The 217,011-nt window shown below is 35.1% G+C and overlaps 2 protein-coding genes across 8 annotated transcripts; both read right to left on the bottom strand.

The window, feature by feature from the left end:
• Window positions 1–30,936: 30,936 nt before the first annotated feature.
• On the bottom strand, window positions 30,937–61,422 carry LOC148939369 (uncharacterized). Of its 7 annotated transcripts, none has more exons than XM_089106632.1 (2): window positions 61,369–61,422; window positions 30,937–33,313 (listed from the first exon to the last, which is right to left on the bottom strand). In XM_089106632.1, the coding sequence occupies exon 2, from the start codon at window positions 33,301–33,303 to the stop codon at window positions 31,585–31,587; it is 1,719 nt and encodes a 572-aa protein (XP_088962758.1). In that variant the 5' UTR covers window positions 33,304–33,313; window positions 61,369–61,422; the 3' UTR covers window positions 30,937–31,584. The 7 variants fall into 7 exon arrangements, with proteins under 7 accessions (XP_088962758.1, XP_088962760.1, XP_088962759.1 ...); XM_089106634.1 differs by having other exon boundaries at window positions 61,316–61,397; XM_089106633.1 differs by having other exon boundaries at window positions 61,267–61,381.
• A 15,400-nt stretch (window positions 61,423–76,822) lies between these two features.
• On the bottom strand, window positions 76,823–193,788 carry pum (pumilio). The gene is made up of 12 exons (XM_089106858.1): window positions 193,774–193,788; window positions 185,386–185,593; window positions 160,053–160,249; window positions 138,363–138,639; window positions 129,012–129,146; window positions 121,388–121,504; window positions 95,068–95,365; window positions 94,009–94,258; window positions 92,095–92,322; window positions 89,776–89,938; window positions 85,862–86,030; window positions 76,823–80,699 (listed from the first exon to the last, which is right to left on the bottom strand). The coding sequence occupies exons 1-12, from the start codon at window positions 193,786–193,788 to the stop codon at window positions 80,456–80,458; spliced, it is 2,301 nt and encodes a 766-aa protein (XP_088962984.1). The 3' UTR covers window positions 76,823–80,455.
• Window positions 193,789–217,011: the final 23,223 nt, after the last annotated feature.

Here is a 217,011-nt window from a genome sequence, read left to right as displayed (position 1 = left end):
CCTTTGGGTGCCCGGGAAGGGCCTTTGGGGGTCTGGGAGGCCCTTGAGTGCCGAGTGGTCCTTTGGGATCCCGGGGAACCTTTGGGGGCCGGGGCAGGGCCTTTGGGGGACCGGGAGGGCCGTTGGGGGTCGGGGGGGCACTTGCGGACCGATTGGTCGTTTGGGAGCCCGGGGGCCCTGGGGGGGCCGGGTGCGGGCCTTGCGGGGGCCGGGGGTCCTGTGGAGAGCGGGGGGGCCAGTTGGGGACCGGTGGCGGGCAGGTCGGACCCTGTGGGTCGTTTGAGAACGCGTTGGGCCGGTGGGGGGACCGGGGATGGCCGTGGTGGGTCTGGGGTGGGCCTTTGGGGGCTCCGGTGGCCCTTTGGGAGCTTGGGGGACCTTTGAGTGTCCGGGGGGACAGTTGGGGGCCTGGGGGACATTTGGGGACCGGTGGAGGGCCTTTGGGAGCTTGGGGGGCCTTTGAGGACCGGGGCTTTCTTCGGGGTTGGGGTAGGAGGATCGGAACCCTTTGGGGTTGGGTTAGAGGACCTCACAACACTGTTCAAATGAAACTTGTGTATTATAACGACCACACTCAAATTCTCTTCTAAAATCTCTTCAAAAATCTTCTTTTAAAATGTCTCTATCTGTTTCGCCGAAATAGTTCCATACCCTGTCTAAAACGGTTTCGCCCAAATAATCCCTAAACGTAAATTCAGCGTGTTCCTTTGTTATTGGCATCTCTGTACTAACGCATTTCAAATTAATAGGAAACCTTCTCGCGCGCTAAAACAATTCATCGCTAAGATGTTTCTTGCCTAATTGTTTCCATGGCCTTTGGTTATTAATATCTTTTGGAGTTCGACCAAAAGAGTTGTTTCCGAGGCAAAGACATTAATGACTTGGATCTATTCCTGGAGAAATGTTTCTAGGGCGAAAATTTTTAAAGTCTGACAGATGATGTCATTGATTGATTGATCTGTCAAGAAAGGGAAAATTAATTTGTTGTTTCTAAGGGGAATTATTGATTCACGATATGTGAATTGAGGTCGACAGCACAGGTGTTCCAAATTCCGGGTTTTTGTTGTTGTAAGTGCACGCTCTCAGCGAATGTCAAGGTCGATGTTGTTGTTGTGAAATTTAGGTCATTGACCCAATTAATCACGTGTTCTCCCTAATGAGTCCATGCCCATATTTGGTGCCCCGTCAGTATTCTATGCCCATATATGGACCATAAACCACGTGGTTCGTACCGGTCTTGTAAGTGCACGCTCTCAGCGAATGTCAAGGTCGATGACATTCGCGATCGATTACGCAAATCAATTTCTCGGAAATTCACTTCCCCCTCGAGTCCTAGATCAATAACATTGTTCCCGTTAGAATTCAATGCGCATGTGCAACCTCCGCTCCGGAGTTATTACACACATAAACATCAAATAAATCGACCTTGGAAAAAGAGGTCATTGACCCCATTAACCACGTGTTCTCCCTAGGGACTCTATGTCCATATATGGTTTTCGCGTGGGAGTTTTAAAAAAAAGTGTCCGGATCGGGATTCGAAGGGGTGGTGTTCTCGTGGGAGCTCATGAGGCCTCTCTACTTACTATTGGAAAAGTGATTGGAGACACTAGGCATCCGTGAACAAGTGCTAAATTGAGAGAGGAATTTGGGGCACCCACCTGCCCTAGAGTCTCAGGCAAGTGACCCAAAAATTTAAAAAATTTGTGGAAAATTAAAATTTTTTTCAGAATGTGGGGCTAAGCTTAGGCAACGAATAAGTACTATTTGAAAGATAAAGATGGCTTTAAACGATTTTTCGCCTGTTATGTCAAGCAAATTTATGGTCCTATGTCAATTCTAAATTCTTGGTCAACCTTCTTAAGACCATAGGCGGGTGTGCCTTGTTTGCCTCTTTTTGACTTCTTGATCAGCATGCCTAAGACTCTAGGTAGGCATGCCTTTCCAAAAACTAACCTGACAATCGTGTGTCCAATAAGAGAGCATACTCCTGCCATTTACCCGTGCCCCAGCCATTTAAACATTTGCCTCTCAATTACTTGGACTATCTATCTTGGCTTTTCTCTGTCTACAATTACCCAGCGTCTTGATGCAACCTATTGCAAAATACTTGATAACTTCAATTCAAAATTGTACCATTCGATAGAAAAACACGCGCTTATGAACAAATCCAAAAAAGGCATTGCTACTCCTAGGCGAAATCGGTAAAATTAACCCTTAAAATACGGAGGAGGGGGCCAAAGGCTAAAGGTTTATTATGCAATAACGCATAGAAAAAGATGTCTTCTGTGGGTTATTGGGTTCGTAGATTAAAGGAACGAATTTAAAAATGGTCCATTACCAGTATAACAGGGATATTTTTGGAAATTCCTCTTTAGTGTTTGAAGTAGGAGAGTTTGTGCCCGAAAATCAACGACATATCCAATTTTAGCAAGTAAAGTGCCCTTTCTAGGATTTTCTTGGTCGTAGATAACAAAAAAGGGAAAGAAGGGCCTGGAACCCACAATACTGACACATATGCTATTAAAAACACATATGCTATAAAAGCAAAAAAATGGAAATCAAAATAATTAAAAAAAAAATGTCTTTTCTGTGAGTACCGGGGGTAGCAGGTAACAGATGTTGCCATACTTGTCAAGTCTGCACTCAAAGTGTGAGGGGGAGGGCGGAAAAATATAAATCCTGAAAATTGTTGGAAGAAATAACTTTTATGGAGCTATCGGCGTCGCAAAAAAAAGGAAAACGGAAAGAAACATGAAAATACTCTCGAATAAATGTAACACGAGTCAATGGCTTGATGTTCTGTCAGTATCAATTGAACTAAGTAATTAGTTCTTCATCTTCGAAATTACACCGAAATCTTCGGGTTATGTCGCGTCCTGCTTGCATTGAAGTAATTATCTCATGCAGGATCTTACAGGAAGGAAATACTGGACTAGCGAACAACACAAGGATTAGGGGCTTTCAAGGCAAAAAGGGACCACGAAGACACATTGCTTGTCATAGAAAAGCTTGAAAAGTCAAATTTATTCGAAGATTGAGAAGGACTGAAAAATATAATGAATGGAATAATGGCTTCCTTAGAATCAAATACGGAAAAAGCTCTAAAAATGGGATCAGCAATTCTTGATGGTATAGTCGACAAGTCAGTAAAGGATTATGTTTTCAGAAGGAAATCACAAATAACCCTCATGACAGCAAAGAGAGCTGGCTCACCGGACATCAAGCACATAGATCCTAGCCTAATATTCCAAAGGTTCTTGGTTGTTGCAAAACGTTCAATCATGTCATAAAGTTACTGCTTCAATCACGAATTATGTGCTCTTCCTTTGTCACTCTTTGATGACGATGGGCTCATGAGGAGACCAAACAAGCCTGATCTTGCAAAAGCTTTATTTGATGCTTGTAAATCAAATAGGAGAGAACTACTAGGACCCAACCTTCACGTTTTGAGTGGTGGAGCTCTTCTTCATAGACTTCATTACAAGATTGGAAGCAGCTTTTCAATGATATCCGACACATACTTGGCATTTATCTAAACGCGGTACCCACACCTTACAGTGGTTTTTGACGCATATGATGGAGGACCTGGAACAAAAGACCAGACACGAAGCAGACGTGTGAAAGTTAACGGACGACGAGAGGTGCTCTTTACTGCAGATACATATCTTGAAATGCCCAAGGACGAATTTGTATCCAAATAAAAAATAAGACGAGGTTCATCCGCATGATCGGTGAAAGCTTATCCGAAAGGGGGATCAAAATTATTCACGGATAAGGCGACACGGATGTGAAGATAGTTGAAAGTGTTGTGGAAAAGTCTGGTATTCTCCCTTCTGTGCTAGTTGGTGATGATGTTGACGTACTCGTTCTTTTATTGTTTCCAGCCAGATGCAATTCCAACAAGATATATTATTCTCTAGAAGCAAAACAAGTCGGTATAAGTGTTGCATGGGACATACATATGATGAAAACTAGATTGGAAATAGAACTCTGCAATTCCATACTTTTCTGCCATGTACTACAAGGCTGCGACACCACTTCCCATATACATGGTGTTGGAGAAGAAAAGGCTATAGGCAAATTTAAGGAAAACGAGGTGTTCCGAAGAAGTTCTCAAGTTTTCCTGAGGGTGAGCACAAAGGAGTAGATAATTAGTGGCGGAAAGCGTGCTTTATTATCCATCTATGGACAAAAGAGTGATGAAGACCTAAATTCAGCTCACTATCGTATGCCCCAAAAGAAGGTCACCACATCCTCAAAATTTATGCATCCTCAAGACTTGCCACCCACATGTGCATCTGCGGAATTCCACTCGCTGAGTGTCTATCGTCAGACCCAAAATTAGAGTGAAAATAGCAGTCTCGACCCTCTTCAGTGGGGATGTAGGTGCAAAAAAACACTCTTGGTTCCGAAGATGACTGATTCATCTCCAGCTCCATTGCAGCTTCTGAAAGTTGTGAAGGGTTCTTGTGAGCCGAATAGCTGTGATTCAGAAAATGTTCATGCAAGAAGTCGGGTCCGGGTTGCTCTATTGCTTGCAAATCATTCAGAGGAATCTCCTGCCAGAATGCCATGGAACCTAAAGACGATGACATTGTCTTTAATGCCAAAGATTTTCGAAGGTTTTCTCTTTTTATATTTGACAAAGTGAAAATAATTGAAACCAAAGTTATCTAGCTGATTCCCTAATCTTTATATTAATCGATTTTCCTACATTATTAAATGAGCCATACTTTATATACCCTAAAGCCTTGGATTTTTGTTAACTTGAGCAGGGTATTCGATTAATTTGTTTTCTGCGCCTTAATTCCATCTATTCAATCTTAAAAAATACTTTTCTTCACTTAGGGTTTCAGCAAAAAGTAGCCAATTCTACGGAAGACACATGTAATGTATATACCATAATATTGTAATTGCGGGTGTTTTGAAGGTTATAAGTCTTTTTCTTTTCCTTTTTCGTTATCTACGATCAAGAAAACCCTAGAAAGGACTCCTTGCTCACTAGAATAGCATACTTCATTGATTTCCGACTTAACCCCTCTCACTTCAAGCACTAAGGGAGAATTTTTACCTTCATTTTCATTTTTTATGACCTCAACCCCATAGAAGACATCCCTTTCTGTGTATTATCAAGCAATAAACTTTTCAGCTTTTTGCCCCCTCCTCCGTACTTTAAGGCCAAATTTAACCTATTTTGCCAAGGGGTGGCAATGCCAATCTTGGATATGTTAATTAGCTCATTTTTTTCTGTTGAACGATATTAAAATTATTTTATTGCAATTTGTTCAAGGTCTAACCGTATTTTGACTATACTAAAACTCATTGCCGTATTAAGCCACTTTAAATAGCGAACGATCCTCTTTCATTCGAATTAGATTGAAGCTTCCGATGCAGCATCTTAAAACGACATTCATTAAAAAAAAAACGAAGATTTTCTGATAGACATAAAGAGCGAAGATGAAACTTAAAACGAACGAAAATTATTGCTTCCTAGTTTACACGACATGTATCTGCAGTACTGATTCAAATAAACTCGCTATTAATATTTCTTTAAATTTATAGAATTCTGAAAAACTAGCGCTTAACTGGAAACCTAAAATCGACGCAACAAAATGCGATTACGGTAAAAAAGTCCTTAGGTACCATGCAGAAAATAAAAGACTAACTTATAAGTTTCTCAGTAGTCTTTCACCGGCCATGAAATCAGTAAATTTTAATAAACATTTTAATTCTCTAAAAACTTCAAGTAAGATTAGTTTTCAGTATAGCGTTAATTTTTCAGAATTCTACGAATGTAGGGAAATCTTACGAGTGAGTTTATTTGAACCAATATTACAGATGTTACATAAACCTCCCTTTAATAATTTTTGTTCGTTTTAAGTTTCTCTTCGCTATTTACTTCCATTAGAAAAAAAAACTAATTTCAAAATTAATTTCTGTTCGTTTTTACTGTTTTGTTAATTTCGTCCGGTTTTAAAAATATATGTTACCATGAATGTCCGAAATCTTTTTAATGTCAACATTTCTCGGTGAATGTCTAAAATTCCTTTTTCTAGGGTTGAATTCAATTAGTTTTGCGAGTCAGCTTTTTCAGTTTTATGCTACCTATGATGGTAAAAGTTAAAGTTAGGTTAGGTTATTTTAATTTAAATTACGTTAAATTTGGTTATAAATATCAGAAATAGGATAAAAACCTAAGCTAATCCAACCTAACCAAACCTAACGAAAAATTAAGCAAGAAAAACGGATTTTAATTTTTATAAAGCAGTGAATACAATAAAATAAACACTTAATGAAACAAACATACTCCGAATATTTCGGACCGACGTCCGGGAGTCTTTCTCAACGGAAAAAAGGATAAAATGAAACAAAAAATTTCCTTTTTAAGAAACTTAACTTAAATCAGAATAAAACACACTAACACATAAAGAAAAAGAAAAAAAACAAAAGAAAAAATATAAATAAATAGGAAACAAAACTCACATATTAAATAAACACTTCCATGTACTGGCGTATGAACAAAATCGAATGTCTATAATGATTCAAACTTGCCTCCTCACAATATATAAATGGAAATCTATCAAAAAATGAAGAATATATTTATACTTAAACCAAAACAGTAAGGGTCAGCTAACCCCCGGCCCATGACCCCTAATTAAATTTTACGAGTTCATTAGCAAATTTTTGAACTATAAACTGAACGAATTCGATGACTTTCAAGTTTAGCAGCAGTTTTTACCTTCCCACGCATTTAACCTAGTCTAACCTTTGTCCGCAAGGTCGTCATTTGTTTCATAACTATTACAAAGATCAGTACTGGTTGAATATTTTATCTGTTTTTTAATTAAACTATTATAAACTGAATTGATCCTAAATTCCCCTTCATCTCTATTGATACTAATACCCTCATATATTATCTTTTTTATTTCTATAATTTCCCTGAAGCTTTGTAACAGTCCTACAGACATATCTACTATTTTTGTTTGATCAAATAAAATACTGTGATGAGGAAAATTATAAACATGTTCTGCAACAGTTGACTCAAAAGTTTCCGGTGTTTTATTTTGTTTTAGAGATCAATCTATGGCATTCTTGTGTTGCTGTAGCCTATTTTCTAAAATCTGTTGTGTTCTTCCCACATAAAATTTACCACAAGAGCATGGAATTGTGTATACTCCCTTTTGCATATTTCTCGGTACCTTGTCTTTCCCCTTATCATAGGCAGCGCGCTCGCGCTGCCTGAGTAAAGAACGATGTGGGCACAATGTGTTTTTTTTTGGTTCTCCATACCCGGGCACTTCGTATCGAAGGAGTCGTCATAGAAACTTCGAAAAGGGTTCATTCGATCGGAAATTGGAATGGCTGGTGCCCTTTTTAATAGTCGAAATTGATAGTAGGACAACTAGCCCCCCCCCCCCCGCCCATCATTCCCCCAAACACATCCAATCACAATTTTGAGATAGCCATTTTGTTCAGCGTAGTTGATTTCCAGATAGAAAATATGTTTTTGAGGAGGACGCTCCCCCACAACCCTCATCGCAAGGGTTTTAAGTTATGCCCTGGGGGCATATAAAGTTTTTAGAGAAGGCGTTGTCGTAGAAACTTCAAGAGAGGTTCATTCGATTGGAAATTCAAAGGGCTAGTGCCCTTTTTAATAGTCGAAAGTGATTGGAGGGCAACTAGCCCCCCCACGCCCATCAGTCCCCCAACCACATCCAATCAAAATTTGGAGATAGTCATTACGTTCAACGTAGTTGATTTCCAGATAGAAATTATGTTTTTGAGGAGGACAGTCCCCCACAACCCTCAGGGCAAGGATTTTAAGTTTTGACCAAGGAGGACTTAAGGATTTTATTGAATGTGTTTTCTTATAAACAACAAAAAAGGCTCAATTGTTAGGAAATTATAAAGGCTAGGGTCCTATTTTATAGTAAAAAGTGACTGAAGGGCAACTAGCCCCCCCCCCCACACCCATCATCCCCCAAACACATCCAATAAACATTTTGACATAGCCGTTTTGTTCAGCGTAGTTAATTTCCAGATAGAAAACATATTTTTGAGGAGGACACTACCCCACAACCCTCAGGGCAAGGATTATAAGTTATACCCTGAAGGCATATAAGGTTTTTATTGAAATCTTTGTCGTAGAAACTTGAAAAAGGGCTCATTCGATTTGAAATTCAAAGGGCTAGTACCCTTTTTAATAATCGAAAGTGATTTGAGGGCAAATAGCCCCCCTAACTTAACCTAAAATAAACCAGAGATGACACACAGATACATAGACAACACACACACAGAGGAGACACACAAACAGAGACTACAAACGCACAGAGATAACACACACACACAGACAACACGAACTCATGCGGAAGACATACACACAGAGACGATATACATACAGAGACAACTCACACACAGAAGAGACACACACACAGAGACGACGCACATACAGAGACGACATACTTACAGAGACGACACACACAAAGAAACGACATACACACAGAGACGAATAATACCCACAGACGACAAACAAAGACAGACGACACAAACACAGATACGACACACAAACAGAGATGAAACAAATACAGAGACGACAGACACACAGAGACGACTCACACATAGATACACATAGAGATAGGGTTTTTACTGAAGTCTTTGTCGTAGAAACTTGAAAAAGGGCTCATTCGATTTGAAATTCAAAAGGCTAGTACCCTTTTTAATAGTCGAAAGTGATTTGAGGGCAACTAACCCCCCTCTCACGCCCACCTTTTCCCCAGACACTCCCCCACAGCCCTCAGTGCAAGGATTATAAGTTATGCCCTGGGGGCATATAAGGTTTTGATTGAAATGTTTGTTGTAGAAACTTGAAAAAGGACTCATTCAATTTGAAATTCAAAGGGCTAGTACCCTTTTTAATAGTCGAAAGTGATTTGAGGGCAACTACACATCCAAACACATCCAATCAGAATTTTTAGATAACCATTTTATTCAACGTAGTTGAAAGTTTTGGAAATTAGGTCTTTAAGGATGACAACCCCTCCCCCCCAAAGCCCTCAGGGCAAGGGTCGTAAGTTATGCTCTGGGGGCATATAAAGTTTTCATTTAAAGCGTTGTCGTAGAAACTTCAAAAGGGCTCATAATTGGAAATTGAGATGGCTAGTGCCTTTTTTAATAGTTGAAAGTAATTGGATAGCGACTAACGCCCCTCTCGCGCCCACCATTTTCCCAAACATATCAATCAAAATTTTGAGATATCCATGTTGTTCAACGTAGTTGAAAGTTCTGGAAATTAGGTTTTTTAGGATAATAACCCCCTCGCCCTCAGTGCAAGGGTTGTAAGTTATGCCCTGGGGGCATTAAAGTTTATATCGAAAGTTGTTATAGAAATTTCAAAAAGAGCTTAATTGATTAAAAATGGAAATTGCCCTCTTTAATAGTCGAGAGTGAGCGGACGATAATAAGCCCTCTTCTGACACCCACAATTTCCCCAAAAACATTCAATCGAATTTTAGAGATAGCCATTTTGTTCAACATAGTTGAAAGCTCCGGAAATTATTTATTTAAGGATGACAAACCCCTGAGAGCCCCAAGGGCAAAGGTTGTAGTTTATACACTGGGGGCATATAAAATTTTATAGATAGTCGTAAAACTTAAAAAGGGGCTCATTCAATTCGAAATTGAGAGGGCTAGTGCCCTTTGTAATAGTCGAAAGTGATTGGAGCGTAACTAAGCTCCCTCTCACGCCCACCGTTCCTCCAAACACATCCAATAAAAACTTTCAGATAGTTATTTTGTTCAACGTAGTAGAAAGTTCTGGAAATTAGGCCTTTGAGAATGAACTTAGAGCAAGGGTTGTAATTTATGCCCTGGGGGCATATAAGGTGCTTAAAGAAAGAGTTGTCGTTTCCAACAGTGTTCATTTGATTGGAAATCGAAAAGCCTAGTGCCCTTTTTAATAGTGGAAAGTGATTGGAAGGCTTGACATTCTTATAGTAAAGATCGATGTGGGTATAATGTATTATTTGTTGTTGTTGTTTAGACCTGGGCACTTCGTATCGAAGGAGTTTTCGTGGGAACTTCGAAAAGAGCTCATTCGATTGAAAATAGAAAGGGATGATGCCGTTTTTAATAGTCGAAAGTGATTGGAGGGCAACTAGTCCCCCTTCAACTCCCAAAACCTCCCATTTGCCCATTATGTTTAAAAACTAAATGTAGCCTTAAGGTTAAATCAAAATGCACTGTGATAATGCTAATTCGCAATAAGGCATCTCAGCAGTATCCCAAGAACGACTGAGGGTTTTATGTTCAAACTTTCGGGGCTGCTTCTGCTCTTGAAATTTAACCAAATAAAAATAGCTTAAGTTTATCCAAGCTATGAAAGAAAGTAAACAGATTTTTTTGCTAATGGTATCAAGTTTTCCATTTCACGTCAACTAGAGGAAGCATGAAGCTAAATTAAAAACGACTATTTGTGTTCAGATTGTTAAAAGGGTGTGTGTTGTTAAAGATTGCTTAAAATTTTTCTCCAGCATACAAATAGCAGGCCAAACTGTAAAGTCTTAAAAAACGAAAAGATTTAAAGTATTATTTTCTTTTTCACTGAAAAGACTATGTCAATATAAAACGAACAGTAATTAATTGAAAAATAATTTTTCTACAAAATAAGTTTTTCAAAGAAAAGTAAAGAACTCAATTAAACACAAAAAGGGCAAAAATAAAATAAAATAATCTACCAAGCGCGAAACAACAACAAATCAGAATCGATAAATAAATGAAACCCAAAACGAACAGAAATTACAATAGATAACCGAGTCAAACTCAAAACGAGCAGAAATTAACAAAAGTTGGCCGCAAAATCCCTATGCCTTCCCAAGGCCAGAACAAAATTTGCACTTTACTGAAAAAATACAAATGAATGTCCATTGTCAGTTTAATATACATATACTGATATTTAGTAATCAAAATGTTAATACTATTTGATATATTAAAGTAATAAAAATAAAAACATTTATGTTTTTTCAGTAAAGTGCAAATTTTGTTCTGGCCTTGGGAAGGCATAGAGGTTTTGCGCCCAACTTATGTTAATTTCTCCTCGTTTTGAGTTTGACTCGGTTATTTATTGTAATTTCTGTTCGTTTTGGGTTTCATTTATTTATCGATGCTGATTTGTGGTAGTTTCACATTTGGTAGATTATTTTATTTTATTTTTGCTCTTTTTTTGTTTAATTGAGTTGTTTACTTTTCTTTGAAAAACTTATTTTGTAGAAAAAGTTCTTTTGATTAATTTAACAAAGAGCTTATAGTTTGTCCTGATTTAAATGCTGTTTTTATATTATGTTTTTTTACTCTCTTCTTAATTTTTGTGACAATATTGGGATAAAAAGCAAAGTTATGTAATTTGTTTCTTGATTTGACCCATCTTCTAATATTTCTGGTTCCATCAATTTTTGTTTTCCTTTTTTCAATTATTTGAGAAATCTTATTTTCAGGATAGCCATTTCATCCATATATCTGCCCCAAAATTTAGGTTTTAAAAAATATGTTTCTATACCTAAATTTTCTACATACTCTACATAAATATTTGCTAACAACGGACTTAAAGGCCCTCCCATTGCCAATCCCCGAATTTGATGGTGAAAATTATCTCTAAACGTGAAATAATTAGTATACCTGCTAGTTATTTCAACTAAATTTAATATAGTTTCCAGTTCGATTCCTGAAGATAATTCTTCTATCTCATGTTTATGTTCCTCAAGTTTTTTGGATAAAATACTAAACGATTTATCAAAAGGAATATACGTATTCTGATTATACGTACATTGATTTTATATCAAAACTAAACAATCTAGATTCTTCTGATATTTCTACACTTATAAGTTTATCTTTTAAGAATTCCGAGTTTTTTATATACGAATCTTGGAGATACAATAAAGGTTTAACTGTCATTGCTACCCATTTCTCGATTTTTACCGTTGGTGAATTGGTTGTTGAAACTATAGGTCTTAAAGGGATACCTGTTTTATGTATTTTTGGCAAACCATAAATTCTTGGGCTGACTAATCACCTCGGAAAGAACTTGTAATACATCTGTGGTCTGATACTTCCATTTGTTTTAAGGTCTTCTAAATGCTTTTTTGATTTTTTCACATACAATTCAGTTGGGTCTGAGTTAAGTTTTTTATATGTTGAAGTATCATTTAGAATTGTTTCTATTTTACTATCATAATCATCTTTTTCTATGATTACTACTGTATTGCTCTTATCCGCTTAGGTTATTATTACAGAATCATCTTTTTTTAAATTATACTAAACATACTAAACACATATAGACAAGAAAAATATAAATAAATAGGAAACAAAGCTCACATATTAAATAAACACTTCCATGTACTGGCGTATAAACAAAATCGAATGTCTATAATGATTCAAACTCGCCTCCTCACAGTATATAAATAGAAATCTATCAAAAATAAAGAATATATTTATACTTAAACCAAAACAGTAAAGGTCAACTAACCCCCGGCTCATAACCCCTAATTAAATCTAAAAAGTTCATTTTCCAGTTTTTGAATTATAAATTGAACAGATTCGTTGGCTTGCAAGCTTAGCTGCAGTTTGTTTACTTTTCCCAGCATTTAACCCATTCTGGCATTTGTTCGCAAGGTCATCTTTCGTTTCAGAACTATTATTAAAATCAGTACTGGTTGAATATCTTACCTGTATTTTAACTAAACTATTATAAATTGAATTGATCCTAAATTCCCCTTCATCTCTATTGATACTAATACCCCCATATATTATTTTTTTTATTTCTATAATTACCCTGAAGCTTTGTAAAAGTCTTACAGACGTATCTACTATTTTTGTTTGATCAAATAAAATACTGTAATGAGAAAAATTATAAACATGTTCTGCAACAGCTGACTCAAAAGTTTCCGGTGTTTTATTTTGTTTTAAAGAACAATTTGTGGCATTGTTGTGTTGCTATAGCCTATTTTCTGAAATTTGTTTCGTGCTTCCAACATAAATTAACCAGAAGAGCATGGAATTGTGTATACTCCCTTTTGCATATTTCTCGGTGCTTTGTTTTTCTCCTTATTCAGGAAAGAGCTTATAGTTTGTCCTGATTTAAATGCTGTTTTTATATTAGGTTTTTTTAATTCTCTTCTTAATTTTTGTGACAATATTGGGATATCATTATAGACATTCGATTTTGTTTATACGCCAGTGCATGGAAGTGTTTATTTGATATGAGAGTTTTGTTTCCGATTTATTTATATTTTTTCTTTTGTTTTTTTCTTTCTCTTTATGGGCTTAGTATGTTTTCTTTTGATGTAAGTTAAGTTTTTTAAAAAGAACATTTTTTTTTTCATTTTCTCTTTTTTTTTCGTTGAGAAAGGCTCCCGGACGTGGGGCCGAAATATTCGAAGTATGTTTGTTTAATTAAGTGTTTATTTTATTTTATTCACTGCTTTATAAAAATTAAAACCCGTTTTTCTTGCTTAATTTTTCGTAAATGGAAAAGCAATGTGTCTAAGAAATTATTTACGTCTAGCCTACGGGTGGCAAAAGAACAATTCAATTTTATTATTTTGAATTTAGCAAAAAAACATGCCAATATGATTACGCAACAAAAGTTTTTAGAAAAGTGCAAAGTAAATAAAATAATTCCAAAATCGTTCTGTTTTAAGTATCATTTAAATACATATAATGAGGAGAAGCGCACGAGAAAGGTAAATTTACTAAACCTAAACCATGTGCCGAAAGATAAACTTTTCCAGAGATCACAAGTTGTAAAACAAATAGTTTTTTAAAACATAGCCTTGGTGATTTTCTTAGTACAAATGATTTCCAACAAATTATATCAATCTTCAAAAATTCTTTTGAACATGTTCTAAGATTATCTAGGGAAAAATTAAACCAAAAATTTTTGCAGTTACAAACGGAACCAGAAAAACAAAAACTATTAATGTATAAGCCTAATCATTTCCCAGGCCCTGGGGTGATTAATTTAAGCAAAAAGGAGATAACCATAGAACAAAAGGAAATCCTTGAAAGAGGTATAAAATTCTGACTAAATCCAAAAAATGTACCGATAGAGGAAATTATTTCAAAGATTGAAACAGGGATTCATAAGTTTCCAAAAGATATAAATAATGTAGATGACTTGAGACGTTATATTTCGGTCGTTAATATTTTAACAAAATTTTGGTAGTTTTCAAGAAAACGTTAGGAACAAAGATATAAAAGTTTTAAAAGATTTAAAAAAAGATGATTCTCTAATAATAACGACAGCGGATAAGAGCAATACAGTAGTAATCCTAGAAAAAGATGATTATGATAGTAAAAAGAAACAATTCTAAATGATACTTCAACATATAAAAATTTTAACTCAGACCCAACTGAATTGTACGTTAAAAAATTAAGTAAGGATTTAGAAGACCTTAAAACAAATGGAAGTATCACACCCCACATGCATTACAAGTTCTTTCCGAGGGGATCAGTCAGCCCAAGAATTTATGGTTTTCCAAAAATACATAAAACAGGTATCCCTTTAAGACCTATAATTTCAAAAACCAATTCACCAACGGTAAAAATCGATAAGTGGGTAGCAATGACACTTAAACCTTTATTATGTCTCCAAGATTCGTATATAAAAACTCGGAATTCTTAAAAGATAAACTTATAAGTGTAGAAATATCAGAAGAATCTAGATTGTTTAGTTTTGATATAAAATCAATGTATACGTATATTTCTTTTGATAAATTGTTTAGTATTTTATCCAAAAAACTTGAGGAACATAAAAATGAGATAGAAGAATTATCTTCGGGAATCGAACTGGAAACTATATTATATTTAGTTAAAATAACTAGCATATATATACTAATTATTTCACGTTTAGTGATAAATTTTACCATCAAATTAGGGGATTGGCAATGGGAGGGCCTTTAAATCCGTTGTTAGCAAATATTTATGTACAGTATGTAGAAAATTTATCTATTAAAAACATATTTTTAAAACCTAAATTTTGGGGCAGATATATGGATGATATTGTAGTTATTTGGAATTATGGGGAATCACAAATTGAAGGTTTTTTGAAAATTCAAGCACTTTGGGAGGAGAATAAATTTTTACAATTGAAAAGCAAACAAAGAATAAGTTACCATTTCTAGATATTTTGATCCATAAAAATGATAAAGAACTACCGTTTTCAATTTACCGTATACCGACTAATAACAACCGTTACTTGTCTTTCGCATCAAATCATCCGATCCAGGTAAAAAGGGGAGTGGTTATTTCTTTAGTTGATAGGGTATTAAAGTTAGCATCACCAGAATACATAAGCAATGAACTAATTTTTATTAAGGATATTCTAGTAGGTACTGGCTATCCAGAAAATATGATTTCTCAGATAATTGAAAAAAGGAAAAAAAAATTAATGGAACCAGAAATATTAGAAGAAGATGGGTCAAATCAAGAAACAAATTACATAACTTTGCCTTTTATCCCAATATTGTCACAAAAATTAAGAAGAGAATTAAAAAAAACATAATATAAAAACAGCATTTAAATCAGGAAAAACTATAAGCTCTGTTAAATAAGGGGAAAGACAAGGTACCGAGAAATATGCAAAAGGGAGTATACAAAATGCCATGCTCTTGCGGTAAATTTTATGTGGGAAGAACACAACAGATTTTAGAAAATAGGCTACAGCAACACAAGAATGCCATAGATTCCTCTCTAGAACATAATAAAACACCGGAAACTTTTGAGTTAGCTGTGGCAGAAAATGCTTATAATCTTCCTCATTACAGTATTTTATTTGATCAAACAAAAATAGTAGATACGTCTGTAAGACTTTTACAAAGCTTCAGGGTAATTATAGAAATAAAAAAAATGATATATGGGGGTATTAGTATCAATAGAAATGAAGGGGAATTTAGGATCAATTCAATTTATAATAGTTTAGTTAAAAAACAGGTAAGATTTTCAACCAGTACTGATTTTAATAATAGTTCTGAAACGAAAGATGACCTTGCGAACAAATGTCAGAATGGGTTAAATGCTGGGAAAAGTAAACAAACTGCAGCTAAGCTTGCAAGCCAACGAATTTGTTCAGTTTAAAGTTCAAAAACTGGTAAATGAACTTGTGAGATTTAATTAGGGGTTATGAGCCGGGGGTTAGCTGACCCTTATTGTTTTGGTTTAAGTATAAATATATATTTTCATCATTTTTGATAGATCTCCATTTATATATTGTGAGGAGGCAAGTTTGAATCATTATAAACATTCGATTTTGTTTATACTCCAGTACATGTAAGTGTTTATTTAATATTTGAGTTTTGTTTCCTATTTGTTTATATTTTTTTTCTTTCTCTTTATGTGTTTAGCATGTTTTATTTTGATTTAAGTTAAGTTTTTTAAAAAGAACATTTTTGTTTCATTTTATCTTTTTTTACGTTGAGAAAGGCTCCCGGGCATGGGGCTGAAATATTCGGAGTATGCTTGTTTAATTAAGTGTTTATTTTATTGTATTCACTGCTCTATAAAAATTTAAACCCGTTTTTCTTGCTTAATTTTTCGTAAATGGAAAAGCAATGTGGTCTAAGAATTATTAACAAAACCTAACCTAACCTGTCGTCATCAAATCTTGCATTAAATTGAAAATTTTGACTGGCAACGCTGACTAAATCCAAGAAGAAAAAAAATGTATTTCGGACCTTTCACCGGTGAATGTCGACATTCACCAATTTTGGGACATTAACAGTAACATACACACATGAAAACTTACACAAATATTTTTGTTTAAAGATGATGAAACTAAGGAAGTCACATGGGTTTGTGTTAAAATACGTATATAGGCTTTACTTCACATCCCTTTTAAACTTTCCCTTTAAAAAAATCAGGAATTTCGCCGAACAAAGGGAACAGGGGGTTCATTATCCTCGGTATGTTAGAGAAGTTGAAGATAAAAAAAAATACCGTTATTTATGAAATATTGTCCTACATAAAAAATATAGATATATAGAAAACTGGGGAAATTAAACGAATCTATGATGTGTAGTTAATATAATTTACAAAAATCTATGTCATTACTATTGTAATTATTTTTCTGCGTTACTGCAAATATTTGAAGCTCCTCATAAGAAAGTATACTTTCGTTATTTTTGCTTCTTGGGCATCAACATTTTAGAAGAACTCAAATCATTTCGGAAAAAAAAATTGCAATAAGACCTTTATTCACGAGCTGGAAAGCTACGTGGAAAGAAGAAATAAAACTTTATTATCTTTTCGCTATCAATTTAGACTTTACCTTATGGTTCTGTGGTTGCGTTGAACCACAGTAGAGAGAATATACAGTAGCGACTTCTTTTTTCCAAACATGACACACATTTCATACCGCTCGTAAAGACTCTTAGCCGTCTCGTCACAGCCTTGTTCAATTACTATAAGCTCATTGTGATGTGTACATCGGAATCATGCGTGCGCGAAGGCGGAGTATGAGTCTTGTGTGGTTTTAGATCTGTGTCACATATTTTTCATGAAGAGTATAGACTTCGTCACTACTGTATATTTTCTTTACTGTGCGTTAAACCAGAGACAGAGAAAAAGACACAATCATGAACCCGCAGGGCATAAGCATTTTCGAGGGGTTTCAGGCTCTTTTTTGAAATGCCTATAAATTTCGTTTTGTCATAATCTTTTAATAACAAAATTAATTGAAATAAATGTTATCATTTTTAAGTCAGCTTCGAATGGCAACTTTTCTCACTAGATAGTTTATTGTTTTTTTTTTTGTTTTTTTTTTTCAAAACGCGTTTTTAAATATTCAGTTATTATGGGCTGTGGTTTGCTCTCTACTAGGCTATTAGAGGCTGAGAGGCGTAGCACTATAAAATAGAGATTGTGAACTTTTGGTTATTGGTGTTTGACGAAGTAGATTTGTATGGTAATCTTTTCATGCTTCCCAGTATTTCTGATCCAGAAATTGCACGACAAAATGTCATTTTTTGTGTCATATGGCATTTCGTGATAAATTTATTGAGATGTTTACAAAGAGCACATATATTTATGTTTTACTTTTGCTCAGCTTCATGGTGACCTCCCCCGGCCCCTAAGTGTTCCGGTATCTTTTACCTCTGATCAAAATAATTATAATCTTCGTAATATGACAAATCATGTTCAAGTTCCATTTACTCCTTGCATAAGGTCAGATTTTAATCCTCTAATGGCGTGTCAAATTGTTTGGAAAAGTTGCCTGAATCAGCTCGAGGGTGCCACTCATTCGGTTTGCTTATAAAAATTGTTAAAAATTCTTTGGCTTCGTAGAAGTTTTTTTTTAGTCTATTTAATCTAATTAATTATTTTATTTCATTTATTCTATTTTTCTATAGTTTTCATTTTATCTATATTTTCTTTTCTTCTCCTTCGTATGTCAGTACGTGATCATTTTAAATTTTCTTGTTTTTCATCTTTGAGTAAGCAAATCATTTGTCTTCCCCCTTTGTACAGGCCAATGAGCCGTTGGGGTAATAATAACATGTAATATTGTATGTGTATCTAATGAAGAATAAATCTTATCTTATGTGATCGAGATATTTAAAATGAGCCATTAAAAATTTAACAACGATATTGCCATAGCCGGCGACTTCTGCTAGTCAACCCACCATTTATGAAACTTACTAGGGGGATGGGAGGGAGAGTGTAGATGAGGAAGGATTGTAAAACTCAGTTTTGAGGTTTTAAACCATGGAGATTAAGATGGTACCCTTTTGTGCTTCCTATCCTTTCCACTCAGGAAAAAAAAAGTGTCATTTTATAAGAAGCACGTGGACATAATAATTAGCTTTCAAACTGAAACCTTAGCCAGCTCTCTATGATGTTTCAGTAGCCTGATTGATCTGTTAGTCGGTGAACGATTTATAAACGATATTAAGGGGGCTGGAAGGGGTAATATATAAGAGATGGGACTGTAAACCTCAGGTTTGGGATTTTAAACCCTAGAGATTATGATAGTAGGCTACCCTTTTCATTTTCCCCAGCCTTTCCAATCCAGAAGTGGTATCCCAACCCAAGTGCACTTTTTTGGTTGCCATATGGTGCTTTATAATGATATTATTAAGGCAAATTTACAAAAAGCGATTAGATTTGAAAATTAGCATTCAAATGAGTTCCATTGCCCCACTAGGGGTGAAGAAAATAAAGAGGACACATCTGTGCTACGAATGCAATTAGGCGATTTTCCTTGTTTTTCGAGGCTGTAATTTTCCTGATTAGTTTTAGACAACGACGATTCCAATGGTGTAATTTTCATTTCGATTCTAGACTCTTTTCAATGGGTTTCACGCTCTATTTTCAAATTCCTGTAAATTTGTTTTCAAAATAACATTTTATTATTAACATTAATCGAAACAAAAGTTATCGTTCTTGAATCAGCTAAAAATCATCAGTTTTTCTCACTAGACAGTTTTTTTAAGCAAGAAGTTGTTCACTTTCTACAAGTTTGCAGCTATCACTGGAACTATGATTCCAATCCTATTTTATATTATTTTGCAAGTTCATCTATTCTAGACTTCAAAAATGGTAATTCCTAAAATACCACAATCTGCAGGATTGTAATATTTTATTTTGTTCATTTTACAATACACTTGTCCTGTGTGGTACAAGGAACCCACAGAAGTTCTGAGTCGCTGAAGCGAATCTGTATAAAAGAGCCTTGGACATCATTTTCAGGGAAAACTTTTTGACATTCTTATTTCGGTTGAAAATGGAAATATTTTCTATAAACCGAAAGATAAAAAAATACCCTTTACTCTCACTCTGTTAAAACAGGGTCTTTCCCGCACCTCATAGACTGGAAAAGACATGATAGATAGATTCCTTTATTTTCATCAATTCACAAAAAAAACAAGTAAATTAAATAAACATAGCCACTACTGGAAGGTCAAATGACACGTTCGCAGTGGCTTAATTAATATATTAAATCACATCATCAACAACAAAAAATAAAGACAACAAAGAAGAGGAAGAAACGAAAGAAAAAAAAACTAAACAATGGTTTTCACAATAAACTTGCTTTCGACCTGAATCTCGACTAAGGAAAAACCTCTTCAACTGTGATTCAAATGGAACCCTCCCCCTTCTAATTGACGCCACTGGTTCTAGTGAGTAGGACTCACGCGGCCAAAAAATCAGCTATGTGCCGGAAAACAATTTCTCCTAGCCATAGTTTTGCATTTGCAGACCCCCAAAATGTCTTCAATAATAATTTGAAATATAAAATGCCCAAATCTTCAGGTCAAAAACAAATTTTTCTGGTTCATCGGACCAAAACAATTAAAGAAACGGCTTACCTTCAATTCTTCTACATGATGATGATGACTTGGACGATAACGCAAGACAGTACTGGACACAATACCACTGCTGCCATGCGTTCATGCTGTGAACTCATTTTAAAACATTAAGAACACAGAACTGCCTACAAGCCGCTATATCTACCGAAATATCTGAAGTCTTTGGTAACTTAGATTATTCAATTGTTCTGAAAAAGAGAAAGAATTAGACCTTTTCAAATTTTATTAACGAATATTTTACTATTTCAGGTACAAAGTTATAAACATAAAATTTTATTCAGTACAAAAAGAATCCTACCAAGTTTTCCACACTATACGACAGACAATTTGTGAACTGATGCTGCCAAAGTCAATTTTACATGCATGCTTAGCTAAAAATGAATTAAACATAATCATTATTCGAGAATCATAATTTGCTTCCAGTTTTATGAACAAGCCCTGATTGTCCCAAAGTGGTGATGAATGAAATTGATGTCTTAGCTAATCGAACGTGTGAACAGGGGTCATTTTATATGTGCTTTCTCTTAGATCTTGAAAAAGACCTTTTGGGTATTCTCCTTGAAAAATGACCCTTTCTGGGATTTTTCACCGAAAAAAAAACGAAAGTTACCCCTATATTTTGAGAAATACATTTTAACCCCTTCCTACATTTTCATAAATTTAAGTCACTGCTTGTGAAAGAGCTTAAGCAATTTCCGTATCTACCGCTACACTTGAAGCCGTTCGATACCATAAGGAATCACCCTATCTCGTCCATTACAAACTGTTTTAATTTATATGGCCAACCGATTCTCAAATAATTGGCCGGTCTTGCCATAACTTGTACAGCTTAGATAAGAGATCCTAATAAAAGTCAGAAAACTAAAAGCCGACACCTACTTTTCCGGAAATGTTGGAAAAACCATTTAACTTCTCCAGTTTTGTACCAGAGATAGAGATATTCAGATTTAATGAAACTTACATTAGAAAGCATAAATTTTGTTGTTTTGATTGAACGGAGAAGAATTTTCTTTTTAAAATTCCGGAAAGGGATGTCTCTAAAAATATTCTAGTAATTGCTTGGAAAACATAAAAATCAGCTCAAAAGAAGTGTCATTGAATAATTTGACAACTGATTTGATGCTAACTAACTTGATTGAAATCTTTGCAGACACGGGATGCATACTATTTATGATGTACGCACATTGATTAGGCAGCATTTCACTTAACAATTAGAAAAAATTACATATTTCCTTTGTTTTAAACTAGCCTTTCGATAGCTTTTCGAATTGTTGATACGTCTAAGATTCCATATCAGTTTATACCAAAATTGCTTCGGAAGCTCCCCATGGTGCTGAGAAAATTTCCTAATGGGTCATTTGTCTTTAAGACTGTCAGCCGACGCTGAGACTGACAAAACGACATTTTTGGTATTGAACGTCCTTAAGGAACATTCAGAAACCTTAATTATCTAAAAAAAAACTATGAACGATCCTCTTTAACGAGAGAAAAATCCAGTTATCAAAAAATACTATATTGTTTTTCAAAAGTACGTATTACAACATAATGTCAATTATTGCCATTTGTCTTAATCTCAAACATAATATTTATAATAGAATATACACAACAGTATTAGCAAAAATTGAAGCAGAAATGCTAGGATCAGTTTTATTACTAGCAGAAAAAGAAGAAAAATTTTCGAGAATTTCAAGATGAGACAAAAAAAACCTAAGAAAACAGGGGCTTGAAGTTACGTCTTCAACTGACTTTGAATGTCATTAAACAGAGGCTTGAAGTTACGTCTTCAACTGACTTTGAATGTCATTAAACAGAGGCTTGAAGTTACGTCTTCAACTGACTTTGAATGTCATTAAATAGAGGCTAAAAGTTACGTCTTCAACTGACTCTGAATGTCATTAAACAGAGGCTTGAAGTTACGTCTTCAACTGACTTTGAATGTCATTAAACAGAGGCTTGAAGTTACGTCTTCAACTGACTTTGAATGTCATTAAACAGAGGCTTGAAGTTACGTCTTCAAGTGACTTTGAATGTCATTAAACAGAGGCTTGAAGTTACGTCTTCAACTGACTTTGAATGTCATTAAATAGAGGCTATAAGTTACGTCTTCAACTGACTTTGAATGTCATTAAACAGAGGCTTGAAGTTACGTCTTCAACTGACTTTGAATGTCATTAAACAGAGGCTTGAAGTTACGTCTTCAACTGACTTTGAATGTCATTAAACAGAGGCTAGAAGTTACGTCTTCAACTGACTTTGAATGTCATTAAACAGAGGCTTGAAGTTGCGTCTTCAACTGACTTTGAATGTCATTAAACAGAGGCTTGAAGTTACGTCTTCAACTGACTTTGAATCTCATTAAACATAGGCTTGAAGTTACGTCTTCAACTGACTTTGAATGTCATTAAACAGAGGCTAGAAGTTACGTCTTCAACTGACTTTGAATGTCATTAAACAGAGGCTAGAAGTTACGTCTTCAACTGACTTTGAATGTCATTAAACAGAGGCTAGAAGTTACGTCTTCAACTGACTTTGAATGTCATTAAACAGAGGCTAGAAGTTACGTCTTCAACTGACTTTGAATGTCATTAAACAGAGGCTAGAAGTTACGTCTTCAACTGACTTTGAATGTCATTAAACAGAGGCTAGAAGTTACGTCTTCAACTGACTTTGAATGTCATTAAACAGAGGCTAGAAGTTACGTCTTCAACTGACTTTGAATGTCATTAAACAGAGGCTAGAAGTTACGTCTTCAACTGACTTTGAATGTCATTAAACAGAGGCTAGAAGTTACGTCTTCAACTGACTTTGAATGTCATTAAACAGAGGCTAGAAGTTACGTCTTCAACTGACTTTGAATGTCATTAAACAGAGGCTAGAAGTTACGTCTTCAACTGACTTTGAATGTCATTAAACAGAGGCTTGAAGTTACGTCTTCAACTGACTTTGAATGTCATTAAACAGAGGCTTGAAGTTACGTCTTCAACTGACTTTGAATGTCATTAAACAGAGGCTAGAAGTTACGTCTTCAACTGACTTTGAATGTCATTAAACAGAGGCTAGAAGTTACGTCTTCAACTGACTTTGAATGTCATTAAACAGAGGCTAGAAGTTACGTCTTCAACTGACTTTGAATGTCATTAAACAGAGGCTAGAAGTTACGTCTTCAACTGACTTTGAATGTCATTAAACAGAGGCTAGAAGTTACGTCTTCAACTGACTTTGAATGTCATTAAACAGAGGCTAGAAGTTACGTCTTCAACTGACTTTGAATGTCATTAAACAGAGGCTAGAAGTTACGTCTTCAACTGACTTTGAATGTCATTAAACAGAGGCTAGAAGTTACGTCTTCAACTGACTTTGAATGTCATTAAACAGAGGCTAGAAGTTACGTCTTCAACTGACTTTGAATGTCATTAAACAGAGGCTAGAAGTTTCGTCTTCAACTGACTTTGAATGTCATTAAACAGAGGCTAGAAGTTACGTCTTCAACTGACTTTGAATGTCATTAAACAGAGGCTAGAAGTTACGTCTTCAACTGACTTTGAATGTCATTAAACAGAGGCTTGAAGTTACGTCTTCAACTGACTTTGAATGTCATTAAACAGAGGCTAGAAGTTACGTCTTCAACTGACTTTGAATGTCATTAAACAGAGGCTTGAAGTTTCGTCTTCAACTGACTTTGAATGTCATTAAACAAAGGCTTGAAGTTGCGTCTTCAAGTGACATTGAATCTCATTAAACAGAGGCTTGAAGTTACGTCTTCAACTGACTTTGAATGTCATTATATAGAGGCTAGAAGTTACGTCTTCAACTGACTCTGAATGTCATTAAACAGAGGCTTGAAGTTACGTCTTCAACTGACTTTGAATGTCATTAAGAAGAGGCTTGAAGTTACGTCTTCAACCGACTTTGAATGTCATTAAACAGAGGCTTGAAGTTACGTCTTCAACGGACTTTGAATGTCATTAAACAGAGGCTTGAAGTTACGTCTTCAACTGACTTTGAATGTCATTAAACAGAGGCTTGAAGTTACGTCTTCAAATGACTTTGAATGTCATTAAACAGAGGCTTGAAGTTACGTCTTCAACTGACTTTGAATGTCATTAAACAGAGGCTTGAAGTTACGTCTTCAACTGACTTTGAATGTCATTAAACAGAGGCTTGAAGTTACGTCTTCAACTGACTTTGAATGTCAAATTGTTAAATATAAGTTTTAGCTTGTCGTAAAGTTTAAATTTATTATTTTGGGCCCATCTCAAAGAATTTCCGCGTTTTAATCCAGAGAGCACTGCTCTAGAGAACATCAGGACAGAACAATAGATGTTCTATTGTACACTAGAGTATCCATAAAAGTTCAAATTAAAAGAAAAAACACGTGTGCAAATACCTAAGTTTTACTGAACGAGGTCGAGGCCGAAGGCCTCGACCGAGTCCGTTGATCTTGAATTGAAGGTATCAAGTATTTTGGAAAAGTTTCTCTGAGGAGGGAGAAACATCCCTAGGATTTAGTGGCAAATCAATAGACGAGATTTCCTTGATTCCCCAACTGACCCTGATTGGAATTCGAATGTTTTCTTCTTTCTATTCCGTTTTTCTTTAATTTTTCTCTCTTTTTTTACCGAAGTCCCTTTGTGCTTGAACTAAGAATTATTTACTGTCATCTGGCCACGAATTACTCTATTCCTTCTAATGGTAACAAACCAAATTTTTCAAATATTTTTGCAGTTCTTCTCAAGGCACTAAACGTAAATCCTGATAACCTTCAGTATATTCCAATAATCTTGTTAATGGAAGGTACCTCAATTCTAACCCATGGGTCCTGACAGATATTTTCTAAAGGTATGGGGGCAAGACCGCAAACTAATCTTTCAATTGAAGGGGCTGGTAAAAATTAAAAAAGAACAAAATAATTCCAATGTATTTGGAAATACAAGGAAATTTTTCGGGCAGAATTTTTTAGGAGGAACTTACACGGGGGGAAGGATCTCCTGGTATGGTTTGAGAAACGGTTAGAAATTAAATTAAAAAAATTTGTTGAACTGAAAGTAAGGAGCAATATTAAAATTTAAAACAAACAGAAATTATCCCGTATATGATGGGTGCTGCAGCTTCTTCATTCCTCACACTTTACGCTAGAGTTGTCCCAATTCTTTAATAACGACTCATGAAACACAAGGGCCGCCGTTGAATTTGAATGAGAAGTATTTTTTTAAGAACTGGGACAGCCCCCTTTATATAGGAAATAATTTATGTGCGTTTTAAGTTTTAATGTTACCCCTTATTTTCTTTTGAAAAATTTGCTGTTTTTTCATAATAACAGAAAAATTCAGGAAATCCGGAAGTTAAAATCACTATATTTTAGACAATCAATCAAGTTTTACTAGTCTGATGCGCAGTAAATTTTTGCCCTACTTTCTTCCTTTTAAGCATATTCTTTTTAAATACATAGTCAATCCAACAGTAAATCATTCATTTGTTCGTCAATTTAAAATACTGCTTCAACAAACTAAACAAATTGCTTCAAAATTACTGAAGTTCCCTTTAAAAGTGTTTTAGGTATTCAGTTTCTATATATTTGGATGAAAAACAAACCAAAAAAAAAGTACCTTTTGAAAATAGTAAAATCAAGCTGTGTATTGTTCTTTCCTGTAATTTTGACTGGTATCACGAATTTCTTCTTTTTTGTTTTTGATATTTCGGACAAGAAAAAAACACACTATTCCACATAAATGCCGTTTTTATTAAATCGCAAATGCGCTCTGGCTTTTAAAGGTTTTTTTTTGGGGGGGGGGGGGCAGTTGCCCCACTTTCTACTTGTAGCAATCTATTTTGTTTTAGTTTGTTTAGTTTGATTTTTCACTTTAATTTACGTTCGTTTCATGTTTCGTCTTTTCAACCATAGATTTTTTTTTTTAAGTTTGATTATTAATTTCAATTCTTTTCAATTTAAATTTGAATCATTAAAATATTTTATTTCTAATGGTTCTAGGTTTTAAAATGTGGCTCTTTACTTTTTCTTGAACAACATTCTTTTTTTTAACTAATCCAAAAAGCAAGGTCAGGTCCCTAACGAAATTTAATTATTGAAGATGCACCTCTGACCAGATGAGCAGATCAAGACCCATCTTTTAACCTGCATATGATGATTACATATATAGTTAAGTTATTTACATTATTGTAATTGTCTAATAAGTCCGAAATTTGTAACTTTTGGGCGAAATATTTCGGTATTTTGGATATTTCATATACATACACATTCAAACTAACACATTCAGCATGATTTGGTTACTGAATACTATGCTTGGCGCATTCATAGTGTTTGGAACATATTCAGTACAATAAAATTTAATACATTCAAATTTCAACGTCCTATCTGTGGCGCATGTCGACAAAAATAGTAGTTTATAGATAGTAAGTAAGTAAGTATGACCGCGCTAGACCCTTAAGATCCAAACCGGCGGTGCTGATCTCCGTTTCATGGCCCTTCATCCAGGAAGCGCAATGGGGGGGGGGGGGGCTGGGGGCCAGTCATCTTGTGCTTTCGCACACCCTTCCTACTTACCTTCCCCATTTTTCTTCAGGTACCCGTTTAGTGCTGGGTCGACTCTGGCTAAGCTTACAGAGTCAAACCACTGACCCGCGTCCCAAACCAGATAACTGGCCACGCCAGGGATCGAACCCGTGCCCCTTGGACAAAGAATTCTCAAACCAGCGCACGTCCAATTAGCCAGGACGGTTGGCTAAGTGGACGTGTTATCTAGTTTATAGATACGAGTGAGATGAAACAGATGTTAGTCTGTTTTAGTCAATATGATGACACACTCGACAAGATTAAAGTGTCATTCCAGTTACTGCAAGAATCCCCGTTATTATCTTTGTCACAGATGTAGGTTCTACTGAATATCTATACAAGTTAGGTGATTCACGCAATGCGTCGTGCAGAAAACAGAGCTGTTCCAATCAGAAAGGCCCGCGTTGGACCTGAAGTTTCTGGTTGGTCTGAAAACACAAGAGGTAGTGGCTGATTGGCGTGCCTTGAATTCTGGCATTTTTTTTTTTGTGGAATGAGTATGAAAAGCCCCGTAACGGTCCTGTAAACCAAGTCTGCTTGCATACTAAATAATCAAAATAATAAATCAGTTCGGTCGGACTCCGACTTCTTGTGGAGACTGATAAAGAATAGGAAATCCTATGTCCTTTCAGATGTTAAGTTCCCAAGTCAGGCTGAGTGGATCTCCAATTACTAGTCTGAGTTTTCGCCAACGGACCACATAATTCAACTACATCATGAATCAGAGCTCGGTGCAGCACTCGAGCGTTCAGACAGAGTTACGGGCTTTTTAGTGTCATGATCAAGAGTTGATGATGCAATAAGATAACTAGAGAAAAAATACTCAAGAGGTATTGATGAAATCTGCGGTATGCATTTGTTTATTGGTAGCGCTAAGCTCATGGATCATCTTGCTTTGCTTAATCAGATAGTTTTTTGTTCTGGATCAGTGCCTGATTTTTTTTTCAATGGATAGTTACCCCAGTCCTGAAAAATGTAAAGAGAAGGCACAATGTATCTCGTACCACTCTATTACTGTTGCCCTGGAATCGTGTAAATTAACGGAGCTGCTTATAAATTTAAGACATAAATAGCACAATTATGATACCACACATCGATAGATGTTTAAATAGAAAATAGAAAAATTTCCCAATGTAAAATTTTATACACTTATCATTTCACTCAAAAAGAAGAAAACACAGCAAGTTGCAAAAATGCAACTCGGAAAATGGATAAAGCTGAATCTCAGCAATGGATAGAAAAATTGTCGTTACAAGCTGAAACATTAAAACTGTAGGATTGCAAGAAAATTAAAAAAAAAAGAAAAAAAAACAAGAAACATAACCGCTAAGGAGATCAACAAATTTCGAAAACAGATCAATTACTTTGTACACATACTTTTCTTTTTAACCTTATCCCTGGGATATAAGGAAAAATAAAATATACTTGAGGTTTCTTTTTTTTCAGAAACTTCTGTCTTTGAGGGATTTTGGATATTAGCAAGATACCTGTTTTTCCTTCAGGCTAATATATCTACGTGAGAGTAATAGGAAAACCATTCTAAAGAAATACTCCAAATAAAATCTAAGTCTTTGTAAACGTACGGCTCTGAGCAGATACTTAAGACACGGTTCACTAAAGATATAACAAAAGTCTTTTTAACTTGAGGAAAATGATCAGAATTGTAGTGAGGCATCAATTATTCGAGCATTCTGAAAACTGTAGAATCAAGTTTACCAGCAGTGCAGATAATCAAAACCTGTAGAAAAGGAATTTTGCTTCTTTCACTACCTGTAGTTGAATCTGAAGATTTCTGTCTTAAAAGTTAAGATTTAGATGAAAACCCTTGAGCTTATCCGCAATTTCCCTAGATCCCCAGAGTATATGATCCAGGAAATATCAGTCTGATAATTTTTTACATGTTCCATTGGCAGGGAAACTGCAATGTTTTTACTGATGCTACAACATTTGGCCCTTCAGTGTATTTTGGGCCTTTAATAGTGAGGGGGCAAATACCGGTCTTCCCACCTTCTTCCTCTGCGAACACTTAACTTCCTAAAAATTTCTAAAGAACGAAAATTTTGTTTTCCTGTATTTCCTTTTGAAGTTCTAGGCGAATTCTGTCGTGTGAAAGTGATCATAACAGTATTTAAAAAGAAAACAAATTACCTACCAAAGTATAACACAACTTGGAGATATAACTTCTTCACTTACGATCAAAAGTGACGCTAATGAGAAAAAAGAGGGATTATCTTTTCCTTGAAACAGATTTTACCTACTTACGTCAAAATGTTAAGGTCATATATTGCACAACTAAGAATTATACTAATTATACTTCGCGTATATTTGGTGAAGAGTGTCTTAACGGGGTTCACACGGCCGCCATTTTACGCGATAAACAATAATATTCCGTTATTTTTGGTAATTATTGCACATTCATAAAATTTTGCAGTTAGTTTTAGTTTCAACTATATGTGGAAAATATGCTAAAGTTGGTACATTTCAACAAAAAAGACGAGTCGCAGATTTGAGCGGGGGCGTCAAGGGGAGGGAACATTTGCCTCCCTAGATTTTGAAAAGTAACTTTTCCGGGCTTTTTGATTGAATTATACCTGTTTCGGTCCCTCCCTCTATATTCTGAAAATACATCCTCCCCCTATTTTTGTGAATTGACGTCACTGGATTTAAACTATCAAAGGACTTGTAGATAAAACAAATTATATTGAAAAATTAATAGCGAGTATCACCCAGTAATGCATTCTAAGTTTGAAAAATGGCAAAAGAATGGATATGTCATTAGAGCTTGGGAGAAAGTATATGAAGAGCTAGTACTGGAATGTAAGGCAGAAAATAAGCCAGCCTAGCATATCAGCTAAACCTACCTATTAGTAAATAGATTACAAGTCTGTAAATGAAATTTTTTTAATCACTCTATTCTAAATATGCTTCAAAATAAGTTTTTCGCTGCCGTAGAGAATATTTGGTAAGAATCCAAAATTGTTTACTCATGATAAATACCGTGTTTTTGCTTAAGTCAAATTCAACAATAACTGTAAGATAAATCGAAGCTGTGTGAACCCTATGCAGCATAAAAAATCAAGACTTTGCTTTTGGGAATTTTTTCTTATCCCCCCCCCTTCACTCTAGGTAGCCTATAATTTTAGTCACCATAAAATTTAACAGATGAAAAAGATAAGAAGCGATTTTCTTATTGTTTTATTTCGAAAATAACCATTCAAAATAGATAAACATTCAAATCAAAATCGAATTTGAAGCCCGTTCAAAATCGCCTAGATAAAACTAACATAAATAAACATCTGTACGCACTTTGCCATTTTTGAAACAGATCACCTCAAACTAATAAAACTCAGTAAAAGTCACGTACAAAAATAAACTAAGGGGGTAAAAGCAAAAAATCCCCACAACCCTCTCTGTACTGTTCTGCATAAAGCTGTTCCGTCTGCTTTTCGGAGGAAATGAGTCAGACAGTGAGGAATAGACTGATCAGGTTTGGAACAAACAATAAGCATCGCTATCTTAGAAACTAGCAAACATAATTCTAGGGGTCCAGCGTTTTCCCCCTCGGAAAATTTCCCCATACGCAAAATTGAGCAGCCACAGAGAAAGTACAAAATTGGTACTTCAAAATGTTGATCAGATAAGGAGTAAGAAAAGGACGAGATATAAAAAAAAAGCTATCAGGAATGGGGCTGGTTGATCTCCAATTACTTTTGACTTTAAAGAAAAAGGGACTAGAACGTTCCCTTTCCAATAGAATAAGCACCCTCTAAAGTTTCTACGACCACGAGAGACTGGGTCTGAAGAGGGGGCAGCACCCCTCCTCTACGTAATAAATTCTGTTGTTTCCCCCAGGAATGATCGTATCGAACCAAGAATCCTAGAACATAAGAAGAGGGCTCATTTGAACAAAAATCAAACGTTTTAGAGCCATTTTAAGCAACCAAACAGATTGGGGAGCTACTAGCCCCCGTCCCACACTCCTTTTTCCCAAAAATGATATGATCCAATATTTATTGGATCATATCATTTTCCGATCGAAATTTTGAGACGGCCATTTGGTTCAGCATAATTGAAAGGTCCGGTCCAATAAATATGCCTCTGGGGATGATATGATCCCTCGCAACCCCTAGGGAAATAGCTGTAAGTTTTGCAATTTGCCTATTGTTTACACATAGCATTTGTTATAAGGAAACATACGGATGCTTTTCGCGGGGGAGTTTTCTGTGGGGGGGGAGGGGATATTTCCATGGGGAGAACTTTCAGTAAGGAGGAAACTTTCTGGGAGAAATCTCCCAGGATTCACATATAGAGTTCTTTTTATTTGCCTTCTTTTCTTTGGATTAATAATTTTACGTATGGAAAGAATGTTATGGGGAAATTGTCTGGCGGAATATTTCGCACAGGGAGGGAATTTTCCCTGGGAAGGGGAAAATTTTCTGCGGGGGAAAACGCCTAGCAACACAATTTCATGTTCTATATAATTTACGGAAACTGAAGTCACATCATTCAGGCTAGGATAATTACAATGTTTACAGACTTATAAAAGTAAAATTCCTGCAAATACTGCAAAATATCGTTTTTTGCTCTACAATAAAATGTCGAAAAGTGAACAGAACATATAAATGCAGAACAGTACGTATTTTCTAGTAGTTAAACTCTTCATCTCTTAAAACGATTTTTCATGAACTGCAAAGTCTTTTGCATAAGCGGCGCCTTTCTAGGAACTACTATTGGAGATGGCCCTGTTATGTTTCTTGGCCTGGGTCCTTCTTTTCCAGTTGCCGTCATTTTCACGTCTGCCTGTTTTGACCTTTCTTGAACTTGCTTAGCTTTAGCAGCACCCAGAGTCCCAACCTTTTTCAAAGTAGATGGCGAGGGTTTTGACCAGCTAAATGCTGACTCGACAAATGCTAATTTAGTTTGACGAACTGGAGCAGCTTGTTTCGCCTTTGAAGAAAGCTTATTGGCAAGACTTGCAAATTTTGCCTCTCTTTCATCAAAACAGCGAAAATATACATCACGCCATGTTTCACAATCATCGGGTGTGCTTTTTCGAAATTGTTGGTGACAGATTACCCTCCACAGTTCATCTGTGTCCTCTAATAGATAGGGGTTGAACTGTTCAATTTGCAGTAACTGGTCTGCTGTTGCTTTTTCAAGAACATTTTTCAGTAGATCATACGGTATTCCTCCAGTGTATTCCAACATGTCTAAATTAGCTTCTAAAACATGTTGACACAATTTTAACAAACTAGGTATTTGTTGATTGGCATAATTCTTTTTACCAGAAAAGACTTTACCGATTTTACCTTTTTGGGATAGGATCATTTCTAGAGAGGCACCTTTATCTTCCTTTTTCTCACTCATTTTGCGCTCTATCATAGGTGGGAGGGGGGCACTTTGTTTATAGGAGGTGGATGGTTGATCAATTGCATAATAAGGTACAGAATCAATTGAACTCAATACAGAAGCCTTAAGATCCTCACTGCTGACCATTGACTCGGAAATTGCTTCATAATGTTTGGCTTTTATTTGTTCGGTTACTTCATATTCTTTTTGTCTTAATTCTTTTTCTTGTTTTGGAGAACTGTCCCCTTTCTTTTTCTTTTTAGGTTTTGATTCTTCTACAAAGAGGTTAACTTCTTTCATGTCATGCCTTCGTTTGTTACTTCCTTCTTCACTGTGTTTTTCTTTGACATATTTAATTTGTTCTTTATCATCTATGCTCCTCAATGTTTCCTTACCTTCACTTTTATGTTTATCTTTATGCTTTGAATCCTTCTTTCCATCTTTCCTATGCTTATGCTCTCTTTTATGTTTTTCTTTTTCTTCAATTTTAGCACCATCACTTCCATTTGGCAGGGCGGAATTATTTTCGTAAAAAGGACTTTCGTGGAGTGGTTCTTGTTTTTCTTCATCAAAAGAGTTCTGTTCCTGAGATTCCTGAGTAACATCGCCTATAAGTTCATCTAATGGTCTTATTTTAGATGGCACTGATGCAGTCCAAGTATCACCATAAGTGCTTTTCTCTAACAGAGATTTCCGACTAGACTGTTTTTCGACTATATTTTCACTGGAACTTTTGTGATGCAATTCTAACTGACTATGATTTTCAGTGTGATTATAATGAGATTTTTTCATGGTTTCATGAGCGGCTAAGATGGCAGACCATCGTTTAAGTAATTTGGTTGCTTCGATTCCTGCGTCTGAATTAGGACTCTTTTTAACAATTCGCTTGACACTCTGAAAAACACGCGTATTTTTTAATTCTTTTACCGTGATTGGAAGCTTTGCCAACTTCGCGAGACAATACGAATAGTTTTCTTCAGTTTCAATTTTTATAATTTTCTTCTCATAATGATGAATCTTTTCGTCCATTGTTTAGGATCTAAAAGAGAAAAAACACGTCAATATCGATTAATATGCAAGCAGGTCAGTTTGGTTGGACTTTAAAAAATCGATTTATATTTCTGTTTCTTTTTTTTTAGTCACATCTGTATTAGATAGGAAAATTTCACATATCAGAAAATCGTAAAACAACAATCTTTTTTCATCCAGCATTTTGTTATATTTCTTAACATGGACATTATTACTTTGAACAAAGAGAAACTAATTATAGCCTACACACATGCGTCATATTTTAAACACTTCCATAAGCAAATCTTAAACCCATGGCTTTTTTTAATTAGTATCTTTGAACCTGAAGCAAATTATCACAACAATTGTAAGCCCATTCTCGAAAATTTACGGTTTTGCATTTGAAGAAAAGAATTAAGGCCAAAGTTATCCAACGCAAGAGCCATAATTTTGCCGTTTGACATCATTTACTGCCAAACCATGAAATCAATTCTTGATATATTTTTATGATTTCAAGACTGAGCAAAATCAGATCTCATACCCTAGATAAAAGCCAGCTATTATTGCAGACTAAAGACTCGAGCTCCTGTAGAGAAAAGCAAGAACCTCTGACCCTTGAAATGGACAGCATATCACAAAAGAAGATAGGGTTTTTGGAATTTACAATTCACAAAAAAAGAATTTTCATTTCTAAATTTGAAGCACTACAATTAATCTTTTTTGATGTTGGTATACCTTCCTTGTATAGATGCCGAAATGTGAAAACTCAGTTACATCAGTGAACAGACCCGAATTTTCTGGAGACATTAGATAATTTTTCTCTCAGATGCGTCCCAAGTTTTCCATTTAGGACTAGGACATCCTGGATTCTGGGTGGCCTTTTACAATGTCACAGTAGGGAATGTACACTCATCTCTGCCCAGGCTTGTTCAACATGTTTCCAGCTCTAAAACTGGTGGGGGGGGGAGAAAATATTTCAATGAAACTTAGCAAAACTGAAGCACCAATACTCAGTCCAACAGTGGTGCTATGACATGAGTTAAGGACAGGCAAATAATATGAATCACAAGTCCTCCAAATGGGCTTTGTAGAAGCAGTCTTGGGACTACATAGAAGAGCTAATCACGGTTGCAGCATCCACTTCAACCTAGTAAAGAACAAACTCAAGTCCATAGTAACCGAAAATTTAAAAACATGATCTGAACAAAACCGTCTAGTGAGGAAGAATAGCCATTTGAGGCTGATTCAGGAATGGCAAATAGTATATTTCGATTAATGTTAATGGTTAAAGCTTATTCCAAACAACCTTAGTTGGGTTTAAAAAAATAGTCTCAAACTCCAAAATTGTGCCAGATCGGAATGAAAACTGTATTATCAGAGCCATCACAACCTAAAATCCCATTAAGAAGAAATACAGTCCCCCTATCTTAATAAACAAGGGAGATCACTTTTTTTTGCATGAGAAGCAGTAATGTCCCTTTTTTGCCGCCAATGGGAAACTGAAACGTCAAATGGGTTTAAGTGCCCATTTGAAAGATAATTTTAAGATCTATATGCTTTTCGTAAATAACAAAAGATAATATTAAAATCAAATGCAATTTTTGACAAAAACTGCATCTTCAAATACATGCTGTAATACACCCTTGTGATGTAATCACATACTAGATGATAGGTAATATATGACAAGATAATATAAGCACATATCTTTTGGAAAGTTGCTTGCCAGGGGTATAATGTCATATTTCAGTGACTCTGCTGCCTGATTCCCCGTGGTGTGTTCTTTACTAGGTTCTAGCTAAGAAATGCTTCAAAAGCACCAGAAGTTTATAAAAAAGGAGAAGCTCAGCAACCTTTAATAAGAAAAGAGGTGGGGAAATCTTAGAGAGCCAGGGCAAAGAGAAATCGACTTCTCTCCATGGTTCCTATCCAAGGACCCTTTCCCCCAAGAATGTTTCAGGGATACACTTTAAAATGTGCAAAAATTAGGATTGGAATTAAAACTAATAAACTCAATATTACCAATTCTTTTACACTATAAATGCACATGGCAAGTGATTTCAGAATCAATCCAATTCTACTTCTTCAATTTCAAGAACATGGTGCATCATAATATATTAAGGCGTTGAATGTTTTAATTTATCATTGTGTGGATGCAGCACTAGCAAATACATTTCAGAACCTACAAAGATAATGGCCTTGAAGTATCTGGAAACATCAAACAGTTTATTGACTTTCATTTGAACATGGTCAAATGTTTGCTGAAAACTTAGAGCCACAAGGTCATGCAAATAGCAAGGAAGAACTCCCGGGTGAAACGCAGCAGCGTAAAAAAACAGGCCAATCCCATCCATCACAAGCAAGAGCACCACTACACCTACCAGAATTTTGCAACTTGATAAAGAGCACTTGGTGTAGATGGCCAAGATGTTGCAGAAAGTCAGGGGCGAATCTCCAGCATTTTTATTGGTGGGGGGGGGGGGGCAACAGGGGTCCATATCTGGATAGTCAAACGGCATGGGATGTATAATATTTTTTTCTCCGCATTATTGGGGGGGGGGCAACTACCACCCCCAAACGACGCCCCTTCAGAAAGTCAAGATGGATGTGCTTGCAGTGCAAAATCATTTTCTCCTTACTATATAGTGATTTTTTGTTTCACAAATATCAAAAGAGAAGAAAAAATTTGGTTCTATACATTTGCCTTGATAAGGACCCCATAATGGACTTTCTCGCCAAAGCAAGGCTTGTGGTTAATTTTTTCTTTAGGCTGATCAATACTAAAATGATTTTTTTTTTTTTCTTTTTTTTTAAATAAACTACAAAGAAATAAACAAGATCAGAAAAGTATTTCCATCTTCAGATCTCAGGAGGGCATGTTCGACTTTCAGCTATGTATTATTCAAATTACAGTTGGTTTTAGCACAGAAATCAGACAGAAAAAGAGAAATATGTTAGGCTACCAATTGATTTGGTAAATTTTTGTTTTTCTTGATTAAATCACTAGCTAAAAGATAAACATACCATTTGATGTGCCTTTTTACACTGTCCCAAATATGCTAATTGCTACCCTCACAAATAAGTCCCAGCCCTCCTTCCCTGGTGCCAGATAGTGCCCTACATACAAAGTATTTGTAACACTTTACAGATTTTTTTTTCAAGTTGGTTTTGTCTGGTCTTATGAAGTAACTGTTGATGGGAAATAAGCCTCAAAACAGAATGTAAATCAACAAAGTCATCAAAGTTTATTTAATAGCCTAGGGCTATATCTGGTCCCATTAGGAAGGGCAGCATGCATTTGAAAAGGGTATCAATTACGTAGAATAGCTATGCTATTTGGAAAGTACATTAAAAGGCAGGTCAGCTTACAGGATTCATCATCAAGTGCATGTTCATCTTTCAATTGAAAACTTAATTGAGAAAACCAAGTCAAGCTAGCTTGAAAGAGAAGTAAATGCAACCACAATCAAACAATTCATGGTAACCAACTGTAAGTAAGGAGCGACGCTGCTAAATAGCAACTTAAACTCTAAAAAACGGTTACCAATAGATATATCAAAAGAATCAGCTTATTATGCTGATTCCAAATATATAAGTTTCATTAAGTTTAGTGTTAGAAATCAAAGAAAATTTGCCTGATTTTCTAAAAAGAGGGGAACAACCCCTAAAAGTCAAAGAATCCTAATGAAAATCACACAATCAGATTCAAGGTATCAGAGAACCTTATATCACAGGTTTCAAGATCCTATCAGCAAAAATGCGGAATTTTCTATTTTTTGCTGGAAGAAAGATCATAGATGCCTGTTTATTTGTTTTTTTTGCTTTTCTTCCAGGAGTGATCGTATTGACCCAGTGGTCCTAGAATTTCGAGAGAGAACTCATTCGAACAGAAATTAAAAGTTCTAGTGTCTTTTTTAAGTGACCAAAAAGATTAGAGGGCAACTAGGCCCATCTCCCCCGCCCTTTTTACCAAAATCGTCCGATCAAAATTTAAAGATAGCCATTTTGTTCATTATAGTTCAAAGACCCAATATCTATGCCTTTGAATATAAGACGGCCCCCACAGCCCCAGTGGAAAGGTCTTAAAGTTATGAAATTTGCCCATTGTTTATGAATAGCATTTGTTATTGGAAAGTATGCATACATTTTGGGTGCTGGGGCAAACTTTCTGCTAGGGATTTTTCCAGGGGATGAAATTGTCAGGGGAAATTTTTACACTGGAGGAATTTACTTGAATTCTTATACAGAATTCTTTTTATATTTCTTGCTTTCTCTTTTCTGTTTCAATTTTATGCATGGAGCTGTTAAGGCTAATTGTCCGGGGCAAATTTTCACCGGGATTGAATTGTCTAAAGGATATTTCCGTGGGGAGGGGGATTTCTCCGTCAAGGTGGGGCCAGATTTCCTGGCATTATTTAAAAAAGGACCAGAAATTAAATATTAAAAAAACAATTTTTTTCAACTGAAAGTAAGGAGCAACATTAAACTTAAAACAAACAGAAATTATTGCATATATGAAGGGGGTTGTCCCCTACTCAACACCTCACTCTTTACGCTAAAGTTTGAATTTTGTCCCAGTTCTTTAAGAATGACTGCTGAAACACAAGGGTCGTTTAACTAAAATAATAAGAAGTTTTTTGAAAGTACTAAAAAACTTTAGCGTATGAGCGAGGTGTTGAGGAGGGGACAATCCCCTTCATATATGTAATAGTTTCTGTTCGTTTTAAGTTTTAATGTTGCTCCTTACTTTCACTTGAAAAAACTTTTTTTTGTTTATTTATAATACAAAACTGCTGGTATGCCAATCACATGCACTGACTCCATAGGGGCTGTCGGAGCCCGAGTCCCCTCAAAAATTTGTTTTGGGGCCCAATAATCTAAGAATTATTCTTGTAAAATCAATCGATGAGGTATTATAACAACAAGTAGATCTTAAAATCCTACTTAAGTGATATTTTTACTGCAAGAACCTGAAATTAATATTTCAAGTTTTACAGAAAAAAAAAACTAAAACAAAACTGTAATACTATCTGTCTATATATATTAATTTCATACTACCTTCTTTCTCTGGATTTATTTTGTCCTGTATATGTACATGCACATATTTCAATCTTGTACCATACTTATTGTTCAGTTTCTTTACATTTGTCTTATATATGTACATTAGATCAATCTGTCATCATATTAAGGTAATGATCAATCTGATCAATTATTTCCACTTTTTGTTCAAAAGCTTGGCTTATATTTGTATAGTATAAAACAAATAGGTTTGCCCAGCATAATTGATGGTGATTTTAATTGCGACTTATCCAAAATATGGATTTATCAATCAGCTTGTACGTCAATGATAACAAGTGAGTTTGGTAGTTATTTTCGCGTTCTCACGAAAGATGGCAATTTTACATATATACACAATACTGGTCAAACTTCTAATCTAGATCATGTCGCTGTATCCCATAATCTCTCTGCTGAAGTGGTGAAGTTTATTTCTGACTATCAGTTATCCGATCATCTCCCTATTACATCCTCTGTCCAGCTCCATCCATGATTTCAAAGAACAGAATAATTATGCGATTCCTCCTAGGCTAAAAACCCGTCATGATTGGGCTGGAATCAATTCCGATTTGTTTGCTTCTTGTATGGGTTTTAATCAAGCTGTCCCACTTCAGAAAATACGTAAGGGTATCATTCCAGGCTGGTCTTCGAATCCTGGTCTCGTTTCTTCTTGCCTCGAAGCAAAATTTTGGTTCAATCTTTGGAAAGATTACGACCGTCCTTTAACGGGTCATGTGAATCTTGTTTGTCTTTATACAAAGAGAAGATTTTCTAAGGCTCTGACTCTTCATCATAGAAACCTATTAAACGTCAATTTGGCATGTCCTGAAAATGACAGAAATCTTCTTTTGAGAATTATCTCTTGCGGGGATGAGTCTCCCTCATCTTTCTCTCTGGCTGACATTCTTGATGAGGAATGGTATGCCTACTATGAATCCGAATTTGCTGCTCCTGATCAGCACCTTGAATTTTTTTATGAAACAGAGTTAGATAATTTCCTTGCTACCAGTCCCAAGAGAGTTTGTTGTTAGCACATCATCAATTGAAGATGTCATTCGGCATTTGAAACCCAAATCATCCAATGGTATTGACCACATCCGTGCTTTACATTTGAAGTTTGGTGGATAGGCATTAGTCCAACACTTGGCACTTTTAATGCTGATGATTTTTATACACCGAATTGTACCCTCTTCTTTCTGCATTGGAGATCTTATCCCAATTTCCAAAAAAGGAAAACTGAACACAGAATGTTCACCATTTCAACCTATTACGATTGTGACTTCCTTTTGCAAAGTCTTGGAGCTTGTTTTCTACTCTGACCTTGAACAGACATGTTACACTACACCTCACCAGTTAGGGTTCTAGCGGGGAATAGGTTGTGCTGATCCCCTCACAGTTGTAGGTAATACACTAATTAATGCTGAATCCTCAGGAGAACGTCTAGTTCTAACTAGTCATGATATCAGACGTGCCTTTGATTCCCTCATCCACCCAGTTATACTCCTCAAAGTGGCCAAACATGGACTGAAATCCTTGGTGATTCACAGCTTTTGAGATACGTTTTCTCAATTAAGTATTTGCCTGAAACTATCTCCAAATAAAAAAAAAGCCCTGTTCCACATAGGAAACTCATTCCTGTCTTGAAAAGTGCACGTCAAGGTGCAGTTTCTTCTCCTATTCTTTTCAATAATTGCGTGTTGGATGCTCAAGACCAGTGCCCCACATCTTTGATTCTATCTTCATTGAATTGTGTCTCTAGTTTGTTATGCAGATGACGCTTTAAATCTCAGCCGTAGCTTTGTCCCACTTCAACATAAGTATCTTAAACTTGTTCTTGGTTTCAATGCTGATAAGGCAGAAATAGTGCTTTTTAATCTGAAAGGTGAGCCACTATCCTTTACAGCGCTTGGCAATGACCAGTGTTAGAGCTGTTGATCACCTTGCTTATCTAGGTCTTCCCATTGGTTCATTGCTATGCTGCACCTGATCCCTGTTCCTAGACCATCTCATACAATGTATATCTGGTTCTTATGTGTCGATTGTTGCAATAAAATTTTGGTTCAACCACCTACTATTAGGTAGCCTTTTCAATGCTGTAGTCTTCCTTCACATCTTGTATATTGCTCTGTTTTGGAAGCTGTTTACTAGAACTGATTGTTTGAAAGTCTGGTCCATTTTGTTTTGGTTCACGCAGTATTTCCTTTGTTACCACCTTGGCATCAGAATTCTTCATTGATTAGAAAACTTAAACTCGCTGACACTGGTCTTGCAATTTCTAAATTAACTGCCAAGCATAACCGAAACTGAATTCTTCAGGCAATGATTGGTATCCTGTTTTGATTCACTAGTATTTTTGTATGTATGTGTCATGGCCATATTTAGTGCAGTAATATTCAAATTAATGTTTTATTTTTATATTTAAATGTCACTCCAATGACAAGAGTTAGTGCAGTAATTGGTTCCTTGCCCATATGTTTCTGTTTTGTTTGTTTGCTTTTTTCTTCTTTTCTTTTTCCTCTACTCCGTCTTATCATGTCATGTGAATGATGGATGTTCAACAAATAAATAAATAATAATACTAAATTTTAAAATGTTACTTTACTTAATGCAAACAGTCAGATAAATAAAAAGAAATACTCAATATTTTACCCATCCTCTTCAGATTAAGTAATAATTAACGTAATAATTCATTATTGTTGAATATAATTAAGAAAGATATGCAAAGCCTATGTTTAAATAAAAAAAACTGGTATAAAAAAATGCAAACAAATTAAAAAAGGGCTTTTTAATACTGATTATTAATGCATAAATGAATATCAAAACTTGAACAGTGAACTAAGAAGAGTTGACTGTGTGACTAAAATAATCTTAATTCTTCAGTTATTACATTATATTTGTTCTGATGATTAACACCATGTGACTTGATATTCATTTCTTCAAATTAAATATTACTAGCAGAAAGAAAATGGTCAAGATCATGCTATAAATACAAAAAAATGCTCAAAGTCAAGGTTAAGTTAAATAAAAACCAGCAAAAAGCACTACTTAGAAGCACTACTGGGAGCTAGTGTTTTTGTAAATTAGCATCCTGGTTTGAGCTGTTCTATTACAGTTCAATGTCTATGCCAACAAGGACTAACAATTAGAGGACACAAAGGCATAAACTCAAATATTTTTCAATTGATGGAAATCTGAGAGAAATGACATGCCTGAGTTAAAAGATAGGTCAGGACGTTTGGGGTATAAGTGTACATCTCATGATATTCAAAACAAGATCATTAATCTACTAAGAAAGTCTGTGTTGAGAAAGGTATTGGATTCAATCAAGAAGCCTGAACATTCTTCTATTATGGTAAAGTGATTCTTCAATACATGAGCAAGTGTCATTTTGTATTTACATGAGTAATGAGTTCTAAATCACCAACAGAAACTTTATTTGCTAATATGAGACCCCCAACACTGAATCACAGACTCTGTTTAGTATTTAAAAGACATTTTTGCTCATCTTGATTTTTAAATTGATCACTTAAGAAGATAGTGCTATGATGGTGCCTTGAATATGGAGAGAGGGGGGGTAGGTTCAAAAGAATATAAAAGTTAGTTTTGATACAGAACCAACAGCACATTATGTGCCCTGTACTGCTGATGTCTTAAACTTGACAGTTGTAAACAGACTCCATCATCTTACGTAAAAATGTAAAGGGATATTATGGCTGTAGCCAAGAACCTAATAAACAGTATAAAGGAACCAAACAAAAGGATGGGGCTTTTCAGAAGTGTATGCTGTGAGGGTGCCAACAACCAAGCTGGCTTACAACCTCTTTGCCTAACTCAATGGACAAAGAAAACTCCTAGTATCTTGAGAATATTGAACAACTGCAAAGAACTTCAAGTTTTTTGAAAAAAATTCAGCAGAGGACAAAACAGAAGCAGGTTATAAATGTACAGGCTACCTTGACTTAATGTTACAATTCAAGACTTATTTCTTTTGATGCCTTTATTGCAATGCAATGAATCCTTTAGAGGACATCAATGAAAAAATCAAATACCCCCATCTAGGTGTTGCTGACCTGGAAAAACATATGAGGGTTTGATTTGCATACTGAATGGAAGGCACGATAGTTTTGAACACTCTTGGGAATTGTGTTTAAAAGAAAAACCTTCACGAATTGATTATCCTTTGCTTCCACAGAATCAATGTATACCAAAGAACTATGAAAACACTGAAGCCAGCTCACTAGTCACCACACATTTTCAAAACCTCCTAAGAAATGCTACAAAGTTCTCCATTGAAGTTTGTGAAATGGTGCAATCTTGCATTACTAAGAGGTTTGCATCAACACACAGGTCATTGCAATTCAACAAGGGTGCTTGCTTTTATCACACAGAGGTGAAACTAATGTAGAAAATCAACTGAGTTTTTCAAAAATGACTTGGCATTGAGCAGACTGCACTTACACTTAGACATGTTAGATGATATTCCTAATAAAAAAAAAAAAACTGGTCTTAAAAACAGGCATGATGTAAGAAAGTAATTTACACAAGAGCCTGCAGTTGGGAAATGCTATGTAAAGTAGTGAAGGACATTAAGCTTCTCAACTAATTCCAATTGCAACATTAACAGCAGAATGATCATTTAGTACCCTTTAATGTCTGAAGTTGTATTTCCAATCAACAATGGGATAGAAGTAATTGAAAAACTTGTCTGTTCTTTATGTTAACCCAGTAATGACCAATGTTCCCGTTTGGGAAAAACAAGTCTGTATTTTTTTTTCTGGTTGTATAGTCAGTAGAAGAGTGAATTTTTGCTCACCATAGTTTTTCCCGATGGCAAAATTGTTAACACAATTTTTCTCATTTCCAATATTATAAAGTAGGTATTTTTTGTATTTTTTCGAAAAAGGCCAATTTTTTTCAGTTTTAGTAAGGCTGGTAAGGGATGTGTTTTAGTCATCAAAAAGAAAAAGGACGCTAAAGGGCTTTTGTTTTTTGGGTAGCTCTGATCTCATTTTTCATTTCTATGGAGTGCAACAACAGAAAAGAAATAGTTTTGATAGCACTAGTTAGCACTACTTCTTTTTCTTCCCAAATGGGAGCATGGGTCAGAACCTGTCTACCTGCACTGCTGTTTGGCTTTGGAGCTTTCATATTTTGTAATTTATAAGTTCTGGATGCTGGTTAAAGGAGTTAAAGTGCAGTCCAGGAACATATTTAGGGATGTTTAGGGACTTGTCCTTGGTACAATATTGAAAACACGTTTCTTTCTAGATGAAGAATACAACCTGTCTCTCTGTAAAAGAAGCCCTTGCAGTCTTAGATGAGTTTCTGATGCAGAGAGCGACAGTTAAAGTATTGACATTGCTGTGATTCTGCCCAACCCAGACCCTAATAGCAACAAGGAGCAAGGGGATGAGGACAATCTTCAAAGCCTGTAGAGTTTGCCACCCAATGTTGCTGTTACTTTGGAAGTCCAAGTAGGAGGTTCAAACACTAGGGAAGATGGAGCTAATCTTTCTAGTTCAGAGGAAGACGTTCCTTTAAGCCTGTTGACAAGGAAAAGGGTAAGAAAGCCTGCAAATAAAACGACTGCGAAAGCCCATGTCTCTGCTCCTAGATGGAAGAAAAATCAAAAGGCAGGACTTACTGATCATGATTATATCCCAAAACTAGACAACAAGCAGGTGGAACTCCTAGAAAAATCTGAATCTGAATTTTTTTGTGAATTTATGACAGAGATATCTGAGCCCGCATAATCAGAGGCAACGCTGTAGCGCTGCCTATAGTGAAGGCCATACAGCTCCAATATTTTATTATTTATTTATTATTTGTTATTTTTTTTTCCCAGAGGCACTTCATATGGAAGGGGTCATCGTAGAAACTTCAAAAGGGGCTCATTCGATTGGAAATCGAGAGTTCTAGTGCCCTTTTTAATAGTCGAAAATGATTGGAGGGCAAATAGCCCCCCCACGCCCTCCCCACACTCTCAGGGCAAGAGTTTTAAGTTATGCCCTGGGGGCATATAAGGTTTTTATAGAAGGCGTTGTCATAGAAACTTCAAAACAGGCTCATTCGATTGGATATTCAAAGGGCTAGTGCCCTTTTTGATAGTCGAAAGTGATTGGAGGGCAAATAGCCCCCCCCCCACGCCCATCATTTCCCCAAACACATCCAATCAAAATTTTGAGATAGCCATTTTGTTCAGCGTAGTTGATTTCCGGATAGAAAATATGATTTTAAGGAGGACCCTCCCCCACAGCCCTCGGGGCAAGGATTTTAAGTTATGCCCTGGGGGCATATAAGGTTTTTATAGAAGGCGTTGTCGTAGAAACTTCAAAAAATGCTCATTCGATTGGAAATTCAAAGGTCTAGTGCCCTTTTTAATATTCGAAAGTGATTGGAGGGGAACTAGCCCCCCCACGCCCATCAGTCTTCCACACACATCCAATAAAAATTTTTAGATCGCCCTTTTGTTCAGCGTAGTTGATTTTCAGATAGAAAACATGTTTTTGAAGAGGACACTCTCCCACAACCCTCAAGGCAAGGGTTTTAAGTTATACCCTGGGGGCATATAAGGTTTTTATAGAAGGCGGTGTCATAGAAACTTCAAAAAAGGCTCATTCGGTTGGAAATTCAAAGGGCTAGTGCCCTTTTTAATAATCAAATGTGATTTGACGGCAACTAACCCCCCCTCTCACGCCCACCTTCTCCCCAAACACATCCAATCAAAATTTTGAGACAGCCATTTTATTAAACGTAGTTTTAAGTTCTGGAAATTAGGTCTTTGAGGATGACAACTCCCCCACAGCCCCCAGGGCAAGGGTTGTAATTTAAGGATTCTCCGAATCCTTCATATTATTTCGTATGGAAGGAATGCTCGTATAAACTTTAGAGAGGGCTCATTTGATTGGAAATTGAATGTTCTTGTTCACTTTTTAAGAGTCAAAAGAGATTGGAGGGCAACTAGCCCCCCCCCTAACGTAGTCTAAAGTAATGTAATTTACTTAATTAACGCAAGATTAAGTTAATTAAAATTGCTCCTAACGCAGTTTATCGGATCACCTTATTTTGCGCCCCCCCCCTAAAAAAATCCTGGATCCGCCCCTGGTGTAAGGGCACGATAACTTTTAATTTGTAATTTAATGAACCCTGTTCCAAAGTTTATGCGACCACCTCTTCCACATAAAGTATCCCTGGAAAAATAAATAAGTATTAATTCATTGAACCCTTATGGCTCTTTACTTGGGTAACGCTAAAGCATTGCTTATGACCTAAAAGGTTGAGTAGAAATTTCAGCTTCCATTTTTATGAATATCCGAAATTATCTGACGGGAATATGTTTGGGGGAGCATATTCCACGACTGGGAAATTTCTGCTGGGTGGAATTTAACGCGGGGGAATTATCAGAAGGAAAAGAAAATGTTCTTGGAGGGGGGAGGACTTTCCCAGGGGGTGAGTTTTCCAAATGTGAATTATGCAGAGAGGGGACGACTAAACCCATTCGATAATATTCTAAATTTTACATCTGAAAGTAACGGGAATAAAGAATCAACGGAAATGTCAGAGATAGGACTTCAGGTTCCTTTAGACGATTATTTTCGTGTCTTTTGAAAAAAGACATTTTCAAAAGACAGATTATTTTCATTTGTATTACTTTCTCTGTGGCTGCTCAATTATGCATGTGAGGGGGGAGCTTTCCCCTCACCACTGTTTACGCTAAGGTTTCAGTTTTTATCTCAAGGCTTAAAAATGAACAAAATGCGATAGATAGATAACTCAAAATAACATATATAGAATAATATATGCACATAACACGGAACAATGAATCAAAATTGCATATTATGAGCTGAGGCTCACCCAAATCATGGGCCAGGGGGCTCACCATTCCACAATCTATGAAAGCAATCCTGCAATAACTAAAAATATAAATTATTTTTGAGTATTTTGACGTCTTCCACAACTCAAACGGTCCAACATTCTACAGGCCAAAGAGTCTCTCTAATCTCCTAAATCGGGAACGGAGGAGATAAGTGAAGTTCCGCCCCGTATTGGATGAGTCTCCAACCTCACCCTCCCCCTCTCCTACTGTCAACGCTAAAGTTTTCTTCTTTTTGCCAACTACGCTGCCCCCCACTCCAAAGACTTTAATAAGATATAGTTGTATAAGGGAAAAACACATAGTAAATCTATTAAAAAATACGGAAAATTGCAGTCATACTTGAAATAACGTTAAAACACACACTTTACAACAAATTCTAAATTATTGTGGCACAAAAAATCCAAAAAATGGTCTAATCAACATGACCTTGTTCTTTCTGCATCAACAAATGGAATAACCCAGCTACTGTTTTAGAAGCTATTATTTCGATTATTCATTGTTGCGTGAAAAAATCAGGTTTGATTTTTCAAAGGCATGTATTAAAGCTGTCTATAGCAAAGGCCATAAGGCTTCAATGTTTTATTATTATTAATTAAAAAAAAAACCTTACATAAAAATAAGTTTTATAAAAAGAGTAAAAAGCCATATTGAACTCAGGATCAAAAGAAATTAAATCATATTATTTTTAGAACTCAAAAAGACCAGAAATTACTGTTAAAGGATAAACGAAACCCCACAAGAACAAAAATTAAAATTAACTATCTTACAAACATAAAGATAACTAGTGCAAACATAAATAAATGAATAAATCTTATATAGCTTCAATATTTTTTATTATTTCCCCCCCCCCCAGAGCTGCATTATATGCAAGGGTTAAAAATACCATTTTGTTAAAAATAGTTGAAAGGTTAAGTAACAAACTCTGGCGTCGACAAAACCCCCCAGGGCCCAGGGGCAGGAACGGATTCTCGTATAAACTTCAGAAAGGGCTCATTTGATTGGAAATTGGAAGTTCTAGTCCAGCTCTTAATAGTCAAAATTTATCGAAGGGTAAATAACCCCCCCACGCCTTTTTCCCCCATCCCTTCCTTTGAACTAATTATGTTTATACCTGAAGGCCCAATGAGAGTTAGAATTTTTTGGTATTAACACACACCTATTAGGCATCTTCTCTCCTCCCTAACAAGGAAAGAAACAGAGAGTGTAAGGCAGTGGCGGATCCAGGGGAGGGGCGAGGGGTGCCCCCTCCCCCTAACGTAGTCTAAAGTAATGTAATTTACTTAATTAACGCAAGATTGTGTTAATTAAACTTGCTATTTTTTCAATCCATTCATTGTTGTTAATCGCTTTCCACAAGCTATGCAAGTCGTCTATTGTTCATATATAAGGTATTTATCAAAGAGGTAATCGTATAGACTTTGAAAAAAGCCTCATTCGATTTAAATTGAAAGTTCTAGATCCACTTTTTTAAAGTCAAGAATAATCGGACAGTAAGCACCCCCCCATGCCATAAAAACTTGAAACTTTTTGCAATCAAAAACGAGGAAAATTAATTAAAAAAAAACTTTCCGAAAAATAAGTTTTTCAAAAAAAAGTAGAGGCCATTTTAAACTTAAGATTAGCAGACACAAATACCTGGTAAAATTAAAACTCAACATGACCAGAAATTACTATTTAAGAATAAATGAAACCCAAAACGAACAGAAATTAAATAAACAGTCACAGTCAAAAACACGCAACAAGTAATGATATAAATGAATATACAGATCTTAAAGCGAGTAATTCTTAGACTTAATATGAACATCAAGCTTCAAGCGAAAAAAAATAGCTTGATATTAAAGTATAGATGAAACTTGAAACGAACAGAAATTAAATAAACAATCAATGCGAACAAACATACAATATATTAGCGTAAATGAATAAATAAATCTTAAAACAAGTGAAATTTAAATTGAATATGCAAATCAAGTTTGAATCGAATGAAAATAACTACAAACAAGAGTTTGGGTATCGCCTCACTGCAGAAGCCTAAAACCTACTGCGTCATTGGCGCTTTACTGAAAACGAATTATATTACAAAAGCTTTCTTTTGTACTTAATATTGAAGATAAATATTAAAATTACAGTAAAATTTTGAACTGATGAGCTTTCAGAAATTAATATCATTATACATAAAATATTCAGTTTAATTTATTAGTTCTTTTCAAGATGGGTCAAGACAAATATAGTTTTACTGCAAGCAAAATTTGGATACTGCCCACTTTCTTTAACTGTTAAAATCAAAAGCCTTCTGTGTCATTGGCGCTTCACTGAAAACGAATAACTCGTAATTAAAAATCTATATTTTTTCAGTCCTTACAGCATTGAAAACGAAAATAAAAATTACAGTGAAAAAAAAGGTCTTGAACTGATGGATCTTTCAACAATTAATATCATTATATATCTAATATTCAATTTTATTTTGTTTATACTTTCCAAGACTGTTCAAGACTCATATAGTTTTCAGTAAGGCGCCAATGACGCAGTAGGTTTTAGGCTTCTGCAGTGAGGCGATACCCAAACTCTTGTTTGTAGTTATTTTCATTCGATTCAAACTTGATTTGCATATTCAATTTAAATTTCACTTGTTTTAAGATTTATTTATTCATTTACATTAATATATATTGTATGTTTGTTCGCATTGATTGCTTATTTAATTTCTGTTCGTTTTAAGTTTCATTTATACTTCAATAGCAAACTATTTTTTTTTGTTTTAAGCTTGATTTTCATATTCAATCTAATCATTACTCGCTTTAAGATCTATTTATTCATTTAGATTATTACTTGTTTTTTGTTTATTGCTATAATTGCTGATTTATTTTCTGTTCGTTTTGGGTTTAATTTATTTTTTAATAGTAATTTCTGGTCATTTTGAGTTTGAATTTTAACAGGTATTTTTTTCTGCTAAGCTCAAGTTCAAATGGCCTTTAATTTTCTTGGAAAAACTTAATTTTCAGAAAGTTTTTTTTAATTAATCCATGAAACAAGGCGGTATGCAACACAGCAAAACGACCCTTCATTTACAATAGATTTCAATGATTTGGACTCTTTGTGGCCATCATGTTTCTATCAGGATACCATAAGCTGACAAGTTAAAGATTAGACTGAGCCAGATCAGATGATGTTTGTACTTCCTTGGTCGGAAAAGCGATGAGCAGAAATAAATTAAAAAAAAATAAGAATTACTTGCACTGAGAATCTGGATACGACTGACAAAATGGCCAAAGTCAGGCCTTTGATTGATCTGGTAAATAAGAAAATTCAAAAATTTCGGACTTTTTGTTGTAAGTTATCAGTGGATGAGCAAATGATCCCCTTTTTCGGGAGGCATAGTTGCAAGATGTTCATACAAGGCAAACCAATAAGATTTGGTTATAAGCATTGGATACTTGCATGAAGTCATGGCTTTCCCTTTCATATTCAGATGTACTGCCCATTATGACCTCTTTTTTGACAATTTCTTTAGTGGTTATGACCTACTCGTTGACCTTCACCATCTTGGATTCTGTGCTACAGGAACTGTGCAAGAAACCAACTAAAAGAGTGTAACTTAGAAAATTCAAAAGAGCTAGAAAAGCAAGAGAGAGGCTACTATAACAAAAAATCGATAGGGATAATCCTGGCAGTAAAACGAAATGAAAGTAAGACATTTTGTGCTGCCACTAATTACGATTCCATTGAACCCCTGTATCCAACTAGGATCTTTTTAGCTGCAAAGAAAAATGATGTAGCTTTCGGCCAACCGACGCTAATCAGAAATAATGGCCAAGGAATTGGTGTTTTGGATCTTCTTGATAATGTGCTGTCAGCTTATTGGCCAATTCTACGTGGAAAAAAGTGGCACTGGATTATAGGACAAAACCTTCTGTGTACACTACTTGTTTCTTCCTGGAAGTTTTATTGTCATCTTCATGAGGATGATGAAAACGGAAGAATCAGCCAGCTTAATTTCGTTAGAAAGGTTGTCCAGGGACTTTTAAACAATGAAACACTCCACGTGCCAAGTTCCAACACAGGCAGCTCTGGCACTTTGACTATTTTCCCCGAAAAATATGCAAGCCACTCTCTCATCACAGCACTCAAGCAGAGACATTGTATTGTTTGCAAGAAAAATATGTAATTAGAGCATAAAGAGTGTGGAGTTCGTCTTCATCTTCATGAATGTTTTGAACAATTTTATCCTTAGTTCTGTTTTCACTTACTTTTCTTTAAAATAAATGAAGTAGAACTTATGATTTCTTATCCCATTCATGCCCAATGATCCCAAATTGGAACATGTTGCTGCTGCTGTTGGGATTGGTGTTAAATTTTATTTTCTGTACTAAAACCTAAGTTAGACTCCCATTGGTCCATCCTATAAAGCTCTTGGAGAAATTTCATCTGCATCTTGTCTTTGGCATTAATAGGTTAAGTGAGATGTTTAGAATGAATTAGATATCTGACAAGCCATCAATGACCATCAATGAAATTAAGTAATCCAATAATATGCTTAACATTTGCACCTTTCTAAAGACACTGTAGCCCTAATAATGGCATTTAAATCCATATTACAAACATTTATAAAATAGAGAATTAAATACACACAAAATACTTATTTTTCAGTTTTGAAATATTAGTTCTAGTTTAGCATTGTATTACTATAGTACTGCAATAGTTCCTTTCAAATACTCAAATATCTTTAAGGGAATAGGACCCAATTAAAACCTACTATTTACATACTTTGTGACTGAAAGTATTAGGTATACTTGTTAGCTTTATTAAAGAGCCTTATTCACAGTAAGCTTAAATTAGCTATTTCGCTCATTAATCAAAGTGCTATTACCGTGAGACAGCAATATATTTTACTCTTTTAAGGATAGTTTAGGATTCACTATATTCCAATTTCAGTCTTTTTCAGAGCTATATTTTCACTGCTGTGTAATTGTCCATAATCATAATTGCTACTGTAAGTTACAGAAGTAATATTGCTAACCAAATTTACAGTCTGTAAATTAAATTAACTATTTACAAATATACCATGTTTCAATGTTTCGTTTTGTTTTTCTAAGCCAAAAATGTGTCAGACATGTTGAGTTTCTTTGAGTGTCAAGTTATTGGAAGTTAAGTTTTCAGGGTTCTAATGTTGATCATATGACTCTAAAATGCTTAAAGAACTTAATAGCTGCCTATTTCTCATCTAAAATTTAGAGAATTCTTTTGGACAAAAACCCTGAGTTGGGCCCCCAATGTATTTTTTGGCAATTTGGCCTCAATGGCACCAATGAAACAATACTTTTGATCAAATCAGAAATTGAAAAAATAAGGCAGATGAACTTCAGTAGTCTCTGCACTCAGACAGAAAGGCAGCAGTTAACCAATTATATGAAAACTGACTCTCCAGTCTTTTGTGCAACAAAGGCATAGAAGAGGATATTTTTTATTTGTGGGAGCATAATGAATAATCTCTGAGGTCTTTCCTTCACTTGCTTAACTCCTTGGATCCAAAGCTCAAATTTACTCAAGAATCAAAGGTAGACAGGTGTCTTCCTTCTCTGTATGTCCTGGTGCACCATAATGATACATGTTTTGTTTAGAGTGTGGGGTCTATAGAAAACCTACACACAGTGACCATTACCTAAATTATTCTTCCAATCAGTCTCCTGTGGTGAAAAGAGGAGTGGTCACTTCCCTAGTTGATAGAAAATTACAGGGTTGTTGATCATGTTTGCTGGATTCAGAGCTTGGCTGCCATAGAGATGTTTTATTTAGGAATGGTTATCAAATTAGTTTAACAGATTCTGTAATTGAAAAACGTATTTAAAAGTTGTCAAATAATGGGATACTGGTGAATGACATGTTTTTGGTTGTTAGATATTTGGTTTTAATTCTTCAAATTTGGGCTTTTATTGAAGTGAATTAATGTTATAATTTTGTTTTTTTATTAGTTTTTTTTCACATTGACTATCTTTATCACTTATCCTGCATTTTCTGGGGTTAGAAGTATCTGATATCTAATCAAGACTGATTGAAGCACAAATCCTGGTAGCCTCTGGCATCACTTTCATCCCATGAAATGATAAGGATAAATTATTAGGCTTATCGAATAAGTAACCTAGGTATTGTGAAAAAACAACAAATTTGGCTTCACTCCCTAAAATCTTAAAAATACATTTTGCCCCCTCCCCCTCCTTTAATTTTTTTGAATTGCCCGTACTGGCTGCTGTTGCAAATGCATACAACCCTGCCCAGCCAACAAACAAACACACACTAAATGGGGCAACATAGGTAAAGATATGATGCCCAGAAGTTGAACAGCTAATCACCACTTCAACAATTAAATCACTTTAAAATCTTTATTATCATAGCAGCGCAATCGCGCTGCCTAAGTAAAGAACAATGTTGGCACAATGTATTATTTTTTTTTTTTTAGGCCAGGGCACTTTGTATCAAAGCAGTTTTCGTAGAAACTTCGAAAAGGGTTAATTCGATTGGAGATTGGAGTGGCTTGTGCCCTTCTCAATATTCAAAAGTGATCAGAAGACAACTGACACCCCTTCCATGCCCACCATTTTCCCAAACACATCCAATCAAAATTTTGAGATAGCCATTTTGTTCAGCATAGTTGATTTCCAGATAGCAATTATGTTTTTGAGGAGGACACTCCCCCACAACCCTCAGGGCAAGGGTATTAAGTTATATCCTGCGGGCATATAAGAATGATGTTGGCACAGTGTATTATTTATTATTTTTTTTCCTTTAGACCAGGGCACTTTGTATTGAAAAAGTTGTTGTAGAAACTTCGAAAGGGGCTCATTCAACTGGAAATTGGAGTGACTTGTGCCCTTTTTAATAGTCAATAGTGATTGGAAGGCAACTAACTCCCCTTCCCCACCCACCATTTCCCAAAACACATCCAATCAACATTTTGAGACAGCCATTTTGTTCAGCATAGTTGATTTTCAGATAGAAATTATGTTTTTGAGGAGGACACTCCCTCACAGCCTTCAGGGCAAGGGTTGTAAGTTATGCCCTGGGGCATATAAGGTTTTTATAGAAAGCGTTGTTGTAAAAACTTTAAAAAAGGCTCATTCGATTGGAAATTCAAAGTGCCCTTTTTAATAGTTGAAACTGATTGGAGGGCAACTAACCCCTCTCTCACACCCACCTTTTCCCCAAACACGTCCAATCAAAATTTTGAGACAGCCATTTTGTTTGACATAGTTGAAAGTTCTAGAAATTAGGTCTTTGAGGATGACAACCCCCCCCCCCCACAGCCCTCAGGACGAAGGTTGAAAGTTATGCTCTGGGGGCATGTGAGGTTCTAATAGAAAGCGTTGCCGTAGAAATTTCAAAAAGGGCTCATTTGATTGGAAATTGAAATGGTGCCCTTTTTAAAAGTGATTGGAAGGCAACTAACACCCCTTCCATACCCACCATTTCTCCAAACACATCCATTCAAAATTTTGGGATAGCCATTTTGTTCAACGCAGTCGAAAGCTCTGGAAATAATAAGTGTGAGCAGGACACTTCCCCCACAGTCTTTAGGGCAAGGGCTTTAAGTTATGCCCTCGGGGGCATATAAGGTTTTTATAGAAAGCTTTGTAATAGAAACTTGAAAATGGGCTCACTTGATTGGAAATTGAGAGCTAGGGTTCTTTTTAATAGTCAAAGTGATTTGAGGGCAACTAACCCCCCTCTCACGCCCACATTTTCCCCATTCAAAGTAGTTGAAAGTTTTGGAAATTAGGTCTTTAAGGATGACAAGAAATCCCCCCAAAGCCCTCAGGGCAACGGTTGTAAGTTATGCCCTGGGGGCATATAAGGTTTTTATAGAAATTTCAAGAAGGGCTCATTCAATTGGGAATTGAAAGTGCTAGTGCCCTTCTTAATAGTTGAAAGTGATTGAAGGGCAACTAACCCCCCTCTCAAGACCACCATTTTCCCAAACACATCAAATCAAAATTTTGAGATATCAATTTTGTTCAACGTAGTGGAAAGTTCTGGAAATTGGGTCTTTTAGGATGATAACCCCTTCAGAGCCCTTAGTGCAAGGGTTATAAGTTATGCCCTGGGAGCATATAAGATTCATATAGAAAGTTATTGTAGAAATTTCAAAAAGGGCTCATTTGATTGGAAATTGAATGGGCTAGTGCCCTTTTTAATAGTCAAAAGTGAGTGAAGAGTAATTAACCCCCCTCTCATGCCCAACATTTCCCCAAACACATTCAATCAAAGTATACAGATAGCGATTTTGTTCAACATAGTTGAAAGTTCTGGAAATTAGGTCTTTTAGGATGATAACCCCTTCAGAGCCCTTAGTGCAAGGGTTATAAGTTATGCCCTGGGAGTATATAAGGTTTATATAGAAAGTTATTGTAGAAATTTCAAAAAGGGCTCATTTGATTGGAAATTGAAAGGGCTAGTGCCCTTTTTAATAGTCAAAAGTGAGTGAAGAGTAATTAACCCCCCTCTCATGCCCAACATTTCCCCAAACACATTCAATCAAAGTATACAGATAGCGATTTTGTTCAACATAGTTGAAAGTTTTAGAAATTATGTATTTAAGGATGAAAAACCCCCGAGAGCCCCCAGGACAAACGCTGTCAGCTATGCCCTGGGGGCATATAAGGTTTTTATAGATACTGTTGTCATAAAAACTTAAAAAGGGTTCATTCAATTGGAAATTGAGAGGGCTAGTGCCCTTTTTCATAAATAAATCTGCATCTCTCCATAGATAGAAATCATTAAAAATACTTGGCGTCACATTTAGTGACGATCTTTCGGTTGTAGATAACATCAGCCAGATCACAGTAAAGGCATCTGGTTTTCTTAAATCTTTTGCAAGTCTAATAATGTTTGGAATGAGAGAGCAGCTCCTTTTTCCTTGCCATAAAACCTATGTAATGCCCATAATGATGTATGGCTGTCCTGTCTGGCACCCATTGCTTACAGAGAAGCACAGAAACAAATTGGAAACATTTCAGGAGAGAGCCTGCAAAATAATTCTTTGGCCGAATTATAAAAACTATGAACAAAGCTTGAGCCAACTCAAGCTCCCAACCCTGGAGGAAAGGAGGCATCAAATACTGATGAAGTTTGGAGCTGACATCCGGAAGTCCTCAACACACTAAGATATCCTTCCTCCATTTATTTCAGAGACCCACGCACACAAAACAAGGTTGGCAACTCCGAAAGAGGGAAAAAAACTGTTGGAGTGCCTGCCTACACACTTGACAACAAGATATCTAAAATCCTTTGTGGCCTACTATGTCAGATGTTTCAATAATAGTGTCCTGAAGTAGAGGTGATGGTTCATCATTTGTGTTTTTCTTGGTGTTGTGTCTTTTTGTGCTTAAATTGATGATGCCCATGTTATTGTAGTGTAATAAAGGGAACAAATAAAGATTATTATTATTTTTAATAGTTGAAAGTGATTGGAGGGTAACTAACCCCCCTCTCATGCCTAACATTCCCCCAAACACATCCAATAAAAATTTTCAGATAGCCATTCTGCTCAACATAATAGAAAGTTCTGAAAATTAAGTTTTTGAAGATGACAACAACTTCTAATTAAAGAAGGGCTAGTGCCTTCTTTAATAGTTGAAAGTGATTAGAGAGCAACTAACACCCCTCTCACACCCACCATTTCCCCAAACACACCCAATAAAAATTTTGAGATAGCCCTTTTGTTTAATGTAGTTGAAAGTTCAGGAAATTAGGTCTTTGAGGATGACAACCCCCCCTCACAGCCCTTAGGGTAAGGGTTGTAATTTATGCCCAGGGGCATATAAGGTGTTTATAGAAAGTGTTGTTGTAGAAACTCAAAAAGGGTTCATTCAATTGGAAATTGAAGGTCTAGTGCCCTTTTTAATAGATGAAAGTGATTAGAAGGCTTGACATTTTATAGTAAAGATCAATGTGGGTAAAATGTATCATCTAGACCAGGGCACTTTGTACTGAAGGAGTTGTTGCAGGAACTTCGAAAATGCTCATTTGATTGAAAATAGAAAGAACTGATACCCTTTGTAATAGTCAAATGTGATTGGAGGGCAACTAATCCCCCTCCCACACCCACCCTCCCATTTGACCTTTATGCTTAAAAACTAAATTTTGCCTTAAGATTAAATTAAAATACACTGTGCTAATACTAATTCCCAATAAGGCATTTCAGCAGTATCCCAAGAATGACTGAGGGTATTATGTTTAAACTTTTGGAGCTACTTCTGCACGTAAAATTTAACCAAATCAAAATAGTGCAAGGGTATCCAAGCTATCAAAGATAGTAAACAGATTTTTTTGCAAATGATATCAAGTTTTCCATTTCAAGTCAACTAGAGATGGTATGAAACTAAATTAAACACTACTATTTGTGTCCAGATTTTTAAAAGGGTGTATGTTGTTAAAAATTGCTGAAAATTTTAATCCAACATACAAATAGCAGGTCAAAGTCTCAAAAAAACGAAAATATTTAAAGTATTATTTTCTTTTTCCCTGAAAAGACTATGTCAATATAAATGAACCAAAAATTAATTAAAAAAACTTTTTCCACAAAATAAGTTTTTCAAAGAAAATTAAAGAACTGCATTAAACCAAAAATGAGCAAAAATAAAATCAAATAATCTACCAAGCGTCAGACTACTGCAAAACCACATTGATAAATAAATGAAACCCAAAACAAACAGAAATTACAATAAATAACTAAGTCAGACTCAAAACAAGCAGAAATTATAATGAGTTGGGCTCAAAACCCCTATGCCTTCCCAAGGCCAGAACATAATTTGCACTTTACTGAAAAGAATATAAATGAATGTGCATTGTCAGTTTAATATACATAAACTGATATTTAGTAATCAAAATGTTAGTATTATTTGATTTATTAAATTTATAAAAGTAAAAACACTTATATTTTTTCAGTAAAGTGCAAATTATGCTCTGGCCTTGGGAAGGCATAGGGGTTTTAAGCCCAACTCATGTTAATTTCTGCTCGTTTTGAGTTTGACTTGGTTATTATTGTAATTTCTGTTCATTTTGGGTTTCATTTATTTATTGATGCTGATTTGTGATAGTTTCATGCTTGGTAGATTATTTGATTTTATTTTGCTCATTTTTGGTTTAATGGAGTTCTTCACTTTTCTTCAAAAAACTTATTTTGTGGCCAAAAGGCAGATTATTTCACTATTGCATTTGTCCAATTCTCTTAATAATAGTGTTCTTATCTTGATTATCTTAGCCAAACAAAAGACTAACAGTTTTAAATGCACTGCTAGTCAATAGTGGACCCTAATCATGGACACACACTTTAAGCTTGAGCCAAAAATTGGAAAATGCTACCTAATCTTGGATATGGGATCTTAAAGTTAGAAATAAGTATCTAAATCACACATACGCTTTATTATGATTATATTAATGTAAAATTCTAGATGAGCGCCTCTGTCAATCTTAGAAAGTAGTTAAATAATGTGAATGAAACTTTTTGGAATGGACTGAGAGCCTGAATGATCCTCTGGGAAGATTTCTTGAAGTGCCTACCTTCACCCCTTTCCCATCTAAAGGTCACTGATTCTTGATGACTATTTACAATCTTTGTGTTATAGCAGTGAAACCTTGGGAAAGATGTTTGGCTGAAATAAGGCAGAAGGAAAGTGTTTTTAGCCTCATACCTTTGTTTCTGAACCTTATATTTCTGAAATTTAGGGAAAAAAGCCTTGGCATGGCTTAAAATTCATCTCAAATAATAGAAATTGCATTTTCAAGAGCTAGAGTCAGTGAAAAAGAAACTGAGACCCCAAAACTAAGGTAGGCCTATAGCATGTTTTGCCAAATTTTCATTGACACAGACCTGTAATCTATGCAATCTTCTAAACCCTAGAAATAAGGAAGTCTACATTAAATCTAAGGTAAGTGCTGTGAAGCAGGATAATTTAAGTAGGCTAGGATGTAAGGTTAATGGTAAAATTGCAGAATAGCATCTCTCTAACATGATGGAAAGAATGAGAGTCATTTTTAGAATGCTCATTTTGAGCTCTTTTTTAAGATTAAATCTATGCTTGTGTCAATTCATCCTTACCCTCCCCCCTAATAGTCCTATATATAGCTTTAGGATATATAGGCAATCAGACTAAAAAAAGACACTAGCACAATGAAGGTTTTATTTTATAATATGCAGCAACATATTTACATCAATCAAATCATCATTTTTCCTTCTATTATTACTTACATTTTTAGCTGATTCAAAATAGTAATTATTCTATCCAATATTCAGCACAATTACTCAAGCTAATTTTAATATCTGGAGCCTATACAGCATAATGGGTTTTTACAACAGATCCATCAATATAAAAAGTAACAAACAAATACATAATAAGGGCTATATATGTGTCACAGGTGGGGGGTGTATTGTTGGGGTAATGACTACTTTTTGAAAAAGAAGCATAAAATAAGGGGTAAATTTTAACACAAAATACAAAAACCTAACCTGACCTGGGTACCTCCCCCCCCAAAAAAAAAAACAAAAAAACATTAAATATTGTATATGCCATTAAAACCATGCTGTACATTGTATTTCTCTACAGTGGTGTCTTGCATCATCCCATAGAAATGGGTTTTTCATTTAGTCTTCAGTTTGAGATATATAAAAGAGTGGGTACATTGAAGGAGTGCCTGCAAAATTTATTGTTACAATTTTCATTTAACCAACTTAATTGTGGAAAGTCAGTTCTTGTGGATTAAAAAAAAGGATTTATTATAAAACAGTAAGTTTAAAACAGATGTTTCAAGCCTTTTTATGCCCTATATATTTTTGTCATTTTCAAGAGCTCAAAAAGGGCTTAAATTTGAATTTCCAATAGGAGTGATTATCATATTGATAAAGAGCATAAAAAAGCCATTGAGTGATATATTCACCTTATTTGTAAGTCAATAATATGATTTGTGAAAAATTTACCAAATAAGGAATCTACCAAATAAGGAACCTAGGCTTGTACTATTGGTTAGTTTTGGGTAAATTTGGAGGAGTTTAAATACTGACCTAAAAATGAGGTGAACATACCAAATGCCTATTTTATGATCTTTCTGAATATAATAATTGATATAATCAGAAATTCTATTTTAAGCCCTTTTTGGACCCTTGAAGATGATAAAACCCTTTTTATAGCCAAGGCCTACTAAAAAATACAGAATTTTTTTTATCTTCAAGGGTAGAAAAAGGGCTTAAAATTGAATTCCTCAGTAGAAGAAATGGTAAAATTCTACTTTAGGTACTTTTGGCTATCTTGGAATGGAGCTAGGTTAGAAAAAATGAAACTTTCAGGGATGGGTCTACAGGCTAAATTATGTCCCGGGAAGGTATTTTGAAGTACCTACTTCCACTCCTTCTCCCTCTAGAGGGTCCTGAAATTGAGAGGGTACCTACTGAAATTTTGACAAAAGAATATTTTACCTTAATTGTGAGAATTCCGTTCCTTTTTATCTCACTTCAGCTATGAATATGCAATTTTTTTTATATGAGTAGAATTTAAGAAATGGCAATGTTTGTCTTTTTTCAAAATTTAGAAAATATTTTCATAGGCTATATTTAAAACCTTATAAATTGGGATTGTGCAATGTTGTGAAGCTGGAAACAATTTTATTGTACTTAATTTAGGCAAAAGATCTATTTTGCTAGATTTCACTTTTATAACACACACATTTTTAAAGGTCATCAAAGGTCAGGGCCCTCTAGAAGGAGAAGTAATGAAGGTAGGGGTAAAGTTCTACAAAATCATATTATTGAGTTAGGACTGAAGTGAATACGCCATTTGATGCCTTTTTTATGTTGATTATGAATATAATAAGCATTTCTATCAAAAATGAATTTCAGCCCCCTATATATGCCAATTCAGGGTTAGGTTAGGTATAGTCTATATAGGGGGGGGGGGGACTGAAATTCATTTCTGATAGAAATGCTTATTATATTCCTAATCAGCATAAAAAAAAGGCATCAAATGGTGTATTCACTTTAGTCCTAACTCAATAATATGACTTCATAGAACTTTACCAAGGTAGGTACTTCAAAATACCTTCCTGGGACATATTTTGGTAAAGTTCTATGAAATTATATTATTGAGTAAGAAATAAAGTGAATACACCATTTGATGCCTTTTTTTTATGCTGATTACGAATATAATATTCATTTCTATCAGAAATGAATTTCAGACCCCCCCTATATATAGCTAACCTAACCCTGAATGGGCATATATAGGGGGGGGGGCTAAAATTCATTTCCGATAGAAATGATTATTATATTTGTAATCAGCATAAAAAAAGACATCAAATGGTGTATTCATTTTAGTCCTAACTCAATAATAGGATTTCCTAGAACTTTACCCCTAACCCTGAATTGGCATATATAGGGGGGGGCTGAAATTCATGTCCGATAGAAATGATTATTATATTTGTAATCAGCATAAAAAAAGGCATCGAATGGTGTATTCACTTTTGTCCTAACTCAATAATATGATTTGGTAGAACTTTACCCATATTTTAGCCTCTAGAACCATCCCTGAAAGTTTCATTTTTCTAACCTATCCCCTTTCCAAGACAGCCAAAAGTAGCTAAAGTAGAATTTTACCAAAGAAATTATTGTGTTCAGAAAGAGCACAAAAAAGGCATTAAGTGGTGTGTTTAACTTATTTGTAGCCTAGGTCAGTAGCCTAATCTAAACTCTAAATTTAGGCTAGGTGAGCCTAGCCTATAAGATTTCTTATTTTATACCACAATCCAAATATCAAGGCTACTTTTCTGAAGATTCACTTTTATATATCCTATAGGCCTAGCTTAGAAGATCTGGGATAGGCCAGCCTACAATTGCAAAAGCAATCATTAGGCCTATTGTATTTAGACAGAGTGCTGAATGAAGAAATGGGTGGTGTATTTCTTTCTTTCTTGATCTGACTTCTATCTTACCATGAAGTATAACCATCAATTTAAGACCAAACAAATTTGTCATTTGGGGCCAAGGACAGTCTTTTATGAAGGATTTTCCAGGTAGGCTAGCTTACCCTTCGAATTAGGTTAATTTAGCATAAGAGATTAGGCAACAATTTCTACTTTAAGGTAAAAATAATGGGTTAATCAAGACCAGAAATAAAAAGTTAGTCAACTTTTTGTTTTCTGGGATTAATCAAATTTGGTTTGGTTCCAATTTTTCATTTAAGTTTCTTTTTCTTCCTTAGCCTGAGCAGATTAAATAGCGCTACCTAAGAACAATCACCATTTTAGGTAGCTACTTGTGGCTGATGGCACTCGAAGTGGGATAGTGGGCAGCATCTTCGCACGCTCTTGCCAGCTTTTGGGTTTCAAATGGTGCGTTCGAATATCCCTTAGCCGCTAAATACTAATCTCCACGGACAAATGCTGTAATAGATAACAACAAACAATTATCCGGCAACTTGTTAACTGAAATGCTATGGACATATATGAATAACAACATCAATTAAGTGTACTCAACTGTAAACATATTTATGTCCTCTCCAGCCTTTTCAACAGGAGAGATTACATTGCTAATCTAACAGTGCATTGTCTCTCACGTCACTCCCTAGTAATAGAAGCTATAAGACAACGAAAATGGTGCTACTTGGGACACATTATCATGCGACAGAAGATACTCCCCAAAACGGCTGGAACCCGCAGGGAACCCGAAAAAGAAGAAGGTTGAAAAAAAAACTCTTACAAGTGATGCCTATCACAAACCCAGGTGTGTTGAATTCACGCTTTTGAGTCAGTAAACCCACACAAAAAAATCAAGCAAATATAATACCGATAGTCGGGGAGAAAATTCAAAATGGCAAAGAGGTTGTGAAAAATGTTAAAAAACGTCGTCAGCAACAATTAAGAATCGCAAGATGAAGTTGAACTAATCTAAACAAGAGCAAAAGGAAAACCTTTGCCTTAAATTTAAGGGACAACTTGTGGCTTTTTCTGGAAACCCTAGCAATTGTTGGAGGCACAGGAGAAAGCGAGATAAAGTCAAACCTATTTCAAAACAAATGGTCTTAAGAGCATTGTATCTTTCCTTTAGGAAAGCTGGTCTATAGCCACATTCTGGGCATCACCAATGATGGCTTCACTTTGTTCAAGTAAAATATTCAAGCTAGAATAAGGATTGATGGAACTTAGGACACAGAGCTGTTGGACAAAACTGGCACGTCTTTTTAGTTTAAAGATAGGAGAGCCATTACTAAATCTTTGTTTAAAGAAAAAGCTTCCAATAATACTGAAAAAGTGCTGAAAACGCTGAGTCTCCCTTTTTCTGTTTTATTTCTCTAGTACTAATAGATCACTAGAATACGGTAGAGAACGGTTTAAGCTCATTTGAAAGCTAATATTTACATTTGCACTCTTTTTACGGTTTCATCATGACAGCGCCATCATAAATGCCTTATAGCATCAAAATGCGATTTTAGTGTCATTTCTGGAGTGTAAAGGCTTGAAACCATAACAGATCTACAAATGAAACCTCCGTGATCAAAAACACTTAAACTAGTGTTTAAGCCCCCCTCTTGAATACTCTCCTTCCCAGTCACCTTTAGAAGTGGAAAACAAAAAAAGAGCTTTGAAAAAACTACCAAATGAAAATAATTCATTCAACTACAAAGCAGATTCGTTAATGATAGATACTATTTATTTTCATTTTAACACTAAAATTAATTACGAAACTAATTCTTGGTAATTCCGAAAAATTGCTTGGTATCCGGACGTGTCTTCTTTTTCTTTCTTTTTTGCTTCTAGCGCTAGCGGGTCACTAGGACATCGTAGGGACGCTGAAATGGGTAATCATCCAAAGTCCTCGGAATTGGTGTTTTATTTCACACACTCCTATAAAGACGGGCATAAATCCAAAAATAAAACTGAAAGAGCTTAGGGAGTCGTGTGTAAAATCAGAGTTTTCACCTGTCCCTTGGTCATCCTTACCCAAGTACTAATTTAAAAGCTTAGAGTTTGCAATGAAACCAAAAAACACTTTAAAGGGCCATATTTTGATGATAGACCCATTCCTGAAAGTTTTTTTTTCAATTTGGAAAATTTCTGGGGTTACCCAATGGGTAATGAAAGCTAGAAACTGCGAATGAAGTGAGAAGCAAATTTTGAGATTCTAATCAGCGCTAGTTCAAACTTATTCTTAGGCATTGGGTTGATTTGAGTCAAACAGGAGTTAATTTAAATGGAGGTTAAGTTACATGAGGGTGGATTTAAGTGAGGGTTGATTTAAACAAGTGTTCACTTGAACGAGGATTATAGTTAAAAGGGTTTGAGTTGCATGGATTTTCAGTTACACGTGGGTTGAGTTACACGAGTGTCCAGTTTCACGAGCATTCAGTTCCAGGGGGCCTCAGTTAAATGGAACTGAGTTGCGCGGGATTTCAATTGAATGAAGGTTCAGTTAAATGGTGCTCAGTTGCACGAGGGCTCAGTTACACGAGTTGCACTCATACCGGAAAAAATCAATTTAGGCGTGACTACAGCAGCAATTATATGTCTGGTTGCAATATTTCTAGTTGAACATTATTAATCTTTCGAGCGTAAACGACCAATAAGAATATATATTTCAGGCATTATTTTTCGAAATTAGAGAAGTTAGAAGATTGGAAAAGCAGTTTCCCTATCTGCAAAATGAATGTGGGAAATGACACAAGGAAACAGTAGTAGTAGGAAATAATTGGGAACAAATTGATGCTGAATAGAAAATTTAAAAGCAGTTTATCACCATTTCAATTCCTTCTCTGGTAGTACAAGTGTGACATATACCAGAGTATGACATTTGTGATGTGAGTCAGATGCTAAGAAAAAAAATTTCTCCTGGAATTTCATGCGATAGCTTGGAAATAAATATTGTGTAATAAAATTTGATTTAAGCTGGCATAGCCTTTGCTTGTGAATATGATGTATATTTTAGAGTACAAAGACATTGATTGGGTGTCAAGAAATAAAGGTTAGCATGGGCTCTAAGTAGAAACAACAAGCTTCAAGACCATCTCGAAGGAGCTTATAATCATTTATTTAAAAAAAAAATCTTCTTGGGTTTTCGAGGGATTGACATTTTGAGCGTTTAATTAATGATGACCAGCAAAATATAGTGTTGCTGCCGAAATGCTTCTGTCAGCCAAGCTAACTAAAGATTATTGCAATAAATTAGATGGTCTAAGAAATTAAAAAAAAAATAATAATATTAATGCTCCTTTTAGGTTTACTTGAAGAGTGAATTTGATTATCACTCTTCGTGAAGTGCGGATTAGAAATCAATTTAACTGGATAGAGTTCAGGTATTCAGTTTAGCTGGTCATAATTAATGGACAGCTTAGGAACGAGCTTAACAAGGACCTCACTGTTTCCGTTACCCATATCCAGAACCTCAATAGCTTTTAGGTATATTTCGTTTGTGAAATATTTTTAAGCCATAAATTTTGAAATACAATAAAGTACTTGCACTTTTATAAACTTGGCCTTTTCTTTTACATTCAAAGAATAGGAGTAAAGAAGATCCTTAGCCATGAGATTATCGGTATCTAGAGCACGTGTCATAAAAGCTATAAAGATGTTACTTTTAGGGCTCTTTGACTTGACTCTGATTACAGAAGGATGCTTGTGATAATTGCTTGAAAACATCTTATCGGAACTCATGAATTCTCTGTTTATACTTCCTACCTAAACTGAGTCAATGAGAATTTCGGCTTGTGTCATAAAATTATTAAGGTCAGGTGCAGACAATGGCCGCAATTTTTTTAAGGCTTTCGGGGAGTATGCAGCTAGATTAGTGCCAGCAGGATCGTTCCTGGGGTTGATGGCACCCAGGGCAAATTTTATGTTAACTAGCAAATGATTATCGCAATGGTGTTTAACAATCTTGCCGTCACTCTCCTTATTGTGAACATCCCTGAGTAGCAGAGTGAAGATGAAACCTTAGGATATTGTTGACGGGGGTTTTGACTGTGATGAAAAAATGTTATAAAATCTTGGTGAAATCCTTGACAACAAAATAGACAATCTAAAAATAAAAGTATGAACCAGGTGAGACGATGCAGCATAAACTGAGCCTTATTGTCTGAGAAGATAAGCTGGTATAATTTGCACTTTACTGAAAACAATCCTTATTTTGAGCTATGTGTTTTTATTTCTCATAATATCGGAAAAAAAGAAAAAAAAATCGCCATCATAACCATGATTACTGAAAAAATAATTGGATTGACAGTTTAATATACATAACGATATTCATTCCTGAAAGTCTTAGTAATTTTGGATTTAATCATTTAAAATATATTTTGTTTTCAGTAAAACACAAATTATATTCTGGTTTTTAGAAGACCTCGGAGTGTCAGCCGTATTTCTCTTAGTTTCTGCTTGTTTTCAGTTTGACTCGATTGCTTATTTTAATTTGTTTTAGTTTGGGGTTTAATTTATTTATGGTGATTAATGGTAGTTTTACGCTTGGAAAACAATGTGTCGGTATTTCTGCTCATCTTTGGTTTAATGAAGCTCTTTAATTTTCTTTAAAAGTTTCTTATGTGGAAAATGTTTTTTAGAGTAATTTCTGTTTGGTTTTAATTGACATAGTCTATTTCATTGGTTAAGAAACTTATATTTTAAATCTTGTTGGTTTTTCTCTATAAGAATTCAGATTTTGGCTTACTAAGCTGGACAAAATTTTCCAACAATTCTTAATAATATATACCCTTTTGAAAATCTGAATTCACATAGTTTTACTTTGATTCAGTTTCACCCCTCAATTTTCTAAAAATAAATCTCAATATCGTATTCTGTTCCTAAGACGTTGTATCTATACTATTTTGGCAACCTGGATGCATTTTTATTCTTTTAATTTAGTCCAATAGTAAATCTAAAATAGTAACAGCAATAGCCCTGACAGTCTCAACTTGATACTTTCAGTCGTTCTTGAGATATTGCTGAGACGTCTTATTGACAACCAGCATGCACGTAGTGGCTTTTGATTTAGGTTTAAAGCATCATAACCTTTCCCTGAAAGTTTCTACTTTATGCCTTATCCCCTATCCCTATGCCTTATCCTAAGATATCCCACCTGAATATCTTGAGAACCTAGTCTATTTTGACAACCTGGATACGCTTAAACTATTTTGATTTATTTCAATAGAAGCGGTAGTAGTAGCAAAAGTGGTAGTAACACTGGTAGGCCTGAAAGTTTCAGCTTAATACCCCAAAGTGTTGTTGGGATATTACTAATACACCCCTTTGATAACCCACGCTTAATTCAATATTCTCCTCAGCATTTCCTGAAAAATTTTGCTTAATACCCTCAGGCTTAGTAGCAGTAGCTAACAGTAGCAGCATGTATATACTACATTTCGGTTGTTTCAACATCCCCCTCAACATATACTGAAAGTCTTGACTCAGTACTCTAAGCTGTTCCTGGGATACAGATGTTACCTACTATCAATAATCTAAACTGACATAGTGTGTTTCGGTTTAGTTTCACGTCCTCCTCATCATTCCCTGAAATTGGCACCGTAATACCCTTAGCTTCAGTAGTACTACTAGTAGTAGTCATAGTCGCAGTAGTATGCACTTAGTATCTTTTGGTTAGTTTGATATCTGCCTTCAAATGCCCTGAAAGTTTCAATTTAATAACATAGACCAAACCTGTAATACTGCCGTTATGCCCTTTTGACAGTCTGCGATCAGAGTGTGTTTTGATTTAGTTGAACATCCCCCTATATGTTCTCTGAAAGTTTCATCTTCCTACCCTTAGCCTCAGTAGTAGTATTCGTAGTAGCAACAGAAGCAGGAGCAGTATGCACAGTGCCTTATGGTTAGTTCAAAATCTCTCTCAACACGCCTTGAAAGTTTCAAGTTAATACTCTAAGCCGTTCCTAAGGAATTACTCATACATACTCTTGGAAACCTAACTGCACATAGTGTGTTTTGATTTAGTTCAACATCCTTCTAAACATTCCTTGAAAGCTTCATATTAACACCCTTAAGTTCAGTAGTAGCAATAGTTGTAATAGTAGTAACAGCATTGGTGGCAGTATGCACATAGCACCTATTGTTTTTTTCTACATCCCTACCCAACACACACTGAAAGTTTCAAATTAATACCGTACACAGTTCCCGGGGCATTACTCATACATCCTTTTGACAACCTGCATACATATACTGCGTTTTGGTTTAGTTTAATATCCTCTCAACATTCCTTGATTTTTTCACCTTAATACTCTTAGCTTTTAGAAGTATTAGTACCAGTAGTAGCATGTAAGTATTGCCTTTTGGTTAGTTCAACCTCACCCAAAACAAGCCCTGTAATTTAGTTCAACTTTGCACTCAGTATTCCCTGGAATTTTTGCCTTCATACCCTTTGCCTTAGGGGTAGCAGGAGTCATAGTAGTAGAAGCAGTAGTGATATTAGAAGTAGTACTAGTAGCTTCCACATATTGCCTTTTGGTCTGTTCGGCATATTGCTGATACACCCTTTGGACAACCTGTATACACACGGTGCGTTTTAATTTAGTACAACTTCCCCCTCAACATTTTCTAAACTTTCCACCTCAATACCCTTAGCAGCTGTCACAATAGAAGTAAGAGTTGTAGTAGTAGTAGTGATAGCAGCAGTAGCGTGCACATATTGCCTTTTCATCAATTGATCATCCCCTGAAAGTTTCAACTTTATGCCCTAAGGCAGTGGTTCCCAACCAATTTTGGGCCGAGCCCCACCTAGACATTTCTAAGATCCTGATACCCCACTCATGATATTTAAATTTTGTTGCTCAAAATTTTACGCGTATTCACCCGAAGGAAGTTTAAATCGGGGTTAACTTGGTACCTTTTTTTGAGTCGTCCTCTAGGCATATTTTATACTTTTTTTTAGAATAATGTATTAATTATACTAAATTTTTGTTTGGAATAACACTTTTTGTACAATGCATTAGGCTACGTCATTGCAATATTATCATGCATCTTTTTTGCTCCTTAAATGCATATGGATGTGATGTCAATGATATGCAAATTTTTTTCAAAATTGAGGCTCTAGAGCAGTGGTTCTCAACCGATTTTGGGCCATGCCCCCCTGGGCATCTCTAAAATCCTGATTCCCCACTCATGATATTTAAATTTTGTTTGCTCAAAATTTACACGTATTCACCTAAAGGAAACTTAAAAGACCATTAACTTGTTATCGTTTTTCGAGTCGTCCTCTAAGTGTATTTCATGCGAATGAAATTGTTTTTTCTATTCTTGAATTCTGAAGCTCAATAAAATGTATGAATTTAATTTATTTTTCCTTTATCGCATTCTTTTAAACGTGCTCGAAATTTTAGAAACGAAAAATTCAGTGGTCTTTGCTACAAGTGGCTTGCCCTCCCGGGAGTGTCCTGCTTGAAATTAGGTTATGATGGTTTAGAACTTAGTGCAATACCCTTCAATGGCTGTTATTCGTGATTTTGAGAATATTCCAGAAAGTTCTTAGAAAAAAACGAAAAAAAAGCTTATAGTTACAGCTTATATAAAAAAAAGATAAAATAAAACAAGAAAAGTAGAATCTATTTGCAAAATTAATAAGCTAAATGTAGCAACACCTCTTGTACGTAAAATTTCAAACATAAACAATTTGTTTATTACCAAAGACAACTATGCTTTCAAAGGAAAGCTACACCTTCTTAAACTATTTGACCCCGTCTGTTTTTGGCCTATTTTTGCTGATTTCTCAGCCACGATTATTTTCCTAAAAATTTGTTACCCGCTACAACCAGTAACTGCGTATGGAGGTAAGCACGGATCCAGAGCCTTAATTTGGGAGAGGGGGCATTGCCAAAAGGATAAAGTGTAACACCCCCCTCTATAATTTGGTTTAAAATAATTGAATTAAGACCGGGTTTGCTATCGACGTAATGTAACATAACGCAACGGGAGATCAACAGGCTCACTTTGCCGCTTGCGCAAAGCATTGGGGAACTTTGTCGAGGACGTGATTGCCACTAAACATCAATATCCGTTTGCCAATCAGAGGCTACCCCAGTCAAAGAGAAGGTTACGCACTCGTTGCCTGTTGCATTTGGTGAGTTGTAATTTTTCGATTGCTCTTTGATACCATCACGGTGTTGTAAGTTTGCAATATAAGATGCATGGATAATCTAAGCATCTGGACGCCAACGTGAAAGGCTCCTAAAGAAATAGGACAAAAAATATAAAAAAGTCCTCTCTCAAAATACAATGTTCGAGAACGAACCCATTGTTTAAATGACAATGTTTAAGGATGAGGGCCAAGGATGTCCCGAGGGGGTGGTGAGGGACGCCCCCTCACCACCCAAAGCCCCCTCACCGACTTTGCAAACCAAATTTTGCAAAGTCGGCTGAAATGTAGCAAAATTCTTGATTTCTGCAAAAACTTCGGCATAAATCAGGTAGCGATTCGGTAAAATTTACGAAGATCCCCCCTCCCCAATGAAATGAGACTCGGAACACCCCTCATGAGGGGGTTATTTCTAATGTTGTTACGGGTACTTTTGGCAAGGTATAGTTGGCCTTATGATGCCCTGCCACGGGTTCCACATGTGAGAAAAAATAAGTATAACCAGGTCTCATGTCAAGGGAGATGTGAAATATACTCACTTAACTATTGCCATAGACTTGGCAGAAGAAATTGAGGAGTGAAATTTCCGACTCCCGATTATAATGAGGTAACACATGATTCTTAAATCTCTTTACAGATGGATACAAAGCCATAGGGCACAAAGAACGATACAACCTTGACCCTTATAATAGATGACATGCCGGTATCTTCATCACAACTCTAAGCTATTTTAGGGCCACCAAATGAGGCAGACATTAGAATGCTGGCAGATGAATTGGCATCATTGTCAGGGTACTTTATATAATGTTGTGTCGCTGCTAGCAATGAGGCAAGCATCTATAGCGTTGATTAAGGAGTCCTGATTTTTGTTAAGTTCAGTGATGAAAATAAAATTATTCCATTTGGACGTATATATTACGTATACCTTATCTGTGTCTCTTGTCTCCGGAGAACAGTGATAAAGTAATGCCGACCTTTGCATGCTTATAGAGGCCACAGCTCTGTTACTGTCCAACCTTCTTGTCTTGGGTTTGCACTTCCTTGGACTCTTCCTAACAGCACAGAAACGTTTCAGTCTTGTGTTTAAAACACATACCGTCTTTGAACAATTTTACTGCGTTGATATGTTTCATTGTTTTTATTTCAGAAAATTATCGATTTTTCAGACCTTATTTCTCGTATTTAGTACTTAATAGCATAGTTTAGGAATGATTCTTAAAACATTCGTTTGGAGGGCGGGGGGGGGGGGTATCGCCCCCATCGCCTCCCCCTTGTATCCATGCTTGTATGGAGATATTTTTCACAAGAAACTGGATTCTCAATTTTCTCTTTATATTTTTAGGATGAACAAGTTTGTTTGAAACGAGTTTTGAGAAAAATTATGTCACTTCAAATAGTGTTTTCTAGACGGAGTTCGACACACTTGGAGCAGACAAAATTTTCAGATTTGAAACATATGAAAATTGCCTGGACAGCAAATCATTATATGGAATGGTCAGGAACTATCGGAAGCCTTTCAGGGTACAGCCGATAGATTATAATATAAATATATTCAATTTTATTCAAGTCAATACAATGATAGTCACAAGATGAAACACGGCAGCTTCAGGTGATTTGCCCCCAACCACGCACTGCACTCCCGACCGAAGGCACTGAATCAGGAGACCGGTATCTGCGCAAAACATACCATTGATCAGCATGTAAAAAAGTTTATTTTTAAAGTTATAGTAGGTAGGGTATTGTGCAGAAGGGGGGGGGGGGTAGCACATATCTGAAAGACCGCATTTCAATGACTAAATTTTCCAACTCTTCATGGGCCTTCACACATATACAGGTATGGATATGCATGCGGGCGGTGGGAGAGATGCAGGAATTAATATCTCATGTCTTCATTTAGACCGACGGTCCCTAGCCGGTTTTGAGCCATACCCCACCTAGGCATGTCTAAAATCCTGATAACCTCTCATGACATTTAGATTTTGTTATCCAAAATTTTACGCGTATTCACCTGAAGGAAGCTCCAAAGGCAATTAACTTGGTATCTTTTTTCGAGTTGTCCTCTAGGTGTATTTTATGCGAATGAAAATGTTTGTCTGTATGCAACACCTTTCATACAATACATGAAGTCGTTGCAATACTATTACGTATCTGTTTTGCTCTTGAAATGTATGTGAATGTGACGTCATTTACGTGAAAAGTGTTTTTTTTTTAATTTAAAGCTCTGGAGTATTTTCAGTACTCTGCTCATAACCCACCGGTGGGGCACAGCCCTAAGGCATTCCTGAAATATGTGCTTTGGACAACCTACATATACAAAGTGTGTGTCGATTTAGTTCAACTTTCCCCTGAATATTCCCCAAAATTTCCTCCTTCATACCCTTAGCTTTAGTAGTAGTTGCAAAAGTAGTAGCAGTATTCACATATGACCTTTTGGTCAGTTGAACAACCTCCTCATCATTCCATGGAAGTTTCAACTTATTACTTTTCCTAAAATATTGCTGATGTCCCCTTTTGAAAACCGTTATGCACGTTGTGTGTTTTGACTTAGTTAAACTAGCCCCTCAACATTTCCTTGAATTTTCACCTCAATATCCTCAGCCTTAGTAGTAGTCGCCTTAGAAATAGTAGTAGCCTACACATGTTGTTTTTTGGCCAACTGATCATTCCCTGATAGTTCCAACATGACTCAGAATAGTTCCATTACCCTAAGTCATTCCTGAGATGCGCCCTTTTGTCAACCCGCAAGCACAAAGTGCGTGTTGATTTAGTTCAACAATCCCCTCACTATTTCCTGAAAGCTTCAACTGAATAGCCTTGGGCTTTTGGACAGAAAAGGTAGTCCCTCACCCCTCGCAAAATAAAATTCGCCGGCGCGGACGCAATTATGCTCGGCGGTGGGGCATCGCCAAAAACTGATCGGCGGCACGCCGTCAATTAATCGGCGTTTAATTCTAAAACTTATATTAAAATAAATTTATTTGCACCATATCTTGTGCAAGAAACCTCAAGGGAATACGATACCTGCATTCTACTTCTTTGACTACCCTATACCTATTTTGCGATTCCCTCATGTCACTTCCCTTCATTACAATACTCAGAAAAAACAATGTTTGTGTCCACTTTACCGTCGTGTTTCCTTTAATGGCATAGCAACCAAAACTAAATGTGAAAAATAAGGCATTGTTTACAGTTCCTAATGGCAGTGCTGATCTCCGTTTCGCGGCCCTACAGCCAGGAAGTCCAATATTTATTTGCACCATATCTTGTGCAAGAAACCTCAAGGGAATACGATACCTGCATTTTACTTCTCTGACTACCCTATACCTATTTTGCGATTCCCTGATCTCTCTTCCCTTCATTATAATGCTAAAAAAAATGTTTATGTCCACTTTGTTTTTCCTTCAATGGCATCGCAACGAAAACTAAAGGTGAAGGTAAAAATACGGCATTGTTTACAGTTCCTACTGGCAGTGCTGATCTCCGTTTCGCGGCCCTACAGCCAGGAAGTCCAATGGGGGGTTGGACTCCAGCCATTCTTTGTTTTCGCTCACTCCTTCTCTTTACCTTCCCCAGATTTCTCCAGGCACCCATTTAGAGCTGGTTCGACTCTGGCTAAGCATATAGAATCACGCGACTAACCGCCTTTCCAAACTAAACAACCCTGCGACACCAGGATCCGAATTCCTGTCCTCAAGCACAAACGATTTTAAGTCTAGTTTGCTAATTTTGACCCAATTTTTGGCAAAAAATAAGAAGATAGCTAATTGTCTTGAGACTTCTAAGAAGCTATATGAATATTGTCCTTGTTTTATAGGTCACATTAAGTTACACAGTTCACACAAATTGGAGGGACTGTTATCCACTTTTGCATTATTAAGCGCAATTATTATGAAAGTTGGGAAAGTCAGTGGATTTCATTTCTTTGGGGAATGGGTTATCCACTTTTGCATTATTGAGCGCAAGTTTTAGGAAATTTGGGAAAGTCAGTGGATTTCATTTCTTTGGGGAATGGGTTCCGGAAACTCTCAAATTTGTAGTTTTTAGGGCCAAATTCTCGTGAGCGGTTCTTCCTATCAATATGGAAAGAGGATTAAGCTTCTAGCATCTTCTCAGCTGGAGGAATATATTTAGGCTATGCATGTGATTAGGCACTAAAATACAGTTTTACTACCAAATTATTTTAAAGTATTTCTACAGTGAAGTTAAACATACATTTACATTGTACTATTATTTGGCTTTTATGTAAAACTGTTTATTTTGATAAGATCCTATCTAGTTACTATTTTTTATTTTGTTTTTTGCCTTGGTCCAGTCGGTTCAGGCACTATATGACACGTGGGATTCGCCAGGAATAACATTTTTCCAGTGAATCCTCTAAACATATAAACCTAACAACCCGAAGCTGAAAAGAATGCTGTAATCTCAGGTGCTGTCAGTGGATCAGCTACCCAATCAGTTGTGTGAATATGGCTTTCAGGTTTTCTCAAAAGAACAGCAACTCTAAATTTCCTCATGATTATACATAAAAAACAGTAGGCTGCTTGATCAGATGACGTTAGGGCAGCAAGGATGCAGAACAAGACGAAAGTCATCACTTTCGTCTTTATCTTTCAGAATTTAAGGGCCCTTAAGAAAAAAAAATTAAAGACAGTTTTTTCAGGAGCTTTTCTTTCAGTTTTGAAGCATTGTAAATGTAGAAGTTAAAATTTGGCGTAAAAGCTAAGGGTGGATTAAAATGAATATTATAGTAAAAATGAATAGAAATCTTATAAAAATTGTGAGAAAGCAGAAAGCAACATTAGAACTTAAATAATCAGTGATTAATCTGCATAATAACTTTCCAACATCTGATACTTCCCAACATCTCACGGTCTACGCTAAAGTGACTGTTGTTTCTCATTGCTCCACGATTGAATCCTCTCACTTAGAACCTAATGTAATAAAATTTTGAAACAAAGTGCGTCCGTTAGCCGATGTTCGCTATAATATGGGCCAGCAGGTTGAATGGTTGTGATCTTAGAAGTTTGGCGAATATTTTACATATTTGTTCAACCAAAACAAGATGACCATTATAAAGAAGATATTCAAAAAATATCAGGGCTATTGAAACTTATTTTAATAAGAAATTACTATATTGTAGTGAAGAGGACAGAAACAAGTGAAGATAACTAGAGCCATTAGAGAATCAAAATTTGAGGGAATATGATACCTTATATTAGCCTTTGCGGCAGCGGCGCGTTAAAGTACTTTTTAGCGGCACACGCCACCGGTTTTCGGCGCGGCCTCGGGGACTAACATAAAGTCAAACATGCCCCCCTTTCTCGACAAAAAATACTACATGTAAACGATGGGCAAACTGTATAATTTACAACCCTTGCCCCAAGGGCTGTAGGGTGGGCGGGAGGGTGTCATCTCAAAATTTTGACCGGATGTCTTTGGGGAAAACAGGTGTGAGGGAGGGGGTTGGTTGCCCTCCAATAGTTTTGGCTCTTAAAGAAGGCACTAAAACTTTCAATCTTGGATTGAACAAGTCCCTTCCGAAGTTTCTACGACAACTCCTTCCATAAGAAGTGCCTTGATGAAAAAAAGACAGCGCTATTGTTCTGTCTATGGAATAAGTATTTTAACAGGGTTACTGTTATTATTATTTTTGTCCATTCATACAATGGTCACTTTGTTTTTACGTTTATATTTATTATTTATAGAACAACAAAGAATATTAAGGCCGAAGGGAATAGTGGGGTTAGAGGTTATCCATGGATCTCGGAGAGGGGTGGCATTTTCTCATTTCACCCTAGACGGCACCCGTATTGCTTACGTCACTACCCAATATTGACTGATTTCAAATATTCTAAGACCAGCTATATAGAACAAACAATCAATCACCAAGCAGCTCTTTATTTTTATACACCATATACACTATGAATTACATGTTTAGAAAAAAATTACAAGAAATATACATATACAACAAAAATGTCTCTGGAATCCCGGCTTTACAAAGCCTTTTCAACTGAAAACAAACCCATACGAAGCTCAAAAATAGCAAGGAGGGAGTAGGAGAGTACTCCATCATCAAACATCCTACTTTCTACTGTGGTAACTAAATAATAGTTAGAGAAAATATTTTTACACAATACCAAGTATCTACAGTGCAAATGCCTACATAATTAATAGTGTTTACACATACAAGACAAAACAAATTTTAACAGTGCCATTAAGGGTTATAAATAATCCCCTACCCACCCATCTACCCAGAAGACATTTTATTATACTTTCTTTTGAGACGAAATTAAAAATAAAATATTATCATTATTCTATGATTATTGAAGCCTATTGGGGTTTAGGCAAAATAATTTAAAAATAGTTTTAGCATGTAAGTTATTTCCGAGAATCAAATTTATTACGGTTGATATATTCTTAGCGTTCAGACGTGTGTTTTGACGAGGAAAGGGCGAAGAAATATGTCTCCCGACATAAATACAGAAAGTTGCACAACAGTTTATTTGACAATTTTTTGAATTAAAAAAAGAAAAATGAAATAAATCCACTTTCTTTGCGGGATCTGTAAAAAGGGAGCCTTTTTTCTTGAAAACTTTTCAAATCCAGAAACCTCTCCACTGTTTGCAATCTCGACGATTGAACAATTGGAACCTAACTACAAATGCACGAAGAGAAAAACATCCGAAAATAATCAGATGACGCAGAGGATAGAGTAATAAATTCATAGAATTCTATAGTTTTTGTTTAATTTGGATAGTCGAAAGGAAGCCCCGAAACCGTCGATAAAAACAAAGCAGTTGATTTGACCAAAAATTCGGGTTCTGTCATCTCTGAACTTTGAACACTCAGGAGCGACAAGTTTGGTCGCAGAGACACTATTTGGCAGAAAGCGACAAGCGTTTCCTGCAATCATGCCCTCTTCTCCTGTGAGAATTCGCGAATCTCCCCCTCCCCAAAATATGGAAATAGCGTCTGTAGACGCCAATGAAAGAAGCAGTTTGAGATACTGAGTTTCAAACAGTAGCTAAATTTCGCTCTCAAGTGAAACTTTGTTGAAAAGCTTCTTGAGAAAGTAAAAACACAACAAGATCTGATATGGCATAAATTCAAATTTTAGCCCCTAAATATCATCCAAGAATCAAGGATAGGTTGGATTTTTACTAAACAAAATATTTACGGGATCCAAAATAATCAAAATTGTCCATTTCTTATGGATCAATAAATTAAATCGATATCATGATTCATATATTCTATTTAGACAAATATTTACATTTCTACAAGTGTAAAATACAATATTTTAAATAAAGGAATGTATACTGATTTCCCAACACTGCCGCTTTCTTTCATTTCCCATCTAACTTTACCGAAACTTTAAACTGCAAGCAAACATAAAATAATAATATGCCTCCGTTAATACAACTTAAATATGCCACTCTTGTAATTTATATACATATATATATATATATATATATATATATATATATATATATATATATATATATATATATATATATATATATATATATATACATATATATATATATCCAAACTAAAGTTTACTTACTAAATATAAATCCTAAATTGGCACTGATAAAACAATAAAGAATCGATCGGATTTTCGCGGACCGTATTTCATTAACAACCAAATAAATAAAATCAGTACAAAAGCTTCTTCTTGTCTTTATAAAAACGTAAAAAACTGTACATTAAAGTACATAGTTGTGTATGTCAAATCTGTACACTTTGAAAATTCGCTTTTAAGAGAGCACTCCTTTAAATAAATTAAGTCAATAACCGTACAATACGTATAGCTGTAAAATATGCATCAATAGGGCCCGGCTGTATCCAATATTTCTAGAAGTAGGAGGCAGGGTTGCCAGCTCTTAGAGCGGGTTAAGTGTTAATCTAACTGTAATTTAAAGGCTTAAAAAGAATACTTCTCTATACACGTAATCACATATTTAACAATATGGATTCTACTTAAAACATGATTCAGGTCAAAACTTGTATATTTTCACAAAAAAAAAAAAAAAAATTATGGTTCTGTAACATGCAGTAAAAGTTCTACAACAATCAATACAATCTTTTTGCCATCGACACATGTCAGATGCAACGAAACATTTTGACACAGCAAAAAATGAAGAGAATTCTGTTTCATATTTTAATCATTTATGTTATGTATGATTATGTACATGTGAACACCAAGCCAACCCATACAATTTTTTAACATGATTGGGGGGAGGGGTAGCCTAAAAAATCTTGACAGGAGGGGTAAGATAAAGATTCAAAATATATTGCCAGAAGATAGTTGTCTTTTTCTGAAGGTCACAGTATTTTGCGCTTTTTGTTAAAGTATTTCCTTCTGAACAACCTTGGAGAACAAACATACATTTTTTCATGGATACAAACAAATGCGACAAAAACCTTTACATACCACCGTGACCAAGATAACAGCAATCTAAGTAATATAAGTTATATTGTTATTACATTAATTTAATTGTACCATTAAATTAATAAAGGCAGTACAAGTTTACAGCCTATAACTACAGCACGCTAATATTTTTGTGTTATAAAAACATTGAGCCAACTAAAAATGTCATTTTGACCAGACTATTTTTGCAAGTGCCACCCCTGGTAGGAGATTCAAAAACTTAGCTTAAAAAACATATTTAGATGCGATGGAAACAGAGATGTTTGGTCTAAAATCTATTCCTGGGGATCTTAATAATTATCCATTGGATACAGCCAAAGCGAGGCTTTTATCAGGGAAACTAAAAATACAGAAACACAGAATCAAATCGGTTGAACTGTACACTTTACATATGATTTCTTTAGAGAATCTTACAAAATTTGTACACGAGTTTCCTTTATATACGTTTAACCATTCTAACTGAAAGTTTTATACCAGCCATATTTGAGCAGACGTAAATAGGGAAGGTTGTCTTAGTTCAGCAACTTGTAAGATTTTCTCCATTCAGAAGAAGAGACTTCCTTTAAAAAATTAGAGTTAAAGAAAAAGTCTCAAAACTTTAAAAAACCACTGAGCCAAGCAAAATTGAGACATTTTGCAATTTCGAAAGAATAGAAATTGACAGCTGATTGCAGTTTGATAATGCTTCTTTTGTTGTAACTTATCTTAAAACAGGAGACAATTACCCCCTAACTTGTTTCAAAAGATGTGCATAGTCAAACAAAGCTGTTTTAAAGCTCCGTTTTCCCAGAGATCTATGAGCTGACCCAAAGAGGTTTATGTGCCAGTGTCTGTCTTGTAGCCTCAATAAACGGTGGCATAAGGAGAGAAACCTCCAGGAGGTTCACCTCCCTCATTCACCAGCTTCTCATTCAACTCCCCACCAGGAGGTGAACGAGAAATAGAAATCCGACAACATCAACTTCATGTGATTTATTTTTATAGCAAACTTGCTGAAGGAAAAAAAAAAAAAAATCATGATAAGAATAAATTGAATGGTGTTTTTCCACGAAGTCGAACCTCCTTATGGTTCCATTCTGATTTTTGTAGGGCCTTGAGCATAAGATAAAACTTTAGAATGCAAGCAATTAAAAAAAGCTGGTTACATCATTAGCTCAAGCCAACATTATTTTAACCAAAGCCAAACAATATGAAATGGGTGTTACTTTAACCCAAATCATTATTCCTCCCCAACAAGGGTCCATAATAATTTTTTGAGTGAAAAATACCGATGGTCCAGTCAAAAAAGTGATCCAACTAGGACCTTTTAAAAACTAGGAGCATAAGGGGGCGGGGCTGCCATTCTCTGAGTTTAATTAAATAGCTGATTACCAAGTGGCATTACTACTATTAAACGCTCTACTCAAAAGGGGGATACAACTTCAATTAGAATCGTTTAAAAAATTTTTGTCCAATATTTACATTTCTTAAGAGTTAATATCATCTGTAATGCATGCAAGTAGTATAGCTACACCAGGCAAACTATAAATTTTCCTGGATAAACAAATAACCTGGCCCCGTCAAAATCCGATCTGATAATAAAGAAACAGTCGGACAGACCGATAAATAAGTCTTCTTCCCATGAAGAAAAAACACAAAAAATTCTAAAATCTACAGAAAACACTTACACACAAAAAAAGAAAGGAAAAGTATAATGGTCCCTCTAACAGAAGGGATTCTCTCATCGCCTCATATGGCAAGTTGAATGGCAACAAGTCTATGCCATATCTTTACTGTTGAGTTATTATTGTGGCTCAACTTAGTCTTCCACAAAACTGGAAAGGATAAGATGTTATAAGATAGCACTGACAACAATTTTTTGTCTGTTTTGTCGTTTCCTAAGAATGCACTCAGAATATAGTTCAATATTTTCAATATTACTACAATACATTGAATATAAACTTGGATATTTTTTCGAGAAAATTTTTCGACAGAGATGGGGGAGGAGAGAGAATCCAGCTCACCTGGATCTTAAAAATAAATATTAGCCTTTTTAAGCCCTTTTTAAAACGAAAGGTTATAACTCGTAGTTCTCAGCTCTTTCAACCTATATCCGTCCTTTCAGGGGACTAAATTCAACATGTATAAAATCAATATTCAACAACTCAATATTGAATTCAACAACTCTAAATTCAATATTCAACATTCGTAGTCTGCAATAAAGCAAGTCACTGACATGTTCCTCAAAAGATCGCGACTGCCACCAGAAAGGGCCATAGACGTCCCCTAAAAGAAGCTGACAACCATCTTCAAAGACAACACTACAAATGGATTTAGAAATGAGATAAATTTAAAGTTATTAATTTTCCTCTGAAAAACAAGGCTCTAAAACTTGGTAGAGAATCAGAGGTTGGAATATTCATAACAAGCCTAGTTGCAACATGGTAAATATGATATTCTTTACAGTTTTCTCATTTAGAATTAGTAGTACATCATACCGATCACTATGCACGTTGCCCATAAAAAAACCTTGTAAAAGTGTGATCATTTGAATATACCTACATAGGTGGGAGGAGGGGGGAGGATAAGAAAATCCCGCACCAAGTTCAGACCTCTCACCTAGGAAAATTCTGGCCCCCAAAAGTTGGACCTACCTACAGCTATCCACTAGAATATTATTTCAACACAAAGGATTTTTTTAAAAACATGACGTTGAATGATTTCGAGCAGCTGCATTTGAAAATTAAATAGCTCCATTCGTCGGCGGGCCAATAGGGCCAAGATCAGTATTATTCTTCAAGAAATATTTCTCCAACTTGGCAAGGATATGCTTTCCATAGGTGTACTTTCGCAGTGTTGACACATGCGGTCGGATTTTATGCATTAATATTTTTCGCTGCGATTGCTCGGCAACGTCTATCATCTTTTGAACTACGTAGTTAGCAAATTGATCCTTCATCATCGTATGGAGAGCCCCATGTGGTGCACTGCAATAAAAAAAGGGGTTGGACGTAAGCAATATAATAAATAACGCGAATGTTAGTACAAAAAGAATAGGAATGAAAAAAAGAAAGCCAGGTGGTCAGATAACTGGTCAAACATCCAGAAAAACGCACAAAACATCGGATAATACGTCACACGTTATCAAGTGCATCAAGTAATTCTCAATTGATATATATATATATATATATATATATATATATATATATATATATATATATATATATATATATATATATATATATATATATATATATATATATATATAAATGATCGAGTTGCGAAATAGGGAGACATGTCGAATGTAGTTCCTAATTGTATCAATGGGTAAACTGAGCACCCTTCTTTTAATTGCCCCACTAAACGTAAAAACCGATCAAGAGGACATAGGAAAAATAATAAAAAGAATTATTTAGATTTGAATGCATTTTTAATCGATTTAGGTCACATATTTGAGACTAATGGAATGACTAGTTTAATAAAATCTTTAAATAAGTTATCAAGGAATAATTTAATAAAAGTATTCTGGATTGCAAAAAGTAGTACAACATGTAACTCAAAAAATAAATCAATTTATGATGCAGTTTGCATTTTAGCTAAATCAAATTTTATTTCAAAATATAATAAATCTGATAAAATTGTAAATAAGGATAATAGATTATATTTGTCTATTAATTTTTGTTCTAAACAAATAGAAGATACTAATTTGCCAAGAATCTTAAACCAGCGGAGAGTAAAGAATGCCCTTCCATGTAATTTGGTGTATAATGGTTGTCCAATTTTAACATATAAATTTTCAAAAACAATTGGTCAAATGATTTTTAACTATAATTCAATACTTAAAAAACTGGACAAGGGGAGTAATTGGAAACCGGTTTGTAGTTGCGAACAATTTTTACCGTATGTCGATCAAACTTATGAGCATATTGTAACGGGAGATTTGTCCATTATAAAGCATCGTGATCTTCAAAATATAATGAAAATGGGTGCTAAGTTCCGTCTTTCTTACCGCATAAGGCCAGCAGATATTCTTAAGAGACTAAAGAATAATTTAAACTTATTTATTGATAATTGGTGCAAGAAGGAGAAAATTACTGAAGATAGATTTCAGAATTGGATAAATTTGATTTTGACTAGTGTAAGAAATAGCATGTACAGAATTAATCCAACAGATTATGTGAAAAATTCAATATTTTATAATGCCAATATGAAACAAGCAATTGCTAATATACAAAATGAATTTATAATCGTACCAGTTGATAAAGCTAGCAATAATTTTGCCATAATTTGTGAGAAACACTATTTTGATATTTTATCAAAAGAGATACAAACAATAAATACATATGAAAAGGCCCATATGGAGGAGAATAGTTTAATTGAAAATATAGAAGAAAGAATTTTAAAAAATTTCAATATTAAAATAAATGATAATAATAAACAGTTTCCTTTCTTATATTGGAAGACAAAATTTCATAAAAATCCACCAAAACCACGTTTTATTGCTGGGGCAGCAAGGAGTCCAACCGGAATTGCCGCTACTGATATATCTTTAATTTTAGGAGAAATTAGAAATAAATTTAAAGCATATTGCTCCGGAATTAAAAAATGTTCTAACTTTAACCCATATTGGAGTGTTAATAACTCCTTACAAGTGATAGATTCTTTGGCAAATGTTTCAGCTAAAAGAGTCGATTCATTTGATTTTACTACTCTGTATAAAAATTTGTCACTAAATTTAGTATTCGAAAAATTGAAAATGGTGATAAAGAAATCTTTTCTTTTGTCTAAAATAGGATTTTTGAAAATTGATAATTTTAATAAAAAAGACCGATGGACGAATTTCTTTAGAAGTAGTATTAATTCAAGATGTTATAGCTTGGATATGGTATGCGATTTATTGGAATTTGTTCTATTTAATACATTTATAAGATTTAAAGGGAATTTATATAAACAAACTGTAGGTATTCCTATGGGTGGGAATGCGAGTCCATTCATAGCAGACCTGTTTTTAAGTCAATTAGAATATGAATACATGATAAATAAAAACAGCCCAAGCAATTTAAAATATAACCTTTCAAATAATAAAAGATATCTGGACGATCTCTTGGTAATAAATTGTGCAGAATTTATTGAGATTTCAAAAAATATTTATCCACAAGAGTTAATTCTTGAGCCTAGCTATGGGATGGGACACTCCGACCATTTCTTAGATTTAAATATTAATATTTCAAATAATAATAAATTAGTTTTTAAATTATATAATAAAACGGATGATTTTAATTTTGAGGTAATTAATTTTCCATTTCTTGAAAGTAATATACATTCAAATATTACTTATTCGGCTTATTATTCCCAATTATTTAGGTATGCAAAAATATGCAGTAATTATACAGATTTTAAAAATAGATGTAAAAAGCTGAGCAAAAAACTGATCTTAAGGGGTTTTTCTGCCAAAAAAATTAGTTGGCAATTCAAAAAATTTAGTTTCATGTATCATGAACTTTTAAGTAAATATACAAAAAATTATAAAGAAATACTGAATGATATTTTAATATAATTTCTCTTGCGCTTTTCATTTTTGGAAGTTTGAGTTTGTAGTGGGTTTGAAACAAGCTTGAGGATCTTTAAATTGGTAATTGGTTCCAGATACCAATAAAAAATACATCTGGACATGTCTTCATTTGTTCCAGAATGGTCTCTTTCAGTGACCTCTGGGATTTTATTATGGAAACATTGAAACACGTTTTGTATGTAATTTTTAATAGCTTGACTAGTATGCATGTATTTCACAAGTTTGACCTGACATAGGGTTACCATATAGATCTTATGGTAGAGGCTCCACCGTGCCGGGTAAAGAATGTAAAGCCTCGAAACCCGTTAAGGCAGGTGGTTTTTCTTCTGATGAGCCCTAAATGGAAGGTTCTACTTGGAAATATTTTGCTAGATTTTAAGGTGCTTTTGCTGGTAAATTTACAACGACTTACATTTATTGATGACGACTTTGCATGGATTTGGACATTTCTATTCGGTTAACGGTTCGGGTATACTGTTTGGTCCTAGGTAGTTGGATAGATGGGTAAGGTAAAAGCCTCGTTCAAGTGCACATTTGTCTCAATTGCTGGATAAGGACGACAGTTTTTTTTTTTTTTTTTTTTTTTTTTTTTGCCAAGTAATTACCTCTTAAACATTATATATATATATATATATATATATATATATATATATATATATATATATATATATATATATATATATATATATATATATATATATATATATATATATATATATATATATATATATATATATATATATATATATATATATATATATATATATATATATATATATATATATAAAATATAAACGTAAATTACCAAACGTAAGGCTTGTCATCTTTTCAATTTCAAAATCTGACGCCTTTTGTCGCAAATTCTAATTTTTACACTGAAATATTTTATCAAAAACACTATTAAAATCAATTTAATTTTTTTATTTTTCATTTTTACTATATTTAAACTTATTCGAACTCTAAAATTAGGCTTTCACTGTTGACTTGTATTTGGAAAAAGTTTAAAAAACTAATTTCAGTCAGGTTTTTTTCTACACATATGTTTCTTTTTGTTCCTCCCATGAAGAAAATAATTAACCATTTATATAAATAATCATTTATGAAGTTAACCATTTACTTTTCACCCCTAACACTAAACTTTGCTTTAACGAAAACATTTATAAACCTCAACAGTTTTTTTGTTATATTTGGTGTAATATAATAGGAAATGCTGCATAATATTAATGCATGTAAAATAACCATTTTTTTACACTACAAATTCGAATTCAAAATCTTAAGTTGCAACTTGCAAGGCAACCTTTCGTATTTGCACTTGAGTACCATCTTAATGAATCGGAATATTAGTTAACGCTTTCGAATCATCATTAATTGACGCTTTGCTCACACCAGTATCTTTGAAAAAACTTTCGAATTCTTATTATTGTAAGAAAGGGCGTATCCAGGATATTTGTTCGGGAAGGGGGAGGGGATTACGAAAAGAAACTTTACAAAACGCATAAAATTTTTGTATAGGCATTTTTTATATACTATTTTTACGCGTCGGACAAAAATGTCAGGAGAGGGGGTTAAAACCTGGTCCCCCCTGGATATGACCTTGACTTTGGGCCAAGGTTTACTGTTTACTAGGGTACAGCCAGTTCTGTAATCGCGATTCTCAGTATTCTCAATACCACAGTAATGTCATTCAATCTTTTTTTGTAGTTCCTCTTTAATTATAGAACAAATCCAATTCAAAAGCTGTCCGTGTTGAAATTCACTCTTTTAGACGAAATTTCTTTAAATAAAAGGACGCGCAAATAAAAAAAATATTAAGCGTTTTAGAAGCAATATTATGTCATTTATATAATGAGTCTCTATTAGAAATCAACAAGGAAGAAGAGGAATGTTATGGCTTTTCCAAGTAACACCTGAAAAGGTTTGATCGAAGCAAAACGCGCCAGAAAAATTGAAATACCTGGTTTAGATAAAGCTTAGTCTTACAAAGGCTATCAGAAGCAGATGGATCATAATAGGTTGCTCCGATAAACTTGCGAATAAAGAAATACCAGCAAATTAAAAGGAACCTCAACAATTATACGCCGTAGGTTGGTAGTGGAAATGGTCGTAAATTTAATCTAAAATCTAGTGAGGGTTAAAATAAATCTGTTGAAATTAAAATGATGTAAAAATATTGATGCAAAAAAATAGTAAGTTATAAAAACCACCCCACCATAAGAATACATAAAAAGCTCTTCACCCTCTACAGAAAAATATGATATTTAATATTTTCTGTACAATTTATAGCCTTTATACTTCTTACTACTATAGCGAGTGAGTTAAACTTTGTATTTGTCAAAAAAATATAATAAAAAATAAAATGGTATTCAACCATCTTTTTGAGTCATGCATTCTTTGTGACTATAATGGTCAACCATTTAGCATGTTGCCTAACTGTATGCCGTCGCTTAGTAATTATGATTAAGAGTAGGAATTGAGGATTAAGACACAACTCTGGATTTCACGTAAAAAAAAAGCAATCCTAAAACATGTGTTTCACAATGTGGAAGACTGCCACCTTTAGACAGGTCAATAGCATACCTATCATTAAATCCAATTACTTCGTCAATAAGAATAGCACGTTCGGCTCTGGTTGCATGCGTTACGCATTTCTCCACGACGTTTGACGCAAACTTATGTTGAGACAAGGTTAGAACTTTACCACGTACAGCCGCTACAATACGAGACTTGTCTTCTTGCTTTCCATGCTCTGAAATGGTAAGGAAAAAGAAATCATATCCTTGGACGAAAAAAAAAAGATGAACGAAGTGTAAGACGTAATACAAGACTGAAAGAATGAATTCTATAATGATTGAGGACTTCTATGTAAGCTATCCAAGAACCGTAAGATTATTTTCAGGAAGGTTAGGAAATACTTATAAATAAGGAAGGTAGCCTTGATATGGGGACATACTTTCCGCGTATGTTTTGAGGAAATTCTGCGAAACAGTTGGAGAACGAAAAATATTGCTTGTGCGTGTTAAACACAAAGAAAGTATTGTTTTTAAGCCAAAGGCACAACTGTTCAGGCATCTGACACTATTCCTAAAAAGGAGGTGCTAATCTTCCCAAGATTCAGCCAGCTCAATTATCTTTACTGACAACATTGAGCTCAATAGTATCCCCATATATTTTTTCCAGAGGGAGATGGGCTTTAACTAATGAGATGTTCATCTTCTCGCTTCTTCGAACACCCATGTCTAAGTTCACAGCTAAAAATGAAGGATCAATCACACTTTCACAAAGTTAGAAACGAGCCTCTACTGAATAACGAAAATTTTTGCGCATAAACAATTGCTTTGATAAAACTCCCTGTTCATACAATACAAAACCCAGGGTATTTTTCAAAAACTTCAACGGACCAAAATTTTCTCCATTAATCTAGAAAGTAGCATCAAGTCCTACTAGTTTTGTGTGACTGAAAGACACTCCACACATCCAGCCCTATACAGCTCTTTGCTATGATGTAGAAAGTCATTCATGAAAAGCACGAAATACGTAGTTTTTTTTTTTACACTACCGTTAACTTTAACGAAGAAGGATTTGAAGTGTCATCTCAAGCAATAAAGTGTAATACTTTGTGCCTACTCATGGCCACTAGTCCATCATATCCTAAATGAAAGGGCATTTAAGCTTTATATTTTCTGAAAATGAGACCGAAAAATAAGAAAGAAAAATTTAATTATCAGTAAAATTAAAAAAACTCAATACTGACTTTTCAGAATGTCGAAAAAAAAATACATTTCAACGCATTACAGAGTTTATTCACATATATGACAAATAACTGAAATGTCAAGGTGGTTGCTGTCTCAAAAAAATGTACTCGCACTTAGAATAACGAGAAATCCTTTATTTATGAATATACAGCAAAATGGAATGGCTTAGAATATAGAAGACAAATATGATTAAGCAATCATGTTCATTAATCGTCGCTAATATGGTGTCTTATTTGTGTTGCAGGTGTGAGGTATGAACCCCAGAATGGCAGGAAATCAACTTAGCTTTGAAGAGAGGAAGTTAGTCCTGAAATATTATTGGAAGACCGAAAATGCTATTGAAGTGCAAAGACGATTCAGAACGGAATTCTCAAGATCGCCACCAACGCGCCGGACCATTGCTCGCCTCAAAGAGAAATTTGAAGCAGAGGGAACCGTTCAGAACGTCAACAAGAACCATTCTGGACGACAGCGGACATCTACGAGCCCAGGAAAAGAAGAGAAGGTGCAGGAAACACTTTTACAATCACCACAGAAATTACTTAGACAAACTACTTGGGAAACAAATATCTCAAAAGATAGCCTCCATCGTATCATGAAGCGTCTGCACTGGAAATGCTACATTTCCAACCCCAATTCATGCCCTAAACGAAGACGATCCTGACCGGCGAGTTGAATTCTGTGAATGGTACCTGGCAAAATGTGCAGAGGATGCAGGGTTTCCACACAAAATTTTTTTGGAGCGATGAGGCAACCTTTAAATTAAATGGCACCATCAATCGCCATAATTGCACGTACTGGGCTCCTGTAAATCCTCATGTAACACTTGAACACCATGTCAACTTGCCCGGGGTAACAGTGTGGTGTGGGATATCTGCACTGGGCATCATAGGGCCATTTTTTATTAACGGAACGGTCACTGGTGAGAGCTACCTTAACTTGCTTCAGGAGTTTATTGGTCCACAAATTTCTGAGATGTTTGGTGATGAGGGCGAAATTTACTTTCAGCAAGATGGTGCACCTCCCCACTACCATCGCGATGTACGAGCTCACCTCGATGCAGCTTTTCCAGACACATGGATTGGCCAAAGGGGTGCCAATGAATATCCTGCACGTTCCCCGGAACTGACACCCTTGGACTTCTTTTTGTGGGGATACCTCAAAGACAAAGTTTATCACAACAAACCAAGAACAATTGAAGCTTTGAAAAAGAAAATTGAAAGACAATATTACGGTATTCCTAATGACCTGTTTCGTGATGTTTGCGAATCCCTTGGTGCGCGTTATCAACATTGTCTGGGCAATAATGGTCATCAATTCGAACATTTGCGAACGTAATTCCTTAATAACATTTGTCTTCTATATTCGAAGCTATTCCATTTCACTGTATGTTAATAAATAAAGGATTTCTCGTTATTCTAAGTATGAGTATATTTTTTTGAGACACCCTGTATATAACAAAAAGACGCTCTTAATTTTTTATATTTATTTTTTTAGATTAGGTGATTAGAAATCCTACTTTTTGGTCTCCCAGAGGGACTTCAAAAGTTTAACAATTACATTACCTCATTTTGGCTGATTCCAAGCAATGATCACAGGCTTCTAGGTATTAACGTTCAACCTTTCTTGTTGAACGACAAGCCCAACAGTATATTTTAAGTGACTAATCATAATTCTTTTCGCACAAAATAAGTTTTTCAAAAAAGGTTAAGAGCTTCATTCAACCGAAAATGAACGAAAATACAATCAAATAATCTACTAAGCATACAACTACCAGAAATCAGTATCAATAAATAAATGAAACCCAAAACAAACAGAAATTAAAATAAAATCAAACTCAAAACGATCGGAAATCACTCTAAGTAGGGTTCTAAACCCTATGCTCTCTCAATGCCAGAACGTAATTTGTACTTTCTTGAAAAATTCCAACGCATTTGCTGTAAAAAACGTGTACTGTCAATTGATTATACACATGCTAATATTCGTTAATGAAAATACTAACTGATTTTGATTTCTTAAAGCTGTAAAAGTGAAAATATTTAAAAGGATTTTTTCAGTAAAGAACAAATTATATTCTGGCTCTTAGAAATCACAGGGTTTAGAATCCTACTCAGATTAATTTCTGCTCGTTTTGAGTTTGACTTATTTTAATTCTTGTTTGTTTTGGGTTTCATTTATTTATTAATACTGATGTGTGGTAGTTGTATGTTTAGTAGATAATTTTATTCTATTTTTGTTCATTTTTGATTTAATGGATTTATTCACTTTTTTTTGAAAAAAATTATTTTGTGCCAAAAGTTTTTTTGATTTATTTCTGTTCGTTTTATATTGACATAACCTTTTTAAGGGACAAAGAGTGAGCCTCTTCTGAAGTTAAACAACCATACCTTCCGTAAAAATCTTTAATACCCCCTGGACATACAACCCTTGCCTCTAGTCTCTGGGATTTGTTTCCACCCCAAAAGCATTGTTATACGATATTTAGACTATTTTGAACAGAATGGCTATCTCGAAATTTCAATTAGACGCATTTCGGAACAATACGACGTGTGTGTAGGGGGGGGGCGGGTATCTGCCCTCTGATCACTTTGACTCTTAAGACTCTCTTTGACTCTATATAGATTTTATTCAAAGCTTATAAGCTTATTTTAGGCTTCACAAAGAGCTGCCACAACACAGTAAATGCGATGACGCAAACCAGCGTTGCAATACTCATGAATAAAAAATGAAAAAGTATACCTAAAACGTGCTGGATAACATAGTTGCCATATTGATCCTGGATTAGCTGATCAATATTTTGATGCAGTTCATTGAGAATTGGGAGAGTCTGTTCGGTGTTACAATGCTCCAAAATTCGTTGAATTACTCGACAACCGTAAGGATGAGTAGACAATGCGAACACCTAAAGATAAATATTCATTACAACAACCACATGTACACACAAGTTCAACCTTCAGGGACATCATCTTCTACGAACAATTGTTAATACAAACTCATATTCATAAAAATAAAATATTAAATCCTCCCAATCCACTTTGGATCTTTATACAGGGGACTTCTCCTACAAGGAGGAGAAGTTACCTTTAACACGTAAGATAGATAATGTTATGCATAAGCACAGGGTCTTACCAGTACATAAGGAAACATGTTAAGAAAAGAGTTCCTACTTCATGATATGCAGAATAATCCTAGTTAACACATTCTACAGGAGGAGAACCATTATTGTCACCTCTTTCATTGTTGTACAATTTTTTCTTTTATACAAAATTCTAAAAAATAAACATGGATTCGACTGCATTTTTTCGTTTTCAAATAATCTACGTATTTAATTAAGCACCATCAGTGCCATCTATTACTTATTACAAAAACATATTAATAGACAAATACTGATAAATTAGGTTAATTTAGGTTAGGGTAGTAAGATGGCGGCTGAATGTTTGTTTATGAAAGATTTTTAAGACTTAAGAGAACCGACAGAAATATTTAAAATGTGCTAGAAAAACTGAAAATACAAGGAAAATAGTGAAGATAAAGGTCCTCCCCCTCCAAAATATGTTAACTAGGATTATTCTGCATATTATGACGTAAGAATTGTTTTCTTAACATGTTTCCTTATGCACTGGTAAAACCCTAGGCTTATACCAAACCTTTGTACATATTTAAGCAGAAAAAATAAACGTATGCACTAATTGCAACCAAAGCTCCATGGTCTCTGCAAGAGGGAGAAGACAAAGTTATTTTTTTAAACACTCAAAAAAAAAAAAAAAAAAAAAAAAAAAAAAAAAAACAAAAAAAAAAAAATGAAATTCCTGCTCAAAGGCTCCAGGGGGAATAGAAGCGTATTAAGTTCGTTTAGAACTTTTTAATCACATACTAAATGTTAGTAATATTATGCAATATTTTACCATATCATATTAATTGAATTACTGCACAGTAATATCATATTAAAAGCTTAGGATTATGATTTATGTTTGTTTATTAAATTTTTAGTATTATAATTTATGAACTGAAACTTTTAGTTTGAAATCATGCGCATTTCTGCTGCTTTGTATATATTATATCGATTAAATAGGTCACTTTAAAATGGGATTCCCAAATGGAGAGAATATTTCTGTCAAAAAGCGGGATAGCTTCTTTATTTTTAGTTTTTCCAAAAATTTAAGAGATATATAGGTAGACGCAGCAATGAATAGCATCTTACTGTCATAAGAAACAATATACCAACAGAGGCCCTAAAGGCCTGTGATTGTACATGCTTAAAACAAGAGTTCGATTTGACAAGGAAGCAGCTTAACAAAAAGGTTTGGTACGAAATTACGTTGACAAAAACCAAGAAGGTTTACTATAGGAAGTATAAATAAGAATCAACTTTATCGGAATCAGAGGTGACATTACTTCTTTTTTATCAAGTAATTACCTGTAATACACTATATATGGTTTAAGTCTCTAAAAATAGTAAAGAATTTAATGAAAATGCCTTTCCTTCCATGTCCTACAAAAGACATTATGTATACCACTCTCTTTTGGAAACTGTTAACAAAGACGGATCAGTTCAAAATAATCTCAATCTTTTTATGATTTGCTAAACATCTACTTTGCTTGGCCCCGTGGTACAGGAGCTTACAAACTGTTACTAAATAAAAATTAGTGGACCTCAAAATCTAATTTGCAAGACAAATTGCAAAACATAATCACAAAATTGAATTTTGCCAAAATGAAAAGTTTTCAAGTTTTAAAGCAATGTTTTTTTTTATCTATCTTCTTTTATTATGCTTCTTCTTGTGTTTCTATGACATGTTTACGTATAGATAATAAATACATATATATATGTATATATATATATATATATATATATATATATATATATATATATATATATATATATATATATATATATATATATATATATATATATATATATATATATATATATATATATATATATATATATATATGTATACATAGTTTCTAAACATGGGAAATGAATCAAAATATGCAGACAGAAAAGACGAGCAAACAGATATATTTAATGAGTCAATGAAAAAGAAGGCGAATTACCTGTCCTTCAAAGGCATCAATAACAAACTGTAGTGCACCAGGTTCGACACATTCGATGCACTTTTGAACCACGTGATTTCCATTTTGATCCTTAACACACTTAAGAACGTGGCCATCTAACTCTCGAACAATTTCCTTTTGCTGTTCTGTGCCAATGCTTTCCAGGGCTTTTTGGATTACTCGACATCCATACATTTGTAAAGCCAAAGCCAATACATGACCACGGAGCTGATAAAGATAGAAAGACTGGTATAATTAAGTTATGCTCAACCCTACATCCCCATTTTAGCCGATCCAAATCGTCTTAGCCGAGTGGATTGGTGCGCTGGATTTAGGATCCTTTGTGCGAGAGGGCGAGGGTTCGAATCCTAGTGGATAAACCAGGGGAAGGAAAACAGGAAGGGTGTGCGAAAGCACAGGATGGCTGGCCCCCATCCGAATTACGCTTCCTACCTGAAGGACCTTGAGAAGGAGATCAGCACCGCGGATTCGAACCTTAAGGGTCTAGTGCAACATCCTTTACCCATTTTTTTTACCTACATGCCAATAATGACATAAAAGGGATCAAAAGACGAAGACCAGTTTCAGCTAGTTTGACACAAAATTGAAAAGATGTTTCGACAAAGACCTTCGTTAGATCACGTCCAGTGCTAGAAGGTTTTACAAAAAAAAGATATAACAAAAATATGAAACCGAGTACAAGCCAGTGGGATCTCAGGGAGTATTTACAATGTTTTTCAAAAGTCTAAGAGGCGAATTCGACGCCCCCTGCCTTATCTTAGAAATGATCTAAAATTAACAATAAAATATCAAAGATATATATTAGGTGGGTACAGTAAATAGCACTATTAAAGTTCCCTTATAATTTCAGACCGAAATTATCATAAATATTTAATGATGGGCGTTTTTGAAGTCTAAAATTATCTTTTTTTTACCAATATAATTTGAAGTAAAAAATAGAAAAAACTTCGTGATGCAAGCTCTTAAGTTAAACGGACCATCACAATAACTTCTGATCACCATGCATATCAGAACTTTCATCATATAGCTTTTCTCCAATCACTTTTCAATTACAATGGATGCATGGATTCATTGATTTTGAGGTAATTCCCAGAAAGGTAAATTGTATGTTCTATTTTGCTTTGATCGTTTTAAGAAATATGTAATTTTTTACTTTTTTGAACATACTGATACGCACTTAACAAATGCTTATGTACAAAAATAGACGCAAACTTTTCCCTTAGGACGGAAGGGAGGAACGGTAAGAGGTGTAAGTCCTTTTCCCCCCCCCCCCCACACACCCCTGAAAAAACCTACAAGCTCTAACTCGATCTCTAGCCATGACAGAAAAAGGATACACTTGGCAAACTAAATAAACCGTCAGAGCATTTTTCCTAGGACGAAGAAGGGAGGGGGGCAAATTGGGGAATGCTCTGTATTCAGTTGCTTATATACACTAGCCGAAGACCCTGTCGGATGACCGGCAGAAAAAAAACTATTTGAGAAAATATTTGGCCTTCTTCCCCCAAACACAATACTCTAAGTCCCCCTACCCCAAAAAAAGAACTTTTTTCAGCTTTTCGAAAACTATTTCGAATTTTCAAATCAGTACTCTGCCGTGAGTCGAAACAGGACGCACTCAGACAACTACGCGTAAAATTCGTCGTCTTTCAATTACAGCTACTGACTGCATACAATCTCTTTTACCTGTACCCAATATTCACTTCCCTTCAGGTGTAAAACTTAATTTGAAAAAGTCACAAACCAACTGACTGAGTGTAAACCATCTCCAAAGATATACACGACTCAGTAATGGGATCATGTCATGTCATATTGGTTAGTTATTACGGATATTTATCGACGTTACAAAGAAACATGCATACGAGTAAGATATATAAATAACATGTCAAATACCTTTCCAGCTAAGGCTATCTTTTGATCAGGAGTACCAAATTCAAAAAATTTCTGAATGACATAGTTGCCAAACACATCAGTCATTAAGGCGTAAGCCGCTGCTACTATTTCATTGAAAACCATCTGTTTCTCATTGGGAGGGGCTCTCTCTAGTTTCTGTTGAATAAACCGGGAACCATGCTGGTCTTGGCTGAATTCCACTACGTGGTTGGCTAAATCTCTCAATTGCAGGTTAGGAAATCTGTTATTCCTGAAAATATAATGGATATGGTAAAAGATGTATTTTAATTACATAAAGCTTGGTAAGCCAGGCAATTCTCTTGTGAAAGAATTTAAAAGCATCTGACTATTTTAACTTAGGGTGTTGAGATTTAAAAAAAAAGAATTCTTAGAATAAGATAAATAAGATTTAATTATAAGCAAGAATTGATACAAAGGATCAACAAATGGTACAGTCAAATACTCAGAAGATATACCTTTTTTGTTGACTGTTTCATTGATATATCTGATTCTACCTTAGGGTGACAAATTTATACATTCAAGCCTGTACATAAGGGGAGAGGGGGAATACCTTTTCATAATAACATAAGTTGAGAGAAAATCGGTATTTCTATGTATACAAACATAAACATACTTTTTAAAGAATCAAATAATATATATATATATATATATATATATATATATATATATATATATATATATATATATATATATATATATATATATATATATATATATATGATATATGATAGAGAGAGAGAGAGAGAGAGAGACGAGACGAGAGAGAGAGAGAGAGAGAGAGAGAGAGAGAGAGAGAGAGAGAGAGAGAGAGAGAGAGAGAGAGAGAGAGAGAGAGAGAGAGAGAGAGAGAGAGAGAGAGGTGAGCATTTTCAGACGATATTTCACAAGTTTTAAATGCTACTGTCATATTTTAAACCGTCTATAATAATAAACCGTGGCTGACTTTTGTTTGGTTGTTTTTGCGCAATAAGATCAGGCCAGTAAAAACTCATAGAGCCCTTTTCCAAAGATAATGCAATAAATGAACAGAAGACAAACCTAAAATCTTCAAGAAGTCGTGATCTTCCAGAAGCCTTGTCCATTCCTCCGCTAGCTGTTCGCGTCTTCACACCCTGACCAAACAAGTTGGCCGAGCTAAACATCCCGTTGGGGGTAAGTGCACCACTACGGTATTTCATTTCAGAGCCAGGGGCGGCAGACATTACCCTAGTTCCAGGTATAATTGGTCCTAGCCCTAGCTGGAGACCGGATGTCACTGTGTTGCTTAAACCCAGTGGGGGTGGAGTTAATGAGCCAGACAGTCCGCCTAATGGACCTGGTGACGCAGTTACTGTGCCTAAAATAAATGATGCCTATTAAAAACGAAGAAAAGACTTCTTATAATATTAATAATAATCCGAAAAAAAAGTGCCTCGAGGGCTAGTTTGGGTAGATTCTGTTTTAGATAACTGAATATACAACCGAATGTGTCACTCGAACCTACAATCTTTTGATCCATGATGCTAATTAAGGCAGAGTTTGGTTTGTTTCGTTTTCTTTTCCTCGAAAACCAGAAGTATACTAGAATGAATCCCGATAAGTCCCCATTTTGTTTCATCCTTACAGAGATGCTTTTGGTATACTCCCAAAATATGAATCTCTGGATAGGAAAAAAGGTTTTCACAAATAAATGTTGTAGATAAGCTGGTGTATCAGAAAAAAGAATGTTTTGTGAGATAGTCAGTCATATGTCACGCTTGCTGGTAACCTGTATAGCAAGAACCGAGTTGCTTGTGTTGCACAACCAATAGGCATTCTGCTCGAATAGCCCGTTACTTTCTTTTCAAGTCCCGTTTCCGAACAACTTCTGTGTTGAACTTCTGTACTAGAGGTTTATAGGTTTAATTGACCCGATTGAAGAATCTGTTTAATTTGCATTCTGTTCTAAAAAAGAGTAGCATTTTTTTCTCCTTATTTTTTTATTATTATCATTATTTAATAGGGATCATGGGGGAGAAGGGAGCAGGTTTGTCCTTCCTTTTTACGCACTGGGGACAGCTGAGTGAAGTTCTCGGCCGAAATACTTGCATTTGCCTTCTTTTGTTTTCACTGGCTATAAATTACCTCGTTTTGCCATGTTTTCTCGTATTGTCAGTCTTAGTTTGGACAGATTATGCTTTAAATAACTGAATATACAACCGAATGTACCACTCGAACGTACGATCTTTTGATCCATGATGCCAATTAAGGCAGGGTTTGGTTTGTTTCGTTTTCTTTTCCTGAAAGCCAGTAGTATACTAGAATGAATCCCGATAAGTCCCTATTTCGTTTCATCCTTACAGAGATACTTTTGGTCTTAAAAGTATCTTAAATATACATAGTCTTAAAAATTATTACTGTTAAGTAAGTCATGACTTGAGTATTAGCAGTAGTTGTTGTACGAGTTATGTGTATTTAACTTTGAAAAGTCATACATTGATTGTGGAAATAAGTGGATATATATTGCATCATCAGCCTTAGATTGGTAATCAATGACTTCAGGTATAGCTAAGATCAACTTCGATGAGAAGCAAACACTATCTGCGAAATACATACATAGCCTGATTTGACTTGAGACTTTTATATTGCAATCTGAGCCTCAGATTAGTAATAAAAAACCTAAGAAATCCTTAAATACCAATTCTGAGACAAATCAAACACCATTCATTTACTATTTACTAATTCCGTTCTGACTAAGGACATTTACACTAAGATCTATATGCTTGCTAATGATTAACATTTAATCATTGAGGGGCATTCCCTTAATAATTCCTAAATGATCACAAGTCCAAAGAGGCACAAGATACCTATACATAAACGAAAGCAGGGACGAAGGGAGGGGGAATTACAGGCTGCCGAGGCCCCAACTGCCCATTGCGGACAATCCAACCATATTAATTGAAAATCTTTGCCTGACGCTGTTTTCAACAAGGTGTCACACGTTCACTTTTAATTAATATTTATTTATGAATCCTTTGCTATTTGCATAAGAGACCCTCACCCTTAAGGCCGCACAAATCATTCCCACGAAGAGCCATAGAACTTTCATTTTGCGAACAAATAAACCATAATTTAAAGCTCTATGAACATCTATGCTATATGATGTGGCCGAAAAAAACATAGGATACATCGCTCTTTATCAAATCAACATTTTTTTAATTACATTTACTAGGAACTTAAATCTTTTTTAAAAGCAATTTTAGGGATTAAGCAACATGGTTCCCATCTAACTCATTCAATTCAAGACCCTTAAATCAGTGATTTCGAGAACTAGCAACCCAAGCCTAAGGCCCCGCGGTACAGAGAAATTTGACTACGGTTTAAGGAAAGCTGCTCGCAAGGCAGGGTCTGTGCAAGACGATGCCTATTCATATATTATTGTTTATTTTTTTTCGAAAACGAAAACAACTTTCCACAGTCTATTTTGTCCATACAAGATACATTAGGGAAGAGATGCAAAACGCAAAACATACTCAGCAGTACAAATGTAAAGTGTCCCGGTCAATAGGCCACTTGCATAATGTGAAACCTGATTGTACACATTATAAAGGTGCGCAATTGATCTAGCAAATTTTTTGTCAGTCCTGTTTAAGACTAATGTCAATCTGACCTCTTTATTTGGAAAGAGTTATAGCTTTTGAACAAGAAAATTCCAACTGTTTAATTACTTAAGGCATAATATTGCAATAAGGCACGGCGGGGGGATATCCGTAGTAAGCTGTATGCGGCATACCAAAAATGTTATTCAAATTTCGAGCTTTAACTGGTTTTAAAGCCAGATACACATATAAACCTCCTTTTAAGTATAGATCATAAATACAAAGACAAAAGTAGCTGTTACAAATGGCAGAATTTCACAGAGGTCTAGACTGTAGAACTAGATGCTTGGCGGTAACTTCTGCAACCAAGAAATGAATTTTATGCGTGAACGGGAGCTGCATGGGAGTCTTGCACGAACACCTAGGCAAGCTGCCACCAAAGGCGTAATTTCGTCAAAATCATGGAGGGGGGGGACTTGGAGCCAATTGTCTCAAATCAAGTGAAAATGAAAGTAAAAACTGAAAAATTAGCCATATAGTACCATAAAGGTAAAGATACACTAAAAAAAACTGACCCGTTTCTGCGGATGCTTGAATTATGCAGGATTATCTTAGTATTGACAGTATTTTTGAAGAAACTAAATTTCAGCTTGGGGTGGGGGGAGAGGGCAAACTGGGGTCCGGGGGAAAGGGTTGGCAAACCGAAGTCGGGGAGGGCAGTTACCTCCCCCTTCCCTACCCCATAGCAAATTATGCCCCTGGCTACCACTCACTCTAGTTGGTCATTTTGAGTGTTTAAAAAAGAACGCCGGATTTGAAAAGCCCATTGTTTTTATTTGTAGTAGTTAGCAACACTGTTTTTGTATTTTTTGTTATTACTAATAACTGAGGTTATGTTTTGATGCTGTGATTTTGTTTTCCAGCTTATTATTTGTGGTGTATATTCAATGAAATATATTGTACGGAACAAAGAGTGTTGATCGTGAAAACACAATGCAGAAATGGCGAGTTTTTCGGAAACCGTTCGAAAACCCCACACGATTTATAAGAAACAATATTGACCTAAATGAATCCACGGTTCGTAGGTTGATCAAGAAATTTGAAAAACTATGGGTTAACAGAAGAAATCAAAAACCAGAGTTACGGTTTGATGTGCAATTTGGAGTAGGGGTTTAATTGGTCCTTATATTTTTTTAGGATGACCAAGGAAGGGCTGTTACGGTGAATGGAATTCGTTATCTGGTGACGCTCACTAGTTACCTTTGGTCCCGATTGGATCAAATGAACATCGAAATATCTGGTTCCAACGAGACAGTGTAACTTGCCACACTTCGCGAGACACGATTCGTGAGACTCTGCTGCGTGAGAAGTTCAAAGACAGACTAACATGGAGATCAAACCTATTGACCACGATTTTGTGACCACACATCTTGTGACTTTTTCCTATGGGGGGGGGGGGGTACTGTAATTCACTAGTTTACTAAGATAGTGGGGGCAGTGAAGATGTTAAAAGTAAAATAGCCAAGACTTGGGGTGTTTTTTTTCACAGTTGAAAAAAGTTTGGAAAAACAGGAAGATAAGTCTGCAAACCAAGGTTAGAATATTAGAAGCTCCAGTGATGACGATAGTCAAGAATGGCTCTGAATCATGGGCGCTCCGAAAAACGAATGAAGATATGCTAGATGTTTTTCAGAGAAATTGCCTATGGGTTGTTCTGGGTACCTGGCTGACTGACCGTATTCCAAACAATAGGCTGTATGAAAAATGTGGTTCACTCCCGATTCTTAGGGCTAGAATGAGAGAAAGGTTGAGATGGTTAGGGCACGTTCTGCGGATGAAAGATGACAGATTGCCAGAGATTGTCCTTTTCTGCCAACCGTCCGTCCGCGGTTGGGGTGGAAGGATGTCATAAAGAAAGATTTACGGGAAATCGGAACTTCCTGGGAAGGTGTAAAAAGGGAGGCTTTGATGCCTCCCTTTGGAAGGTGTAAAAAGGATCGGGATTGAGGATGAACATGCGTAGCTGTGTTGGCTTCAGGCGGCTTGGTGCTGCAGTAAATTGTTAGTAGTAGTAATAGTAGCTTAAGCACAAGAGCAATGCGATGAAAAGTTGAATTTTTTTTTCTTTCCTTTTTTATCACAATGCTTCGTCAATAAAAGGGGTTATTAATTTGCGTATGCTAACAACAATTACATTTTCAGGTCAAACGTTTTGAAGATCAAGCGGTAAATATAATGCAGATTTCGGGATTCGGCCATAGGTTACACTTGTATACATAATTTATTGTTGAAAAGGGGAGAGGCGAGGTTTTCTAACTTGGAAAGGCTAAGAGTACTAAGGTGAAACTTCGGGAAATGTTGAGGAGAATGTTAAACTTTTTCAAAATATAATATGATCATGACAGCCTACAGGCTGTATTTTCTGCATCTACGAGGAATGCTGCAGAGAGGGGCAGCACCCCAGATATAAAATAGTTTCTGTTCATTTTAAAGACTGTTGTCTGTCTATTTACTTGAATAAGAAAAAAACGTAAGTGTTCCCTTACAATTCAAGCATTAGCCAATACCCATTTGACAAATAATAAAGGATGAATGTACAGAGTTGACTGAATGAGAAAGAAAATGCAATGCAATTTATTGGTTTTGTGTACGTCCATTTAAACTAGTTTTTATTGGGTTAAAGAACTGTTAATGCGAGGTGTATAAGTTTTAAAAATTTACAAATGAATATAGTAAAGATATTCTTTTAGCCGCTAGAACACTTTAAAAACAATAACAGTGGTAGGGTGCCTCGTCTGGATTCTGGACCTTTACGTTCCTTCCTGTGCTATTCTGGACCTTTACGTTCCTTCCGGTGCTATTCTAGACCTTTACGTTCCTTCCTGTGCTATTCTGGGCCCTTGCCTAGATTATGTTCCTTCCCATGCTATTTGCTTGGCTTATGTTCCTTCCCATGCTATTCTACGACTTTATGTTCCTTCCCATGCTATTCTACGACTTTATGTTCCTTCCCATGCTATTCTGAGCCTTACATGTGTGTAGGCTTTGTTATTTAAAAAATTGGACGCTACAATCAGAATTCTTTGATTGACATTTGCAAAAAAGGGTTAAAGTGATTAGCAATTACGAACGGGGACTCCCCGCTGTTTTTTTTTTTTTTTTTTTTTTTTTATCGAAAACTAGAGATTGTCAAGTTGCGTATTTAGGAATTGTTTTGATTGACATTTTTGCAAAAAGTGATAAGGAATTCGCAAATTGGACACTATGAACGATATTAATTAATGTTTTGAATAATAGGAGTGTGATTGATTCTAATTAGTGATTGGATAATTTTTTAACATGAAATCTCTGAATAAAATATTTTTTCCCATGTTATTTGCTTGCGTGTATAGGAATTCCCATGTTATTTGCTTGCATGTATAGGAATTCCCATGTTATTTGCTTGCATGTATAGGAATTCCCTTGTTATTTGCTAGCATGTATAGGAATACCCTTGTAATTAGCTTGAGAGTATAGAAATTCCCTTGTTATTTGCTAGAGTGTATAGAAATTCCCATGTTATTTGCTTGCGTGTATAGGAATTCCCATGTTATTTGCTTGCGTGTATAGGAATGCCCATGTTATTTGCTTGCGTGTATAGGAATTCCCATGTTATTTGCTTGCGTGTATAGGAATTCCCATGTTATTTGTTTGCGTGCATAGGAATTCCCATGTTATTTGCTTGCGTGTATAGGAATTCCCATGTTATTTGCTTGCGTTTATAGGAATTCCCATGTTATTTGCTTGCGTGTATAGGAATTCCCATGTTATTTGCTTGCGTGTATAGGAATTCCCATGTTATTTGCTTGCGTGTATAGGAATTCCCATGTTATTTGCTTGCGTGTATAGGAATTCCCACGTTATTTGCTTGCGTGTATAGAAATTCCCATATTATTTGCTTGCGTGTATAGGAATTCTCATGTTATTTGCTTGCGTGTATAGGAATTCCCATGTTATTTGCTTGCATGCATAGGAATTCCCATGCTATTTTAACGGCTTATGTTCCCTCCCATACTATAAGGGCTTATGTTCCCTTCCTATGGTATTCCAGGAGCTTATGTTCCTTCCTATGCTATTATAAGGGCTTTTCCGTGTGGTTTTTCTTTACTTGATACCCATTAAAAACAAAATTTTTGTGTTAAATAAGTAGTTCTTGTATCTTTTAAAATAGCTTTACGAGGTTTGAGAGACTTGGTTGCCTGATTCCGTGTGGTTTTTTTTACTTAGTGCCCATTAAAAACAAAATTTTTGTGTTAAATAAGTAGTTCTTGTATCTTTTAAAAGAGCTTTACGGGGTTTGAGAGACTCGGTTGCCTGATTCCGTGTGGTTTTTCTTTACTTAGTGTTCATTAAAAACGAAGTTTTGTGTTAAATAAGTAGTTCTTGTATCTGTTAAAAGAGCTTTAAGGGGTTTGAGACTCGGTTGTCTGATTCCGTGTGGTTTTTCTTTACTTGTTGCCCATTAAAAATGAAATTTTTGTGTTAAATAAGTAGTTCTTGTATCTGTTAAAAGAGCTTTACGGGGTTTGAGAGACTCGGTTACACTGTATTTTCCATAATTTTCTTACAAGAAGCTAGAGTTTGTGTTAAGTAAGTAGTTCTTGTATCTGTTAAAAGAGCTTTACGGGGTTTGAGAGACTCGGTTGCATTGTATTTTCCATAATTTTCTTACAAGAAACTAGAGTTTACGGCCAAAAACCCCTATTAGCTCAGATTTTATAGAAATAGTTTTATTTCTCGATCCGAAAATAGACTAGTTTCAGATTTGAACCAGAGAATTGTATTTTCCATAATTTTCTTACATCTTTGGAAATCATTAACGATAACAAACATGTTTTCGACCAGATGGGTTTTTGAAAGCACATTCAGCATGGCATGCGCTATTTTTTTTATTATCATGAACCCTTTAGAGACCAATTTGATCAACTTGGAGAAAGTTCAAATAGAATCGTTACTGATATTGATATTAGTGCGTAAACTACAAACTGACAAAAAATATTCAGAACTTTTTTTCTTATAGCCTTGACTTTGAAGACATTTCTTCATCTTAATTGGCTTTAGAAATATCATGCAAAATAAAACTAACCATACCGTCGTTGCTTTGTCGAATTTTGAGCAAACAAAAGGATTGTAACACCTGATTGGCTCGTTTGTATGCAATTTCAAGCCAGTGAAAAAAACAAAACGTCTTCGAGTCACATTTTTTTTAAAAGTAAATTCGATGTTTCTCTATGATTCAATCCCAACGTCCCCTTGCTCTGAGTGTTGAAAATGATTTCACGACATTATTTTAGTTTTTTTTTCTTACCCCAAACTATTTTTTTTTTTATCATGAACCGTTTAGAGATCAATTTGATCAACTTGGCGAAAGTTCAAATAGAATCGTTACTGATATTGATATTAGTGCGTAAACTACAAACTGACAAAAATATCCAGAAATTTTTTTCTTATAGCCTTGACTTTGAAGACATTTCTTCTTTTGTAGGTGTGTGTTGTCTAAAACCTATAGTTTGGGATGCTATTTGAGCTTTTCAGAGCTAGGTTTCTTAGTTTCTCATAGGTGTGTTGTCTGAAACCTACAATTTGGGGTGGGTAGTTTGCTATTTCTGGCTTTTCAGAGCTAGGTTTCTTAGTCTCTCATAGGTGTGTGTTGTCTAAAACCTACAATTTGGGGTGGGTAGTTTGCTGTTTCTGGCTTTTGTGCGCTAGGTTTCATAGCCTTTTGTATGTGTGTGTTGTCTGAAACCTATAGTTTGGGATGCCATTTGGGCGTTTCAGAGCTAGTTTTCTTTGTCTCTCATAGGTGTGTGTTATCTGAAACCTACAATTTGGGGTGTGTAGTTTGCTATTTTTGACTTTTCTGAGCTAGGTTTCATAGCCTTTTGTAGGTTTGTATTGTCTGAAACCTATAGTTTGGGATGCTATTTGGGCTTTTCAGAGCTAGGTTCCTTAGTCTCTCTTAGGTGCGTGTTGTCTGAAACCTACAATTTGAGGTGGGTAGTTTGCTATTTCTGACTTTTCAGAGCTAGGTTTCCTAGTGTCTCATAGATGTGTGTTGTCTGAAACCTACAATTTGAGGTGGGTAGTTTACTATTTCTGGCTTTTATGAGCTAGGTAATGAACTATTTCTGTAAAATCTGAGCTAATAAGGGTTTTTGGCCGTAAACTCTAGTTTTTTGTGTAAAAAAATTATGGAAAATACATTTCTCTGGCTCAAATTTGAAATTCTAGTCTATATATAGATCAAAAAATAAAACTTTTTCTATAAAATCTGAGCTAAAAAAGGATTGTTGACCGTAAACTCTAGTTTTTTTTGTAAGAAAATTATGGAAAATACAATTCGTTGGCTCATAGGTGAAAATTAATTCCAGTTATGGATCGAAAAATAAACTATTTCTATAAAATCTTATCTAATAAGGGTTTTTTGCAGTAAACTCTAAATTTTTGTAAGAAAATAATGGATAATACAATTCTCTGGTGGAAATCTGAAACTTTAGTCTATTTTTGGATCGACAAACAAACTATTTCTGTAAAATCTGAGCTAATAAGGGGTTCTGCCCGTAAACTATAGTTTCGTGCTATAAAAGTAGGGAAAATACTCGTCTATTTCTTAAATATTAAACTCTACTCTAGTGGTTGATTAAAAAATAAGACGATTATGAATATTAATTGTTAAAAAGGGTTTTCGAACGCAAACTATCGTTTCATGTACGAATATTATGTTCGTTAAACTTGTCTGTTTCAGATATGAAACTCTAGACTTTTTTTGGATTGAAAAATTAAACTATTTCCATAAAATCTTAGCCAAAAATGTTTTTTTGACTGTAAACTTTAGCTTTGTTGAAGAAAATTATGGAAAATAAAATTCTCTCGTTCAAATCTGAAACTTAAGTCTATTTTTGGATAGAAAAATAAAACAATTCCGTAAAAACTGAGCTAAAAAAGGTTTTTGACCGTAAACTTGTTTTTTGTAAGAAAATTATGGAAAATACAATTCTCTGGTTCAAATCTGAAACTTAAGTCTATTTTTGGATCGAAAAATAAAACTATTTCTATAAAATCTGAGTTAAAAGGGTTTTCGACCGTAAACTCTAGTTTTTTGTAAGAAAATTATGGAAAATACAATTCATTGGCTCATAGTTGAAAATTAAATCCAGTTATGGATCGAAAAATAAAATATTTCTGTAAAATCTGAGCTAACAAGGGTTTTTGGCCGTAAATACTAGTTTTTTTATAAGAAAATTATGGTAAATATAATTCCCTGGTTCAAATGTGAAACTTAAGTCTATTTTTGGATCGAAAAATGAAACTATTTCCGTAAAATCTGAGCTAATAAGGGATTTTGACCGTAAACTCTAGTTTCTTTTAAGAAAATTATGGAAAATACAATTTTCTAGTTCAAATGTGAAACTTAGTCCAGTTTTGGATACTTATATTGATGAGGACTGATGATTCTAATTCAATATTTTTTTCCATAAAAACAGACTATTTTTTTAAACTTCGAAATTATTTAACTTCATTTATTTTTTATCTTTTTTTGTACGTATCTTAAAATGACAAAATATGCCTACGCTCTAACAATTCTACTCTATGATTGGTCAGAGATATGATGTGGCTTTCCCATTGGTATTCTATTTCCGGTTATTGACACTACCTAGTCTATTGCATGTATTAAATCAGTATTTTTAAACGCAGTGGAACGTTAAACACATAAGTCATATCTTAAAAAAAAAGTGAAGATGGAGCATTTTAATAAAGTGTTTTCACATAACAAGGTTATTGTAGCATTGAATGCCGACAAGGAGAAGTATTTAAACTATGAAACAAGTACAAGTGGTAGCACTATTGGAAATGTATGCATGCATTGTCATGACAGTAAGGAATTCAATTTCTTTAGAATAGCGAAAAAATTCAACTCTTATGTTGGTGGTTATGCGAGATTGAGATCTCCAGAGATGATTGCACTCTAAGAGAATGCCAACATAAAAATAATCGTTGATGATAGAGGACAACTCCTTGCTACTGTTGCAGGTAACACATTACCTACTGATGCATCCAATCGTCAGCTTTCGGGTATTAGCATTCAACGGATGGTTAATAAAAGAAAGGCCTACTCTTCTAGTAATATCGTAAACCATATCTTCTCTACGTGCCGAAACTGTTACCTCTGTAAAAATAATGTGATAATAGACAGTGAAATTGCCAGAAAAATAAAAAGGGCATTGTCAGAAAATATCACTATTGAATATAAAGATGAATCGATGAAAAACAAAGCACCAGCAAGCGTTACTGGCATTGATCAAACAGTCAATGAACCAAATAATACCAAAGACGAAAAGCATATTGAGCCTGTTGATGAGATACCAGTAAAAATTGTGTATGACTCTAAATGGAATAGTGATTATTCTACTGATTACGAACTAAGAGAAGACAATAGCTACAATATCAAGAGAGAACATGGTGAACTATTTTATGAAACAGATTCAAAATGTCCAAAGTTAATCATTGATATTAATAATGTATCATAATATATTTTTGTATTAATATTCTACATAGTATTATCTCATTAAAAATATTTTATGCATTTCCTTGTTATTTTTTTAGTATTTTTGGAGTAAGCTAGCATATACAACGTTTAGAATTTCTATTAAAACATCGGAGATGTAAGAAAAGGAATTTGCATACATCTATTGTCAGACACATGGGATAACATTGACAAAATCTAGCGATCAGAATGAATAAATTCTTTATCAACATCCGTTGTTGGATATGTTATTATGTCATTATGAAAAAATGGTAAGTAAGTAGGTAAGTAAGTAATTAAGTAGGTAAGTAAGTAACAAACTCTCTCTTGAATTCACCTCTTGGATACACAATACAGAAATTTAAATTCAGGAAATTATGAAAAAAAATTGAACAAATTCTTTATTAACATTCTTTATCGATTGAAGTCGCTTCCTAGACAGTCAATACAGCAATTTCACAAAATCTAAGTATCAGATTGATTAAATTCTATATCAACATCCATTTCTCGGATACATGGGGAAGAAATTGACAAAATCTAAGTGTTAGTAAATAAATTTTTTATATCAACATCTTTTGTAAGATGCATCGAATAAAATTGACAGAATCTAAGTGTCAGAGTGAATAATTTATTTTTTGTCAACGTCTTTTATCAGTTACAACAATTATAAATAACAAATCTAAATATCAGAGTGAATAAATGCTTTTTCAGCATCCTTTGTCGGATATGTTTAATAAAATATGCAAAGTCGACATAGCTTTAATTTTATTCGATGTATCTGATAAAACATGTTGATAAATAAAATGTATTTACTCTAACACTTAGATTTTTTAAAGTGCATTCCCATGTATGTGAGAAATGGATATTGATATAGAATTTAATCAATTTAATGCTTAGATTTTTTGAAATTGCTGTATTGACTGTGTAGGAAGTGACTTCAAACGATAACGAATGTTAAAAAAGAATTTGTTCAATTTTTTTCATAATTTCCTGAATTAACTTTCTGTATTGTGTATCCAAGAGGTGAATTCAAGAAAGAGTTTGTTACTTACTTACCTACTTAATTACTTACTTACCTACTTATAATTTTTTCATAATGACATAATAACATATCCAACAACGGATGTTGATAAAGAATTTATTCATTCTGATAGCTAGATCTTGTCAATGTTATCCCATGTGTCTGACAATAGATGTATGCAAATTCCTTTTCTTACATCTCCGATGTTTTAATAGACATTCTAAACGTTTGATATGCTAGCTTACTCTAAAAATAATGAACACATAACAAGGTAATGCATAATATATTTTTAATGAGATAATGCTATGTAGAATATTAATACAAAAATATATTATGATACATTATTAATATCAATGATTAACTTTGGACATTTTGAATCTGTTCCATAAAATAGTTCACCATGTTCTCTCTTCATATTGTAGCTATTGTCTTCTCTTAGTTCGTAATCAGTAGAATAATCACTATTCCATTTAGAGTCATACACAATTTTTACTGGTATCTCATCAACACGCTCAGTATGCTTTTCGTCTTTGGTATTATTTGTTTCATTGACTGTTTGATCAATGGCAGTAACGTTTGCTGGTGTTTTGTTTTTCATCGATTCATCTTTATATTCCATAGTGATATTTTCTGCCAATGCCCTTTTTATTTTTCTGGCAATTTCACTGTCTATTATCACATTATTTTCACAGAGGTAACAGTTTCGGCACGTAGACAAGATATGGTTTACGATATTAGTAGAAGAGTAGGCCTTTCTTTTATTGACCATCCGTTGAATGCTAATACCCGAAAGCTGACGATTGGATGCATCAGTAGGTAATGTGTTACCTGCAACAGTAGCAAGGAGTTGTCCTCTATCATCAACGATTATTTTTATGTTGGCATTCTCTTTGAGTGCAATCATCTCTGGAGATCTCAATCTCGCATAACCACCAACATAAGAGTTGAATTTTTTCGCTATTCCAAAGAAATTGAATTCCTTACTGTCATGACAATGCATGCATACATTTCCAATAGTGCTACCACTTGTACTTGTTTCATAGTTTAAATACTTCTCCTTGTCGGTATTCAATGCTACAATAATCTTGTTATGTGAACACACTTTATTAAAATGCACCATCTTAACTATTTTTTTAAGATATGACTTATGTGTTTATCGTTACACTGCGTAAAAAATACTGATTTAATACATGCAATAGACTAAGAGATGTCAATAACCGGACATAGAATACCAATGGGAAAGCCACATCGTATCTTTGGCCAATCATAGAATAGAATTATTAGAGCGTAGGCATATTTTTTAATTTTAAGATACGAACAAAAAATATGATAAAAAATAAATGAAGTTAAACAATTTCGAAGTTTAAAAAAAAAATCTGTTCTTATGGAAAAAATATTAAATTAGAATCATCAGTCCTCATCATTATTAGTATCCAAAACTGGACTTAAGTTTCATATTTGAACTTGAGAATTGTATTTTCCATAATATTCTTACAAGAAACTAGAGTTTACGGTCAAAAACCCTTATTAGCTCAGATTTTACGGAAATAGTTTTATTTTTCGATCCAAAAATAGACTTAAGTTTCACATTTGAACCGGAGAATTATATTTTCCATAATTTTCTTATAAAAAAACTAGAGTTTACGGCCAAAAACCCTTGTTAGCTCAGATTTTACAGAAATACTTTATTTTTCAATCCATAACTGGACTTAATTTTCAACTATGAGCCAATGAATTGTATTTTCCATAATTTTCTTACAAAAAACTAGAGTTTACCGTCGAAAACCCTTTTAAATCAGATTTTATAGAAATAGTATTATTTTTCGATCCAAAAAGAGACTGAAGTTTCAGATTTGAATCAGAGAATTGTAATTTCCGTAATTTTCTTACAAAAAACTAGAATTTATAACCAAAAACCCTTATTAGCTCAGATTTTACGGAAATAGTTTTATTTTCCGATCCAAAAATAGACTTAAGTTTCAGATTTGAACCAGAGATATGTATTTTTCATTATTTTCTTACAAAAAGAAAAATATCAAGGTCAAAAAAACATTTTGGTATAGTATTTTATGGAAATATTTTAATTTTTCAATAGAAAAAAATAATCTAGTTTCATGTTTGAAACAGTCCCGTTAATCTTCATTTAATAGTACAAAAACTATAGTTTATTATCCAAAACACTTTTTAAACCAGATTTTACATAAATGGTTTCTTTTTAGATCAAACACTAGAGTAGAGTTTCAGATTTGAACCAAAGAATTGTATTTTCCATAATTTTCTAAAAAAAAACTAGAGTTTACGGGCAAACACCCTTATTAGCTCAGATTTTACAGAAATAGTTTATTTTTCGATCCATAACTGGACTTAATTTTCACCTATGAGCCAACGAATTGTATTTTCCATAATTTTCTTACAAAAAAAACTAGAGTTTACGGTCAAAACCCTTATTAGCTTATATTTTCCACAAATAGTTTGTTTGTAAATCCAAAAAAAGACTAAAGTTTCAGTTTTCCACCAGAGCATTGTATTATCCATAATTTTCATACAAAAAACTAGAGTTTACTGCAAAAAACCCTTATTAGATTAGATTTTATAGTAATAGTTTATTTTTCGATCCATAACTGGACTTAATTTTCACCTATGAGCCAACGAATTGTATTTTCCATAATTTTCTTACAAAACAAACTAGAGTTTACGGTCAAAAATCCTTTTTTAGCTCAGATTTTATAGAAATAGTTTTATTTTTCGATTCAAAAATAGACTTAAGTTTCAGATTTGAACCAGAGATTTGTATTTTCCATAATTTTCTTAAAAAAAACTAGATTTTACGGTAAAAAACCCATACTACCTCAAATTTTACAGAAATAGTTTATTACCTAGCTCATAAAAGCAAGAAATAGTAAACTACCCACCCCAAATTGTAGGTTTCAGACAACACACACATCTATCAGAGGCTAAGAAACCTAGCTATGAAAAGCCAAAAATGGCAAACTACCCACCTTAAATTGTAGGTTTCAAACAACACACACCTATGAGAGACTAAGAAACCTAGCTCTGAAATGCCCAAATAGCATCCCAAAGTTAAGGTTTCAGACCATACACACCTACAAAAGGCTGTGAAACCTAGCTCAGGAAAGTCATAAATAGCAAACTACCCACCCCAAATTGTAGGTTTCAGATAACACACACCTATAAGAGACTAAGAAAACTAGCTCTAAAACGCCCAAATAGCATCCAAAACAAAATGTTTCAGACAACACACACATATAAAAGGCTATGAAACCTAGCGCAGAAAAGCCAGAAACAGTAAACTACCCACCCCAAATTGTAGGTTTTAGACAACACACACCTATGAGAGACTAAGAAACCTAGCTCTGAAAAGCCAGAAATAGCAAACTACCCACCCCAAATTGTAGGTTTCAGACAACACACACCTATGAGAAAATAAGAAACCTAGCTCTGAAAAGCCCAAATAGCATCCCAAACTATAGGTTTTAGACAAGACACAATTACAAAAGAAGAAATGTCTTCAAAGTCAAGACTATAAGAAAAAAAGTTCTGGATATTTTTGTCAGTTTGTAGTTTACGCACTAATACCAATATCTGTAACGATTCTATTTGAATTTTCGCCATGTTGATCAAATTGATCTCTAAACGGTTCATGATGAAAAAAAATAGTTTGGGGCAAGAAAAAAAAAACTAAAATAATGTCGTGAAATCATTTTCAATACTTAGATCAGGGGGATGTTGGGATTGAATCATAGAGAAACATCGAATTTACTTTATAAAAAAAATGTGACTCAAAGACGTTTCGTTCTTTTCACTGGCTTGAAATCGCATACAAACGAGCCAATCAGGTGTTACAATCCTTTTGTTTGCTTAAAATTCGACAAAGCAACGACGGTTTGGTTAGTTTTATTTTGCATGATATTTCTAAAGCCAATAAAGATGAGGAAATGTCTTCAAAGTCAAGGCTATAAGAAAAAAAGTTCTGGATATTTTTTGTCAGTTTGTAGTTTACGCACTAATATCAGTATCAGTAACGATTCTATTTGAACTTTCTCCAAGTTGATCAAATTGGTCTCTAAAGGGTTCATGATAAAAAAAGCGCACGCCATGCTGAATGTGCTTTCAAAACCCATCTGGTCGAAAACATGTTTGTTATCGTTAATAATTTGCAAAGATGTAAGAAAATTATGGAAAATACAATTCTCTGGTTCAAATCTGAAACTTTAGTCTATTTTTGGATCGAAAAGTAAAACCATTTCTATAAAATCTTAGCTAATAAGGGTATTTGGCCGTAAACTCTAGTTTCTTGTAAGCCAATTATAGCAAATACAATGCAACCGAGTCTCTCAAACCCCGTAAAGCTCTTTTAACAGATACAAGAACTACTTATTTAACACATAAACTCTAGTTTCTTTTAAGAAAATTATGAAAAATACAATGCAGCCGAGTCTCTCAAACACCGTAAAGCTCTTTTAAAAGATACAAGAAATACTTATTTAACACAAAAATTTCGTTTTTAATGGGCACAAAGTAAATAAAAACCACACGGAATCAGGCAACCGAGTCTCTCAAACCCCTTAAAGCTCTTTTAACATATACAAAAACTACTTATTTAACACAAAACTTCGTTTTTAATGAGCACTAAGTAAAGAAAAACCACACGGAATCAGGCAACTGAGTCTCTCAAACCCCTTAAAGCTCTTTTAAAAGATAACAAAACTACTTATTTAACACAAAAATTTCGTTATTAATGGGCACCATATAAAGAAGAACCAAATGGAATCAGGCAACCGAGTCTCTCAAACCCCTTAAAGCTCTTTTAACAGATACAAGAATTACTTATTTAACACAAGATTTCTTTTTTAATGACCACCCGGTAAAGAAAAACCACACGGAATAAGGCCATTAAGTCTCTCAACCCACTTAGAGATATTGTAAAAGACACCGAAACTTATTATTTAGCACAAATATTTATTTTATACTTGGCCCCAAATAAAGAAAATCCAAACGGACTCAGACAACCGTGTCTCTCAAACCCCGAAAAGCTCTTTTAACAGATACAAGAACTCCTTATTTAACACAAAAACTTCGTTTTTAATGAGCACTAAGTAAAGAAAAACCACACGGAATCAGGCAACTGAGTATCTAAAACCCCTTAAAGCTCTTTTAAAAGATACAAAAACTACTTATTTAACACAAAAATTTCGTTTTTATTGGTCACGAATTAAAGAAGAACCAAACAGAATCAGGCAACCGAGTCTCTCAAACCCCCTAAAGCTATTTTAAAAGATACAAGAACTAAATATTTAACAAAAAAATTTCGTTTTTAATGGTAAGCAAGTAAAGAAAAACAACAAGGACTAAGTAAACCGAGTCTCTTAAACACCTTAAATATCTTTTAAAATATACAAGAACTACTTATTTAAAAAAAATATTTCTTTTTTATTGGTCACCAATTAAATAAAAACAAGACGGAATCAGGCAACCAAGTCTCTCAAACCCCGTAAATCTCTTTTAAAAGATACAAGAACTACTTATTTAACACAAAAATTTTGTTTTTAATGGGTATCAAGCAAAGAAAAACCACACGGAAAAGCCCTTATAATAGCATAGGAAGGAACATAAGCTCCTGGATTAGCATAGGAAGGGAACATAAACCCTTATAATAGTATGGGAGGGAACATAAGCCCTTAAAATAGCATGGGAATTCCTATACACGCAAGCAAATAACATGGGAATTCCTATACACGCAAGCAAATAACATGGGAATTCCTATACACGCAAGCAAATAACATGGGAATTCCTATACACGCAAGCAAATAACATGGGAATTTCTATACGCGCAAGAAAATAACATGGGAATTCCTATACACGCAAGAAAAAAACATGGGACTTTATAAAAACGAAAGAAAAAAAAAAGTGAAAAAATATAAAAGAAATAAAAGAACAGTTTAATAAATATACATGCAAGAAAATTACATGGGAATTCCTATACACGCAAGCAAATAACATGGGAATTCCTATACACGCAAGCAAATAACATGGGAATTCCTATACACGCAAGCAAATAACAAGGGAATTCCTATACACGCAAGCAAATAACATGGGAAATCCTATACTCCCAAGCAAAGAACATCGGAATTCCTATACACGCAAGCAAATAACAGGGGAATTCCTATACATGCAAGCAAATAAGATGGGAATTCCTATACACGCAAGCAAATAACATGGGAATTCCTATACACGCAAGGAAATATCATGGGAATACCTATACACCCAAGCAAATAACATGGGAATTCCTATACACGAAAGCAAATAACATGGGAATTCCTATACACGCAAGCAAATAACATGAGAATTCCTATACAAGCAAGCAAATATCTTGGGAATTCCTATAAACGCAAGCAAATAACTTGGGAATTACTATACACGCTAGCAAATAACATGGGAATTCCTATACACGCAAGCAAATAACATGGGAATTCCTATACACGCAAGCAAATAACATGGGAAAAAATATTTTATTCAGAGATTTCATGTTAAAAAATTATCCAATCACTAATTAGAATCAATCACACTCCTATTATTCAAAACATTAATTAATATCGTTCACAGTGTCCAATTTGCGAATTCCTTATCCCTTTTTGCAAAAATGTCAATCAAAACAATTCCTAAATACGCAATTTGACAATCTCTAGTTTTCGATGAAAAACAAAAAAAAACAAAAAAAAAACAGCGGAGAATCCCCGCTCGTAATTGCTAATCACTTTAACCCTTTTTTGCAAATGTCGATCAAAGAATTCTGATTGTAGCGTCCAATTTTTTAAATAACAAAGCCTACACACATGTAAGGCTCAGAATAGCATGGGAAGGAACATAAAGTCGTAGAATAGCATGGGAAGGAACATAAAGTTGTAGAATAGCATGGGAAGGAACATAAGCCAAGCAAATAGCATGGGAAGGAACATAATCTAGGCAAAGGTCCAAAATAGCACAGGAAGGAACGTAAAGGTCTAGAATAGCACCGGAAGGAACGTAAAGGTCCAGAATAGCACAGGAAGGAACGTAAAGGTCCAGAATCCAGGCGAGGCACCCTACTAACAGTTGATAATAATAAAATTTATTGCTTCTCAAATTATTTTTATTATTAAAGATGTTATACTTATAGAATAAGAATAGCCGATAGTACCTCAAGTACTTTTCGTCCCATTTATTCTGGTTATTATGCCCCCTTTATAATCTAAAACCCGATTTTTACCACAATACGTTAATAGTACGCGTCCATTCAAATGCGCAATAAACAAGCAACTTTTTTTGCCTGATTCGAATCAGTTTGGAAATAATTTAATGTGTACTAAAAAATTCCAACTTGTTTGTTTCACTTCGTATACCTTTTCCTGTGAAACATGCGATTTACAAGAAGTCTACGTCTGTAACTTGCACCAAAAGAACAAGATACTTATATAATTGGATTTTTATTTTTATTAGATCTTTATATAATTGGTCAAAATTATGACCTCACTGCGAATTTTTCTTAGAGAATCGTCTAAGCTTGTTCAAAAATTGAAAAATATCCTATTTTTCCATTTTTGACTTATTTTCAACATATTTTTAATCTAAAAAAAGAGAAAAAAGATACACAGAGGATTTTAAAAACAATTCGGCAGATGGACAAAGTATAATCTCAGATATTGAATGAAAGAATAATTCACCTCTTACGTTGAAACGCTAAAACATAAGACTACAGAAAAACAACAACCAAAAACTGACACAAAGACCATAAATCTTAGGGTTACAATTTCTGATAAATTACAATGGGATTTAAATTGCAGCTAATTGTAAATTGTGCTATAAAATACATTTATGGACTTTGCAGAGTGTATCTATTTTTCCTGGGTTAAAAAAGAGCGAAAATTGATGAGCTTTAAGCTTCATTCAAATTTGTAGATGGCCTGAATGAAAAATCCTTTTTGACAATAGTGAATAATAATAATAATAATTTTTATTCGTTTCCTTTATCACACTGCAATAACAAGGGTATCATCAAACAAGAGCACAAAAAAGAAAAGAACAAAAGACCCAACACCAAAAAAACACAAATGATGAGCCATTACCTAGACTTCAGGACACTGTTACTGTAATATCTGACTCAGTAGGGCAGGAAAGAGTTTAAAAATTTTGTCGCCGAGTGTGCAGGCGTCCATTCTAACAGCTTTTTTCCTCTTTCAGAGTTGGCAACCTTGTTTTGTGTGCGTGGGTTTCTGAAGTAAACGGAGGCAGGATATATCAGTGTGTTGAAGACTTCAGGGCATCAGCTCCAAATTTCATCAGCATTTCATGCCTCCTTTCATTCAGGGTTGGGAGCTTGAACTGGCTCAGGCTTTATTCATAGTTTTTATAATTTGGCCCAAGAATTATTTTGCAGTCTCTCTTATGAATTGTTTCTAGTTGGTTTCTGTGTTTCTCTGTAAGCGATGGGTGCCAGACAGGACAGCCGTAGTCAATGTGAAGGTCTTACTTTCCTGCACTTACTTTCAGAATTATTTCATCAACAGTAAGTTTTAATAAATAATCAAAAACCCTATATAAGTTATTCACTATACAAAATAACAAGTTTGATTAATTGTGAACGATAGAAATCCCTGAATGACTTAATATCTGAACAATCGACGTCTTTTTTTCAAAGAGTGGAGTATTTTAGGCGATCTACCTTCCATTATCATTATTATGACCTGAAGCTTAATTTATATTTATAGATGGCATGAGTGCAAAATATTTCCTATATCCTACTGAAAAATAAAGCATACAATACGGAATGGATGCAGTGAGGCTTGCCACTTAGCAACCCTTTTTGAAGTAGACTAGAACAAAATATTGATTATTTTTTAAGTGGTTCTCTTTTAGTAGCTTTACTAGATCGTTTTGGCTTTTTTGTTTTGCCATTGAGACTAGTTAATTCCTTCAATTAAAAGCGGATTCACTATTACTTTTTTGTTATACAGGTTAAGGTTCATTTTATGGCCCTTGGGAAAGGGGCAGTTTTCCTCATTAGAGGTTAGCTGATATGAACCAATGATAAGTCTAATATATGGACCATGGCCAATTTTAGCTGCCTCATTCTAGCCAAATTGGTTTAGACTTCTTACAATTTCATTTATTTATTTATATTAATTTTATTTACAATTTTATCTTACAAGTTTTTATTCACAAAGAGGGGGGTCGAAAATGAATTAAATTGTGTTGATCTACAATATTTAGAAATCATTTTTTTTGAGCAGACACAATTACTAACAAGGTGTTTTGCCTAATAATCAACTGAATTATTCGAACCGTTCAGAAGCTATTTGATCAAGTTCACAAAACAAACAGTGCTGACATTTCAAAAAGAATATTAGTTGGTTTCGATTGTAATGCACTAATTACCACATATGATAGAAAAAATAACACTGTCGTTTGCTTATTTTGCTTTAGGATGGACAATGTTCCTAAGCTTATTTTAGTCTAAGTCGATTTGGGTCTGGAAAGCAATTTAGTTTTGATGGCACAACTTTCCTCATTTAGAATTAATCAATGGTGTGGGTTTAGCCCTAATAAAGGTTCTTAATATTTTAATTAGTCTTACTAGTTCCTTTTTGGAGAATATTTAGATAGACATCTAGCTACATAAAAGCCGCGTTTTCAGGCTCAGCGGGCTCGAACACGGGTTGTTCTCGTCTAGTTTCAAGTTTCTAGTTTTTCGTCTAGTTTCAGCGGGTTCGAAGTTTCAAACCAGTGTTTGATGCACTATGTGCACTGTTGCACCACGCTTGATGCACTAGACAAGAACACCCGGTGTCTGAAGACGGGTTGTTCATACCTCAGCGGGTTCAAACACGGGTTGTTCTCGTCGAGTGCATCACGCGTTGTCCATCTAGTGCATAGAACACGGGGTGGAAACTTCGAACCCGCTGAAATTATACAAGAGACAATTTGAGCCGCGTTTTCAGGCTCAGCGGGTTCGAACACGGGTTGTTCTCGTCTAGTTTCAAGTTCCTAGTTTTTCGTCCAGTTTAAGCGGGTTCGAAGCTTCAACCCCGTGTTTGATGCACTAGTGCTGGTGCACGATGCTAGACGAGAACAACCGGAAATTTAATAGAAAAATGCATTCTGAAAGTATCATTACGACTTTCTAAAAGTAACTTTCTAGTTGAATTTCTAAGAGTAGTAGCACTAAATACATAAATGAATTTAAATAAATAAAACTCAATGTCCAGTCAAAATCGAACCAAAATCCCAGTGTCCTGGTTTTCATAAAAAGAAGAAAGGAAAAAGGAGCGATGTTTTCGCCTTCCAAATAGCACACTGCTGTTTCACACAACACCATAAAAAGGTAAAATTTTCCTTTGATCTCAGTCAGTCATGCCCTAAAAGTACCTTGTTCCAATTAAGAGGTCACCTGCATAATGTGAAACCTGTTTGTCGTAATATCTTTTTAGTACACTCCTGTCAAGGATGAATACTTATATAGCCTTTTTATGTGAAATAAAGGATCAGATTAAAAAATTACAAGCTTTGAGTGGATTTTTTTTTTAACTGAAAGCATAATCCTTTCATACCTTGTGATTAACTACATGTTAACCCCATAGTATTTAGTATATTTATTAATCTAGGCTAGCTCATTTCTATTTCTTTAACTGATTAAAAGGATACGGTATTTTAAAGGACCACCCTATCTCGTCCATTATGGAACTTGTTTAGCTTGCATGGTCAAACTATTTAGAATCTTGTCATACCTTCTAGTACTTGGATAAAAAATCCGAATAAATGACAGAAAACTAGAAGCCGGTGCTTGTTTTTCCAAACATTTAACTTGTACCGTTTTGTGCTGGAGATAAAAATTTTCATTTTTAATTTAGGTTTTTCGATCAAAGGGAGTAGAATTTTCATTTTAAAGTTCATGAAAGGGCATTCCCTAAAAGTGTCCTAGCATACCTGCTAAGAAAATGCTAAAAATCAGATTAAATAAAATACACTTGAGCAATTTGGCAGCTTTAGGAGTTCCCTGTGGTGCTACCTGCTTCGATTGACAAGCTCGTCCACTGTAAGAATTCACTAATGGGTCCTTTGTCTTTGTGACGGTCAACTGGCGCTAAAGCTCACAAAACGATTTTAAGGTACCGTTCCTCTAAAGTGGCAACCATTATACCAGCCTAGCCCTGATCAGTGGCGAAAAAAATTCACGATTTTTTTTTTTGGGGGGGGGGGGGAGCATTTTGTTTGTTTTTCAATTTTTTCAATGAAAATACCAAACAAATAGAATCTTCAAAATCTAGGGAGCGAAGACGGCAAATAAAACTTCCCTCTATCAAAAAAAAAAAAAAAAAAAAAAAAAAAAAAAAAAAAAAAAAAAAAAAAAACTCTTACTTCCTACACAAAAAATATACCTCGTCTCTGCTAATACACATAGACTAGCTGCATAATGCGAAACCATGCTGTTTCGTGTTGTATAGCTAATGGAAATTTTCGAACTTAACCAATGCTTAATTTGTCGGTACCATTTCAAACTAAAGGATAAGAATGAATTATTCGTTGGCTTCGTAAAGCTTTGAGAGCTTTTTTTAAAGCTTCACATTTTTGTCAATCATGACATGAATATATGCGCAGTTAGCTATCTATAAAATGGAATTCGCACTTATTGATTAAGCTCAATTACTTTTTATTGGTTACAAATAAAACGTTTTACAATCGCAAATTTTACAGTTTACAAGCTTTACAATCGTGAAGCTTTGAGAGCTTTTTTTTAAAGCTTCAAATTTTTCTCAATCATGACATGAATACCATTTAAGAAATCAATTTTGATCAAGATTTATTGCTGGTTTTCATTTTAATCCACTAATCATCTAATAATAATAATAAATAATAATAAAAAATCGAGCATCTTTGGGTGTTTTCTTATGTAGTGGATACGAGGCAGATGTTCTTAGGTGTATTTTAGAACAACCTTTTCGCAAATGGGCTTATAACAAGTGATTTAAGGTTTGAAACATTTTTTGGAATTGATTCTTATATTTAGGGAACATCCTTAAGATGGCTTTGTTACAAAAATTCGAAAATATACAAAATAAATTGATCGGCTTCTGAAAGGCCTAGATCACAAAAGACTATTTTGTTAATTACACAGATGTATATAACAAAGAGTTTTTCTAGAGATTACAAGAGCCAAAAATTTAAAATGTGTTTATTTCTTTTGATCTAATCAACAATAAATGATGGTATTTATAAAAAAAGGTTGTATGACATTCAAGGATTGTAACCACAAAAAACATAATTTTGTGAATCAGTATGATTAGTCTAAATTAACTTAAACATCTGATTTTTCTTTTTTTGACGGGAGAGGAAGGGGGAGTTACAAACCTCGTTTGCTTAGCTAACAGACAAAATCAACTGAGATTTTCATATTTTTTGAAGGTTTTAGGGCAATTCACACGCTGTCACTCCTCCCGAGAAATAATGGTCTCAAATGTACTAGAGCCTTTTTTAAAGCCAGTTTGAGCGACCTTTTTCAATATTATACGTTCAAGAGTTTTGATATCCGAGTGCATTAGCAAACATAGACGACTCCTGAAAATCTGCTGCAGCATGTGATGAAAACTTATTTGTTTCATTTTTCTCACTTATTTGTTTCATTTTACTCCTTGTGAGGTTTGATGAAAGTGCAGTAGTTGCCGTTTTTTGCTCCATATGCTCACCATATTTACTGTCCCCCAAGGGCTTTTCCAGGGGGGGGGTCAAACTCCCGAGAAATGTTTGTCCGACTCGTAAAAACGAAAAAGGTTTGGTAAAAGTGCAGCAACTGCCGTTTTTTGCTCCATTTGCTCACCATTTTTACTGTCTCACAAGGGCGTTTCCAGGGGGGAAGGCGGTCACAAACTCCCGAGAAATGTTTGTCCGACTCGTAAAAACGAAAATCCTGGATACGGCCCTGCTGTCCCAATCCGATTCGATAAAGAAATAAAAATACTGTGAATATATTGTCCAACAAATTTAATTTTTAATTTGATCAATTGACGTTGACATAGAGGCAGAGATATTCAATTATAATTCAATATTCAAGTAAAAAATTTATTTATTTCGATACAACTTATATAGAGCGGTCATCTTATGAAAAAACCCAATGGATATTTATTAAGTTTCATTAATACTTTTCTCTCAAAAATACCAGTTAAGTTGAAAATCACCGAAGCCCTCAAAAAATGTAGCGACGGATAACTAGCGATAAGAGCGATTTTCCTAGGAAATAGGCCACCTGCATAATACGGAACCGGAATAACTGTATTTTATCATACATTAATCTGCATACAAATGTAGCTAAACAGATGTGAACCAAACCATGAGACTTTTTTGTCGTTCCCGTCTCAGATTAATGCCTAGAGCCTACATAACCACATTACGGGACACAAAGAACCTAAATAATAGAACAGATTGCTTTGAATTGATTGCCTTTCTTTATACCTTTTTTATGACCTAGAAGGTCGCGCCTTGTTTTGTTTCTATTGAAATACTTATCTATGGAGCAATTCCTACGAGTAAGTGTACGCAGTTAGCAGCATGTGGTGGTATAGCTGAATTTTATAGCCATAGTAAACACTAACTGGTTTTGCTTGGTTCGAAAAAAAAATTATGATCTTAACTCATTTAAACTAACATGTATTTCTGCGAGGCATTTTAAAGACAAGGAGAGATGTACACTCGTTTGGTATGCACTATTTTAAGTTATGTATATTTATCATTAAAGCGAGATAAGTTCGTTTATTAACAGAAACAGCTATTATTAGTTGTTTTTTTTTGGTTCTACCATTAATATGCTTTATTTCTGATAATATAACGAGTTAGCAATATGTTACCGCTTTTAAATAGCTAAGTGAGAAAGACAAAAAATAAACTGGAAGCTTTATGGCTAGTTATGCGATGGACGGTATACAACGTAAAATAAAAAGTAAGAATCTTTAAAAAACAATATTTAGAAAGAGGAATAGAGATAGAGGAATCTAACTAAATAAATTGGTAAACGAGAAACGGACAAGCGACTCAATATACAACACATGTAATTATTCGATCCTCAGTAAATGCATAAGAGCCAAAGAACAAGCTCTGATACTTCGTCTGAATTAAAGAACACATACACACACACACAAAAAAAAATAGATAAATAAATAAAAATGTACAAACCAAGTGCTCCATAATTTTGTGGCCATTTTCTTTGGTTATTTGGATTGTAATCTAATGAAGGTGAAAACGCAGACGTTCTATCAAAGGAGTCGCGTCGTCCTACAGTCCCTGTTAATCCTGAAAAGACACATAGTAATTGCAGTTTAAATTCATCCGTATAGGGGGAGGAAGGTTGTTGTATCTAAACATTATGCAGCAAATAAAGTAGATACGATACATATTTGGGGACACAGAAATCTAACACTCAAAGCATTGCAAATTAAACATGCTTTGATAAACTTCATCACCCACCCCCAAAAGTTCAGAGTTTATTCACTACACGAAAAAAGAACCGAAAAAAGGTTTCCAATTAGCCGCATTATGTGAATTAATCTTGCAGTGGCGATGGGTTGTGTCTACGAAACCTTAATTTGTGTCTGTTCTTATTTCATATAAAGAAAAATCACCAAAGAAAACCTGAACCTAATAAACTAGCTCTGGAACAGTCGCGCCAACTAAATCTTGCCTAGAGAAGCTTGGTGCCAAAAATCTTTCTCCCAGTATTTACCAAAGCTACATCAAGGAACATCGGCCCAAGAAAAGTCACATAATTTATTCCAATTGAACTAGGTCCATAGGAAAACATTTGCCGTGAATGCCTGTACTTATAAATTGGTTACTGGACCTTGCCTCCTAAAAAAAAGATGGGGGGAGACCCTCAGCTCACCTCCCCTGTGAACACTATGATTTAGAAATCCCTCAGGCAAGCCCTCTCCCAAGTTATGCAATCGTCTCCTTCCATATGCAGTAACCGAAAAAAAAATTCTCGAGACATACTTCGCTCTTTGCCAAGTCTACGCTATTGCGTTGATGTTGAAAGGCTGAAATTGTATTGCCATCCTTTGAACTATAATTCTGGCATAACACATTTCGTTCGGAACAATTTACTAGAGAGAGGAAACCCTAGTAAATTAATTGAGACCACGATCTCTGCCCATCCCCTAAAAGTTTATAAGAAGCAATACTGCTTGCAAGTAGCCAGAAACCTTCAAAAAATTATCCCGACAAGACCGGGGGAGGGTTGCTGAAAAACCGGTCCAAGGTGGTTGCTATTTGTCTCTAATACGCAGAAAGCAAATTGCCCCAGAAAGCAAATGCTTACCATAGCACAACAATTTCGAATTGGTAAGAAGGCGCTGCTGTAAATCTTTCACTTTTTTATTAAAACACCTTCATTGCTGGACTATAGGAGTCCCTTCAATCATAGGTAGAATCACGAAGGGCCGTTTTTATAGACAAGTTTATCGGAAGTGAAATTCCATGGGTTAGTTTTAAGCGAAAATTTTTATAGGCCATTTCTGAGAACAAGATGTAAACTTTCCAGCGGCGAGTTTCAAAGTTTCATTCGTCCTTTAAAACACAACATTTACTGTCATTTCCATATGAGATGAAGTTTTTTTTTTCAACTGGAAGAGAGGAGCAACATTAAAAATTAAAATGAACAGAAATCATTGGGGGGGGGGGGGAGGATGCCCCACTTCTAAATACCTTGCTTTTCACGCTAAAGTTTTTTGGGAATTAAAAAAAAGGTTCTTATTCTAATTAAACGACAATTGTGCTTCAGGAGTCGTTCTTAGATAACTGGGACACACAGCCAAACCCCAGCGTAAAGAGCAAGGTATTAAGGAGGGGGGCAACGGCTTCTATTGTCAAGCAAACTGCAAACGGAAATTCTTCTTTCGATATGCTTCTGCCCAAATGGAAGAAACCAATTGTAGTAGCACCAATCAAGGATGCGTTTTGGGGAAAAAGTAACCTTTTTTGATGATTATAGCACATCAATTGATTTCCTTCGGTTGTGGGACGGGAAATTACTGGGACAGATTGTTGAGCAAATTATCTGTTTGCTATGAAGGCAACGGCCTCATAAACGGAATAATTTCTCTTTTTTTAATTTAATCTCTGATTGTTTTTCAAATTTTGCCGAAAAAAAAAGTATAGGAATTCTTTCAAATCCCCACTGGAAAGTTTACCCCCAGAAACTTCCTTTCCCACAAAAAATTCTCCCCATGAAAACCCACCCCCAGCCGAAAATCCCCCTCCCCCCACCAAGAAGTTTGTATACTTCCCAATAAAAAATATTATACGTTAGCAATGGACACATTTCATAACTTATGGCCCTTTCCCCAAGGGCTGTGGGGGGGTCATGGGGGCTTTTATAAGTCAAGATAACCAGCACAAAAAAAAGAAGTTAAAAGCATTCCCCAATAAATGACATTTACTCATTTCTCATTTCCTTGGCATACAACATGAAATTATCGCGTCTAAATCTAAATAATGCCATCAATCGTGACAGTTTATTACAGATAACACAAGCAAATCTATATATAGAACTAGAGAAAAACAGTTGGAATTAGAAACTTTCGCGCCACATTTCTCTTAAATTGGAATCATTACCTTCATGTATCCACGAGGTACAAATAATTTATGGCAATGGAAATAGGATTGGTCGTACTATGGATATATTTTATGTGATGTTTAAAATTATATGACTGCTTCGACCAGGGCCGTGAAATTAAATCTAATTAGATTAAAGAGTGAAATTGTAACTTGAAACGACACATCTTATTATAGGTAATAACCGACAATTCGTCGATATACGTATAACAACTTTTTCTGATTCAACTAATAACTTCTGAGCGAATGCACAATAAATCTACATGATTAGCGTAAATAGAGTGCCCAATTTGACCTCCCTCCTCCCAATTGGAGCCCTTAGAGTATGTGCCTAGTAACTGAAAAATAATAACTTTTATTAAAGCTCATTAGACAAAAGCCGCTGGAAGATATTTGTTTGTAACACGGTTATATTACCAATGAACAACCCCCTTCCTCAGAAAAATACAGTTTGATCCAACCACAAAGTTGCTTGAAAAATTTCCAGACAAAATAAAACATTCTTATTTTGCATACTAGGACCAAATAATACTCAAATATTGAATTATGTCCCCTGAAAATAAGTGCCCATCCTACATAACATATTTCCTCCTAGTACATCTGCTGATTGACAGTGATGAAAAGGAAGACAAGCTTAAATTGGCCGTATATGATGTTAGGAGGGCTTTCAACTTTGACATACATGTACAGCTTCTTTTAGGCTCGCCAGTGTATTCTGTCAAAGTCTATTGTCATTGCGTTTAGAGATCTACACCATAAGGGTACAATTAAAATTTTCCGAGTCGTATATTCCGACTAATAAGGCCGGTGCATTGATTCCTGTATATAAAAGCATTAGACAGGAGGTTATCAGCTTCCCTCCTTTGTATAATGGTGTTTGCAGAGTTTTGTTTAGTGGAAAAGATATTACACTACCAAATTACGCAGATGATATTCTGAGTCCTAGCAGATCGAAAAAGCTACCGAAACAACCTGTCTGCCAGGATCAGGCAATAAACCGCTTTAGGTTTTTTATTAAAACACCTTCATTGCTGGACTATAAGAGTCCCTTCAATCATAGGTATAATCACCAAGTGCCGTTTTTATAGATAAGTTTATCGGAAGTGAAATTCCATGGGTTAGTTTTAAGCGAAAATTTTTATAGGCCATTTCTGAGAACAAGATGTAAACTTTCCAGCGGCGAGTTTCAAAGTTTCATTCGGCCTTTAAAACACAACATTTACTATCATTTCCATATGTGATGAAGTTTTTTTTTCAACTGGAAGAGAGGAGCAACATTAAAAATTAAAATGAACAGAAATCATTGGGGGGGGGGGAGGATGCCCCACTTCTCAATACCTTGCTTTTCACACTAAAGTTTTTTGATAATTTAAAAAAAAGATTCTTATTCTAATTAAACGACCCTTGTGCTTTAGGAGTCTTTCTTAGATAACTGGGACAAACAGTCAAACTTCAGCGTAAAGAGCAAGGTATTAAGGAGGGGGGGGGGGAACGGCTTCTATTGTCAAGCAAACTGCAAACGGAAATTCTTCTTTCGATATACTTCTGCCCAAATGGAAGAAACCAATTGTAGTAGCACCGATCAAGGATGCGTTTTGGGGAAAAAGTAACCTTTTTTGATGATTATAGCACAGCAACTGATTTCCTTCGATTGTGGGACGGGAAGTTACTGGGACAGATTGTTGAGCATATTATCTGTTTGCTATGAGAGCAACGGCCTCATAAACGGAATAATTTCTTTTTTTTTAATTTAATCTCTGATCGTTTTTCAAATATTGCCGGGAAATCTGACTCCCCTTCCATTAAATATTCTCTCCATTCACGGGAAACTCCTCCGTGGAGAGTACATCCCACATGAAATACCCCTCCCCCCAACCCGAAAATTCGCTCCGGACAGTTCCATCCTGGCTGATAATTCTCCTGTAAATTTTTTTGCGGACAATTACGTCTGAAAAATTATCCTTAGCTTACTTTCATTTGAAAAAGACTAATCTCTAATCGTTTATCAAATCATGTCGGAAATCCCCCTTCCGTGGAATTTTTTCCCGGAAATCTCCCCTCCCAATGGGATGTTGCTCCAACGGAAAATTCCCCCATGCAGAATTTCTCCCACGGATAATTTGCTTCCCCCATGTAAAAATCCTCCAGATAATATAACCCCCTGAAGATTCCACCGGATCATCTTCACATGCAAAATTGAATCGAAAAAAAAAGTATAGGAATTCTTTCAAATCCCCACTGGAAAGTTTACCCCCAGAAACGTCCTTTCCCACAAAAAATTCTCCCCATGAAAACCCACCCCCAGCCGAAAATCCCCCCCACCAAGAAGAGTATGTATACTTCCCAATAAAAAATATTATACGTTAACAATGGACACATTTCATAACTTATAGCCCTTTCCCCAAGAACAGTGGGGGGTCATGTTACCCCCAAAGATATAGTTATTAGACTTCTCAACTATGTTAAACAAAAAGGCTATTTCAAAATTTTAATCGGATGACTGGAGAAAAAATGGGCGTCGGAGAGGGGCTAGTTGCCCTCCAATCTTTTTGGGAACTTAAAAAAGACACTAGAACTTTTAATTTCCGTTCGAATGCGCCCTGTCTAAAAAAAAGAAACAAAAACAATAATAACAAACAAACACGCATCCGTGATCTTTCTTCTGGCAAAAATTACAAAATTCCATATTTTTGCTGATGAGGGCTTGAATATCTCTACACTAGGGTTCTCTCATACGCTGAATCTGATGATGCTATTTTCATTAAGATTTCTTGACTTTTTGAGGGTGTTACTCCCCTTTTTCGAAAATCAGGCAATTTTTCTCAGGCCTGTAGCTTTTAATGGGTAAAACTAAATTTAATGAATCTTACAATCATTTCAAACAAAAAACAAAGTGCTTTCTATCGACAAGTTGCAAGAATAAGTGAATCTCATTACACAGGTTCTACAAGTCAAGATAACCTGCACAAAAAAACAAACAAAAAAAAGTTAAAAGCATTCCAATAAATGACATTTACTCATTTCCTTGGCATACAACATGAAATTATCGCGTCTAAATCTAAATAAGGCCATCAATCGCGATTTATTGCAGATAACACAAACAAATCTATATATAGAACCAGAGAAAAACAGTTGGAATTAGAAACTTTCGCGCCACATTTCTTTTAAATTGGCAATGGAAATAGGATTGGTCGTACTATGGATATATTTTATGTGATGTTTAAAATTATATGACTGCTTCGACCAGGGCCGTGAAATTAAATCCAATTAGATTAAAGAGTGAAATTGTAACTTGAAACGACACAACTTATTATAGGTAATTACCGACAATTCGTCGATATACGTATAACAACTTTTTCTGATTCAACTAATAACTTCTGAGCGAATGCACAATAAATCTACATGATTAGCGTAAATAGAGTGCCCAATTTGACCTCCCTCCTCCCAATTGGAGCCCTTAGAGTATGTGCCTAGTAACTGAAAAATAATAACTTTTATTAAAGCTCATTAGACAAAAGCCGCTGGAAGATATTTGTTTGTAACACGGTTATATTACCAATGAACAACCCCCTTCCTCAGAAAAATACAGTTTGATCCAACCACAAAGTTGCTTGAAAAATTTCCAGACAAAATAAAACATTCTTATTTTGCATACTAGGACCAAATAATACTCAAATATTGAATTATGTCCCCTGAAAATAAGTGCCCATCCTACATAACATATTTCCTCCTAGTACATCTGCTGATTGACAGTGATGAAAAGGAAGATAAGCTTAAATTGGCCGTATATGATGTTAGGAGGGCTTTCAACTTTGACATACATGTACAGCTTCTTTTAGGCTCGCCAGTGTATTCTGTCAAAGTCTATTGTCATTGCACTTAGAGATCTACACCATAAGGGTACAATTAAAATTTTCCGAGTCGTATATTCCGACTAATAAGGCCGATGCATTGATTCCTGTATATAAAAGCATTAGACAGGATGTTATCAGCTTCCCTCCTTTGTATAATGGTGTTTGCAGAGTTTTGTTTAGTGGAAAAGATATTACACTACCAAATTACGCAGATGATATTCTGAGCCCTAGCAGATCGAAAAAGCTACCGAAACAACCTGTCTGCCAGGATCAGGCAATTAACCGCTTTAGGTTTTTTATTAAAGCACCTTCATTGCTTCATCACGCTTCCAAGGGGAATCCCACCCTATCCTCTCTGTGTACAGACAGGAGAGACAGGGACCCAGTAAAGTTTGCTGGATTATAAGCAAAGTATCCTTTATCACCTTGCAATGTGCATTTATGGCATGTTATTACCAACAATACTTTCATTAATAGAATATGCAAAACAGAGGAATGACATGCAAAAATTAATCGTCAACCTATTGTAATAGGCGTCATTTGAGATATATGTAGTTACCAATTTATGGTTGAAGATGCGATCTTGTATTGAGGACACATTTTTATTTGTCTTCCTTTTTATCACTTCTTTAATGTGACGGTAAATTCAATACAACTACGAAGTTAGTTTTTTTTTCTCTCGGGGATTTTCAAGTAGTCAAAATATGTCCTAAAGAGAACGAGAGAATAACTGAAAGTTAATCTAAATTAATACTGATTTAAGCAGAGCCAAGAAGAACGTAAAAACTTGTAAGATTTAAGACTTAAGAAGTTAGTTAGACTATGAAGGTAAGACTTAGTGAAACCAAAGCAGTCCTCACGATAGAACTTGGTACCAAAAACAATCCATTTAAAAGGCAACTTTTTTTTCCTTCTTTAATGACTGTACACACTATATCGTACCATTTCAAAATAACAACATTCTTTATTTAATTTTTTTTTAGCCTAATTGGGCCAAAGTATGTATCAGTGCAGCTATGACATCAATTCCTGCTAAAGTCGATAAAATATGTCCTAAAGTGAACAACGAGAATAATCAAAAAATTAAATTAAATGAGCTTTGGATTAAAAAAGCCAACAAAAACGGAAGAAACTTAAGTAATTCAACCCTCTCCTTTCAACTGAACGGGATTGAGAACAATATATTTCAAAAAGGTGCCTTTTTTAATTCATTTTAAAAGACTGTATATGACATAATTTTAAGATATCTGCTAATTATTTTTCTAAATCTTTTTTTTTCTAGAGAAATTAACTAAGCTTAAACACGATCAACAAATATAATTATTTTTTCTTACCAGAAAGTGCGCTTAACGAGGGGGAGCCTCCAACGGGTCCTCCTAAATTATTGCCACCAAACCCTAGACTGTTATTTTGCATTAAGCCTGCAGCAGCATTGCCGAACGGACTACCTATTTGCGAAGACTGCAGACCTAAAAAGGAAATAAAGGTAATTATGCAGTGTCTTTGGTAAGCATAATACCAACCCATTCATCCATGCAATAAGAGGGGGGGGGGCAGAAACAAAAATTGAATCACCTTCCCAACCGCATACATTTCTTTAATTGACTGTTAGAAACTGAACCACTCAGTACTTGCCGATTACCCAAGGATTATACTATTACTTGTGTTAATGCACCTTGGGAGTTATTATTATATTTTTTAATTTTATTTTATTTTTTATTTTATTTATTTTTTTTTTTTTATTTATTTATTTTTTTTTATTTTTTTTTTTGTTCACTCCGTGTAACTTCAAGGTTTTCAATGTACAAGTGAGACCCATAATCTTGTTTCCAGTAAGTTTGGCTCAGATCCAACAATATTTTTGGTTAGGCATACTGAAGAAGAGAATTTCGGTCCATCTTTCCATCCGTCACAATGCCCAGGTCGGGTTACTATCACCAAAAGCAGAGTGAGGACGCCAGTCATTACTCCTCACTAATTTTGATCATAACATGACAATTCAAACAAGGAGATGCTCTGATAAAAAGTTTGGGGACCCCCATCCTTTCCCTCACAGACTCTGGATAGATTTTAGGACCGTAGAAGAATAACTAGAACACAAGTTTTTACCTTTTTTTCTTTTTTCTCGGCCATATCGTTTTTTCCGTTTGTCTAAAAAAAATAAACGATGGGCGGAATATTTTTACGTTCTATGTTTTACTTTTAATGTTCTCCTTATTCTTTTTGCGTGTTGTAACCTTTTTCAAAACACTATAAAAACAATATATATATATATATATATATATATATATATATATATATATATATATATATATATATATATATATATATATATATATATATATATATATATATCATTTAAATTATAGTTTTGTATGTCCTTTTAAGAATGGACCGATATAGAGGGCAGCGTGTATACTACGCGAAAAATTCAACGAAAATATTAAAAAAAAAGAAAAAAAAAGAAGTGCGACACATATTTTTGTTATTCTTACACACGCGATAGTTTGTCCTAATATAGCAGTTTTAATGAAGTTATTTCTGTAACCACATAAGAAATATGTTGGTTTGCTAGTAGTCATATACCGCTTTGACTGAGCTATTTGTAATTTTGACAAGGCACGGTGTTCAATTCTAAGCCTAAACAGCATATTACAAAAAAAGTCTTTCATACAAACAACATTTCAAGAAACCATTTCAAGCAGCCACTCATGGTTTAAAGAATATTGCTAGTGTTAGTAGACCAAGCTGGTTGTGTTCTATTCAGGAGGAAGATAGAATAACTCACTACAAATCTGTTTAAATATATTTTGTATGTTTAGCAAGGAGTTTTTGATTGTGAAGCGGCATCTACAAATGCAATATCCTTGAATAGGTACAATTCAGATGGCGATATGTAATTACCATACTCCAGGTTTCGGACATATGGTTCAAAAAGGTAATGGTTTTCCAATATTTCTTTTGACGTGTATCAGCCGTTTAGAACTCAAACAAATATCTTCACGGTGTAAGTTTAAAGAAAATTTAGTGTTTAAAAAATTTCGTTACTCAATAACTTTAAATACTTACAATGAAGTCACCTAACAACCGACATAAATATTTCCAAAAATCCTTTTGGTAATCGAATATTTAGTAACTAATTGGAAGCCAATTCATGGAGCTTCATACTAAATTCAGCTCTTAACTTAATGCTCTTACAAATAAGCAAAATAAAAAAATAAAAATTATTCAACGATCTATGATGGTAATCGACACCCATTGGCACTATCATTGTACCGTCTCTTTGTTACGAATAGGCATGAACAGCGCTGTTCAAATTTTTCTTCTTTCCTTTTTTTTTGTAGAGTTGATCGCTCGAGTTTCTTAGCCACTCGTATATATATATATATTTTTTTTTTTTTTTTTTTTTTTTTTTTTTATATATATATATATATATATATATATATATATATATATATATATATATATATATATATATATATATATATATATATATATATATATATATATATATATATATATATATATATATATATATATATATATATATATATATATATATATATATATATATATATATATATATATATATATATATATATATATATTTAGAATACAGAAACTTGAAAATTCACACTGAGTTAACACAGAGAGCTTCTTAACTACATTTTGTTCTGAAACTCACTTTATCCCAGGTTATTTAGAATTTAGCAATCAGAGATCTGTGACAACTTACAGAAAACCATTTTGTTTTTAAATTTAATGGAGAACAGAAAATAAGGAGTAGTCAGTTTTATTTTTGGTCACTTAAAGCTTAAACTATGCTAAATATTGAAACTTGAAAGGAAGACGAAGCAAAAAGAAAAGAAAGGACAGTCCCCGTTTTCCAGCTTCCAAGTGACAGTAAAGCAGGTTCGGGTTCTTTTCCATTCGTGTGCTAACATTGGAAGTAGCGAACAAATCTCCCACTGATGGATATATCCACGATAAGCTCCAAAACTCTTTAATGTGATGGTAAACTATATTAATCAATTATGTATTATTGCTTTTTTGGAACTTGCAGTGACACTTGGAAGATCACCATACCAAGACATATTATAAAGGGCTACCAACTCTTTTTATTTATCTGACGGCGCAGTTCCTTTATTACCTGATATGGTATCGTTGTTTAGAGAATAATTTCCGATTTATCAAAAAGATCAAAAACTAATCATTTCCGTTATTTCAAAATGCTTTTATTGCAACAAAAAAGGAAAACATTAAAATTCCTTGTTACTCGCAGGTAAAAATATCCACCTTAAATTAACTTAGAAATTAAAAAAAAAGCTTCGTTAAAATAGCTGGCCGGTTGGACGATAAACCAATTGGGCTAACCTGGCCCCTCGAAAACAATTTGTGATGACATTTTGTACATTTCATCAAACTTCTTTTTTCTATTTTAGAATCTTTAGACATACTTATTCCCACCGATCTAAGGGGTTCTGTAGCTCGTCAATTTTCATCCCTCAGCTTTTTTCCGGTGATTACTTCACCCTTATCTTTGGACTACACTTTACTGTAAATGTGTTCGTTAAAGCCTTGTCCACATTTGTGTTTAGCTAGACATTAGTTTTCAGCAATCATCATTTTAGACCAATCAGGGATGCATATAAAACAAGAAGAGCATTTTGAATGGTAGATTCTGATTATGCTTAGACATTGATGTCAAGCATACATGTGACATGCTAGCCAAGAATACATGTGAACATTGTTGAGACTGGCTTATTGAACTTCTAGGGCCATAAATTTGCATAAAAACTCAAGGTTCTACGTATCAAATGATGTCAATCCAATAAATGGACCAACAACATTTTCAAAACCTAATGTTTTAACTGCTTCTGTAGTTGGATCTACCTTTTGTGTGGAATAAAGATCGAGGACACTATGTAGAATTGTATACCCCTTAAAATGGTGTATTAGTTTGAGAAAATAAAAACAAATTAACTTAAAATCAAATATCTAAATATTGGCAAATTTCATGCATGAAATTTCGCGCAAATATTTTTAGTTAAAACAAGAAAAGTAGCGATTACTGGAAACTAAGATGAAAGAAATGGAATTGTATTAGGTACAAGCACCAAATTTCACCTTTTTTTTTATTGTATTACTAGACTTGGTTAACAGACTTGGTAATTTTTGGCACAGTCTAAGATGAATCCTACAACTGCGACAACTACTAACAAATCATCGCAGAACCAACCCTCCTGAATAAACCGCAGCACCAGCACAACTGCACCCCCTCCTATTCCCTTTTAATCTTTCCAGGGCTTCATTCTTAACCCTCTTCCATGAACTTCCTAGTTCCTATAAATCCTTTCCTGTGAGCTCTCGCCATCCCATTCAAGGATGTCTTGCTTTCTTACTTAGCTCCCAATGGATTGCTGATGGAGTACAATTTTAATCAACTATTATCCATCACACATTTTTTTTTATGTACAATAATTCAAACAAGTGTCTTTAGCCTTAGACAATCCATCTTGACAACACCTTTCATATTCTTCTTTAACCTATGAAGGCACTCACGTTTCAAAGCTGTACTTAGCATCCTAATTGCGATCGTAGTTTTGCCTTCCTATGCTTCCAAACTTTTTTCAAATGCGAACGGAAACCATGTGCCTTGGCCATTCTAACATATTCTTTGCAATTTACTAATAATGCTACCTATGTAAGTGAGGCTATCTACTCGATCGATCTTCTCGTTACATGGCAGAAGCACATCCAGGATTTTTGTCCGGGGGGGGGGGGTACTATTTTTACTGGGGGGGGGGGGGGTTACATAAAAAACCTCAAAAAACGCATAAAAAATTTGTTTGTGTCCATTTTTGTTACGTTTTTAGGAGTCAAAAAAACATTTCGGGGGGGGGGGGGTGGGGTTCAAACCCGGTACCCCCCCCCCTGGATACGGCCTTGTTACATGGTATAACATATTCTTGCTCATTTATTTACTACTTGAGCGACCGAGTATCATAATATTTTTTTTCAAACCTAATCTCACACTCAGAATTCTCAGAAAATCTAAAAATTCATCTTAATCTAGAAGACTCGAATCATCTGAGTCTGATGAGTCTAATATAGTTTTAATTGCCCTGATGTAGTATAAGCCCTTACATGACTCTGATTACAATAAGGTCTAACAAGTCCACTATTCTTTTTAATATGCACCATTTGTAATATACGGACTTGAAGTGTTTCGATTTAGGACAGCCATTCTACTACTTTAATGTTTTTAATGGCAAACGATTAAAATTTAGAGCACTTCCCTATATAATTCCTGGATTTAATCTTCCACCCTTGAATCGAAAGAGGTAAAATATGTGTACTGTCCTCATCCAACTCGTATTTGTTAACTTAAAAATCCCCGAAAAAAAGATCGTTATAATGAAGCTTGTCCATACTAAATACATAAAAACGTCCGTAATAGAATAAGTGCTATTAATATGCCCATAAATTGTTAAGTACGCACATGCAAATGTTGCCAGTTCAAATAAATCAACCTTTAATGTCCTAACCCCCACTGCTTTGGACAGGTTCTTCAAGCAGTTTAATTCGGATTACATCTATTTTTTTTTTTTTTAAGCTGGTAGTATTGCTTCGATTTACAAATCACAAGTTAGATATGGTAATAGAAAGCAACCAAGCCACATAACCGTGAACTGAGAAATTTATTTTGAGATTTTCTTCTCACCATATAACTGAAATTTAGTCCCGTAAATTTTATTTTTAGCCCCCCCCCCCCCGTCCAATTCTAGCTATAAACAAATGAAAGAAATATTTTTCGTTTGTATTTTTCAAATGGCTAGATGGAACGAAATAGGACGTCTAAGCGTCTAAAAATTAGGCGCCCCAGGTATCATTAGATTCTATGATTGAGAAAGAAAATAGAATAGATGTCATCAATGTAGACGGTTGGCTGTGTTCGCTCAATGAATAAAGTTAGATGTTTTAATAGAATTTAACTGATGGTTTTTTTTTCCGAGGTTAGTTTTTATTATTATTATTCTAATCCACCATCTCGATACTTAGCTAACCGAATTTAATATCAGAAACAAAATGACTAAGATCCAGAAACAGAAAGGACCCTAATACCACAACGGACACATTAGTTATAGAACTTGAATTTTAAACTTTACTTTGAGATTTACAGACGACAGAAGATAATCTTAAAGAGAACGGTCGGATACTAATCCGAAGTTAATTTGGGTTATTGTTAACTCCTATTTGATGCGGCCATGTTGAGGCTGAGGAGATTAATTTAAATGTACTTTTGAGATACAAAATCAGGATTAAAAATGAATTGATAAAATCATCATTACAGTCAACTTAATGTGAAAAATGAGCCCTGAGCATACTTCTAGCCTGCCCTCAAGCCATCTACATACAGATATCAGGTTTTTCAAACGATCTTATATTGTGGTTATTTCTATTTGAAGATTCTAATCGTCTTCTTTTTTCACTATTTAAGGAGTCAAGTGGTAAATCTAACTTTTAAATGCCGGCAATATGAATTAGATTGGTGTATGCAGAAAAAAAAACACCGGTCCCCTTTCAACAAAAATATCGGTATTAGTAAAAATATCACTGTGAATGGGCCTTAAGTCGTCCAAGATCCATAACAACTGCGAACGCTCCTTTTTCACCCAACTCTTCTCAGAGCTTTACTATTTACACCTTCGCATGAAGTTCCTACTTTCCTTATGACCTCTTCTCGCTTCGTTTTAGAAGTCCTACTTAGTTTTCGGCAGGATAGCCAAAAACTAAGACTTTTGGGCAACCATCCATCCTTCGTCCTAAACGTGACCTAAACATCTTTACCTTTCATGCTCCTTAAAAATAGAGTTTTTAAGGTCTGTCCACCACACCCCAAGACCACAGTTTGCCCCCCCCCCCCAGCTGAAAATTGGTTTCTCCAAAAACTCTTGTCAAAACTAAGATAAGCCTGCTTAATTCAAGCATCCAGAGAAACAGGTCAGTTTTTTGTTAAACGGTTACCTTTGCTTTTATGGTACCATATGGTTCGTTTTTCATTTTTCACCGTCATTTTCACTTGATTTCGGAAAATTGGCCCTAACTTTGCCCTCTCCCCCCATGATTTTGACGAAATTACGGCAGTGCTTCTTGGTACTAATCTTCAAACTTATCTTACACACTGACCTCTACTAACCTCCAGAAATTCAACCATTTCATATACTTTTTATTCAAGTCATTCAAAACATCTGTGTCTAGAGAAGTTTTCGACTTCTAAGCATTATCAACCTTTATCCACTCTATTATGCTTAAATTTCAAGGAAGAAGGAGAAAAAGAAAAAAGAAATATAGAAAGCAAATTTCAAATCTTCTTTTTATTTTCTTCTTCATCATAAATTTTTGTCTAAAATAGCACATGAAACGCTTACACCCAATTTCGCACAATGATCTCTATTAGCCAAGAGTAGGTACGGGCATCAAGACCTCCCCCAACCCCCAACCCCGAGATTTTTTACTCTGCCTCGCCTTATATTGTTGGCATGATTCTCCCATATTGACATTATATTTTTCAATTACCCCATGCCCGAAAATCAATTAAAGTTTTGAATGTATTAAAAAATAAAAAATAATAACAGCTATTGCCTTCAATCTGATATAGTCGAATAAGCTTACTCAGTTAGATTCCCAAAGACAAATATTAGGGAATTCTTATAATCCATGGTACTTGTGGGTTGGATAAGTTTTCCATAATATACTTTAATTAGTTATGAATAAATATTAATCAATAACACTTTCAGTGGAGCAGTAAGTGGAAAAAGGATACTGACTCGCAACACAAACGCATCCGTATTATAAAAGCATTTTGTTTGCTTGTTCGGTTGCGATGCGTTACTAAACGAACGGACCAATTGAAAAAAAACATAAAAACTGAGAATGTGATCTCAAAATACGGAAAGCCGTTGCGAGGGGTGATAGTCTTAGTCAATTGTTGGCAGTGGGGGGCCTAAGGCCCAAGCGACGGGAGGAGGCGATACAAAGCCAACAAGTCTTGTCTTTTTGCAAGCCAAAAGACCGGCTAATCGGGACTTTTTGGCCAGTTGCAAATAAATCAAAAACGATATCAATCTTACTCGAGTAATACGAATTTACTCGAGCAATACGAATGGATCTATTTATAGAACCAAAAAAATGAGGTCCTGAAGAATGTCAATGGTCAGATTACTTAAATTGGCATCATTTAAGGCGTGGATATGCGTATCTAACAATTTATGGACAGAGAATCTCAGCAAGCCAGTCTCTTTGATGGGATTTATTACATGATGCTAAATTTAGCATGTTGGTAATCTACGGATCTATTTATAGAACCAAAAAAATGAGGTCCTGAAGACTGTCAACGGTCAGATTACTTAAATAGGCATCATTTAAGACGTGGATATGCGTATCTAACAATTTATTGACAGAGAATCTCAGCAAGCCAGTCTCTTTGATGGGATTTCTTACATGATGCTAAATTTAGCATGTTGGTAATCTGCTACTGCTGCGATTACCTCTTTCCAGGTTTAACGGGGACACTGAGAGTAAATAGAAGTTAAGGGTTTTCAAATTCAAACGATGGCGGAAATTTTATCAGTAAGAAATAAGAGATGCTAGCGATGCTATAAGAGATGCATTTAAACAATAGCGGATATTATATATACGGGGAATAAGGCATGCCTTTGTTGCTGTAATAAAATCGCTTTGAAACAAGAGCAGATGTTTAATTTTAGAATAGAAACACCTTCAATAATTGGTAAATTATTCTTTAAACAAAAATATCCTATCAGAATGTAGATAATTCCAATAAAAGGAGAAGTTAGTTGTCGCTTATAATATGTTTGGTTTGACATTTCTGAAATTAAGTGTCATTGGACATACCGGAACAGCAAAATAATAAATTTGATTATTAGGTTTTATCATCAGCTTAAACAGTTTAAGAGTTGAATTGCTTGTTACTTTTTCGATGTTTTTTTTTTTTTGAAAAAAAAAGGATACCTATAAGGGACATAGAAGTGCCTCTCTTTCATACAGAACGTGGGAGAATAGAATGGACCACTTTTTCACAGACTCTGATTTTAGTACACTTACCATTCCGGAACAAAATTATGAATGTCTACCGTAAAGTGCTCATTTCTAAAATCATGTCAACAAGACGTTCCCCATTAATTTTTTTTAGCAATATTCTTATATTCCCAAGAACCATTTCGTCTCTGTTTACATATTTGACATACGTAAGCTGAAAGTCGCTGATGGTCGTATTTGACATTTCAATACTTCTGAAATAATTCCGCAAATTGTTTGCTGAGCTGCTCTTAGAGGAAGGATCAGTAGGATAGTGCATGTTCAGCCACATTTTGACATTTCCGAACTACATAACCGTGCTGATTCCCCTTTGAATACCTCTTAGAAAAGGATTTTTGGCAATTAACTCACCTCAGAAGCTTCAAAATGTCAGATACTACCTTCAGCCGCAATGGCGACGGTTTGATACAAAGCTAAAGCTAAAGATAACCGACGATGATATGCCACGTGATACATCACAGTGATATGTCACTTGTACGTCTCTCGGCAGGTTACAAACAATAAAAATAAATTGCAGCAAAAGAATTTGCCTTGTTTTGCAAAAAAAAAAAAAAAAAACTTACCAAGTGCGCTCGTGCTACTTCCCCCAGTAGAATATAAAGATTGCTGTTGAGTGGGTTGACTGTAAAGGCCTTGTTGTGGTGTAGGAGGTTGATGCATTGTCTGCTGCTGACCAGCAGCCATGAGTCGGACAGCACCAGGTCCAGTAGCGTTAATAACAACTGGCGCAGGACTTACCAGCCTTACAGGAGTGCCAGTACCCACACCTCTCATATTGCCCATTACAAGGGAGCCATTTTGGTCAACGTAGGCTTGAATTACTTGGTAGCCCTGAGGTACCTAAAAGTATGAAACTTATGTGGAAGGTGCAACAAATAAAGCTCTAGCTAAGCCTGGAATTGTTTCATGTGCAATGATTGACCATTCTAAAAATTCACCTTACAAGCAAAGATCTTAAGTAATGGTCTATTCCATACCACCATTCTATCACGTTGTATGGAGAATTACTTTGTCCTCTATCAAGCTACCACGATTTACAATGGACTTGAACCTACCCCATGTTATACGTTAAGATGCTAGCAAAAACAGATTAGATGCTTTTATAGTAAAATTCCCTGCAAAGTTTTTTAAGGACCTGAGCTCGAGGACTGTAAATATTAGTGGCTGCTGACCAATTTCTATCGATTGATGACAACCGGTCAAATGCAAGACATATTTTTTTTTTTATTACACTTCTTTTGAATTCTGTATGAAGCATTACAGTAAATAATTTATTAGCTTCAAACTGCAATAATAATTAGTTTTTTGTATAAAATGTACTTAGGGCGGACCCATCAGTTAAGGCCATTTTCGTTTATGTATTATTCTAGTATCTGAATAAAAAAGCTTGAGAAGTGGATCCCTGCTAATAGTAAAAGCGAGCTTGGTCAGCACCCCATTGCTTTTAAAGACAATGGCACATTCATCCACAAAACAGCCCATGCCTAACACTTTCTTGCAAGCAAGGAAAAACTTCATAAAAAAAAAAAAAAAAAAAAAAAAAAAAAAAAAAAAATGTCAGATGGACAAAAAGTAGAAAATAATATTTGTTCGAGAATCTATGGATACAAGTGAAAACAAGGGGAACAAAAAGAATAGGGCTTTACATAATATAAGATATAAAAGTGATATAAACTAAAAATGCACACATGAAAAAAGTCGGTGAGTTGAGGAAAACGATTTTTTGGTGCCTTTGAAAACATTTGGTTCAAATCTTCAATTTACACTAGAGCTGGAAGATTCAGGGAAGCTTCCTTTCTTTGATGTTTAAATTCTAAAAAATACTCATAATCTTGAATTTTCAGTCTATAGGAAACCCACGCACAATATTTGTTATCTGCATTTCTAGACAACCCACTATCCTTCTGTGAAAAGAGGGGTGGTAATCTCTTTAGTCGACCACCACTCAACCATATATCCGGAACCTCAGCGACAAACTTGGAAAATTTTTAGAGCAACATTCTAAACCCCATGCTTTCTAAAAGCCAGAATATAATTTGTATTTATCTGAAAAAATTCAAATGAATTTACTGAAAAAAATGCGCATTGTCAGTTTAATATACGTATATGCTGATATTTATTCCCTAAAATCTTAATTGATTTTTGATTTCTTAAATTTATAAAAGTGAAAACATTTAAAATATTTTTTTTTTCAGTAAAGTACAAATTATATTCTGGTGTTTCATTTACTTATTGATACTGATTCGTGGTAGTTGTATGATTGATAGATTGTTTAATTCTAATTTTTGCTCATTTTGGGTTTAATGGAATCCTTTACTTTTTTTTGAAAAACTCATTTTGTGCAAGAAGTTGTTTTAATCAATTTCTGTTTGACATAGTCTTTATCAGGGAGAAAGACTGAGCCTCTTCTAAAGTTAAACAACCATCCCTTCCATAAAAACATTTAGTACCTCCTAGGCATAACTTACAACCCTTGCCCCCTAATCTCTGGGGTTTGTTTCAACCCCAAAAGCCTTGTTATATGAAATTTAGACTATTTTGAATAGAATGGCTATCTCAAAATTTCTATTAGACGGATTTCGGGACAATATAACGTGTGCGTAGGGGGGAGAGGGTAGCTGCCCTTTGATAACTTTGACTCTTGAAAAGGGCACTAGAGCGTCTTATTACCAGTCCAATGAGCCCTATTTGAAGTTTATATGACCACACTTTCTATAAAAACCCTATATACCCCAGGGCGAAACTTACAACCCTTGCCCTGAGGACTGGGGGAGGGGGGATTTGTTACCATTAAAGACATAATTTCCAGACCTTTCTGATAGGCTTAACAAAATCCCTATATCAAAATTTTGATTGGAAGTGTTTGAGGAAATGATAGGCTTGGAGGGAGACGTTTGTCCTCTGATCACTTTCGACTAATAAAACAGGCACTAGTTTTCTCTATTTCCGATCGAATGAGCCCTTTTTGAAGCTTCTACGACAAAAATTTCTATAAAAATGTTAAATGCCAAAAGAGCATAACTTACTACCCTTGTCCTGAGAGCTATGGGGGGGGGGGGGGGTTGTCATCCTCAAAGGCATAATTTCCGGACTTTTCAACTACGTTGAACAAAATGGTCATATCAAAATGTTGATCGGAAATGTTTGGGAAATGATGGGCGTTGGAGGGGGGGAAGCGATTCTCCCTCTGATTACTTTCGGTTATTAAAAATGGCAATAGCCCTCTCAATTTCATCAAAACGGCCATTGTTGAAGTTTTTATGAAAACACTATCTATAAGATATTATATGCCCCCAGAGTACAACTCACAGCCTTAGCTCCGATGGGTGTAGAGGGTTGTCATACTCAAAACCGTAATTTCAAGACCCTTCAACTATATCAAACAGACTTGCTGAAGCGTAATGTTGATCGGAAGTGTTTGGGGAAATGATGGGTATGGAGGTGGGGAGGGGGCATTCGCCCTCCGATCACTTTTGACTATTAATAAGGGCACTATCCCTTTCAATCCCCAATAATAAAAACCTTATATGCCCCCAGGGCATAACTTACAACCCTTGCCCCGAGGGGTGTGTGGGTGTGGGGGGGGGGGGTCATCTTCAAAGACCTAATTTACAGAACGTGAAACTACGTTAAACAAAATGGCCTTCTCAAAATTTTGATTGAATGTTTCTGGGGAAATGGTGGGTGTGAGAGAGGGGTTAGTTGCCCTTCAATCATTTTGACTATTAAAAAGGGTAGGGGAGACTGGGGTAATAGCGGTCAGCGGGTAATGGCGGTCACTATGATTTCTCGTAAAGTGGATAACGCATATTCACATCGATGGGTGCTGCCATCTCGAGACAGTTTATGGAAATACTACTAGAGTGATCGGCATTTTGCCAGCCTTAGTTTGTCTGTTGTGTAAGAAAGACTGTTTTGACGTTTCACCTTATAAGACAGACAATAGTTTAATCCACTATCAGCTCTTTCTGTTTACATTTCACGGAACGAGACTCGCAATAACAAGGTAAGTCATACTGTTGTATCATGTAGCATTTTATTAAGGTTTAAGCACTGATATTCTGATTTTTAGTCGTTAAATAATAACCATGCGGTTGGGGTAATGGTGGTCACCGCGCTATGGGTAATGGCAGTCATGACCGGCATTACTCCTTAGAACTCATTTTTTTTTTCTGTTTCAGATGCCCAGAAAATACATAAGGAAAACAGATAAAGCTGCATGGACTGCAGAGGACTTAAAGAAAGCAAAGACAGCCATTTCTAGAGGATTAATTCGAAAACCCAATTCGAAAGGCTGCTGATCAATTCAAAATACCATTCAGCACGTTGCAAGAACGAATGAAGAGTGGGATTGATTCTGATCCAAGCTTAGGCAGGAAGTGTGTCTTCCCTCCTGTTCACGAAGCAGCTCTAGCTGACCATGTAAAAACTTTATTAAAGATTTTCTACGGCATCACTGCACTGAAATTAAGAAAAATTGCATTTGAATATGCAGAATGAAACCTATTAAGCCATAGATTTGGTAAATAAACAAAAATGGCTGGCTTGGATTGGATGTACGGATTCATAGACAGAAACAAAATTAGTGTGTGCATACCTGAAGCCACAAGCATCGGAAGAGCCATTGGGTTTACCAAAGACGAAGTAAATCGTTTTTTCCAAAATTTAGAACAGGCTATGGATAAATACAAGTTTAAAGATCCCAATTATTGGAACGTAGATGAAACAGGGATTACCACTGAGCAGGACCCTGGTCTAATACTAGCAGAACGGGGCCAAAAGCGTGTGGGTTCTATAACAAGTTGGGAAAGGAGGAAAAACATTACAGTTGGGTTTGCAATGAGTTTGGGAGGGTTTTATGCACCACCAAGTTTCATATTTCCTTGAGCTCGCATGTTCTCACTCGTAGAAAACAATGGAACTCCCGAATCAGTTTACTCATGCTCTAAAACAGGCTGGATCAATGGAAAACTGTTCTTTTTTTGATCAAAACACTTTCCTCAGCTTACTCATGCTTGTAATGACAACAAAATGCTTCTTATTCTAGACAACCATTCCACTCATTGTTCATCTGAAGCATATGATATTTGTAGGGAGAAAGGGATTGTTATGATGTCACTACCGCCCCATACATCACATAGGCTTCAGCCTCTGGATGTAGTATTTTACTCCCCTTTGAAGGCTGCTTACAAAAGGGAATGTGATTTGTTCATGAAATCCAGGAATTTAGTAAAAATAACCCCTTATGATGTAGCAGATATATTAAATAAGGCGTATTCACCAGTTGCTACGATTGCAAAGGCATCAAGTGGGATCAAAAACACAAGGATCCATCCTCTTAATCCAGGAGTTTTCACAGATGAGGATTTTTTGGTAGAGGACATCCTCCAGTAGAATCAAGACTTAACGCCTGTTTGTGTGGACGTTTCTTTAAAAGCTACTGCAAATGAACAAATGAAGACATCGTAGAAGTAGGCCGATACGAAGTCACGACTGAAAAAAACTTAGAATCCTCTGTCCTACTTGATAAAGTTAATATTAAGCCTAACACACAAATTAACGTGTCTATACAAGAGATTTCTCCTCTACCTGGATGCAATAATGGCGCTGATGCGCCAAGAAAAGGAGCGAGACAAAAGCAACATTCTCAGATCTTGACTTCAACACCGATGAAAATCCTGCTTCAAGAAGAAAAAGGAAGAAAAAGAAACCAAGATCAAGGAAAAACTAAAAAGGAAAGAAGAAAAGAACCAAAGAACTAAGCGAGTAAAAAAAGAATTTAATGGAGAAAAGAAAAAGCCTTCTGTTCCTGAAAGAAAAACACAACAAGTGGAGCAAAAGAAAATGATCAGGAAACTTTTTGAATCCGACTCCGGCACTTCAATTGATGAGGAAAACATTTGTGAAGACGAATCAGAAAGTGAGCTATGTTTGACAGAGATCGGCAAAGAAACATGTTTCTATTGCGAAGACACCGGGAAAGATAGAGAAATGTGGTTTCGGTGCACTTCTTGTGCATTATGGGCACATCAAGAATGTTCCGGATGGGACACTCCTGAGGGGTATTTATGTGACATGTGCTCAAGAAAGTAAAATTGACTTAAAGTTCTGCAAGCTCATAAGTTATATGAATATTTTTTTTTGCCGCTAGAATTTTTTAAGCCGTTTTTTAGTATGGAAAAGTTTTTTTTTTCAAATAATTGATTTCTAATTATGTCCATACTTTCAATTACATTTTTGTAATTTCCTAAATACGGAATTATGTAACAATATAAATATGATGATTTCAATTTAACGTGTTTATGTCATTGAAATTTCCCATATTTTTTTATTTACAACCCTTCAGTAGAACATGACCTTACCGACTGCCATTACCCCTAGGATAGGGGGTAATACCGGTCAAAGCAGGTTTGGCAAAACAATGCTTAATGCCTATATGTAATCTTGATTAAGTCTCAATCCAAGTATGCAATAGGTAAAATATACTATGTTAGCGATTTAACGTGATTAGGTTTGAAATTTATTTTTCTTTTATTTTTTATTCTCAATTAACCTTAGGTGAACGCCATTACCCCAGTCTCCCCTACTATCCCTTTCAATTTCCAATCGAATGAGCCCTTTTTGAAGTTTCTACAACAACGCTTTCTATAAAAACCATATATGCCCCCAGGCCAATAACTTACAACCCCCTTACCCTGAGGGCTGTGGAAGGGGGGGGGGATTTTAATCTTCAAAGACCTAATTTCCAAAACTTTCAACTACGTTGAAAAAATGGCTATCTCAAAATTTTGATTGGATGTGTTTGGGGAAATGGTGGGCGGGAGAGGGGGGTTAGTTGTCCTCCAATCACTTTCGACTATTGAATTTCCAATCGAATGAGCCGTTTTTAAAGTTTTACGACAAAGCTTTCAATAAAAACCTTATTTGCCCCCAGGGTATAGCTTACAACCTTAGCCCTGAGAGCTCTAGGGGGTTTGTCATCCTCAAAGACCTAATTTCCAGAACTTTAAACTATGTTGAACAAACTTTCTATCTCAAAATTCTTATTGGATGTGCTTGTGGAAATGGTGGGCGTGAGAGGGGGGTTAGTTACCCTCCAATCACTTTCGACTATTAAATAGAGCACTAGCCCTCTCAATTTCCAATTGAATGAGCCCCTTTTGAAGTTTCTACGACAACGCTATCTATAAAAACCTTATATGCCCTTAGGGCAAAATTTACAACCTTTGCCCTGAGGACTCTCGGGGGTTTGTCATCCTCAAATACATAATCTCCAGAATTTTCAACAACGTTGAACTAAATGGCTATCTCAAAACTTTGATTGAATGTGTTTGGGGAAATGGTGGGCGCGAGAGGGGGGTTAGTTGCTCTTCAATCACTTTCGACTATTAAACAGGGCACTAGCCCTTTCAATTTCCAATCGAATGAGCCCTTTTTTAAGTTTCTACAACTCCTTCTATAAAAACCTCATATGCCCCCCAAGGCATAACTTATAACCCTTGCCCTAAGGGCTGTGGGAAGGGGGGTGTCATCCTCAAAGACCTAATTTCCAGATCTTTCAACTAAGTTGAAAAAGAATGGGTATCTCAAAATTTTGATTGTTTGTGTTTTGGGAAATGCCGGGCGTGAGAGGGGGGTTAGTTGCCCTCCAATTACTTTCGACTATTAAAAAGGGCACTAACCCTTTCAATTTCCAATCGAATAAGCCCTTTTTGAAGTTTCTACGACAACGCTTTCTATAGAAAACCTTATATGCCCCCAAGGCATAACTTATAACCCTTGCCCTGATGGCTGTGGGGGGGGGGGGGGTTAACCCTCAAAGACTTAATTTTCAGAACTTTCAACTACGTTTAACAAAATGGATACCTCGAAATTTTGATTGAATATGTTTGGGGAAAAGGTGGGCGTGAGAGGGGGTTAGTTGCCCTCCAATCACTTTCGACTATTAAAAAAGGCACTAAACCTTTGAATTTCCAATCGAATGAGCCCTTTTTGAAGTTTCTACGACAAAACTTTCTATAAAAACCTTATGTGCCCCCAGGGCAGATCATACAACCCTTGCCCTGAGGTGTGTGGGGGAGTGTTCTCCTCAAAAACATAATTTCTATCTGGAAATCAACTACGCTGAACAAAATGGCTATCTCAAAATTTTGATTGGATGTGTTTGGGGTAATGGTGGGTGTGGAAAGGAGTGTTTAAAGCCTTCCAATCACTTTCGACTACTAAAAAGGGCACAAGCCACTCCACTTTCCAATCGAATGAGCCCTTTTTCGAAGTTTCTACGACAACTCCTTCGATACGAAGTGCCCTGACCTAAAAAAAAACAAACAAAAAATAAACATCGTTCTTTACTTAGGCAGCGCTATTGCGCTGCCTATGAAAAAACCTTAGATAACCCCTGGGCATAACTCAAAGCCCTTGTCCCTAATCTCAGGGGGTTTGTTTCAACCTCAAAAGCCTTGTTATATGATATTTAGAAAATTTTGAATAGAATAGCTATCTCAAAATTTCTATTAGATGCATTTCGGAACAATACGACGTGTGTTGGGAGGGGGATAGCTGCCCTCCGATCACTTTGACTCTTAAAAAGAGCTCTATAGCGCCTGATTATCCATCCAATGAGCCCCCTCTAAAGTTTATGTGACCATGATTTCTATAAAAACCTTACATGTTCCCAGGGCATAACTTACAGCCTTTGCCCTGAGGCCTGGGGGGATTTTTATCCTCAAAACATAATTTCCAGACCTTTCTAATACGCTGAACAAAATGGCTATCTCAAAATTTTGATTGTAAGTGTTTGGGGAAATGACGGGCATGGGGGGGGGACATTTGCCCTTTGATCATTTTCAACTAATAAAAAAGGCACTACTCTCAATTTCCAATCCAATGAACCCTTTTGAAACTTCTACGACAAAACTTTCTATAAAAACCTTACATGCCCTTAAGGGCACAACTTAGGAGCTTTGTCCTGAGCGCTATGGGGGGAGGGTTGGCACCTCAAAGACATAATTTCCAGACCTTTCAACAATGTTGAACAAAACTTCCATATCAAAATGTTCATCGGAAAATGTTTGGGGAAATGATGGGCATTGGGCGGGAATGATTCTCCCTTCGATCACTTTCGACAATTAAGAAGGACAATCGCCCTCTCAATTTCCAATCCAATTACCACTTTTTGAAGTTTTTACGACAACGCTTTCTTGAAAATATTATATGACCCTGGGGCATAACTTACAATATCAGCCCTGATGGCTGTGTGTGTGGGGGGGGGGGGGTGTCATACTCAAAAACAATTTCCGGACCCTTCAACAACGTTCAACAAAATCGCTATATCGAAATGTTGATCGGAAGTGTTTGGGGAAATGATAGGCGTGGGGGGGGGGGGCATTCGCACTCCGATCGCTTTTGACTATTAATAAGGGCACTAGCCATGTCAATTCCCAATTGAATGAGCTTTTTTTGAATTTTCTACGACAACGCATTCTATAAAAACCTTATATGCCCCCAGGGTATAAGTTACAGGACTGTGTGTGGGAGAGGGGGGGGTTCTCATATCCAAAAACATAATTTCCAGACCCTTCAACTACGTTCAACAAAATGGCTATCAAGATGCAGATCGGAAGTGTTTCGATAAAACAAAATCGCAGAGAAAGTGTTTTGAGAAATGATGGTCGTGGAGGGGGGGGCATTCGCCGTTCAATCGCTTTTGATTATTAACAAGGAAACAAGCCCTCTCAATTCCCAATTTAATGGGCCCTTTTTGAAGTTTCTACGAAGACGCATTCTATAAAAACCTTATATGCCCCCAGGGTATAGCTTACAACCTTCGCCCTGGGGGCTGTGGGGGGTTTGTCATCCTCAAAAACATAATTTCTGGACCTTTGAACTACTCTGAACAAAATGGCTATCTCAAAATTTTGATTGAATGTGTTCGGGAAAATACTGGGCGTAAGAGAGGGGGTTAGTTGCCCTTCAGTCACTTTCGACTATTAAAAAGGGCACAAGCCATTCCAAATTCCAATCGAATGAGCCCTTTTCGAAGTTTCTACGACAGCTCCTTCGATACAAAATCCCCTGGTCTAAGACCAACCAACCAACCAACCAACCAAAAAAAAAAAAAAAAAAAAAAAAAAAAAAAAAAGTGCAGGCCGCGCTTTGGAGATATTCCTAGTAACCCAATTTACAATAGCTTCATATTAAAAGATTCAAATAACATTTCTTCTCAGCTTAAATCAAGATCATCTGACAACACATTTAATGAAAATCGGGTTAATAGGCCAGCTAAGTCTATCACTCAGCAGAATTCTTGCCCAATCTAATCGGTGAATGGTCTTTCATCTATTCTGGCTTTGTTTTTTTGTTTGTTTGTTTGATTCAGTGTTTCTTCTACTCTGTTCGAATTTATTTCAAAAGGTTAGTTTTTCTCTTTTTTTTTGAGCCTTGACTGAAGACGGCTTGGCGGAGGTCCTTGCCGATATATATCCTTTTGTCATTTTCGCTTTTTTTCTGTCTACTGGCTGATAATACTCTTGGTTTCGCGACTATTTAATTTTTATTATTCATTTTTTTTTCTTGTTTGCCATACGCAGAAGAAAATAAAAATGAACTTAAATCGAAGCATATCCCATGTGAATGGCAGTTCATTTTTGGAATATCAAAGTGCAATATCAAACAAGTATGGAACGTAAGTAAGGAGCGACCCGGCTCAATAGTAACCGAAACTCTAAAAAACTCTAAAAATTTTGGCACCAAAAGATACATAAAAAGAATTGTATTTTTATGCTGATTTCAAATATACAAGTTTCGTCAAGTTCAATCTTACCCATCAAAAGTTATGAGCCTGAGAAAATTTGCCTTATTTTTGAAAAAAGGGGGAAACAACCCCTAAAAGTAATAGAGTCTTAATGAAAAACACACCATCAGATTCAGCGTATCAGATAACCCTGCTGTAGAGGTTTACAGCTCGTATCTGCAAAAATGTGGAATTTTGTATTTTTTGCCAGAAAAAAGATCACAGATGCGTGCGTGTTTATTTGTTTTTTTTTCCAGGGGTGATCACATCGAAACAGTGGTCTTAGAACGTCAAGAGATGACTCATTCGATTGGAAATTAAAAGTTCTAGTGCCCTTTTTAAATGACAAAAATTGGAGGGCAATTAGGCCCCCTCCCACACCCATTTTTTCCCCAAAGTCACCGGATCAAAATTTTGAGATAGCCATTTTGTGAAGCATAGTCGAAAATTTAATCACTGTCTTTGAGGACGACTTAATTCCCTCAATAGCTCGCTCTTACGCTAAAGTTTTTGTTTTTTTTTACTTTTAAGAGGTTATTATTCTAATTAAACAGCCTCTGTGCTTCCAGGAGTCCTTATCAGAGAAAAACCTTTGTTGTAAGAAAATTAAATAAAAATATTATTATTAGTTAGTTTAGAAAACGTTATCATTAGTAAAAAAAAAAAAAAAAAAAAAAAAAAAAAAAAAAAAAAAAACTAATATGCAAATTTCGTTTTAATTATTCATGTATGGTGAACCAAATTCAAAACCTGCATTAATTCAAAAACTTTCAGAAATTAAACAAAAAAAGTTTTTTTTTAACTGAAAGTAAGGAGCGACATTAAAACTTAAACGAAAAGAAATTATTCCGAATGTAAAAGGGACTGTCCCAGCCTCAACGCCTCGCTCTTTACACTATAGGTTGACCCTTTCTTACAACTCTACTTTTTAATACAATAAAAAACTTAAGTGTAAAGAGCGAGGGGTTGAGGAGGGGACAGCCCCTTTCATATACAGAAGAATTTCTTTTCGTTTTAAGTTTTAATGTTCCTCCTTACATTCAGTTAAAAAAAATTTTGTTTTTTTATTTATTAAGAAGAAAAGAGGGAAGGGGACTTGCGTTTTAGCAGAGCTGAACAAAATTTACAAAACATAACTTTAAGGAATAGCAGAGGACTTATCAAACCGTTGATTTCTTTTGGCGTTGACCTTGAGCCACAACAACATCAGCATTGATTGATTATGGTACAAATCAATCAAGTACCCATGTTCATGAAGACATGAAGGATATTTTGTTTCAGACGCTACTAACATCTTCCCAGTTGACTAGCCTCCATTTAAAAAAAATTGTAATTATCCCTTCTGATTGTAATCATCACAATAAAACGTAACAGCAAGTGAAGTAAAAGCTTAGTAATTCGATCCGACTCAATTCAATCGAAAAAAACTCAAAACTGACTAAAATGAAGGCACATAGTCACCTCATGCCTCAGGTTTCCAAGATATTAGCCAAAAAATGATGAAAGTCGATAATTTTAAATACTATTTCAAAGAATTTTCCCATAAATCTAGGGGCCTCCCCCCCCCCACCCCCAAGAAATAATGAGCCCCCTCCCAAAAAAAATAACGAGCTATATATAAAAAAGATAAGAGCACATGTGTGTATGTTTTTACACAAACCATAGATAATTGGTGCTTGCCGTATTGTAGTAAATTAAAGCGCAGAGGAACAACAAGGAAGTAGGAAATACGTTGCCTAAAATTGCACAACAGGAAGGACTTAGTAGTAACTAAACTGTTAATTGGAAATTAATGAGAATGCCCATTACGGAAACAAACTTCCAAGGCCAAAACGAGAAATCCAGTTTAATTCAGTTTGGATTAAGATATGTTTCAGGGTTTGCATGGGGGATTTGCAAATTTCCTAGCAGGTTATAAGGGGATGCTTCATGAGTGCCCACCCCCGGAACGTCCCGTGTCACTGCGTCCACGACGGAGTGCCCACCGCACTGAGTACCCACTATACGGAGCGTCCACATTTTTTTTTACGAATCTTTGGTAAGGGAACTTAGCAAAGATTCGACATAGGTCTAAGCGTTTCCACTTCTACTTATTTTGGTAGTAGAACACTTATTTTCGGACTATTCTACTTCCAAATATTAAATCTACTTATCTACAAACTTTCTATTTATTTTTGGAGGCTTAAGTTTTTGCGTTTTACGGAATGGGGTGCAATTGTTTTTAGCAGCGGTATCTCTGTCGGGAGCGGCAAAAAGGAAATTCGGGAAATTATGGAACACCGTGCTGAATTTAGATTCTGGTTGACCATAAACAGCTAATTTGTGGTTATAAAGATCAGTTTAAATGAATGACTTAGTTTAAAGCCGTAAGGCCATCCATATATAACCCATGAATTATTCGCCCAGTTCGCCGGTTTATTAAAGTCGCATCTAACCAGTGTTCGTAAAATATTCTCCAATAATGTCAGGTTATGTGCTAGTTCCAACAATTCTGGCCTAGCTGATCCTCCTATGAATTTAATCAATGATGGTAAGTATCTTTTTATGCTCTATCAAACAGTTCATGATAACGAACTGGAAGTAAGGAGCGACCCGGCTCAACAGTAACCAAAACTCCCAAGAAACAAAATTTTGATACCAGTAGATACATCAAAAGAATCAGATTTGTATGCTTATTTCAAATATATAAGTTTCATCAAATTCATTCTAACTTATCAAAAGTTGCGATCTTAATGAAAATCAAACCATCAGTTTCAGTGCAACAGAAAACCCTACAGTAGATTTTTCAAGCTCCTATCTGCAAAAATGTGGAATTTTTTATTTTTTGCCAGAAGAAAGATCTCGGATCCGTGTTTTTTTTTTTTTTTTTTTTTTTTCCAGGGGTCATTGAATCGATCCAGAAGTCCTTTTGTATTTTTTGACTTACTACTACTTTGTGGACGCTCCGTGAATAGACACACCGAGCGGTGGTCACTCCGTACAGTGGGCGCTCCGTCGTGGACGCAGTGACACGGGGCGCAGTGCAGAGTGGGCACTCAGGAACTAAGCCGGTTATAAGGCGTTGGGGGCATCCAACTAACGCATCTCTAATAGAGTGGGATTTTTACGATTTCGGCTGTAGTTCGGAAACGGCAAGAGATAAATCCAAGCCTTTGTCCCGATACAGGGATTATCTAACAGAGAAGAAAATCCCAGCTGGAGTTTGGAAGACTTCTGTTGAGTTCCAGGAAGAAATAAAATGAAAATATTCTTATCATTACACTACTAAGAAATATGAAAACAACAAAAAACAAAACTGTTCTAGCTCTTAAATTAATTAAAAAAAAAAATTTCCACAAAATAAGTTTTTCAAAGAAAAGGAAAGAAATCCATTAAACCAAAAATGAGCAAAATTAAAATCAAATAATCTACCAAGCGTGAAACTACCACAAATCAGCATCGATAAATAAATGAAACCCAGAACGAGCAGAAAATACAATAAATAACCGAGTCAAACTCAAAACGAGCAGAAATTAACATAAGTTGGGCAAACCCCTATGCCTTCCCAAGGCCAGAACATAATTTGCACTTTACTGAAAAAAATACAAATGAATGCGCATTGTCAGTATAGTATACATTTACTGATATTTAGTAATCAAAATCCTAATATTATTTGATTTATTAAAGTTATAGAAGTAAAAACATTCATATTTTTTTTCAGTAAAGTGCAAATTATGTTCTGGCCTTGGGAAGGCATAGGGGTTTTGAGCCCAACTCAAAATTTTGATTGGATGCGTTTGGGGGAATGAGGGGGGGGGGCTTGTTGCCCTCAAATCACTTTCGACTATTGAAAAGGGTACTAGCCCTTTGAATTTCCCACCGAATGAGCCTGTTTTGAAGTTTCTACGACAACGCTTTCTATAAAAACCTTATATGCCCCCAGGGCATAAATTAAAACCCTTGCCCTGAGGGTTGTGGGGGAGTGTCCTCCCCAAAAACATATTTTCTATGTGGAAATCAACTACGCTGAACAAAATTGCTATCTCAAATTTTGATTGGATGTGTTGGGGGGAAGGATGGGCGTGGGGGGGGGGGCTAGTTGCCCTCCAATCACTTTCAACTATTAAAAAGGGCACTAGCCACTCCAATTTCCAATCGAATGAGTCCTTTCCGAAGTTTCTACAACGACTCCTTCCATACGAAGTGCCCGGGAAGAGAAACCAAAAACACATTGTGACCATATCGTTCTTTACTTAGGTAGCGCTAGTGCGCTGCCTATGATAAAACATACTTCTTAGCACGAAAGTAACCAGGGATTTTTTTTTTTTCGTGGGAGGAGATGGGATAAGAAGAAAAAACTTTCAAAAACGCATCAAAAACTTGTTTATATTCATTTTTGTTACATTTTTTCGAGCAGGACAAACATTTCGGGGGGGGGGGGTGTAAAACCCCTAACCTCCTCGTCCCGCTGGATAAGGCCTTGCTCCCTAGGGATCGTGGAATGTCATGTTCTTTTAGAAGATCGAATTATATCTTAGACAGCCAAAAGTAGAAATAATTCATTGCTCCTAGAATTCCAGGAAGCCCTTTTGCAAAAATCTTCTCTAGATCTCAAGTTCCATTGTTTTCCGTTTTTCTAAACTTTCGATTTTGACACTTTGTTATTTGTATCTAGTATTACCATGAAAATGAAGTAAAAAGAAATGAAGTTTGATTTACTTAGATAAAGTAGATAAATTTCAAAGTAATCGGGAACATCAAATTAGTTCCCTTTCAGACACTGTCAAATGCATTTCTCTACAATTGTGACTCATGGGCAACAACGGTTGTGGCAACACTTGTATAGTGGAGCAATAGTACTGCCTTAATGGAACTTCTTGGTTTGATTTCTTCATGATCAGCGGTTTCAATATCAGAAATGAGATTAAATTAAAAAAAAAAAAAAATTCAATAAGAAAATTGCATACAAAGTTTCCGAACTTCCTAAAAAAAAAAAAAAAAAACTCACAGAATAAACCTCAACTATCAAGGATCAGACGCGGCAATCATGGAATATGCCAACGACTTGTATTCTCGCAAAAGCTCAATTTCTGCACAAAACTTTTGTTTTTCCAAACTAAGTAAAATTGAAGGGTATCTAACTCGGAGTAAAGGAGGTCAGATTGTTAAACTGGCCAGCTCCCAATAGTTATTAAACTCGCGCTGCCTAAGTAAACGATGTTGCCACAATGTATTATTATTATTTTTTCCCTTTAGACCAGGGCACTTCGTATAGAGTCAGAAACTTCAAAAAGGGCTCATTCGATTGGAGAATGGAGTGGCTTGTGCCCTTTAATAGTCGGAAGTGATGGGAAGGCAACTAACACCCCGTCCACGCCCACCATTTCCCCAAACACATCCAATCAAAATTTTGAGATGGCCATTTTGTTCAGCGTGGTTGATTTCCAGATAGAAATTATGTTTTTGATGAGGACACTCCCCCATAGCCACCAGGGCAAGGGCTGTAAGTTATGCCCTGGGGGCATATAAGGTTTTTTATAGAAAGCGTTGTCGTAGAAATTTCAAAACAGGGCTCATTCAACTAGAAATTCAAAGGGCTAGTGCCCTTTTTAATAGTCGAAAGTGATTGGAGGGCAACTAACCACCTCACACGCCCACATTTTCCCCAAACACATCCAATCAAACTTTTGTGATAGCCATTTTGTTCAACGTAGTTGAAAGTTCTGGAAATTAGGTCTTTCAGGATGACCCCCCCCCCCACAGCCCCTAGAGCAAGGGTTGTAAGTTATGCCCTGGGGGCATACAGGGTTTTTATAGAAAGCGTTGTCGCAGAAACTTTTAAAAAGACTCATCTGATAGGAAATTGAAATGGCTAATGCCCTTTTTAATAGTCGAAAATAATTGGAAGGCAACTAACACCCCTTCCACGCCCACCATTTATCCAAACACATCTAATCAAAATTTTGAGATAGCCATTTTGTTCAAACTAGCTGAAAGGTCCCGAAATTACAGTGATTGGATAGCAACTAACGCCCCTCTAACGCCCACCATTTCCCCAAACACATTCAATCAAAATTTTGACATAGCCGTTTTGATTAACGTAGTTGAAAGTTCTGGAAATTAGGTCTTTGAGGATGACGACACCCCTCGAAGCCCTCAGGGCAAGGGTTATAATTTATACCTTGGGGGCATATAAGGCGTTTTTAGAAAGCGTTGTCATAGAAAATCAAAAGAGCTCATTCGATTGAAAATTGAAAGGGCTAGTGCCCTTTTTAATAGTCGAAAGTGATAGGAAGGAAACTAATCCTCCTCCCACGCCCACCCTCCCATTTGCCTTTATGTTTAAAAACTAAATGTTAACTTAAGATATAATCAAAATGCACTGTGTTAATGCTAATTCCCAATAAGGCATCTCAGCAGTATCCCAAGAAAGACTGAGGGAATTATGTTCAAACTTTCGGGGCTACTTCTGCTCTTAAAATTTAACCAAGTCAAAATGGCGTAAGTGTATCCAAGCAATCAAAGAAAGTAAACAGATTTTTTTGGCAAATAGTATCAAGTGTTCTATTTCAGGTCAACTAGAGGAGGTATGAAACTAAATTAAACACTACTATTTGTGTCCAGATTTTTAGAAGGGTATATATTGTTAAATATTGCTGAAAATTTTTCTCCAGCATACAAATAGCAGGCCAAACTATAAAGTCTTAAAACAACGAAAAGATTTGAGGCATTATTTTCTTTTTCCCTGAAAAGACTATGTCAATATAAAACGAACAGAAATTAATTTAAAAAACTTTTCCCACAAAATAAGTTTTTCAAAGAAAGGTAAGAACTCCATTAAACCAAAAATGAGCAAAAATAAAATCAAATAATCTACAAAGCGTGAAACTACCACAAATCAGCATCGATAAATAAATGAAACCTAAAACGAACAGAAATTAACATGAGTAGGGCTCAAAACTCCTATTACTTCCCAAGACCAGAACGTAATTTGCATTTTACCGAAAAAAATACAAATGAAGGTGTATTGTCAGTCTAATATACATATACTGATATTTAGTAATCAAAATGTTAGTATTATCTGAGTTATAAAATTAAAAACATTTATACTTTTGTCATTAAAGTACAAATTATGTTCTGCCCTTGGGAAGGCATAGGGGTTCTGAGCCCTACTCATGTTAATTTTAGCTGGTTTTGAGTTTGACTCGGTTATTTATTGTAGTTTCTGTTTGTTCTGGGGTTCATTTATTTATCGATGCTGATTTGTGGTTGTTTCACGCTTGGTAGATTATTTGATTTTATTTTTGCTCATTTTTGGTTTAATGGATTTCTTTACTTTTCTTTGAAAAATTTATTTTGTGGTAAAAGTTTTTTTTTTAATTAATAGGTAAATAGATCTTCTATTCCTGCTATCCCAAAAAACTGACATTCTTTTCGACTAAAAATAAAATCGTGGGGTGGTCATGACATATTATATAAAAATACGATTTTATAACAATCCGACACCATATCCTTCAATATGAACATAACTGAAGGAGCCCACTAAACTTTATCGCATATTGGTATCGAAAATCCAACAAATTTTCAGCTTGGTCGGACTATGGAAATGGGTGAAATATTTATTAAGATATTTGAAGCTCTGCCAAACCAGACGAAGTTAAATAAAAGTGCTTAAAATAGCAAACTAATAGACATCTTTCTCCAAAATTAGATTTAAGAAATTACTACTGGGTTAAAATACTGGTTTTGATACTTAAAGACATCCTCTGATACTGAAAATTTTACAAAAGTAGAGCACCAAACAACTACGCTTAGCGGGTTTCTTTCTTTTTTCTGCAACTGAAGTTGAAGTAAGAATTGCATTTTCAAAAACAAAAGTCAATAAAAGAGAAATTAAAAACTCAAAATTAAGGTAAGACGTTACCCCACTGATATAAGGAACTTGATGAGAAAGGTAAGTAACAGTACGCTAAGTTTACCAAGGCCGTATGTAGGGGAGGGGGGGGGGGTCCGAAATGTTTGTTTGACTTGTAAAAACGTAAAAAATGGATATAAAAAATTTTGTATGCGGTTTTTGAGTTTTTTTTTGTGTAAGCCCTCCCCCCGAAAAAAATCTTTAAGTAACACCCCCCCCCCAAACAAATCCTGGGTAGGGCCTTGAAGTTTACCCCCCAAAAGAATCAGAATTTCATGTGACCATTAGTTCCAATCATGAACATTTGGTACAGTTTCTAAAAATCTAGAAAGTACAAATGCATTGGTAAAAAATAACGACACCAATTGGTTAGGCAAGCGAGACGATGGAGCACATTCGCCACCCTGAATTCATGCATTGGTGCTGATAGAGACTGAATGACAAGTATCTTGAGCATAAATATCAACTGTATTAGGCATCAGTTGGGAACCGGGATGTGCTACAAAGACCGCTTTGCAATTAATAGACAAACGCATAAGTAATTTTTTCTTATTTTAGATCCTAAATTATAGCTTCATTTGCTGACTAGTCATCGCTAATTTGATGCATTTAGTTATACAAATGCTTGACTGTTTTTTTTTTAAATTAATCACGTGTCTCCGTATATACATAACACAAGCAAGGAGGCTGTGAGCTGTTTCTGAAACATTTTGGCGGCAAGCACATGGGGCTTTTGCCAGTGATTCGCGTGGTGTAAGTGGGCACTGGAAAAGTTAAAATTCACCCAATCAAAAGAGGAGCCACCCAGCTGGCACCTCTGGATCAGGTTCTGTTTGAATAGCAAACACCGACCTAGTATTACACAGCAAGCGTTATCAGGGAGACCACCTTCAACTGTAACATAAAAGAGTAGTAGTGAAAATTTAGATGAGTTTTTGCTTTTATATTATTACCACGCATATTTTAAATAAACGTACAACAAACTAAAAAAATATAGAAAGACCGCAATGTCGCGTAATTTTTCAACATATTGCAGTTTCATTTTTATTGATGGTTTGCTTTAAAACCAGTTTGTGTTTGGAGTTTTTCTTTTGCACGAGCAATTTCATTTTTATTGATGGTTTGCTTTAAAACCAGTTTGTGTTTGGAGTTTTTCTTTTGCACGAGCAATTTCATTTTTATTGATGGTTTGCTTTAAAACCAGTTTGTGTTTGGAGTTTTTCTTTTGCACGAGCAATTTCATTTTTATTGATGGTTTGCTTTAAAACCAGTTTGTGTTTGGAGTTTTTTTTTTTAGCACGAGCAATTTCATAATCCTAATGATATCAGGAGCGCTTTAATTTTTACGTTTATTAAAAGTAATCATGACTTGCCCTTTTTAAACCGATAGCGATAGCCAGGAATTGAAATGATCAGTTGTGCTAAAGTGATACCAAATTAAATGAGAAAAAAATAAAGCAACAATCCTAAAATGAATTGTTATTTATCTTAAAAGGGATTGATAATATTTGGTCGTTTGGTCAAGTGCTCTCTGAGTACAGGATCATACTTTGATAACAGTTCAATCAGCTCTAAGAAATACCCCTTGTTTTCTGATAGCACATCTTCCCTGTGTCCGCGAAACGGGAGATTTTGACCAGCTAAAAACCAAGATGCATCTTTTAGTCTCTTTAAAATGTCTCTCCATTTTCGTTTTTCTGCTCTGCTGAAATTGAACTTTGTTTATGGTGCATTAAAAGTTGGAAATGGATCCAATCCAGTGATATTGTAAAAACAGCAGCAGATATTCACAGGAAAGAAGAAATATAAGTGGCAAAAGAAGTAATTTGGAGAGATTCTAGAGTCTCTACTCGTATGAGCGATTAGTGATAATGACTGACAATATCGCTTATATTTTGAAGTTATTCAAATATTGTGATAAGAGGAAAATTGCCCTCGCTAGGTATGTCATTTTCGAACCTGACGAAGGCTTGAGCACAAGAAATAGTTTGCTGTTTCGATTGCAAGTGATGAAAACTAATTTGTAGACAATCAAATCTTTGGTGAGTCCGAATCCAAATTGAATATTATAAATTCTGGAGGTTCAAGTCAGAATCACCCGTTTAAGTCATTTCAGAAGCCAATCATCGAAGATTATTTAAAATAAATCATACAAGAGCATACACATGCTGTTAGTTTGCCCATCTTGTTAATATATGAGACCTATTTTGACAATCCAATTCCAAAATCTATGAATATAAAGAAGCAATAGAAAAGACGGCTGTCAATTAAAAAAAAAACAAAGGCATAAGCTTTTCATGTTTTACTTTTAATCCGTTCGTGTAAAATAACCAAAGTCTGTTTTCTATTCAGTTTTAAATGTAAATTAATGTTGCTAAAAATTAATGTTGGTATCAGCCAAGGCTTGTCTTAAATTTTTTCAAAGAAGAAGGCGGTAACCCTGCAAAGATATTTCAAGGAGAAAGAAGTTTTAAAGGAGCAATTTGGCAAAATTACTCTGTGCGCAATTTGGCGGAAAAAAATCAATGATAGCAGTTATGTCTTTCCTTAACCCACTGACACAAGTGAAAAAATTAACAAAATCATTGTATCTGCATTTATGTTGTTGATCTTGTAACTTCTATTGATTTTTTCTTTTACTTTTATTATAGATTTTTGCTGGTCTTTGCATTTTTATTTAAAACACAATTTCGCTGTATTGTTTTTAGTTGATCTTATATTTTCTAGTTCTCAACAATTCTATATGTTAATACGTCGGCAGGAAATATCTTTTGTTTGAACCTGCATTGAATTGTTGCTCCGTCTTAGTCTCCCCCGTTTGAGATCAAAGGGGCTGAAAATTTCTAGTTCCCAAGACAACTTTGATTGACCTGAAAATTAGGTTCTCTCCTGTTCCCCCTCTCTTCTCTCAAGTTAAAGTTATACTTTGGTCTTCAAAGCTTTAAAACGACTGCTGGAGCGCAAGGACAACTGTAACGGGTTAAAAAGGATTTTTCACAAAATACTCAAAAACTAAAAAACCTTTCATTTGCTTTAAACAATAACATTTTCGCTTAATGTTTTCTAAAAACGGTTAATCAACCTTAGTAGTTATGTATTGTCGCGTAATTTTTCAACATATTGCAGTTTCAGTTTTCACATTACTTAAGATTTAAAGATATTCTTATGATGGGGAATAAAAATTTGCAGTTACTTGGTTTTGCTTGTGTGAGCGCTGTCGTTAAAATAGGAAGCTCCTGAAATATATACAGAAATTCCAGGGTTTTTAATAAACTACTGTTCTTTATCAAGTGTGTACATTGATGAAAAACTTTCAATGAAAAAATAGAAAGAGGATAAGGTACTATGGTTTAAGGAAGAAGAGGTCAGGTACATTTAGTGTACAATAAAAAAGCGTACAATATATTTATAATATTGCTTTTCATTGTTCAAATGATATAGTATACAATACCATCTAAAAGCTGACTACATAAGAAATTCATTGCGATATGCTTTAAATTTTAACATTTATATTAAAAAGCGAAAATGTAGAGAACATATTTTATCTTAAGAAAATTCCATACAGACCTGTGGTAAGCCAGTTGGACCACCAGCGGCGGCCATTTCCTGCAAAGAGGATGGGGAAATTGGTCTTCTTTGTTGAGCATTTCCCTGTTGAGCTTGGACCATGGCCCCAGGGGGGAGTCCCATACCAGGACCACCTTGTATCATTCCTGCAGGATACATTCCCCAAGGTACGCCATAGTACTGGGGCATCATAGGACCTTCAAAAGATCAATATAAGATACACATTGAGTTATAAAGTAGTAATGCCATAAAAAAAAAAAAAAAAAATTAAAAAAACTTCAGGTCAGTGCATAAATGTGGTCATCGCTTCAGAATGAAACTACTTGATTCAATGCAAAGCGCTGAATGTTAAAGTCTAGATTCCCAAGAAAATAAGAGGGAGGGGTGGTCTACTAGAGAAGAGCTCGCTCTAAGAGACACAAGGATCGCCCAAGATACATTCTCAGACAAAATGTTTTAAGTCCATCTTAGATAATTCTTAGTTATTTGTCAAACTAAGGTGCATTAACCGACAGTGCATTCAACTTTTGTCAGGTTGGCTTTTACTTTCTGATGGAAAGCACCTCATTCATATAGGATACAGCGCAAACTGCAGACAAGAAAAGAATAAAATAAAAATTAAAACAGATAAGGGACTGAATAGAAAAAAAAGAGAAAGAATTATAGCTTAAATCTTGGCTTTAATATTCACTCAATAAGAGAAATCAAATTATAGCATTACATAAATCTGACGGAAAATTATTGTTATATTTAACCCAAGTTGAAAATACAACAACTTTTAACATGAGATTTTTAAGACCGAGTGTGATAAAATATGTATTAAATACACTCACGAAGGGTTGAAAAAAATATAAATACATCTTTGTGCACATAAACCCGCTAACGTATTAAACAACTAACCGAATTAAAAGCAGTGAGCATATCAAGATTAATAACAATATGAGCTTTATTAAAGACAATAGCATAATACTATTACAAAATCTAGATGAAATGAAAAAATAAATTCTAAAATGACATGTGTTCAAAGAACGAACCATTTTTAGTTATTTAATAGAGCTATGATTCAAGTTCTTTTAAATTTTGAGTACCGGTAATGAAACTACAACTTCTAATTTTAAAGCTCTCAATGATTTAGCACCTCTCGTACTTTTTTGCGCAGAGGAATAAGTTATGCAAAAATCAAAGACCATTATCACCAGATAATGAGCACAATGCCTATTGTTCAAGATATATGGTCGGTGTCACACTTAAAGGTCATAACTGACATTTTATGCCCAGGCCATATTACAGTCACACTTGTCGATAACAAAAATTACGCAAGACTACAGTGGCAATTATGGTTGCCGTCTGTAGTTTCTCAAGTTCAACATTGTTCAATTTTCAAGCATAAAATTCTCGACTAGCCAATCAGAGTCAAGATTTAGGGATTAATTTTTAAAACTAGAAAAGATAGGAACTTGGAACAGCAGTTCTTCTATCTTAGACAAAAATCTGAAGAAAAAAAAATAAGAAGACGTAGCATTAGTAGAGAACAGTTGGACAAAAACTAGTTATCTTTTCATTTAAATGAATTTAAATAAAACTAATTTACATTTAATTTGTTTGTATGGAATATCATAATTCTGGCTCGATGAATGGATAGACTTGAGACTAAATAAACCAAAGATATAAATATCTTGTCCTTTGGCACAAGTTACAGGGTGCGGACTGGTCGCAAAATTGCTTGTTTTAGAGGGAACATATACCTTTATACTTATACAATTTATATTAACTTCTTGCAACTTTAATCTTCCCTTCTTAAATAAAAGTATGGCGCTAAAATCAAGAAAAATACCATATCATTCATAAAATTTGGCTTTTTTATCGACAGACCAGACTATGAGGTAGCTCGGGCAATTAACTTCCGATATAATTTCCAAAAACAGACGATCACCAGGTTCAATCCTCTTTGATTTACTGATCTAAGCCGCGTTTTCAGGCTTAGCGGGTTCGAACACGGGTTGTTCTCGTCTAGTTTCAAGTTTCTATTTTTTCGTCTAGTTTCGTCTAGTTTCAGCGGGTTCGAAGCTTTAACCCCATGTTTGATAAACTAGATGCACTGATGTACAACGTATAATGCACTAGACGAGAACAGCCCGTGTTCAAACCCGCTGATCCATGAACAATTCGTCTTTAAACACGGGTTGTCCTCGTCTACTGCATCAAGCGTTGTGCATCAGTGCATCTAGTGCATCAAACACGAGGTTAAAGCTTCGAACCCGCTGAAAGTAGACGAAACTAGACGAAAAACTAGAAACTAGACGAGAAAAACCCGTGTTCGAACCCGCTGAGCCCGAAAACGCGGCTCTATCTGCCCTGCTGATCCTCTTTTTGAGGGCATCTTCCCATACGGTTTTTAGCAATCATTTCGAAAGTGTGAAAATTCCAGAAGATGCACCCATGACTATATTCTTGAAATGAACACGCCTTATAAACAAAGCGATAAGGGGACAAGAAGATAATTGTAAAAGTAATAATAGTAAATAGAAACCGCATGGCAGTGCAGCAATGCTAGCGCGTCCCCTCTGAAGAAGAGCCGTAACTCACTAAGAAACGACTTGAAATTTTCAAACCAAGTAAGATACATTCAAGGTGACTCTGAAATATTTTTAATCTTTTATATAGAACAACCGTTGGCTTATTACATTTTTTCTACTGACGAGAATGGTTAAGAATTCGACTGACCTGAATTCTTAAAAAAAAAACCTAGCTATACCGTGCCTAGGATTGCGCGAGAAAGGCTCTAGGAAGGCTCTTTAAGAATTGCGCAAAAATAAAAGGTATCTCAGTTTGATACGATAGACAGCTTCATTAAAATAATGATCAACCCAAATCCGGTTTATGTGTGTTTTGCATTTTTTTTTTCTAAGATAAGACAGCAGGCATTCTTTTTCTTTTTTAAATCATTTTGAAGCGGTATTTAAGCAAGGCACATAAAAAGTAACAAATTGCAGTTAAAAAAGAAAAACAAGTATAGAAAAGGCCTACAAAGTCTGAGATCAATGACATACAGGTCAGCCTATGGTCAGAAGACCTCCTAGGCCCGTAAAGATGGAACATTTCGTTTACAGGTACATTTGAATATTCGATCCTAATTAAGTTTATAATTTCATAGCAAACAGATAAAACATTTCCTAACTACCCAGTAATAAATGTACAATCGGATATAGTCATGCAGAAAGCTTCCAATTCATGCAAATTTTTTATTGACAAAATTAGGCATAAAATACCAAATATTTTCAGTGCAGCCTCAGTTTGATATAGACTTACTACTACTATGAAAAACTCGCTTGAACACCAGTTCGGGTGAGAAAAATACAGCTAGGCATGCTCCTCCTCTATCTCCTATCTCTACCTGTTCTAAGCTTCCCGATTTACTTCTCCCACGAAGTTCCCCTTTCCTTTGGATACTTTCTTATGATCTCTCCTCACCCCATACAGGGGTGTCGTACTTTCGCCTGAGCAGCCATAATGCCGCTTTGATATATAAATATAAATATAATATATATATATATATATATATATATATATATATATATATATATATATATAGGCCTATAACAACTCACCGCCGCACCAAGCCGCCTGAGGCCAACACAGCTACGCACGATCCTCCTCCACCCCAATCTATTCCAAGCCTCCCTTTTTACACCCGCCCACGAAGTTCCTATTTCCTTTAAATCTTTCTTTATGAAGTCCTTCCACCCCAGACAGGGACGACCTGCTTTCCGTTTAGCCCTAGATAGTTGGCCGAAAAGAACAATCTTCGGCAATCTGTCATCCTTCATCCGCACAACGTGCCCTAACCACCTCAACCTTTCTTTCATTATAGCCCTAGAGAGCGGTATTGAACCACATTTTTCGTACAGCCTTATATTTGAAATAAGGTCAGTCAGCCAGGTACTCAGAACAATCCTTAAGCAATTTCTCTGGAAAACATCTAGCAAATCTTTATCCGCTTTTCGGAGCGTCCATGCTTCAGACGCATATTTGACTACTGTCATCACTGTAGCTTCTAATATTATAATCTTGGTTTGCAGACTCATCTTCCTATTCTTCCAAACTTTTTTTTTTAACTGTGAAAAAACACCCTGATCCTTGGCTATTCTATTTTTAACATCTTCACTGTTCCCACCATCTTATACTAATAATACTACCAAGGTAAGTGAAACTGCCCACCTGATCAATCTTTTCATTACCCAACGTCATCTTTTCATCTTCACTTATTCCTAGCCTTTGTGATTTAATCTTCCTAACATTAATTGTCAAACCTATACTAGCCCCCTCAACTCGCAAAACCTCTAAAACTTCATTCATTTTTCCTACACTTTCATCTAAGATGCTTAAATCATCAGCATAATCCAAGTCCAAGAGACTTTTTCCTCCCCATTTGATTCCGTGGTTTCGCATTGCATTTCCTGTGCTCCTTAAGACAAAGCTCATCAAAGTAATCCATATAAAAAGGGGTAGAACACAACCCTGCTTAACTCCTTATTTAACACGAAACCAGCTGCTAACCTTATTTCCTACCTTAACTGCACCAGTGTTATTCTCGTACATAGCACTAATAACTTTAAAGTATTTATCTGGTATACCATACAAGGATAAGACATTTACTAAAGCTCGTTTATCAACAGAAATGAACTCTTACTCATAATCTATAAGACTGAGGACCAAAGGTGTTTGAAAGCTCTGGCACCTCTCCATTATTAGCCCAAGAGTGAAAAGTTGGTTGACACATCATCTACCTTTACTAAAACCGCACTGCTCTTCTCTTAAAACTTTGTCTACGGCATCTCTCAGTCTAAAAAGTATCATATTACTAAGTATTTTGCTACCTACAGAGACCAGACTAATGCCTCGATAATTACCACACTCACTTTTATCACCTTTCTTATACAGTGGCTTAATTAAGGTTTTCCTAAAATCATTAGGTACTTCCCCTTTTTCAAAAATTATATTCATAATCTTCAGTAGCTTATTTCTAACCTCAGAGCCACCATATTTAAGAAACTCATTTACCACCTCATTAGCACCTAGAGCCTTCTTATTTTTTAATACTTTTAGTACTATCACTACCTCCTCCTCAAAAAACAAAACTTGCTTAACATCCAAAGTATCACAAACTTTTTAATTTTCCTCTATATTTATTCCTGCAACTCTATCTCGGTTAAGCAAGTTCTAAAAATGTTCGGCCCATCTCGCTTTAGTTTTTTCCTTATCGCTAATTGCCACTCCATTCCTATCTTTAACTGGGACAAGTCCGGATTGACTAATCCCTCTCAATTTGTTAACGTGCCAGTACAATATTTTACCATTATGCCGTCTAGCTGCATCTTCCAGATCCTCGGCAATTTTATCCATGGCCTCCACTTCACACCTCCTTAGTTCATATTTTAATTATTTCTCCACTTTCTTTACATTTCTTTTGTTTTCATACGATCTATCACTCAGATGATTCTTGTACAAGTCCTTTCTCCTTTCTATTAAACATAAAGCTTTTTCACTAATATTCTTAGCTGCAGTTCTAGCTTTCTTTCCTAATACACCTTCGGCAACTTCACAAAATATTTTTATAAAATTATTCCAACCATCTTCCACATTATCAAATTTTAAACTCTCAAGTTTAGCATTCAACTGTTCCTGGAAAGTTTCTCTCAAATTCTCATCCTGGAGTCTACTAACATCATAATTTCCCAGGAGGTAGTTATCCTTCCGGTATTTCAGCTTTAAATTAACCCTTGACACTACTAGATGGTGATCTTTACTTTTAACATCAATAACAGCACTCCTATATACCCTAGTATCTTGTATTGATCCTGCCAGTCTTCGGTTTACTATAACATAATCAATAAGGTTTGCTATCTTACCATCACCGGAATACCATGTTAACTTATGAGCCATTTTATGATCAAACACCGTATTGGTTATAACTAGATTGTTATACCTACAAAATTGCAAAAGTCTGTATCGATTACTGTTTTCTTTTCCTACACCAAATTTACCTAAGCTGGGATACCATCTATCCCTATTTCTACCAACCTGGGCGTTAAAATCTCCCAGTAATAACATAATGTTTCTACTTGGGACCTTGTCTAGTTGCTCCTGTAACTGTAAGTAAAATTCATCTGAGTCACTAGTATCTCTGTCAGTCTGTTCTACAGGGGCGTATACTACTATAACTGATACCCTGAACTTTCTAGTCATAAAATTAGCAATTAGTATTCTATTATCAATACCTTCCCAGCCTAAACAAGACTCAGCAGCTTCCTTATTCATCATGAGCCCTACTCAAGGTACGCCTCATTTCTTTTGACGCGAGTTAAGATTTCGAAAAGTTCTTCTTAAGAATTTTATCTGTTGGTTGTATTTTTAGAAGCGTATTTACTTCATAGTGAGTATGGAAGTCGGGCCATGACTGGTAAAACAATAAATGTCTCAGTATCTTTTATACAGAGATTTTGGAGCATATTTTATATATATATATATATATATATATATATATATATATATATATATATATATATATATATATATATATATATATATATATATATATATATATATATATAGTTGATTTCCAGATAGAATAGAAACTATGTTTTTGAGGAGGATACTCCCCCCCAAACCTCAGGACAAGGGTTTTAAGATAAGCCCTAGGGGAATATAAGGATTTTATAGAAGGCATTGTCTTAGAAACTTCAAAAAAGGTTCATTCGATTAGAAGTTCAAAGGGATTGTGCCCTTTTTAATAGTCAAAAGTGATTGGAGGGCAACTAGCCCCCCTCCGACACCCACCATTTCCCCAAACACATTCAATCAAAATTTTGAGATAGCCGTTTTGTTCAACGTAGTTGATTTCCAGATAGAAAATACGTTTTTGAGGAGGACAATCCCCCACAACCCTTTGGACAAGGGTTTTAAGTTATGCCCTGGGGGTATATAAGGTTTTTATATAAGGCGTTGTCGCAAAAACTACAAAAAAGGCTCATTCGATTGGAAATTCAAAGGGCTAGTGCCCTTTTTAATAGTCGAAAGTGATTGGAGGGCAACTATCCGAATCCTTCCAATTATTTCTTAAGGAAGGGATGCTCGTATAGACTTTAGAGAGGGCTCATTTGACTGAGAATTGAAAGTTCTTGTTCACTTTTTAAGAGTCGAAAGAGATTGGAGGGTAACTAGCCCCCCCCCCCTCCTCCAAGCCATAAATGCACCAGATAAAAATTTTGAGATAGACATTTTGTTAAAATAGTTCAAAGTTCTGATAACAAAAAACTCCAGTGTCGACACAGCCCACCAGGGTCCGGGTAGGCGTTTTAAGTTAAGCCCTGGGGCATAACTTATTAAGGGGGGTTTATAACTTATGGGAAGGGGCTTTGTATTGGAAGAACACATAGGAAATCTATTATAATTATCCAATTATAAGGTTAAAATACATACTCTGTGATAGATGCAAAATTGCTTTGGCACACAAAATCCTATTAAGGTCAATTCCAAACAGTCGTGATCCCTTTGTGTCAGCAAGCGAAATGGTCTAAACCCCCTTATTGGAGCTATTTTTTCAATCACTTCATTGGTGTCAATCACTGTCCACAAGTTATGCAAACTGTCTATTGTTCATATATAAGGTTTTTATCAAAGAGGTAATCGTTTAGACTTTAAAAAAAGCCTCATTCGATTTAAATTGAAAGTTCTAGATCTGTTATTTAAAGTCAAGAATAATCGGACAGTAATTACCCCCCCCCTCCATGACATAAAACCCGAAACTTTTTGCAATAAAAAACGAACAATAATTAATTTAAAAAAACTTTCCTAAAAATAAGTTTTTCAAATAAAAGTAAAGGCCATTTTAAACTTAAGATCAGTTGATACGAATACATGTTAAAATTCAAACTCAAAACGACCAGAAATTACTATTAAAGAATAAATGAAACCCAAAACGAACAGAAATTAAATAAACAATCATAGCAAAAAACATACAACAAGTAATAATATAAATGAATAAATGGATATTAAAGCGAGTAATGCTTGGATTGAATATGAAAATCAAGCTTAAAACGATAACAAATGTTTTAATATTAAAGTATAAATGAAACATAAAACGAACAGAAATTAAATAAACAATCAATACGAACAAACATACAATATATATTAATGTAAATGAATAAATAAATATTAAAACGAGTGAAACTTAAAAAGAATATGCAAATCAAGTTTGAATCGAATAATAATAACTACAAACAAGAGTTTGGGTATCACCTCACTGCAGAAGCCTAAAACCTACTGCGTCATTGGTACTTTACTAAAAACGAATTATATTACAAATGTTTTCGTTTGTAGTTAATTTCGAAAAAAAAGAATAAATTACTGGAAATTTTGAACCGATGAGCATTTACCAATTAATATCATTATGCATCAAATATTCAGTTTAATTTGCTAGTTCTTTTCAAGATTGGTCAAGGCAAATATAGTTTCACTACAACAAAATTTGGATACTGCCCCCTTCTTTAACAGTAAAAACCTAAAGCCTTCTGCGTCATTGGTGCTTCACTGAAAACGAATTACTCGTATATTACAAATTTATTATTTTCCAGTTCTTACAGCATTGAAAATGAAAATAAAAATTACAGTGAAAAAAAATCTTGAACTGATGGATCTTTCTTTCAACAATTAATATCATCATATATCTAATATTCAATTTGATTTTGTTTATACTTTCCAAGACTGTTCAAGACTCATATAGTTTTGCCATTTTTTTTAACTAATCGTGTTAGTTTGTTATGAAAACATTCTATGGCTTCTAGGCATTTCTATTTGAGCGGAAAACTGCACCTCAAACTTTGTGGAACATACATTTTCTTGCATGAAACACCAAAATATAATAAAATGTCAAGTCTCGGAGTGTTCCACCACTCGCAAGCAAGTGCCATTGGTATTTTTGAATCCGTATGGTCAATTTAGGGGATGGAGGGTAGGCTAATTCTCTTTGAAGCCCCATTCCGTCATGGAATAATTCACATTTTCAACCCCTGGTGTCTGAACTATCATATAATCTACCAAGTATAAAACTACCCCATATCAGTATCAATAAATAAATGAAACACAAAACAGAACAAAAATTTAAATAAATAGCAGAGTCAAAATCAAAACGAGCATAAATTAATGAGTAGAGTTCAAAACCCCTATGCTTTCTAAAAGCTAGAATATAATTTGTACTTTACTGAAAAAAATTCAAATGAGTTTACTGAAAAAAATGTGCATTGTTAATTTAATACACATATGCTGATATTTATTTCCTAAAATCTTAATTAATTTTTGATTTCTTAAAGTTACAAAAGTGAAAACATTTCAAAGAATTGTTTTCAGTAAAGCGCCAATGACGCAGTAGGTTTTAGGCTTCAGCAGTGTGGCAATACCCAAACTCTTGTTTGTAGTTATTTTTATTCGATTCAAACTTGATTTGCATATTCTTTTAAAGTTTCACTCGTTTTAAGATTTATTTATTCATTTACATTAATATATATTGTATGTTTGTTCGCATTGATTGTTTATATAATTTCTGTTCGTTTTAAGTTTCATTTATACTTTAATAGAAAAATATTTGTTTTCGTTTTAAGCTTGATTTTCATATTCAATCTAAGCATTACTTGCTTTAAGATCTATTTATTCATTTATATTATTACTTGTTGTATGTTTTTTGCTATGATTGTTTATTTAATTTCTGTTCGTTTTGGGTTTCTATACAACAAATTTCTGTATCTATACAACAAAAATGCCCACATACGAATCGACATTCTTATTGTAAAAGTATAGTTAAACCACAGTTTATAGATAGTAAGCTTATCGCAGATCATTTCTGGTCTTCGTTCTCGTTGCGAACAAAAAGCTCCTCCCACTTATTTCTGCATTAGCGGATTAGTCTGTTTTCGTCAATCACTGAGAAATGGTTACCAAGTGCATAATTGCAAAAGCAGAAAAAAACTTGGTGAGCCAGTCAAGTGGTTTGCAAGTGTCCCATCTCACAGGTATGAATTAATTTATATACAAATTATGACTTAATCTATTATTTACATACAGTGGACTCAACTGATCGGCCTATGTAGGATTTTATAAAAAAAGGGGGGGGGGGGGTTGATGAAATTTGTGAAAATAAGGAATTTTTTCTTCTTCTAATAACTGGTGGAGTAGGTGTGATGGTTTCAGGGGCGGATCCAGGATTTTTTTAGGGGGAGGGGCGCAAAATAGGTTGATCCGATAAACTTACGTTAGAAGCAAGTTTAATTAATGCAAACTTGCGTTAATTAGGTAAATTCCGCTACTTTAGACTACTATAGGGGGGCACCCCTCGCCCCCCCCCTCTCTGGATCCGCCACTGGCTGGTTTCATTTTTTTTCACGTCGTGATGTTTATTTTCTACGATATTCCTGACCAGGGAAATATTTTGGTCGACTTCCTTTCACAGAAAAAAAGTGGCATACCCCAGGTGAAACTGACTGGGCTTACCACAGCTCACTAAAGTAATAAGCTTCTGTTGGAAGAAGAAAATGAAGACTGCAATGAAGTATCTGACAGCCTAGAAACTTACACGTTTACATATATCATTGGTTTTTCTGTTAAGAAGCTGCTGACTTGGCACAAGTGTCCGATGTGTGCTTCAAAGCTTATTCAAGGTGATAGTGAAGTTTTTGACGAAATTTATTCTTTTATGGCAGAAAAGGCCTACGAGCAGTCAAGCCTGAATTTATCCAGCCTTACAGCTCCTTCGCTAGGTGTCGTTTCGTTTCTGCAAGACTGTGACTCCATTTTCCTCAAACATTATATAAATTCTTGCTGGAAACCGGGAATAATCAATCGAATATGGCTTGAGTGCAAAGACCTGAATTGGGAAACTGGCTGCGAGGACTTCACCCTTGAACAGTTTATTAGATTTTTTTTTGCGAACTCGTGCATATAACGAAGTAAAATTTAAGAATCAGGAAATCGAGAGACGTACCTATCAAGGAAAATAAACTAGCAATTAATTATTTTAGTTTTAGTAGTTTAAATATTTGATTATCTCTTTTTTTGAACAAAGGGGCAAAATTTTTTTAAACTTGTGTTTAATTATCTCCTTAATGAGCTCCTCAGTACTACAGACAATAAAAATCAAACCAATATCAATAAACAGATATGAAAAGTGGAAGTGACTATATTTAATTTAGCTGCAAGTCTACATTCATGCCCACCACGTAATTTCCTTTTGAGAAAAAATTGATAAAACTTTAAAACTGAAATATCAATGCGAAGCACCAAACATCATAATCAAATGTCATCGCTTTATGGCATTGTTAAAAAAAAACTTATTTTTTACTTGATTATCGTCGTAAATTTATTCCTTGTCTTTCTTTCCATTCTTAAACCAATGTTATATTTACCTTTTGCATTATTACAGCCCACTAAATATACATTCATATAAATTTATATGCAGTGTTACCGCCATACCAATTATTCTCCTTTCCTTTTTTATTCTTTAATAATAATTTCTGGTCGTTTTGAGTTTGAATTATTGTAGGCTTCTATTTCTACTGATCTTAAGTTTAATATGGCCTTTACTTTTCATAAAAAAAAACTTTCTTTTTCGTAAAGTTTTCGTAGTATATATTATATATATATATATATATATATATATATATATATATATATATATATATATATATATATATATATATATATATATATATATATATATATATATAATGTTAACATATAGTATTGGTTATTGGGAAGTATACAGAAGTTTTCAGGAGGTTTTTTTCTGGTAGTGGGAGGGAAGGGTGGGTCGGTGGTTATGTTGGAGGATCTGTTCATGAAGGAAGTTTTCATGGGGGAACGGAAATTGCCATGAAGGGGGTGCAGGACTTGCCAGCATTATTTATTGGTTATTGGGAAGTATACAACCATTTTCAGGAAGGATTTTTTCTGGAGGCGGGGGGCTAGAGGAGGGGGTTACTCTTGAGAATATTTCCGTGGAGGATGTTTCTTTGGGGTAAGGGACATTTCTATGAAGGGGCGCCAGATTTCCAAGCATTATTTAAAAAACGATCAGAAATTAAATAAAAAAAACAAGTTTTTTCAACTGAAATGTAAGAAGTAATATTAGAACTTAAAACCAACAGAAATTATAACGTATGTGAGGGGGTTCTCCCCCAAGTCAATACCTCGCTCTTTACGCTACAGTTTTTTTAGTGCTTTCAAAAGAGCTATCTATTCTAATTGAACGGCCTTTGTGATTCAGGGGTTTGTAAATCAAATTTTTTTTAAACTTTTAACGTAAAGAGCGTGGTATTGACTAAGGGGAGAACCCCCTCATATACATAAAAAAAAAACAATAAAAAACAAGCGATACGGCTCAATAGTAATCGAAACTTTTAAAAACGGAATTTTGAAGTCAATAAATGTATCAAAAGAATGTGCTTATAATGCTGATTCTAAATATATAAATTTTATTAAGTTTAGTATTACTCATCAAAGGCTACGAGCCTGAGAAAATTTACTCGATTTTTTAAAGAGGGGGGAAACATCCCCTACAAGTGAAAGAATTTTAATGAAAATCACACCGTCAGATTCAGCATATAAGAAAACCCTATTACATAGGTTTCAAGCTCATATCTGCAAAAATCTGCAACTTTGTATTTTTTGCCAGAAGAAAAATATACGAATATAGAAGTTAGTTACGTAAGTTAATTTGTAAAGACATCCATTTAGCAAAAGAAAAGTAAAATTTTTATGCAAATAAAAGCTGCATTAACTAAAAAACGATCAGAAATTAACTAAAAAAAACTAGTTTTTTTAACTGAAAGTAAGGAGCGACATTAAAACTTAAAACGAACAGAAATTCTTCCGTATATGAAAGGGGCTGTCCCCTCCTCAACGGCCCGCTCTTTACGCTAAAGTTTGACTCTGTCTCACAACTTTATTTTTTTAAACAATAATATACTTTAGCGTTAAGAGTGAGGCGTTGAGGAGGGGACAGTCCTTTTCATATACGGAATAATTTCTGTTCGTTTTAAGTTTTATTGTCGCTCCTTATTTTCAGTTTAAAAAACTTGTTTTTATTTATTTAATCAACCCGTGAAAAGATCTGACTTCGCTTATGTTTATATCTGCAAAAACGTTCTCCGGAGCACTCGCACCCCGGTCCGGGTTTTTATAATGGGTGAGATGGAGAATGATCAGACTGCTAATTATATAAACTGTGGGTTAAACATTCAAAATGGAAATCTTTCATAGTTGTTTGCGTAGGAGACGAACACTTTTTTAGTGGCTGATCAAATACATGCTGATCAAAGGAGATATCAAGAACTTTATACAAGAAGTTTCCACATATCCAAATTAGTATCTTTTCAGGAAAAATTATGACTCAGCATCTTTAAAGAATGGACAAAACTACACATTTATTTGGTAAAATATGTTGGTCAATGGTTCACAGCATTGAACCAAATATTGCAACGTCCTGCCTATCCCACCATTTGCTGCAGATTGAAATCAAACAGTTCATGGTAACGAACTGTATATAAAGAGTGATTTGGGCTAAAAATAGCAAAAACCCTAAAAAAAAAGTAGATCTGTCAAACAAAAAACTTTCCTGTCATATTGTAGCACTGAATCACAATTTTGACCCAATGTGGGTGACGTTGCTACCGATTGGAAATTTAGATTTTAAATTATTGGAAAACTTGTCCCTTCAAAATAAACTGCTACTATTAGACGGTTCTAGGCGTATACCTCCATACCCTCGGTGGAAAATACTCCCCAGAAAATATCCCCCTTGGGAAAACATGCCCACTAAAAGGAAATTATTCCCAAAAATTTTCTCCGTACTGAAAATCCCCCCCCCCCCGTAGAAAACTCCCCCATCTGTAAGGACGGTACAAATTACAAAACTTACAAACAAATTACAAAAAAGGCACTTGAACTTCTACAATGGGGTTCTTTGATTGTTTTGTAGTTAGGGAGGGATATAGATACCTCAAAGGGCGCATTTTAATGCTAAAACTTTCCATCTCTCATTGAGACATCAGATAAATACATAATTATTTCTAGGGGAGCGCAAAGAGCGGGGGGACGGGTTGAGGAGGGAGTAGCACCCCTTATATACGGAGCTATTTCTATTTAGACCCCGAAGCCGCGTCAAAAAGTCGGCGGTGCGCCGCCGAAAAAAAAACGGCGGCGCGCCGCCGAGCTTGCATCACCGCGCTGACGCCGCCGCTGATTCTATCAGCGGCGGCGTCACTAATACCGCCGCCGCTTTTTTTTTTTTTTTTTTTTTCCTCTTTATTGGTTATCGAGATCGACCTCCGGGCTTCAACCGTCATCCCGGCTAATCTGTTTCTTAAAAATAAATACTGTCCTCTTGGGCTCGCCATATATATCGGTTCATAGGATGGAGAAGAAAAAATTTTTCTTGAAACAAAAATTCTACCTTCCACTTTAAAATTCTGTTCATTTTGCTTTGTGATTTTTCGGATGAAAAGAGGTAGGTAAAAGAGCATTAGGTAATTCAGGATGTTGTCATAGGCAGCGCAATCGAGCTGTCTAAGTAAAGAACAATGTTGTTACAATGTATTTTTTTTTTCATACTAGGGCAATTCGTATCGAAAGAGTTGTCGTAGAAACTTCGAAAAGGACTCATTCGATTGAAAATTGGAATAACTAATACCCTTTTTAATAGTCGAAAGTGATTGGAAGGCAGCTAACACACCTTCCACGCCCAACGTTTCCCCAAACACATCCAATTAAAATTTTAAGATAGCCATTTTGTTCAGAGTAATTGATTTCCAGAGAGAAAATATGCTTTTTGAGGAGGTTACTCTCCCATGACCCTTAGGGCAAGGGTTTTGTAGTTATGCCCAGGAGGAATATAAGAACGATGTTGGCACAATGTATTATTTATTATTTTTTCCTTTAGACCAGGGCACTTCATATCGAAGAAGTTGTCGTAGAAACTTCGAAAAGGGCTCATTCAATTAAAGATTGGAGTGGCTTGTGCCCTTTTTAATAGTCGAAAATGATTGGAAGGCAACTAACACCCCTTCCAGGCCCACCATTTCCCGAAAAACATACAATCAAAATTTTGAGATAGCCATTTTGTTTAACGTAACTGAAAGTTCTGGAAATTAGGTCTTAGAGGATGACAACCACCCTCACAGCCCTTAGAATAAGGGTTGTAATTTATGCCCTGGGGGCATATACGGTGATTATAGAAAGCGTTGTCGTAGAAACTCAAAAAGGGATCATTAGTTTGGAAATCGAAAAGCCTAGTGCCCTTTTTAATTATCGAAAGTGATTGGAAGGCTTGACATTGTTATAGTAGAGATCGATGTGGGTATAATGTATCATTTTTTTTGTTGTTGTTGTTGTTTAGACCAGGGCACTTCGTATCGAAGGAGTTGTCGTAGGAACTTCGAAAAGGGCTCATTCGATTGAAAATAGAAAGGGCTGATGTCCTTTTTAATAGTCGAAAGTGATTGGAGGGAAACTAATCCCCCTCCCACACCCACCCACACATTTGCCTTTATGTTTAAAAAGTTAATGTTGCCATAAGATTAAATCAAAATGCACAGTGTTTATGCTAATTCCCAATAAGGCATCTCAGCAGTATCCCAAGAACGACTGAGGGTATTACGTTCAAACTTTCAGGGCTTCTTCTGCTCTTAAAATTTGACCAAATCAAAATAGCGTAAGTGTATCCTAGCTATCAACGAAAGTAAACAATTTTTTTTGCGAATGTTATCAAGTTTTCCATTTCAGGTCAACTAGAGGAGGTATGAAACTAAATTAAACACTACTATTTGTGTCCAGATTCTTATAAGGGTCTATGTTGTTAAATTTTGCTGAAAATTGTTTTCCAGCATACAAATAGCAGGCCAAACTATAAATTCTTAAAAAAACGAAAAGATTTAAAGTATGATTTTCTTTTTCCCTGAAAAGACTATGTCAATATAAAACGAACAGAAACTGTTTCCAAAAAATAAGTTTTTTCAAAGAAAAGTAAAGAACTCCATTAAACCAAAAATGAGCAAAATTAAAATCAAATAATCTACCAAGCGTAAAACTACCACAAATAAGCATCAATATATAAATGAAACCCAAACCGAACAAAAATGACAACAAATAATCGAGTAAAACTCAAAACGAGCAGAAATTATCATGAGTTGGTCTCAAAACCCCTGTACTATCCCAAGTCCAGAACATAATTTGTACTTCACTGAAAAAAATAAAAATGAATATGCATTGTCAGTTTAATATACATATAGTGATATTTAGTAATCAAAATGTTAATATTATTTGATTTATTAAAGTTATAAAAGTAAAAACATTTATATTTTTTCAGTAAAGTGAAAATTATGTTCGGGCATAAGGGTTTTGGGAAGGCATAGGGTTTTGAGCCCAACTTATGTTAATTTCTGCTCGTTTTGAGTTTGACTCTGTTATTTATTGTTATTTTTTTCGTTTTGGGTTTCATTTATTTATCAATGCTGATTTGCGGTAGTTTCCCGCTTGGTGGATTATGTAGAGCTAGCATAGACATATATCTATAGAAATGAATTACATTTTTTTTTTGCACAGTTAGCAGAGCACACTGAAGTCGAGGTAGCCTTAAACTTTGAATTGAAACGTTATAACTTGACCACTTCTTTCAGAAAATAATTTCGGAGGGTTATTCCGTGTTGATAAGAAAAGAGGGCAGTTTAGTTCTTCCTGTAGTGTAGGGCGCAGGAGCCCTATGGTGAAGGTGCAGGTTTGTTCTCCCTTATAAAACAACTTATTTCAGCAGATACAAAGAAGAAGCCCATTTGCGGGATTCTGTGGGACCCCAAGGTCCAATACTAGTATCAGATCCCGCGAGTGGCAGTTTACGCTCGTCAAGTTCTGGCTGTACCGGTCACATTTGTACCGGTCACGCTTGGTGAAGTGGAATTTTTATTATTATTTTTAATCAGAAAAATCGACGTGCCGTGTCGCGCCGCCGTTCAAAAATCGGTGGCGCGGCTTCGGGGACTATTTCTATTAGTTTTAAGTTTTTAGTTATTTAAATAAAATCCATACTTTAAGCTGTACCATACATATTTAGTTAAGGGTCTGAAGGAGAATAATATTTCTTGGGTTAAATTTGGAAGTGAGGTTAGTAGTTGGTTTGGTATTTAATCAAGGTGTGCAGGGATGTATCCTGCCCCCCGTTTTAATGAATTATTTTGATGGTTTAGTCCCAAGAAACACTGCAAAGGCTTTGGGAGAACAAGGTATTAAGTGGGAAGGTAAAACTCTCCTTGACTTAGATTCTATGGACAATGTAATACCCCTCGGTTTGAAAATATACTGATCTACGATACCAACTGATCTGATCTACTGATACCAACCCAGATCTACTGATCTCTGATACCAACTGAAACTGATCTACTATACCGAAATACTAAAAAATTGATGTCAAGTGATATTGGTACATGATAAATTGATGTTGCACATAAACTGGTGTTAAGGAAATATGCGGATAAATGGCTGAGATTTACTGGAGAGCTTGAAATATGTAGTACATAAATATGCTGACTTCATATGTCAAACTTTAACTGAATGCACACGTTGAGATTCATTAGCACCTTTTCCTCGAAAATAGATATTAACAATTTTAGAAGCAGATCAAAGCTTTAGAGAATTGACCCGCATTATTCAGTAGTTCGCAGAACTATATCAGATATGTTAACACCTTCAGATAAGTTTTGATAGGCTAATATAAGGTATCAAAATGGTAATACAGTGCACTGTACATGGCCACATATATACATTGATTTTTGAAATGATTCATGGATGAATAACCAGTTTTAATTGAAAAATAATTGTTTGCAAGATTCATAGCTAGTAACAACAATATTTTTAGGATCTATTATTTCGTCTCAACATTTAAAATATTCAAATATTCCTTAACTTAGAAGCGAGACCCAAAATAATTAAAAAGAATTTTTTTCAAGTGTGTGGGGGGGGGGGGGAGGTACAAAAACTTAAAAAAAATGCGTCAAAAATGTGTTTATATTCATTTTTGTTAAGGTTTCACGAGCCAGACGAACATTTCGGGGGGGGGGGGAAAGGCTCAAATCCCCCAACCCTCTGAATACGGCCTTGGCCCCAGCCCTCTTAATGTTCAATCCTGTGATAGAGACTATGAAATTTTTTTTATCTCTGGGTGTATTCTACTAATGAGCTAAAAAAAAATCATTAAGTTATAGCGTGCTGTTCGTATGATTCACTAATTTGTAAGGTAAATTAAGGTTCATTATGTCTCATTTGCATTTCATGCACCAGCACCATAAACATTCATTTGGAAAAAAAGGGACAGAGCTTACTAAACAAAGGATTTGTACATTTTATCTAGACATTAGTATCTAGGGGGGGGGGGGGGGTAAATAATGATTGCAGTCAACATCAGGGTCCTTCCTTTCACATGGATAATACAAAATAAATATGAACTCAAAATAATAAAAAAAATACTGTGCTAAAATACAGGACACATGCGCGATAAAAGACATCATCGAAATGTCAAACATGCTGTTGATAAACATGTTTCCGCTGACTAGTAAGGTATAAACAGAATGTTTCTCGCTGCGGGACCTATATTTAAACTTTAGTTTTTTGGGGTTTAAAGGGACTAAAAGGTAACTAGGTTGGGTTAGGTTAGGTTACGTATTTAATATATGTTTTGCTATACCCTCACCCCCTTTGCAAATATATAGCCCAAATTTGTTTCTGAACTATTATATTTTCATCCTATTTTGTTTTATTTCCTTAGCGTTAACCAAACTTCACTTCTCGCATGTGTCCTGTATATAGCACAGTACCTAAAAAAACTAGATCGCAGACGAATGAAAAAAGAAAATTTAATTGTCAATTCAGTGATTAGGTCTTTTTTTTTACGTGTTGTCATTGTTTTACTATTTGTCATTGTTCCGTTGAAAGTCGTAGATTTTTTTTTTTTTTTTTTTTTTTTATATTTTTTTTTTTTGTAGTATACCTTGTATTCGTCAATTATGTTTAGCTACCCAAATCCAAATTTCAAAAAATAATTGTTGTTTTTAAATTAGTTTAGGTGAGATTAAAGTTAGAAATTAAGTGGAAAAGATTATTATGTCATCGAGAGGAGGTGGGATTTTTATTATTAAAGATCAAAAAGAAAAAAAGAAAAAAAAAAAAAAAAAAAGCAGACAAACATTAAAAAAATAATAATAAATTGCGAAGTGATAATGCTTTTACAGTAAAGCAAGGAGAAGCTGTTATTTAGATGAGCAAAACACCTAATTAGTAGAAGGAAAACCGAAATAAAACTTGCCTGGTTAAGACTAGCTTTCTCTCACACAATCCGAATTCGAGTATCTTACTCCTCTCTCAACATTTGATCATAGACATTCAAAAATGTCAAATTTATTTGATTCCATCCAATCCGACGGAGATTGAGATTACCCAAGGAATATTTGGAAGCCGAGATAAGTTGATCTTTCTTTTTTATTAAAAAAAAAATATGTAGTTTTCTACTACTACTACTACTAACAACTCACTACATCACCAAGACGCCTGAGGCTAACACAGCTAATTTAGCCAAATTCGGGCATGACCTACTTTCTGTTTGGCTCTAGACAGTTGGCCAACTAGGACGATCTATTCAGTCTTCGCCAGTTATTCTTCACCCGCAGAACGTGTCCTAGACATCTCAATCTTTCTCTCATTTTAGCGTAAGAAAGAATAGAATCAGGAGCGTAATTTGCTATGGAACAGGGAGGGGGGCAAAATCCGTCTCCAGACCTAATTCCCCCAGACCTCAGTTTGCCCCCAGCTAAAATTCAGTTTCTGTACAAAAAAAAACTTGTCAAACTTGTTCTGCTTTCCACAATAATCTTCCACCTCGACTACTAACCTTTTATAATATTACTAATTGGGAAGCCCATTGTCTCCGCTCATCCAAAAGAGCCCTTAAAATTCATAAATGCTTTTCGAGTGCTGCCCAGCAATCTCCTAATTACAAATCTATTATTCAATGGAACTAAATTCCCTCCAGTGGTGAACTTGCCACAAGTTTCTGCACGTTGCATAAAAATGTAACAAAACTTGATAATATAATTTAACATTTCCATTTTTAACAAATTTGCTCTAATTGCCCATGTTTTATTCTTTTATCTTTTTTTTCAGTGTTACTTTAATTTTTTTTTTTTTTTTTGGTCCTTAACAAGTTATCTTCTAGGATCTTTATTGTTATTGATGTTTGTGTAATTTTTTTATTCGAATAAAATTGAATTGAATTGAAAACTACGATAAGCCTGCATAATTCAAGCATTCAGAGAAACAGTTCAGTTTTCTTTAGTATACCTTTGCCCTGTGGTACTATATGGTTCATTTTTCCTTTTTCACTGTCATTTTCCCTTGATTTGGGAAAATTGGCTCCATCTTTGCCCCCCCCCCCCAAGATTTTGATGAAATTACACCACTTGATAGTCATATTGTCGATACAGCTTATTGTTTGAAATGCGGTCACAATTCTTTTGGAATATATTTGACAGAAGACAATTCTTCTGGAATACATTTGACAACAGTCATCACTGTAGCTTCTAGTATTTTAATCTTGGTTCGCAGACTTGTATTATTCCAAAATTTTTCACTGCATCTACCATCTTTACTAATAACAATACCTAGGTAAGTGAAGCTATCAACTTGATCGATCTTCTCTTTACCCAATATCACCTCTTCCCCTTCACTTATTGACTGTCTAAGCGACTTAGCCTTCTTAACATTAGTTTTCAAGTCAATTCTTGCGCCCTGAACTCTCAAAACATCGAAAAATCATTCATTTTGCTAAAATATTTGTTTAAAACACTCAAATCATCAGCATAATCTACGTCTAGGAGAGTTTAACTTCTCCATTTGGTTGCATGCTCTCCCATAGACTTAGCAGCGTACCTCGGGACAAAGTCCATCAAAATGATCCATGTAAACGGGGACAGAACGCAACCTTACGCAACTCCGATTCATTACGAAACCAGCTACTAACTTCATTTTCTACTTTAACCGCAGCAACATTATTCTTGAAAACAACACTATTCAACATAGCGCAATCGAGTTTTAGTATGTGTATTATAACATTGAGACCTGCTGTAGTTCTGCCACCCAAAGACAAAACATATACCCTGTAAATAAAAGAAAGGTTTGTTTTATATGTACCATAGGTGGTTATCAGCAAATCTGTATTGACCAGTGCCAACTTTAAACAGCCATTTGAGAGGTTACAAACCATTATTTTTAAGCCTTTTCACGCCTACAAACCAGCAGGATTAGGAATAATACTTTGAAGGTGAAATGATGGCTAAGAAAATAACAAAACCAAGGAACATAATATTTTAAATATTAAATTGTTGGTTCGAAGAAATCTTATGTTAACCAACCCACGGATCAGCGGAAGGTTAAAGACTGCTTGGGAAAAAGGGATTAAGATCTTCCTGAATGTCAAATATTTTGGCTGAAGTTGTTTGTACTGACCACAGTATATAAAGTACAGGCAGTATGATCTTTCCCTATCTCAACCATTATACGAACCCGGACCGAGGTGCGAGTACTCCAGAGAAACGTATAAACATAAGCGACATTAGATCTTTTCACGGGTAGACAAGTCAGATTTCTCTTGAACGCGAAACTTGGCTTCAACGTTGGAAAACTAAATTTTGAAGAAACTAATTTTAAATTAATTTATTCCAATACATATATGAAAATCGGTAATTAGTAGTGCAATGGTATTATTAGATGTTTTTAGGAATTAAAAGTAGGTTTCGAAGTCTCAAGTTGGTTTCGAAGGCATTTTGAGAAAGTTTCTGCCAAAATACGTGTTCCAGGGTAATTGGACTGCTGATGGCAGATCAAATGAGAGGAGCTGTTTGTACGCGCTATTGCAAGAAGAAGTGGGAGGAGCTGTTTGTACGCGCTATTGCAAGAAGAAGTGGGAGGAGCTGTTTGTTCGCACCGAGAATGAAGAGCCAGAAATTATCTGCGATAAACTTACTGCAATATCTTTATACTGTGGTACTGACGAAGACCAGACAACCAAGTACATACATGGTAAACAACCAACAGTCCTCTTATTTTGAATTTTCAACAAAATATTGACAGATAATTTTACATCTGTCAGTCCTAGAGTAAAAACACGAGACAATACTAGAAACAATACAATATTCTAGTAAATTTGCAAGTCCCAAAATTCTTCAATCGGAGCATAAAAGTTAATGATATTTTTCAATCCTTTTCCGCAATTATGTACCAGCTGCGGTCACAAAGTAGCAAATAATTACCCAGTAACTACTGGAGCGCCTCAAGGAATGTTTGGCCAATTAATAGTGATACATGAGAAAATTTCGAGGAACAATAATCGCAGTCAAGTTTAATTGGAGCTTCGGGTTGATGCGACTCAACCAATGTGTTGATGGTTAATTTTAACACGAAAAAGAGAACAACAGGGTCTTATCCAGGATTTTGTTCGGGGGGGAGGGGACAAAAATAATTTTTCGGGGGAGGGGGTACAAATAATCTTCAAAAAACGCATACAAAATTTGTTTGTATTCATTTTGTTACAACTTTACGAGTAGGACAAACATTTCGGAAGGGGGATTCACCCCCCCCCCGGGATACTGCCTTGGGGAACAGTCTGTGTAACTTACGAAAGACAAAAAAAATGCAATTTCCTTAAAGTCTAATCCACGACGAGTTGGTTGCAACTTCCTTGAAAGTCTTCTATGTAAACTGAAGTCACTTCGTTCTTTAGAATTGGCAATTAATTAAATAATGTTTTTTCTCTTCAACCTTTTTTCTATTATCGTAGGCATGCATTTCAGACCTTGTGAACAGTATTTGCAATACCAATTAAGCTCTTCTTTCCACCAATATGAATACGATATTAGATGTGCAGATGCTCTCATAACCCTAGGCTATATGTTGCAATTTAGGAAAGTAATGTCATAGTTCTGTAGGTTTCGCAATAACTCCCTCACATTGGTTTACTCTTTTAAGGTTGACAACTTTTTTTTTCACAATTTTTAGTTCGCTTAAATTCATTTATTCCGCTTAAAGTTTTAAGTTAAATAATATATTCTCTTCGTAGAGCTAGTTCTTAGCTTAACAGGAAAAAGAAGAATGAAAATAAGCTTGTTTTTCAATAATTTACAAAATATTGCGATAGAGGGAAAGGAGAACAGCAAAGGATACTGGGGAAGGGTGGGGGCGGGGTAGAAAGAGAGGTGTTAAGGATCCAAAAAAAGTTTTAAAAAAAGATATTTTGTGTATATTTGTTTACAACACCCCCCCCCCCCCCGAGAAAACCTTCTGACATGCATCCTCAAAAGCGTCAGAGAATTCTGCCATTGCACTAAAGCCCGGTTCGCACGGGCACACGGCTATATTAAACAAATAAATAAATGAAAATGTTAGATTAAAGTGAAGTGTGACATCAAAACTTAAAACGAAAAAAAATTATTCCGTAGATGAGGAGGCTGCCTCTCCTAGGCCACCCACATTTTGCGTTGAAGTTTGACATTTATCCCAGCTCCTTAAGGACAACTGGTGAAGCACAAGGTCTATTGAACTGGAAAAAAGGTATTTTTAAAGCACTATACAAGCTCTTCGCGTGTTGTTTCCAGAGCATACTCATGGGAAAATCTGGAATTTCGGCATAGCAAACGATCTGTCAGAGCTTGCTTGAAATACAGCTAATCAGGAACAAAGTGTTTACCCATTTCTTGGCCCCCTAGTACTCCACCTCACTCCCAAAAAATGTACAATTTCCTCGTCCCAGAGAACGATCTCTGAAAGTTTCGTGGTAATCGGGCGCTGATTAATAAGTTTATAATATTATAAGTTTAAAAACTTTTACGTCAACAATGGGCAACTTGCATAACTTGCGGCCCGTCCGAGGGACATTGAGATCTTGTCATTTCCAGAGGCATACTTGTTGAAACTTTCGACTATTTTTAACAAAATGACTTTCTCAAAAATTTAGATGGGGTTTCTTAATGGGGACTGGGAGGGCATATTAGGGGGCTGTTTGCGCTCGAGTCACTTTCGGCTCTCAAAAACGGCGCTAGAATTTTCCATTTCAAGCCGAATATGTCCCTTTCGAAGTTCTTTCGCCACTTCGCTCTTTACTGATGACTTAAGATAATCATGCAGGCCAAGGCCAACCCCTCCCGAGAAATCACCAAAAATAAGATCCAGGATGCTCCGTAGACTTCAGCGTTTTTTGCCAAAGCGGATTCTACTGGTGATTTACCACTCCATTATCTATCCTTACATATCATATGGTTGTCTGGTCTGGAGCAGCAACTTCTACAGCAACTTCAAATTCTTTCAAACATAAGTTCAAATTCTTCCAAACAAAGCAGTGAGGATCATAGGCAACTATGTGAAAGATGTTATGATACAAGCGCTTGCTTCAGGGCTTTAAATTTGCTCAACGTGGGTCAAACACGTGACTATCAACCAGCAGTTTCTGTCTTCCAGTGCGTGCATAATCTAGTCCCAAGTATTTTTCGAGATATTTACCGTGCTAACTGTGATATTCATGCATATGATACGAGGAACAGTGAAAATTTGGTGGGTTGATCTTAGAAATAGTGCGAGATCAGGATTCCGATTGCAGTTTCTTTGAACTGCCGTCTGGAATTCTTCACCAGTGAGCATTAGGGCGGCTGAACATCTTTTGGATTTTAAGAGAAAGGTAAAAGAATATTTATTAAAAAATGGTCAATAAATGTGTGAATTTAATTCAATTTATTATTAATATTTTTTATTTTTTAATGAGGAAGGGGTGGTTGGGGTGGCAGGGAGTAACGGGTGGATGGGGGTGGCAGGAAGGAATGGGTGGATGGAGTGGTAGGGTGAATGGAGATGGTATGTAGGAACGGGTGGGTGGGAAGTCCTGGGGTAGGGAGGTCTGGAGGTAGAAGTTAATTTGGATTTGATAATGTGAAGGAGTTTGGTTTACTTTTTTCCCCTAGGTTTTTGTTTATTTAGTTGTTTGTTTGTGTGTTTTGTAAATGGCTAGCCGTTTTACTATGCGTCAGCAAAAACCTAGGTTTTTTCATTAGTGCAGCAGTTGTAAATTGTGAAGTGTTATAATCGTGTTTATTAATAAAGTAATAAAGTAAAGTAAAAAAAAGTAAAGTAATCAAATGTGCTCAGTTTTTGATTATAGCAGTCGGGTTGCACTGGTGATGAAACAGATGAAACAGAAGCTTACCAGTAAATAAGAATGGCTGCTCCTGAGGATTTATTACGTATGGGCCTCCAGGAAACGTGGGGGCACCATTTGAAATCCCCGAAACAGCAGCTGCAAGCTGTTGTTGTTGTTGCTGTGCCGGCATGAATTGTGGTTGTGCCAACATCTGAAACTGGGGATTCGCTTGTGGAGCATTCTGCGCTTGAACACCAGCTGAATTTCTGAATATCTGGAAAATAAAACGTTAAAAAACAAGTGCAAAGATTCACTAGCATGGTTGCGCATCTATTGTATGGTTGTTGCATGAGTGTGAAGCTATCTATTTTCAGTATTATAAAGGCTATGTGTCAGAGGTTGCGAGGTTACGGCTTTGTATGTTTTCAAAGGGCGAGGAGATTTTTAGATTTTGAGTGCAATTTCTTTGAACATATTATGCGTTAAAGAATTAGCTCACAGTGGTTTCTATGGAATTACAAGCCCATATTTCGTACGAAATTGAAAAAAGTTTGTCACGTGAAAGTAAAAAAAGAAGTCACGTTCAAACTTAGTACACAAAGCAAACACTTAATACAAAAGGGGGTGGGCACTCCTCTTTACTCTGAAGTTTAACCTGTGCAATAAATATGTTTAAGTACCAAAGACATCCAAATACAGCATTTTTTGGTCTCTGGATCTATTTTTGGTATATTCATACCTGAAAACCGTAATATTGTAAAACCTTTTTTTGAGGTTGTTTCAAAATTACCAAGTTTTTAGTATTCTTGTCAAACTTTGGAAACAAACCCGTTTTTTTTTCGTTTTTTTTTTCAGGGCTAGCGGTTTACCAGAAAATCATAGAGACGTTTAATGGCTCATTTAAAAGCTATTTTTCATATCTAAGTGCTTTTTATAAATCCCATCATCTGAAAGTGCCATATGGCACTAAAAATGGAACTTTTGTGCCATTTCTCAGGGGGTGGGGCTAGCGGGCGACCAAAACATCGTAGACAGATGTTTAATAGATCATATAAAAGCTATTTCTCATGCCTACATTTTACTATAAATTTCACCATCTGTAAGTGCCAAATGGCACGAAAGATGGCACTTTTGGTGTCATCTCTCAAGCGGAAAAGCTAGGACTAGTGGGCTACCAAAACTTCTTAGAGATTTTCAGTGGCTCGTTTGAAAACGGCACTTTTGGTTCCATTTCTGAATTGGATAAGCTTGGAAGTATAAAACGGTAACATTGTAAAAATTATGATCCAAAACCCTTAACTGCATATTTAAAAGAGCCCCTCAAGTATACTTCCCCTCCCACCCCCCTTAGTAAGTCTCATTACTCCGTTGAGAGAATTCACTACGAAATCTTTCACACGGTCAGTCGACGTTGAGGCTCGCAAAATGATTTTTAAGATATCAAATGTTCTTAAGAGGAAAAAATTCATAGAATAAAAACTAATTAAATCTTGCAATTCCAAATGACTATTCCTTTCCCTAACTCCCCCCTCCTCCTGTTCGTAAAAATTCAGCGTCACCAAATATAGTTCAATGCTCTCACTCTTTATATTAGAAACTTGAATTAATTCAATGTTTTATAGTAGCCAGTTACAAATGTATTTTCTGAACAAGGTCCAATAACTATGCTTTTGGTGACGACACAACCCTGCATAGTCCCTATATGTCCCTATATTAGGTATATAAATATACCTAAGTATGATGAAAATATAATACTTTAGAAACAAATTGGGGCTATATTTTACATTAGCGGGGGGGGGGGGCGAATGGAGGGGAGTACGGTATAGCGGGTCTGCATGCAAAATGTGTTAGGTATAATTATTCTGCATATTATGAAGCAAGAAATGTTGTCTAACTTAAAACTGTCTCAATAATTTACCCCTCCCCCTCTAATGTGAAAATATATAACTCAACTTATATGTTTCCCATCAATTCTGTCACTTGTTGTTGTCTTGTTTCACGCTAAGCTAAATGAAACTAACGAAAGAAACCGGTTTCACCGGTTAAACCGTTTTTTTTTAGGGAAGTAAGGAGCGAAGTTGAAAGTTAAAACGAACAAAAATTAATGCTTCATAGTCTGTCTAACATATGAATAAAACTAGTACAAATAAACCACAGTTTATATAATTATCCAGTAAGCTTATCACAGATCATTTCTGGTCTTCGTTCTCGGTGCGAACAAAAAGCTCCTCCCACTTCTTTCTTCATTTGTGGATCAGTGTGTTTGCGTCTATCAATGAGAAATGGTTACAAAATGCATTATTCGTAATAGCGGGTTTCCACTTGTTTCCGATTGTTTCGCGTCTGACTTGTCTACCCGTGAAAAGATCTGATGCCGATAATGTTTCTATCTGCAAAAACGTTCTCTGGAGCACTCGCACCCCGGTCCGGGTTTTTATAATGGGTGAGATAGGGAATGATCATACTGGATAATTATATAAACTGTGAAATAAACGAACTAATTATATTTCCCTATGTTTGTAGGATTATAGAAAAGTAGCGCTTTACTGAAAACACGAAACAATATAAGAGACTTTGGTACAGTAAAAGCAAATCGATTAAGGACACTTTTAAAGTATAAAAATAAAGCATTTTAGGATTGTTGCTTAATTTTTCTTTTCGTTTAATTTGGTAACATTTCTGCACAATGGTTCAGTTCAATGATTGGCTCTCGTTTTGGTTCTGAAAAGGACTTGATTAGTCATGATTTGTCATGGTTGCAAAGGTAGCTGCAACCTACTAAAGAGCGGACCACAGCCTATTGTAACCGAAAGTTAAAAAATGCGTTTTGAAAAAAAACTACCTAGTGAAAAAAAAATATCGTGTAATACTGATTAAGGAGTGATGACTATTATTTCGATTTGTCTTAAAAATAAAAGTTCATTGCGAAAAGAAATTTATGGTGATTTTACAAAAAAAAACTGAAACCCCTCGAAAATGGCGTCAAATCAAAATGAAAATTGTACCATTGGAATCAGTATGGTTGAAAGCTTTAAAACAGGAAATTAAACTCCACCTCCTTGAGCAACAAGGAAAATAACTTTTTTGCATGGGTAGCACTGATCTATCTCCCGTTTTTTGTTTTTTTTTTTTTTTTTTGTTTGTTTTTTTCTAGCAGGACTAGGGGGTGACCAGAATATCATATAGAGGTGTGTAATAGCTCATACGAACGGAAATTAAAATAGCTAGTGCCATTTTAAGTGACCAAAAAGATTATAGGGCAACTAGGCCCCCTAAAGCCCCCTCCCCCAAAGTCATCCAATCACAATTTTGAGATAAAAACGGCGTCAGATCAAAATGAAAATTGTACCATTGGAATCAGCATGGTTGAAAGCTTTAAAACAGGAAATTAAACTCCACCTCCTTGAGCAACAAGGAAAATAACTTTTTTGCATGGGTAGCACTGATCTATCTCCCGTTTTTTGTTGTTGTTTTTTTTTTGTTTGTTTTTTTCTAGCAGGACTAGGGGGTGACCAGAATATCATATAGAGGTGTGTAATAGCTCATACGAACGGAAATTAAAATAGCTAGTGCCATTTTAAGTGACCAAAAAGATTATAGGGCAACTAGGCCCCCTAAAGCCCCCTCCCCCAAAGTCATCCAATCACAATTTTGAGATAAAAACGGCGTCAGATCAAAATGAAAATTGTACCATTGGAATCAGCATGGTTGAAAGCTTTAAAACAGGAAATTAAACTCCACCTCCTTGAGCAACAAGGAAAATAACTTTTTTGCATGGGTAGCACTGATCTATCTCCCGTTTTTTTTTTTTTTTTTGTTTTTTTTTTCTAGCAGAACTAGGGGGTGACCAGAATATCATATAGAGGTGTGTAATAGCTCATTCGAACGGAAATTAAAATTGCTAGTGCCATTTTAAGTGACCAAAAAGATTATAGGGCAACTAGCCCCCCTAAAGCACCCTCCCCCAAAGTCATCCAATCACAATTTTGAGATAGTCATTTTTTTTCAACGTAGTTCAAAGGTCAACATCTTTGGTTTTGGTGATGATATGACCCTCCATAGTCCCTGGGAAAAGGGCCGCACACTGATTCGGTATCGGACGTCTTTATATCACGCGTATTGTTATTGGGCGTATTGGTATCGCAGGTATCTAGGCAGATTTTTAATAGCATATATAAAAGATATTTCTCATATCTACATCCAGTGGCGTAATTTCGTCAAAATCCTGGAGGGGGGGGGCGGGTTGGAGCCAATTTTCCCAAATCAAGTGAAAATGATAGTGAAAACTGAAAAATAAGCCATATATTACCACAGAGGCAAAGATATACTAAATACAAGTGACCTGTTTCTCCGGATACTTGAATTATGCAGGCTCATCTTAGTTTTGACAAGATTTTTATTTATTTTTGCAGAAACTAAATTTCTGCTGGAGGCAAAAGGAGGTCTCGGGGTGGGGCAAACATGGATATGTAGGAGGCAGTTGCCCCCCACCCTTCCCCATAACAAAATATACCCCCTTCGACACCTTTCCTATAGATTCCACCAGCAGCAAGTCCAAATGGCACTAAAAACGGCACTTTTGGTGTCATGTACCAAGTGAAAAAGCTGGGACTAGTGGGCTACCAGTACATTTTACAGTGACGTTTAATGGCTCATTTGAAAGCTATTTTTCATTATCTACGTGATGTTTATCAATTCTAATATCTGTATTTGTGATATAGCACTAAAACAACACTTTTACTTTTTTTTACATTTTGTTCTACCTAGGTAGAAAAGCTTGGAAGTATAAAACGATATCATCATTATAATAATTATGGTCCAAAACCCTTAACCGGAGGTTTTCAAAAACACCTTCCATATGTTCCTCTTCCAAGCCCCCTTAATAAGCTACGCAATTAAGGTACAAGCACGAACATATCAAATTGGATTATTAAAGGTTTGGTTCTGTTGGTAAAGCATTCTACTTCGAATTAGAGTGGCTTGCGTTCGACTCAGGCTTGTTTTTTTTTTTTCTATCATGGTGTTCTCCCTTCTATACGATAATTTTCAGATAATTTCACTGTTTTCCACTCACTGTTTCCACACACCATTTCACTGTTTTTGTAAATATGATGCACTCATTTTTTAACGCTTGTCCCAGGAAGGTATTTGATCAAGCATTTTGATTCAAAAAGGAATAGAGGTCATCCAGTCCATGGTTTGCAACAACATTCTGAGATAACTAAATCCATATTCCAACGAGTGGCGTAATTTTGTCAAAATCCTAGGGGGCGGGGGTCAACGTTGGAGGCTATTTTCCCAAATCAAGTTAAAATGACAGAGAAAACTGAAAAACGAGCCGTATAGTAATAAAAAAGATTAAGATGTACTAAAGAAAAATGACCTGTTTCAGTGGCTGCTTGAATTATGTAGGCTTATCTCAGTTTTGACAACATTTTTGGAGAAAATAAATCTAAGCTGGAAGGGAGTGGAGTAAACTGGGGTCTGGGGGAAAATTTAGGTCTGGGAGATGTTGCCCCCCCCCCCCCAAAGAAAATTACGCCCCTGACCCCTACCCCAACCATTTAATGGCTGGAGAAGTGTAGGCATGTGCAAGGGGCTAATTAACTGACCGTCGCAGGTGTCCCTTCCTCCGTGCCTCCGGCTGTGCCTCCGGCACACCTGAAACAGCGTGTTCCTGGAAGCGAAGGAACACAGTTTTATCTTTGGCTTATGGACAGCGTACGGCGCGTTTTTTACGACGACAAACTTCCTCCTGTTTAGAGGTTATCTTTACTTGGTCGTGTTGTTTACTGCGTTCGACATTGGAGATCCTGGGTCCTAAAAAGTGGACATTATGCTTTGAACGAGAATTTTATTACCACAAACCTTTACCATTGCCTAGAGATAAATATGCATTCCCTAGTGCTTCTCATTCGTCGATTCAAACGGCTTAGGCTGGAACGTCTTTTCAAACTCTCCGACATGAATAGCCACCCATGTGAAGATTTTTTTTTAGAAAGATGCGGTCTCAAACCAGCTCTTAGAGTACTGTAATAAACTATTCGTTTCTCCAACTTCTACATCGAATTCGTCGATATGAAAGTATAACGGATTTTGAAGCTCAATATTCTAATGAACAGTTGTCCTTGCCCAAGGCCAAGCGAGTTAGATCCATTGGTGTTGTGTCTGTCAGTTCCGATTTTTCTTTGCCCGGGGACGATGAAATCAAGCTCGAGCTAGGGCGAGCTCGTATTGAAAGCCAGCGAATAATGAAAGCCTTGATACCCGACGACGTACTTTCTGCTTTCGGTCACCAAGTACCGAATGTTCGTCTTTCTGTACTTCACGACAGTGACTCAGACGATGACTCAGAGGAAAATACTCTGTCCGATAAGCAGAAAAAGGCTTCCGCGACTGACACTGAATTGGGCTCGGAAAGTGACGGCATCTTTGAAGATTTGCCAGTGATTGCTCACTGTGTGAAACACAAAAGTTGAGAAAAATTGGGTTAGTGAGCCTGTGACGAACTTGAAGAATTCTAGGTTTTGTCTTATCAAGACTTCTGACGGCTCCATAACACCAATAAAAAAATCCACGCTGTTGTGGCTTCTGAGGGAAAGCTCTGAGAAGCTGAGTAGTGACCGATTAATACGGGTGATGGTCCAGGGCCGACGAGTAGGACTACGTGAGTCGCCGCAAACCAATGCAGAGGTCGGTGTTAAATCGGAATTGCGTATCGGTGAATGGTGCGTTTACAGACCGGTTGGCAGGGGAAAGAGAGTATTAGTTGGGCGGGTCATACAGTTAGGCTACTTGTCTGGGCGAAGATGCCACTTTGTTGACACGCAGAATATGGCGATGCCGTTCCCTGACGACATAGGAATTATGTGCCAGTGGTTCCGGCTGAATGCTGATCTCAAATTAACTGCCGCATTGGTAAACCAGGGTTACTGTGACTCCAGCCTGTATGTCATGCATTCAGCAGAACCCGTTTCTATGGAAATCGGCACCAACACGGTCTTGGGCTTTGACTCAGACGTCTTCACAAAGCTGAATTTATTTATCCAGAAGAAAGGGTTCCACTTTTTTGATGTCTCGTCAGCATCGCAATCATCATGTTAAAAATGGCACCTAAACCCAAAACTGACCTCAAGACTATAAACACCACCATCGCCATGTTCTGTGTGTCAACAGACGCACTTTTGTTTAACAGTTTTCAGAGGTAGTTTTTATTTTTTTCTCTCCCCTCCTCCTCTCCAATCGGTGAAATTTTAATACAAAAACATGTAAATCTTACAACTTTATACATTATCATATCACCTAAACTTCAAAAAAAAAATTAATTATTATATACCAGTCAATGTATTGTAATAGTGGACATGAAGCCACACTACTATTTAACTTTTTTCTTGCCAAATATCTATCGCTCCCCCCGTTCCAGGGTGTCCTTCCCCCTCTAGGAGACGCTTTTCCGGTGGGATTTTTACTTCAATTTCTTAAAATTCATATCTTTCAATTTCCACTAATACGAATTCTAAAGGTGGTCTTCCAAAAGGCTTACTCTTACAACTTTAAAAATTTTTTAACACAAAAAAAAACTATTTGCTCTCCCGTAGACTGGGCGTCCTCCGTCCACAAGAAACCCATTTTTACGATGGCACTTCTTTCCTTCTTTTTTTTCAGCCCTTTATACGACCAACCTTAATCAACAAAAAAAACAAAATACAACCAACCCATCAACAAAAAACCCAAATAACCTTAATACCGACGTGCATGAGGGCACAGAACTGAACAGAATCTTGAACCATGTCTCTTACGGACGAGGAGGCCATCCACGGCGGGGCTGGTCCTTCCAGCTCAAGTGCGTGTGCCCCTCGTCCCCCATTCGCTTGAGTTCTTGATATAATTTTATGAGTCTCAAATGCATTCCAAGATCTAGGGCAGCGGAAGCGATGAATACCACCGGAAAACTTGTTCTGCTCAATAGAAGACTTAGTAGTAGAAGACTTAGTGTTTATACTTGTGCTAACCGAGCTTAATTTGTTTTAGCGAAGCTCATTTGTCCAGTTTCTCAGGGTTGTCATTTGAGCTGTGATTATCGAGATGATTACTGAAACGTACCAAAAATATCTGAGAAACTAGTTATTTTTTTTTAGTTGGTTGCTTTACTTAGCGCTTTTTACTAATAACTCGGTAGTAACAGTTTTTCTGACTGTTGCTTTACAGTTTTCTCTTCAAATACCCAAAGGCCTGGGTTTAATACCAAGAAAGTTGGATTCTAAGTACATTCGGGAAAGAGGGATCTGTGTTTCTTCCGGATTCTTTCGTGTCAAGTGTTTTATTTTTTTTTTTTTTTAGTACAATTAAGAATCCGAGATCCAAGGGTGCGTCTTGGCACAGCCACTAAACAGAAAAGCAGGTATGATAAAAGGGAAAGGGACGTGTGAAGACGTGATAAAAGGCAACTTTTACCGGTGGCCCAGCCATATTGAATAGGGCTGCGAAGCGTGACGTCAATTCTTGGACGGGAAATTCAAATAACGATGAAACGTGGATGCGTAGACACCTTTTTTCGGAACTTTGGCGAATTGTTTTGGCCTAAAATATTTGTCGTAGATCCTTCTAATCCACTAGAACGTTTTCACGTTAAATAATACTAGGAATATTGACAATCAGTCGTTAGTTACAACTAGAAACCACGTTTCACGGTACTTTGAATTTCGCACCTTGCTTTTTACGTCATCAAAGCGCAGCCCTATGTTGTATAACTTAAAAAAAGTGTTCCGGGATTTTTTTTTTAATTTCGGGATTTTTTTTTTGAAGAAAAATCGGAATTTTATTTTTGAGCTGGTGGCAACGCTGCATGTGTAATAGGAAAAAGTGACATCATCAGTGCCATCGTAGGGTTACCTAGTTTTTGCATGGATATCAACAACTTGCAGTCCTCCGTTCTTCTTCTTTAGGTACATATCAGTTGTTTTCAGTCTTGGGGGTTCTTTTCCTTGCCAAATAAACCCGTAAATGATTTTTTCCAAGTTTTAAAAGATCGCTTTTGAAGGTGCTGAAATATTCGACAGATACCGAATAACAGGCAAGCTGTATATATTTACATATTGCGCCCTTTAGAATATTTTATAAGTTTCCTTCCCTGTCCATTTTTACTGCCTCCGGCGTGCCTCCGTGCCTCATGCCTCCAGGTGTCCCTCAAAATGTCCAGTTGTTAACCCCTCGGGCATGTGGTTCTGGAACCAACTCAAAGTTGAAGGATTGCTTATTGTTATAGTTACTTATTCAAATTATTTACTTGACAATTCTACCGCAATATCCTCTCCATACGTAAGATTGTGCATCCAAAGAGGAAGAAAGACCAACGAAAATAGTTTTCCAGGAGAATTCAGGTAATTCTTCCCAAAATTTTTGAAATGAAAACAAACATAGTTTATAATACCGTATATCGTACCTATACAAGAAATGATTTTGTTTGAAATTTCCATCCATTTCTGAGTAATGAGTGGCTTTTTATTGAGGGACAGGTCAAATAAATCCCTAAGCCAAAGGCACATTTCTGTTGAGCTAGCAAAATTTTCCGCAAGTATATCGATACATAAACCTGTCCACTCAGTTAACCTTTTGTGTTGTAGCTACTCGCCTGGAGCTACTTTCTTAAATGTTACTAAATTTACTTTTTTTTTAAACAAAGAATTAAAGATCTGTTTCTCCTTTTTTAGCTTTTTTTTTACAAAAAGAAACGACACTATGTTTTTTTTTCATTCTAAACTTATTTTTCCTTCAATTCTTGTGCGGCTTCTTAATTCTGCTCCTTAATAAGGGCTGAGATGTCTTATCTCCCCTAGATTGGAGGTGATTAGAAATTGCATAAACAAAAAGTTTTCAACTAAAATTAAGGACCAACAATAAAACTTAAAACGAACAGAAATTATTCCGTATAAATAAAAGAGGTCATAGCAGTGCTGTTTCTAAATTAAATTTTAATCAAAGACGAGCATGGATTAATTAAAAAAAAAAAAGTTTTCCGAGGAAAGTAAAGAACGAAGTTGACACTTGAAACGAACAAAATTATTCCTTCACAGCTTATCTAACATATATAAAAAAACTAATGCAAATAAATCAACTGGCGATATTATGTTTGTAACATTACAGAAAACTAGCGTTTTACAGAAACCGCAAACAAACATAGGACTTTTGGTACGGTAAAAGTAAACCTTTTAAGGGCCCTTTTAACAATACAAAAGTACATGAGCTTAGTTCAACGCTTGACTAGGATTTTTTTGGAGTGGATGAGGGGGTAAGCCTTGGGTAGAAAAACTGTTGATACATGGGTGTGTTATTAGTATTAAGAATCTGGTGCGGTTTATTCGTGTGGGTATAACCTATAATGAGGGTGTTATGTGATGACTTGGTTTGTATTAGTGTTATTTAATGGTCTTATGCTTTAATCGTTTTGATCAAAAGTTTAAATTTAAATATTTAATTGTGTTTATATGGTGTTCTCTTTTTTGCGGCCATGGCCCTGCGATTTTTTGTGTGTCAAATATACTATACTATGCAATAGCTAGCGCTAATTATAGCTAGTAGAATTTTTCCATAGAATTTTTCAGCAAATTAAAAAATTCTACGGAAAATCTTATTGGCTCAAATTAGCTCTAGCTTAATATCAGTCAAATATCGTAGTGAGAGGGTTTTAAACACTTGTCATTAAACAGCAAGTTTCATATAGTGAACAAACATGATGAAATATTTACTTTTTCTTTAAATATTTGTTCATGCGCTGAAAATATTTCCTCGTCAAACGGTAAATAAGAAAAAACCCACTAGACATGCAAACTCAAAGAACGATAAACTAAATGCAGTCCCAGTCTAGGGGCCGCCAATTATTATTAGATACAAAATTTACTAAGGTAGATATACAAGCTACCATGTCCTTCTGTGATTTATCAAATCTCTTGGAACTGTTGATGCCAAAGATGATACTCAAAACGGAAAAAAAACCCCATCAAAATGGGCAAAAATTACAAATTGCTTTCATGCAATAAAATTACATAAAACTGCAACATATTTTTCAAAAAAAAAATCAAGTGAAATATTCAGAATCTCGACCACTGGGTATCTCAAGTTATAAACAGGAATACGCATTCAACTCCATTTTTCTTCAAAAAATATGATTCAATTTGAATATGATTCAATATGACTTCCCCAGAAAATGCACTATATATATATATATATATATATATATATATATATATATATATATATATATATATATATATATATATATATATATATATATATAGTGCATTTTCTGGGGAAGTGTGAAGGTTTTGAGAAAGGATTTTGTTGGAGTGGATGAGGGGGCGAGCCTTGGGTAGAACAATCGAAATTTTGAGATAACCATTTAGTTCAAAATAGTATAATAAATATTACTTACTGATTGGAGGTTAGACCCCCCCCCCCCACCACCATCATCATTTACCGAAACACATCCAATCACAATTTTGGTATAGCCATTTTATTCTGCATAGTTAAAAGGTCTAGTAATTATGTCTTTGGGGATGTCGCCCCCCCACAACCCCCAGGGCAAGGACTGTAAATTATTCTAGTTGTCCATTATTAAGATATGTTTTTTTATAAAGGGGATGTTCGTATAACTTCGGAAGGGGCTAATTCGATGGAAAAGCCGAAGTTCTAGTACCCTTCTTTAGGTCAAAAGCGATCGGAAGGCAAACTAGCCCCCCCCCCAAGCTCTCCTTTCTCCAAATACACCCGATCGAACATTTGAGAAAAAACGGTAAGGGTTGTAAGTTATGAACCGGGGGCATATGAGATTTTTATGGAAGGGGAGGTCATATAGATTTTGAAGGAGGCTCATTTGATTGAAAATTAAAGGCTCTAATTCACTTCTAAGAGCCAAAAGTAATCAGTGGGCAACTAGACCCCCCAGGCCCTTTTTCTCTAAATTCATTTGATCGAAATTTTTAGATAGCCATTTTCCGTCAAATAACTATGTCTCCTGGGTTGACAAAACCATCCACAGTCTCCAGGGCAACGGCTGTAAGGCACGCAAGTTATCCATTGTTAACAGATAAGGTTTTATGGAAGGGGTAATCATATAAACTTCGAAGGAGGCTCAATCAATTTTAAATCGAAAATTTTAGTTCCCTTTTTAATAGTCAAAAGTGATTGGAGGGCAACCAGCTCTCATCCATTCTTCTGATCTAAATTTCGAGATAGCCATTTTGTTCAAAATAGCCCCAAGGTGAAGTAACTATCACTCTGCCATTGGAGGGCAACCAACCCTTTCCAATGCCCATCATTTCCCGAACACATCCAATCATAACTTTGAGATAGCGAATTTCTTCAGCATTGTTGAAAGGTCTAGTAATTACGTTTCTGGGGATGTCACCCCCCCCCCCACAGCCCTCAGAGCTAGGTGTATAAATTATGCTAGCTGTCCATTATTAACATACAAGTTTTTTTTATAGAAGGACAGGGCGCATAAACTTCGGAGAGGGATAGCCATTTTGTTCAGCATAGTTTAAGAAGTTCGGTAACTATGTCTTTTGGGACCCCCCCACATACACACACAAACAGCTCTTATAATCTTGTCCTTACCCCTGCCTCATAACCTATGAGCTCTTATCATCTTGGTTGATGTTTTTTTTTTTTTTTTTTTTAGTATTTTATCTATATAATGAGAAATCGGAACATTAAGCTCGAAATCAGGATTGTTTTCATTAAAGTAAAGAATTTTACTTATTTGAATTTCAATTCTAATTTACACTAGGTTAAGTTTATATTTATTTTATTCTAATCACAGTTTAAAGAATTATCTAATTCTATAAACTGTGATTCTAATTAACCATGTTATCTAGTATCTTATGTTGAAATCGGAAGGGCTTAAAAATACCTAATAATCTGTTGGTTCTTCTTGATCTTAATGATGATCTTGATTATTTTATAAGATTTATGCAAGAAGCTGCAAACTGTAATTTTAAATTGTTTTATTTTGAAAGGATGATGAAATTTGTAATGTTTTGATACCCAGCAATTCGCTTATAGTGACCATTAAAAAACAATATAGCGCTATTTGGAATGAGGAATTAATTTAAAATTTAAACTGTAGTCTATTTGACGACTGTGATAATACAGTGACAAAAGGAATGCTTAAATACTTCTTGGGGTCAAAGCGTCCCAAAAAATAAACTTCAAAGATACCCAAAAAATTTATTCATTTACTCTTTGCACACAAGGCAACTAAAAAAAAGTATATATCTCTTTTAACTTATATCTGTCTTTTAACATCTGTTTTCTTGGAACTATAATTCGGGTACAGGGGGACGACTTGTCCCAGTTCATATATCTAGTAATTTCTGTCCGTTTTGAGTTGAATGTCAGTTTTATTTTTGGTTCATTCTAAGTTTATTATTGGTTTCATTTTTTATATGTTTCTTTTAACTTTTAGTCCATCATTCATTATAATTTCTATTAGTTTTTTTTCTTTCTTTTTGCTCTGCTCAAGACAATGCTTCGCTCTTTAATTTTGTTAAAAGAGTTTTTTTTTTTTTTTTAATACGTGGAAAACGGCATCAACAAGATGTGATAATGCAACAAGGTGTTTTGTATTATAACTTAGTATCACAAATACGATGTTGATTCACTGAACGACGCCTTTAATAACTTCGATTAATCAGCGTATAGTCTACCTCACAAGTTCTATAATAAAAATGGCATGAATATCTCCAGATGCGCAAATAACGCGTGTGATAAATTATGTGGTCTCATCTGGCAAGCGGTCACTGACACGAAGCTCACGGTATTTTTAAGAATTAATTTAAAAAAAATTTCCAAAGATAAGTTTTCCAAATAAAATTAATGGCAATATTAAACTGAAGCTCAGAATATACAAATATCTTTTAAAATTCAAACTCAAAACGGCCAGGAATTACTATTAAAGAATAAATGAAACCCAAAACGAACAGAAATTAAATAAACAGTCATAGCAAAAACATACAACAAATAATAATATGAATTAATAAATAGATCGTAAAGCAAGTATTGCTTATACTTAGCAGGAATTTCAAGCTTAGCGCGAAACGAAAAATATTTCCCTTCTCAATCATAAAAGACACTTGACACACAAAGAAACTCAATTGGCAGTCATTAGAAGCAAACATGAACCGTCTAAAAACTTAAATTAAAAAACGAACCGTTAAAAATAGTTTTAATAGATATTAAAAAGTTTTAATATCTGATAGTTGAACTATTTTTAACAAAATGGCCGCCTGAAATTTTTATCGGATGGGTTTGTCTATCCAATATAACCAAAGGCGTAGAGGACGAGAAGGATTAGTTACCTTTTAGGCTTTTTCACACCGGGGAGCTAGGCTACGGATTACACTGCCCTATCAAATGAACCCTCTCTGAATTTTATGAGGCCTATAAAAGCATCCCTTCTCTAAGAACCATATATGCCCCCAGAGCAAAGCTTAAAACACCTTTTCCAGGGCTTAGGGGGGGGTGTCGACACAGGAGTTTTTCTTATCTGACCTTTGAACTATTTTTAACGAAATGACCATACGTAAAGGAATTTTGTTATATGATCTTTGAACTATTTTTAACAAAATGGCTACCTCAAATTGAGGGGGGGGGGCAGTTGCCGTCTGATCACTTTTGACTCATAAAAAGGGCGCTAGAATTCTCGATTTCCAATCGAATGAGCCCTCTTTGAAAATTATAAGTCGACTCCTTCTATATGAAGTACCTCTGGTAAAAAAATAAATGGAGTGTGGGGGGAGGCTATCTGCCCTCCAATCATTTTAATCTTAAAAAGTGAATTACAACTTTCATTTTCCAATCAAATGATCCATCTATAAAGTTTATACGACCATCCTTCCATAACAACCATATATGCCCCCAGGGCATAACTTACAACGCCTACCCCCGGGCCCTGGGGGGCTTTGTCGACACCGGAGTTTTTTGTTATCAAAACTTTGAACTATTTTTAACAAAATGTCTATCTCAAATTTTTATCTGATGCATTTAGGGCGTGGAGGAGAGGGGGGGGGCTATTTGCCCTCCGATTTCTTTTGACTCTTAAAAAGTGAACAAAAACTTTCAATTTCCAATCAAATGAGCCCATTCCAAAGTTTATACGAGCATTCCGTCCATAAGAACTATATAAGCCCCTAGAGCATTACTCATGACCCCTGCCTCCGGACCCGGGCGGGTTCTGTTTACAAAGGAATTTTTATAATGTGACTTTTGAATAATGTTTATTGACATGGGTATTAAAAAATATTAGGTGGCTAGGCTGGGGGAAAAAGGGTGTGGGGGGGGGGGGCTACTTGCCCTCGGAAATCATTGGACTCTTGGAATTGTAACTATAACTTTACATTTCCTATCAAGCAAACCCTCCTCTTAAGTTTATACGAGCATCCCTTTCATAACAACCATATACGCCCCCAGGACAACACTTACAACACCTATCCGCCGGGCTCTGGGGGATATTTTTGCTATCTAATTTTTGAACAATTTCCAAAAGACTGGCTATCTCAAAATTTGTAGCGGGCGGGCTTGGGAAAAAAGAGCGTGGGGGGTGGCTAGTTTAACTCTCTTGACTCTTAAAAAGTTAACTAGAACTTCCAATTTCCAATCAAATGAGCCCTCTATGAAGTTTATACGAGAGTCCCTATCATAAGAACCATGCATGCCCTTAGGGCATAAATTACAACGACTTCCCCTGTGCCCTGGGGGTTTCTATTGACAACGGATTTTTCTTATCCGACCTTTGAACTATTTTTAACAAAATTTGTATCTCAAATTTTCATCAGATGGGTTTTGAAAAAGAAGGCGTGGGGGGTAGCTGCCCTCGGATCTCTTTTGACTATCAAAAAGTGAGCTCGAACTTTCAATATCTAATCAAATGAGCCCTCTCTGAAGTTTTTACGAGCATCCCTTTCATACGAACAATATATGCCCCAGGGCATAACTTACAACGCCTGCCCTCGGGCCCTGGGGGATTGTGACGACACCTGAGTTTTTGTTATCTGACTTTTGAGCAATTTTTAACTTAATAGTTATCTAAAAAAATTTATTGGATGCATTTGGGGGAAAAGGAGCTTGGGGGGGGGGGGCTAGTTGCCCTCCAATCTGTTTTGACTCTAAAAACTGAACTAGAACTTTCAATTTCCAATCAAATGAGCCATCTCTGAATTTTTTACGAGCATCCCTTCAATAAGGACCATATATTCCCACAAAGCATAACTTACAACACCTACCCTCGAGCCCTGTTGGGCTGTATTGACCCCTGAGTTTTCATTATATGATCTTTTAATTATTAAAAAAAGCTATCTCAAATTTATTATCGGATGGGTTTGAGAAAAAAAGCGTGTGGGGGGGGGGGGGGGCTAGGTGCCCTCCAATCTCTATTGACTCTTAAAAAGTGAACAGGGAACTTTCAATTTCCATTCAAATGATCCCTCTTTGAAGTTAATAAGAGCATCCCTTCCATAAGACCCATACATGCCCCAAGGGCATAACTTATAACGCCTGCCCCCGGAACCTGGTGGGTTGTGTCGACACCGGAATTTTTGTTATATGAACTTTGAACTATTAAAAAAAAAAGCTATCTTAAAATTTGTATTGGATGCATTTGGGAAAAAAGGTTGGGGGGGGGGGGGCGGGTTACCCTCCAATATCTTTTGACGCTTAAAAAAAGAAATCGAACTTTCAATTTCCAATTAAATGAGCCCTCTCTGAAGTTTATACGAGCATTCCTTCCATAAGAACCATATATGCCCCCAGGGCATAACTTATAACTCTTGCGCCTGAAGACTGTGGGGGAAGTGTCCTGCTCCAATATATAATTTCCAGAACTTTCAACTACGTTGAACAAAATGGCTATATCAAAATTTTGATTGGATGTGTTTAGGGAATGGTGGGCGTGGAAGGGGTGTAAGTTGCCTTAGAATCACTTTCGACTATTAAAAAGAGAAATAACCATTTAAATTCCCAATCGAATGAGCCCTTTCTGAAGTTTCTACAACAACGTTGTCTATACAAAACCTAATATGCCTACAGGGCATAACTTACAACCCTTGCCTTGAGGGCTGTGGGGGAGTTGTCATCCTCAAAGACCTAATTTCCAGAACTTAAAACTACGTTTAATAAAATGGCTATCTCTAAATTTTGATTGGACGTGTTTGGGGAAAAGGTGGGCGTGAGCGAGGGGTTAGTTGCCCTACGACACTAAAAAATGACTATCGTATCGACATTTTGACTGACGAATTCAGACGATTCGAACTGGATTTATTAGGAGTTTCAGAAACTCATATCCCAGGGGTAGGAAGCATAAAATTAGGTGATAAGAATTTGTTTACTCAGGTAGGAAGGATGGGGACACAGACAGGGAGTAGGGCTCATGATGAATAAGGAAGCTGCTAAGTCTTGTTTGGGCTGGGAAGGTATTAATAATAGAATACTAATTGCTCATTTTATGACTAGAAAGTTCAGGGTATCAGTTATAGTAGATACGTCCCTGTAGAACCAACTGACGGAGATACTAGGGACTCAGATGAATTTTACTTACAGTTACAGGAGCAAATAGACAAGGTCCCAGGTAGACCCCGGCGCCGCGCCGGAAGATCGACCGAACGCCGCCGACGAGACTTCCAGTCGAACGCCGCCGAACGGTCGTAACGCTGCCGGCGCGCCGAAGGCGCGCCGCCACCGGCAGAGGCGGTGGCGTTCGGTCCACTTCAAAGTGATTTTGCGGCAATTCTTTATTGCGTCAACCGCAAAGTCGGAGCTTTTCCTTCTCGTGTGGTTTAGTATTTCGATTTTCCCGATTAGAAATCAAGCAGGGCTTACAGCATCACCGAATTTTCGGGAATTTCTCCCAAAATCTATGCGTCACCCCGAAAAAATAATTTGGTTCCCCGAATCCCTGAAAATCACGCAATCACGGTAGCACCCCTAGCGATTTATCACCAGTGACTTTCCCAGCCAAATATTACTTTGCATACCATAATTCTTCACTACTCTCTTGTTCATTAATTTTTGTCTCTTTTGTTACTTTGCATAAAAACCCGACAGATGCAATATGTAATTGCAAATATTGCAATATACACAGTTCTTCATATGTTAACAAAACAAAGTATCGTCTTTATGAAATGAGTTCAAATCATTTCGAATGCAGTTTCACAATCGCTATTTCTTACATCATTCGTAGTCAAGAATTTTATTTTCAAGTTGAATAGAATTATAGAACGCATTCACTACTATAAAGCTTCAGCCTTCAGCTGGATTTTGAAATTGACAGCCGATAGATTGCTTCTACAGCTGAATTGTAAGTTTGCAGATTTTTTTTTTTTTGTGCTGTTTTTGGATAAGATTTTCTTAATGTTTAATGCTCAATTGTTGAACGCCTGATAGAAAATACAATCTTATTTCTGAAAAAAATTTTTAGGATTGGAAAAAGGGATAGGAAAAAATTGCTTAAGGATTGTTCTGGGTACCCGGCTGACTGACCGTATTTCAAACAATAGGCTATACGAAAAATGTGGTTCAATACCGCTCTCTAGGGCTATGAAAGAAAGGTTGAGATGGCTGGGGCAGGCTTTGCGGATGAAGGATGACAGATTGACGAAGATTCTTCTTTTCCGCCAACCATCTAAGGCTAAACGGAAGGCAGGTCGTCCCCGTCTGGGGTAGGAGGACGTCATAAAGAAAGATCTAAAGGAAATGGGAACTTCGTGGGCGGGTGTAAAAAGGGAGGCTTTGAATAGATTGGGGTGGAGGAGGATCGTGCGTAGCTGTGTTGGCCTCAGGCGGCTTGGTGCTGCGGTGAATTCTTAGTAGTAGTAGTAGTAATCATTTTCGACTATTAAAAAGGGCACCAGCCCTTTGAATTTCCAATCGAATGAGCTTTTTTTTAAAGTTTGTACGACAACGCCTTCTATAAAAACCTTATATGCCTCCAGGGCACAACTTAAAACCCTTGCCCTGAGGGTTGTGGGGGAGTGTCCTCCTCAAAAACATATTTTCTGTCTGAAAATCAACTACGCTGAATAAAATGGCTATCTCAAAATTTTGATTGGATGTGTTTGGGGGAATGATGGGCGTGGGGGGGGGGGGTTACTTGCCCTCTAATCACTTTCAACTATTAAAAAGGGCACTAGCCCTTTGAATTTCCAATTGAATGAGTCTTATTTTGAAGTTTCTACAACAACGTCTTCTTTAAAAACCTTATATGCCCCAGGGCATAACTTAAAACCCTTGCCCTGAGGGTTGTGGGGGAGTGTCCTACTCAAAAACATATTTTATATCTGGAAATTAACTACGCTGAACAAAATGGCTATCTCAAAATTTTGATAGGATATCTGGGGGAATGATGGGTGTGTGTGTGGGGGGGGGGGGGGGGTTAGTTGCCCTCCAATAAATTTCGACTATTAAAAAGGGCACTATTCCTTTGAATTACCAATCGAATGAGCCTTTTTTTAAGTTTATACGACAACGCCTTCTATAAAAGCCGTATATGCCCCCAGGGCATAACTTAAAACGCTTGCCCTGAGGGTTGTGGGGGAGTGTCCTCCTCAAAAACACATTTTCTGTCTGGAAATCAACTACGCTGAACAAAATTACTATCTCAAAATTTTTAGTGGATGTGATTGGGAGAATGATGGGTGGGGGGGGGGTTAGTTGCCCTCCATTTACTTTCGACTATTAAAAAGGGCACTATTACTTTGAATTTCCAATCGAATGAGCCTGTTTTGAAGTTTATACGACAACGCCTTCTATAAAAACCGTATACGCCCCCAGGGCATAACTTAAAACCATTGACCTGAGGGTTGTGGGGGAGTGCCCTCCTCAAAGAACATGTTTTCTGTCTGGAAATCAACTACGCTGAACAAAATTGCTATCTCAAAATTGTGATTGGATGTGTTTGGGAGGGGGGCTAGTTGCCCTCCAATCACTTTTGACTATTCAAAAGGGCACTAGAACTCTCGATTTCCAATCGAATGAGCCCCCTTTGAAGTTTTTACGACGACCCCTTCCATATGAAGTGCCTCTGGAAATAAAAATAATAATAAATAATAAAACATTAGAGCCGTATGATCTTTACTATAGACAACGCTATAGCGTTGCCTCTGAAAACATGGCATAAAAAGGCGCCCGACAAATCCTGACTGAATAAGAATAATGATTATATACTTTTGTAAAACAACGTAAGCAGAAAATCACTTTATAAGTAACCATTAATAAAAAATTCATTATCAAAAATACTGTTTCTACAACAAACCATGTTGTTCCTTTATTTTGTCAAACAAACCAAATCCATATAAGTTTTTATAGTACATATAGCAAATCTAATCTTACAAGATTTTTGTCGATTACTATCACGGTATTTACGCTTATTATATTTCGTTTCCGAGAAAAATTGAACCCGGTAAACACGTTGTTCCAAAAGCATTAATGAGTTTCATTTCATCTTGTTTGAAATTCGGACACTTCTTTTCATCTGCAAATTATTCCGTAGAATTTAATCTTACCATACGTTGATTGAATTTTTAATTATTTGAATGAACATGTTTATATATACTATTATACTATATATATACTATAAACTATATATCATTTTTTTGCTTTTTTTTACTACGCATTTATTTTATATTGTGGGTTACAAATAAACTTACTTACTTACTATATAATTCTAATCCCACAGCAGTCAATTTTTCAAGCGGTTAAACTGAAATATAACTATAACTAATGAGATATAATAAAGAGCGAACCATGTCCTAAAGTAACCAATAGTCTGAAAAAATGTTAAAAAAAGAACAAAAAAAACTGCCTAGTGATGAAAACATCCATTTGTAGCTGATTCAGAAATGGTAATTATTATTTTGGTTAATATTACTGGTATATACTATTTCAAAACAAATTTATATGGATTAAAAAAATCCCAAAGTCCCAATAAGTGTTTCACTTTTTAATGCCCCACTTGCAGCGAAGAAAAAAGCGACACTTCAAGTGTTTCCCATGCGGAAAAAGTGATTTTCCTTGTTACCCAATGTAAGGTGCTCAAATAATCCTGTATCAGGTTTTCGGTCGTGGTGATTCCACTGGCTCAATTTTAATTTTTAATGATCAATTCTCCTAAAATGTCCAAGAAGCCAAAATGACAAAAGTATACATTCTTACGAGAAGTTCAAAATTATTTACAGCTCTGCGGCAATAATAGTAGCGCGAATTCCCGTAAGTTGTATTAACTACACGTCTTGAATTCTTTAATGTCCCTTCGTAAAACATTTCATAAATAGTTGAATTTTGTATCTACCCAATCCCTAAAACATACCAAGGATAATAAAACTTTTGTAATGTTTATGTGGGAAAATTGCAGATTGTTTCAGAGGGAAAGTAAAACCTACATTAAATGCCCTACTTGAACAAAAATTCATGTTGACTTCTATAGTTCCTTCGCCTAAGTTAGACAAAAGTCTTTTTGTAAGGTTTATTGTGTATGTTTTTTCAAACCTATAAACTAATAAAATTTAATTTTAAAGAACTTTTCTGATGAAAGTAAAGAGCGAAGTTGAAACTTTAAACCAATAAAAATTACTGCTTCACAGTTTATGCAACATAGATTTGTAAAACGGTTTCAAATAAACTGGCTCATGGTTTCCCTATATTTGTAGAATTAAGAAAAACTAGCGTTTTACTGAAAACTATGCTTGCGTCAGTTTTTTTTAATTCGGCCAACGGCCACAAAACATGCTTTGCTATATGGATGATTCTTTCTTATCGACCAGCATATATGGATTGGACAGTTGCGACGACCAAGACCCAAAATTCATGGGTGTAGTCACGAGTTTTGGTACATAGCCAGAAAACCTAGAGAAGTAACTCGCCTATAGAATTAGGCTGTAATATTTTTTTTCATGGTCATAGGATTAGCTGCAACCTAGCAAAGAGCGTACAGTGGCCCATATTAACAGAAACTTAGAAATGCATTTTGAAGAAAAACAAAAGGTATAGCGAGAAAAATTTATCGTTTGGAGCTAATTTAAGAATGGCAACTATTAGTTTCTTTTATCTTAACACTAAATGTTTATTGCAAAAGCAAACTTATGGGAATTCCGAAAAAAAAAAATGAAATCCTTGAAAAGGCGGTAGATAGAAATAAACAATGTATTATTGGAGTCACAATGGTCGAAACTTTGAGCCCAAGGTTTCCAGCTCCCTTTTTTTCAACTCGAGAAAATTATACTTTAGGCTGTGTATAACTGATGTATCTCTATTTTCTTTGTTTTTTCCCGCGCTAGTAGGCCACTACAACGCCATGGAGTACTATTTCGATACTCATTTGAAAGATATTCCTTCTATCTACATGCTAACATAAATTTGTTTTTAGAATCCTATAATCCGCATGGCACCACAATTGGCACTTCTCGCAGCAATTTTTAGAGTAAAAAGGCTGAGAAGCATAACACTATTACTATTATTACTAGTAACAACAACTCACTGCAGTACCAATCCACCTGAGGCCAACACAGCCACCTAGGCTTCTTCTCCATCTCAATTCATTCAAAGCCTCTCCCTTTACATCCACCTACGAAGTTCCAATTTCCCTTAAAATATTTCCTTACGACCTCCTCCCACCCCATTCGAGGATGGCCTGCTTTTCGATTGGCCCTAGATGGTTGGCAAACAAGGACGATCTTTGGTAATATGTCACCCACCATCGGCAGAACGTGTTAGCCATCTCAACGATTCTCTCATTATAGCCCTAGAAAGTGGGATTGAACCACATTTTTCGCACAGCTTACTGTTTGAAATACGGTCAGTCAGACGGGTACCCAAAAAAATGCGTAAACAATTTCCCTGTAAATATCAATAAATCCTACTCCATCTTTCGGAGCGCCCACGCTTCAGAACCATACTTGACCGCTCTCATCGCTGTAGCATCCAATATTCTAATCTTAGTTCGCAGACTTGTTTTCTTATTCTTACAAACTTTTTTCAACCGTGATATATATTAAAAGAAAAGAACACACTGAGCCTTGGCTATTCTACTTTTAACATCATTGGTGCATCCACCGTGTTATCTATTCTAATTTACGGCCTTTGTGATGCAGGGATTTGTTATTCGAACAAATATGAACTTTAGCGTAAAAAGCGAGGTATTGACTAGGGAACAAACCCCCTCATATACGTAATAATTTCTGTTCGTTTTAAGTTTTAATGTTGCTCCTTACTTTTAGTTGGAAAAACTTGTTTTTTTTTATTTTATTTAATTTAAACAAGAGACAGATACCGTACGTAGAGGGGCCAAGAAATTTTTTCCCTTTTCTTTTCCTTTGATTATAGCGGTGCCATTTGCACAAGTTTTACTGATATTGTGCGTTAAGTGATTGAACTTTATGCAGTCTAAAAAATACAAAGTAATTTAATCAGGATATCACCAAATTGATTTTAATCACCAAAGAAAATCGGCATTGTGATGTTCGTAGAATGTCACGATAGGGCTCATTAGAACAAAAATGTTAAGTTCTTATACTGATTCAAGTCATAAGAGGTCGAGCCACAATGAATGACATTTTGTGCCATAAAGGAACAACTTTGCCGAAACAGGACTAAAATGATAGCTCGTGGAAATTACAAGATAGCCAATCGCCCCGAAATTATTGAAAACTACGCATAAAATCTCTTCCTTTTTCAGCCCCCTCCAGAGATATTCAGTTTTTCTACAATTTTTTCTATCTCAAATCAGTTTCGATTGTCCTGAACCAAGGGTTGTAAGTAGAAGTGACCCTATTGACCCGGTCACCCACCCCTGTTAATTTTTCAAAGTTCATTTGAATTTCTTTCGTTGAAATGCAAGAGTTGGAATATTTCAGTAGTGTTTGGTTGCGGTTTACCTTGTCACAGTTACATTCCCTTAATTTTTCAAAGTTAATTTTGAATTTCTTTCTTTGAAATGCAAGAGTTGGAATATTTCACTAGTGTTTGGTTGCGGTTCACCTTGTCACAGTTACATTTTCTTGATTTTTCAAAGTTCATTTTGAATTTCTTTCATTGAAATGCAAGAGTTGGAATATTTCAGAAGTGTTTGGGTGTGGTTTCCATTGTCACAGATACATTTTCTTGATTTTTCAAAGTTCATTTTGAATTTCTTTCGTTGAAATACAAGAGTTGGAATATTTCAGTAGTGTGTTCTTGTAGTTTACCTTGTCACAGTTACATTTTCGTGATTTTTCAAAGTTCATTTTGAATTTCTTTCATTGAAATGCAAGAGTTGGACTATTTCAGTAGTGTTTGGTCGTGGTTTACCTTGTCACAGTTACATTTTCGTGATTTTTAAAAGTTCATTTTGAATTTCTTTCGTTGAAATGCAAGAGTTGGAATATTTCAGTAGTGTTTGGTAGTGGTTTAAAGTGTCAAATTTCCAGTTTAATTATTTGTAAAATAAATTTTCTTAGTTCTTACTTATAATTTCATGAGTTGTAATATTTCAGTATTGTGTTGTCATGTTTTACATAGTCAAAGTTAAATTTGCGTTATTTTTTAAAGTTAATTTTAATTTATTTCATTTAAATTATAGATTTTGTACATTTAATTAGTGTATTGTTTTGGTTTAACTTGTAACAGTTAAATTTTATTTATTATTAAAATATAATTATGAATTTATTTAGTTTAAATGCAAGAGTTGTAATATTTCAGTAGTGTTTGATTGTGGTTTACCTTGTCACAGTTACATTTTCTTGATTTTTCAAAGTTAATTTTGATTTTATTTAATTGAAATGCAAGAGTTGGACTATTTCAGTAGTGTTTGGTTGTGGTTTACATTTTCACAGTTACATTTTCTTGATTTTTCAAAGTACATTTTGAATTTCTTTCGTTGAAATGCAAGAGTTGGAATATTTCAGTAGTGTATGGTTCTGGTATACCTTGTCACATTTACATTTACTTGATTTTTCAATGTTAATTTTTAATTTATTTCGTTTAACTTCAAGCGATTGAACATTTAAGTAGTGTATGGTTTTGGATTACCTTGTCACAGTTACATTTTCTTGATTTTTCAAAGTTAATTTTGAATTAATTACATTGATATGAACGAGTTGTACTATTTCAATATTGTTTTGTCGTGGTATAAATTGTCACAGTTACATTTTATTTATTTTAAAAAGTTAATTTTGAATTTCTGTCATTGACATGCAAGAGTATGACTATTTCAGTTAAGTTTGGTTGTGGTATAACTTGTCACAGTTACGTTTTCATTATTTTTCTGTGTTCATTTTGAATTTCTTTCGTTGTTATTAAAGAGTTGGAATATTTCAGTTGTTTATGGTTCTGGTTTAAATAGTCAAAGTTACATTTTCACAATTTTAAAAAGTTCATTTGAATTTCTTTATTTGACATGCCAGTGTTGGACTATTTCAGTAGAGGTTGGTCGTGATTTACCTTGTCAAAGTTAAATTTTATTGATTATTCAATTTTCAATTTGAATTTATTTATTTGAAATGCAAGAGTTGGGATATTTAAGTAGAATTTGGTTGTGGTTTAACTTGTCACAGTTACATTTTCTTGATTTTTCAAAGTTAACTTTGAATTTATTTAGTTGACATTAAATAGCTTTACTATTTCAGTAGGGGTTTGTTGTGGTTTAAATTTTCAGAGTTACATTTTATTTATTTTTAAAAGTTACAGTTTTATTTAGGTATTTTTAATGAAATAGTTGGTATCTTTCATTTGTGTTTGTTTTCGGTTTACATTGTCACAGTTACATTGTCTTGATTTTTCAAAGTTAATTTTGAATTTCTTTCTTTTAAAATCAAGAGTCGGTATATTTAAGAAGTGTTTTACATGTGGTATAAATTTTCACATTTACATTTTAATTATTATTTAAAATTTCATTTTAATTTCATTATTTTTAATTAAATATTTGGTATAATTCATTATTGTATGTTTATGTTTTAACTTGACACAATTACCTTAGATTGTATTTTAAAATTTTAATTTTTAATTAATTTATTTTTAATGAAAGTTTTTGATTATTTAAGAAGTGTCTTGTTTTGGTTTACATTGTCAAAGTTACATTATCTTTATTTTCAAAGATCATTTTGAATTTCTTTCGTTGAAATTCACGAGTTTTATTATTTCAGAAGTGTTTGGTCGTGATTTACCTTGCCACAGTTAAATTTTCTTTATTTTTCAATGATCAATTTGAATTTCTTTCGTTGAAATGCAAGAGTTGAACTATTTCACAAGTGTTTGGTCGTGGTTTACCTTGTCAGAGTTACATTTTCATGATTTTTCAAAGATCATTTGAATTTATTTTATTGAAAAGCAAGATTTGGAATATTTCAGTAGTGTTTGCTTATGTTTTACCTTGCCACAGTGACATTTTCATTATTTTCCAAATTTCATCTTGATTTTAGTTCATGTACAAGCAATATCTTGAATTTAACAGATGTGTATTTCCGTGGTTTACCTTATCACAGTTACTTTCTCGTGATATCTGATACATTATTTTCAATTTATGTCATGGAAGTTCAATAGATTAACTCTTTAAGTATCTTTTGGGTACGATTCAACTTTTCACAGTTAAATTCTCATAATTTTTCAAAGTTCATTTTGAATTTCTTTCGTTGAAATGCAAGAGTTGGAATATTTCAGTAGTGTTTGGTTGTGGTTTACCTTGTCAAAGTTAGATACTCATGATATTTCTATGCTCATTTTGAATTCCTATTGTTTAAAAGTAAGAGTTTGAATATTTCAGCAGTGTTCGCTTATGGTTTACATTGTAAAAGTTACAGAAACTTGATTTTTAAATGTTGATTTGTAATTAAATTATTTAAATTCAAGAGTTGGATTATTTCTTTAGTTTATGTGTTTTATTTAAATCTTATCATTTTAAATTTATTTTTTTTTATAAGTAAATTTTGACTTTCTTTCGTTGAAGTGCAAGCTTTTGTTTATTTCAGTAGCGTTTGGTTATTTTATACCTTGTCACAGTTAAAATTGCCTGATTTTTAAATGTGTATTTTGAATTTCTTAACCTGAAATGCAAGAGATGGACTATTTCACTAATGTATTATCGTGGTATAACTTGTCAAAGTTAAATACTCATGATTTTTCAAAGTTATTTTTTAATTTATATATTTGAAATGAAAGAGTTGAAATATTTCAGTAGTGTATGCTTGTGGTTTAACTTGTCACAGTTACATTTTCTTGATAATACAAGGCTAATTTAGAATTTCTTTCGATGAAAAGAAAGAGTTGGAATATTTAAGTAGTGTTTGTTAATGCTACAACTTGTCAAAGTTAAAATTTCACGTTTATAAACAGATCATTTTGAATTTCCTTAATTGATATGAAAGAGTTGGAAGATTTAAGTAGTGTTTGGTAGTGGTTTAAATTGTCAAAGTAACATTTTCTTGATTTTTCTAACTTCATTTCTAATTTCATTCTTTTACATGCAAAAGTTGGAATATTTCAGTAGATGTTGTTTGTGGATTAACGGGTCATATTTACATTTTCTTGTTTGTTATCATTTAATTTTTAATTTATTTCTTCGAAAATATAGAGTTGTACTATTTAAGAAGGTTGTTCTTATTGTTTAAATTGTCAATGTTAAATATTAGATATTTTTAAAAGTTAAAAATTTATTTCTTTCGTTGAAATTAACGATTTTTACCAGGTATGTCGATTTTGTTCGTTGTTTAAATTGTCACTGTTACATTTTAATGATGTTTAAAATTTCAATTTTAATTTCATTCTAGGAAAATCAATAGTTTGTTTATATCAGTAGTGTTTACATATTGTTTACCTTGTCTCAAGTATAGTTTAATTATTTTTAAAATTTTAATTTTAATTTATTAAGTTGTAATTAACTAGTTTTAATATTTAAGTAGTGTATGGTTGTGGTTTTAATTGATACCGGTACATTATAATTTTTTTTTAAATGTTAATTTTGAATTTATTTATTTTAATTGAAATTGTTGGAGTATTTCATAAGTGTCAGGGTCTTGTTTTCATTGTCACATTTAAATTCTCTTTATTTTTAAAATTTAATTTTGAATTTCATTATTTTAAATTAACGAGTTTTATTATTTAAGTTTTTTGGTGTCTTGTTTTACCTTGTCTCATTTTATTTTTATTTATTTTTCAATTTTAATTTTGAATTTCTTTCATTGAAAAGCAAGAATGGTAATAATTCAGTAGCGTTTGGTTTTGGTTTACCTTGTCAGAGTTACATTTTAGTTATTTTTCACATCTAATTTTGAATTTAGTTCGCTTAAATGCAAGAGCTGTAATCTTTAAGTCTTGTTTGCGTATGTGTTACCTTTTCACATTTACAATTTAGATATTTTTCAAATAAAGATTGAACTTATATATTAGATAATCATGATTTTTAATTTTTATGTATTTGCTTGTTATTGTTTAACATGTCCCACTTAAACTTTATCGATTTTTCATATTTAAGATTTAATTTATTTATTTGATTTGAAAGTGTTGTAATATTTAAGTAGCGTTTGGTTGTCTATTAGCTTGTCCAGGTTATATATTATATATTTTTATAATTAATTTTTAATTTATATATTTTAATTTTAAGTGTTTGTATATTTAACTAGTGATTTGGAGTGGTTTAAAATGTCACATTTTAATTTTATTGTTTCTTAAAACTATATTTTTTATTTCTTTATTTGAATTTCAAGTTTTTGTATGTGCAAGTATCGTTTGGTTGTTGTTTAGATTGTCACATTTACATTTTCTTGTTTTTTAACAGTTAATTGTGAATTTCTTTATTTGTAATGATAGAGTTGTACTAGTTCACGAGTGTATGGCTGGTGTGTAACTTGTAACATGTACACACATGTATACACATGTACACACATGTGCTTATCATGAGCGATCATGATAAGTTACCCTAACCTTGTCAGGTGAGTATGATTAGGTTAGACTAGAGTCAGTTAGGTTAGATTAGACTAGGTTAGGTGAGCCTACGTACGCTTCACTGAGGGGAGATGAGGTGAGGTGAGTGACATGCGACACGTTAGGGTTATTTGTAGGTTAGTAGCGGTTTTATTCGACTAGGTTAGGTGAAGTGCTGTGATGCGAGGTTCGGCGTAGTACGTACGCGGCTTCATGCACACCTAGCCGAAACTCCAATGACCACAACTAGTCTAACCTTACCACACCTCTCCAAATCAAACACCTAACAGTTCTGCGGTTACTCACCTAACCTAAGATCCCCTCAGAGAATCGTATTTAGGCTAACCTAACCTCGTCTAATCTAACCTAACTGAATCTAGTCTAACCTAACCATACTCACCGGACAGGGTTAGGTTAACTTATCAGGAAAGCTCAGGATATGCACATGTGTGTACATTTGTATACAGGAGTGTACCTGTTACAAGGTAAACCCCACCCGGCCACTAGTGAAATATTCCAACTCGTGCATTTCAATGATAGAAATTCAAAATTAAAATTTAAAAATAAATAAAATGTATATTTGACAATTTAAACAATCCCCACCCACTCCTGGAATATTCCAACTCTTGAAATTCAAATAAATAAATGCACAATAAAGTTTTAAGAATCGAGATACTTTAAACTTGACAATTTAATCGACACAAAAAAAATACTTATATATTAAAACTCTTTAATTTAAAGTAAATAAAGTAAAATTTATTTATAAAAGTCTATAAAATGTACACGTGAAAAGTTAATCAAGAACCAAACACTACTTAAATAGTCCATCTCGTTCACTAAAAATAAATAAAATAAAAATGAAATATGAAAAATATAGAAAATGTAACTATGACAATTTAAACAAAAACAAAAAAATCCTTAAAGATACAATCTCATTATGTTAAACTATATAAATTAAAAATTTCATTGAAAAATATAGCAAATGTAACTGTGACAAGGTAAACCATAATCAAACACTACTGAAATATTCCAAATCTTTCATTTCAGCGAAATTAATTCAAAAATGATATTTGAACAATAAAGTAAATTTAACTCTGACAAGTTAAACCACGACCAAACACTAATGAAATATTACAAATATTTTTTTTCAAAGAAATAAATTAATAATGATCTTTTAAAAATCAAGAAAATGTAACTATGACATTGTAAAACACGAAAAAACACTAATGAAATAATGCAACTCTTGCATTTCAACTAAATAAATTAAAAATGAACTTTGAAAAATAGAGAGAATTTAACTGTTAATCTGTAAGACATCATCTTACAAATCTTAAATAATACAACTCTTTCATTTAAAAGCAATAAATTCAAAATGAACATTTAAAAAATAAGTAAAATGTTACGGTTTCATTGTAAACAAAAACCAGACACTAATTAAACATTAAAGCTATTGAATTTAAAATAGATAATTTCAAAAGATAATTTAAAAAATAAATATATTGTAACTTTTACAATTTAAAAAACACTTAAAACACTCCTTAAATATGCCAACTCTTGATTTTCAACTAAAAAAATTCAAAATGAACTTTAAAAAATCATGAAAATGTAACTTTGACAATTTAAACCACAACCAAACACTACTGAAATATTCCAACTCTTGCATTTCAACGAAGAAATTAAAAATTAACTTTTAAAAATCAATAATATGTAACTTTGACAAGTTAAACCACAACCACACACTACTGAAATATTCCAACTATTGCATTTCGAAGAAAGAAATTAAAAATGAACTTTGAAAAATCAAGAAAATGTAACTGTGACAAGTAAAACCACAACCAAACTCTACTGAAATATTCCAACTCTTGCATTTCAAAGAAATAAATTCAAATTGAACATTTAAAAATCAATAAAATGTAACTGTGACAAGTTATACCAGGACCAGACACTACTTAAATATTCCAACTCTTTCATTTCAACGAAAGAAATTACAAAATTTCTTTTGTAAATAGATTATATTTATAAGTTAATATTAGAACAATAAAAATAATCCAATTTAAGAGTCCAACACGTGCTTTAATTCTTATGGTATTCAAATGAACTTTGTAATAACAAGAAAACTTAAATGTTACAAGTTCAACCGCACCCCAAAGTATTAGACAAATACCATCAATTGAATTTAAATTTAATACATAAAATTTGTCATTTTAATAAAACAGTAAAATTTCCAGTTAAAGGTTAAACCACAACCAAACAAAACTGAAATAGTCCAACTCTTGCATTTGAACGAAAGAAATTCAAAATGAGCATTGAAAAATCAAGAAAATGTAACTGTGACAAGGTATACCGTTCCCAGACAATACAGAAATATAACAACTCGATATTAACAAAGAAAGAAAAACAAATAGCACATTGAACCCAAATTAAAATGTATCATAGAAACTGTAAAAAATAAACAACAACCACTGAAATAGTACAACTCTTGCATATCAGCGAAAGAAATTTAAAATGAACTTTGAAAAATCATGAAAATTTAACTCGGAAACTTTAAAAAATAACCAAACTCTAGTAATATAGTCCAACTCCTGCATTTAAACTAATGAAATTAAACAAAAGATTTGAAAAATTAAGAAAATGTAGATGTGATAAGGTAATACATAACCATACGCTACTGAAATATTCCAACTCTTGCATTTCAACGAAAGAAATTCAAAATGAACTTTGAAAAATCAAGAAAATGTAACTGTGACAAGGTAAACCACA

Source organism: Artemia sp. Qi Xiang Cuo, chromosome 21 (assembly GCF_049724085.1).
Source record: "Artemia sp. Qi Xiang Cuo chromosome 21, ASM4972408v1, whole genome shotgun sequence".
In the NCBI taxonomy this organism is placed as follows: Eukaryota; Metazoa; Arthropoda; class Branchiopoda; order Anostraca; family Artemiidae; genus Artemia; species Artemia sp. Qi Xiang Cuo.
This window is presented reverse-complemented; position numbering and strand designations above follow the sequence as displayed.

What these genes read in the sequence shown, in the direction of transcription:
- pum (XM_089106858.1), bottom strand. An exon ending in GTCCAACTGGCTTACCACAG is followed by an intron (nt 138,640 to 160,052) that starts GTCTGTATGGAA and finishes TCATACTTTTAG; the next exon opens with GTACCTCAGGGCTACCAAGT. An exon ending in AAGTAGCACGAGCGCACTTG is followed by an intron (nt 129,147 to 138,362) that starts GTAAGTTTTTTT and finishes TTTCCTTTTTAG; the next exon opens with GTCTGCAGTCTTCGCAAATA.
- LOC148939369 (XM_089106632.1), bottom strand. Translation starts at nt 33,303, where the DNA reads ATGGACGAAAAGATTCATCATTATGAGAAGAAAATTATAAAAATTGAA.